The 262,740-nt window shown below is 37.7% G+C and overlaps 5 protein-coding genes across 8 annotated transcripts; 1 reads left to right on the top strand and 4 right to left on the bottom strand.

Moving 5' to 3' along the window:
* The first annotated feature begins 20,390 nt into the window (after positions 1-20,390).
* Positions 20,391-52,352, top strand: LOC127660617 (galactosylgalactosylxylosylprotein 3-beta-glucuronosyltransferase 2-like). Its single transcript, XM_052150959.1, has 4 exons — positions 20,391-21,716; positions 32,782-32,926; positions 40,307-40,455; positions 50,863-52,352. The coding sequence occupies exons 1-4, from the start codon at positions 21,162-21,164 to the stop codon at positions 50,947-50,949; spliced, it is 936 nt and encodes a 311-aa protein (XP_052006919.1). The 5' UTR covers positions 20,391-21,161; the 3' UTR covers positions 50,950-52,352.
* A 7-nt stretch (positions 52,353-52,359) lies between these two features.
* Positions 52,360-201,147, bottom strand: LOC127660610 (stromal membrane-associated protein 1-like). Of its 4 annotated transcripts, none has more exons than XM_052150933.1 (11): positions 200,865-201,147; positions 167,586-167,719; positions 164,630-164,715; positions 159,157-159,232; positions 140,066-140,137; positions 137,241-137,321; positions 95,135-95,213; positions 88,572-88,699; positions 60,074-60,299; positions 56,671-56,987; positions 52,360-52,738 (listed from the first exon to the last, which is right to left on the bottom strand). In XM_052150933.1, the coding sequence occupies exons 1-11, from the start codon at positions 200,980-200,982 to the stop codon at positions 52,604-52,606; spliced, it is 1,452 nt and encodes a 483-aa protein (XP_052006893.1). In that variant the 5' UTR covers positions 200,983-201,147; the 3' UTR covers positions 52,360-52,603. The 4 variants fall into 4 exon arrangements, with proteins under 4 accessions (XP_052006893.1, XP_052006894.1, XP_052006895.1 ...); XM_052150934.1 differs by having other exon boundaries at positions 137,241-137,318; XM_052150935.1 differs by lacking the exon at positions 140,066-140,137.
* Positions 201,148-204,895: 3,748 nt separating this feature from the next.
* On the bottom strand, positions 204,896-206,857 carry LOC127660623 (succinate dehydrogenase assembly factor 4, mitochondrial-like). Its single transcript, XM_052150967.1, has 3 exons — positions 206,671-206,857; positions 206,310-206,441; positions 204,896-205,562 (listed from the first exon to the last, which is right to left on the bottom strand). Exons 1-3 carry the CDS (start codon positions 206,747-206,749, stop codon positions 205,453-205,455), a joined length of 321 nt encoding a protein of 106 aa, XP_052006927.1. The 5' UTR covers positions 206,750-206,857; the 3' UTR covers positions 204,896-205,452.
* Positions 206,858-209,277: 2,420 nt separating this feature from the next.
* On the bottom strand, positions 209,278-212,701 carry LOC127660618 (T-cell leukemia homeobox protein 1-like). Its single transcript, XM_052150961.1, has 3 exons — positions 212,233-212,701; positions 211,162-211,399; positions 209,278-209,488 (listed from the first exon to the last, which is right to left on the bottom strand). Exons 1-3 carry the CDS (start codon positions 212,699-212,701, stop codon positions 209,278-209,280), a joined length of 918 nt encoding a protein of 305 aa, XP_052006921.1.
* Positions 212,702-237,711: 25,010 nt separating this feature from the next.
* Positions 237,712-239,290, bottom strand: LOC127660620 (transcription factor LBX1-like). The gene is made up of 2 exons (XM_052150963.1): positions 238,966-239,290; positions 237,712-238,428 (listed from the first exon to the last, which is right to left on the bottom strand). The coding sequence occupies exons 1-2, from the start codon at positions 239,288-239,290 to the stop codon at positions 237,944-237,946; spliced, it is 810 nt and encodes a 269-aa protein (XP_052006923.1). The 3' UTR covers positions 237,712-237,943.
* Positions 239,291-262,740: the final 23,450 nt, after the last annotated feature.

Here is a 262,740-nt window from a genome sequence, read left to right as displayed (position 1 = left end):
TTTAGATTTTTTTTTTCTCAAGCCACTCTGGAAATTCAGGAAGTGTGTAAGTTATATCTGGAGAATGCCCTTTGTTAAACAGTATTCAACAAAACTGTCTCTACGAGAGGATGTTAGTTTGGTAAGCAGTCTGTCTACATGGGAATCACACATAACTCAATATTGGCCTAATAATCACTCTAGCATGCCGAGAAGATGAACTAGAGTGTATACCGATAGGGCAACATCCTCAAACCCCTGAGCAAACCCCTGAGGGTGAATGAGTGTTGGAGAAGTTGAGTGAGTGGTGGAGTAGTGGGCTAAAGCACATAACTGTTAATCAGAAGGTTGCTGGTTCGATCCCCACAGCCACCACCATTGTGTCCTTGAGCAAGTCACTTAACTCCAGGTTGCTCCGGGGGGGATTGTCCCTGTAGTAAGTGCACTGTAAGTCGCTTTGGATAAAAGCGTCTGCCAAATGCATAAATGTAAATGTAAATGCATCCCCTGGTTTCAATGGAGGAGTGCGAAGAATGCTACCTATTACCCCCCTGTACCAACTGTCATGGCTATCAATAGCGCTGTTTGCATGGCTTGTGTGTAAGGCATGGAATCATATATGTATCTCTTTGCAATATGAAGGGCAGCAGGCAACTTAAGATGATCAATTAAACTTGAAACTTATAGTCCCCTGTCAGATGCAGATCTGGGTTGAGAACACTAAACAGTGCAATGTCCCTCTCCCTTCCAGATTTAAAACTGATGAGTTTAGGCTTAGGTATTCCATAAGAGGAAGCGATAGCCATCTCCATCATGCTAGGAACCTGAACTGATGGCTGGGCAATTGAAGAGATGAAATACAACTGTAGTTGTGGCCTTGTATTTGGGGGTAGGGTAGACAGATAGCCTGGTATGATTGCTTATTGATACCTTGTAGACTGTACTGGGGGAAGATCTGAGTATCGGGACACAGAAGGATGTGTTTGAGCCAAGGCAGGTAATGATTGCAGTGGCTGTGCTTGTAGGGAATTAAGGTGCGTTGTATTGCCCTGCACAGTTGCTGTGGGAGGTACATAAACTGGCAGTTGGCAAGCTACGGTTTGGTACACTGTAGATGATGCTATTGATGGACTGTATTGGGGCCCAAAGGACTGAGATTGTGGGTGAGATGTCTGTTGGTGGCAATTGAACATATGGCTGATTCGTTATACCAGCTGGAACAGACTCAGGGCGTGGTTCATGTTGCATTACCTGATTCTTAGTAACAGGGGCAGATGCTGGATGAGAAAACGACTGTTGAGCCTGAGGTAATAACTCTGGTGGAGGCTAGACAAGAAGCTGACGATGTGGCTGAGGCATATGGCTGAGGCTTGATTGCAGGAGGTGAGGAATATCGAGTCATCTCAACATTGTCAGGGTTTGGTGAACAGTTTACTGTCTGAATAGAGAAGAGGCGAAGTGGTACTTCATTGCTGGATGGACTGCTTCGGACTGCCTAAATGAATAATGGACATTTGATGTCCAGCATCTGTGGCAATAGGGTAAAGCAAGTCCTGTTGCATGCATAGTGAACCTTTGCCTCACATGAGGGATAACTGTAATGTGCTTTGTAATTCTTTGATTTGCTCTTGAACATTCCATACACACTCCTCCACTCTACGTAGCCTAACAGTTTCAGTATGCTGCTCAGTCCGAAACCATCAGGAGTTGACGTCTGATAGTCTACAACTGAAGCAGAGACAGTCTCACTCATATGCTTATGCCTTGAGTCAGATGGCAAGGATGGTGGAAGGAGCTGTCATGGTTTGGAGGCAAGTATAAAGTCCTCAAGATATCCAGGGATCCGTTAGGTCCTGCTTGGATGGGGACTCTGTTGTTGCTCATAATAATCTCTGGATGTCACCATGAATACAAGCTGTTAACATATCCGGCTCAAAGGACCACTTTGTAATAGATGTTGTGTGTGTAGATGCACTGGTGTGTTAACAAGTTATCTTCAATCTCAGTCAGAAGGTTTGTAACAAGAAGAACAGTTCCATGACATCCTCAGTTTCAAAGCATTGATTTATTTAAATAAAAGTTATTTGTTTCTCTTTGTCTGTTTGTATGTGACTGAGTGTGGTCTATTGTCAAAAATGTACATCCAAACAAACAATATTAATATGAGGTCTTGTTGCAACAATAGAACACTCTAGATCAGACTTTACTTGTCCGGGCATGTCCGTAGCCCCGCCCACCTATGGCATCATGGACTAGTCCAAATTGAGGATTCAACAGGGTGTTTTATACAGAACACATAACATGAAGGAGATTCACTGTTACTAAGGAGATGATACAAGCTGTGCATTTGGATATGTTGCGACTGCTTCAGCCTTTTCAAGCATTTGTTTTGCCGCTGTCAAACATGAAGGAAAGTGATGGGATTCACTCAGATTACGTTTTTTTTATAAACAAAAAAGGCAAGCTACCGCAAATAATTTGGAGATTGGTTGAATTTGCTAGAATTCTCGTGATTACAAAATTCTGGATATATTTTAAATTTAACAGTAAATTTAAGTATATATAAACAAAGTGATGGAGTGCCCGCCATCGGTACATTGAGCATCAACAGTTTAACACGATTTCATGTTTTACATGAATTTTAGTTAATTTAAAATGTTCATATGTTTAACTTTTATACCTTTGATTTTCTTTTGTTTTGTTCTTTGTGACTTTGTTGCATCTCAAACCATTATGTTATTGTTATTAAGCACATATATGCTAAGTATATGTAGTATAGTAAGTATATGGTAAGAGTCTAAGTAAACAGTGAAAATATTCTACTGTTCCATTTTGCTTTAAGTGTTTTGTTTGCCAAGCTTAAATTCAAATGTCTTGCTTTGGTCTACTTTCTGGAAGTGTTCTGTTAACTCTCAAAACTATAATTAATAAAACTAAAACTGAAACTAAAATATATAAATGAATTAGAAATGTGTTCACAAAATAAAAACTAAACTTAAACTAACCCATATATTGTATATTACAGTGTATGTATTTATTGTATATCGTGTATTTTCTGGAACAAGGTAAATTCCAAATTTTCTAATGACCCTGATTAAGTATTCTACAGCTAATGACGCGTGTTAAAGTGATCGTGCAGACAAAAATCTAATTTCTTTCATTATTTACTCACCCTCATATTTTTCCACACTGTATGATTTATTTTCTTCTGTGGAACCCAAAACTAAATGTTAGCCTAACTAATATTGTTAACTAAATGTTGAGATGGTGGTGGCATAGTGGGCTAAAGCACATAACTGGTAATCAGAAGGTTGCTGGTTCAATCCCCACAGCCACCAACATGTCCTTGAGCAAGGCACTTAACTCCAGGTTGCTCCGGGGGGATTGTCCCTGTAATAAGTGCACTGTAAGTCACTTTGGATAAAAGCGTCTGCCAAATGCATAAATGTAGCCATAATGTTAGACTCATGATTAGAAAAAAGATGCAATGAAAGTGAATGGTACTGTTGAGCAGCAGCTGAGCTCTATGGCACTTTCATAAATCCTTATCGCACATGTATGCTCTTGTTAAACATAAACATCATTTGATACTGTAGTATTAATTCAAGACTGTGGTGAAGTGGTAAATGTAGCCATCCTGGCAATCTTAGTTAGTGAAAACGTACTCTGTAATACTACATTTCACCACTAGAGAGCAGCAGTTCATATGCAATGAAAACAAAACCTTTGTGTCCACATATTCAGCAAAGACATTTGGTTAGGAGCCTTTGGGACATAACTCTTAGTATGCATTATGAGTCCGACAGCCAGTTGTGGGGCGCTGGGGCAGCAGACGGGCTATTATCTCAATATGTGCGGGAGTGATGGAGTACCAAGTCTGTACTAGATACGACACACCATTACTCAAACAAAATATCACTGTGCCATAGAAATCCCCCTGCTTATACTAAAGCATGCATACACTCTCTAATAATCCTGTCCCTCTCACTCTCCCTATCACTCGTTTGGATATATGCGCAACACATGCATACACAGAGGCAGGGCCATTTCTGAGCATATGGGGCTCTAAGTGAAATCCTACTTGGAGCATATTAATTACACAAAAAAATAGCAATAAATTAGCAATAAATAACTATTTAAATTAACAATAAATAACTATATACAAAAAAATATAAATAAAATTGTAAACATCCTTGCTTTGCGGGGGCCCCTGGTGGCTCGGAGGCCCTAAGTGGCCTCTTATAACACTTACAGCTGGAAACGGCTCTGCACAAAGATGCGTGTAATACCCCAAAAACCTGGATAATTACAGAACATTTAAAAAAAAAAAATTATACTCCCACTCTAAAACATGCATACGTTTGTTTTTCTGTCATAGTGGAGGCTTTCAACCGTTTGTTTTTTCTATACCCTAACCCTCCACATAAACCATTGTTACGTTTTCATTTTCATTGCATACTTATTAAGCTGGTTTCCTAATTAGGAGCAATGATGGTCCCCCACAATGCAGGTGATTTCAGATTTTAATTTCCCCGTAGCGACATTTGGTCACCACAAAAATGGGAAAACCTGGCTTTAATTGTGAATGACATTTTTCATTTGAGGACATCCCCAAATGTCCCTAAAGGGAGGATTTGTTCAGATTTAGGTCACCTTTGGGGACAAAGGTTACATATACACACACGCACACACACACACACACACACACACACACACACACACACACACACTGATATCATCAGTCATTGTGTATTTACAAACCTTAATGAAAATATTGACGTTTGTGTTGCATGAAAGAAAGTAAAATATACCGTTCCGGTCTCTCTCAGTCTGCCCTATGTTCTTTGTCTGTTTTGTGTTTCTGTTGTGCATTTGCACGTCTTAGTCAGTGTTGTGGTTTGCAATGTACTGTCGACTCCCAACCCTGCCTCTTCATTCCCTCTGGCCTCACTCTCTAGTTCAGTCCTCGTTATGTTGATTGTCTTCACCTGTTCCTCATGTCCTCAGACTGTATATATTGTGCTTCCTTTCCTCTTTTGTTTTTCTAATCATATTTGCTCTCATTTGTTAAGTCTGTGTTTTGTTTGCTAAGTCTCCAGTCCGGTTTGTCATTTTGACCTTCTTTTTAGAAGTTTGTTATTGTTTAGCTTTTCAGTTTTTCTCCCTTGTGAGAGTTAGTGTTACCTGTTTGTATTGTTTTATTTAATAAAATCTTTATTTTCCCTCATTCCTGATCCATTTTGACCCAGAACAATCTGACCACAAATGGCCCCTGCAGAAATTAGTTTTTTTTTTTTTTGGTTCTGGTTCACCAAAGAGCTACTAAAACCGAAAAGCTCTATGGCCTCCGCCAGGGGAACCAGCCAGTGAGGGAGTATTTGCTGGAATTTCAAGCGTTGGCCTCTGGTTTGGGCTTCAACCAGGAATGCTTAATTGATTTCTTTGTGGCAGGCCTCACTGAGCCCATCAAGTCTTGTATTCCTGTTGGGGGTTAAGAGGGGAGTCTTACACAGACCATAACATTTCCTTTAAACTGGGATTATTTTATCTCAGCCTGTGTCTCGGAAGGATTTCTCTCTTCATCCAAACCCAAGGACAGCGATGCCCCCTCACCAATGGTCCCCTTCAGCCCCTCTTCCAATCACTCATAGGACGAGGAGGAAGAGGCTGAGCCCCACACCTGAGTCTGCTGCCAACAACCAGGAGGCGGTGGCCGTTCCCACTTTAGTGCTTCCAACCATCCAGAGGAGGAGAAGGAAGCCGAGTAAGGCACCCGAGTCCCAGTCGCTGCCAGTGCTCCTGGCCACAGAGGCCATTTCCGAGTCGCTGCCAGCGCTCACGGCCATGGAGGCCGTTCCCCTGCCACTTTCAGCATCCTCAGCCACGGAGGCTGTTTCCCAATCGCTGCCAGCACTCCCGACTACGGCGGTCCCCTTGGTCAATGAGTCTGTCCAGTTTCCTGAAGCTGTCTATGAGCCTGTCCTGTTCCCTGTCATGGTCCCACTCAGTCTTCCCTATCTTCTTTGTATGTTTATTTTCTCTGTGTGTGTTTGTGTTCTGCATTTGCACGTCTTGGTCAGCGTTGTAGTTTACCATGTGTTATCCCGACCTCACCTCCTCATTCCCTCTGGCCTCACTCTCTAGTCTTCTCCTCGTCTTCACCTGATCCTCATGTGCTCAATCTGTATATGCTGTGCTCCCTTTCGATTTGTATTTGTCAGATCGTTTTGTTCTTATGTTATGTCTGTGTTTTCTTTGCTCAGACTTCATTCCAATTTGTCATTTTGTCTTGCAGTTTAGAAGTTTATGGATTTTCTTTTCAGTTTGTTTGTTTGTTTGTATTGTTTTATTTAATAAAATCTTTATCTTCCCTCATTCCTGATTGGGTCCTCATTCCTGAACAGAACTTTAATTTTTGGATGAACTATACCTTTAAAGTGATCTAAGGTGTATTCAAAACCAAGTAAAATATACAGGTTATAAAGTGGAGAGTGCTAGAATTGTGCAAGTCGATCAGTTTTATAATAGTCTGTAATTAATTAAAGATATGGGTCATTAACTTGTAGTCAAGCATGTCTCTGCATTTCAAGGTTGCTTTTACAATCTAACTTAATGGCCTAGATGTATCTACAAGGATTAGTTATCACATCCAAAAGCTAGTGTCCCACTGGCAATGGTTGTGGGAAGGTTAAAAGGGACAACCGCTTTCAAAGGTCATGATAGGCACCAACCATCCACCATAAACATTCTGGGATTTTCAATTCTGTGTCTAATGGCATGGTCCCTTATCATTTTTACCATATTTCTTCCCTTTAGGGAAACACACACACACCTTGATTTGTGTCACACAGTGAATGTGTGTGTCTAGATCTATGTGTTATAAAGTGCTATGACTGCAGCTTGACCATGGCTGTTTAATTAAGTTCTTATCAGAGCTGTGTGTATGTGCATCCACAGAGCTCCAGGGATGCCCCAGATACACACTCACATCGGACACAGCACATCTGACTGCATGCCTGTGCAGCAGACCTCCCTGACATATCCGTCAGCTTAATATCAGCATTTCTCTGCCCAGCATTCTGCTTCTTTATCATGTTCTCTTTAGCATGCTGCTCACATGCAGCAGGATACACTATGGAGGATGTGGTGAATGAAAGCCAAATCTAAAACAAAACACTGATACACTGGTTTAAAGAAGACCCCTGGAGTTTTGTGTCCTTTAGTCCATATGTGTTAGCTTTGAAGCCATGTATATGTTAATATGCTTCCAAAGGTTGACAAAATTCATCTTTAGCACATATGCATACACAATTACATTTTATATTCTCACTGGTATGGTTACATGCACAAACACACTGATGACTCATCTTCACAGATTTTAGTCCAACAAAATGCTCTCTAGAAATGCTCCCCCCCCCCTCCCCCTCCCCCTCCCCTCTTATTCCACTTGCAACCAACTAGGAAAGCAGAAAATAATTGTTCACGTCAGTGACTTTACTTATATATGGTCTTTAAAATAGGCCCATGAGTGAGAATGAGGATTTGGGCAGGCGATTTTAGAGAGGAAGGGGTTTAAATCACAAAGCAAATAATGCTCAGTGTCACAAACAGTTGCTGTTGATTGCATGAAAATATTAGCCAAGGTACTCATGTTGATGTGAGGCTTCACCATAATGCCATCTATTGTTATGGATGCCCCCAGTTTTTTTTCCTATGAGCTCTGGGACATTTTCTGGACTGCGATGGCAGGGGTGTTTTATCAGGAGTACTCAGTCTTTTCTACCAACATCTGCACACAGAGAAGTGCAAGCTACAGAAACTGGCCATTCATATTTTATTGGCCACTTTGCTTGCTATCCATAATTCAGCGAGGAGCATATTTAACAGGCCTGCTCTGGGAGATTGGACCAATTATAAAGCCCACAATGAAGGAGGATAGATTTGGTTTGGGGCATAGTGTCCATGTGTGCATGCAGTATCTCTGTGTGTGTGTGTGTGTGTGGACTGCAGGTGATTACAAGAGTTATAAATGAATTAGGCTGCAGGGAGATGGAGAACGCACAGTAGTGGACAGTAGCAATAGCTTTGCCTCAATTATCTCTGCTTGGATTCTTTAATTGGTACAAAGGCAGGTGGTGTTCGTTTGGCAGAGTTCAGGTTTCTAACAATGTATTACTGTTACAGTTTAAGTTCATTTAATCAAAGAAATTTGATCATTTCACATTTTGATTGATACATACACAGTTCAGACCAATATTTGTATATACATTCATATATATATATGTATGTATGTATATGTATGTATACACTTCCATTCAAATGTTTGGGGTCACTTGCCTGAAATGTTTCTAATGATCTTAAAAATCTTTTGATCTGAAGGCATATACTTAAATTTTTTTTAATTAGTTTAGCAGACAAAAATATAATTGTGCCAACATATTAATGTATTTAATTACAAACTAAAATTGTATTTAAAAAAATAAAGTTTTGGAAATTGATGACTTGGACAGAATAATTAAGAAAAGCAGCCACTAAGTGCCCTGCATATAGATGGGAACTCCTTCAATACTGTTTAAAAAGCATCCCAGGGTGATAGCTCAAGAAATTGGTTGAGAAAATGCCAAGAGTACATTTCTGCAAAATCTAGGCAGTGTGGTCACTTTGAAGATGTTAAAATATAATGTAGTTTTGATTAATTTTGGATTTGTTTTGTCACAACATAATTCCCATATTTCCATTTCTATTATTCCATAGTTGTGATGACTTTACTATTATTCTAAAATGTGAAAAAATAAAGAATGAGTAAGTGACTCGGTAGTGTATGTGTACTCAGTATTTACTTTGTAATATATAAAGTACATACGTGTGTGTGTGTGTGTGTGTGTATATATATATATATATATATATACACACACACACACACTCATCGACCACTTTATTAGGAACACCTTTACGCCTAATTATTCATTTGATTATCTTATCAGCCAATCATGTGGCAGCAGTGCAATGCATAAAATCATTCAGATATGGGTCAGGAGCTTCAGTTAATGTTCACATCAACCAACAGAATGGGGAAAAATTTGATCTCATGATTTCAACTGTGGCAAGATTGTTTGTGCCAGACGGGCTGGTTTGAGTATTTCTGTAACTGCGGATCTCCTGGGATTTTTCACGCACAACAGTCTCTATAATTTACTCAGAATGGTGTCAAAAATGAAAAACATACCAGTGAGCAGCAGTTCTGTGGATGGAAACACCTTGTTGATGGGAGAGGTCAATGGAGAATGGCCAGACTGGTTTCTAGCTTACAGAAAGAATACGGTAACTCTGATAACCACTCTGTACCATTGCTGTGAGCAGAATAGCATCTCAGATTGCACAATATGTCAAACCTTGATGCGAATGGGCTACAACAGCAGAAGACCACGTTGATTTGGAGCAATGTCTTACATGGCCAGTTATATGTACTTTTTAATTATGAACCAATCCAAAATCATGCGTTATTAATAGGGATGATCATGGCATTCAAATGCCAAAATCACTATTTGGTTATTCTGCAAATTTTTAGAGGTCTTCAACCAGATCTGAGTCTGATGGAACCCAACAAACATACAGGTTTAGTTCAGTAACAGGCTGTTCACACGTGTGTTGAGGCCATGTAAATACGCACTGAACGGCCATCTTTGATCGTTGTGCCACAACTCACTGTAAAGATTAAAATAATTTTAATATTTATAAATGCATCTTGAGACACCTGTGTTCTGATTCACCATTTGTTGCACTGCATCAAGCTTTATCAGCGCTGGTGTCACAAATCGACATTCTGATGAAGTTCAGGTTGCAAAGGGGACTTAATGTGACTGTTACACATGATTCCAGATTGTTTTTCACATGGCAAAGTTTCAGCACTTCATAAACCGAAAACACTCGAAACAAATGATATTTCACATAAGGCTGACATTTACATGGATTTATAATAGATATCTCAAAATAAATAACTAATTGATTTAGAGTTCGGGGCCCTTTGGGTTTAGAGGCAACTGGGCAACGGCCCAATCGGTGGGGTGTTGTATGTTACTTTAGACTGTACTTTGCTGTTACCGTAGAGCTGCGGAACTGCAACTCTATACACATTGTAAATGAGTCATTCCCACAATTCGATGACATTCCGCTTTTTAAACTTTAGAAAAATAAAATATACTTTACAAGTTTCTTCATGTTTCATCATTACATGGACCTATTAAAGATTGTATTAGTCATACTGGTCAAGCTAAAAAAATTCAGATGTTCATCCAGTTAAATGGGCGGCACCAGGGTGGACATTCAGTGGATAAATGAGCCACTACATGGTCTGTCATTGATTGAAAATTATTTGTAAACTAATATTTACTATTTTATTTCTGTTAACATAATTTCTGCATTTTTTATCTCCCCAATTTGGAATGCCCAATTCACAATGTGCTCTAACTCCTTGTGGTGGCGTAGTGACTCACCTCAATCCGGTGTCAGTTGCTGCCGCGTCCGAGACGTTAATCCGCACATCTTATCACGTGGCTTGTTTAGCACATGTGGAGGCCCATGCCATTCTCTGTGGCATTCACGCACAACTCACCTTGTGCTCCACCGAGAGCGAACTACATTATAGTGACCACGAGGAGGTTACCCCAAGTGACTCTACCCTCCCTAGCAACCGGGCCAATTTGGTTGCTTACGAGACCTGGCTGGAGTCACTCAGCACACCCTGGTTTCGAACTCGTTATAAGCTTCATATAACTATGCAGAATGGCTGTTGTCCACCTCCAGAATGTGTGATATCATTAACATATATCTTCAATGAAAGGTCATGGTATCATGACATAACAGGGTGGGCAATAAATCAAAAGACACACAAAAAACCTCTACTATCTACTTTTAAAATTATACATTCACCACAAATAAATACATGTTAGTGAGAGAATGTAACACTAAACTCTTAACTGTATGTTGTGGAAAACTGTAATCCAATGTTTTAGAATTTATTTTATCAAAGATGTTTGGCATGCAGTGACACAATGCAGGGACATGAGGATGTGACACATTGCAATAGATTTATAGATTTAAGAGTAGAATTTAAAATGTACAATTTAACTTTTGAGCCCACAGAAGTGAAAACATTATAAAAAGTCTTTATTCTTTTTAACAAGCCTATCAAAATTGTTATTGGGTGAAATTAAACAATATAAATACCACACAAATTGTGATAGGGACTTAAATGTCAAAGAACTGTAGGAATGACCCATATTTACAGGTGTTTCTGTGCGAGAGACTGCTTTACATTGAAAAACAGCTCAGAAGCAAAAACGCACTCTGTGTGATCGACCCCTAATAAACCTAAAATGAAAAATGCTTTAATACAACAACCATGAAGCAGAGTGAAAGGGAGAGAAAAGGCTTAACATAAAAATTGTGTATTTCTCCTTGGTTTAGTGTCGTTGTTTTGGCAGTAAATAGTGTTTATCTTAAGGGAAATGTAAGAAAATCATGTTAAGTGTTTTAACTACACCTATACTACCATACATTTATTTTGAATTAATGCAGTAATCCAGTTTTTTTTTTCTCTCTCTCTCTCTCTGACATATGCAATAAAATGTAATGGCTTGTAATGAATAGGTGCGTTTACTGGCATTTTAAAATCCCAATGGTGGGAAACAATTAACATGCACTCGAATGCTATATTATTTTGACAAAATTATCTTTCTTCTGACAGCTAACATGACAGAAGATGTCCTCTGATTATCCTCTTGCCCCCTGATCTTTCTGTCAAGTGTGGTGTCCATGTAAAGCAACATCCGATATCTCACACAACTCACGTGAAATGTGTGTGTGTGTTTCAGGTCAATTTCTCTTGATTTGTAAAACATTCTCAGCAGTTTTGCTGTGTAATGCTAAAATACGGGACAAACAGCATCATGTATGGATTTCATATGGAACACAATTTATTCCATTAATTATGGGACAATTCCTTATTTTACAGGACGTTTGGCATATTTTGTTAATTCATTTTATCTGATACTGCTTCAGCGTGAGGGTGACTCTCTCTCTTTAATCACTGTAATAAAATTCCCTCAGTGGATGATGGTGACGACAACAGTTGTCGGGGGCGGGGAATGGCAGAATTCAAGTGATAATGAACCAGTTGCAACAAAGAATCTCCAGTTGTATAAAACAGCATCCAATACATTTAAAGGGAAACTAATGACAGTAGATTATGGACTTCTGAAGCAGCAAAACAAGTGTGTATACGGAGGGTATACGCAAATATTGATCCTTAGAAGTCATTATACGCAAACAGCCCTAAGAAAAAAGTAAGCATACAATGTATATGTGCATATGGCCCCGACTACACCACTGCATTACAGTTATCTATCAGTTTGTATTTGCACACACACACACACACACACACACACACACACACACACACACACACACACACACACACACACACACACACACACACACACACACACACACACACACAATCTCTCTCTCCAAACCTTCTTATATTCCCTGAACACATTCCTGCGGCCATACTAATCACTGTGCGCAATAGTGTTGTGGTCTAAAGCATGTCTGCGCTGTTTAATTAAGAAAGTTCAGAGAAGACTTTGAAACGTCTTCCTGCCTCCTGTCTGTGCATTCAAACTGCCGCCCCTTGGCGAGCACTAAATCCTCCTAAGGGCCTGTGCTCTTTTATTCCAAACTAATATCTCCCCTCACTGAAGATCTCTCCAACAGAGCACTGCTCTGGCATGTAAAAATAGAATAAAAAGAACAGAACAAACAGATTAGTCCAAAGCAAGAACCAATTTCAGTGGCTGCTCACATTTGCTTTTTTGAGATCATTAAATGTTGACAGTTCTTTCTGTCACTAAGAGGAGGGAGTTAATTATGGCTTTGAAATATGGTGCCATTCCATTCGAACCAAATCTGAATATTAGAAAGTAGTCTTTACAACTGGGGAACATACTACATATTAAAGTGCTCTGAATGTGTTTTGAATGTTTAACAGTGAGACTGATTTAAAGCACCGATTCCCTCGACTAATGTAGAAAGGTATGGTCAGTAAATTGCACCCTGCTCAACCCCTACTTTAGACTGCTATTATTTGAGGAAATAAAAATCTCAGCTGTCAATGTTTCTCTTAGCAGCAATGAGCATCAATCTCCTAGCAGCAATGAGATTATACTGAGAGCAAATGGAGACTTGCTTAAATGACAAGTTTAAACAAAAAGTTATATTCTGTCATAATTTGCTTACATTCATGTTGTTCTAAACACATATGACTTTCTTCTGTGGAGCACAAAAGGAAATAACTGAATTAATGTCCTGTTGGCTGAATTCAAAACTCTGGCAATACATAGGAACTTACTTTAATGCTTTAAGAAAAATGCTGGCTTCAATACAAGTTAAGCTCAAATGAGAGCATTTGTGGCATAATGTTGATTACCACAAAAAAAAATTTCACCCCCAGGCAAAAACCTGGGTTACAGTGAGGCACTTTCAATGGAAGTGAATGAGACAATCTGTAAATGTTATACACTCACTGTTTCAAAAGTATAACCACAAGATTAAAAAAATACATGTGTGTTAACTTGATTTTAGTGTGATAAAATCACTTTCTAACCTATTATGTGTGAACTTAAATATAATTTTACAAGTTGCCATGACGATGTTAAGTCATAAACTCTAAAACGACCATAAAATTGACAATTTGAACAAATTTACAGCTAAAGAAATACACAAGATTCAACAGAAGAATTTTAAGTGCTTTTATAAAATTATAAGCTTCACATTTCTGCCTTTAAACCTTCCAAAAATTGGCCCCATTCACTTTTACTTCCATTGCAAGTGCCTCACTACTCTTTTTTTTAAAGGAGGGATGAAATTTTAACAAGAGAAATTGACCCAATAAATCTCACATGTGTCTCACTTGCATCTCCTTTTGAGTTGCAGAATAAATCTCAACAACATCAAAAACTATTTTTTATGAGATTTACCAAGACAACATAGTTTGTAATTAAAAGTCAGTGATTTCAATATGAACTCAAACATTTCATCAACTTCCCTCAAGACCAAATTATCTGAGTTATCTTAACTACATTTATTTAATAGCTGTTTCCTACTGTATGTCTGCAATTGTCTAATTTGCTTCTATTTTAATTTATTCTAAGGAACTTTGCCACAAGCCATTTACTCCATTTAGTCAACTGCACTTTGAAAGAGCAACCTCTGAGCAATCACATCTTTCTCTGTGTGTCTAAATCCCAGCTGAGATGAAAAAAAAAAACAACAACAACAACTCATCAGCAGGGGAGAAAGGAGTCAGAGAAGCTATGCATGGCTGTGTAGCTGGAAGGGCATGTCCCACCAGCATTGAAATGAAAACGACACTATGCAGTCTTTAACTAGGGAGTACACTTCATCCACTGGGTCTAGCTCCTGTGGGCCTGACCAGACAGACTCAAGAGAGTCACCAAACAGTACAGAACCGGCCAGGGAAAGACAAGTCTGATTGATTAACGGCTTCATGTCATAGTAACAAATTAAATTGTTGCAGGATGAGACCAATTAATTGGGATGTTAGAAGGCCTTGCCAAGTTTTCTGTGCCAAATGCAATTGCGAACATTGGTGATTTCTTGGTTTCACAAGGGCACTCGATCAAAATGCCATTCTCCATTCTGAATCTTTCATGATTCCCATAACTAAGACCAGAGGTTAAAATGCCTTTCAGACAGAATGCAAAAGCACTTTCTTTAGTTCATAACTTGTACACTTTTTCTTTCCTATGAGAAAATAATCAGGTAATACAGTACCAGCTGTGCCGGATCAGTGCTAAAAGAGTGCACTTGATTTTCTGACATAAAATAGCACTGAAAACAAAACAAAAAAAAGAGAAAGAAAAATAAGTGTCAAAACATTTGGGGAATGTTGCCATATGGCAACACAGTACCACAATGGAAAATGGTCCAAAACTAGTTTTTCTTAGAAATTAAAAATGTTCCTTTAATTAAATTATTATTTATTTAATTAACTGTTGCATTATATACTTGCATCTCCTACAGACTAAAAGTCTGAAGTTTGTAGGAGTTCTTGGTCTTTCCATAAAACATAGCCATTATCAATTTTGACACATTTTTGAAAAGAGATATATAAATCCAAATTTAGTTATTTATGCATAAATAAAAAAAAAATATTATGGTAAATACTTACAAATAAATGAATAAATGTGATAATATAATTGATCCCACTCGCTGTCAAAATATCTATTATAATGTGTTGTCATATAGCAACGTTCATATTTAAAAACATTGTGTGAAACTATGCTAAATTAAGTTGACCAGTAAACAACACCATCTAATTTAATTTATTTTTAAAACAAATCATATAGTAAAAGATAACGAAACATGTTTAATAGAGAAATTTGTGGAGCACTTCAGCAGGTGTCTCCCCTGTAAATGTAACCCAAAGAAAAACAGCAAATTACTGGTTACTTTCATTTACAACAATCCATCATGTTGTAGTTTTTTCTGAAAAGTGAGAAAGGGAAAAAGATAAATTGTTTAAGATACAGTACACTGGTGTGAAGATCAAGGCCAGAATCAGTGCAACCCAATCCAGCATTCAAAAGATGGCATTCTGCATTTGGGGTGAGAACATTCTCATTCAAAATCTCCTTCTCAGCCCATTGATATAATTTCCCAACTTAATAATTAAGGACCTAAATGACCTTTTACTGCATCTGTTTCCCACAGACTGAAGACAAAGTACAATGTATTAAGACAAAGCAGGAAGGCCTGAGGTCTCACTGGCTGTGTATCATTACATCACTGAGCTGCTCTGCTAGTGCTAGGAGACAATTAATCTACTGTGCATGCTACCACTACCGAGTTTAGTATCTCAGAAGATCCGGCAGGTAATTGCTGAAGTCAGCCACAGTGTGAGAGAGACATCTGGTACTGTATCATAGGTGCTAATACATGTTTATCCAGGGGCACGTACCTTTGATGTAGGCTTGGATAGATGAGTGTCATCAATATTAATGTAGACGTGATATGTGGCTTGTGAAATGCCACATTAATGTTTTGGCTCTGTTTACTTTTGATTGAGCTCTCAGAGACATCTTTTGTTATGTAAATCAACCCCACAGCAGATATTGTGTCAGATTCAAGGTTATTGCAGCACATATTCACACTGTTGCTGTGTTAGGACTCAAGTGTCTTAATTTGTACTCAAAGGTATAATAGTTTCCCAAAAATGATTTCTGAATATTGAAAAATGTATAATTTAAATGATGTTTTCATTTACTCACCCTCATGTTGTTCCAAAGCTGTTAGCCTCAGTCACCATTGACATTTATTGTATGGAAAAAGATGCAAGGAAAGTGAATGGTGAATACGGCTTAACATTCTACATCATCTCATTTTGGGTTTCACTGAGGAAATAAAGTCACAGGGGACAATAAGTAAATGATGACTGAATTCTCATTTTTGGGAAACTATCCCTCTAAAGGAGCAAAGTTTTCTCTTTGCTCACATGGTTGATTAAAGTGCAGGTGTTTGTAAAGAATATTGGAGATTGCATTACAAAAATATGCTTGAATATACAATGCAAAGAGATGCTAATTATCAATTTTAAAAATGTTGAGTGATCACATGTACTGCATGGATGCTCCAGAGAAGTGTTTTCTCGAGTTTGCAACTTGAGTGTCCATTGAATGAAAGAGATCGCAAAGTTACTTCTGTCATTCAGAGCTCTTTATACGAGACCGGTCGGTATACCTAAAGTTGTTCCAGAAATTAACCCATTTAAGCTAAAAGCCTTTGCCTTTTTCTAAGATAATTGGTCTGATCTTACACTGATGCTTGTGAGAAACAAAGCCAATGGAAAACATTGAGCTATGTAAGGCAATTTTGCTTTACAGCTCAAACCCCAATTTACTGTACAGCTGTAATGGTGGGAGAATTGGCAACAGATTTATTTTGCATAAACTGTTATTGGGTCGAAACACTAGATGCATTTCTCTTGAAAATTAGATTAGACTGGGAACAAGGGAAACTATTTGAATGCTTCGATTTTTAGTTGAGAAAAAGTCCAACAGCAATTTGTTTTCATAGCTTCTAAAACAACAGGCCTAATGCTGTTAACTGAAGACCAAATTATTCCATTGAGTTGCATTGAGAAAATGTATTGGCTTAAGCCAAATTTACTCAATAATGGAAAGTGATGAAAAGTCATTTCTATGCAAATGGTGTTGACAAATGCATTCTATATTTCCTGTTTATTGTGTGCATCTAAATTGCTTTGGCTCACTTTTATTGAATTCAGACCTAAATTATCATTTAATCTAGTTGCGCTGTGATCTATTTTCATGGGGCACTGCTTTAATTGGTTGTTATTGTGTTCTGTAGGCTCGAACAGCAGGCATGAGTATTGAAAGGATATTTCTCCATCAATAAACAGCTTTCCTTTTCCTCCACCCCCTCCATGAAAGCCATTAAACAGTCCAGTCCATGCTCTCCTGCCTAGCATCATCAGCGTGAAAGAAGATAGGGGGTATTACTAGATTAAACTGAAATAAATGCATGTTTTATACTGTTCTCTTGCTTGAAGTATGTCAGAGTCTCTGTAAAAGCATAAATCCTGATTATTCCATTACATCTCATCAAATCCGAAAGACACTTGCTCTATGTAATAGAACAACTCACTTTGGATCAATTCCATTAAAGGCGTGAAGCTTGATTCTGGATCAAACAGGCTATAATTTCAAAGTTCTTCTCTTTTATTCCAGATGCAAAGAAATACACAATGGCCACGGTTACCTGTCAGATTTCAGTCTTTTACAACAAAAGCCCCCACAAAAAGATAGCAGTCTGTGACAGTTGCCTCAATTTTCTGGGATTGACATTGTCTGTGCTGACAGGGGGTGGCATGTTGAGGAAGGGAGGACAAGACTGGATGTCACAATCCATAGCTGTCTCCGCATTGAGAATGGAGACACAAGACAGTCAAATAGACATGCCAGCACTGAAATGAACATCACAAGCCTGAGGCAGTGTTTCAGCCATTCTGATTACAATGTCAACCATTCAAACAACTAAATTGCCATGTTGGTCTTTTCAGTCATACATCAAGATATTTTGTTAAAGGCATAGTTCACCTAAAAATGTAAATTCTGTAATGATTTAAATACCCTAATTCTGTTCCAAACCACTAAGACTTCCTTCTTTCATGTAACACAAAATGAAATGTTTGGCAGAATGTTATGGCCTCAGTCACCATTTACTTTCATTGAATGGTAAAAAGATTCAATGCAAGTGAATGGTGAAGAAAGAAAAACATATGGGTTTGGGACTACAGAAGGGTGATTAAATAATGACAGAATTTTCATTTCTGGTTGAACGATACCTTTTATGCAATCAGGAGATCTGCTACATCAAATAAATATGCACAAATTGAGTCTTCAGTCAAATACATTGGACATGTGGAAAATGAGGATGGATTTCAACTTGAGTAAAGATGACTCTAAATTGCTTTATCTCCCACCTTAAAGAGAAATTAATTTGTGTTTCACATATTAAATAGAATTAAGCCTTTAGTTAACAATCCTAATCCTTTTGTTAGCATCAATTATATTAAGGTAGGCCTATATATGTTCAGAAATCTAACCTCTGGTTTACATGATGTTCATGTTTTAGGATTCAAACCTTTCCATGATATCCACAATCCATATTGCACTATCTCAGATATACCCAAAGTGTATACATTTTCCTAACAAATACAAACAGAAAATAATATTTAATGATTGTGATTAATGAAATCTACAAAGAAATTATGGCAATTCTTTACAATAAGATTCTATTTGATAACATTAGTTAAAGGGTTAGTTCACCCAAAAAAGGAAAATGTACTCACCCTCATGCTATCCCAGATGTATATGACTTCCTTCAGCAGAACACATTTGAAGAAATATAGAAAAATATCTCAGCTCAGTAGGTCTTTATAATAGATGTGAATGGTAACATTTTGATGGTCCAAAAATCACAGACAATCAGCATTAACGTCATCCATACGACTCCAGTGGTTAAATTAATGTCTTTTATAGTGATACAATTGCTTTTGGTGCGAAAATGATCAATATTCAAGTACTTTTAACTATAAAAAGTTAGGCAGCGGTAAGCGCGTTGCTAGAGGGCTAAGGTCACGTGATCTCTTGTGTGACGTATTGGCGTTGGCATGTTCACGCCAGAAGCATTGCATGCACAACACACCTGTAAGAGCAGCGCTGTTTACAACTGTGTAGGTGGAATGCTGTACAGACCAAATGTCATAAACAAATTTAAACAAAGATGTCAGAAGATGAGATACAAGTTTTTGTACAGCCAGATTTATTTGAGCCCGAGTACTTTGACCAGGAGCACAGGGAGATGGAGGAGGCTGGACCAACAATCCTCAGAGAGACAGAGAGCTCAGTAGACGTGGTGGTGCACATGTAGGCAATGCCAACAGAGGTAGGCGTCTGTTGCATTGAATGGAACATTGCCATTCCATCGCTAGAAAGACCTCGTGACCTCAGCCCGTGAATGCGCATATTGCTGCTTACCGGACACGGTAATTTATAGTTAAAGAGTACTTTTATTTGTTATTGCGCTATGAACTAACATGAACAACAGCATTTTTATTAACTAACATTAACAAATATTAATAAATGATGTAAAAATAAAATAATTTAAAATAAAATAAAAACAAAGTGTCTCATTTGGAAGGCTATAGCCTACGTCTCCGGAGGTCGAATTTGTCAGCCACATACTTCATTGAGGCTCGTTTCAGAAAAGTAAGTAGGACACTTCGAATGCAGCCTTCGAATGCGAACTTCTTTCAAGTGAATTCGGAGGATGCATGAGGTGTATCCTTCGTGGGCACTCACAACCCACAATTCTTTGCTTCAACGTAAATGTCTAAAATAAATTGACGCCAATTTGCCCGTAAATATGATGTTCAAACGCAAGTAATGTTAATTCCCAAGTTGAAGTACCTCAGTAGATAGTTGCAGAGAATATAATATGTATAATTATATGAATATATAATTAAAATAAAGTATTAGACTATAAGTATGCTACGCCTGTCAAATCTATTTTCTTTTCTTTTTACATAATTATAACTCTCCTAAAATTTAGCGCTTGTTAAAGAGTGACGTGCTGTCATAGCAACCATGTTACGTTCTGTTTTCGTTTGTCCAACGAAGGCTGTCTCGTTTAAACGAGCTGCTTTTTTTAAGGACACTCCATATACTGCAGCCTTCAAAGGGCGCGTCCTACCTAACACGCAGCCATCGAAACTAGACACAAAATCATTCACGAAATGTTCCCAAAATCATCATTATTATCATTATAAAGCCTACATTTAAACATTTTAATTTGATAAGCTGAACAGTTAACGCGCGCACACGCGCACACACACACTCGTCACTCTGAAACAAAAACATGTGCTGTTTATCTTCGTAAATTACACATTTATTGTAGTAAATTTAGCCTATAAATGACTATTAACATGTCAGACCATCCTCGACTTTTGATTTATCTACAAGTCATCCCACTCTTTCCCTCTCTGCTTGCCAGTGCGCAAGTGGGGAGGGTAAAATCTCAGTTTGAAGTCTCAGCGTCTTCCTCAATTCCACGGACCACAGCAGCGTCTGTAGGATCATCAGCTCAGTCACATCATTCGGGAGCAGCCTACAGCTATTAATAAAAACAACAACTACGCCTTATAGGCCTATATATTTTATTGACTCCTAGCTATGCATTAAAAGAAAACAGTGACCTGTTGTTATGGTTACAACTGCTTTCTACGCTGACCGTTAGAAGACTCTGGAGCATCATCTCAAGGAGTCGACTCTTCACTCGCGCAGGACGGGATGCGGGATTCACAGCAATGGGAAGTTTAAATGCGAAGCGAAGACTGCGGACCCAGGCAAAAAAAAAAAAAACAGTTTTAAATTAAGTTTAATACAGATACGTTGAAAGTAATAAGCTGTAATGACTCCCAAGATAATTCGCGACAGTCTCTGAATGTCTTCTCATTAATCGTTCTTTTTGAGGTGGACTATTAATTTTACAGGTTAAGCAGCGCTGTTTCTGCAAGCACAATGAAATCCATCTTCTACAGTCGTTTTTTCATCCTTCTCCCATGGATCTTGATTGTGATCATCGTGATCGACATTGACACAAAAAGATCGTCTGTTCGCAACACGGCGAGCTTCTATTTCTCTCGGATGGGGAATGTCCAACAGCCGCAGCAGGACGCCAGGGCGACTCGGACCAGCAGCGGGTCCGGGGGTAACCGCACATCTCTCCCGGTCATTTATGCCATCACCCCCACTTACAGCAGAGCGGTGCAGAAAGCAGAACTCACGCGCCTGGCCAACACGTTCCGCCAGGTTCCGCAGTTTCACTGGATCGTGGTGGAGGACTCGAACTCACGCACGGAGCTGGTTTCGCGGTTTCTCGCCCGGTCTGGAGTGCGATACACACATCTGAACGTGTACACCCCGCGCAGGTTCAAGCGGACAGGGATGCCCCGCGCGACCGAGCAGAGAAACACAGCGCTCGGCTGGCTGAGAGGACACAGCACCTCCAAAGATAAAGGAGTAGTGTTCTTCGCGGATGATGATAACACTTACAGCCTTGAGTTATTTGAAGAGGTAAAAGCAACTTATTTAGACAGATATATTCAGATTAGAGATGTAGGAAGGCTAGAAATATTTTAGTGTCCGTGTCATTACATATCATGTACAATAGCAATAACAATAGAAATGTGCAATTGCAAGCAGTGTCACTTTTGTTCATTCAGTGTAATTTCAGTTAATAAGATTTTTAACAGATGGCATGCACACAATAGTTGCTTATCACTATATATTTATATTCAGTGTGTGAGCATATTGCAAATTCATATTTAACCTCTAAAATTACAGAGACCAAAGACATTTTACTGTATTTCTCTCAACAAACAGAGCATCTATGACAACTGGGAGTATAGTGGGACAATTGTGTCAATTCTGTTGTTATTATTAATTATGAACGGGTAGTGTAATAGATTTATACTTTACAAAGTGGGAGGTTTGGAGTTGTATAGACACAACGTTGTCATTTCTGTGTTTTTTCCTGTGTTTGTTCAAGTAATTGGTGTAGATATCCATCCCTGTGTATGTTCAAATTGTGTGTTTAATCATGCCATCTATTTCTTATGAGACTTTAAATGTGCAATAGTTGATGCACCGAAATGATGGCGACGACCCAGTAGTATACTGTGTAGCCAAGCAGAGTGAATTAACCCACTTTAAGGCAGTGGAAGTCACAGTGAAACAACGGAGTGAACCCAGCTGGGACATTAGGATCGGCCTCTTCAAATGATTGTCTGAGGACGACACACAAAACTGATTACTGTGATGTGATGAGAGACACCTCATTTGAGACTCTGTCTTACACAGAGTATTTCTAGATCACGCTCAGCTCAGACATGGTATTTTAAAGCATTTCAAAAGATATACCCGCTTCTTCAAGACTAGTTTTATAATCAAAATACCATAGTTTATGGCCAGTATAGTTAATTTGGGTGTAAAATCAATAGAATTAAAGGAATAGTTCACAAAAAAAAAAAAATGAAAAATCTGTCATTATTCATTCACCCTCATGTTGGCATAGACCCATATGCTGATTTAAGATAAGATTTTTCTGTAGAAAAGTTTTTGAAGAATCTTCAAAAACCTAAGCTTTTTTTAAATAGTGACAACAGCTGTGAGGCTCCAAATATGAAAAAAAAAAAAAAAGCACCTTGAAGGTGTTCCATACGACTCAAAAGCTAACCCGTGGCTTCTGAAAACCAAACAATGGAATTTTGCAGTCACAGTGGAAAAAGCAGACTGAAAATTATAATCTTTCTCTGCAGAAGCTCTAAAATATAATTCAAATTTCTGTTTAGATTTTAAAGAAGTGTCACTTTGAAATGTCACAGCTGTTATACAAATTGTATTGTTTTCTGTGTTGAATGCAGTGCACAAGTTTGAAAATGAGGGATGGAGAATGAGATTTTAGGAATGCATCAGAGGAGAAGATTTTCCATGAATAATTATTGAATTTTGGTGTGTTCCTTACACAAAGCTTTTGTATGGCTTCGGAAGATGCAGAATATACAGTAGCACTTTTGGACTACTTCAGTTGTTCCTTGACAGTGTTTGTTTTTTTGGTCATGTTAGGAACTTGACAGCCAGGGTAACTTTGAACTGTCATTGTATGGAAAAGAGCTTTTTGAAGATTCTTCAAAAATGCTCTTTTTTTGTTCCATGGATAAAATAGGCATTTGTTTACCATTGGGCCAAATATGTTGTATTATGCGGTTCTATACCGATCTGGGCTTGTTAACATGGTTCCGGTTTGTTTTTCCATTGTGGTGTTGCGAAATCAGGATTAGAATGGCTGACTGGGCAAGTGAACAATCGTGCCACTAAAACCATTCCACCAGCATGGTTCTTTGTCCTAAGAATGGTTAGCTAACCAAATTGACAATTCCATCTCAGGAACAGTTTGTAATCGCACACAGTAAAACTAATTCTGTAAAATTTACAATAAAATACTGGCAGCTGTGGTTGGCAGAAATTTACCTTAAAAAATACGGTGACAATGTTTCACGCTTCATGGCATGTCATTTTGATGCCTGTAGATTGTACGGTTCACTACCATTTATGTTATTAAATTATATACAACAGTTAGGTTCCAGTCCTCAAATCTGATTGGATGAGAGACATTCCATGAGTAATGTTGGTCTCACACAATTAGCATTTGGACTCTTTACTGTGTGTGTATCACTCGACTTGTATTTGTGCCATTCTAAACTAAAGTGTAAGAGCAGTGCAGATGTGTTAGGAGCCATCTGACTCTTTACATTTAATAATGTGACATTACATATTTTAGCCAGCAATTGGCGGCAAAAAAACACATTTTTGCATGTAATATGAGCCAGTTGGTGACACGAAGTGCGTCAGCATCACTCAGTGTTTATTTTCATAAATACTACACTACTAAAGCTAGGAAATAGCTTTAAATAACTCGAAACTAACAACTTCAGCATTAAGGCTCATCACAGCTGAGAGACACAACAGACTGATTAATTACACAAACTCAAGGCGCTTGCTTCTTTCTGGACTTTCCACATTGTAGGGGGCAAAATTGCGGTTTCTATAGTGAATGACTCTTGCTCAATGGCTACCGTGAAATAGAGAGGAATACCCCTGCTTGGATGGCTGTGATATTGCTTAAATATAAACTTAATTTACTAACCTTCTGGAATAAAAGTCTGCTTTTCACTTAAAAATGTATTGTTAATCACTGTAGTACTAGTAATTACAAATGGACACGTGATGCCTTTAAGTTCATCAAGAGTGGCTCTTCCAGGAGCAATAATTAATACACATGTAGAGTGAGTGTTACTCACACAAACATAAAACTCCATTAGGTTTACACATGTGACTCTAAAATAATGCAGTAAACATGAACTAAACTACATAAAACGTAACAAAGAACAACCTAATATACATAACTGATAGAAATCAGAAGAAACATAACTATTCCAATAAAATATAATGAAATGTAATGGGTCACGCAGGGACTTCTGTGAACGGCCAATTATTGTATTCACCATCGTTTTAACTAGGGATGCACCGATACCACTTTTTCTCTTCCGATCCCATTCCGATATAAGAAATCTCAGTATCAGCCAATACCAATCGCGATCTGATACCAGTGTTGTTTTTTTGCATAATCAGTTTAGAATATATTTACATTATTTTGCGGAACAAATTTGGTGTAACTACACATTATATCAATATAAATGTATAGCTTATTAAGAAAAACGTTATTGTTAACTAGTATACTAGATAATGTAGCAGCAACATTAACCGTAATTACAGACTAAGTCATCAGTAGATAAGAACACAAATCAACTTAAATATTATTATAATTTGTAAACAAATTATAATAATAAAAATATATTATAATAGTAATATATCTCAATCATGCACCTTTTGTCATGGATCCACTGGTCTCTTTCTTCTTCACTGCCATCACAGTGCTCACTCTCCCCTGAGTTCTGATTATAAGCACCTGCATATCATTAGTGGCTAATCAAGCGCTGCATGTATACCCCGCTTTCACACTCACACTCTTTGTCTGTTCTCATCAATAGTATCTCTGAGACTTCAGAACTTTCTACTATGTCAACCATACTTGTGTCTTCATTTTTGCCTGCAAATGTCATAAGACTGTTGTGAGTTATCTGTTCATCGAGTCTATACCCTGTCTGGATATTACTCACCTGCTGTTTGCCACTCTGCTCAACTGGATTTACTCACTATGTTTACATCACTGTTTCAATCATCTGTTCAATAAACCCTGCTACCGAGTTTATATCTCTGCCTCCGCGAGTTTCTCCGTGACACCTTTAACTTTTAAACCCTCACGCTTTTATTTTGACATTCATAACTCGCCAGGAATCCTGTATGTGTCTGTTTGTAGACAAGTTCACAGTAGTTTAATATGCTTGTTAAAATTCTGGTAAAAAAAAGCACCTCCAGTGTCATTCTAAATGCATATTATAAGTGAACTTTTGAGATGTTGTTCACACCACGTGAAGGCTAAAAATAGCCGCGAGTTTGTGTAAACAGAGCAGCGCCATTCAATAATGCACTGGAGCTGCGTGCGCATTTTATATATCTATTTATAAAACACAGCCTTTTGTGGTTCACAGAGCTATTGCACGTCTTCAAGTGGCTTTGAATAAAATGCACGAGACATATGAACTTCTATATATTGTGTTTTTATGGTTCTTTTATGTCATTTTTTGAGCTTGACAGTAACGAACATGACTAACACACAGTATCAGATTTGGATCAGGCTCATCGGACCGATACACGATCCGTTTAAAAATGTCAGTTTCAAACCCGATACTGATCCAGATATCGGATCTGTGCATCCCTAATTTTAACAATAGTTTACCATAACAAGTACACATATTTTCTTGTTAAACATCATATACATTTTAATTATACTGTAAAATTATACTTTTTTTACATATAAAATAATAATAATAAAAAGTAATGTATTGTCTTGTTAAATACTGTATATAATAATGTTTTACTGTATATGTTAAGATAACTACTCATTAACCAATACATTCTTTTACCATTAAAATTATATAATTTTTTTCCCGAACTGTGCTCATGTAAATGCTACTGGAATGTCATGTGGGGTGAGTAAATAATGACAGATATTTCATTTTGAGATGAACCATTTCTTTGTCTGATGAAAACATAATTCCTTTATTTGCTGATTGGGTAGCATAAAAAGTGCTCAAGGAAGCTGATGTTAGTGGTTTGAGGAGGAAAGTTACCATTCAGCACATTAGGTACCATTCAGCAACTCCCGCTTCCTGCTCTGCATTATACTCTGTCCTAACTACCATAACAGAGAATCCACTTCTCTCTCTTGCTGCCTCACATTGGCTGTTGTCCAATCCCTGCACCTACGTGTAGCTCATTGTCTCATTCATCCTCAATTATTCTCTGCTTTTCTCTTGTCACTTCTGATTTCATTGGCCTCATTTTCTTCTGTCATACTGCCTCAGACCTCCTCATTAAATGCTTGCTTTGTGTAACAAAATCTAACATAAAATGAAGGCAATCTGAGTAAACACAAAATACAGTTGTAAAATGATAATGGTATTTACTGAAGCAAAAAAATTTTCCAATATCAACTGGGCCTGTGTGAAAAAGTATTTGCCCCTTAGTTCTTAAATCTATGAAACTGCATATATAATGGGGCTCAGCTGGACTACACACACCCAGGCCTGATTATAGCAATGTTCAATCAAATCAACAACTAAATATAACTTTTTCAGCAGCATAAAGTTGGCTAAAAGGTCTCACCCAGTAGCACACTATGCCAAGGATGAAAGAAATTCCAGAAGTGATGAGGATAAAGTTGATTGAAATACATCAGTCTGGGAAGGGTTACAAAGCTATGTCAAAGGCTCTGGAACTCAAAGTGAGAGCCATTATCTCCAAATATGTCAAACTTGGTACAGTAGTGAATATTACCAGAAGTGACCTAAAGGAGAGCGTCCGGTCATCAGTCCGTGAGTTGAAGCTCAAGCGCAGCTGGATTATGCAGCAAAAACAATGATTCAAAGCATAGGAGAAAGTCCACCTCTGAATGGCTCAAAATAAGCCAAATTAAAGTTTTGGAGTGGCCTAGTCAAAGTCCTGACTTGAACCCGATTGCAGTAGTAAGATCTTAAATGGGCAGTTCATGCTCAAAAACCTTACAATGTGGCTGAACTAAAGCAGTTCTGCAAAGAAGAGTGGGCAAAATTCCACCACAGCGTTATGAAAGAATGATCTTCAGTTATCAGAAGCGTTTGACTGCAGTTGTTGCTGCTAAAGGTGACACAATCAGCTATAAAGTTTAAGGGGGCAGTTAGTTTTTAACATGGGTGATGTACAGTACTGTGCAGAAGTTGTAGGCTCTTGTGAAAAATGTTGCATAGTGAGGATGTTTTAAAAAATAATGCCATAAATAGTTTTCACTTATCATTTAAGGTCATACAAAATCCAGTAAACATATAAAAAGCTATATAAATATTTGGTGTGACCACATTTGTCTTCAAAAAAACACCAATTCTCCTAGGTACATAGTTTTCCTTTGGTTGTTGGCAGATAGGTTGTTTCAAGCTTCTTGGTGAATTCACCACAGTTCTTCTTTCTATTTAGGCTGTCTCAGTTGCTTCTGTCTCTTCATGTTATCCCAGACTGACTTGATGTTCAGTGGGGGACTCTGAGGGGGCCATGACATCTGTTGCAGGGCTCACTGTTCTTCTATTCTATTTGCAAAAGGGATGCTTTGGAGTCTAAAATGTATATTTCCTTTTGACACATGAAAGCTGAAGATATAAATAACAATCTTAAGACAAACATTTTGTGAAACATCTTATGTGCCTAAAACATTTGCATAGTACTGTAGGTGTCGGATATTGTTTGCTTCAATAATATATATATATATATATATTTATATTAGAGCTGTCAATCGATTACAATTTTTAAACAAATTAATTACATGGTGTCCCGTTTAATTAATCGTGATTAATCACACATACAAATATTTGCTGAGAAAGCCCATCATATAACAATAATTCAATATATAATGATTCTACATATTTATATCAATATATATACACCATAGTTATCTTAAAATATATATAGTGGGTGGCTCAGCGGTTAAGGCTCTGGGTTACTGACCGAAAGGTTGGGTGTTCAAGCCCCAGCACTGCCAAGATACCACTGTTGGGCCCTTGACCCTATCTGCTCCAGGGGTGCTGTTTCATGGCTGACCCTACGCTCTGACCCCAGCTTAGTTGGGATATGTGAAAATAACTGCATTTCATTGGCCTTGTACCTGTACTCAACCAATGACAATAAAGTTGAATCTTAATCTCTCTCTCTCTCTCTCTCTCTCTCTCTCTCTATATATATATATAAAATAAAGAATATTCAGATAATTACAATGCATTACGTTCCTGTAGCAGAAGAGTTAATCATTGATAAATGCGTCTTATTTTTTAAAATATTGTTTACTACCATATTATTGATCATAATCCAATCATTGGTACACAGTTCACAGCAATCCATTTCACAAGTGAATTTTTCAATCAGTTCGAGATTTATTATGAGGGCTTGTTTAAGGACCCAGTCAATTTACACCTACGTCAGACATGCTTGTGTAGCGTCCCAGGTGCGTTGTGTCATAAACATGTTTAGGTAACTGTGAAATATAGTTTTATACTCAATCTATAAACACATCTTGAGATCCCTTAGATAGGATTTGCACTCCATCGAGTGCAAACTGAAGTGTTTTCGTCACTGTATAAACTGTGCGTTGCTCACACAGCTGAAATTTCACTTACTGCCCTCTGGAGTAAACAGATGGTACTACAAGCTTGCATTTCTCAGGAATCTTATTATGGTCCGGGGGCATTGTGATTATTTGCGGAAATGTTTTTACGCATTATTTTTTGTAAAATGAATCGCACTGAATTAATGCGTTAAATCGACAGCCTAATATATATATATATATATACATATATATATATATATATATATATATATATATATATATATATATATATATATATATATTGAAAACTGTATTTTGTGTTTACTCAGGTTAACTTTGTTTTATGTTATATCTCAATTGAAGATTTAATAAAATAGGAGAGACAAATACTTTTTCACAGCACTGTAGATTAGAGAGTGCTGTGTCAGTGGGCTTATGACCCTGCTCTGCAGAACACAAACACATTACAAAGCTCAACAATGAAAGCCATAGTCATTTACTACTTACAACAACTAGTGTTTGATAGTGACAAATATTAATGTCACATAGGAAAATCTTAAGCAAACATTTACATTTATTCATTTAGAAGACTGTTTTTTAATTTTTTTTATTCCAAAGCACCTTTCCAATAAGGAATGTTACATACCTCTCAAGAGATTCATCCTTAGAAAAGAGTAACATAAGACAAGCTCCAATGCAGTGTTCCAAAGTTGCATAGAAAAGCTAAAGTGTAGCCATTTTTATATAGAAAGTGCATTAATAGTCATGTGTCAAGTACTCTTGTAATAGTTGTGTCTTCAGCTTCTTAGATAAAGATCATTCCACCAACAAGAAACTCAGTTTGTCCCTTAACGTGATGGAACCAAGAGTTGCAATGCCCTCAAAGGCCACCAGAAGAAGTTGAGAGACTTGCAAAAGTTAATATAGGTAGGAGGCTGAGGATCTTGTTCTGTGCCTTTTCATGCAAGCATCAATGGCTTGAACTTGATGTGGGCAGCCACTGGATAAAGTCTGATGTGGGTCCTCAGGATTCATTAAAGCAAAATCACATTTCATGGTTCATTACACATACTGCGGCAGTTTTTGAGGTGAAATATCCACTGTGTAGCGCTAAAAGAGAGTTAAATGTTCTCCCACAGATGAGGTTTTGCAGTTAATGCTGTATTGAGTTTTAAATAAACAAAACCTAACTCCTCGTAAACCTTAAACCTAACCGATAGCGTCATTAAAAGCAATTGTGAAATAAAAAACAGATGAGTTTTTTAAGGTTAATGCTCTATCGAGTTTTAAATAAAACAAACCTACCTCCTTACTATAAACCTTAGGCTTCACCTAATCGATAATGCCATAAAAAGCAAATGTTAAATAAAAAAAACACAATTGCGGAAGTAACCACCAATTTTTGTTTTATGCTTCTATGACACTTTTTGGCTCAGGGTCGAGTGCAATTTTACTGCACATGAATAAGCTTGTAAATTAGTTATGTAATGCAAACTTTAAAAGACACCACCTTACAAGCCATGCTGTAAGAGCCAAAGTGTTTTTACGCAGAACATTGTGTGAGGAACTCAAAAAAAGTATGTTTATGAACTGATTTTCTACTGAAACTGATAAGTACAGCGAGCCACGACAAAATTATTTTTCAAAAATGTAGGTATAGTATTGTGAGTGCTCTTCTATCTTCTCTCATTGCGTCCTAAGCTGGAAGCCGTAGCTGTGCATTTAACGAACAATAGGAATGTGCTGAAGGCTTGAGGAGAAGAGTAGACATAATTAAGGAACAGTAGAAACAAAAGAAAAGGTTTGTGTTAGATGACGTGTGGATATCCTTGCACAGTGGGCTCATATAGGTAGACTTGCAAGGCTTTACACAAATAAGATCACAAGGACTGATACTTCGGCATACATGTTGAGAATTTTGGGGACTTTATGTAGGCCTTATGAGTACAGATAAAGCTTAATCATATTTCATTATGAAAATATTCTTCTATTTCTATAAATCAGCATTAAGTTAACTAAACTAGTCCTAAACTAGAATGGGATGAACGTGTTGTAGCCATATGGATCAAAACAACACCAACTGCAAATTCTCAAAATGTTTCCCATTTTACCTGTACTCACCTTACTTAGATTTTTTTTTTTTAAAACATTCATTAGCAATACAAAGCCTTTAATATGGGAATCTCTGTTCTGTTTTCTGACTTCTAACTTCACCCAAAATTAAAATTCTGTCATCATTCACTCACCTTCATGTTGTTTATATGACCCATATGTTTCCTCAGTGAAACACAAAATGAGATGTTGGGCAGAATGTTAGGGACTAACAGCCTCAGTCACCATTCACTTTCATTTTTACATCATGTGGGTTTGGAACAACATGAGGTTGAGTAAATTATGACAATTGTTTTTTGGGTGTAATTTCATTGAAATCAAAACTACATCAGGACTGCCTAGTACTGTACACCCAATTATAATATGGTGCAACATAATACTTCAATTTCCTGGAAACAGGTTTTAATTAATTAACAGCAACAAAATATGCACACACTCACAATCCTACATGCTACTGCAGACTGCAGACAAATAACGTCTGCTACATTTGCAAATAATCAGAGAATTGTATTAGTGCTGAACAGACATATTACTGTATTAGAGAATATATAGGTGGTAAGTACCATTCTACAGTATGATGTGATATGGCTTTTATGTTCTCAGTTGTAACTTGTCTTTCTCCAGAAATGTATTCCCTTAGTAAATCCAATTTTGTTGTTGCATTGTTGAGTCCTTTATGGAACTAAATGTCTAAAAACGTGTTGAGTTTTGTTTTCAAAGGTGATTTTGCCTCCCTAATGATACTGACACACTTCTCTATGACAAATGTATTTCTCTGCATTGTGTTGTCAAAGTTGGGCCAGATTTTTCCCCCCCTGTCCCTGCAGGAAAATGTGTGGGTCACAAAAACTGCCAAATACAGATGCCTATCCACAGCAACCCTTAGCTTGAAAGCTGAACTCAAAGAGTAGTGAATATGACATTGCATTTGATGGATGAGTCTGTTGCCCTTGATGTCATCTTAATCGCCAAAGGACGAGCTGTTACATTTTAAGAGCACCATTATGGAGACAGAGCCTTTAAAAAGTCCGCTAGAGAACAGACATATAGCTGAAGGGGCAGTTCCAGATTCAAAGCTTGTCCAGTGCTTAGGGCCGCCAGCCACAGACACATCACCCTGATGCATACAGCACTCACATAAATAGCACAACCATTAAATATTAAAAGGCGACTCTTGACCATTTTTTGGTGAAATATAAAAGGTATAGAGATCCTTTTAGCTGTAGAATGTTTACATTTCTTTAAGAAAGATACTATCTTTGAAAATGACAGTTTCTGTGTTGACAGAGTTCAATCAGATTTGATCATGTTTATGAAAATGAAAAGCAATGTGTGCTGTCTCCAACAGATTGCAGGTGGACAGATTTATTTATGCTAAAATGAGCTGGATTTTATAATTCAAGGCATATACATGGTGTGTGTGGTTTTACTAATCTCCCTCCTTAAAATAGTTAATCAATATCACGCAAGCTTTGTGCATACTATACTATATATCAGCACTCTCGGAACACCAGTTGTCCAGTCAGATTAGAAGACCTTAACGAACTATTGTGTAATAATGGAGAAAGTATTTGGTATCAATATATAGAAGCATTACTCTGTTAGCTGACAAAAAGCAAGTTTATGTTAGTTGTTTTAGTTAATGCAGACCTTGATGCCATTTTTTATTGTGTTTTTTTAATACTAACACAGCTGTCTTTGTGTCTTGCTGTTCAGATGCGGTCAACCAGGAAAGTGTCAGTGTGGCCGGTGGGACTAGTTGGAGGTCGGAGGTATGAGCGCCCCCTGGTAGAGAAGGGAAAAGTGGTCGGTTGGTACACAGGCTGGAGGGCTGACAGGCCATTTGCAATAGACATGGCTGGTAAGACCCTTTAAGATCTCTCTAATTTCTGGTTTAAAGTGATAGTTCACCCAAAAATGTACATTTTCTCATCATTAACTCACCCTCATGCCAGATGTATGAATTTTTTCTTCTGCTGAACACAAACTAAGATTTTTAGAAGAATGTCTCGGCTCTGTAGGTCCTCACCACAGCTGGGCCCCCCCAAAGCTGGTTCATTGCAGTGCTCCCCGCCCTGCCCCATGCTTTACTGTTGTTATTATTATTATTATTATTATTATTATAATTGGCAGTAGCACCAGACTTCTAATGTGAGCTTGCTGGCATTATTATTATGAGTAGTAGTAGGCCTATCATCATTACTAGGCTATTGCTATATAATTATATGAGGTTACATGCTTTATTGTTGTTATTATTATTATTATTATTATTATCATTATCATTACTAGGCTATTGCTATAATTGGGAATTGGCACCAGACCTCTGATATTAATTTATGCTTTATTATTGTTATTATTACTAGGCCTAATAGTAGGCATCATCTGCATTTTTTACAGAAGCTTGCTGGTAGGTGATGTTAATGTGAGACCTGAGCCTGCTTTGCCTTGCAAAGATCCTCAATTCTTGGCTCAATGTTTGATAAACATATCCTCAAATCATCCTCGATTTGTGCACGATTCATGATATTTCGTTTTGAGTGCAGTCATTTTTGAGAATCCTGCCTCACACAAATATGTCGACCTGAAAGGAAGGAGAATCTTCAAGGCGACGTCACAGAGTTCAGGGTATTCCTGCATCAATGCTGCCCAGAATGACGAAAGAGGGCAGGAGCTAAAGAGTTCCTTCAGTCTACTGTCACTCTTCAGCTCAATAAGCTGTTCCCTGCATATCAATTTATAGCTCGTTTGCTGTGCACACAAACGGATCTCGAACCCACGCAAAAGAGCGATAATCCTCTTTAAAGTACGTCGCAAATTGTTTTCTCATTGCTGACAGGTGCTCAGACGCTGATTGAAATAGGGAGGAGAAATCGTGTGACGTGCCTGCATCAGTGATAACGTCTGCAAGGCTGGGGAACATGTCGCAGTTCCCTCGACTGATGCGGCCATGCCAGAGGTCTAGTTTTTGAGTGAAGGCGTGCACTTTGTCTGCAAGGAGCAAAATATGAGTTTCGCGGCCTTGCAAAGACAGGTTGAAATCAAACAAATGAGCCGTTTTCTAAAGTCTATGAGCGCAGCACACACAAATAAACTAAATTGACATACTGCAGTTAAATTTCAAAATGTGGTGTTTTTATATTTATAACATTTGAATACAGTTCAGCAACATACATCACATGACCTGACGACCAAGAGAGCTGACAATTGACCATCACTTAATTTGCCATCCCCTCACGATTGAAAATGTGACACTGATTTCATATGACAGTTCAACAAACAAGTTAATAATATTAAGTCACTTACATTTTAGACAAAATAATGACTGTTTTGGTCTATTTTAGCAGCGAAAATAGATCCGATGAATCCAAACAAAGATCACAGCATAGCCATAGCACATCTCACAGCAATACTCAATCGTGTGTTGAATGATTCAGTGTAGTGAACAAATCGGTTGAGTCAAAGATTCATGACCCATTCACAAACATCTGTCTCATTCTTGATGAATCGGCCGTTTGAACGAATCGTTTGAATGAACGACTCAATGACTCGCTTAATGAAACCGCTTATCACCTGCATTTGCGCTCACTATCGACAAACCAATCAAATTTGTTCAAAACTTTTTTTTTTAAATCAGTCCAAACACATTGTAATTTTTATTCAGGAGTTATGTATATACAAAACTATAACTTTTTATGACAGTAGTTTAGTGATAAAAAAATGTGCCCCAAATTTTTTTTTTTCAGTTTTTTTTCCCTTCCATCGTAGCCTACTCGCGCCCCCCCGGGAGAGTGTGGGGGCGCGTCCCACCGGTTGAGAACCACTGTGTTAAACTAATCGTGTTTGATTAAAAAACAATAAAATTCTATGCATTTGAAAAAAAATCTAAGTTCTTAAAGGTACAATCAATCTCTTATTTTTGAAATTCAAGCTCAACTTATTTATTTTATAATTTTTTCCCCTCTTGTCCAAAACCATTTAACCATTATTCATTTGACATTTTTACACAAAATCATTTACAGTGCATTCAAGTATGTATTTTTATCAGTTTCCTGGAAATCAAAACCATGACCTTAGCATTGAAAGCACCATGTTCTACAACTTGGGCTTCAGGGACCAGTGCCAGTTCAGACCTTCCATCAAATGACCTGATGAAAGACATTTATAGACTTCTAACCCATTACATCACCACCATTACTGTGAAAGTCCTTAAAGTATTTGAGAAAGTAAAACAACATTAGCTGGAACATTATGTCTTCAAGTTTCACCAAAAAATCTCTATATTGTATCTAATGTTTTTAAGGTATAAAAACTCCCCACTTCTAGCCCTGTCCATCTATCCAATCTTCTCTTGGGTCTGGAGAAAAATACTGCCCACATTATACAATATGACGAGAGAGAGAGAGAGAGAGAGAGAGAGAGAGAGAGAGAGAGAGAGGGCAAGCTTGCCTGCTCAGATGAGCAGATAGGACTCCTTTGCAGTTTGTTCATGTTCATACTTCTTCACTGAACATATTGCAAAAGACACTTTCTTCTATGAACAAAGAAGAATCTTCTGAAGAAGCTCTTCTTTGTTCATAGCAGGTCTGGACTGGTAATCTGGCATACCACGCATTTTCCCGGTGGGCCGGCACTTTTGGGCCGATCAGGTGCAGAATGTCTGTCGGGAGAAACAAGCAGGCCAGTGGTTCGGCCGCGAAACGTGCTGAATGGGCCGCGATAAGCAATAATGAGCCACTGCATTATGCAGAACGGACCACAAAACTGCACCAACAATTGGGCCAGTTGCCATGTAAAATTCCGGGCTGATTTCTTTTCCCAGTCCAGCCCTGGTTCATAATAGCTAGATCTAACTCTATCAGAATGGATACTACATAGATCATGTATAGGTGACAGGGTGCTAACTGGATAAGAATAGTGCTGCTCTGAATTGTAGAATAACTGTCAGGCAAACATAAACCCTGTAATTATAGGTGGAAGTGACGTGATGGGGCACCTGCAGCAGCATGCTTCCTATAACTGTCATAAACAACCATTGCTGAAGCTAAATTCAGCCATTTTCCAATGTAATTTTAGCAAACATGAGCTCTCAGGCAATGCATTAAAGAGGGTGGAGTGACAAAATGCTGACAGGTTGGAAACATCCTAATGGAGAGAGGCAGGGCTTGTATGCCACTCGAGGGAATGAATACAATGTCAAAGATTGAGCTGCAGAGTACGAGTGCATAGTTAACTCAATCCCTAATTCCCCAGACCCCAGCACTGCTTCTGGATGTTATACTGTTCATGAAACTCTAATAACAAGAGATTGTATCATCTCTTTCTCATCTATTCTCCGTTGTCCTTTCTGCAAGTCCATATTCCTCTAGTGCTTCTCTTCCATAGCCTGCATTTTTACACATTCATATCATCATCAGAGATAATGTATTCATCGTCAAGCCTTACCTGACAGTGAGTACATCTGCCTTCACAAAAAGTGTATGCATCCTCACATATTTGTGGTAGACTAAATGCATGGCTCTATGAGCTGTTTAAGGTTCATAAATCCGCCCGCTCTACAATAATTCTCCCTGAACAAAAGCAGAGAACAATGAGGTTATTTAGTATTCCTGCAGTACAGCTTCTTCAGAGAGCAAACACAATAGAAGAGAAAAGGTTCTGAACCGCCTCTCATTACTTTCAAGCACTGCTCTTACCTGAAGAGGAGCTCAAGTGCTTGTCTTAACATGGAACCCTTTTTAACACACAATAGCTGCGTTTTGTGCATTAGGCAAAGAGGGGGGTGAAAAGACTATGCATGAGAATAAAATGGTATCAGAAAGCTCCATCTGTGGTTTACACAGTGATTAAGGTGTATGTGAGTCACACTAACCTTTGCACAGTTTGGGTCATGGCCTGGAAAAGTATGTACACAAACAGGATGCGAATTTTCAGAATGTTGGTAATGTAGTCGTGGAGTGGGGCTTGCAATGCTGTTTTTGCCTTTGACTCAACAGCTCTTCTACAGTAGATGGTCTCTGGAGCGCTGTTGATGTTACAACATAAACATGCCCGGCTCCTAAGCAGTTTCAAAGCCATGTCCCAGGCTCTTGGAACATGGGTTCTTACATCATTTCCCCAATACTATTATACCATAAGACTTATAGTCGCATCAAAAGGCAACACAGTCATAGAAGGAGAAGAAGAAGAGATCAAAAGGAGGTAGTTGCCTGGACTTCCACTATTATTATACCTTGATATGCACATGTTTCTCCACCTCTTGTAATGGTAAAACAACAACAAATAATTATATATTTTTTAAGAACAGATTCCACTGTTTGGTTAACATGTTTCTAGTAACTGGTAATTTCTGTAAACCAACAGGTTTTGAAATCCAGAACTGATAAATGCAAACCAGTCTCTTTTAAATTTCAAGATCAAATTGAAAGGTTTTTCACACTTTATTTTTACATCCTGCTCTTGTCAGAAACCTTCCATTTACATTACATTTATTCATTTGGAAGACACTTTTACCTAAAGCCATTTACAGTGCATTTAAGGCATGCATTTTTATCAGTTTCCTGGAAATCAAACCCATGACCTCAGCATTGCAAGCAGGAACCAGTACCAGTTCAGACCTTCCATCAACTGATCTGATTAAAGACATTTGTAGAGTTCTGACCGATTACATCACCACAATTACTGTGAACGTTTTTGAGAATGCGAAACAACATTAGCTGGCACATTATGTCTTCAAGTTTCATCAAAAGATCTGTCAATTGCATTTAATGTTTTTAAGGTATTGAACTCCCCCACTCATAGCTCTGTACATCTATCCAATATTCTCTTGGGTCTGGAGGAAAATTCTGACCATTTTACATTTACATTTATGCATTTGGCAGACGCTTTTATCCAAAGCGACTTACAGTGCACTTATTACAGGGACAGTCCCCCCGGAGCAACCTGGAGTTAAGTGCCTTGCTCAAGGGCCCAACAGTGGCATCTTGGTGGTGCTGGGGCTTGAACCCCCAACCTTCTGGTCAGTAACCCTGAGCCTCAACCACTGAGCCACCATTTCACCAGAGAGAGCAGCAGCTTGCTTGCTCAGATAAGCAGATTGGACTTCTTGTCAGTTTGATCATGTTGATAACTGTCCGTAATGACTTAAGTCATTTAAAAATACACAAGGCATGTAAAACTGGCCTTGGGAAGATGGGGAAGCAGTTTCGAAAAAGAGGCCATGCAAACAAATGCTCTAAGGCGTGATTCTCAACCAGGGGTCCGGGGCCCACTAGAGGACCTCAGTAAACTTCCAAAGGGGCAGCAAGATTACCTACAATGATATAAAAATAGGTTATATTAAAATGGTCGAACTTAATTAAAAAGCTAAAAATCATAATGTAGACCTACACCACATGAACTGATTGTTCCTTTTGTTGTAACAACAAAAACATGTCCGGCTCCACAGCAATATCAAAGCCATGTCCCAGGCTTTTAGAACATGGATTCTTACATCATTCCCCCCATACTCTTACACTGGCATCAAAAGGCAAAAGAGTCATTAAAAGAAGAAGGGGGGGAAAAAAACAGATCAAAGGAGGAAGGTTGCTGGCCTTCGACTATTAATAAACCTTGACAGGATGCATGTCAGTCTGAGGGAGAGAACCTTGTAACTACACAAGGACATAGTTAGCTAGAGATCAGATGTACATTGAATTTCTGTTGTGAGTTCACCTCTGTGGATTTGAGGGAAGCCCAGGTGGTTTTAGCAGGAACTCAGGCGTCCTAGAAACCAGCCTGTGCACAGGATAAAAAGCCCACAACAGAGGGTGATATTCCTTACAGAACATTTTAAAAACTCCTGCTCTTTTGCGGCTTAGATGGTGTCATCAAGAGAAATGAAAACAATATGGTGTAAAACTTGCTTTGACCCACATGCAGCAGTGGAATGGTACAACCGGCTCCCATGAGGAAATGCATAGGGTCATCTGAGAGCTGCAGAGCTCCACATTTGTGTATAGTTAATACAGAGTATATATTTGGACAGTTTCTCATGCACTGTATTTTGCAGTTTCTGTAGCTCAGACGGCACCCAGTGGTGCTAAGAACATGAGTCCAATTGCCGGTGAACAAATTAACTGGTAACATTTATCCTTTAAATGCACTGTAAGTTGCTTTGGATAAAAGTGTCTACATACAAACTGTATATTGTTATGAATTGTGAGTTTTATTTTAAGGAAATGCAATAACAGTGTTTCCCAATCTTGGTCCTGGAGTACCCACAGCACTACACATGTTTCCCATGTGTAGCAGTTCTAATTCAACTAATCAGCTCATTAGTAAAGGCTCTATGAACTGAATGGAACTTTTTCATATTTCCAGATTTGGAATATCAAGTAAACAATTGTGGGGTAAACTTCTATAATGGTTACAGGATTCCCACTGTCATCAAGGCACAATTTTCCAGGACATTTTATGTGCCCAACAGGTGTAATATTGAAGCTAAAACACATGAGAGGGTCCATTGGATGTAACAAATAAAGGAGATATGAGACATCAAAATGTGCATTTGGATTGGGGAAATACTGACATATGGTGCCTTTAAACAAGCAGCCTTTCCCAGAAAATTAACAGCATTTCGTTCTTATAGAGATGATGTGTGAAGGACTCATTGTGAAATACCAGTAAATTAGCTTTGGCAATTTTCCAGAATGAGAATTTGTAAAAGTTCAGAAATGTTCCGTTTTGATGCTATTGTATGTGAACAGAGCAGTAAAATTTCTGGTATGAGTATGTACAAGGTTAGGTCACATGCAACATGCTGATGAATTAAGTGTTCTTTGGGAAAAATCACGAAATTCTGACATAGATGGCGTGATGTTAAACAACTGACTCATGAGTCGGGAGTCAAAATAAATGTTATTAAATTCTACAGATATTGAAACTAAAGCACTTCTCTTCTTCCGAGCGAATTAAAAAATTAGTTGATAGCTTAAAGGAGCAATAGGGTATTCCATTACTTGCAATAAAATAACTTCAATTCATAGGACCAAAAGCCTTTCTGAAAAATGACATCACAGGGTTTAAAAGCATTTAGTGCTGATGTGTAAATGGTATTAAAAAAGATAAAGGTGAAAGCAATAATAGATGTGGTGGAACATTTACCAAGCAATCCATCAATTTTACTGCGATTTATCATGTTTCATGTCTGAAAGTAGCTATAGAGAAAGGTTTCTCAGGGAATTTTCTCTCTTATCATTGGCAGGCTTTTCTTTGAACCTGCAAGTGATCCTGTCAAACCCACGTGCCCTCTTCAAGAGGAGAGGAGCCAAACCAGGGATGCAGGAGTCCGATTTCCTCAAGCAGATCACAAAGGTGGAGGACCTGGAGCCAAAAGCCCACAACTGTACCCAGGTCAGTAAAACACTTTGCATTCTTCATTAGCACTGATTATGAGACATACTTAGACATTCTTGCCACAAGCAGTTTTTGATGTTCCTTTACTTCAAGTCAAGTCAATTTTATTTGTATAGTGCCTTTCACAACACACATCGTTTCAAAGCAGCTTTACAGAAGATCAGGCATTAACGGAAGATAAAACTGTAATGTCTATAATGTCGATGAGTCATCATTGTGTAATTAGATAAAATACGATTGTTTACCATGTTTAAAAATAAGTAATTAAATAATAATTGTATTAATAACCCCAGTGTGCAAGCTGAAAGCGACTGTGGCAAGGAACACAAAACTCCTAAGATGTTGGTTAATGGGAGACAAATAACCTTGGGAGAAACCAGACTCACTGTGGGGGCCAGTTCCCCTCTGGCTAACATCATGAATATAATATCAATATTACTTATGAATAGTGATGGTCATGGTTAAACTAAATATGTGTTAAGGGACAGTGTTTAAACATAGATTTTGTATAAAGTGTTCATACAGGAGTCCTGTTCTTGGAGAACTACCTTCCTGCAGAGTTTACATCCAACTCTAATCAACACACCTCGGCCATATAATCAATGTTTTGCAAGTGCATTAGGCTAGGGTTTGCACTAAACTTCGCTGGAAGGTAGATCTCCATTACAGTACATCATCATGATAGCTCTTTTCTCTCTTGAGTTTTGGCATGGGATATTAGTTATGGCATTATGACTCTACCTTTTGATGCACCCTTGAAAATATGGCTTCTTGTACCTCCAGTCTATATTTGTGACAATTGTACTATATTGGAAACAGGAACAGAACTGGCAAAGAGCGCATCCAACTGAAAAACACATCTCTATGCACTTGACTAGGTCTGATTCAAAAAGCTCCTTCATTCATCCATGGCCCATTATCTCATGTGCTGAAATCTTGTTGTGCTCAAACCTCTTCAGTTTACTCACCTTATGTGTCAAAATGCTCCCTTTCCCGTACCGCACGTCATAGCTACTGCCATCATCATTATCACCCAATTACCCTAATGGTAGCTGCACAGGGTTATTAATAGTAACTATTAACAGGGCTGACAACTCCACTAATCACCAACACCAGCAAGAGCAGGACATGCTTTTAACTCCAGCCAAGCAGCGACGCATCATTTTGCAAAACCAGACAGACAGCGTAATGTGTGCATTATAAACACATTTTAGTGAGTGCAGGGTCATTGCTGCAGCACAATTCCATGCCCGATGTTGATATCACATCCAGTGGATGGCAGTGAAAGTAATGGAAAAGGCACTGACAGTTTCAGAAAAGCAAGAGTGGCTTATTGGACAAAAATAAGTTTAACATACTTATTTTTGTGGCTGTTGTGCAATTAATCATTCATGTATTATATATGGACAGCATTATGGAAGTAAACAAAGAGAATTGAAGTGACCTAGTGCCAACAGTTATGTGTCTGTTCTTCCTCGTCATCGTCAACAGATGGGTCTGAGAGGGATTCTGGCCAAATGGAGCACTGCCAAAGACGTCTTTAGGAAAGGTCACATTTGTAGAAGTGTTCTAGAGGCTCCCTGGCGGATGACAGAGACCAAGCCTGTGGGCAGGGTGATATGGCCAACTCTCAGTGTGCACTTCAAAATTAAGGGCAGTGAGGCCGTGTTGGGTTGGGGGTTCAGCTTATGTGGTTGTGTGTGTGAGTAATCAAAGTAAATTGATGTGACAAGGAGGACAGGGACAGAGAGGGAGAAAGAAACCCAGAACGAGAGAGAGAGGAGGAAATGAGAACGGACAAGAAAAGAGGGCAATTGACTGGGAAAGAGTTGGCAGAGAGGGCAAACATGCTTATAGACAGGGCAAAATTCATGGGCTTATTAACAGAAGCCAGTGTAGTGACTCTCCTATTTATTAATGTCAATCTAAATCTTGCTCCCGCAGACCAGATCCTGCCAGACTGTTGTCAGTGTGCCAACATGCTTTACTCTGCCCACAACACAATCCCTCAAATTATTCTTCTCTCTCATACAAAGCAACTTTCAGGGCTTCAGATGCCTATTAAGATTTAAAGGAAACCCTCCAGAAATCTTAGTTCAGCACACAATATACTGCTGTGACACCTATGAAAATGATTTCATATAGGACGGCTCAGACAGAATCTGCAGATGTTCAGTACTACATTTTGAAACATTCTGCTTCAGAATTCTGGAAGGATTATGGATTTAAATGTGGTCAAATGTGTGGTTAAATAGAGCTGAGAGTACTACACTTTAATTATTAGCTGAATGCATTATGAAATTAACTAAAACATTAAAAAAGCAAGTTGTAGAACTTTATGTATGACATTCGCTCCAATTCTGCAGAAATATGCAGTGATTTCTGTGGAATTCTGCTAGAGCAAATTGCATATAGGATGTAGAAAGCACATACAGTAACAATATAATTTTGGAGTCCAATCTTTAACTGACTCTCTTACAACTTTCAATATTTCAAAGCATTTAACTGTCAATCAAATGACTGCTCAGACCATTATACCCTATCTGTCTAAATCATCTGTCTATTAGAGAATTAACCACAGAAAGAATTAAAAGCTGCTGACTTACATTACCAAACATGATAATGATGTGAATCTGCCCTTGACTTAGATATAACCTGTAATATTCTCATGGATACATGGCTACAGACTGCTCGAAGATTAGTCCATGTGTTGAAATTTGAATAAACTTTTCTTTCCATTTACAATTATCAGAGTCCACAGGGATTGCTGCTTTCACACCTCTTCCTGGCTTCCAATATCACTACTTTGAACATTAGCATACCAAGTCAGCTATAACATTATCAACATTAAAAATTAAAGGATTTATTACATATGAAAGCAAAGGCGCATGAATCTAATTCTTCATATATTATTGCTTTCCTCTTATAAAAAATATACAGCACTGTGGTCTGCAAATTTTCTCTATACAGAGCTTCTACAGCTGCATGCAACACAAACTAATGAAGTTTAACCAGCCACAAACCAATTATGATCCACTTCAGGAAGTTCCCAATTTATAATATGTCAGAAATTATATAATATACGTATATACTGTAATTACTGTATATAGACACTCGCGTGCTGCCAAAAGAGTGCCGACCCACCGAGGCATGGACTCTATAAGACCCCCGAAGGTGTCCTGTGGTACCTGACACCAAGACATCAGCAGCAGATCCTGAAAGTCTTGTAAGTTGCGAGGTGGAGCCGCCATGGATCGGACTTGTTGGTCCAGCACATCTCACAAATGCTTAATCGGATTGAGATCTGGGCAATTTGGATGCCAGGGTAACACCTTGAACTCTTCATCATGTTCCTCAAACCATTCCCGAACAATGTGTGCTGTGTGGCAGGGCTTATTATCCTGCTGAAAGAGGCCACTGCCATCAGGAATACCATTGCCATGAAGGGGTGTACCTGGTCTGCAACGATGTTTAGGTAGGTGGAAAGTGTCAGATTGACATCCACATGAATGGCCGCTCCCAGGGTTTCACAGCAGAACATTGCAAAGAGCATCACACTCCCTCCACCGGATTGTCATCTTCCCACAGTGCATCCTGGTGCCATCACTTCCACAGGTAAACAGCGCACACGTACACGGCCATCCATGTGATCTAGGGACTCATTTGACCATGCGACCTTCTTCCACTGCTCCAATGTCCAGTTCTAATGCTTGTGTGCCCATTGTAGGGCTTTGACAGTGAACAGTGGTATTCATGGGCACACTGACCAGTCTGCGGCTACCCAGCCCCATATGCAGCAGGGTATGATGCACTGTGTGTCGTGACACATTCCTCCCGTAACATCATTAAAATTTTCTGTGACTTGTGCCACAGTGGACCTTCTGTCGGTTTGGACCAGACAGGATATCCTTCATTGCCCTTGCGCATTCATGAGCCTTGGGTGCCCAACACCCTATTGCCGGTTTGTGGTTTGTCCCTCCTTGGACCACTGTCGGTAGTGGTCCATTTGAAATGATTCGAGCTTTGTGACATGGTGCATTATCCTGCTGGAAGTAGCCATCAGAGGATGGGTACATGGTGGCCATAAAGGGATGGACATGGACATGGTCAGAAACAATGCTCAGGTAGGCCGTGGCATTTAAACAATGCCCAATTGGCACTAAGGGGCCTAAAGTGTGCCAAGAAAACATCCCCCACACCATTACACCACCACCACCAGCCTGCATAGTGGTAACAAGGCATGATGGATCCATGTTCTCATTCTGTTTACGCCAAATTCTGACTCTACCATCTGAATGTCTCAACAGAAATCGAGACTCATCAGACCAGGCAACATTTTTCCAGTCTTCAACTGTCCAATTTTGGTGAGCTCTTGCAAATTGTAGCCTCTTTTTCCTATTTGTAGTGGAGATGAGTGGTACCCGGTGGGGTCTTCTGCTGTTGTAGCCCATCCGCCTCAAGGTTGTGCGTGTTGTGGCTTCACAAATGCTTTGCTGCATACCTCGGTTGTAACGAGTGGTTATTTCAGGCAAAGTTGCTCTTCTATCAGCTTGAATCAGTCGGCCCATTCTCCTCTGACCATATATCAGTATATATACATATACACACACACACACACACACACACATACATACAACAGTTAGTTCTGATCCTCGAATATGATTGGAAGAGAGATGTTCCATGAGTACTCTGCACCATCAGCACTCCAACACTTCACTGTGTGTGTTTCACTCCGCTTGTGTTCGTGCCATTCTAAACTAAAGTGTAAGAGCAGTGCATATGTTTTAAGAGCTACTGTTTGTCTTTTTTTTACATTACATATGTTAGCCAGCAGGTGGTGGCAAAAGATCATTTTTGTGTGTAATATGAGCCAGTTAGGTGATGTGAAGTGATTCCGCATCTACCTGCAACAGCTATTAATGATCGCTTATATTAATACTACATTACTAAAGCTAGGAAATAGCTTTAAACGGCTTTAAACAAACAAGTTCAGCATTACGGCTCATCACAGCTTAGAGACACAACAGACTGATTAATTACACAATAGATGCTGTTTAAAATGGCAGAGGACATTGCGGTTTCTATAGTGATCGACTCTTGCGCACCGGCTACCAAGAAATAGTGAGAAATACCCCCATTTGGATGCTATTTCCACTGAGAAAGCTGATCTTCAGAAAGCTGACAGCATCTCTGCTTGGAAGTGGCAAAAGGTGATCGCAGACACTCCATCTCTCTCTCTCTCTCTCTCTCTCTCTCTCTCACACACACACACACACACACATCCATCCTTGTTTATCCAATAAATTGTTCGAAACAGCACATGCCATGATACTATTTTGGAAATTACATTTTTTAATTACTAACGAAGGCTTGGACACATCATTAGTTTTGAACCAGCAACGGCAGAGTCTGATCCTTCATGTAAGAAGGTAGTTCCATGCACAAATTAGTTTTTTTCACCATACTAATTTTTCCTCATTTAAAAAAATTTATTTGTTCATTGAACTGTTGTATATAAGCAATATCACACGAGCAATAGTGCTATATGGCCCTAAATCAGTACTGCTGTGATTACCTGCGGCCAAATCACAGCAGCCATATAGCACTCTTGCTCGTGTGATATTTCTATATATATATATATATATATATATATATATATATATATATATATATATACACACACACACACACACACACACACACTGGTGACCAAAAGTTTGGAATAATGTACAGATTTAGCTGTATCAGAAGTAAATCGGTACTTTTATTCACCAAAGTGGGATTCAACTGATCACAGAATATAGTCAGGACATTACTGATGTAAAAAAAAAAAAAAAAACACAATTTGAAAAAAGTACTTTTTGATAAAATCTAAACAGGCCCCATTTCCAGCAGCCATCACTCCAACACCTTTTCCTTGAGTAATCATTCTAAATTGCTAATTTGGTTATAGAACATCACTTGCCATTATATCAAAAAACAGTTGAAAGCTATTTGGTACATTAAATGAAGCTTGACGTTGTCTTTGTGTTTATTTTTGAGTTGCCACAGTATGCAATAGACTGGCATGTCTTAAGGTCAATATTAGGTCAAAAATGGCAATAAAGAAACCGCTTTCTCTAGAAACTCATCAGTCAATCATTGTTTTGAGGAATGAAGGCTATACAATGCTAGAAATTGCCAAAAAACTGAAGATTGCATATAAAAGTTGTACACTACAGTCTTCAAAGACAAAGTACAACTGGCTCTAACAAGAACAGAAAGAGATGTGGAAGACCAGATGTACAAATAATCAAGAGGATAGTACAACAGAGCCTCTAGTTTGAGAAATAGACACCTCACATGTCCATAGCTGAAAGCTTCATTGAAATCTACCCGCTCAACACCAGTTTCATGTACAACAGTAAAGACTCAGGGGTGCAGGCTTTATGGGAAGAATTGCAAAGAAAAAGCCACTTTTGTTACAGAAAAACAAAAAGAAAAGGTTAGAGTGGCAAAGAAACAGACATTGGACAACAGATAATTGGAAGAGTGTTATGGATCTTAACACCATTGAGCTTTTGTGGGATCAGCTAGACTGTAAGGTGTGTGAGAAGTGCCCAACAAGACTGTCACATCTTTGGCAAGTGCTACAGGAAGTGTGGGGTGAAATGTCACCTGAGTATCTGGACAAACTGACAGCAAGAATGTCAAGGATCTGCAAAGCTGCCATTGCAGCATGTGGAGGATTTTTGGATAAGAACTCTTTGAAGTAGTTTAAGAAGTTCTAAATATTTTTTTCAAATTGTATTAGTAATTTTTCACGTTATTAATGTGCTGACTATATATTGTGATCAGTTGAATGCCACTTTGGTGAATAAAAGTACCAATTTCTTTCCATAAGAGCAAAAGCTGTATATTATTCCAAACTTTTGGCTGCCAGTGTGTATATATATATTTGTATTAATATATGTAGGCCCCTTTACCCAGTTGCATAAAACACCCTTAGTTTTTCCCTCAAGTAAAACACTTAAAGTGATTTACCCTTAACTAAGGAAATTATATTAGGGCATTACATATAATCCCTAAGACAGATCTCTTAGCTAAGGCAAACCATTAAGTTAGCCAGATTTTACCGTAATAAAATTCTAAAAGGGGCTTTATGCAACACTTAACGTGTTTTTAGTGTGTTCTTATGTTAAAAACAATTTACTCTGAAACCGAAAGGGATTATGACGTTTTACTTATAAAACCCCTTAAGTAACACTTATCAGTTATTTTCTGTAACTCGTTTCAATTTAAGGGAAATTTTAGAATGTTCTTAAGGGGAAATTACACTTAGCTACAGTGCTTCATGCAATCGGGCACTGGGCTTCAGCACGTACAGCAGTACTTTGTGATTTTAATCACGTCCGAATCTAACAAGTCTGTGTTTTTCTCACACAACCTCTGTAAAAATTCCAGAGCATATTACCTACTGTTTTTCGGCAAATTCAAGGGTTTTCTGAGAAATCTAATCCCTTCCGAGTGCGAATGTCAGTGACTGCTGATATGGAATTTTCACAATGCTTCACCTCATGTATTTTAACCTAAATGAACTACTGTTAAGATTGTACTTATTCACCTTATTCAGCCCTGCCCCTTTTCCATGCTATGCTCTTCCGAATTTTGTTATCTAACTTCACGTTTGTATTGAAGCTGCTGAGAAGAGTCGATCAAAATGAATTACGTGTGGGAGCACAGAAAGTATTTTCCCCAAGATTTGATTGTGCGAGTCTACAGCCCCCCCCCTTTACTTTGTGAAAATGCCAGTGAGGTGTTTTTTCTGTCACTATAAATTGTATTTTTTTTCCACCATAAAAATACCAGACTAGGCAAGCGCACAGGGACAAAGATCTTACTTTTTGCTGAAATGTCCTCTGGTATAATTACATTTTTTAACTGTTTGGCCATAATGACCATTGTTATGTTTGGAAGAAAAAAGGTGGCGCTTGCAAGCTGAAGACCACCATCCCAACCGTGAAGAATGGGGGTGGCAGCATCATGTTGTGGGGGTGATTTGCTTCAGGAGGGACTGGTGCACTTCACAAAATAGATGGAATTAAAACTTGAAGGAAAAAATGAAGCGCTGTGAATACTTTCCAGATGCACTGTGTGTGTGTGTATATATATATATACACACACACTAGCGGCCAAAATGAGTAAATAATGGGTGAACTATCTCTAAAGGAGAAACACATTTTGCTTTTGGCGGAATAATGTACAGATTTTGCTCTTATGGAAAGAAATGGTTTTCTTCACCAAAGTGGCATTCAATAGGATATTAATAATGTGAAAAATTACTATTAAAAATGTTCAGAACTTCTTAAACTACTTCATAGTTAGCATCAAAAAAATTCTCCATGTGCAGCAATGACAGCTTTGCAGATCCTTGGCATTCTAGTGGTCAGTTTATCCATATACTCTGATGACATTTCACCCCTCACTTCCTGTAGCACTTGCCATAGATGTAGCTGTTTTGTCGGGCAATTCTCACGCACTTTACAGTCTAGCTGTTCCCACAAAAGCTTAATGGTGTTAAGATCCATAACACTCTTTTCCAATTATCTGTTGTCCAATGTCTGTTTCTTTGCCCACTCTAACCTTTTCTTTTTCGGTTTCAAAAGTGGCTTTTTGTTTCAATTCTTCCCATAAAGCCTGCACCCCTGAGTCTTTACTGTTGTACATGAAACCGGTGTTGAGCAGGTAGAATTCAATGAAGCTATCAGCTGAGGACATGTGAGGCATCTATTTCTCAAACTAGAGACTCTGATGTACTTATTGTCTTGTTTAGTTGTATCTGGGCCTTCTCCTCCATCTCTTTCTGTTCTTGTTAGAGCCAGTTGTACTTTGTCTTTGAAGACAGTAGTGTACACCTCTGTATGAAATCTTCAGTTTTTTGGCAATTTCAAGCATTGTATAACCTTCATTCCTCAAAACAATGATTGACTGATGGGTTTCTAGAGAAAGTGGTTTCTTAATTGTCATTTTTTGAGCTAATATTGACCTTAAGACATGCCAGTCTATTGCATACCGTGGCAACTCAAAAACAATGTTCAGCTTCATTTAACAAACCAAGCAGCTTTCAGCAGTGTTTGATATAATGGCAAGTGTTTTTATAGTATCAAATTAGCATGATTACTCAAGGATAAGTTGTTGGAGTGATGGCTGCTGGAAATGGGGCCTGTCTAGATTCAATAAAGTAATGACTTTTTTCAAATAGTGATGGTGTTTTTTTTTTTTTAACATCTGAAATGTCCTAACTATACTTTGTGATCAGTTGAATGGCATTTTGGTAAATTAAAGTACCAATTTCCTTCCGAAACAGCAAAATCTGTACATTTATATATATATAAGCATTATACACATTTTCATCAAACCGCACACTGATGGCAGACATTACAGCTTCATTTTCTGTTACAGCATCATTTTCTGTAAAGCTGCTTTGAAATTATGTTATAAAAATGACTTTAACACAAAATAAACTCAAACTGTCAGTGGATCAGTGCTGAGAACAAGTCTGGTGGTGCAGGAGCTTATTCTGTGCAGCTCACAGGGCCATGGCACTTGTAATATTTATCAAGAAAACATCAGGATCAGTAGCAAGCCAAGCATGACATCAGACATCTACACATGGAGATATCAAGAAGCTTTATCTATACTCTCTTATTACAGTATCTAACAGAATCTCTATACTTTATTATAGTATCTACAGCATCTCTATACTTTATTACAGTAACTACCAGCATCTCTATAGGCTCCATTAGTGTCTACCAGAGCCTCTACACTCTCCGTTACAGTATCTACCAGCGTCTCTATACTCTCCATTACAGTATCTACCTTCATCTCAATACGCTTTATTAAAGTATCTAGCAGCACCTCTATACTCTATATTTCAGTGTCTAACATTAATATGCATCTTGTTACCAGGCCCTGTAGCTCAACTGCCACATGCTAGGGGTTACTTCTGGGTTGCCACTTCAAAATGCACCTTATTTTTCTCTAATGGTTCTGCTAAATTAGCTTTGTTATACAAAACAAGCCAATTTGCAGTGCCATGTGTTTGGGAACTGACACGTCACACCTGGGTGCGGCCATTTAATTACACTCTTTCGCTGCATTGGCTCAGCCTGATATAATTAATATGTGTAACGGGCCAGGGAGTCTATGAGAGATCCCATTCCAGCATCCTTCATGCATCATCAGACTAAAACATCTCCACTGAGAGATCATACTGAAATGGACCTTATTTCCCAGTTGTCTTGTACCTTTGCATGTGTTGTTTTTGATACACCTGTCCTCTGGTCCCCAAATTCAGAAACAATTGATAACAATTTTTTTGCATTCTTTTGCATGGCTCTCAAATTTTCAATTGTTTTATTTCAGGTTCTGGTGTGGCACACCCGCACTGAAAAGGTCAACCTGGGCAATGAACCAAAGCGCCAACAGGACTCCATTTTTATTGAGGTCTAGTGGATGAAACTGTCCTAGGAGTTTCACGCCTGTCAATATTACACTGGATGGATCAAAGGACCACCGTCACTGGCACTTGCAAAAATAATGGCCACCTTTGAGCTTTTGGATACATGCTCTGGAGAAAAGACATGTTCCTTAAGCAATCAAATGCTTTAGATTTGCATTCGGACAAAGCTGTCTAGGGAACATGTTCCAGAATACTTTGCATTGTCTCTGCTGGGGCTTTTCTTTGTAGCAACACACTGGATTACCTGTAACGTGGTGGTGGAGAAACCATAGTTAAGGTGTTTACAAATGGCAACTGTATGTAAAACTATCCTATTCCTAATGCATCTATGGTTACTGCTCCATTTGTGGAATCAGATCAATGTCTGCCTGCGAACCAGAGGAAAATATGTTTGAGTAATGTACAAAGAGGTCTCAACTACTGATGGGTGTTGGTGGAGATCCTGCCCATGGAACACAAACAGTCTATACTGAATAAGAAATTGTTGATGAAAGACTTTTAAGGCGCATTGAACATTCCCTGGAAATAGAGATTAAGCTGGTGGAAGCTGCAAAGAGTAAAATCAGTTTGTTTCACAGTGCACAGGAGACACTATTACAAGGACAGAACCTTTGGATTACAAATGTCTTTATTCGAAACGACTCTCTTTAAAAGCAAAAAAAAAAGAGATAACTTTACAATAAATGCGTCTTTAGACAAAATGCTCACACAATAGTTCATGGCTATTCACTGTTTAATGCACGGAAATAACATATTTCTTTCTCTGTACTAGGCAACAGAAAATGTAAACACATTATAGAAATAAACCTGGATGACGAGGTGGGGATGTTTATATTATTGCACAGCAGAGAGACCCTATCTGAGAGGACAGAAATTCTGCTACAGCAGCGGGACTGACATGTTGGACTGCACACTTTTGTTCAATCCTTACTCTCCAAAAAAACTCTGTATAATGTTTCACTCACATTATTCCTGCCTCTAAACCCCCCTTCCCCCCCTCCATTTACCCCTCTCCTCCTCAAGCCGTAACAGTCGCAGCTGTACAGTCGTCCAGGTTTATTTGTCTGTTCTTCTCTGTAGCGCACACATTAAAACATCACAGTAAAGATGGAGCTTGTCATGGAGCTACACGGATGTGGTGGGATGAGAGGCTGGAGAGAGGTGACGACATCTCATGATTACATACATTACATGGGTCTATACAATATCTGCTACAGGGTTCCAGGATATAGGGCCTCTATACACAGAAGTAAGGAGAGGGATTGGGGAAAGTCACAAATATGATAGCCATACCTCTGTCATTTAAATACTATTATTTACTATTGATTTGGTAAAGATATATTAGAAGCCTGTATAATTGGTCCAGCAGCTTTCTTTGCTGATATGTGTTTTGACCCCCAAAAAAAACTATATATATAAGAAAAAAAATTGCAAATAAGATGGACAAAGCTGCCAGTCTCTTAAACTCCATACTCTTGCTCACTTGATCAATACACGGAGGACAAATTGAGTCGATGCTCTCCATAGTAATGGTAGGAAAGAGAAGGGGGAAAAAAATACATGAATAAAACTCTGGACGTGGGTGTTGGTGGAGGGGAGATGGAAGGATGCTGTGCCCCTTGTCCTCCACCTTCCCTCTTTCATTTACTTCCAGAGCTGGGTGCTGAGGGTTTGACCAGAGGGCGGTGCCACCCAGCCACCCATGGGGGCACCAGGTGGCCCGAATGCCATTGGAGCACCAGAACCGTTCAGGTTCATTCCAGACATCTGTTGGTTAATCTGAAAACAACAAGATGAGAGCAAAAGAGGAAAGTGTAAAACATCTATAGATATAAGAACTGTATTGCATTAAATGGATAGTTTTACAGGGATATTTGACCCAAATATAAATATTCTGTCATCATATACTCAACTTTCTGTTGTTCCAAACCTATTTTACTTCATTTGTTCCATGGAATACAAATGTTAAGGCAGAATGTTAGAGTCAACCACTGAGTCACCATTCACTTTCATTGAATTGAAAGGGAATAGTAACTGAGGCGAACATTCTGCCTAATATTTTTGAGTTGCACAGAATAAAGTAAGTAATATGTGTTTGAAACAACATGAGGGTGAGTAAATAATGGGTGAACTATCTCTAAAGGAGAAACACATTTTGCTTTTGGTGGTGTGTTTTCAGTAATGGAAAGTGAAATGTTTTTACACAGTAAGAGATCATGTGCAGATGACCTTTCCCTTCAACTTTCTCTTTTCCTTATTTTTTTAAGGATACCAAGCTGTCCTCTGCTCTTTAAACTCACTAAACCCTCTTTATACTCTTAGACCAGCATCAGCTCTCTCTCCATCCTTTTTGATGTTTCTGTGCTTCACCCTTTCCCCTTGACTCCCACCACTATTCTTACTGAGAGCAGAACAGCATAGAAGAGTGGGTCCTGGGGGTCTGCTGGAGGTGGGGTGGCCCATCAGCAGGGTCTGACTGATTTATACAGCTGCCTCTTCATCTTACAGCCAACAAAAGATGAGAAAAAATCTCTAATCTCTATTTCACCTAAGAAGTCTCTTATTTTTCATTAGGAAGTTTAATTTTGGGACTTGCAGTCTGTGCAATTTTATCCAGCTGTAAGAGGGGAAATATGATAGAAAACTGGATTTTTTTTGTTTTTTGTTTTTAATAAATGGGTTTAATCTATTCTGACATATGCTAATGTTTATAATGCAGACCATTTATATCTATACAATTAAGCTGCACTGGGTCATTTAGGAATTATCATGGTTTTATCACAATTGTAAGTGCACAAACATATGACCGCCCATGTTTACATATGAACAGTAATTTAGATATACCATATAAGACGTAAAGGTACAGCAGAAAAAACAGCCTATTATCTAAAGTAAAAAGACTGGAAAATGGTCAAGAACACCTAAATTAAGACTAGACTAACATTCTAAATGTACTTCAGGAAAAAAAAAAAATGAAATGCTACGAAAAGGATATAAAATGGGGTCTGACACAGAGGAGCTCACTTGCCTTCTCCCATAACATCTTCAAATACAAATTACAACCAATGAAAACCAGTAATTGCATTGGCATACTGTACAGGATGTTTCGTTGTCTTCCTCCTCTTGCTCTGTTTCAAAGAGCTATAAAACCCGTTCCTGAGGCACTGAGGGAGGATATACATCACTGTGAACTTCTGGAGAGCTCTGATGTTTCTCAAGGTGACTAAACTGCTTTAGGCCATTTGTATGACTGGATAAGTTGAACTGAAGTGACTAAGAGTGTACAGAAAGAGTCAGAGAAAATGTGAAAAATTCTCTCCAAAATAGTCCTCTGGATGATCCACTGTGCACCTTTACTTCATTTTGTGCTCACATGCACAGCATGTCTCGTAATTACACCCACTTTCTCCTCACACAATTGTGCCCACACACAGAGAAAATGTGTGTGCCTTGAGAGTGTACCAATTTGTATTTGTAAATATTCCAAGTGCTCAGCTATTCAGGGAGTGAATATCAAACTCTTAATGATTCTTCTACTCCCTGCACACGTGTTCTCTTCAGACAACCTCAGAAATGATGGAGTCACACTAGGGTTTAGCTATAGTTTTAATTTCCATTTTATTTTCAATCGTTTATTAAACAAATATTTATTGACATTTTTAAGTTATTTTAATATGTCATTTTTATGTCAAATAAAATCAGGTTTTAAAGATTTTATTTAAAATACTGTATAAAAACTACACCTCAAATTCAATTACAGTCATTTTTCTTTTCGGAGTTATGAAAATATATTTTGGTTTAGTTTTTCCAATTATGTTAATTTTTTTCAGTTAACCAAAATGTTTTAAATTTGTTTTCATTAATGATAATAACACTCAGTTGCACTTTGTGTGGGTAACAAAGACAATGAAGGCAGCTCCATCTCAGAAAAGGCTCCACCCAGGAAATGTGTGGCAAAAATTACCCTCACTCCAGAAAACTATTAAGTGAAAGCATTTATTTTCCCAGCTAGTCTCTCAAAATACAAATGTGGTGTGGATGGCATATAACTCAGGAAGCACACACACACTTGCATTGGTGGGAGGGATTTTAATTAAGGCAGTGTGAATGTATGGCATGCAGTATTGATTTATGATGTGTAATTAACCTCCTGAAAGCTGATCTCAGACTCCCTCTGCCCTCCGCCTTATATGGTATGGAGGGGGGTGTCATGGCAGGAGATGACAGAAGTTGAGAGGTTGTTGTCACTGAGCCCTCAATTTTTATGCGCCCCATTCAGAAAATTAGGTGTGGAAGCAATATTTCAAAGTAATGCAATATTTGACCTCAGTACTGTATCGATATTGTAATGCCAAGAATTGATATTAGTAAAATTTTTCATATTTACATTTCTGAGAAAAAGAGATTGAGCATCACTTAGAGCAAGTGTTTGAGGGGACGTATCATAGTACGCCATTAGGTCAATAAACTCTATTTCTATTCGGTCAAAATGCAAATGAGCTACGAATATAACTTGTTCCATGTAATGATGTCTGTACAGCTCCTTCGTAGAGTTAGACTTCAAGAGTTTTCCTGTAATGATAAACATACTGGAATCAAGGTTTTTTGAGCAAAGCGCCAAAGTCCAATGAAGATGAATGAGAAATGAGTTAAGGATCGCAAAATATCACAGTTTTGATTGGCAATACACTAAACAATCATGATATGTCATTGTGACCCAGAAATTGCAATAATATTGTATTGCCAGATCCCTGCTGATTGCTACACCTAGACACAAAAAAGCGAAATTTCACTATAAACCCACTTTCTACCTTGAAATGTTTTTTGAAAAATCTGACCTAAATAAAAGCCTGTCTTGGTGCTGATCATCAGACCCATCTCAGTGAGAGCATGGGCGGTAGTCTGGAAAATGCTTTGTGGGAAATGGTGATGCAGCAAAGTCTGATATGATGAATGATAATAGCTTCATATATAGATGTTCTTTCCATAAAAAGCCAATGCTGATCCACTAAAGTCAGTGTGCCGCACTGATGATGAACGTCTACTTTTTATATCGATGACTCATGATTGATTCTATTGCAGAGAGGGTCGGTTAAAAATACACCCTAGAGGAACATTATGAACCTTACCTGGGGCTCTTGCCTTACCTCCTGTAGATGACAGATTCATTAATAATAAGAAATTCTGATTTTTTTAGCTCCATTTTTACACCCTGCTTTCCACCATGCTTATCTATTGATAAGATTACACTCCTAATTTGTTAGCAAGCATCTGCAATAGAGCCTCTTTAATGCACCCTCTACAATGGGCTACTGAAGTTACCAGAATTTATGTACATTGCAGATTCTTTCTTGCAATGATAATAGACTTACTTAGGCCATACATGTCCAGCTCAGCCAATGTTACAATCTCAAAATGGTTGGTTAGTTTAGTTGGTCAGATATCTGCATTCAAAGAGCTTGCTCAACGGTACAACATCCTTACTCCCAATTCATCTGTGGAACTTAAGTTGTTATCGCTGCAGCATAATATATTCAGGCACTCATAATGAACCTTGCTTAAAGGATCTGTGCTTTTTGCTAACTTCCAACAGACTTGGCCACTGAAATACACTGGCCTCAAGAAACCGATTTCAGTGATATGTCAAGTAGTAGGAACTTTATATGTGTAGCATTTACAAAAATAACAGTCTACAAAGCCAGCTAACGTACCTGTGCCATATTCCACTGGCCTTGCTGACCTGGTTGCATGGCATACATGTTTTGAGGGGGCACTATACCCTGAGGTCCCATCATGCCTGGGGCCAATCCCATCACCCCTGGCTGTGTGTTTCCCATGAAACCATTAGGCATTGTCATGCCAACCATCATGCCTGTATTCTGGCCCATCATTGCTCCACCTTGGCCCATGACGGCTCCCATCATGGTAGTGGGTGGTATGGCCCCTGCCATGCCAGGAAAGGCTTGGAAGTTCCCCTGTGGCTGTGCTGGGAACTGCATCTGGGATGGGCCCATGAACATTGCAGTAGCTGTGGGAGCCAAAATCACACAAAGGTACAGAAATAAGCAAAGATCACATTTACACATGACAACTTGTCCAATATGTTCAAAGAGACCAAAATAGAAGTAGGCGAGATGACACGGACACAAAGAATAACACACAGAGGAGAATAATCAATATCTGCACTAATGTGTGCAGTTTATCACCCTGAACATGGAGAAAATGGATCTTTGAGACAGGAGAGGTGTGCAGGATGAAAGTGCTTTCGAAAGTGACTTGGTGGTGGAGATATGGCAGAGGCTTAATTTGGAGCATCTGAGGTTTTGGGAAATGTCCTCTTTGAAGAGCAGGGAAGGCGAAGAAGGCAGCTTTAAACAACGTTCAGCAGTATCAGAGTACTGAGTCATGCAGTGCATGAATTATTGATACCCCCATTAAAGCAGGGCTTCAAGAACCTCTATTGCTTTTGCTTTTTCTCAGTCACAGACACTATCCCACAGCACGATTAGAAATGGACTTTGGACACATACCATCATTTATGAGGTGGGAGAGGAAATCAATGTTTGAAAGTATTGCAAAATTTTTCCTCACAATACTATAATGACATTCTAATGCCAAAGACTGATACTGTTAATTACATTTTTCACACTTATATATATATATATATATACACACACACACACACACACATACATACACACACAGTTTTTTGTTGGAAAAAACAAATCCTTAAGGACAAATATTTTTATTTAGCTAAAACTCAGAATGAGATAACGGTCTAACTTTTAATAATTTCTAAGGACGTCCAAACAGATCATCCAAAGCTGCAAGGGTTTTTACATGAACACGGTGGAATTAAGATATGCTATTCCCTAATGCTGTTTTTTTTGTTGTTGGTTGAGACTGACATGCTTGACTCTATGCTACTTTTATGGCTCTAAAATTAAGTAAAGCAGGAAGTTCAGCACTTGTTGACCAAAGCATAAAAGTTGAATGATGATAAATGAGAAACTAGTGTTGACAAGATATATTTGATTTAATGTTTCACAAAAACATTTATGTTAGGATGGTTATTTTACAACTTCTGCTTTAGTATGCCAACAGAAAATATAAATTTAAGATTACTAGACATTTATTTTGCATCCTGCAACAGATGGTATGGCCCCCAAGAGGCCGGATCTCAACATCATTAGCTGCATTTCCACTATCGGGCCAAAAGAATGCGAGCTAGTGCGTGCCAGGTCCAGTTGCATTCCCACGGTCACTTCAGAGGCTTCATCGTGCCGCTTTGGGGCTTCCTCGGCCTGCCAATTACTTTAGGGCCAAACAAGGCCAATTGGGTACTGAAGCTGGGTCAATGTCAAAGGCGTATTTTCTGTGAGTCAGGTCAGAGGTTTCAGCACCAAGATCGACAAACTTGCCGGTTGTTTATCCAGCGCACAACGGTACAGGTCAAAAGTATAAAATTATACTTTAAAAAAATGCAGAATGGACAAAGCGGTGCCCAAAGATCATGGTTCGAGATCCTGGACGATGTGCTGGGACATCGTCCCGCTGTTAGTGGTGAAACCACTTGGGACACCATGGCAGTTACAGTTGGTGAGTTGCCAATGCTAACTTATATTGCTAGCTGCTATTTGTTTACATACAATATAAACTCGATATTCTAGATAAATAAAAACACGATACCTCAGCTTGAGCTTCCCTCTTGCTTGTGAAATGGGCGGGCGTGTGATGCATTAAGGGTGGGTTTTAGGGCAACGCTGTGGGGCTATTGGCCCGATGGTGGGAATGCAGATCGATTTTGGACTTGCGGTTCAAGGTCCAAGGCTATTGGCCCTGGCTGGCCAGTTGATAGCCCTGGCTCGCAGTGACCCGATAGTGGAAAAGCGGCTATTGAGTCAGTCTGGGATTACATGGAGACAGAAGCAGTTGAGACAGCCTAAATACATAGAACTGTGGGAAGTTTTTAAAACATTCTAACTATACAACATTTTTCACAACTGCCTAAAACTTTTTTATAGTACTGTATCAACATAATATTGCACTGCATAAGTCCCTGATTCCTTCTTGTAATTGATAGTGCTGCATTCTCACTCAGAATGCACAGTCTTAGAGGAACATAAGACCCTTTCCCACTGGCAGAACTAAAGCCTGTTTTAGGTATTTCCCCCGGGACAAGTACTTTTCGTCACTTTCGCACCAAAGGATCTATAGTTCTTCTGAGCCGTTTTGGGGGAATTTTTAGCTCCTACTCTGGAGTAGGTACTTTGGGGGGGTATAGGGACTGTGGGAGACAGTGGGAGGTGCTGCAGCCTATGATTGGTCAAAAACCTAATTTAACTCTATTATACAATAAAGCATCATGATATCTAGTTTACATGAGGGAAGCATTGCGCACCTGTAACTGTGAGGTAACTTGCATCAAGATGTATTTTTTTAAGTCAATGAGTGAGTATTTCAGTACAGTAATTTATGTTGAGTCATAAAAAGCCTTTACTGTGAAAGATTGTGTTGATAAATAGTTTATACTGCTTTCAACATGTTGTGCACTAAATTCAACTTGTGCTGCATGGTAATCTGACCGCTCGTCTCAACTGTCACTACGGCTGCAGCATGCTCCGTTCTCGCACAAAGTTTAAACTGTAACCTGAAGACACAGACTGGATCTGAAAACCGGAAAATGCTGCCTTCAGGAAACTGTATAAGGAGGTAGGATGAAATAAGGCGCTTTTTAAACTGTTCAGATACCAGATTGCTTTAGAGTTCCATTCATCCAAAAATGCTGTTGTTTAAACCATTAACTGATTAGGCAGCTGCCTACGGTTTCGGATGCAGCCAAAGCTTGTGTAACAACAGCCCTAACAAAAGTGTAACAATGCAACAATTGTTGCTATTGAATCGCATCTTCCAATCTTGCCAGAAGAAAAATGGTCGATACTAGATGAAGTCACTACAGTGGTAACTATGTGAATGCGAATGCAATAGGGGAAAAGTCTCCTCGGGTGTTCTATTCCTCGTACGAGTTCTCATCTAGAAAGTTACTAAAGGAAATGCACCAGGACTATAGGTGAGAAAGGGCCTATAGGAAGGGATTCAAGAGAATGAGTGTACCTTGTGGAGGCTGTTGTGGGACAGTGCTGGAGCCGTAGAGGGAGAGAATGGTGTCCTTGGAGAGAGGTTTCTTGGCTGACTCCTCTGCTTTGCTGCTCCCACTGTTTTCACTGAACAGGTCCAGATCTCCCTGTGCCGGAGCAGCACTTCCTGTGCCTACAGTAACTGCTAAGGCCCCTGCAGCAGAGCTGGCCTGAACACTCCCAGCTGCTTTACTGGAACTGGCCTGCAGAGCATAGGAGAGCATTAACTTGAAACCACCTCTGTCAGCACATGATAATATACAAATGCCATGGTTAATCAGTCGTTCCCTTACATTTAAATAAACTCATTAGCATTGACACACCTGTGAGGCTTCAAATAAAGAGACAAATTAGGCTTCTCAATAGACGGTCCATTCTACATAAATTGTGGAAAATCTGTGCTAAATTAACAAATACAATCCTTAAAGGTGAATTATTTAACATATGATCTCCTCCAGCATAATTTGCAGATAGCCATAAGTAGAACCTTGGTTCGATCAAACATTATCTATGTTTCCATCCAAGGATTTTTCTCGAAAAAATTATTAGCACATAAAAATAAAGCTGACGGAAATGCAAATTATAGTTTTTCACGACATTTGAAGTGTTGACATATTTTATTCTGTTTAACTCTAGTGAATAAACTCTATGTCGATACTTCAAATGTCGTGAAAAACAGGTTTGGAAACACTTATTAATGCAAAAATGGTGGTGGTGTAGTGGTGGTGGCGTAGTGGCTAAAGCACAGGGCTGGTAATCAGAAGGTCACAGGTTCTAACCCCATGGCCACCACCATTGTGTCCTTGAGCAAGGCACTTAACTCCAGGTTGCTCCGGGGGGATTGTCCCTGTAATAATTGCACTGTAAGTCGCTTTGGATAAAAGCGTCTGCCAAATGCATAAATGTAAATGTAAAATGTAGTGTCACATGACAGAGTTTACACCAAACGTTAGCCTGTGAAAATCATGATGACAAGGTATACACATCCTTGAAAGCCAATTTATTCTACATGATTATGTATTGATCTTAACAGCATACCTGCACAGATCCAATGCTGCAAACATGACGCTTCCAGGAGTGCCAACACAAATATCTTGTATCATGCACATCGACAAGTGCACAGAGAACAAATTAATGGCCACTCTTTGTGATTAATTTGATCGCGGTAGCCATGTGTTTATTTATTAAATTTGCTTTTCCACATAATTCAAAATAATAGATGGCAGTCACGGAATTAGCCCACAATACAAAAATTTAAATTAATTTTAGATGACAATCAAGGTTCAGTTGGTCATTAATAGTTGCTGGACAAATATCTGGGACATAATGTTGTTGTGATGGTGATGCTTTAGATTAGATGATTGCTTAAAATAGCCTATTGAATATCAGGAATATCAATTTTTCTTTAATCGCTGTGCACACCGCATATACACATCGATGAATGGTCCTTATACTAAGACTGATGGTTTCCCCCAATACTTGGGGCAGGTTGCCAGCTTGAACAGGGCCATGATGATTCGTGTAGGAACCAGTGGCAACCTGCTAATATTACAGTCCTATTAGAAGGGCAACTGCTCCCTTTGGATTGCAATTCCTCCTCTTCTGATTGCATTTATTTGTGAAATTATAATGACAGTAAGCTGGCTAATTTTAATGACTTGTCTCAATACTTTCCCCATTTGACCAAAACTTGAGGAAAAAAATTAGGGACATCTGGGAGACGAATTAGCAATAAACACACATTTCTGTATGGAAACGGCTTAAGGGCCGTATCGACTTTGTCGATAACAAAATAGTGTAAAAAGTGGATGGAAACTAGGCTTTTGTTTTGTTCTATTTGGCACCATGGCAATATTCTTTGAAGTACATTGGAGCACCATGTAAAATGCCATTGAATGACTGAATTCGGTACCATGGTACATGCAAAAACATCAAATATCATTACTGTGTCAGAGCCATGGTACAGTACCAAGGGGAGAATTAAGGGACAAATAACCAAAAAATTAAGTTGGATACAAATATCTATTCCAAGTCGAAGGGAAGGCTCACACAAATGCACACTCAGACACATATAAACACACAGAGATGACAGAAAGGCTTCATCATCTTGAAGCAGAGAAATGACATTAATTAGACTACAGCTGTGATGAATGAATATCTCAGAAAGAGGAAACACAATTCACAGTTTACTCACAGTTACAGCACACACACTCACACCTAAATTGCAGAAGATGGGGGAAACAATCAGTAAGAGGCAGTTTGTGTTCAGTCAAAGCACCTGCATCCATTCACTCAATTAAAGTGCTATGATGGCAGACTAGCAGTCAGAAAGCCGCTGATGCCATAGCTACCCTCCGACAAGAATGCCTGTCAATTTGAATCTGAGGGAAAGTTCTATGCCTGAATCATATTTCATAACTCCAGGAAGCTCAGCATGCTGATGGTGAAGTCACCATCAGCATGCTGACTGTGACGGCACATGGCTCTATAATGAGCTAAGTTCACATACTGTGCAGCTGGAGCCCTAGATGAGATGAGATTTGGCGGTGTCGCCATTCCATTCGTTATTAAGGAAAGGGGCATTACACTGTAATGGGTAGGTCAGAGGAATGCTATGTTTGCAACAGAACATTTATTACAGTTTAATTTTTGTTTTTGTTAATGCATTATTTCCTGTAAAGCTGCTTTGAAACAATGTGTTGTGAATAGCGCAATACAAATTGATATTTAAACCAGGACTATGTTGCATAATTTTCAAAATTTCTGTCAATGAATTTCCATGACGTTTCCGTGACATTTCCAGTTGCTTGTGAATACTTTATAAGGATTTTCAAAAGTCATTAAAATTCAGATTGATTCGTAAATTAATCAGTGAGACCGTTTTAACTGACAAAAAAAATAGTTGGGCAAAATCAGACTACTACAAATCACTATGGCTTGCTATGGATTGTTTCCAGATATTTGTGAATAATTAGGAAAATCATCCAAATTCAGAATGATCAACTAAAGTATCAGACTGACTTGTGAACTGGTCCAACTGATTCATTGAAAATAACTGGCTAAAAAGAAACATTTGCTCATGAAATGGACATCAATATGGCTTGTGAGCAAGTTTCACTCTACTCATGAGCTATATTTAGCCAATTACATATTTCAGAGCAGAGCAAAACAAGAAATATACATCATAGAAATGTTCCATGACTTTTCCTGGTCTGCAAAACCCAACTTTGAAAATTCCCTAATATTTACAGGTTTTCCATGACCGTGGAAACCCTGTATTAGCCATTCAAAGTACAATTACTAGAGCCAATTATAACACATTTCACCCTCTGATAGAGAGAGAGAGAGAGAGAGAGAGAGAGAGAGAAAGAATTAGCACAGTGGGAGAATGTGCCATATCATTTGGATGTAAATCGAGTGAAAACAAATAGGTACATGTATTAATCGATTTTCCCCACAAAAATCATCCCCCCTAGTATCATTATGTGGCAAACATGCTTGGACAGATGGCAGATATTGAACAAGCCATTCTCTGAAGTTTTGCTGCTGAAGTACATGCCTCACATAAGCTCATAAATTTAACTCATTAAAAAAGAGAGTGAGCTTCAGAGATCTTCTAAGCACTGTGTTACATCTCCACTCTCCTGTTGTCTATCCATCAGTGTCCTGTAGCTCAGGGTACTGAAATGCTCACCAGTAATCAAAGGCAAAAAGGCAAGGCTGAGGGGTAAAGAGGTAAAGGGGTAAAGATTGGCAGGGACAGATGCAGCTGTTTTCGTCCCATTTAGATGGGTCAGCGATTTGCAGTGTTGTGTTTAGGTATGCGGGAGTTAACACCTTCAGCTGCTACAGCGACAGCCGGTGCATCTGATAAGAACTGAACGGAGCAGAACACAGGTGAACAGCACTGCAGCGTGATAAGTTAAACCCTGCCTCACAGATCTGATACACAACCCCCTCGGCTGATTAAACTGTGAGGGCTGACGCTAACACACAAACACACACATAAATATGTGCTACAGCAAAGACATTATAAGGGAGGAGACGGACCACATGTACAGAATATAAAGTAATGAGGTAAACTGTAATGCAAATACTAGGAATAAAATATAGCGATCCAAAATCATTTAAATGTACTTATACAAATGAAAACACACTCACTAAGCACTTCATTAGGAACACTATGGTCCTAATAAAGTGTCCATCATGGTTTCTGCTGTTGTAACCCATCTGCATCAAGGTTCAACATGTTGTACATTCTGAGATGCTATTCTGCTCACTACAATTGTACAGAGTGGTTTTCTAAGTTATCGTAGCCTTTCTGTCAGCTTAAACCAGTCTGGCCATTCTCCATTGACCTCTCTCATCAATAAGGCATTTCTGTCAGCAGAACAGCTGCTCTCTGGCTGTTTTGTGTTTTTACACTATTCTAAGTAAATTGTAGAGACTGTTGTGCGTGGAAATCCCAGGAGATCAGCAGTTACAGAAATACTCAAACCTGCCCATCTGGCACCAACAATCATGCCACGGTAAAAATCACAAAGAACACATTTTTCTTTACTAATTCACTGAGGTGATACTATTGTTAACTCAGAAGACTGTGCAGAGTGGAATTTATTCAAATATTCTGTTATTCATCTGATAATCAATGGATGTTGTTTTAAATAACTTTAGTACTGCATTACAATCCCATGAGGGCACACGTCATCTCTCTCTTCAGTCAGAAATGCTGCTTAGTTTGGATGGGACATGTCAGGATGCTAAAAAATTATAAATAAATACAATAATGTACGTTTGTTCAAATGTTTCTATTCTTGTTGGCAGTTTTTAGCAGTATTATTATTTTAATCATTATGAAAATATATTATTAAACATGACAAATAGAATGAAGAATGATAAATATAATTTTATAAGAATAATAAGTATTCTAACATTGTACATATGACAAAATTGTTTCTGCAAATACTCCAGCAGCTCTCTCTCCGATGCTCTGTGTATGTGTCAGCATCAGCAACTCCTTGCCTGATATAGTGCACTCACTGAGATCCACTATATAGGAAATAGTGAATGAGTGAAGAAGTTAGCGATTTTGGATGCAGCACAAATTTTGCACAATGCGATTGTCTAAAAATGTCTGTGATTAGACACTGGCTGGTAAATGTGGTATATTAGCGAATAAGTTTAGTTAATTCACAGCATGTTGAGGTTGAAGAACTGCTGCTCACTGGATGTTTTTTTGTTTTGGCACCATTCAGAGTAAATTCTAGAGATTGTTTTCTGTTAAAATCCCAGGAGATCAGCAGTTACAGAAATATTCAAATTCAAGTATGGGTCTGGAGCTTCAGTTAATGTTCACACCAACCATCAGAATGGGAAAAAACTTGATCTCAGTGATCAGATGGGCTGGTTTAAGTATTTCTGTAACTGGTGATCTCCTGGGATTTTCACACACAACAGTCTTTAAAGTTTACTCCAAATGGTGCCAAAAACAAAAAAACATCCAGCGAGTGGCAGTTCTGTGGACAGAAATGCCTTGTTGATGAGATGTCAACAGAGTAGGGCTGGGACGATTCATTGACGTAATCGACGTCATCGATTACAGAAATACGTCGATTTGCATAACATGCGTCGGTGCGTCGCAATGGAATAAATAAAATGGCATCACCCGGTTTAAGCTGGATTCCCGAAGAACAAACTGCAGCTAAAAAAACTTGTCCATGGTGATCTAAAGCATGGGAGAATTTTAGCCAGAGACCCAACCATGTGGTGCTGTGTAAGATACGCAAATTGGAAATGGCTTATCACAGCCATACAACCGCCATGAACGAACACTTGAAGTGAAAGCATCCCGGATCGCTTGTCAAGACGGCAGCACCGTAAAGTCCCGTTTACTTTTTGTCCCCACCCAAACATGATATAGTATTACAACACATGTTTCTGTTAGTAGTAGTCACTTAAAATATATTTTCTAAATGTTTCCTCATCGACCCCATGTTAAAAAGTAATTTCAGCACCGCTGCTAACGTAACTTTACAACATGCGCCATCTAATTTTGTTATTTGGCTGTTTTATATTTTCAGTTTACTTTAACAGCCATGCAGCCCTCTAGATTGCGAGTAAATCACTCGCATATGCGAGTAAATTTCGCACTATGCGACCAAAAACGTCTGTTATTAGCCACTGGCAAGTACATTTTAACATTTCACTCGCCAGTGAGTGCGGAGGGAAAAGCACTTGTGTCTCATTCACTTGAACTCCAAACATCTCAGGGAACCGCTGATGTCACAAGAGCAGCTCTTGTGAGTGTGTGAAGATGAGCCACTTCTCAAGCGCTCTGATGTACACTCCGTCACGTGCAAAACTCCTGCGAAAATATAAACAAGGTATAAACGGATTCGTTTTGTGAACGCAAAGTGCTCCAGTTTCACTTTACGGCCATGTAAAATATCCGTGGTCATTGTGGGTTTATTCACGCAGTGTTATAACCTGCAGTGAGACGGAGGAGATGCCCTGCTCTATTTCTGTGGAGATGATCAAATGCAAGAAACAGAATCTCAAAGTCTTCCTTCATGAGAAATAAGGACTTGTAAGTTAACCAGAGAGTCTTAAAATAATGTGTGAAAGTGAAGAATTTAAGGCAGAAATATTTTACTATTGCATAATATAATATAATATAATATAATATAATATAATATAATATAATATAATAGCTATACAGGTTAAGCTGGGTTACAAAAGAAGCAAAAGAAAACAAAACACTGAAAGTCCAACGGATCAAAAGTAAATCGGACAAATAAGAGAGATATATTTAAGTTATTTAGACATATTTTGATCATTAAAATATTATTTGAATTATTTTATAATTTTATTTGACTGTCATTCATATTTTTTTGAAGCCTGAAAAGGAAATCATATACCCTTATTTTATTATATGACCCAAGCAAAATTTTTATAAATTACTTTGTTGTGTGCATGAAGCACACATGATGAGTTTGTATGATAATCATCATGTTCGTGAAACGCCTAAAACAGACAATTAATCATCATAGTCCTAAAACAGTAATCATAGTCATAATCATAATTATTTGTTTGACAATTCATTTTCAGCCAAATTTCACAATTGTGACCCCTAATTTTGTTTTGTTAAAAAAAATAATTTACTGAGAGTTGATTAAGAATGCACAAGTTTTAGTTATTCCTGTTAGAAAAACATTTAAGTGTAACTCAAATTGCACAAATTTTACTGTAAAATAATTTTATGTTGGACTGCTAAACTCGAGGTTGCACAATGTTTTGATATTCCCCCTGAAAGTGACTTGAATTTTACATTTTGTTTAATTTATTTTGTTGTTGGATTGCTAAATGTAGAATGCACTTTCCTTTTACTCGAATTGAACAAGTTCTTAAAATCATTCCAAAATAAATTAAAGTAATCTACATTTAGCAATCCAACAACAAAATAAATGAAACAAATGTAAAATTCAAGTCACTTTCAGTAGTAATATCAAAACATTGTGCAACCTCGTGTTTAGCAGTCCAACATAAAATCTGTAAAATGGAGATTACCAGTTAAGACAGGGCTATTTTTGTTGCAGAATAATGCCCTGCAGTGCACACTTTGTTTCTTGTACATTTGTTTGTTTAAGAGAAGAAAATGTATTCAAATATTGAAATATTAATGAGACGAGTTTTTGATATTTATTTTGGGTTAATTAATTGTTATATTAATCAAGAAATAATAAGCAAAAATCGTTAGAAAAATCGACAAATTAATCGTTAGATTAATCGACTAATCGAAAAAATAAATAAAAATGTATCGTTAGATTAATCGACAAAAAAAAAAAATGTCAAACTCAGATAACCGCTCTGTTGAGTTGTTGTGAGAAGAATTAAACAGAGTTGGCTATGCTTTGGCAGCACGAGGGGGACCTACACAATATTAGGCAGGGGGTTTTAATGTTGTGGCTGAATGGTGTATGTCCATTGAGTGTCTTGCCCTAAAGGGACTTTGGCTACAGCAAATAATACTGTAGGTTCAAGCTTTGGGATGCAAAATTGAAAGGAGGTGAGGAACAAAAGAAATAAGACACCTGACAGCTAGTCTCAAGACCCAGCAAAAAGCAAGAACATACATAAATGCTTGTAGTGAGTGGCTTTTCAAGGCACATTATGAAAAAGATGACATAAGCCCTTTTATCTATTTGTAATATGAGTGACATTTGAAGGGATCCATCGGGGTCCACAAAGGGACAGAGGAAATGCTATTAGAATTAAAAATAGATGAGGAGGGGGAGGCCAAGAGACCCACATTCCATAATTCAAAGCATGGATCAGCAACCAGGTTGATAAGCGAGAGAGACATAGCTTTTGTCTTAAAGGGATAGTTCACTCACTTTCATTGCATCTTATTTCTATTCAATGAAAGTGGATGATGACTGAGGCTGTTATTCTTATTGACATTTCCTTTTGTGTTCCACTGATGAAAGACAGGTTGAGAACAACATTTTTGGGTGTACTATCCATTTAAAATTGACAACTTAATTGTGTCTGTTTATTGTGGTGGTGGGGGGTTAATCATGCAAACATACATCTCAGCTGCAAAAATATTGCAGTGATTTCCATGCAACATATTAACACATACAACTAAAACTTCTTCTCATTCACCAGCAATCAGTGCAGCTACAAACCCATGAATATTTGATCTCTCCCACCCACACATTAGCACAGAAACCAACACACATACAACATACAAACACACATACCATCACAAACACACAGTGCAGCCTGTATTTCACTGTGACATTCAAAGAGCACCATGCATATTCTAGCTCTACCCACCCTCAAATACAATTCACTAGCTCCCTCACATATAAACAGAGAGAGAGAGAGAGAGAGAGAGAGATTTTGTGTGCAACAGAGCGGGCTTTGTGTGATTAGCAGCCCCACACAGATAATTAGCACTCTGGTGGTGCTGTGGGTTGAACTAATCCAGTTCCCCCTATAGTCTCCTTCTGTCTGGGAAACCAGAAAAACCCAAGCACAAAAAAAATAAAAATAAAAAGAACAAAAGTGCCCCAAAATCATGAATGCGTTTGGTTGGATTTGGTGAAGATGGCTGTTCGCAGCATTGGGTGAATGCTGGGTATGTGCCAGTGCAGAGTCTGGCAGTGCCACGCTGCCAAGGTCCCACTGCAGCTCAGAGTCTGAGGATTAGTGAGACACAGAGACATCTGGGGAATATACAGCTAGACAATAAACAATATGAAAAAAAAGAAAAGAAAGAAAAGCAAATGCCCATTCACATCCAACGTGCCAATTATAAAATTATTTTCATACCATAACAATTTAAAATAAAATCAGACAACTATCTGTGGTGATAGTTGGGGAAATCGATTACGAGATGAAACGAATGGATAGAGTTGGAGCACGTCAGATTTACCATCTCAAATCTTCTAGTGGCGTGAGGTGGTCGTCGTGACTTTGGCGATGGTGGTTCTGGAAAGGGAGGAGCTTGGACCGGAGGTGAACTTAAAAGTCACCGATAGTCACCCCGGTCACCTGCGGAGACCACCTCTCACCATCACAAGTCAGGTTGCAAGGACAATTCTCAGACATTTTCTCGCCTCCTACCGGTCATACGAATTTAATAGTGCACTATAACGAATTAAAGAATTAAAGGCTATGCTAGATATGGGGGAAATAGGAGAATCCCACAGTGACTGGGCCAGCCTGGTGGTGCTGGTTCCGAAGAGCGACGGTTCGGTCCGGTTCTGTGTGGATTATAGAAGTCAATGCAGTCTCTAAATTTGATGCGTACCCAATGCTGATGAACTGCTCGATCGTTTGGCTGCGGCTCACTTTTATTCGACACTGGATTTGACAAAGGGATATTGGCAGATCCCCTTAACACCATGTCCCGTGAAAAAAAAACGTCATTTCCGCACCATTTGGCTTACATCAATTAGTGCCCCTTCCGTTTGGTTTGTTTGGGCCTTTGGCAACTTTCAGCGCCTTATGGACAAAGTCCTCAGACTGCACTCTGCTTATGCCGCTGCCTATCTGGATGGCATCATTATATACAGTAATGACTGGCAGCAGCATATGCAGCATCTGAGGGCAGTTCTGAGGTTGTTGTGATGGGCGGGACTCAAGTCAAACCCCAAGAAGTGTGCAACTGGATGGGTGGAAGTACAGTATCTGGGGTTCCACTTGGGCCAAGGGGAGGTGTGTCCCGAAATTGATAAGACCGCAGTGGTTGCAGCCTTCCCAAGATCAAAGACCAAAAAGGAGGTGAGACAGTTCCTGGGGCTGGCTGGCTACTATAGAAGGCTTGTGCCTAATTATCCGGATGCCACCAGCCTACTGACTGATCTCACTAGAAAGGGAGCCCCAGATCCAGTCCAGTGGACAGAGCCATGCCAACAGGGTTTTATGCAGGTGAAAGCTGCGCTTTTTGGCAGGCCGTTGTTGCAATCTCATTTTTCTCTCCTTTTTGTTTTACAGACCAACGCATAGGAAAAGAGCAGTGTTGTCCCAGGTTGTCGAAGGGGGAGGATTGCCTGGGGCTATACATTAGCCGGAAACTTTCAGCGAGAGAGGCAAGGTACAGCACCACTGAGAAAGAGTGTCTGGCCATCAAGTGGGTGGTCCTCACTCTTCGGTAATACCTTCTGGGACTGGTCTTTACCCTCTGTTCGGACCACACCCTGCTCCAGTGGCTCCATCGCATGAAGGATACCAACGAGTGGATCACCTGTTGGTGTCTGGCTCTTCACCCATTTAAGTTTGATGTGATCCACAGGCCTGCTGCGGACTTCCTTTCAATAAATGAGTACTGGGCAGGCCAGATGGTTCAAGCGACGAGAGAATATGGTGTTGGGGGTGTGGTCGAACGCTGCCTTATGAATGGAGAGCGAGATCGGGAGATGAGACCGGTGAGGATTATCACCTGTCAATGATTGTCATTGCAGTGAAAGTGGAAGAGTTTTAAGAGCGAGCCAGACGCCAGTGCAGAGAGAGACACAGAGTGCTATGTATACACAATCGGACATGCTGAAAAGCAAAAGTGTTCAAAAATAAATACTTTTTTTTTTTTTTGGATCTTGCCGTCTCCCGCTTCCTCCTCGCAGAGAGATAAAGAACTTGTGACACTATTGTATCAAGAAATTGTACTTCATCTCAAATCACTTTTTTTCAGGCTGGTCCAGCTAATGCTGTTTCAAGAGTAAAAAACAGGCGATACCCTCTACCAAAAAGATGATTGTCTCTATTAACTGAAAGGTGTGGCTTCCTTTCCTATAGGCATCAAAACTGACCTCTGTAATGCCTCTATCAATAAGGTGATTGTGTCTTTTAACTGAAAGGTTGGGCTTCCATTCCTACAGCCACCAAGTGAATAGGCCTTAAGACATGAAAAGTATGCATTTAGACAAATTCTTCAAGACAATAGTATACTTTTGGTAAGGTCTGAGTGAGTTAATCAAGTCCCTTAGAATTTCTTTCAGAAAACAATGCCATTAACCCCAGCCACGAGGAGTTATAGAATTCTGTTGTTGTATGGCTTTCACGTCCTCCACTAATCCAGCTGACATTCTGATGTTGGTTGTAAAAAAGTGGCACTGTGGTGCTGATCTGAGATCAGTTAATTGTGTGAGTTAGTAGTGGTTACAGATTGGAGATGGAAAAATCTGACCATGGATCAGAACCCTGACCTATATGCTTCCACCTAGCCTTCTGTAAATGTATTCATTGCCTCACTTCGGTGGTGATCGATACTCAGCAGATCTAGACTTCAGTCAATTTCCCATTACTGCAGGTGATACTCCTACATACAAGCAGTATGTCTTGACCTTCAACACCACACATGACCAAAAATATCTTAAGAATTAAAGGCCACTCTAACTGAAAATTTCACTGGGATAAAAATTATGCTTCTAAAAATGTATATTTAGCTGGCAACTGCAAATACAGATTGTTAATCAACCCATAGTTAATCAAGCTTTTGTTAGCTTCTGCTGCTAATGGTATCTGTTGCTTCTATAAAAAATATAAAAAAATAATAATAATAAAAACAAATCTAAGAAATGAATTACTTTCATTTCTTAGATTTGAATTAAAATGAATTAAAAAAATTAATGTAATGCCAAAAAAATATATTATTTAAATGCAAAATTATTGTAAAAGTGTTTATTTATACATTTTGGTGGAATTTCTTGTAATGCCTTTTTTTTAAGAACTGTCAGAATTAACGCATTAATGTATTTGATTAATTTAAAAAGCTTAACATGTTAATTTTTCTTAATCGTGATTAACTAATTAAACTTTTATACAACATAAACACATGTTAGGAAGGGCTAAACCTTTTTAATATGTCCACCCAAAGTCATTACACTGACACGCATGCCTCTATCAGACACATACCAGAGCACTTCTACCAAGGTGAGCGGACAAACTTAGCATATGATAGCAAAACGCGGCAGTCCCATGGATATTCTATGGATGTACTGTCATGCTAGTTGACCATATCGCTCCCTTATATGATAGAGCTGCAGAGGTTGTTATCTCAGTAAATAAAATAATCTCTACACACACACACACACACACACACACACACACACACACACACACACACACACACACACACACACACACACACACACAGCAGTGCATCCATTATAAAATGTTGGAGAAAGGACATCATAATGCTATTTGATGTACAAAACAAGCCCAGCTGGGACTTGTGATAGACATCATGTTTTTTTTTCATGTTTTTTTTTTTCAGAAGCGTGAAAGTTGCATTTTAATTACCACAGAAATACGTCAAGTCTTAACTATCACCAAAATGCAGAATGAGACGTTTTTTTTGCAAGCGCTCTTCATGTGAGGTTCAAAGTGGCGCTGGCATTGACTCTGATGCAAATCATGAACGCGGCTTCAAGATTGCTGTAGGAAATCGGATAGACAGTCAACTGGCAGATTAATATTGTAGATTATGAAAGTTTAAGAGATTTAATGCCCATTAAAATGAATATGCAACCAATGTGGAGACTAGCTCTTTTAATACGTCAAACTTCCACTTAGATTTTGGGAAAGGTTTAATTTTACTTGAACTGGGTATATATTAGTGCATTTCTGTCTTTATACTGTGAAAGGCTTTGTTTGGAAAATCTTAATAAACTTTATATTGGTAAATTTATTTTCACTTCATTTTGACAGGAAAATAAATTATCTATCTATCTATCTATCTATCTATCTATCTATCTATCTATCTATCTATCTCTCTCTCTCTCTCTCTCCTCTCTATATATATAAATAATTGTGATGAGGAGGAGGGCATACATCCTAATGGCCTGGCCACGTCCTCCTCCACATCATAATAATATATAGCGTCAAATTTCAGCACTTTCAAAATCTGTGATTAATCATGATTAACTACAAAAAGTTTAATCACAATTAAACATTTTAATCGACTGACAGCACTACTTTTTTATATGCTAATTTGTTTAACAAAATTATTATTTTAACTCTGCATAAATGATATGCAGTACTCCATATGTATTTCAGTATTTCCAGTATGCATAAATATCACAATGATGTATAAGAATTATAATTATTTATGTAATGAGAAACAAATAAGCATCACCATCAGGTTACAAAATAACTTTTTTCCCACTAGCCAAAGTGGCTGTTGAATGGCTATTGTTTTACCAGCCACTTTGAATTTTCCTATACTGTATATATTACATGTTTTATTTTCTACATTAGTATTATATAGTGAAAATTAACACATATAAAGCATACTGCATATATGTGAGCTTTTATAACACATACCACATTATTACTATCATAATGACTAAAAGAAGTGTGAAAACTCTTCACATGTGCATGTTCCATGAGAAGCGCTCGTGCTCTGCAGAGTGCCACTGAAGCTCTAAAAACACAGTGAATCAGATGTGCACCGACATCTTATCATTTTGTGTTTTTTCAAACGCAAGTCTGTGTGTCCAAAGGCATTTCTTTTCATATGTCACTCCAAGACGGCCTACAGGTCACCCACCACAGTGGTGGACAGATGACCACAATTAACCAGCCTGTAGAGCATAGGGATGTGCGAGACTAGTTAAATAGTAGACTAAACGGTTTGCATATTTTAAATGGGTCTAAACAATGTTTGCATATTTTAAATGGGTCGCATAAATAAATGCATTTGATTGTTCTCTGGAGGTTGGTTTCTTTTTAGATTACTCGACTTAAAAATTTCCATTTAAACTTCAGTGAAATTATTCGCTCAGAACATCCCCAGTAGAGGGTGCTAATTTCATACCCTGATCACCATTGAGAATAATGAGAATTACAAAAAAATCTCAAAAGTTAAATATCCGGAAGCAATAAAGTAATGAGAATCATGGTGAAAATGTGCTTAATTATGAAAATAAAGCAACAATGCAAAGAATCTTAATGGTCCCAAAAATAGGCTTCATTTTCTTTATGCAAAATATTTCTGAGTTTTATTTATTTTATTTTTTTTCCTGGGGTGACCTAGACCATGCTTTTGAGAGATTCAACCAAAAATATTCCAGCTACAATCCTCCAACACAAACCTGTGAATAATGTCTGATATCACATCCTAATGTAACCCTGACCCTCACTGTAACACCAAACATCCTGCTCACATACCCAAGGATGTTCTACCTCAAGGAGCTGTCCTGGAAAAGCAAGAACAAACACACACGTTTACACACCATGAATGTGACAAAAAGCAGGACCAATTAAGGTCAGTTTACCCCATCTGGTAAAGAGAAAAAAAATGTATACACTTGACGATTTACTGTCCCTGAATCCTAAAATATGCATAAACATTCCTTAAATATATCCCAACTACTTGCATATGGTCACAAGTGACAGCCTGAGTCGCATGTGCAGAGGGTCATGAGTGGATTTGCTATGCTTTCAAACTCTGTGGGTTTAAGGTAGAGCTGGCAACAGAGACAGCAGGAGTGAATCTGCATTGCGCTGGGCTGGAGCATGAAATAAGTTAATTCTCCTGCACCGTGGTTCCTTGGGCAGGCCCAGTCTGACTCTTGCTGGGAACTGGCCATTTAAAGGTGCTGTAAGTGATTTTAGTGGTTCTAATACCACGAGACTGAGCCGTTGGATTAGCCACGCCCCCTCTTTCCAAAACCCGCACTTCAAAGACACCAAATTAGCTTTATTGAGACCGACATCCTGCAGAAACGATTGAAACATAAAAACGTTATAAACAACAGGCTTAAAAAACGGCAGTAAGTCTCAATAATGGACTGCAACTACAACACTATGAGAACATGCAAAATGATTGACAGGTCGAAAATGTCATTGTCCATGGTCTGCAGACACATTTTTGTTTGCTGTTTACAGGGTCTAGAGCTGTCACAGAGACCAGTGAGATATCATACATCCTGCCGCCAGTGGCAGTAAAAGCACTCAACATGGATAATATGTCTGCAGCTGAGTCACTTCTGAGACAGCAGACCTGACATACCAACAGCGGCTTTAAAACACAATGCAGCCAATGAGCGGCATTTCTGAGACACATTGCAATTAAAAAGCATATATATGGCAAATAACATGGTCACAAAATGGACAGTTAATGCACAGCAATAGAAAAAAGTGAATAATGTTGTTTCTCAGCAAAGCCTGGATTATAAACCAGGATACAGCAGCCGGTCAAAAGCACACTGGTCACCGCTCACCCCTCTTTGTGGGGGTGTACATATGGAAACAGATCAACTTTCATTAGGCATAAGTCCTACGGAGAGACCATCTGTGATTTAATATGCACACACAAAATGGTGAGACAATGCAGCCCACTTGAATGTGTGTGTGTGTGTATAGTGTACTCTACATACATTTAAGTGTGCTTCATTAAATCCAACAGGACCGACTGTGGTTTTCCACTGAGCTGCATGCATGCAGCGTGAATGCTGAGCATACTGACAGGCCCATATGTTGAGTGTGAGGGCCCACGGAGCTCAAAAGGACATGCAATATTCAGAATGGATCAATAGCTATGTTTTTAAAGGGACGGTGGCAGGTTTTTCTGATGAGACATGCAAACAGCTGAATGAATCATTAATGAGTCAGCACACTATACATCCTGTGTGCAGCAGATTCTGGGGCGGGACTTGTGCAGGAAAGCAGCTGACAGATGGTTCTAAGCATAATTACTTAAGCAAACCGTTCTGCTATTAAATGACCATATTCAGCAGAATGCATCAACACAGGAGTGGAAAGAGGTTTAGAAAATTCAAATGACCCTGTAACAGATCACAATCCTCATTTTGCAAGGATAATGAGCAGTTTTATGCTAAGAGGATCATCTACAAGATACAGAAGAGGAATAAGAAATGTGTGATTTTTTCACATCAGGTCAGGATACACAAATTATAACACACTTCTGCACTAAAGGTTGCACAAAACTTTTCCATTGAGGAATAAATAAGATCAAAACACAAAACTTTATAGACAGCATGTGTCTTTAAAGGTGAAGTGTGTAATTTCCTCGCATCTAGTGGCACCACAGTCTCATTCAATGAGTCACTGTTACTTTGGAGGGCTGATAGGTGTGCTCAAGCAAACATAGTAATATTTGATGGCTGCACAGAGCTACAGCATTTGCACTTTTTGGGGAAATCAACCTACCACTGGCTCACTTAAATATGTTGCTACATATTAAGCTAGGAGTATTTTAACAAAAAAATGTATACACTTCATCTCTATAACAACAAATGGTGCATGATGATTTTTATTACAAAAATATATATATCACAATATCCAATTACATCATCAACTCAAATATTTGCACACATTTTACTTCCACCAGTCGATTTAGCTTTAAAAATGAAAATAATTTATTGAAACACAAAAAACTTAATATCTCTAAATTCATATTGCATTTCAAAAGAATCGAAAAAGCAATTAACGTAACAAGTGGTCAAAAGAATTATATTTTACAACATCCCCAAATCCAATAATTTACCATCTCCAACCTTAACCATCAGCCACCTTTACTGTTGCGCAAGTATCCGTCTATGACAACAGGTGGAAAATTACCAATACAAATTAAGATCTAAAGACAATTATAAATATAAACATAACAAAAATAATAATAATCATAATAATTGAAATATAAATAAACCATCATTTCTGGAAAGTTAAACACAACTGTGGCAGGGCGGAGGGCGGGGCCGGGTCGTGATCCTACGCACCCGGTCCCATATTAGGCTAATTATGCCTCCGTGAGGGTTAAAGGCTGACTGCAGGGGTTCGTGCGGGAGAGAGAGAGATCGTTTACGGACATGTCCGTCGTGTGTGTTTGTGTCTTCTTTTAAGTTTATCATTAAACCATCATTTATGTTGAAAAGCCGGTTCTCGCCTCCTCCTTTCCATTGATCCCTTTACAACAACATACATCATTTTTTACTTTAATATAACTGCTTCAACAGTTTGTTTACTTCACTTAGTCTGTGCTAGAAAACACCACTTTTCCAATAAGGTGCAAGCCTAATAATTTCCCTCATGTTCTCCAATTAATGCTACCTAATAATTTCCTGTAAGTTCTTATCAAATTTGTGTTTGCATTGCATTTCGATAATGCGGTTAATAAAGGCAAAAAAAAAAAAACTATATCGAACTCTGTTTAAGGTGAACGTGTTTTTGTATTTGAAAATGTCTACTGATAGGGAAACCCCCATTTTTGTTCCACAGAGACATCACACTTATGAAAATGGACACAACTAGCCTCTTTAATCCGTAAGGCTTTTAACATTTTAATATTTTGATAAGTATCTAAAAACGTAACTGCATGACAACTATCCGATTATATTGTGCTATCGCCCAGCCCTACAGCAAATGCTCAGATGCAATATTAATCCTTTGCCTCCAAAAAACTCATGAAAATGTTGATGTCAATATTCCCACATAGCTTTTGCATGCAGAAACAGTACAGACAGCTTGATTAGAGATCTAGACAGAAACAGGCTGGTCAAGATGTCAATAATAGGGAGAAATCTGTTGCTAACTGGGCATCATGGGATACAAAACCAGCCAGTGGTTGTGCAATCACACAGAAGTAGCAAAGAGGGGATAGTCCTGTGGAAGAAACTGCACCAAGCAGCCTGTGTGTGTGTGTCTTCTCAGGGGGGTGATATGAAAGCTGGCAATAGATGAGATGTGAAAAGTGGAAGTGTTAGGACAGATTAACATACACTGGCTGGAGTCACACTAAAGGAATGGAGAATTCAGAAGCCTAGCATTCTCTCATCAAGTGCTCCACTCGTCTCTCATGCTCCCATCTCTCTCTCTCCTCAGGCTGAAGGAGAACCAGGAGCGCACTGATTCAGGCCTCTACGCCAACCAATCAGAGATTATCTGGATGTCTGCTTGTTTTCACATGCTGTAGTTTGGTCTCGAGGCAGAGCAAAATAATCTGCATTCATTCCCTCATTGTCTTGCTTTCATTTGCCTCTTCTCTACTTTTGTTTCTCCTGTTCTACAGCACTTCCAAAAATAACTCTTGAAAAGAAATTTGCACACATAAGCAATCCAATTTCTATAAGTGACATATCTTCAGATATGAAAATGCCTCCAAATCCTTAAGCTCCAGTGTGCTGCTTTTTTGACAAATCCTTTGCAAAAAGAGTTTAAAAGACAACAAATAAGAATCAATGCATAATGCTGCCATCCTCCCTCATCAAACAACCACCGCCGTTCGATCCATCTGAAGAATAAAAGCAATGATTGACAGCATGTTAATAATGAAGGCTTCCTGTGCTTTGAGCTACCATGAACATTTACATATCGCAAGTGATCTATCTTTATCTCATCTGTTTCCTTTATTAGCATCCCATGAGAATGGAGGATACATGTACATGCATAAATGTGCATTGTGTATTGAAGGCGCTGCAGCAGTTGTCACAATTGCAGGACACAAAATCAAAATTGCAAGAAAGAGTCACAATTGCGAAAAATAAAGCCATAATTGTGAGATATAACAGCTGCAGCACGTCTATTGGGCTGCATTTACACATCATACAGACTATTCTTTCCCCATCTGCATCACACAATACATTAACGGCTTACATTAATCTTGCGTCAAAATGGCGCAGATTTTTGTCCTGCCTGTGAACAATCATGTGATACATTAACATCTGTATTTACATTAATATCATGTCAAGAAGCGACTTTTAATGTTCATGTGCGCAGCTGCATTCACCACGAGAAACTAGCTCTCTGAGAGCACATACGCATGTGAGCGTATAAAAAGCTGCTGGCTATAGATACAGGGCGGGCACGGATCTTAGTCAGTACTCGGTACATTTAACTAGTGGCTATTTAAATATTAAACTGTGTATAGATTTTGCAGCACCCTAGCCACTCCTAGGCAGCACCCAGTTTGGGAACCACTGCTCTAGTTACTTCTATGGCTCTTAGATGAAGTAAAGCAGGAAGTTCAGCACTTAAGCACAGATGTAAAGATGAGTTGAGTGAGAAACAAGTGAGTGAAGAATGCAATATATCACGATTTCTAAATCTCAATACACTAAACTATTAATCGCAATATAATCATATTGTAACATAGATATCAATACAACATTGTATCACCAAGTCCTTGCTGACTCCAACCCCTACTGTTTACTGCATGTGCATGCATGTTTGTGCCTGTTCAGATGGGCGGATTTCCACTTAGTCAGAGCGGAGCAAGAGAGGCTATCAATTATTCTGTTCAAAGAGCCCAGAAAGTCCAGCAGATCTACACACCTCTTAATAAAACATTGATTCAAGTAGGGAAAAAACTTTTTGTCGAAGCTACTTTCCTGGCTTTATAAGTACAGCTTCAGGCTTCAGGGATAAAGAGAGAACCTTCTTCACCCCATTCAGAGAACGATGGACAATACAGGTGTGAGGAATGGGAGGATGGAAAATGAGGGAGAGAAAGAGGAATAAGAGTGAACTGGAGAGAGAGCAGTGTGGGGGTTGGTGAGAGAGGGTCCCAGGGGTGAGGACAAGCTTCTACAAAGACAAATTGCTCTTCCTGCAGGGAATCTCCAGGGTCTTGGATGGTCATAAGCGTGTTAAGAGAGATGATGTTCTTTTTTTTCCTCCGACAGCCTTGCGGATAGGTAGTCGACACCAGCCAAGGATGCGCTGAACTGCAAAGATATCAATGGGTTCTTAAGAGCCTGGCCCCTCTGTTGGACAGCCATGTTTAATAAATGTAGCAACAAAATAGTTTAAAAAAAATTATAAGCAAGAATAGAGTTCAGCGCAAAAATTAACACTTCTATGGTAGACAGCATCATTGATTATAATGGGTTCTATTGCTTTAGATGTGAATTTCGTGTCTTAAGTAGACGGGGTGTGTGTGTTAAAAGTTGTGTTTGAGATGAAAATTAAATATATTCGGATGCAATGTATTGCATGTGCGTTATGTGTAAACATTGAAATTTAGTTTTATAATGTTTTGCTGTTCATTCATTTGATTGATTTTCAAAAATGGCACTATTCGAGGGGCTGCAAGATGTTAGCCAATCATAACTGTGGGTGTTTACGTTGAAGTTTTAAGGAGGCACTTATGACAAAACCAAGCATTTCAGACAGAGGGCCAGAGACAGGGTGGAATATGATCTATATTATTAATTATGAACACACAAAAAAAAAAAAACAACTTTACAAACATTATCAGTGGACCTCAAGGAAGATAATAAAACTATATATATATATATATATATATATATATATATATATATATATATATATATATATAAAAAAAGCATTTCATGACCCCTTTAAGAATATTCTTGATATTTTTGGTCGATATATAACAGAATATGCATATTTTTATGCAGAGTTAAAACATTCTGAAAAAATAAATGAATGACTTTTTCTAATTAAAATAATGTTTAAAATATATTTTTAATCTTATTTATTATTATGTTTTTAAAAGTCATATTGTCCATTGCAGTGAAACATTTTCTCAATAAATAACTAATCATTAAAAATCCTACCTTTTTATGTTGTTATTTGTTTTAATTCCGCCCCTTTTCTCCCCGATTTATAATGCCCAAATCCAAATGTGCAAAGTCCTTTTTGTGGCATGGTGGCGTCTGAGATCCTCAATCCGCACATTTTATCACGTGGCTTGTTGAGCGTGTTATGCAGAGACATGGCATGTGTGGAGGCTTCACGCTATTCTTCACGGCATCCATGCACAACTCACCACGCCCCACCACATTATGGCGGCCAACCTAACATGACTCTACCCACCCTAGCAACAGGGCTAATTGGCTGCTTAGGAAACCTGACTGGAGTCACTTAGCACGTCCTGGATTCAAACTTGCGACTCCAGGTGAGGTAGTCAGCAACTTTACTTGCTCAGCCAGGCCCCCGCAAAATCTTATACAGTATATTTTATCTGCTCAGGATTTTTCAATCAAAGCAATAACAAAGCTTTTCTTCTTTTAGTCAAGATAAGCAGTTGCTTTGATTCTGAAGCAAACCCGTCCATTACATATTTATTTGTACAATTTTAACATTTAGGATTTAGCCTTTCATCAGATACTGTGATCAGTTCTCCCTCCATGTTGATAGTTCCAGAACAGGCAAAGGTACGAATAATTTAAGATGTGAAAAATGTAAGAGTAGGGCTTAGCAGAGGGTCAGTTCTACCATGGAACACAAAAGGAGGTTAGGCAAAATGTTAGGGACTCACAACCTCAGTCACCATTGACATTCATGTCTCAAAATAAAAATAAAAAAAAGGATGCAATGAAAGTGAAGGGTGACATAGGTTGTCATTCTGCCTAACATCTCCTTTTGTGTTCCACAGAAGAAAGAGTCATACATGTTTAAAACAACATTAGGGTGAGTAAATTACAGATTTAAAAATGTTGTTAACTATACCTTTAACAATCTATTTATAATGTTTGTATTAAATGTAAAGTGGATGGAACACACATATTCCCATTTACACCAGTTGACACATTTCAACAAGTATAGCATTTTAACCAGTATATTGCCCACTCCTAAATACATGGATCTCTAAGCTCAGCAGGACCACCTTTATCAGACTTAAAAAGAGGGAGAAGCTACATACTTACAAACCACATTTCTCTCTCTCTCCACTCTACATCCACCTCTTCTTACCCCTCTCTTCACTTGACATTATTAAATGTCTCTCCTCTTCACTCCCCTCAGTGAAGGGCTGTAATAAATGCTAATATCCCCTCATTACTCATGGTTCGTCCTTTGGCCGGGAAGACCCTGCAAATCAATTCTGTCAGCCGCAACTAGACAAGCTAAATGTAATCATTTTGTTTGCGGAGGAAATTAAAACAATTGAGTCTGACCTTTCCTTTGTCTCTCTTAGTCAGTAGAGTTTAGACTGATAAGGGCAGGCAGAAACAGAAGGATATTTCTCAACCCCAGAAAAAAAATGCTTCTTGTTTAACTCTTACCTCCACTGCCTCACAAATTAGGCGTGTCTGTCTAACAAGTTCTTGCTTAGCATTAGCCAGCATATGCCATGACCAATTACAAAAAACATTATGGTTATGATCACAAACCGAATCCCTATATTTCTATCTTCTTTTGCAAAGCTGTGAAAGTGTAATCATAATTTTTTTATTTTGCTGTTAGAGCAAACAGGTACGCAAAAATTGTGGTCCCCCATTCACCTCCATATAAGTTTAACCAACTATGACAACTTCTACTTAATGTGGACATGTGAAAAGGTCCCATTCCAAAGTCTTTCTAGCGAGTCAGTTCACTGTCAGCCATTTTTGGAACGCTCCCGGGAGGCTATTTCCAGTCATGACAGTGCAGCTCCTATATACTTGAATGGGGGAACACCGAAATTTCAAAAACGGTTGGTCAATATTATGATCAAAGAGCCTATTTTAAATTAGCAGTAAAATCTGACAAAAGTGGTATCATACAAAGTGCTTCTTTACCTCATTTTACGCAAAAAAAAAAATAAAATAAATAAAATTCCTGGCTTGTATAGCTAATGCGTATGAGCATTCTTGAGTTGATTGACAAGCGATGTCTGCATCTAAAAGGTGATTGGTTCCTTTACCTGTAAGGCGGGACTTCTTTTCGATAACCGTTGACAATTGGGCGTGAGCTCCTTGATTGGGTGTTCCAATTTCTCCCATTCATTTTAATGGAAGTGGCCCATCTCTGCAAAATAGTCTCTGGTCCATAATTCCTAACCGGCTGGTTCGAGCTAGATGGCGAGCTAGGCACAAGTGTTTCGCTGAGCTCTGGCAGATTTTTATATTATTTGTGCGTACTGGCATTTTTTTTCATCTATCACCCTCAGAATATTAAGTAGCCAACTGAAAAAGTTATTATTGCTCCTTTTTTGCTAATTTAAAGAATGTGTTATTAGTTCAATCAACAAGTACAACCTGTGTAAATATGGCGTACTCGGTGAACAGAGCCCCAGACGTGGACACAATTATGGTTGAGAGAGCACCAAGGAAAGACGATGGGACTCCTCTCAGATTACGATAACCAAAAATCCTCCAAAAAAAGTCAAGCCAGATGATGCTGATATCTCCAATGCAGCTCTTTTGCAAGCGATTATTTCCTTGACGGCAAGATTTGATTCCCATGATAATGATTGCGATAGTTTCCAAGTCGGTGGAGTTTAATGCTGCTGAGATTAAGGAATATAAACAGAAAAGAATCTTGAAAAAGCAAACAGCACTCCTTGTCAAGTCTAATGAAGACTTGAAGATGAAAATGTCAAAACTTGAGCGTTACAAGCAAAGATGGAATCTCCGTATTAAGGGGATGAAGGAGACTTCTGATGAGGATGCACGAAAAGTGGTGACTGCTCTTTTGGCTGATGTAGCCCCCCCACTTGGTTCAGAAACTGGAGGATTTGGTGGACTCGGCTCATCATGTTGGAAAAAAAGAGCCTAAAAGGATCAGTCAAATGATTGTACAGTTCACCATGCGAAGATACAGGGACGAAATCTGGAAGATCACAATGAACTCGCAGGTGTGTGTTGACTGTGGAATTAGTTTAGCAGAGGATCTGTCAGCAGAGGACTGGAGAGCTCATGCAGCCTTCTGTCGAATCATTCCGGAAGCTAGGAGCTCCGGTAAGAAGGCATATTATCGCAGTCCCGGCCGTTTAATCTCACCTGCGCTCAATAGCGTTTACTGATCATACCCAAGTAACTTGGATAAGGTTGTGAGTAGTGAGAACCAAATGTAAAATTGTTTTCTGCCAGAGCATCAGTTCATACTCTTTAATTTTTTTATTAAGTCTTAATAGCTGGTGATGTTCAATCTCCAGCAGTGAGTGATTGTTCATTGTTCTTTGTTAACATTGTGCTATTTTTTGTTGTATGTTTCAACTAAATGGCAATCTTAATTTTCTTTCACTAAAGGTTAGGGGTCTAAGAGACATTACAAAAAAAAAAAGGCTACATTTTTATTTTGTAAAGAGAGGAAGGCTCAATGTGTTCTTTTGCAGGAAACACATTCTAAGTGGTAGCGATGGTACCTTTTGGTATAATCAGTGGGGTGAACCAATTTTATTTGATCATGGTACAACTCGTTCAGGAGGCATTGCTCTTCTTTTTAACAATTTCCTGGGAAAATTGTTGAGTCAAGGTCCAGCTCAGATGGACATTGGTTATTGGTTTAAAAATGGAAAATGTTTGTTTTATTTTAGGAAATGGGTATGGTTATAATAATGTGTCCCAAAATAGAATCTTAATTTCATTATTAGTTAACTTTTGTAATAACCAAATCATTGGAGAGAATCAAACCTGTATCTAAAAGAGTTTTCTTGGTTCAAACCTGACGTTTCTAGCAAGTCTTGAATTTACTTTTGGTTAATTGTAATAAAGAGTTTTATTTTACCAAACAGTCTCTAGTATATCTACAGCTCCCTTAACAGAGCATTGTTCAATTGAGTTGGTGATAAATCAGAAAAATAAACCTTCCCGTATTAAAGGATATTGAAAGTTTAACTCTAACCTTCTCAAAAAAGAGGAATATGTGAAATCTGTTGAAGACTTTAAATACAAGCTTTGCCAATTTTCTGTCTCTTACAGTAAACAACTAAACACAAGTTATATTTTAGAAGAGACTTCCCTTCTTATTAAAGAAATAAATGAATGTTCCAACAATCTAACAATAACAGAAATTTATAAATCAAGACTGTTATCTTTGCAGTCACAGATGAAGTTTATTTGAGGAAAGCTAGAGAAATCTCACCAACTTCTATCAGAACCTATTCTCTGCCTCTCCCTCAATTTTAGACTCTCATGCACTTTTTAAAGGAATTGCTGAATTCGTACCTCAAATAGATGAACATCTTGTCCTGTCATGCAAGGTTAGCAATTGAAGAGCTTGATTCTGCTGTTATGCATTTGCCATTATATTTTTTCACCTGGCCCAGATGATCTTACATCCAATTTTTATTGTCATTCCTGGGACCTTTTTTTTCCTGGGAGAGTTTTTAAGCAAATAAATGAAAATTTGGTACTGCCCAGATCAATGAGGCAAGGTTTACTCATGCTTATTCCCAAACCGGGGAAGGATTCCAGGTTGCTGGACAATCTACGACCTATCACTTTATTGAACAGTGAATACAAATTGTTAACCCATTTATATAATAATTGTTTGAAAATCGGTTTAGCTCTGATAATTGGGGAGACACAAACTGGATTTGTTAGAGGCCGGTCTATACATAAAAACATTCGACTGGTTTTAGACTTGCTTGAGAATAATAATGACATATTTTTTATATTTAATAATATTTTTAGACTTCTATAAAGCATTTGAAATGTTGGAACACTCTTTTATTTGTTAAACGTTTACAAGCGTAAAGATACTCTATAGCTCAGTTCTTGCAAACTGGTACTTCACCAGTTTGACATTAAGAGATGGGTTAAACAAGGCTGCCCTATTTCACTCTCATTATTTATTATGGCTAAAGAGATTTGGCCTTCCTTATTAAAAATTCAAATATTTAAAAGCTAAATGTATTTGGACTACAAATCGTGATCGGTCAATTGGCGGACGATGGAACATTATTTTATAGACATATTTAATTATTTCTAAATTTTCAGGTCTAAAACTTAATATTGCCAAATGTAAAATTATGACCATACACGATTGCCCTCTTGAAACTTCATTTATTATCTCAATCAAGTCTGTTGTTAAATATTTAGGTATACACATTTCTAAGGATGAAGTCATCAAGCAAAAACAAAATATCTGGAAAATATGGAATGATTACAAATGTAGACTTGACTCATGAATGCAAAGGGATCTATCTATCTATTATTTTTATCCACCTTTTCTCCCAATTTGGAATGCGCAATTCCCAGTTATTAGTAGGTCCTCGTGCTGGCGCATTTTCTCACCTCAATCCAGTTGCCTTCGCTTCTGAGACAGTCAATCCACACATCTTATTACTTGGCTTGCTGTGCATGACACCGCGGAGACTCACAGCATGTGGAGGCTCATGCTATTCTCCGCGATCCATGAACAACTTACCAAGCGCCCCATCGAGAGTGACTAATCGCCAATTTGGTTGCTTAGGAGACCTGGCTGGAGTCACTCAGCACACCCTGGATTCGAACTTGTGAATCCAGGGTTATGAAGAGGTTATGAACTAACTTTAATTTTTAATTGGATTTGAACTCATGAATCCAGGGTTGGTAGTCAGCGTCAATACTCGCTGAGCTACCCAGGCCACCCCTCTCTCTATTTCTAGTAGAGCTATTAAGACCATTAACCAAACTAACTTTAATTTTATCTGGAGATACACTAAATTAAGAGAGCAGAACTCGCAAAAGATTATGAGAATGGTGGATTTCCTGCCATTGATTTTGAGTGTATAGATATTATGTTGAAGATTAAATAGTTAAAAACCTTAATAACTAATGACATTTTTTTGGGATTTGTCTTCCTAGGGAATATTTTAAAAGATTGGGTGGAATTGATTTTATGCTAAGATGTGATTTTTTTTGTTTCAAAATTGCCAATCAAATTATCTTCTTTTCACCAAAAGATTTTGCTGTATTGGAAGTTACTGTATATTCACTATTTTACCCCACACAGAACCCTAATATGGAATAACCGTTTCATTCTGTCTAGACACAAGTCTCTATTTATTCTTGATTGGCTTACAAAAGGTATTTTTGGTCAGTGGTCACAAATTGGATGGGAATCTGTTAACTTTCAGGGATTTTTCCATTAAATACGATCTATATTGTGAACGTATACTATATGAGCATGTTTTGAATGCCATTCCAAAGAGTTTTCTTCATTTAGAACAAAACTCCTTTGTAAACTCCCTTGATGGTTCATGCGGACTCCCATCTCTTCTATTTAATGGTAATGATCTTATGACAATGCTTCCCAACAAATGTATTCATTCTTGTTTTAATTCTATACTGTATCCTACACTTTCATACCGCATAGTATTCTACAAATTTATGACAAACCAACTATAAAACTAATTGCGAACCCATTATATTAGCTTTCCAGTGGCTCCTCGAGCAAAGGAAACACACTTTAAAATACTTAATAATGTGTATCAATCAAGTGAATTCTTAAGAATTCGATTTAATTTTGACCACATGTTTATTTTTTGTCACGTTGATGTAGAGACAACCAATCAACTTTTCTTTTTCTGTATGCACTCAAATATTTTCTGGGAAAATATGTTAAATTGGCTGAAAACAAAGATCCAGTCCCTACCTACACTGTCTAGAACTCTAATTGTGTTTTGAGTATGCTGGAGGACAAGAAGGTAGAATGTTTTATTAATGTAGTATGTGTCCTCTGTTCCTCTGACCTTATTCACAAGTGCAAATGTATGAAGACAAAACCTTATTTTTCAGTTTTTAAAAAATATTTTATTTGTAATTATTTACCTTTTTTAAATAAACAAGTAAACAAGCCTGTGAAGTAAACAAGCCTGCAAATTTGCCAAAATTGTAAAAGACCTCGATTTGTTAGATGAGTAAAAAGACCCCACTTTGATTTATTTTGTATTTAATTTTTTTCTGGCTGCTTATTTTTTTTATTTCATTACATTTCTGTTAATACCTTTTGGTTTTTATGTCTTTTAATTATGTGCCTTGCGTTATTGTTTATTCAATCACATTTACATTGCCATATTTGTTTGCCCCCCCCCCAAAAAGTAAATAATAAATTAAATAAAAAACATCCTAACCGGCTGATTTCATAACAGTGATTCAGTTAGCTAATTTTGTTTATAACTTTGCCAAACTGCTTGCATTTTTAGCAACACGTACCTGATTCAATTGTCTAGATGTAGAACATAGACTAAATATCGAAAATTAATCAAAAGTCTGTCATCGATATCGAAAATTCTATATACATTTTATATATCGATATAATTTTATCACCCAGCCCTAAGATCAGGCTTATTCATGTACCTGGTTTGTGTTGGTGCTTGAGGGCAAAGGGTTGGATACCATTGGTCCAAATATGTCTAGGTCATCACTGATTGAAGCTGCACTGCTTGTTCCCACCCCACTGCTAGCAGAGCTGGCTGTGGGTGCATCTAAATGAGAAAAAGACAGAACCAGTTGTAGAACAAACATTGAACAACACGCAAAAGGACCCACCAAAAAGGCCCCCTAAAATCGGTCACACTAGTGCCACCATTAAATAGAGACCGAACCATTCCTTTGTCTGGCTTTTGTTATATTAGACCAGACATGGCTCATGGGAGGGTACAGACCCACATCACCCAGACAGATCACACAAAGACATCACACAAAGACACATACATTGTTTCCTTGTATGTCGCTTGGAGAAAATCACACTGCTCCAAACATGTCTCAGGAGTAATTGCAAACATGGGCAAAGTGTTGAGTCAATTGCATTCGATAGAGCACAGTGTAATGTAACAACAGGCACTGTAGATTTTATTTATTTTCAGTGTGGTATTTACAGTAGCCCCAAAAAGTATTTGGACGGTAAAGCCCCACTTAATGTATTAATGCAATTGCATTGAATAACAAAATACCAAACCAAGCAGCATTTATTTTAAAGAATGAGAGCAAAAGTAAACATTTTTGTACAAAATATATCACAAAAAGAAGCTTGTTAGGTTTTCATTTATAAAACAATACATATACTGTTTAAGTATTTGGACACTTTCCGGTTGTCAAAATGTGGAACATGTCCATAGTTAAAGTGATCTAATGTGAACTACACCTGTGGTTGTGCTGATCAGACACCTGTGTAAACTTAAAATAAACTCAAAATGACCTAGGGACCAATTTGTTAAAAATCATTGCAAAAACAGCTACTACATTATATTTGTGTTATATATTCATATCTTTCTATCTATGCACAGAAAAACAAACAAAAATAAAACATTAAGTGTGGCTTAAGTGTACAAACACTTTTTGGGGCCACTGTGTTTATTTTTTGTTTTTTATATTTTTCCAAGCTTTTTTCCCAAAGGTACAATTTAGGCACATAGGGACTCACTAATTGTGGAGTGATGACCAATTCCAGGCTAAACGTGCTAGTATGAGTCTTTGTCTCTGTAGAGAGAAATAAAGGAGTATTGTTCTGGCAGTAGCTCACACCACCTGCTCAGCTTGCCTTTCCCCTTCCCGCTACCTATCGACTCCATCCAAGAGAGCAGGAAATCTAATCACACTCCGCACATGCCTCCACCAACGCCGGAGAAAAAGCGCCCACTCACCGAAGACGCCGGCCTACCACTCAGATGCACTCTCTCATTCCATTAAACTCAAAGACTCCATCAGAGCCGGTGTTCACACGTTACAGTGCACAGAGGGTAGGGAGTTGATGCCATCTTTATATGTATGACTGATAAAACGTATGAAAATAAAAAGAGCTCAAAGTAATATTACTGGAGTGAAATATAATGGGTGTGGGGGAGAGGAGAGATGCAAGGATTGATGTGCTGGGGGAGTGACTGACAGAGAAGAGGAAATTAAAGAACCTCGTAAGCACACATACTGTATGTGGCTGTGGTATCTGTGAAATATTGCATCACCTCAAAAGTATTGTGGTCTGTTTTAATCGCAGTGTGCACAAACTCATAAAAAGAGCAGATTCATATATTTTCTAAAACTTTAAAAACATCTGCTTACAGAAATATTCCAGTTTCAATACAAATTAAGCTCAATCGACAGTATTGTGGCATTATGTTGATATCCACAAAAAATAATTTTGACTCTAACCTCCTTTTCTTAAAAAACTAAAAACTAAAATTGAGGATACAGTGAGGCACTTACAAAGGAAGTGAATGGGGGCCAAGTTTTGGAGAGTTTAAAAGGCAGAAATCTGAAGCTTATAATTTTATAAAAGAATTTACATTAATCCTTCTGTTTAAAAGTGTGTATTATTTGAGCTATATATTTGTTTAAAAAGTAATTTTTTGGATTCGTTTTAGGGTTTACAGCATTACGTCGACATTGCAACAAAGTTGTAAAATTAGATATAACTTTAAACAGAAAAAGTTAGTAAGTGAATTTTTCACTGGATATTTTAATGTTTACAGATTGGACCCATTCCATAACCGCCGGCTCTATCCTGCTCACAGATGTTTGCTCCCTGGACAATAAACTGGACTACATCCGACTCCAGCAGACTACGCAGTGCGAGCGACAGAGTTCCGGACGCCGCCATTCAGCTAGACGGGCTCGCCTCGTTTCGTGCCGACAGAAATGCAGCTCTGTGCGGTAAGACTCGTGGTGGTGGCTTGTGTGTTTACATCAACACGGAATGGTGCAATAACTCTGTGCTAGTTACTGCTCATCGCTGGTGGAGCTTGTGACTGTTAGATGCAGACCTTTTTATTTACCAAGGGAATTCACCACAGTTATTATAACCGGAGTTTACATTCCCCCCAGCGCTAACACTAAGGAAGCGCTCTGTAAACTGTATGGGGCTATGAGCGAACTTCAGAACGCTCACCCTGACGGACTGTTAATTGTTGCTGGAGATTTCAACCAAGCAAATCTCAAAACAGTGCTCCCTAAATCCATTCGGTATGTGTACTTTGCAACGAGAGGGGCGAACACGCTTGATCTTGTTTACACAAACATCCCAGGTGTGTAATGGGCGGAGCCCCGCCCCCACCTCGGCTACTCAGACCACATCTCTGTGATGCTAATTCCAGCATACAGACCACTCGTCAGATGCACAAAACCGCTCCAAAAGCAGGTGAAAGGACTGCTCTTCAGGACTGTTTTGAGTGTATTGACTGGCACATGTTCAGGGAGCCTGCAACATATGGAGACTCTACCAACTTGGAGGAATACACAGCATCAGTGACCAGCTACATCAGCAAGTGCATTGATGATGTCACCTTCCCCAAGACATCACCACACACTCCAACCAGAAGCCGTGGATGACTGCGGAGGTGCGTGCGTTGCTGAGGACCCGTGACTCCAAATTCAGAACAGGCGACGAGGCTGCCCCAAGAACAGCGAGAACCAAACTGTCCCGGGCCATCAGAGAGGCATGGCGCGCACACACCCAGAGAATCCACAGTTACTTCCAGGACAGCGGCAACACGCGGTGCATGTGGCAGGGCATCCAGGCCATCACCAACTACAGGACAACATCAGTTACCTGTGAAAAAGATGCTTCCCTTCCAGATGCGCTGAACGACTTCTACGCTAGATTTGAAGCTCAGAATGACGTGGTGGCAAGGAAGACCACCCCTCCTCCCAACGACCAGGTGCTCTGCCTTACCACGGTTGATGTGAGGAAAACTCCACGTAGAGTCAACCCACGGAAGGCTGCTGGACCAGACAACATACCTGGCAGAGTGCTCAGAGGATGTGCAGACCAGCTGGCAGATTTTCTTACCGACATCCTCAACATCCCTCTGAGCAGCACCGTCGTTCCAACGTGCTTCAAGGCCACCACCATCGTCCCCATGCCAAAGACGTCTTCAGTGTCCTGCCCCAACGACTACCGCCCCGTCGCACTCACACCCATCATCATGAAGTGCTTCGAGAGGCTCGTCATGAGGCACATTAAGACCCAGCTGCCCCCTCACTAGACCCACTGCAGTTCACGTATCGTCAAAACCGTTCAACAGAAGACGCCATCGCCACCACCCTCCATCTGGCCCTCACCCACCTAGATAAAAACTCAAACGTTCGAATGCTGTTCATAGACTTCAGCTCAGCATTCAACACAATAATTCCTCAGCACCTGATTGGAAGGCTGAATCTACTGGGCCAGGACACCTCCCTCTGCAACTGGATCCTGGACTTCCTGACTGGGAGACCTCAGTCAGTCTGGATCGGGAACAGCATCTCCACCACCACCACACGGAGAACTGGGGCCCCCCAGGGCTGTGTGCTCAGTCCACTGCTGTTCACTCTGCTGGCTCACGACTGTGCAGCAATGCACAGCTCGAACCACATCATTAAGTTCACCGATGACACGACCGTGGTGGGTCTCATCAGCAAGAACGAGGAGTTGGCATACAGAGAGGAGGTGCAGCGGCTAACTGACTGGTGTAGAGCCAACAACCTGTCTCTGAATGTGGACAAAACAAAAGAGATGGTTGTTGACGTAAGGAGAGCACAAAGTGACCACTCTCTGCTGAACATCGACGGCTCCTCTGTGGAGATCGTCAAGAGCACCAAATTCCTTGGTGTTCACCTGGAGGAGAACCTCACCTGGTCCCTCAACACCAGCTCTATTGCCAAGAAAGCCCAGCAGCATCTCTACTTTCTTCGAAGGCTGAAGAAAGCACATCTCCCACCCCCCCATCCTCACTACATTTTATAGAGGGACTATTGAGAGCATCCTGAGCAGCTGCATCACTGCCTGGTTTGGGACTTGCACCGTTTCGGAACGCAAAGCCCTGCAGAGGATACGGAGGACAGCTGAGAAGATCATCGGGGTCTCTCTTCCCTCCATCAAAGACATTTACAAAAAACACTGCATCCGCAATGCAACCAGCATTGTGGATGACCCCACACACCCCTCACACAAACTCTTCACCCTCCTGCCGTCTGGCAAGAGGTACCGAAGCATTAGGGCCCTCACAGCCAGACTGTGTAACAGCTTCTTCCCCCAAGCCATCAGACTCCTCAATATTCTGGACTGACACACACACAGGTGTATATAATAACTGTATATGGTTGAACAACAATAAAAACCAATTGACTTGAACTGTTTAATAATTTGACTACCGGTAGTATGCAAAAACATAAGTGCATGATAACTACTGGGCTACTATTAAATATATCTTGGCAACCAACCTCCATAGTGTGTCATTTCCCAATATTGTATATCATCGTCTGTCTATGACTATCGGAATCGATATTGGGGTATTTGTCAGATATCGTCTATACGATATCATCAATACATCATCGATTTCCTATAATTTACTTGTTTGCATGTGTGAATCGGGCTAATATGTCTCTCCCCTTGAACTGGTAACAGGCGACGCAAGTTACAAACAGGTGTAAATGGCAAATTTTCTCTAACGACCACTCAATCACAAGTGGTCAGTAGAGAAAATTAGCCATTAACACCTGTTTGTAGATAACCCAAAATAGATCCTAATACTAGGTGTAAAAGAAGTTGAATCTCAGTAACTAACATTTCCCATCACGAAAGACAAAGATAAAAAGGTAGAAAAAACACTCAGAACAGTCTTGGGAGTCTAAATAGTGTGCTGGAGCCTGGTGTTGTGGGGTAAGGAGAAACACAGACCCCTTGAGCGAAGACACATCATTAAGATACATATCTCAATCTCAACACAATCACCTCCGGCACCTCTTCATCAGCACTGACCCCTACTACCCTGCAGCTGAACTCATATATCTAACACACGGTGCCCTTTGTGCCTAGGGAACACACATTGTGTGAGGAAATGCATATCTTCTATTTCACTTCTTACAATAACTTCACTGTCTCTCTCACTCTCAATCATAACAGACATCTTGGTATCGGACTAAGATCGAGAGAGTGAAAGATATCAAATGAGTGAGAGAGAGAAAGAAAGAGTGAGTGCTAAAAACATATGACAGACTAGCAAAGAAAATCTCCAGGGCAGCAAATAGAAACTCTTATTTCCCAGAAAGTTATATAACATCAATTGTGTTTAGTCATCTCAAGGGCTCGTGTTTGCCGGTTTGATCAATACCACCCGCATTGAACTAGCAGTGAACCTTCATCCAGACAGTAGTTGCAGTAAGTATGTTAGGGCACTTAACACTTGAGCAGGGCTATTCAACTCCAGTTCTAGAGGGTCATTGTCCTACAGAATTTAGCTCCAACCCCAATCAAACACACATGATTTTGAACTTTTGATCGCATGACTGAGGGTCACTTTCGCAAAACTCTTGTTTTCCTTGTGATGCAACATCCTAAGATTGGGTATCGATAAGATTTCCTGATTTGATTAGATTCCAATTCACAAGCTCTCGGTTCAGTTTGATTTTTCAGTTTAGATTGATTCATTTGGGTATATTTCACTTACATACAGTATAAACAACATATAAACTTGCTTACATATAAACAGCTACTGCAGTAAATTATACAGGAAATCTTCTAACTTGGTACATTATACAGATCAATTGCTATTTGTTTTACCAGATATAATGATCAATGAAACAAAACTTAAGTAAACTTTAAAGTAAAATGGTTGATCTTGGGATTTTATTAATTGATATCAGGAATGTTCTAATGAAGATTGTGATTAATTGGAACATCTAAGTTTTTAACCAGCCCTACAACATCCACATTGAAAAAAATGGATTTGCAGCATTTTCTAACATGTATGAGCTCATACACACACCTTTAAAAAGTGTTTCTTTGGCATACATAAAAACAAAAAAGAAAAAAAGTCTAGGAACCCTTCGTTTAGCACAGTACCAGTGTAGTGTGTTTATCTCCCTTGGTTCCAGTCTATCTTCGACATATCAGATTTCCCTTACGGCAATGGCTGGATGTGTAATCAATTATTCATTAGTCTTACCAAGGCCTAGCAGGTCGATGGCAAGCTCTGTGCTCTTCTTTGGACTGGTCCTGGAATCTGTCTGGTTGTCCTCTCTCTTCTGTGAGACAAAAAAAGAGAGAAAGAGTGGAGAGTTACCTAATAGATTTTTTTTAGTATCGCAATTCTGCCACACACTTGAACTGTCACAGCTACAGTGAAAGCAAACATCAGTGTAATAGGCCACCACCACCACACTTGCCATTCAGAACAGAGCCGTTGTTTTGAATTGAATGTTGTTTCTCATGAAAAAAAGCCCTGAGATGATTGTGTTTCATTTAAGACAAGGTTGCTTTGCTTAATAGCTCTGACTGAGGCTTGAATGTATCTTGCAGGTGTTGACCGATCATACAGCTTTGGAGCTGCAATTCAAAGGCACTCTTGAGGCCTCTGTGATTTGTGATGGGTATAGAGGGCCATTTCAGCTGAGAAGCTGAACCTTAATCCAGCCTGAACTGTCAATCGATCGGCGCAATGTTAAAGTCTGGATCAAAAACAGACAGAGGCCCTTTAAAACCTCATTCAACACAAAAACACACTCGCATATATAAACAATCACACAGAACCAAACTCAAGAGGAGAGGACTGTGATGTTCTTTTCTTGAGAGAAGACGGAAGGTAACGAGAGGGTAGAACACGACAACACAAAATAAACCTTCATTGTCTGACATCTGCCTTATTAGCACAATAAAAGAGAAAGATGAATGTGAATGTCTACATGTATCACTTAACTTCATTGTTGTGCGATTGTTTTTGGCAAAAGATTGGAATTGGATTGAAAGACGGAACAGAACTGACACAAGAGCACTAATGAGCATCTGCTGGCTCGAGTTTGCAGTGAAGTGTCAATCCAGGAGCATTATGGGTAGAGGATTAAATGAGTAAAATAAAATTTGCTGTTGCTTTTCAGTAAGCTTGAGACCCGGGTCCATTCAACTGCACAAAAAACATTCAGCCTAATGAAAAAAGTACTATGCCGATTCTAAAGCAGTCAAATGCGGTTTCTGATAAGAAAATACATTGATCGCTTGTAATTTTACAAGCTCTTGAATTATAAAAGCTATCAGGAAGGTGTTTCATACATCAGTGAGCCCTAAGCTCTTGAGAAAAGGCTGGAAATTAAATTAAAAAGAATTGAATCTTAATATTTTTGTGCTGAAAAGCCTCTCCAGTCTAGCATGTCAGCTTTTGTGTACAAGGCCAATTTTGTGATGAGTATTTCACTTGTACCATTTCTGTTTTTGTATGAAGGAGCAGAGAGACGTAGGGGAGTATTGTGAGCTACGGCTGCCCTTCACGAACCACATGCACAGCTTTCTTTCACCTCTATGTTTGAAATCTGTAATCTTAGAATGGTTGAATTATGTATAAATTCAGGGGCTTAGGTGCTTTTCTTTTTGTTGACTTTGACACACGTGCGTGCTTTGAAGATGACTTCGAATACAAAATCCATCAAGAGCGGATTTTTGCTTCTGATGATGGAAACGTAATGGCATGAGACAAACAAACAAAAAACACATTCACAAGACAAACAAACTCAAATACAAAGGAATATACAAAAAACATATCCACTCCACGTATAGCATAAATGATTTGTTTTCTGCGCTATGCTTTTATTCCTACATTTCAAATGTATAACCCAGGCTTACTCTTACTCCTCCACACCTTTTTACATCCATCTTAACCTCTCCATCTTCCATCACTCTTCGAAGCAGCTTAGTGAATGGGTGTGAAATTGCTTGAACTGTGGCGTTCTGTCTCAGGGGCCTCTCCAATCAAGGTCATTCCTAAATCATGAATACTTTCCTTTGATGGAAGAGTAATTCCATTTGGGTCACATTTCCACACACTCGATGCGACCGCACCACACAAACAGGATCAGAGGGGGATTCTAGTGTGTGTCATGCAGTATGGACAGGGCCATTCGTACTACACTTCATTCTAGACTGGTGTTAGGCTAAATGCATTTGGTTAGGCACTAGGGTGGCCAATTTTAAGAAATTTCCTTAATTGACAATGTTTAAAGTTAATGAATGAAAATCGATTAATCATTATTAATAATAAACTTTAAGCTGTTGATACGCACCCCCTTTTTGAGCACAAACCATGAAAATGAGATACCTGAACTTAAATGGTTGTAATTACTGGACCCTTTGGAGTATGGTCACAGTTGTGGTATCTTTTGTAAGAAGACCCTTTGGGCTTTATTTCCCAAGTTTCAGAATAAATATATGTTGTTAATTTCTAAAGTTAGAGAAGATGAAGTTTATAGTAAAGGAAATATTTTGTGCTGAACAAGTTTTTATAATCTAAGAAAACAATAATAAAAGTACCAAGACAACCGAAAAAAAAACAATGTTCTCAAAGCCACAAGTCTAACAAAGTTATGTTTAAAATTTGAAAATAATCTAACAAAAAATTAGGTTGCTGCAAGCTTTGTTCTCTGTAAAATCGCAGGCGGCTTACATAGTAAAATTAAGGCTCCACCTTTCAAGACGACACAAAATCTGACTGCACTGCTTGGCTATTATGAATAAAACTATAAAACTAAAATGAAATTTCTTTATATTTATACATATATATTTATACAAAGTTAGATTTTTGACTGACCAAATGTTTTGATGCAAACTTGAAAATGTCAACAATGCATCAGAGGAAAAATTCCTTACTGCCTACCAGTAGCAGTGAGCAATGAGATGGCAAGTAGAGAGAGCAGGTCAGACAAGAGCAGAGAGCCAATCATAAGAGTGGGCATTTTTTATTTTAAGTCTTATAGGGAAAGCAACACCAAAACCAAGTGTTTCAGACAGAGGGTCAGAATGAGGGTGGAAAATTATTATGTTTTACAAATATATTAAAGTTTTTAAAGTTAAAAAAAAAATACTATTATAAGGAAGATATTTAAATATAAAAAGTCATGAACCCTTTAATGTACTGTGACACTCTTTTTCTGGAAATTAAAAAGTGATGATCAAAGTTGGGTCTTTTTAAAACTGCGGAAGGGCAACTGATTGTGAAAGAGGCGGACATGTAAAAGGCTATCAAGCTGTACACAACCAACTTAAAAAAAATAAAATAAATACAAAATAAATATAGGTAAGTGATGTACTAGTGGTGTTTCACAAAACACAGTTTTCAAGGAAAATCTGAACAAAAATGTACCATGGTGTATGCCAAAATATCAGTTACTAAAGTTCCTCAAATACAACAGTATTAGCCACTCAATTAATTATAAATAAACAAAATGACTTTAAAGTTGTAACAGTAACTGTAGAATATACAGTATTTTGGCAGAAACTGTGGTCACTATGATACATTTTTGTAAAGGACACAAAAATGTACAGTAGATAACACAAAACACACCAAAACATACTGTAACAGCAACAAATAAATACAAACACAAAAGATAGAAAACATGCATAACGTTTTTTTGACTGTAAAATAATTTAAAAAAAATATATATATATATTAAGTGGCAAACTGTAGATCACAAACTATTCATTAATTAATCAACTATGATTACACAGAAAATGACAAATGGACTACTCCTTTTTGAATGTGGGGAGATGCCATGTCTTGGAGGTGATTTTCTGCAGCACAAAAATAACAATAGTGGATGCTTTCAGCTAAAATAAGTGTTCATGAGCTTATGAGTGGGCACATGACTCACTCCCTCACTCTAGATTTGAAGTTTACTAATCAGTGCATAGTTAATAGCAATAAGGCCTTTTCAAAAATCAAAAACGACTATATTTTCAAACAAATTTGATATCATACACTGAATAAAGCTTTGAGAAATAAACACACACACACACACACACACACACACACACACACACACAGTTATTAAGTACTGTCAAACCCTGTTTTTTCAAGCAGATCTGAATTAATTATAACTTTATTAATGTATTTATTTTATGTAAATTAAACCGCTATTATACAGAACATTACAAACCATCAAACTCAATGGGTTTCCAGTAGCTAAAATAGCACAAAACCCAGTCAGTGGTTAATGGAAGCATGGCAACATGTGCCAGCGGATACTCAGAATGAAGAAAAGGAGGTCTGTGCAGTGGGGGGAGAAAACAAGACTCGGTTATCATTCAATATGCTTATCATTAATTATAGTTCATCATTGTGCTTATCAGGGATCTAAACTGGGACGGCCTGAGGAGTCTTCAGCTTGTAATCAGCACAGCCTCTTACACCACTGATTACTTTATTCCAATTCCACTTTTAATCAGCTGTTAAGCCATGTGCTCTCTCACTCAGAGTCCAGGCTTCCTGCTTCATTGTAGCTCAACCTCTCTGATAGATACAGGAAAAATAACAGACTTGGTATTGCAAGGCCCATGCAAAGTATAGTGAATGTATTGGTGTGTCAAAATCAAAGTCAGGTTTTTTTAAGCAAAAAATATTCAGCATTTACAGCAGACACAAACTATTTTTAACAAAGTAGCACAATGTCACAGACAACAGACAGACATAAGGGACAATAAATACAGACTACCTGTATACACCAACAACAGAAATGTACACATAGGTAAAACAGTTAGTGCAGCATCCTGTAACAAAGCCATAAAATGAACTGTTCAACTTATTGTCAGACATCCATTGTATGTGCCTCACTGTAAAATAATTTTTAGCTTTTTTATATAAAAGGGGACGAGTAATGGAAATAAGAATAGAAATAAAATTGACTGATACAATGTTGGCAGCATGTTGGTAGTGAGGAGTGGTGGTGGTGATGGTAATGATGATGGTAATAAATAATAAATGGTTATTTTGCTTATGCACACACACACACAGTTATTTTCACTTCTGGAATTATGGAATTACTATATTGTTCGTTAATGCACTATTTTGGTTTGTATGTCTGTCTGTTAATAAAATAAATAAAAAAAATTAAAAAAAATTAAAAAAACTAAATAAAAGGGGACGAGTTTTGTGTTCATTAACATTATCCCACAAATGCTGTCGATTGAGCTAAACTTGTATTAAACACAGAATATTCCTTTAAAATGGTGTGTGTGTGTGTGCGCACCACTGTAAGCTCACTGTATTATGTATGTGGTGGGTTGATGCTATGTTTCAGTCATAAGCCGTTATTAGCATTAGATGGGATGGACAGCAATGAAAATTCATCAGATCAACAGATTCTGTGAATAATGTACTGCAGGGGTTCTGGGCCAACCTTCTGGCACATTAAAAACTGTCAATGCACAACACGCCAAATAGACAGACTCTGGCACGCTGATACTTCCACGCCTGCCTCCCTGCACACACACACACACACACACACACACACACACACACACACACACACACACACACACACACACACACACACACGGATACATGGATACATACACACAGAGTGTTTTTCCCTAGACACTCTGCTTTTGTGAGAGTGTTGGAAACAAACGTTGAGGGGTAAAAAGCCTCAGCCGCCAGACAGAAACCATTTTTTATGGTGGCTGCACTTAATTCATTTGACAGTCAGGCAAAAGCGTGGCAGAAAGTAAAGGGTGAAAATACACAAGAAGAAAGGCTATGAGATGCTTAAAATACTGGTGCATAAATGCACAAAAAATGCAGTGCTATGACTGAAGATAGCCATGGAACATGGCTATTCTTCCCCGTATTAAGTTTCAAGCCAGCTGACGGAACAGTCACTTGCCCTGTAGGGCCAGCGCTGAATTGCTACTAAATGTTACATTTATGGATAGTTTTTTTTATGCCTTGCAAACTAAAACATTTTGTTTGTTATCTAAGTTTTATTGAAATTGTGAGAATGATTTGTGATAGTCTTGGGAGGCATCAGTAAGAATGGGTTGGCCTAAAAATGACAAATTAATCCGTAATAGGGCTGTCACAATTATACAATTTGGCTGACGATTAATTTTCAAACTAAATTAAGTGATTATGATGATTAATTGTCTGATTTAGGGCTCTCACGATTATGACGATTAGTTGTCCGTGCTTTTGTCACAGGTGCATGTGTGCTTCATAAATCCGAAGAAGTCTACGCTAACTCAGATTAACCCTTCTGTACAATTGTAGTGAGCAGAATAGCATCTCAGAATGCACAACATTTTAAACCTTGAAGCGAATGGGCTACAACTGCACAAGACCATGTCAGGTTCCACTTGTGTCAGCCAAGAACAGAAAGCAGTCAGCTCAAACTAGTCTGGCATTCACCATTAACCTCTTTCATTAAACATGACGTTTCTGTCTGCAGAACTGCCACTCACTGGATGTTTTTTTGTTTTTGGCACCATTCGGAGTAAACTTTGGAGACTGTTGTGAGTGAAAATCCCAGGAGATCAGCAGTTACATAAATACTCAAACCAGCACCGCTCGAAATCATGCCACGTTCGAAATCACAGAGATCAAATTTTTCCCCCCATTCTGATGGTTGATGTGAACATTAACGGAAGCTCCTGATCTGTATCTGCGTATTCCCATTTTATGCATTACACTGCTGCCACATGATTGGCTGATTAGATAATCGCATGAAGAATTAGGTGTACAGGTGTAAGTAATAAAGTGGCTGGTGAGCATATGATATTACTATTATATTATTAAATGTATGTAATAGTAAACTATTTCTGTCCTAAAATCTACACCTCTTCCATGTTATTTTAAGGCTCTCCGATTAAACCCATGAGGGTTTAATAAGGGCCTCACTACTCATTAAGAAACAACTCATAGATTCTGTGTTTTATTCAATCATCTCCTTAGAAATAGAGTAGAAATAGGTGGGCGTGACATAGCGCTCCTCTGTGTCACTGCGATCGGCCACTTAAAATGAATGGAAGAAATTGGAACACACAATGGTCAACAGATGTAGAAAAGAAGTCCCGCCTTACAGTTAAAAGATCCAATCACCTTTTAGATACAGACATTGCCTGTCAATCAATGTGACAATGTGCATGCTCATTAGTTATACAAGCTGGGAAAATTACGTTTTTTTTTTTTGTTTGTTTGTTTTTATAATCTGAGGTAAAGAATCACAATGTATGATTCCAGTGTTGTCAGATTTTACAGCTGGTTTGAAATATGTTCTTTGATCGGAACCATTTTCGAGGTTTCAGTGCTCCCCCATTCAAGTAGATAGTAGCTGCAATTTCATGACTGGAAATAGCTTCCCAAGAGCATTACAAAGATGGCCGCCAGTGGACTGACTTGCAAGAAAGACTTTGGTGTGGTCCGCGGTGCAACTCAGTAAGACGGACGGAGTTCAAATGAATGAGACACTAAAGCGTGCCGTTAATTCCCTTATTTGGGCAGTAAAATGTAATGTTGTATGCCATGATTTTCCAGCAATGCTAGTATTTATAAAGAAAACTTTACATTTAAATGGCAAATAAATATTATTCCTGGCACATATCCATACAAAAATGCATTACATAAAATAAAATGTATTGTTGTTTTTTTTTTTTTGTGGTGGTCACAGTGAAAATGTTGGTCGGGAAAATAAAAATATAAACTACAGGGGAGAGATAAATTCAACAATCAATCAATTGCTAAATAAACATTCTTTTACAAATTCTTAAGTAAACAACCATCATACATTTAGTTATAAACTATATCTAAATGGAACAAAAATGGACAATTGCACAAACATTGAATCGGATTATGATTCCCTGCATCGAAATCCAATCCAATCAAATCATAAGGTGCTTAAAGTTTAAAGTGAATTCTGAGTAGATGGGCTGAGATGTGAGGTTAATGATGATGCCCTCACTGCAGTATATATGAAACTCATTGAGGGCTGTCTGAACCCCAGAGGCACTTCACTTGTACCTCAAGCCTCAAGTCAATAACGTTGTTAGGGTTCAATCTCATCACAAATACATAAGTACACACACTTCAGAGGGTGGAAGTTACAGTCTTTCCACTCCAGACTTCTAACCACCAGACATTTTCACACCTACTGGATTCTCACGCTTTCCAAATTGTTTTTGCAAAGGTCAAATGCAATGTTCAGCTTGCAGGGTCTGATGGTGTAAATGGAGAAGGGGGGTTGGGAGGGGACACAAACCCTTCAGCCACAGATGAGAGAAGACTTCTGAAGTGCTGCTCTGAAAACAGTTTTTCTTTCCCCCTATGTTTTTTTCTTGCCATACTCTCTTGTATGTTATTTTTCTTGCTAAACCATCCATAACTTTCAACAAGTTAATTAACAATAATAGAAATATAAATGACCGGGCAGAAAATTACATTTTCACAGTCTCGTACACAATGTGGATCTAAAACCACATCAAGCACAGCTGAACAGAGAACTCTTAAAACTTGTAAAGGTGACAAAATAAAAAGGGAGAGAAATGCATAAAGAAGAATCCAAAATTGTAAAATGTGAAATTTCTGTGCCACTAGAAGCACCAAACTGAATTTCTTGGACAAACGAGTATTGCTGCCCCAAATGCACGCCAAAAGCTGACATGTCGGACTGCTTGTTGGATCCAAGGGGTCAAGGTTTCTCCAAGAACACCCATTAAAATGTAGACGTATTTGGCAAAGAACTACATAAAATATATATTTCCTATATATAGTATATTTTTAACCATTGTCTGTTTTTAATTGGAAGGCTCTAAAATTTACTTTTGAATTGATGTTTTTCCATGTCTGCAGCCTTTCACGAATTATATATATATTTATAAAATAAATTAAGCAATAATGTGAATATCGCAATGATTTAAAAAGGACTTTTTACGTGGTCATTAAGTTTCATAAAGAGCACAACATTAGACTAATTTTGTGATCCTTCGTGTGCGTTGTGAAGGTCAAATGCTCCAGGTTCACATTTTTCACATTTGCGTAATTGCAAACATTTTCAACAATGTAACACAGCATCAAAGAAAAGGATGAGATGACTGTTTTACCAAATTTGAAATGAGGAAAAACTATCAAATACACACAGCAATTCGAAGATTTTCTTTTATTTTTACACCAAAAAAAACACCCCGTGAAAGTGCAGTAATTAAGTAAAAAAATATAATTATTGTATAAAACAATTCTAATCCTCAAAATAATCATTCAGTATTATTATAATATTTACCTTAAATAGTTCAAAAAATTCAAGTTGTAGTTTTTGAACATTCTTTTCATTCACACAAAATGGTTTATTAAAGTATTTGTAAAAAAATATAACATTTGTAGAAATTTAAAATAAATACATTTATTAAATATAACATTTCCTTGGGTTAATTTAGTGAAAAACTGTTTGTAAAACATCACTTTATTACATTAAACTAGATGTTTACTTCTTGCATTAAATATTTCTAACCTACAATTTTGGTTGAAACGATGGCTCCTCCGATTGATTGATTGATTTATTTATTTTACACTTCTAAGTCAATTCACACACTGGCGACTAAAAGTTTGGAATAATGCACAGATTTAGCTGTTTTGGAAAGAAATTGATACTTTAATTCACCAAAAGTGGCAGTCAACTGATCATAAAGTATTGTCAGGACATTACTGATGTAAAAAACAGCACCATCACTATTTGAAAAAAAGAAATGATTTTCCCAAACCTAGACAGGCCCCAATTCCAGCAGCCATTACTCCAACACCTTATCCTTGACTAATTATGCTAAATTACTAATTTGGTAATAGAAATCACTTGCCATTATATCAAACACTGCTGAAAGCTGTGTCTTTAAAATTGTCTTTGTGTTTGTTTTAGAGTTGCCACAGTATGCAATAGACTGGCATGTCTTAAGGTCAATATTAGGTCAAAAATGGCAAAAAAGAAACCGCTTTCTCTAGAAACTCATCAGTCAATCATTGTTTTGAGGAATGAAGGCTATACAATGCTAGAAATTGCCAAACAATTGAAGATTTCATAGAAAGGTGTACACTAAAGTCTTCAAAGACAAAGGGCAACTGCCTCTCACAAGGACACAAAGAGATGTGGAAGACCAGATGTACAACTAAACCAGAGGATAAGTACATCAGACTTTCTAGTTTGAGAAATAGACGCCTAACATGTTCTCAGCTGACAGCTTCATTGAACTCTACTTGCTCAACACCAGTTTCATGTACAACAGTAAAGAGAAGACTCAGGGGTGCAGGTCTTATGTGAAAAATTGCAAAGAAAAAGACTCTTGAGAAAATAAATATATATATATATATATATATTTTTTTTAGAGTGGGCAAAGAAACACAGACATTTGACAACAGATAATTGGAAAAGAGTGTTATGGATCTTAAACTTCATTGAGCTTTTGTGGGATTAGCTAGACTGTAAGGTGGATGAGAAGTGCCCGACAAGACAGCCACATCTTTGGCAAGTGCTACAGGAGGTTTGGGGTGAAATGTCACCTGAGTATCTGAACAAACAATTTGGACAGCAAGAATGCAAAGGATCTGCAAAGCTGTCATTGCTACATGTGGATGATTCAGATTTGTTTTTTTCTTCAAATTGTAAGGAGTGGCGGTGGCTTAGTGGGCTAAAGCATATAACTGTTAATCAGAAGGTCGCTGGTTCGATCCCCACGGCCACCACCATTGTGTCCTTGAGCAAGGCACTTAACTCCAGGTTGCTCTGGGTGGATTGTCCTTGTAATAAGTGCACTGTAAGTCGCTTTGGATAAAAGCGTCTGCCAAAAGCATAAATGTAAAATTTCACGTTATTAATGTCCTGACTATACATTGTGATCAGTTGAATGCCACTTTGATGAATAAAAATGCCAATTTCATTCCAACATGATTATTTCTGTAGCCATATCAGCCCTAGTGCACATGAGCAAAGATGTCAAATGGTGTATGGAGGTTTCTGTGCCAGCCGATCCGCTCCCATTGAAATGAAAGGGAATGTTAACAGATACCTCTCTCATTATTGACCCGTCTCATGTGATGTCACTATTTGACTGCACAGCCATGTTTGTGAGCAAAATTCCAAATACCTTCAGTGTGATGCACTGTGGGATGCGCCAAAGACGGAAACGGTTTTATTCTTTTTACGTATATGAAAAAGTGATACTGCTGTTTACTTACCAGAGCCAGAATGTAATTTTTTCTATAATTGAAGTTATATATTTCAAGTGACAGCTTCATTTCGCCCAAGACAACAGTGATGAAGGGGTACAGCAAGGATAAAACACTTGTTGGTTTTGCTCATTTAATCAGACATGTTCGTTATCTGTACACGTATAAATTATATTTCTATCATAATCGAGTCAGATACAATTAAACTGGAAAAGCAACTAGGAATATGTTCAATTCATAACACAGACTGTAAAAAGGTATGTAATAATTATAACACTTTAGCATCAATATATAGCATATATTTAATTTGTGTATAGTAATTTGTCAATGAGCAACAGATCATAAGATTATGAAGCTCAGACATTTTTCACACCACTATGTAAACATATTAGTGTATATAACTCGGTTGCTTTCGGTCTATTCTTTTTAAAAGAATAAAAAGAGTTAAAAGCAGCTCTTACATTCACACAGATAGGATCGACACAGGAGATCTGTAATATTTTTACCAAATCAGACCAGGAAACAACACAAAAATGAGTAACTTCTGAATAAGAGATGTTTACAATGATGTACTGGTAGACATTGCCAGTTACACATCAGATTCTTGGATAAAATGTATGTGGAAGTAAAATTTGGCAATATTTGTGATGACTTCAGACCTGCACACGTTTCCTGGGACTTGACATGGATCAAAAGCAATTTTCTGATGTTTTTCTTGATATTGTTTCAAGGGTGTTTTTCCATTCACCACCATTGCTTCCTCCTGCTGATGGTGATAATTACGGCTGCTGCAAGGAAAAAGTGACATCACCGAAACAAATCAGTAGACCTTCTTGGTTAGATCTCTCTACTTGAAGTTCGTAGCATATTAAACTGGGATTGAAGAACGTATTTTAACATCGAGAAAATACACAATTATCCTTTAATTTAAGTAATACTTGAAACGTTAAATATTCCCCTCACAAATGTTTCATCAGGCCATAGATTCAGGAGGGGAAGATATTCCATTGAGCACAACCACTTTTATGGGAGGTGATCCTTCCCTAGGGTCTTCTGTGATTCGAATCAGGCCACAGACCCAGATATCCATTTTAGAACTTTGCCAGACTTGGTAAAAGATGGCTTATTAAAAGAAAGAAGTGATGGGAGATTGGAGGTAGTGAGGGTAGTTGGAGAGGGTGAGAGAAATGACAATACAATTAAAAGGAAAAAAAGCCCCAGACTACTCTTTGAAGCTCCTCGTTGGCTTTCAGGAGAATAATTAAATCTACTCAATGCTTTCAGATGCAATTTTTTGATGCATTTCCTTTTTTTTTTCTAGCCGAAGAGCTGCCACTGACTATGTCTCCAGAACTCATTTGCTCTTTCCACATCAAAGCAATCAGCTATTTGTTCATGAGGCATTGTTAATAGTTTCTAATGCAAGTTTAAATTTTTTATTAATAAATATACAACCGCTTTCATTTTGCATAAAGTAATTGGATATGCAGTTTTCACAAGAGTTAGTCCCTGGAACCCAGGAGGGGGCCTTTTTAAAAAAAAAAAAAAACAAAGAACAAAACAAAAACAACAAATAAAAACTGCACAGTGAATTAAAACTACAGTGGTGTGTTTTTAGGCCTTTGTGTGTGTGTGTGTGTGTGTGTGTGTGTGTGTGTGTGTGTGTGTGTGTGTGTGTGTGTGTGTGTGTGTGTGTGTGTGTGTGTGCGTGTGAAAGACGCAGAACTGTGTAACTTTCTAATCAGGTTTCTGCAATCTTATCTTTATCTTAAACATCAAGGCACAAAAGCTACAGTCGCCATTGCCAGTCAATGTCTGCCGGCATAAACTCTGAATTAAGACTTTTCATAATTGCTTATCTTTATCATTAAGTTTTCCACAGGCTTTGAAAAATTTTAGCCATCATTTCCTCAATCAAATGGAAAAAACTGACGCAGATCTAATTATGATTCCTATGTAGTGCCGTCTTGAGCTCAAGGCCTTGGTTACTCCCAAAGCTTCACTGAAATTTAGCCTCCAGTGGCAGGTTTAGAAACAAGGCTTCAAACCTGCCGGGACAAAATGTTCTTTACGGCACCATTGTGCTTAAGGTCTGCATCCTACACTATTTAATGAACACACTTATTGAAAGTGGACACAAGTGAATGTCCTGAGAGCTCTTGCATGTAAAAAGATGATAATTAATGCATGCACATTAAGGTTGTGCTGCATTATCATTAACAAAAACTAGAAAACTAAAGTAAAACATTCCATAAATAAAAAAAAAATATCCATCCATCTGCCACACTAATGCATCTTACAAAAACATATTGTGGGAAGCTGTTTACTCCCCTGAATCTGAAGCTAATTCACCAGTCTCCCGCTGCTCCAAATCCAGCCAATATTGATCAGGCTCCCTGTGGAACTGCTATCGATTGGCTGTTTGCAGGTGAGTGTGAGTGTGTGCGCGATTGCATATGGTGTGAAACTAAACTAGGTCCCTGCAGGGTGAGCTAGCGGACGGTGGGGGAGGGAGGTGTCTAGTTGAGGTGAGGAGTGTTGTTTGCCAGAGGACGCTGCTCTTTTAGGGTGCCCTTCATTCTCTCTCTCTCTCTCGCAGCTCTCAATCGCCCATCGACCTGACGCATTACAGCAGCCAGCGGTGGGGGCTGGAGGTAGATGTGATGTTGAAAGAGATAAAAGATGAAGGTGGTAAAGAGTTGGTAGGGAGGAAATAAGAACCTTTGTAACACTACATTAGAGGCAGTAGTGAGCAGACACTGGCTAATGAGCACCACTAACTGAGATGTTTGCAGTCTTCTTAACTAGGGATGTACTGAATTACTAATTTCACTGACGTTTAAACAGAGATTTTGAAGTCAACTAGTCTAAAAAGAAACAAACCTTCAGAAAACAGTAAAAAAATAAAATAAAAAAAAATTAGCTTTTTTTATGATCATTGTACATTAAATATACAACATGACATTGCTGGCATTCACTGAATCAACATAAGCGAATATTTAACAAGCATATTTACTGAAAACCATTGAATGAATAGTGCAGGGCCAATAGAGCAACCCAGCCTGTTCTAAACTGAATTCACCAAGTAAAAGTTACTTAATATTAAAACAGTCAGGACATTGTTGAAAATAATTAACAGATGGGTTAAGCCAAATCTACGAGAGAAAGAAAATGCATTGAAAAATGTAGCGTATTTCACGACGTCCAGTCGTGCATTAGCTCTTAATATAATGTGACAGCTTTTCTGTAAACCAATAACAGTTATGGTAAAAAAGTAGCTATTGGACAGCAAAAATAGGCCTGTGATGTATCCTACAATAAACCTAATATATTGTAAACATGACGTGTACCCAGAATAAAAGATAGTTTAATTTATAAGCAGTCGGCACCACGTTGAAAATAAAGTCATTTTCTAGGCTACTTACTCAAAAGCGTAAATTTTTTGATGAGCAAAATTAACACGTCGACGTGGTCTGGTGAAAGATGGGACTTGACTTACATGAGGCACCAATACTGCACTTTAAAAAGTCTGCATAGCAGAAAAATAACGTTCAAGCATGCACTGATGTAAAGAAGACTCAAATGTGAAAACATCCATAGGGACTTTCAAACATTTGAAAATCTGTTTCCTGCACCACCACCAAAGTGATTTCATAACTACTTTGCTGAGTTTGCTTGTCTAACGAGAGGACAATTTCCTATGTGCGCCGCGAGTGAAAGCGTGCAGACTGAGGTGAAGTGAAACTTTGTATCCACTCCAGATATTCACTTTTTCTAGATAATATTTTGATTATTAATGAAAATTTAATTTCATGCACAGGTACACAAGCACAGCTCCTATATACTTTAATGGGGAAATATCCAAATCACCAAAATGATTGGTCAATATGATGAGCAAATAACATATTTCAAATCCACTATAAAATCTGAAAACTATTGTATCATAAAAACTTTTCAGGCTGGTCCACTAATGCGTTCTCAATAAAAACTGACAGGCGATGTCTCTATCAAAAAGCTGATTGGCTCTTTTAACTGTAAGGCAGGACTTCCATTCCAACAGCCACCACCTTCAGCATTGCGATTTCTCCCACTATGTGTGTTCCTATGACCCTTCTTATTATATATAGTCTCTGTTAACGCACAGATTGAAACCCTGTCTGGAACACCAAACACGTAGACAAGATCAATGATCTAAACAGTAAAACATTCCAATGCTGTTGTACGAAATATCAGCTCTCTCAGAACGCTGCTTGTCCAGATTAAAGGACTGGTACAATATAATTATATAATTCATTTTTTTTCATTAATAACAATGAAAAATAATCCAAGATAATCTATAGCCCACAACAGCCTGAAGAAAAACTGATCTGGGCCATGCAATAGTTTGTCCAGTCCATCAAAATTGGATTAGATAAATTACAGACTTAAATTATTTAAAGGACATCCCATGTTTATTTATTACAGTAGAAACAATAACTGCAGTTACTATGGTAGGCCTATTTTGCCAGGAACTTATGATACCATGGTACCTTTTTTAAGGGTTAGACAAAAGGAACCTACCTGAACTAAACCTGCTCATTATAATCAAGAAAATTAAGACAGGGTATTCTTAGTCTCATACTTTATATCTATGCTGTTGTACAGCTGAGGAACCTTCTGCTGATTTATGCTTCTGCAATACGCAGAGCACGGCATGCTGACAAGCTCTGATCTATACATTTACTGGTTTGCACATAGTTTGTTGACCAATACCGTACACTCCTCTCCACATCACACACTTGGTACAGCCTCAAGGGAAAACACACACACACACACACACACACACACACACACACACACACACACACACACACACACACACACACACACACACACACACAGCAAGCCAACCCAACAAACACACACTCAAGCCCCATAAAATAGTGCCAAATCATTCTTCTACATCACTGGAAGCACAGAGCCCTGGGAAACACCCAGCCATGTTGAATTAATAGACACATTTGCATCAAACAGAGGAATAATTCACTTTCTTTCTGTTTTACATTTACAGCGTAACATATGTCAGATATTTTCTGATGGTTCCTCTGTGTTAAAGTGCTTCCTCTAACCACAAGCGATGCCTATTGTGGGCACTGCCTGTATGTGGTACAAAACCACAAGGACACAGAAATCACTCAAGTGTATTAAAAGGTTTCCACTGCACGTTTATGACACTGAGCATGTGTGAGCATGATTAAAGATCAAGAAACAAAATGTACATTATGGAAGTTAAAAGTAATGTTCTGGGTTCAGTAAAGCTCAATCTACAGCATATGTAGCAAAATTTGTAGTTACTATATGGAAACTTACAATAGAAGTGTATGGAGACAGTCTTTAAAAATTACAATGCACAGTTTCAAAAGTATAGCATTACAGTATAGCAAATATACCGTATAAGCATGATTTTAGTCTGATAGTCACTTTTTTTATTTTATCAGAAGCTGTACAATATCCAATATTTTATCACACTTGAATCATATTAATAAACATTTTCTACATGTTTTGGCAAAAAGTTTGTAAAGTTTATGGACTGGGCCCTTTCACTATGATTTTAAGTGCCTCACTGTATAACCTGTTTTTTCAATATTAATCAACATTAAGCTACACATGCTGTCAATTTAGTTTACCTTGTATTGAAACCAGAACATTCCTTTTAATACATTGCAAATGTTATTTCATGTACTCTTTTAAGTAAAGATTGTCGGTGAGTAGAAAGTGATAAAAATATAGATTTTCCCATGCATAGCAATCTTTATTTTAACAATCTTTATATTGATTCTTAAATACCAAGATCAATCTTTTACCATATGCACAACTCTCTACAATGCGAGTAAATCACTCACATTCAACAAATAATGTCTGTGATTTGCCACTAGCTAGTAAAAGTTCAGATTTCACTCACTGGTGAATTAGTACCGGTATATTGGCAAAGAAGTTAAGCATCCTTACACTGTGTTGAGAGTTAAAGTTTGATTTGACACATTACTTGTAATGTAAGCTAAATGGACATAAATTGAAACTGAAATTATATAACATATTATATTTCTTTTCCCTCTTGTTTCCATCTTTCTATTGCCATGTTGGTCTTAGTGACACTCTTGTGAAATCTCTTATAAACTAAAAAACAAAAAACAAAAGATCATTCCTTTTTCAGGACACTGTATTTTAAAGATAATTTTGTAAATAACTTTATAGATCTTTATTGTAAAGGGTTTAAACAATGTTTTCCATGCTTGTTCAATGAACCATAAACAAATAATGAACATGCACCTGTGGAACGGTCATTAAGACACTAACAGCTTACAGACGGTAGGCAATTAAAGTCACAGTTATAATACTTAGGACACTAAAGAAACCTTTCTACTGACTCTGAAAAACACCAAAAGAAAGATGCGCAGGATTCCTGCTCATCTGCGTGAATGTGCCATAGGCATACTGCACAGAGGCATGAGGACTGCAGATGTGGCCAGTGCAATAAATTGCAATGTCCATCCTGTGAGATGCCTAAGACAGCTTTACAGGAAGGAAGAACAGCTGATCATCCTCGCAGTGGCAGACCACGTGTAACAACACCTGCACAGGATAGGTACATCTGAATATCACACCTGATATACACCTGATAAGAGTGTGGTAACATCTCACAGCAAGAACTTGCAAATCTGGTGCAGTCCATGAGGAGGAGATGCACTGCAGTACTTAATGCAGCTGGTGGCCACACCAGATTCTGACTGTTACTCCCATTGTTCAGTGACACATTCCATTGTTAGTCACATGTCTGAGACTTGCTCAGTTTATGTCTTAGTTGTTGAATCTTTTTATGTTCATACAAATATTTACACATGTTAAATTTGCTGAAAATAAAAGCAGTTGAAAGTGGACATTTATTTTTTGCTGAGTTTAAAAATCTCTTTTAAATAAAGACTTCCTCTTGCTCACACCTCTCGAATGAATGTCCAAATGAAGGAACATTATTCAACCTCTCTTCAGGGACTCCACCGCTATCCATTAACCGCAAACCGCCGATGCAGTTGAGCATTTGATACACACCACCATCACAGTGGAAACCTCCTCTCCAATGACTTGCACTGGTTAGCGGAGAACACGTACATGCTCACAAACAAACACACATACATCTTTCTGATATCTTCAATGTATTCTTCAGATGATACATCTGCGCTGGGAAATCAAAACAACTCAAAGCTGTCTAGATCCAAAACACAAAGAAAAAACAACTACCAAACTGAGAAGAACTTCAGAACTATTTAAACAATTGTTAAAATACAGACTGTTGCTCTATTCCAAAACCTAGTGAGCTGCCTAGCTAGAAAGCATTTTAAGGTGCACTCACAATTCAAAAGCTGTTCCCAACGACCTTAACGCTTAATTATAGCCAGTATAAATATATACAATATTTGTGTGTGCTATGTATTCTGCATATTAACGTTTCATGTTGTAAACTCTACTGGAATAAATTGTAAGTCATGTCTCATGTGCACTGTTTGTGTGGTATTTCAGTTAGGATGGCCTTTGAAGACAGATTCCTGGGGCCTGGGTAGCTCAGCGAGTAAAGACACTGACTACCACACCTGGAGTCGCAAGTTTGAATCCAGGACTCCAGTTAGGCTTCCCAAGGAACCAAGTTGCTAGGATGGGTAGAGTCACATTGGGGTAACCCTCCTCATGGTCGCTATAATGGGGCACGTGGTTAGTTGTGCGTGGACATAACGGAGAATAGCGTGAAGCCTCCACAAGCGCATGTCTCCGCGGTAATATGCTCAATAAGCCACATAAGATGCACGGATTGACTGTCTCAGATACAGATTCGTCCTCCGCCACACGGATTGAGTCACTACGCCACCACGAGGATCTAGAGCGCATTGGGAATGGGGCATGCCAAATTGGGGAGAAAAAAAAGATAAAAAAGGAAGACTGCTTCCTATCTACATCGGTGTTTAAACCTGGTCACTTAAATTCGTCTCCTGTGACCACTTGTGTTCTGATTTCGAGGGGTGGGTCTCCGAGTTTTTGACTACCTCCATATGTGGATTTTGTGATATGATTACAAAACGTTTAAGACCCCGTTTAGACCTGTATTTAGCTGTTCAACATGCACACAACAAACCACAATGTGAGATTAGTCAGTCTGATCTGAGGTCAGTCTTACACTATAAATAACAGATGACACACATGAAAAACCAGTGGGCACAGCAAAGGTGTGGAGGGGGCCTGGGGGAACGGAAGCTCTGTGTGTGTCTGTCCCTTCTTACAAATGAGCATTTATTATGAGTCATAGTGAATTCTTAGCTAAAGGGGGAGAGTGTGAGTGTGTGTGTGTGTGTGTGTGTGTGTGGCCCAGAAGGCAGAAATTCCTCTGCTGCCCCCTTTGATAAAAACACTGTTTGAAGGAAAAGAGCCATAGTATCTTTTGTAGTTTTTTGAGAGTTTGAGATCTACATTAGAGATGGGGTGTGGGATGAAATTGAACACAGTACTGTCATATTTTACCACACATATAGATGTGTTAATGCGTAGATCTATAGTTACATTATAGTCTTTAGTTACATTAGCTGGGTTTCCTTCAAAATGTTTCAAATGTTTTCATATATGAGGAATCAAACTTTCCTTGATCTTTTGACATATACTGTAAAGAGGTCATTGTACTTTAAAAACATACTGTAAGTTTGGGAACTGAAAACATCCTCCTTAATGGAAAAAGAGCATTTATTTATATCAAGAAGCAAAAACGGCTTGTTTGGAATTCGTGGAACTTGTGACGTTACAAGGATCAAATATATCTGCATATGTAATGCGTATTATTCAGTCATTGCACCCTTGGCCCACTGGTGCTCAGCCAGTCACACAGGTGAAGATGACCCTTACGAATATCAAGAGTTCATAGCAAATTTACGGCAAACTTATCACAAATTCGCAACTGATAATTTTTTACATGCAAATGAGCTTTGTGGCAAACTCTCCATTGTTACTAAATGTTTGCCAGAGGTTCACCACTACCGACGAAGAGCTGCAAACTTCAGGCAAACTTTTCTGTGAATCTAAATCTCATTTGCATGTGAAAATATGAGAAGTAAATTTATGGCAAGTTTGCAGATATTTTCCAATTATTGTAAGGGGAGAGCAATGTGGCCTCTCATGGGAGATTCATCCAAAGTGGACTTACACAGGACACCCCAATGTGCCTGTCTGGATTTAAATGTTTTTCTACATAAAAATGCACAGACAGATGTCTTTGATAACTTGATACATATCTCGGGATGCTTTTAAAAGATGCGGTGTAAAGTTACAACTCTAAAGAGGAAAAGCTCTCTGTCATTCAGCTGATGCCTCGTGTTTTTTCGCTCATCTGCGCTATTTTTAGTTGTTGGTGTATGAAAACATGACGGAATGCTACTGTAAACTGGATGTGGATGTGTCTCCATCATATAGATTAGATTTTAGATTTCGATTTTTATGCTAGGCTCATATCAGTCATAATATGATTCAAGCTTTGCAAAGGAACTGTTATTGAAGTATGGGGCAGTAAAAACACTTGGATGCGATCACAAAAACCGTGAGTAAACAGTTTCATTCATGAATACTTCATATGTCATGACTGTGTGATAATTTATGGTGCTGACACTGTTGACGAGATGTGATGCAATGGCTTGAGGCTGTCTTCGGCGGGCGCATCAACACAAACTTTCTAAACCGTTTATTTGTGTTGTTGGGAGTAGCAGCACCGCCACGCACAGTGCAAAATGGAACGGGACATTTGTTTACTGTTGCAACGCGACATGATGCATAGGATGCTTCCATGGTAGACAGCATAATTTATTATAATGGGTTCTATTGCTTTTGACGCAACTCATGTCCGGTGTAGACAGGGTATGAGTGTTAATAGTTGTGCTTGAGATGAAAAGATAAATATATTCGGATGCAATGTGTTGGATGTGCATTATGTGTAAACCTTGACATTTAGTTTTATAATGTTGTTGATTTAGTCCATTCTTTTCAGAATGAATTTCAAAAATGGCTCTATTCGAGGGGCTATAATCATAACAGTGGGCGTTTACATTGAAGTTTTAAGAAAGCGCATAGGCCAAAACCAAGCATTTCAGACAGAGGGCCAGAGATAGGGAGCAAAATTATCATACATTACTAAATTATGACTGCAGGGCTCCACACTGCTAAAATGATTGCAAATGCGAACAATAATTTATTGTGACTATAATTTAAAATCTAGTCGCCATTGGCAACAGTCGGGTTGTGTTTGTTCACATACGGTTTCATCAGATATCATCCTGTGAGTTATTGAATACATCTTGAGAGCACTAGTGTGTCTTGTACCTCTTTTCACCCATTCTGTTGTGATTATGAGCTCATTGCAACAACAAATCCAGTGCGAGAGAGTTGTGACCAAATTACTCTTTTGAACTGGACTTTTTTCATGAATTACCCGAAAACAACTGAGGGTTTGAACTCACGAGCTCAGGTTAGCAGTTTTAATCAGATTAACTTTTTCAGGGAATCATTCGTCATTGAGCTCACAACTGGGAGTGCAGAAATTTCAAAATAAGAGTCCCATGTGTATTTCGGGCTTCTTTATAATTAAAAGTCTCATATTGTGCACCATTTTTTTCTCCTGGTAATTATTGATTGAGATTGGAGTAGCACAATAAACCGCATTCATTCAATTTGCACTCTTGCAGTCTGTGTCTGGGCCATCTGGTAACAGTAAAAGACTAAGGCAATATTGTAAAACAATTTATATACTGTATATTTATATACTGTATATATATATACATATAAATATATATATACACTGTGTGTATACTTATATGAGAGATCAAGCTTTTGATACTTAGGACAATTGAGGGACTTGTTCACAACTATTAGACAAGGTACACATTCATTGATGCTCAAGAAGACAACAAAGTACAATATGCATACTACATGTAATTATCTGTAATGCAGATTTTGAAGAGCAGTATTAAATAAAAAAATTATTCGGCTCTTATATTTGTATAAATATGAAAGTGTGAATATTTCTGAGACGAAAGGTAATGCAAACATATCTTCTCCAATATATACTGTATATTAAACCACCGATTAATGGGTTATCAGCTGTCTTTCTTTTCTTCTGCTTTCTATCTTGATTCTAAATCCAGCAATTCTGATTTGGCGACTAAAAACAACCATTTGGCTCCTCAATGATTCAGTTTAGGAGCCAATGGCTCCTTAGTCATATTTTTTTAGTCTGGAGCCCTGTACTGTTTTAATGCAAAAAAAATAAAATAAAGCATTTCATGACAAAATAAAATACTAATCGTTGCGTGTTTCCATCCACTACATCATGCACATTACCTTGAGGGAGCCCGCCTTGTTGAGCAGCTGAATGACCTCCTTGTTTTGATGAGTGTTTTATTTGCAGGATTGGAGCAATTTTACCTCGTTTTATTAACAGAGTTGCTGCAGAGTTTTTAAAATCAAATGACAACATTAAGACCATTTTCAAGACCTGAAAAGATACAATTATTACTGTAATTTTTTGTTTCCCCATACCAAAACAAACCCACTAAAATCTCAATCTAAAAAAAAAGTTTAAAATACTCACATTTTCCACAAATATATCACATTAAAATTGGTTTATGTAACATTATATAAATAAATTCAATTTAGAGGTTGACCAATATTGGATTTTGCTGATACGCTGATGTGTTGAAAGAAAGGCAATTAATCTGCCAATAGACCTTTTCACACTTTGGGTTTTGAAATGCGATCCACCGAGAGCGAGAACCACATTATAGTGACCACGAGGAGGTTACCCCATGTGACTCGACCTCCCTAGCAACCGGGCCAATTTGGTTGCATGGGAGACCTAGCTGGAGTCACTCAGCACACCCTGGATTCAAACTCACGACTCCAGGAGTGGTAGTCAATGTCTTTACTTGCTGAGCTACCCAAGCCCCCAATAATTAAGACCTTTGTTGAATCATTAGGACATTAAGACATTAAGACATTAAGACTTTTAAGGATCCACAGGAACCCTGATTAAATGCTGCCAGAAAATGACACAGAATTACTTTTTTATATCTGATATTGTCATGTTCACTGTTGTCTTTTGTTTTGTGCTTTTATGTTGAAGCTTAGTTTAGTTCTTGTTTCCTGTTTTGGTGTTTGTAGTCCTTTGTAGTTTCTTCTATTACCTTGTCTTGTTTCACTGTTGCCCTTTGTTTGTCATTTTTGTCACTTTTGTAATTCCTTAGTTTTGCACTTTTGTCACCCTTGTACTTCCATAGTTTTCTTGTTAGTGTTCGTGTTCTCTGTTCATTGTTTTCACCTGCCCTTGTTAATTTGCCATTGGATTCTGTTCATCACCTTGTTACCTTGTTTGAGTTCTGTTTGTTCATTGGCCCCATTTTCCCTTGTTCATGTATTTAACCCTGTCTGTTTGTTCAGTCTCTGTCGGTCGCTGTTTGTGAATGGATGTATCTGTTAGCTCCCTGTTTCCAGCCCGAGTTCCCTGTGACTACTCTCCCGTTCGTGGTTCCTGTTCCCCTTGTTGATGTCCCCGTGTCCTTCCAAGGTTTTGTCTCTGTTTTCCCATTGTGGACCTTTCCTTTGTTCCCGTGTTTTGTTAATTTATGGTTTTCAATAAAGCCGCGTTTGGATCCTACCTTCTGTCTGCCTTCTCCTGATTTCCCAGATCGTGACAGAACGACCGACCAACAATGGATCCAGCGGCCCAACAGGCCAACTACCAGCTGCTCCGCTTGAAACTTTCCCTGTTGACTACGATTGATTACTGCCTGCCTACCTGAACCTTGCCTGTCTCTTCGTGATTGCCCATTGCTGCCTGCCCTGACATCCTGCTTCCCTCACAACGCTCCTACTCTGCCTACGTTTGCCCTGATTCCTCATTGCCTGACCATTGCCTGCATATATTCTGTGAGTTTCAATAAAACACTGCTTATGGATCCCAGCCTACCTGAGTCTTTGTTACAGATATAATGAGGGATGAAATTAATGCGATGCCAATACGGCATTAGCCTCTGCATACATTGGAGCACCCATGCTCAAAACTGTTCAGGTGGATTGCACGGACCCACTTTAAAGACTGTGGGTTAAACCTTTCCAAATGCCAAGAGCTATGCATAAAAAATTGTGTGCCGAATTCGGATCTATCGCTGGGCCAGTTGGGCCAGTCACTTCAAGCTATCGCACACTCATAACACACGAATGGTCAATACATGTCATCGTTTTGCGAATAGACTATTTCCATCAACTTAATACACATTTTAACTAATGCAAACTCTAGAAAATATACCTCCAAACAAAGAAAGATATTCCTCAAAGTCGTTTTTTATTTCAAGTGACGCTAATTGACCTATGGTCTATGCTAATTCTATGACTCTACGATAAAGTAAAGCAGGAAGTGCAGCACTTGTTGCACGAATCTCCAAAATGTAAGTCTTAATGAACCATTTTTATATTTTCCATAAAATGCAAATGTACCAAAAACAAACAAACAATGTACAGTTTATAGTGCAGTTTAAGAATACTGTTATAGTCATATTTAATTATAAATGGGCTGACTATCAAATCATGGAAACGTTTTTCATCATAAGTAGAGAACTCGTAATTTAAAGTTTTGGTTTTCTTTCTTGGATTTCTCTGATTAATTTTCACAAAATTTAAACAAAGATCTCTGTTTATTATTAATAGGCTAGAAACATGTTGATTTAATAAAGCTAATTGTAGATGGAAAAATGGAACCACAATATATTGTCCTGTCACAAACCTTGCTTAGTTGAACCTTCGGAGTGACATCTGACACATGAAGATTGTTTGTTTAATTTTTGTTTTCTACAGTGTATTTTAGCAAAAGATGACAGTATCCATCTATATTGCTGCTCACTGTTTATTCGCTATGGTCTACTGTTGTTAAAATAACCATGTCTGCAGCTCTACTATGCACCACCTCATGTCGCAGGCTGGTGGAGAGAGGCACGTGTGCGGACCGAGAAAGGGCATTAACTGACACTAATGGACTTATGGTCTACGCTACTTCTATGACTATACGATGAAGTAAAGCAGGAAGTTCAGCACTTGTTGCACAAATCTTCAAAATCCAAAGGCATATCTGATTTGCAAAACACTAAGCATAATGTATCGCAATATTATTGTATCATACCCAGATATCGGTACAGCATTGAAAGATATTTATATATAGGAGGTCCATGCTGATTCCCTACTCAAGAACACTTCCACTACCTCACACATACACAAAGGCCTTTAGGCATTCCCTGCATGAGTGGCCCACTGAGAATCTACAGCAGCCCCACAGCACCACACACACTCAAGCTGTGCCGTTCCTACCTCTCTGTCTCACACCCTCCCCGCGCATCAGCACACCTTTTTCGTCTTTTATCTCCTCTTCCTCTCCTCCATCACCCCTTCCTTTTATTCACACCTTTTTCTCCCTCGATACTTCTCTCTCATCGTTTCTTTCTCTTTTGTTCTCTCTCTCCATCTCCTTTCCCAAAACTAATTTCTCTCTCTATCTCCCTCATCACCTCTCAATCTTTTCTTCAGCATCCTCCAACCAAAACCCATCTCCTAATGTCTGTGTGTGTGTGTGGTATAAGCACAGGCCCAAGGTCATTGTTAGCCTAGATTAGGCATGGAGCTCAGGAAAGAACGGCCATTATCATGTGACCGACTTTCTTATTATTTTCTGTCCTCAGGGCTGAGAGTGAATCAGCATCTACGGTCGCGACGCAAGCTATGAGAGGGAAATGAAGAGAGAGGGAGAGAGACACAAGCAGCAGAGCTGGGTTTGTCAGAGGCACATTTAGACAGAGTGACTCTACGTCAAAATCCCTTTAAGGCAAGTCAGTTCACTCAGCGACTACCTTTGTAACATCTTTTTTTCACCTTTGTTTCACTCTGTTTTATGTATGTATTTGTTTATTTTTGGCTGAAATATAAAAGGTCCAAGTTCAGGCTAGTTCTTTTAAAGAGGACTCAAGTATGAACCCTCAAAGAATAGTTAATTAGTTAATAGAACAAGTTTTTTGTTAATTACATCGTAGTTCAAATAACTATCAAAATATTTTTCAAAATAATTGCAATATGACTTTTTGTCCAAATTCTGCAGCCCTATTCACTGCTATAAAAATGTACCCTGCAATCATTTACTTTCAATTCCCGAAAGTCCCGGAAGTGTGAAAAAGGTCCATCAATGCAACAGCATCCTTGTTCCTTTCTCTTGGTTTACTGACACTGAACTTAAAAGGCATGGACCCAATAGCAATAAACCCCTTAGAATTGTAAGGCTATTGTCCGTTAGAAAGGTTTTTCTAACTTAAGAAGTTTCTTGCAACATATTCTCTGCAAAGAAACTGTGAAGAACATGAAGTAGGCAAAAATGATTGGGAGAACAAGAGAGCAGAGACACAGAACAAGAGTAAGAAAAAGGGATACATGTGTGTGACACTAGTTAGTGCTATGCCTCGAGCTTTAAATATCTCATCAGCATTAATTATGCATTTTACCTCACAAAGACTTCAAAGAGACAAATATCACCTGTCAGCACTACACATACACATTCTAGAGCAGAGACTACACACACACATAAACAAATGTAGACACAAAACACATTCAGGTCTTGTAATGGTAATTTACTGGTGTGTTAGGGCATTTTATCATCATTAATCTCACCAGGCAGGGTCATACCTCTTACACAATAATGACTCACCTATAATTAGTCAATTAAACACACATGAATAATACTGACAGCAGGTTCTGCACTTTTAGTACGTAAATATGTTATTGCTAAGCCCCTGAACTGATTGAACTCTGGGATCTCACCCATTTCTTGTCACCTTTGGAACTGATGCCCGCTCTCCAGCACACAGTCTACAAGCCAGATGTGTCCCGGATTCTCATCAATTTGACACCTCCCCCTGGCAGCTCAGCAAAATTAGTTAAGCCAAATTCAACTAGTCGTGAAGTAGTATGGCAGGGAAATTTTTTGTTTAATTTCTATTTATTAGTAAAGCGACAGCTGAGCGGACATATCAATAATATTCATCGGAAAAGCGCTACCTGATTGGTTAAAGAAAATATAACCCAACCCCTAAACCTAACCCTTACAAATTAGGCAGAGCTTTCCTCATTAATATGAACGAGTCTTCACATGCCATCCTACTTTTCGGAAATCCGCCACCCATTGTATTTCCTAGAGACGTGCTTCGTAAATCGATGCAACCCCTACTTTGGAGGGGGTGATGTGTAATGTGTATTCTCAATCAGCTGGTGCAGTCCACAATGCAGGAAAGCATTCTGGGTGCATTCTGCTCTGCTGCTCTGGCCTTTCTTCCCCAGAAAATAAAACACCACACACAAGCAACTGAGCAATGTCAAATATTTTTTTAAAAGGCTTGTCAGTACACTCGAGGATCATCTTGATATACTTGATCTACTTGAATAGAGAAACACCAATCTCAACCTCCCAAAATGTTTGGCAGGCCTACGTTTTTATAAAAATAATTATGTCAAATCACCATTAAAATCTCACAAAAAACTTACGTTTCATACGTTTTAGTTCAAACTTAAAAATTAGGGTAAAAACTTATTTTTCAAGTCAGCCCTGCGCATTCAAGTTCTACGGTAAAGGGGTGATAACACTTGATTGTGTTTTAATGTATGCAAACGTGTAATGTTTTCATCTTTTGGTGCATACTAAAAGATCAAGATCAAGGTGATCTCTTACCTGTGAATTAAAATGGAGAAAATATTTTTTATCAATCTGGGATCTAAATGCCATAGATTGACTCTTGGCTGAAAATCAAAGGTAAAGGAAACTCTCTTAAATGGCTTAAATCTTAAATAGAAGCAGGATGATTTGAAGTGTCTTAGGAAACTGGAATAGATTGTATATGTTAATGCAGTGGTTCTCAAGCCTGTTCGCAAAACTACAATTTTAGATATCTCCCTAATCAAACACACCTGATTCAACTCATCAGCTCATTAGTGGAGACTCCAAGACCTGAATTTAGTTTTCCCATAGCAGATGATCCAAAATCACCAAAGTTCCATAGACTTACATTGGTGGAATGTTTTAACAGACCATGGCTCTTCAAACTCAAACTTTAAAAAAACATTCAAATTCAAATCCATCCATCCATCCACCCCACCCTCCCACAAGGCTGTTTAAGCCAACATCAAAGTTTGACAAAATTTCACTATCTAGTTAAGAACGCCATAAACACTAGACAATGCCATTGCTAATAAGGCGATTTTTTTTTTTTTATTGAAATGTGGGACTTCCCACATTACAGCCATTATTTTGAGTTGCGATTCTTCCATTCATGTTTCAACAAGTGGCCTGTCCCCTCATGTTGATGTTTAACATTAATGGGAATCATGGCTGGCTCTGGTAAGATGCATGTGATGAAGTAGGAGCACTAGAGTCACATTTGAAAGCTACATCTATCATGGTGCTGAAAGCACCTTCCTTGTAGCAGACTGAAAATCTGTACAGTATGTTTGAATAATATGGAAATTCTTCCTCTCTACTGCTCATAGTCCCCTGACATTATGCTGTCACAAAAACAGCAGGGGAACAGAAAGATCTGAGCGAGAAATGTGCATGCACACACGCACAGACACACACATTCTACTCCCTCAACAAACACAAACTCAGAAGGGCAAACATGCAGAATGTGATTAATATGTGGAGTTTTCCCATGTACACACACACTCCTGGGCACTCCACTGTCTCACATATACACAACATGGTTATCAGGTGAACAGATGGCTTCCCTTTTCATGCACTATCATAGACACAACTCAGAGATTCATATAACTACACATACATGGCAAAAAAAAGAAATGAGCATTATATCTTAAATTATAAACAAATATTTTTGTCTGTTTAATGATATTCAAAATATATTCTCGATATTTAAGTTTTTACTCTGAAATGGCTTAAAAAGATTATTTGTTCTCTGAGGAAAAATAATCTCAACCAAACAGCCTTTGATGCCAAGTAGACTGTTAAATGCCATAACTAAAACACAGTAAAAATCTAGCTAAAAATAATCAAGGCACGTTTTTCACACCTTTTTTTCACTAAATGAACAAAAAGATGAATGACATTTAATCAATATCATTTATAAGCACCAGTATAACAATATATAGTAAACAATCATATTTACCTAGATATATTTCACTAAAACAATTTAAAACATGAAAAATGCCATGATGTTTTTGAGTGATATAAACGCAATGTTGAATCAGAGTGAAATAAATCGATTGATTCATATAAATGGACATCAAACTGATTTGCAGGAATGGAATCAACCTTGCCGTTTTTGTTCCTAAATTTCAACTCAGAGACGCTGTAAAAACGCTCTTCTGCAAACTTACTGGCCAAATAAAAAGTGAATACAGCTACCAAATGTTGAATATATGTTGAGTTTGAGTTGATTTTGAGATGCACATTATGTTGATGCATGTAGCATGATAATGCATGTATTAAGATAATGTTAATTTAGTGATTAGATAATCTTTAAGTTAAGGATCCTAATGAGAATTAACCATAGTTTTACTACAGTAATACTGTAGTATCTATATAGTAACCATGGTTTTACTATAGTATTGTAGTAACCATGGTTAATTTTGTGGTCTACTGTGGTTCTACTACATACCATGGTAAAACTATGGTCAAGATAGTAAAACCATGGGGATTTTCCAGAAGTGTTTGTTACCAAATAGAGAATTCTTACTTTGTAAGTGGTAGTAGAATTGCTTTCTGAACATATCAATTACTGAACTGTAATGAAATTGTGACCCCAAAACAAACTGAATCTTGAGAAATATGGACCACTACACCCACAAAACAAGAACAGCAGCATCTTCAGTGCACCCAACATTACTTCTTGTTCTTTGATAATTTATTCATGGCCCAAGTGAAAAAAGGCAGAAACACAACCTTCTTTTGCTAACAAAAAAGAGTGGAGGATGAGTGTACAAGAAACAGTTGTGAAAGAATAGAGAGAAGACGGAGAGAAAGCAAGACAAGTGTGAGAGAGACATGTCTTCTCAACTGAGGTCTCTCGATGAGCACCACAGCACCAAAAAAACAAAAACAAGTGAATAAACACACAGGAACATGTTGTGGCACCACATGTGGATTCACACACAGTGCGCCATGTTTGTGTGGGCGCTAACAATAGAGAGAAGACAGATGCTACACTAGACTCATGCATTGCACACGGTAGTACCGCAAGCCAATCAGATGAAGAGATGATGTTGAGTGTAGCAAATGTGGAGGGTTTCTATCTGATCTCTAAAAAAATTACAAATGATATTCTGGATATGTCCTGAGAAAAAAAAGGGAGATGGTTGTAAAAGCAGAGATAATATGTGCAGTTACCTTGCCTACTGGCCTTGAAAAACACATGGGAGAAAAAAAGAGAGACAGAAATATATATATATATAGAGAGAGAGAGAGAGAGAGAGAGGGAGAGGGAGAGAGAGAGAGAGAGAGAGAGAGATTAGTGTGTGTGTGTGTGTGTGTGTGTGTGTGTGTGTGTGTGTGTGTGTGTGTGTGTGTGTGTGTGTGTGTGTTAGCAGGGACTCTGTAAGGATTCTTGATTGCATTCTGGGAGAGTCGCAGCATATGAAAACAATTGTGGCACTGCTGCCTTCATTATCGCAGAGTGAGAGCTTTTAATATTAATTCCACTTAAACCCTAATAAGCATCTCTCTCAGTTTTAATGAGTGGCGGGCGGGCAGGACGAAATGCCCAAGCAGATAATGACCTCCGGAAATTGTCTTTTAGGTTGATTGGAAAACTGATTACAATCTAGTAACCTAAAAACTTGAATCATCCAGGTGCATTTAAGGCCCTCAAGGGTCTGTAATATTCTGAAAACTGCTGCTGAAAGTGCAATAAATGTAATCAAAGTTATTTGCTTAATATTGTTTATTCTTCCCTAAAATACAAAAAAGAAAAATAAAGAATAAAGAATTGGGATTTTAGATAAAGCAAAATAGGAACTGAAAATTGTAAATTCTTACAAATTCCCCAACCATGTACTTCCCTATCAGATGTCCTCTTCCTCTTCCTAATTCTTACACCATATCCTAACCAGGCACAACGTGATAAGCAGTAAATGATAAAATCTCTTCCATGTAAATCCATTTGGTGGTGCAATTTTTAAGGGTTAACCAGTCGTGGCCATAACAAGCGACTGGACATTGTGTCGGTCACGTACAACCCACAAATTATCATTCTGTTTAAGTTCAGAATACAGGAGTTACTCCTGAAATTGCGATGACTGACAAGTGATAACTACAGCAAGGCTTCAGCATCTTGCAACTGTGAAAATAAACATAGATGTTACCAATTAGATGTAAACCAGTTTGGGGTTTGCTATTTTTGACCAAAGAAATATTATAAACTAGAGACGTTTTATCATCCGTAAATTTTTAGTTAACTGCCATAAACAAAATTCACTTTTGTGTGTGAAAAAAATATCAATATCTTATTTGAGGACTTTCAAAAATCAGGACCCTTAGGATATTATACATTATATTCAGCATTACATACAGTTTAATGTAAAGTGCAATCATCTATAAACCCTGTGCAAATTCACGCTTGCACTTGAAAAGACATCCCGGTGCTCACTGTATTATAACACTTTAAACACCAGCACACCTTGACTGCTGAGAAATCAGTCTGATATCCATGAAAGCTGCACAATTGAAACTGAAATTGTGGTATGATGTTGGACAGTTTAATCAAAATAATTGCCCTCCCTTTCACCATTGCGATTGGTTTGATAAATGCGGATGTGCGGCTCGCTTGCTCATTAGAGTTTAGTGGAGACTCGCCTGTGTAGAAAATTGCGATGCGCTGGAGAGAAACAACTCTCGTGCATCAAACAGCACAAGCACTCTGTCAATGCAACTGACGCAGCAGCCGCTCCACATTAAACTGTATGCTTATTATGATCTTCTTTGAAGTGTTTATAAAGTGCTCTCGTGCGCTAGACAACTTGGGTTGAGTTTTTTCCCCGATTCAACTTGTCTCCATTGTTTTTCAAACGAGTTTCATAATGCAACACATTTTTGACTTGGTTGTGAAGTGACTCACTGACGGGGCTTCTCATTGCTTACTGCAAATATCCAAGTAATCAATAATGAAATTCATTGTCGATGATTTCCAATATCGGTAATTATTGATTTGATCAATTAGCTGTTGCAGCCCTACTATTTTTTCCAACCAACTGAGCAAAGTCATTTTTTATTTTGTAATGTAAGACAAACATACAGTTATAACAATGAATAGTATATTAAACTATTTTGACAGGACCTTTCATACAATGTATAAAGCTTAAAGTAAGTTGATGACATGGATTGTAATGTAAAACAATGAGATCATCTTTATAATAATAGAGCAGGCTGCAAATATAAAAATACTGTACATATAAATATCAGTTCACACTAAATATATCTGTAAAAAAAATATATATATATTTCAGTTTTTTTAAAGCTCTGTGGGGTTTTCTTATCGTGGTGGGCATGAATAGAATGTAATGATGATTGAGAGACATATATCAAAAGCCTGTTTTATCATATTTGATGCACACATTTTAACGTGATAGAAATGGGAAGGCAAAATGGTCTTATCCACCTTATTTTTCAATGTAACTTGGGCACTGTTATTATCAACAATGTGGAAGCCACTTTCAGTTATTATAGTGATACAAAAATATTACATTATGCTGAATTATATTGCAGGCTGGAATTATTCTCTCCTTTCTTGTCAGAAAACATTCTTCCTTTCTTGTATAGTAAACAGACACACAGATCATATTCAGCATGGCTTTTGGAAAAAATAAATAAAGACATAATCAGAGGTTATGCAGCTACATATGAATGGAGGTTTACTTAGAGACATGAGAATATGACATTGTCACACTCTTGGTAAAGAAGAAGATTTTCTTATTGTTTATTCAATACAACACACAGAAACAAATTAATTACCAACTTACTCTTTTACTATGTTAATGTTACAAAATGATCCAACATTAGCATATTATTCTGCTGTACATCCTGTGGTTGTTTGATAAGCCCACACAACTACATCCTGGTATTATTATCCTTCTAGTTATTTGCATTGTGACTAACGACAACAGAACCTGGTCACACTTGCCAGAAATGCAACCACATTTTTGCTTCAGCATTGCTAAATAAGTTGGATAAGAGGGATGAGGGCCCTCATAGTAACAGAGCCCTATTGAAGGGGCCTTGAATGGGCTGTTTGGCCAACATATTCAAGCGTATATAAACATTTGTTTTCAAAGCGGATGTGCCACGCCACATTGCTACCCAAGGCTCCCCGGGAACCTGGTAGTCAAGTGCCCATGAGCACTGGCCCCATTGAACCCAGTCGGTAATTCACCTATGGTCACTCCCATGAATTACCTAACTGTGTGTGTACAGAACAGGATTAAGCACTAAAAAGGGGTATTAACTGCAGTGTGTTTAGTTTCTGCGGCGTTACACAGGGAAGCCTCACCCTAGAGGTCGACCAATATTGGTTTTTTCAGGCTGATGCCGATCTTTTGAAATCCGGGTCGGCCGATGGCCGATTAATGCAGCCGATTTATTTTGGCCGATATTTGGCCGATATGTGCTTGTTTTTAACCTCTTATTTGAACCTTTTATTTGAAAGATAAAATGTAACACAAATAATTACTTAAGATAGACAACATTTCTCAACAAATACATTTATTGAACACTTGACCAATCTGCACTTGTACACTTAAAATAAAAAATGTATAATGTAAAAACATATTGTATAAATAATGTATAACAAATATATTAAATAAACAAAGCAGGTGTTACTGAACTGCTCCGAGACACGAAGGTTGAGATCCAAATGCAGCTTTAATTAAGGGGCAATCCAGACACGTAATCCAATATTCAGATCATCCAAGAGAAGCACAGGCATAACTAGGGATGGGTATCGTTAAGGTTTTAATGGTATTACTATCTTACCGATACTGCTTATCGATCCGGTACTTTAACGGTATTCTTAACGGTTCTTTTTGTTATATATATATATATACATAAAAGAACCGTGTATATATATATATATATATATATATTACACAAATATAAACGTTATATAGGCACAGTGATTTAATTTCAGGAAGGTCTACTAACATTACTGTTCAGGTATGGTCTAAAAAGAAATCTAATAAAGTAATCAATTGTAAAATAACACTGCATAGTTTATCATAGATAGATTAATGCTTATTAATGCAGAAGTTATTCATTCAAGAGCTGTAAGTGATTTTCTCTTTGCCTTTTGTTGTTTGATTTGCAGTAATGGCTCAATCGTCACATGTTTAATAGACAGCTTCCCCTTTAAGACCGAGTTCAGATCTAATAGGCTCCTGATGCAGCATATTTTCTCCCCAACTATTTCCATAACTACGTCCATTTAAGACATAAACTGTGTTTAAGTGAATCTCAAAGTCGGTCGTTTAGACATATTTTTGTGTATAGTTGATCGTTTAGACGCATGAAACCCAAAGTAGCCTATACTTTGCTCGTCTCTTTGCGGTGTGTTTCGGAGCGTGCGCCGCCTTGGGAACGGTATCTCTTGCGCTCTTTTTATTATTAAACGCGTCCCGCAATTTAGCAACAGTAGCATTTTACAACAATCACCGATCGTGCTGATTCTGACGTTAAGTTTGAGTTTTAGGGAGAAATGTCAGTGCACCGCTGTGAAGGGAAGGAAGTTGTGCTAGACAGAATGCGGCTTATGTATAAATATTCTTTTTATAATCTTTGGAAGGCGAAATCTAAAATAAAATCAGACTAATAATCACAGATCTAAACCAGGCTATGTTTGAATGTTTAGTTCTGTCACTCATTAAGCTGGGCTCGTGTTGGGCTCGTTTTGTGCTCGCTGTGGCACCGCGTGAGCGAGTTCTCTCTCTCTCTCTCTCTGACTGCGAATAGCTAAATTGCATCACAGACAAATGGTTTCATATTACTATACATAGAAATGGCTGGCGAGATAAAATAACTTTCTCTTTATAGCAATAATACATGTATTTTCTTAATTTCTCCAGTACCGACAGCAGAACCGATAACGTCCGAGCTTACCAAAGCCAGTCCTTCAATAGCCTATACTGCGTTGGTATATTTTTATTACTTATTTCTCTGCATTGAGTGACAACCCTCTCAAATATAAGACACACAAACAGAACAAATAAAAGTCTCAGATTCACTCTCTGTAATTGCAAAATTCTTGCTTACTTATTGTGACATGATAGCAACCCTTCTGCTGTGATAATGCAACTTCAACTACGCTATCAATATCCAAAGTAGCCGAACGTCATGTCGCCTATCGCGTTTGTCACGTTTTTTCTTGAAGTTGGCAGTAACATATCAAAAGTTTTTAATTAAATCTAAAGAAGTTATACAAATTTAACCCTTACTGTTTTCTCCAAGGAACTTAGCTCCTTCCTTAGGCACTGGATGAGGTCTGCTCACTCTGCTGGAAAATGACTCTAGGGGCAGTGTGCGTCGAACACGTGTTCCACAACAACACTAGGCTGCCCACAGATGCGCCTGCCTAATAATCGGCTTGATGCCGATTATGTAAAAAATGCATGGTCGATTAATCGGTCGACCTCTACCTCACCCACAGTGAAATCTCATAGTTCCAAACATCTGCTCAACATAACTGCATATTAATCATTAAGCACATTCACACTGGCAGTGATTGTGTCCCATTGCATTTTCAATTTCTATGTGGACAGCAAGCAGATGGAGAGAGGGAGAGTGAGAGAAAGATTGCTTGAAGAGCAGAAGTTGTGGAAGGGTTATGTGTGGCAGTGATGGGGAAAGTAATTTTAGTAAAAGCCTAGTCTGACTCAGGTGGGCTGTCTAACAGGATTGAGCGTTGCGGTCTCATCCCTCACTCATTTCTTCCAACACCAACTGTCAGCACATTTCTCTTCATATCATTCCAGAGATGAACCAGGTTTCCACATTGACCACAGAGATCCATTTAAAGTCACATTCAATTTGTGCATGTACACATCTCAGAATTTACATACATTAATTACACTGAAATGTACAATGTCAACCTGTCAATGCAAAGTAAATTTTGATTTGCACCTTGCCTGTAGGAATGGCAGACATTAGTGGTCGACCGATATATAGTAGAGGCCGATTTTACGAATCTTTAAATTATTGGCATTGGCCGAAACATTTTCGCATTTGGCCGATTGGCGTAGTGGCATAAAAGTTTTTAGATTTATAAAACCGTATGCGTCCCAGAACCTGCACATTATAAATCCCAGTTAGCGGAAGATCGTGCATACATTTCGCTTCATTTTTCGATCATTGTATTTCAGGGCCGGGATTACAAGTAAATGATACAGGCAGCACATTATGACCATGTTGTACAGTGCGGCACCTGTGTGCGGCTGTTCATTACCGTGTTTCTTAAAAGAACCATCAAGACAGCGAACCACCAGTCTTTGCAATTGTACATTCAATGAAAGAATTGATGAAAGTCTTCAAAAAGCAGTGTATCCATTCCAATATTTAGTTTTTACAGCTTATATTTTAATGCCTTTTCAATTGGTTATATAAAATTAATATACCATAATAGCTGCTGCATAACTTTTACTTCTGAATGGAGTGCTTCATTTCATAGTTTTTTGTATTAAATAAAAAGCAGAGTTTTTAATCAGTCAGTTTAGTTCATTACTTGGCCAGTTGGAGTCACCAATTCAAACACACCAGTTAAAGAGTGTGTATGCACAGTAAAGAGCGTGCAGACGCTGCACACATACTTAAGGTACGTTTATTTTTTAAAAATGCAGATATGCGCGTTGGAAATTGCATACGCACATTTCAATACCCATTTTGTGCATACGTAACATTGATACATCAGGGCCCAGGTTAGTGAAGTTAATCTGTGTTTTGAGCAGGAGGAAACAGACAGCCTTTAGCTCCAGTAGAATTGGAAGCAACATGCATCCAGCAAACAGATGGAGTGCCCACTACAGCCAACTGAGTTTATTTTGTTCACACACACTCACATCTCTGCGTATTTTTTCCATCACCCTTCTCTCTAAGCAAAACACCTTACATACTGAAGAACTTTCTCCTCTCTCTCTTCTCTCTCTCTCTGGTAGGTTGTTGTGGTGTGGTGGTCTTACTATAAATCCTTTTTCTTCCTCCGTCATGTCACACATGAAGCCACAATGCCATTTTAATCAGACTACACACTGACCTGGGGTCAGCTCTGACATTCTCTTTTCAACACTCCCTACAACAGTCTAATCAAAAACGAATGAACTGCCAACATAGGCAGCTGTCTTCTAAGGAAGCACTCAAAAGGAGATGGGACTTCAAAAGTGACTGATTTGAAGCAACTTGTGTACAGCACAAACAAACAACTTAGAAAGCAGCATAGTTAAGATGCCTAAATTAAAATGAGGATACCTTAAAATGCCCCCTCTGTAGGAAGATCACTAGGTTTTGGAAAAGAGCCACACTAATTTCTGCCAATCTAAACATGAGAATCACACACTATAGATCAATCAGAGGTCAGTCTGGGGCATGACAGAAGCAATGGTCTCTCTCACCCACATACATATTGTGGTTCAGGAGAGGCTATGAATATCATTGTAAGGTCCTCGCTTGGCTGATTTTAACATAAGGCATCATGAGCCTTTTATGGCAAAGGAAAAATGTATGGAGATTAACACACACCGACAGACAAATTAAAGTTGTCGAGGGGGGAAATATGCATCAGATGCTATGTCCAGGACACCGGCATTCCCCGCTAAGGTGCTTTTAGAGATGCTTGTGCCACCTCATTCATCCATACTGGATGACCAAATTAAGCACTGATATATAACCAGCTGTGGAATTATGCCTCCACTCAATGGAGAGAGAAAAAAGGGGCACACAGAGACGCCATCTACTCTTAAAGATGAAGTGTGTCATTTCTGCACAACTAACAGCAACAAATGGAAAAGGAATTTCAAACAGGTTTCTTACCACCCCAAACTCACACCATTGGTTGAACAAGAAACTTATGTCAGACCTTTCAAACATGCAGAGCAATAATTTGATAGCGCCACAGAGCCACAGTGTTTATGCTCTTCAAAGTCAACCTATGATTTTTTTTTTTCAATGACCAATATTGAAATTCACAGAGCCTGGTGGCCGATGGTCGAGACAAGGGGTGCAAGATTATGACAATAAAATATTTTGATTATTTATTTTGATATTTTCATTGCGATAATTAATTTAGATTAAAAGAAAATACATAAATAAACTTCTGTTTAGGGCAACTAAAAAAACAAGCTTAAAAAACAAGCTGTGAACTTTGTTCCTGTGAGACATAAAACACTCATCACACTATATTTGAATAATTCTTTAGGACTGTATCTTATAGCCAAACAGAACCTGCGGCAATACATTTTCACAGAAACATTCTGATTGCCAGAGAGTTGGGGCACACACTATTCATAATTTTAGATACATGCCCTTTGTGTGTTTATTAAATATTTTATTAGCTAATTTGATAAAATCTTCAGTAGCCATTAAGACTGATGTACTTTAAACTAAGTTTAACACATTTGACCATGTTTAAAACTATTCTGCAAAATTTAGCAGATTTTCCAACCAATTCAAAAAACAACTTGTTATTCTGTCTGGACACTGATTCATCATTGCATTCATGCACACAATGCATGACAGGGCTTTATAAGGCAGAGGGCTATATTGGTCTTTAAGTAATCTTCGCTATACAGTAGTTTTCCATCCATAACTTTAAGTTGGCATAGGAGAAAGTGTTTTAACTTTGTAATTGCACAATGCAACTTGATCATGAGCTAGACAAAAACACAATAGAATGAAACTGAGGGTGTATTGTCATCTTTCCATGCCCAATTTCCTCACCTGATTGTGTGTGGTGTGTTTATCGGTCCATTTGATGCAAGACAAAAGCAGGTTAACAATGAAATTGGCAGTGTGAATTACTGTAATAACTGGTAAAAATAACAAGAGTGAAGGACAGAGAGAGAATAAGAGAGAGAATGTATGTCTCCTATGGCCAGAACTTACTCTCTATCTGTGTGTGTGTGTAGAGGAGAATACATGAGCTGTCACGTATGGGCCAAAGGCAGGAGCCTCAAATGTACAAAGGTGTTGTACTGCCCTGTCAAGATCTCCCCCCACATTCCTTCATCTTTCACTCTTTACCCTTCATCTCATTCCTGTCTCTTAGGAAATGGAGTGAGACTGCTCAAGATAAGGAGGTGGCCGTGCAGCTCTAACTCTTTCTCCTTTAACACTTTGTTGTTTTACAGGATTTACAGAGACAGTGAATATTCCTGACTCAGTGGAGCATAAAACTGGTAGAGATTGCTGCTGGACTTCCAAGGGCCAACAATTTCTTCATTCTTCTCCTTTGTGACCCACAGTTGAGACAACACACCAACAGACACACACACACACACACACAAAGTTGAAAAACAGATGACAACATTGTAGGACAACAGAGCATGAAGGATAATAAGCAATACAGAGAACGCAAAGCAGAGAAAGAAAGAGAAACAATGATGAAGACAAAGCACAGCAAAGAGTCTGCCCTCTCCATGACTCTTCCTCCACTTTAACTCAAATCCACCAATCATTCTTCCTGTCAATTAAATACAGCCAATGTGCACTCTGATAGACAGATGACAATAATACACATTCCCTAATGTCTCACACACTCTTTACTCTTATACAAAAAATTGCCATTTTTCTCTCTGTGCTTATTTTTTCTGTCGTGATCCCAGATGACCCCAAACTGTGGTTCAGAGGAGGCGAAAGTGTGTAAATGCGAATGTGTGTGTGTGTGTGGTTATGAAAGGTCTCTGCAGCCAAAAGGGAAGCAAGGAACTTGGGGTTAGCAGATTATTACACAAGTACAAATGTAAGATGCCTGTTCAGGTATTTTTCTGTGCTGCAGGGTTTGGTATGAGAGTAGATGTTGACTAGACTCAAAATTCTCATTTCTGCTGCTGTAGCTATGTTAGCCATTGAAATCTGACATCACTCAAAACAGTTTTTGTGTGTGTGATTGCTTGCACAACATCTCTGCAGTATATACTGCGGTATCAAAACTTTTGTATCGGTTACTCCCACAAAATTTACCAAGAGATTAAAATTATCAAATTTCCTGCAAGATTCAGTGAGGTTTGAATATGCAATACAAATTAAACCCCACACATAGATGTGGCTCTACAGCAACCAGTGCCTTTGATATGACAAGAGAGTCTAGACAGTGATCTTCCAGATGGTCATCACGGGTTCAACACTTTTCAACCAATGAACTGCCATAACTTTTTTTAGTCATCCATCATTTCACCACAAATAATTTAAAGGGGTCATATCATGAGGAATAAACATGTCCTTTCCAATCCGAAAACAGCATTTATGGTTTCCACCATGCAAAAATTACATGTTTTGAAATCGGCCCCAAAGTGCTTATTTGAATATCCCCACCTCTACATCATACGCAATCGTCACGGTGAACTGATAGAGAAAGCAGCTTAAGTACTTCAACTCTGAAAGTGGTACTATTGTTACTGTAGTTTGCTTTAACCAACAAAAAGATCACGATTTTATGTAAGGTCCCCAGATTTGTTGTATTACTGGTTGTGGAAAACTACATCTCAGCATAGCCTTCTGAAGGGTCCCAATGTTAGGAATGAGTGGCTTATTTAAATTAAGTTCCTGAACTAGCGAAGTGCACCTGCACCAGCTACTTGAGTATTAAAAACACTATTCGAATCTCACAAATTCCCTTTGAATCTCTCAACAAAACTCACTGTTACAACTGAGTCATCTTGGGGGTGCTGTGGATGTGTGTCGTCGAGGTGTTGGATGAAGAAGAAAATAAAAATGGCATCGGTGCTTTTGAAAGCAAATAGTGGCAACACTTGTAATATTTGGATTCTTACTGAATTCTATTCTATTTGTATTCGGTTCTTGTTGGAGTCATGCAAACCAACAGAAAAGGATCAGCTTTTATTGGAGGAAAGAAAAACCAGTCTATCAGGTAATTTATGAGTCATTTAGCACCAGGTTCTCCACAAACCTGCAGTGTGTGATGAGAGGGGCGGCACTCATCAGGCCGCACCCCGAACCCATCTCAAACCGCACTCCTCGCCAGGCTCTCGCGGATCAGCTATACAAGGCCAATCAGAGTCCCGCAGTGCTGCAGTATCGTTACATTTAGGGAGGATTCTGACAGAGCAATTCAGTTATAATCCCAGAGATGGTAGCTTCGCACCAGTGGCTCCTCAGCCAAGCACACACACCAAATGTCTTCTCGTACTGAGCAGGATTACTATTGCAACAACACATCATCAGTAGGGTAAAAAAAACAATCAGTAGGAAACTCAGTCCAGTATGTGTGTCAAATCTCTGAACACAAAATATAAGATACACATATCTTTCATACGTGTTATTTTTTAACGTGCATTTTAATTTACGAATAAATCAAGTACTGGTTTTTTGAAGGTTAGAGTACTTGACTAAAAAATGACTTCAACATGCCCAACCCTATCCTGAACTATATCCAATGTGGGATTATATGTTTTGTCGGGCACATTTTTTCTAAGGATTCTATTGAGAACCATTATGATTCAGGCTTTGCAAAGAAATGTATATTGAAATATTGAGCAGTGGCAACTATATTGACAAAGACAGTAATGCTGGGGAGTATAAAATTTAATACGGTTTCATCTGTCTTTGATACAGGATGCCAATGCGGAGCACGATTACTTTTCAAGAAATGCATAATTGCTCACGAAATATTGATGTAAGATTAATTTATTTTGTTATGATTAATTTAAGATTCATTTATTTTATTATGTAAGCTCTCATTAAAAGGGGTAATGGATTCAGTGCTATTCTGTGAGTAATAAGGTTGATTACCTTCTCAAATGCTGCTGGCTTGTTCCCTTTATCTGTGTCCTTTTCCCTCTTCTTCTCCTCCTTTTTCTTCTCTCTCTCCTTCTGTGTCAGATTGTGTGAAAAGAAAATGTTACAGAAAATACTGTCAGAACAAAGTGCAACCAGGCAGGACAGGTGTCAACAGACATACAAATACATCAGACATGCACAATCAAACACAGCACTCAATTACTTGACTATAAAGGTTCAGTTAGTTACACATATACAGTGTCTTTAGGGCACAAGGCTTACAGTTTTATCTTGCAGCCTAGTAATCTTTAAGGTAAAGTCAAGTGGCTAATTTTTATGCCACTAGCACCACCAAACAGAATCGCAAAAATATTGTGCCACTGATCAGATAAAATGATAGTCCCACCCCAAACGCATGCTATTGTGTGAGCCAATGTTGCTCTGTCAGGCTGGTTGGGATGCTCAAACAAATTTTCACATCATGCAATGTTTTGAAAATGCCACAGAGCCACAGTGTTTACCACTTTTGGGGAAATAAACCTTTAAAGGCATTCCTTCTATGTTGTCTCTATAGCTGGGTAAGTTGCCTATTTTAACATTGAAAAAAAGAACACACTTCAGCTTTAAATATGAATACCATAGTATAAAACACACTCTTTTTAGTCAGGTAGAATATAGTGTATACAGTTTGTGAAGGGTTTTACAACAAAATGAACCATATCAGGATTCCATTACTGCCACAATGCTAAACAAATCCATCATAAACTTCGGCCTTGATAGCAAGCCATCGGCCCTTCTTTTTTCTCAGGATAAATCAATTGCTTCAGCAAAAATGCTGAGTGAGAGGCCAGTTCAGGTGTGGGAGTGAGGGATCAGAGGGGGTTTTCTGCAGCCGTGGTGGTGTCTGACTGGCACTATGATTACGAGCAGATGAAACAAATGGAGCATAGTCCTGGAGGAGAGGTGTGGACTGGCTGTATGGAGCTCTTTATGGGCACATCAATTATTTTATTTCCACTCTGCATGCTGACATAGCTGTGCTATCGATTCCTTTCCACAGCCAAGTACAGGGGCAACAGACTCCACACAAACACACTCAAAGACAACCATGGCAGTTTTCAAGAATGAATGTGAAGCCTTCAGTGTGATTTCTATAGGCTGCCTCTTTTTTCTTTGTTCGATTTAAATTAGTGTTCTTAAGGGCTGTTTTATCATCTCTTGCCAAACCTGTCATAAGACTGACTGGTTGTCATTTGTTGCAATTTTATCTGCTTTACACACTCCATTTTACAAATAGATTATCTATTTGGAAAGATGGCAACATGAAGTATAAATAAAAGCATATGTTGTGCTTTGGACACTGGTCCCCAGCATGGGATACTGATATCCCCACCAGGCTTCTTAACTAGCTTAAATAAGCTAAGTTGTGCTAGTTAACAGAATGGATATGGTGTTTCACCAGTCAGGGGGGTGTTTTTTCATACAATGTAGCCCACTGCTTTACCACCTTAGTACATGTATCAAAAAACTAACTAGATAGTTAATGAGTCATGACTATGTATGAAAATCAGCACATCTGTTGTTTGAACTACGTTGGTTCAACAAAGTCTTTAATGACGATATGCAGGAGTTGGTGCAATAACTTATGCGGAGATCAAATTAATGTCTTGACCGTATTGGAATGAAAGATACAGAATGCAATGCATGGTAAATTACAATTGGACTAAAGGCTTCCCTTAAGGAAAAAGTGTATAACAATAAAAAAAGTGATTGCGTGGTTAATAGGCGATTAATTTATTGTTGTCCATATTTTGTTCAAGAGCAATATCCAAGTCCACTTATCATACAGCGAATGACTTGACATGAGTCTTGTGCTAAAGTTACATGACTGAAAATGTGCCACAGATACTGCAATTGTCAAAACTTCAAATGCTTTTTGAGGTGGCAGAAAATCATAAACAGCTCAAAGTTTAAAAAATACTGTCATTAATGCTGAATAAAAACAAATATAAAAACGGCTTGGCAGACATCACTCACACTAGAAACTATGCTTCACAGGTGAAGAGCTGTAGTTCAAACCACATAACTTTGCGATGCTGTTGGCAAATGTTCATTGGATGTATGGTTTTGGAAAACACCAAATCGTTTAAATATGTTGGTAACGATGGAACTTGTGACAATTGTTGGCCAACAATGGTTCTGGAAAATGCTCCCCAGATCATTTTAAGCAGGGATATCATATAAAATAATATCACATAATACTGATTCAGTGAGTAATGGCATGCAGAGTCACTCTCCCGATGGAGGGGAGAATCTCTGTAAAAGTCGTAACATTAACTTTTTCGTTTAATTTTAGGTTTCATTGAATTTGAGGCAGTCGCAAATTGGTATGTTACAATGCACAGTATGTACACAACCAGTCAAGTATTTGGACACACTTGACTGAATCGGTTTCTTATGATCAAGTCCACGTGGAATTTGCACACGCAGACACTTATCATTCACAAATTTGCACATCACCCATTACTTGCTGGTTAGCTTATTAAATATTTTTTGTCTTTCATCAGCCTTTGAGACTGTATAACTTCCAACTCAGTTAAAGGTATTTTACAATTTTTAATAACAATCTGCATAATTCAGCAGATTTTCCAACAAAATCAGTGCAAGAAAATAAATCTGATTCCATCGGGGTCTAATTATGATCTTAAAACTCTTATTATATAAAGTTTTATGCTTTATAGACTATTTCTTGACTAAAAAAATACACTTAGCACAGCACCAAGAGCAGCAAACAGAACAGATGAGCACAGAACACAGAGAAACACAAGCTACAGTACCTCCAGTTTGCTTTTCTCAGCTGCTTGAGAAGTGGGAGACAAAACTGAAGGCAAAGCAGCATCGGAGGACTTCTGCAGGGACGAAGGAGGAGAAAGAGAAGACAAGAGAGAATTAGAAGAAAAGTTAAAAGAGAGCAATTGAAAGAGAACGAGATAGAGATAAAGAGGGATATGGAAAAAAAGAGCAAGCAGAAGGAGACATCAGAATTAATAGGCTGCATTGATTGCTCCACACACCGATTCATTTTTCAGCCTCCGGAAAACTGGAAAAAGCAAAATTTATACAGATACATTCTCTATCTCTCTCACACACACACACACACACACACACACACACACACACACACACACACACACACACACACACACACTGGTGCGGCTATCTTTATGAGGACTCTCCATAGACAAAATTAGTTTTATACTGTACAAACTATAGATTCTATCCCCTAACCCTAAACCTAACTGTCACAAAAAACATTCTACATTTTTACATTTTCAAAAAGACATTGTTTAGTATGTTTTTTTAAGCCATTTGAATTATGGGGACACTAGAAATGTCCTCAAACAACATATATAGCATTATACCCTTGTAATTACCAGTTTGTAACCTAAAAATCGTCCTGTAAACCACCCAAACACCCACACAAAAATATTATTTCAGGGTTTATCAAACTGGGGGACCACAAGTATAAGATATTTTGAGGAAAAAATATTCCGAAATGCATTTTAGGGCAGTAAAACTAAGCGCTAAATTAAGAGATTAATTAAATATGTGCAAAATTATTTTAAACATCAAAATACATTTTCACACCCAGTTGCTTTCTTTCCTAACAAATTATAGTGTAAAAAGTATGAGATAATTCACATTGTCTTCAAAACATTTTACCAATAATTTTTTGTCTTGCAACTTATAAATGGGTTTTTGTACATTCAAATATATATATGCCTTTTCAGGAAGGGGGTCTTTGCAAGAAGATGATCATATTTGAGGCTCCCTGCCATTAAAAAGTCTTAAACCCCTGAATTACTTGGTTGCACAAATACTTAATCAAATATAGGACCCACACATCCTGGTCTAACTGCACAATCAGCAGGCACATCCATCATCAAAGACACAGTTTGTGGGTATAAATAGCAGACTCTTCCAGATGCCCAAGACTCCATAATGTGAGACCATCTGTAGAATCTGCAGTTGGAGTACGTCAATCCTTCTGCATGGCCAAGATTGCCTAAAATCAATACAATTAACTCACAAGTGTAGCCACTGCAAATAACTGCATCAATCAGATAGTGATGTTTAAAAAGCTTGCTCAGATACGTTTACATATAAGTAGATAAAAAGCCCAGCCAAGTTTAATAATATGGATTGCTTTCTCGGTACCATTAAGAATTGTATAATATGGTATGCAAGGACATCCTTTGTGATCTGACTAAACCAGACAAAAAGTGGTTTAATTAGTATTAAGTTTTGTGTTGATTATGGGATCAGAAATATTACAGGCGGAAATTAAAATCCTCTCTGATTATGTATACTGATTTATGACTGTTAGTTGGAGTTGTGTAGAATAGGGAACAAAAGGCGCAATGCTGTATTTATTCCAGAAAAACTCTAAATGTGCTCTCAGCAAGAATACTAATGTCTTGTATTATTAGCTTGCACTGAATACGTATACAATTGCAAAGACAGGCATGTGCATTCAATAACACACTTCTATAGCTGTAGACAATCTTTAGACAATTTAAAATAAACCTCTGGCTTCTCCAGATGTTTGCTGTACCTACAATGCAGAACCAAACCGCTCAAAACGGATACGGATATGTCATTACTATATGATGTTTTCTTAAGTCTGATCACAGAGACAGGGGCTATGCTCACACAGTCAGTGTTTTGGATTGACAATAGTTTTTACTAACAGATGTGACTCGTGAATAATCCTGTTTATACAACAGTTTACAAAAATGAACTAATGAACTAAAAGCATCTGTAAGAATAAATAACCAAAGTAAAGCATTTTTCTCTTCTGGCGGGAGTCGCAAAATTCTTCCATTAACATAGTGACAGCAACTTAAGTAAATATCAAGATGGCCACTTAACACCAGAAAGTCTCATCACAACTAAACAACGTTGTTTAATAAACAAGTCAAATAAAATCCTGATTTCATGAGTCAAATATCAATTAACTGATAGCAATTATTTTTTTTATTTTTCCCAACTCTGATGGAAGAAAGTGACTGAATCTAAATTAGTCAGAATGGCTCTTGGATTGTATGACGTGATAGAAAAATAGTTGTCCAGTGCGGGTTCCAATCATACTGCTCAGATTTACCAAACTTGCTTTAAAAATGCTGGTGCAAGTCCTGAAATTTTAAGGGGTCATTCTAGTTATATAATGCAGTTGTTCCTCTCATTTATAACCAAAATCTGTGTTATCATAATTGTAGCATTCTAAATGTAGCCACAGAAACTGTGTAATTCCAATAGCTTGAGAGTGCCTGCTATATTTTCTACGATGGATCGAAGTCACATCCCCTTGACCCTCATTTTCTTTTTGTTGTCTTTTCATTTTTAACTTTCCCCTCACTGTGCCCCTTTCATTCATTGGGGGCAGTTTGATTATGTTGTCTTCCATTGGTTCTGGGACAAAAAGATAGCTCTGCCCCTTCACAAAGTACGACAAAGACTCTTTCTCTTGGGGCAGGAGAAATAGAGGAAGGAGAGGGCATGCTGGGTCAGGGCCAAGGTTTCTACTCTATCACCTTAGTGACAGCACAATCCCAAATGGAGAGAAAGAGAAACAGAGTCAAAGAGAAAGAAGGTGATATAGAAGATGAGAGAGAGTTGACCTGGTCAGACTCAGGACAGAGGTGAATGTTACAGATAAAAGCACTAAATGAAAAAAACTGAAGTAAATAGGGAGATTGGGTCTCATTAACTAATTATAGCATATACGAGATCTCATATCCACAGAAAAGATTCTTGCAACAAAATTCCACCGGATTCACAAGAGGCACGTACCAGCGATAAATTTGTTCTTACCTTCATTCAAATATTGATGAATCTGGATTATTCTAAATGGGGGAGTAAGTGCCCACATTATGTAATTAGCTTAGTACCCATCCAAAACATGTCCTTATAAGGGTTTTCTGAACAACATCTACTGTACTATTGTTGATGTAGTGTATTCATCACTCTCTGAAAACCTTTCACCTGACAGAACACAGCAAGATCACAAAGTGAAGTCTGCCATTAAAAACCAGTCGAGTCACTGCTATCAACTGGTCAGCTGGGACCAATAGCCTTGGCCCTTGAGCTGCAAGACCAAAATAGAACCGCATTCACATCATTGGGCCAATAGCCCCACAGTGTTGCCCAAAAACCCATCCGTAATATGCTGCTCTGGTGCCAATGTCACACCCCATCCATTTCACAAGCAAAAGGGATGCTCAAGCTGAGGCATCAAACTCTAGAGACTAGCTAGCCCTTGAAATTAACACTGATTTGTACTATGTCCGCATTATTTTAAACTGTTCCCAAACCTGTAACATTGTAAGCTGGATACACAACTTGGCAACAATATATTTAATCACGTCTTCGTTTCAGCAGACGACATCGATCTTACATTGCACATTTTCATCAGCTCAAATATTCAAAAGAGCTCTGATTTCTTATACTGACGATTCTCCGTTGATCTGTTGAGGTATGCTGGTAGCAAGATATGAAAAATTAGGAAATTAGTATTTTGGTGCTGACCCTCTTACCAGATTTTTTGACCCTGCCTAAATCCCCAGTTGGCCTTCTTTGGCTCAAGGGTATCAGCTGTTCAAAGGCCATTGGCCCCAAGGAGGCGCAATGAAGCACGGAAGTGACAGTGGGAATGCAACTGGCCCTGGCAAAGCACTAGCATGGCCTCATTTAGCCCGACAGTGGATACGCAGCTAATGAAATTCTATTATATAAGACTAGCCTGCACCATTTCTATTTAATTTAAAGAAAACTTTCAAAATTTGCATAAAATTTAATGCACTATGCTCACAATTCATTATGTGATCTATTGCACTTATTCTGCGACTTCTCCTGGCAGCATTTAATAACAATGTACAATTGCTTTATTACAGCAAATACAACTCTCCCCGAAGCAAAAAGGTCGTTCAGCTGCTCCATGCCCAAAAGGCAGGCTTCCTCAAGACCATGTTTCACATTTTCTTTAGTCAAATTTTCAGAAATGCACATCAAAAACGCAAAACATTTTGATGGAAACCCAGCTAATGATTAATCAGGACTTCTGCGTGAATATATTTGCACAGAGGTTTTATGCACCAAAACATGCATATGTTAAAGAATGAGACTCAGTGAGTTAAAGCAGGTGATGGTGACGAGAGAGAAAGGGGACTGGAAGAAAGATTAATTTTCTTTTGTCCCAGTATGGAAGTATTGCTGTCAGCAGCATGGCTCCTTAGAGCCCAAGCTGAAAAAGTAGGTCCATTATAGCCTGAGTTAGCGCACAACTGTCCGGGCCGGTTCATTACCTGCTGATGGATCCCCCTCATAATCTGCTTTTATTGGGTTAGCATCAGCAATATGTTCTACTGCAGCACAGGCCCATATTCATTAGAGAGCTATTAAACAATACCATGCAATACTCCTCCCCTTCCCCAAATCCCTTTAATACCAGTGCACTCGTCTGGGGAAATAAGTCCAGAACAGCAGGCAGGAGGAGATGAAGAGAGGCGGTCAATAAGCAGAGACCGCAATCAGCCAGTGTGTGATGGGGACACCTTATCTCCATCTTAATGCAGCTGAAGGCGTGAAACTTCTAGACTGCCAAACTCTAATAGAGGTAACAGCATCAGTGTGAGGTCCAAAGGTCCCAAACTTCCATAACCGAGGAGTAATAGAAGGAGCGTACAGCTAAATGCTCCATAATGCTGTGCAAATGGCCAAGCAGTCCAGGTCACTTGGGACTGAATAAGGCTTAGATGACTGCAGTGAGAGAAGGGGAACCATGAGGTATGAGAATCAACCAATCACAGGCTGCGGACGGCTAAAGCTATAATTAGTTACGCTCTGATATCTTATTCGCACATTCACACTCATGCTGACATTTCTGTAGTGTAGAGACACCAGAAATCATGTTACATTTTCCATAGTAGAGCAGAGCCTGTGATGTATTCTTGCCATTTTTTTTTTTATATTCTGTTCTTCAGATTTAAAATGGTCCATCGAGATTCTTCATTTTGCACATTATCTGTGGTTCGGAAACACTTTGATCAAAATAATGAAAAAAAAAAAGAAAAAAAAAGCCCACTGAAAAGGGAAAACATGTTTTGAAAACATCAAAACAAAACAAGGAAGTGCGGGCTGACGCTTAATATCCTGGGACATTTATTTTCCGAGGTTCTGCTTTGCTGCTGTCTTCACACACACACACAATCATTTAAATGGTGCGAATCAGCAGGGAGGGAGCATGACTTCACAGCACTGACTCGAGATAAGCCTTTCAATAAGACACATTTATTCCCCATCTACTGCCACAGCAGAACACACCAAACTTTTATTACTGCCACGTTGGAGACAAAAAGAAAAGAGAGAAAGGGTTCGTTAAACTCTCTTGAGCTTGTTTCAGTAATTGAAGCAAGGAAATGCTGCAATATTGCATCTCTCGTTGTCTCGACTTGAAGCAGGCAACTATTGATTATTCTCTTTTTTTTCCCCGCCCAGATGAGGCTGCCAATCAAAAGCCTCCATTTAACGCTCATAGTTCACATCACATTGATAAGAGTTTAAGCACAACTGAACAGGGCTTTGGGCTGAAACGTCACTGGGGCAAGATGTGCCATGAAATAGTGACCCTGGTCAAAGCTAACAAAGCTAACCTAGGTGGACCAAAATTGGTCTATTATCATAACTTTTTCCTGAGTCGGACAGCAACATTAAAGTGTTAGTTCAGCTAAAAATGAAAATTCTGTCAAACCAAAAAGATAGTGAGAGCTTTTTTTCCTATTGTACCAATGAATACGCATAAGTGAATACACATGCATGACTTTTAAACAACCTATCTGATATTTTAAAGTAGGGATGCACCAATCTGATTCCTGGAACGGTATCGGCTCCGATACTGACGTTTCTAAATGGATCGGGTATCAGTCCGACGAGCCCGATCCAAATCCGATACTGTGTGTTAGTCATGTTCGTTACTGTCAAGCTCAAATAATTACAAAAAAGAACCATAAAAACACATATGACTTCATATGACTCATTTTATTTAAAGCCAATTGCAGACATGCAACAGCTCTGTGAATCACAAAATACTGTGTTTAATAAGTAAATAAATAAAATACACACGCAGCTCCAGTGCGTGGCGTTGCTCTGTTTACACACACTCGCGGCTATTTTTAGCCTTCTCGCAGAGTGCCATATTTGAGCACTACTCAAGAACTGCATCTCAGATAGTTCGGTTCACTTATAATATGCAATTAGAATGGCACCGGAGGTGCTTTTTTTCCAGAATATGAATAAGAACTTAATTAAACTACTGTGAACTTGCCTACAAACAGAAACATACAGGACTTCCTGGAGAGTTCAGAATATCAAAATAAAAGTGTGAGGTTTTAAATGTTAAAGGTGCACGATTGAGATATACACTCACCTAAAGGATTATTAGGAACACCTGTTCAATTTCTCATTAATGCAATTATCTAATCAACCAATCACATGGCAGTTGCTTCAATGCATTTAGGGGTGTGGTCCTGGTCAAGACAATCTCCTGAACTCCAAACTGAATGTCAGAATGGGAAAGAAAGGTGATTTAAGCAATTTTGAGCGTGGCATGGTTGTTGGTGCCAGACGGGCCGGTCTGAGTATTTCACAATCTGCTCAGTTACTGGGATTTTCACGCACGACCATTTCTAGGGTTTACAAAGAATGGTGTGAAACGGGAAAAACATCCAGTATCGCGGCAGTCCTGTGGGCTGAAAATGCCTTGTTGATGCTAGAGGTCAGAGGAGAATGGGCCGACTGATTCAAGCTGATAGAAGAGCAACTTTGCCTGAAATAAACACTCGTTACAATCGAGGTATGCAGCAAAGCATCTGTGAAGCCACAACACGCACAACCTTGAGGCGGATGGGCTACAACAGCAGAAGACCCCACCGGGTACCACTCATCTCCACTACAAATAGGAAAAAGAGGCTACAATTTGCAAGAGCTCACCAAACTTGGACAGTTGAAGACTGGAAAAATGTTGCCTGGTCTGATGAGTCTCGATTTCTGTTGAGACATTCAGATGTTAGAGTCAGAATTTGGCGTAAACAGAATGAGAACATGGATCCATCATGCCTTGTTACCACTGTGCAGGCTGGTGGTGGTGGTGTAATGGTGTGGGGGATGTTTTCTTGGCACACTTTAGGCCCCTTAGTGACAATTGGGCATCGTTTAAATGCCACAGCCAACCTGAGCATTGTTTCTGACCATGTCCATCCCTTTATGGCCACCATGTACCATCCTCTGATGGCTACTTCCAGCAAGATAATGCACCATGTCACAAAGCTTGAATCATTTCAAATTGGTTTCTTGAACATGACAATGAGTTCACTGTACTAAAATGGCCCCCACAGTCACCAGATCTCAACCCAATAGAGCATCTTTGGGATGTGGTGGAACGGGAGCTTCGTGCCCTGGATGTGCATCCCACAAATCTCCATCAACTGCAAGATGCTATCCTATCAATATGGGCCAACATTTCTAAAGAATGCTTTCAGCACCTTGTTGAATCAATGCCACGTAGAATTAAGGCAGTTCTGAAGGCAAAAGGGGGGTCAAACACAGTATTAGTATGGTGTTCCTAATAATCCTTTAGGTGAGTGTATATCTATTATAATATATTATTAATATTATTATTATTATTTGTTTACAAATAATTATAATATTTCAGTTGAATGGGTTCCGAAAAAATAGCTGTGTAACTGAAAAGTGAGCTGATTTCTTACAACTAAATTGAACAAAAAAAGAGATCTGAAACCTTTAAAGTCCAGATACAAGTTGAAAAAAAGTTTACAAAATAAATAAATAAATAAAAAGGCTTCTTTTCTACTTATAATTGAATTTCTGTTAATTTTGCTGCTACATTATACAGTATACTAGTTAATAATAAAGTGTTTCTTAATAACCTATACATTTATATTATAATAATATGTAGTTAGAGGTTTGTGGTTCTTTATATATTAACGAGTACTCCCAATTAGTTCTACACAATAATGTAAAGATATTCTAAACTGATTATGCAAAACAACAACACTGGTATCGGACGGGGATCGGTATCAGCAAATATTGAGAATTCCGATATCGGAATCGGATCAGAGAAAAAGTGGTATCGGGGTATCCCTATATTAAAGCATGGTATCTAGCAAAATAATAATAAACTACCACAAGAGTGTCATTAGTTTTACCTTAGTTGACTACAAAATATGTTATATTCACCTCAGAGCTGGTTGGTCTGGTTCATGGCTTAGAACTCTTTTATGAAGGATTTTATGAAAAGCCTATGGAAAAAATACTCCAGGAACACAGACGGCTGAAAAATTGGGCAGGCAATGTTGCGCTCTATGGATCTGTGATTTCATACCGGGGGTACCTAATTTGCTTCCAAGGGGTATGTGAAAACAATTGGATTTTGCCATGTTGAACCTAACTAGATAGCATGTATGGCTTAAAATAAAAATATTAAAATTAGGGGTGAAAATATAGATTTTTCCAATTAATCGTGATCTCCTGTGTAGTGTGTTAAAAAATGTGATCTCTTTTCATTCCCTTTCTTTTCTTTACATTTTGCTGATCAAAAACTAAAACAAATAAACATTAAATATAATCAAACAGCAGGGATGCGCTAAAAAAACTGTGCATGTTCTCGCTCTCATTAATATGCGCTAACTGTCTGAAGTGCCGTCAGTAGTCTTAGAGACAGTACCGTTATAGCTCTTGTTCTACATATCAATATAAATACTTGTAATTAGTAAAACTATGCATGTAAACAATAAATATGTAATAAAAACAAATGTATGCATTATAATACATTTTTAAAAAGCTCAAATGTGACCAAAATTATTTCATAATGTACCAAGTTAGAAGTTCCCCTGTATAAATGACAGCATAAGCTAAAAGACCATTGGACAAATGGACATTAAACCAAAAATATCCTTCAGTCTTACTGATGGTGCTGTGGGTGTACCCACACTGTAATGGATGACAGAAAAGAGCATTTACTCACTCTGAAGTGTGTAGTGCCTGCAGACAGAGGCGGCGGCAGCCGATTTTGCCGGGGCTTCACCCCGAATGTTTTGAGTGTAGCCCCGAATGTATTTTGAAAAGTTGACTGACAAATATGAAACCGGACAATAGCCTATGTAAACCCCCGAAATCATAAGTTTCCTAATTTCATTGTGCTTTGGCTTTGCACATACAGCCTGTAAAAACAGACATAGGCATAATCTAGCCTATAGAATAAGTTCCTTTGCTGTCAGTAGCCTATGGGCGACTCAGTTTCTTCCTCTCTGTTGAATATGCAGCAGGTAGGGGAGGATCTTGCACAGTCGTTGACATCAACTAACGTTACTTAGTGGCGAGTTAACGGCAGTTAGCAGGAAAGACAGCAAAAATGAAGCAAATGAGGCTTTGGGGATTTTTCCGAAAGAAGTCAGTGGGTAAGAATTCACATTTGTTTTTGTCCTTAAAAGTCTGAAGATCATAATCTGGCTGGCTTTCACCCTCAGTAGGCTAAACCTCAAGAGGTCCACTACCGACTGTCATTACATGTTGTAGCCTCTAGCCTCCTTGTTAGCGCATCCGCCTCTCAAGCCGGAGACGTCGGCTCGAGTCCCGTTCGGAGTGTACTTTTCTTGTTTATCAGGTGTTGTTTTCGCTAAGGATAACCAATAAGCATTAGCATAAAATGTATGTGTGACTTGTTTTGTGATATTAGTTTGTAGTAAATATACACTTTGATTTGATTCGATGGTTTTGTAGAGGGTAGGAAAGATGAGCTACAGACTGACGCCCGTTTCACACATACTCCGTTTGCAGTGCGTATGCGGTACAGGAGCAGCACGCGCTATAGTGCTTTCACATATGCTGCGTTTGCAGTGCACTACTGATCCGCAGTTTCTGTGTGCCACAAAATCAAAAATGTGTAAGTCATTTTGATTTTAAATCCAAACGTTAACTTTGACATTGTTTAAGACATTGAAACGGTATGAAAATACATTTTAATCATTGTGATTCTTTGTTTTACATGTAGTTTGAGTTGTTGACAGAAGAAAAGCTATCGCGCTATATCTGTTGCTAAGAAGGAGAAGAATGAGACGCATTTGCGTTCACTCTGTCTTTATTAGGGTAAAAAAATCATATATGATGGGATTTTGCAACTTTTGGGACTATAATCATACTTCTTTGTTTTTCTTGATCCTGTAATTTAGTAACTGTATAACACATTAACTGAAATTATGCGTATATGATGAAATTATTACACTTTCTTGTCAATCTATGTCTATTTTTATGTGAACAATGCGCTGCCACTTTAATTCAGTGCGGTGCAGCACAGCAAAAATAGACTCTGTGCGGAAACCATCGCTGCACTGCTGTATACGCACCGCAACTGGAACGGATCGACGGACTGCATCCGCGTGCAGTGTAAAAGCTCTAACCTGTTAACATGGGTACGGAAAAAATACGCACCGCATACGCACTGCAAATGGAGTATGTGTGAAATGGGCGTGAGGAGCCAGCAGCAGCAGCTGTGCCAGAATCAGGCATGGAAACTGGTAACAATTAATCAGTCACTTTACTTTAGAGAAAGTTAAAAGTGAAACATTGTTTATCCCAATAATCCTAATGAAAGGATTTTGACAGATGAACATGGAGAATTATATACAGTTCGATGCCATGGTGTGTCAATGAACTTAGACTAAAGTCATTCATGTATTGCTTTAACTTAGGATCTTATACATCATTTTGACAATTGATGTCAAAAAACATAAATTATTTATATTCAATATTTATTTACCTCACTTTACTCACTATAATATAACTCTTTTGTGATGACTTTATGGTAATGTACATGAAAATTCAAGAATCATGATGATATTAGGGCAATCCCACTGATCTGCTCTTCCCAATACATTTTCTTCAATGGTATTGGTCTACACTTTGACATATGTAGCACTTGATGAATTAGTTGTTTGAAGCTGATTTGCAATAAGTTATGTGCTGTATCTGTTCTTTTGCATCACAGATGATTCAGGGAGGAGAGAGGATTAGGGCTGCACGATTCTTGCTAAAATGTGAATCACGATTTTTCTCCATGGGAATTGAGGTCACGATTCTCTTACACGATTCTCATTTTTTTCAAACAAAATTTATTGCACTCAAGTACAAAAAAAACAACAACAACAAAACACAGGACATTCAGTATAATAAAGTGCAGCAGGAGGAACAAAACATTTTCTCCTTTCTTTATTTTAGACCCCTTAAAGTGAATAAGCTTTATGTTGTTGAACATAAGAAAACATTAACATATACAATATTAAATAAAAAATAACTAAATAGAACCTGTGCTTTTTGCTCCAATTGGCACAGAACCTTAAAGGTTCTTGGCCAAGAACACTAACCTATCAACATTGTGAGGTTTCAGGGAGGAACGCTGGCATGTTACAATGTTCCCCCTGTGCTGAAAACCCTTTCTGATGGGGAACTTGTAGCAGTGATACAGAGGTATTTCCTTGCCAGCACAGACAGTTTTGGATATTGTCCCTTGTGTTCTTTCCACCAGATTATGGGGTCATCTTCGCTGTCAATGTTTCTTGTGAGCAGATATGAGCCTAGCTCCATGTCAACATCATTCTCTTGAGAAGCATCAGATGGTGCTGCTGCCTCATTGCCCTTTGCTGCTTTTAAAAAACAACCTAAGGTCTTTCTCTTCTTTTCTACGGGGGCAGCTAAGGCTGGGCTGGGGTCAGTTGTGGGGGACTTTGCTGGAAAAGAGAAAAGATCACATAAAAATCTTAATATTTTACACTTGTTAACACAAGTAACATCTTAGCAGTTAAAAGCTATGGTGGGTTAGCTAAATCCAATTTCAATTATTTGCAGCTGTAAACAATGTAGCCTAATGTAAATTTATTACTCTGTGAAAATAAATATCTTGAATCATGTAAAGATATACTTACCATACCAATGCTAGTCATCTCATTCTTCAGTCTGTCCTTGACACTGACTTTGTTGTCCTCGCTGACATAGTTCAGTTTAAAACGTGGATCCAATACTGTGGCTATGTCGAGCAGCTCCTGAGTGTGTGGATCACTATACTTTTCTTTAAGGTAATGCAGGATTTTCGACTTAATTGATCGTGCAAGACCTGTATCATCTTCCTGCACTGCCATCATTGTCTCAAAAAGGTGGAGGACCGGCTTGACTGAGGAGATAGTAACATAGGCCTACTGCTCTCCTGACAGAGCATCAGTAAAGTCTGCCAGTGGGGTGAGTGTCTTGTTGATCACTTCAAGGACTTCGATATCCTGCCAGGTTGGTGTCAGGTGTCTAGCCTTCCGGTCAGCAGAGAGAACATGTCCAATAGCAGTTTGTTGTTCAAGGACCCTCTGGACCATAGCTTGTCGGGATCCCCATCTTGTTGGGCACTCCGTTTTAAGCTGGTGTTCAGGCAGGTTGAGCTCCTTTTGGGCAATAGCAAGCTCCCTCCTCCGCTTCCAACTATGGCTGAAGTAGGCCACAAGCTTTTTACAAAGACCCACAGCACGGTCAATCCAGGAATCTTTCATTGCATTCTCTATAAATAAAAATATGCTTAATCAACTCTGCAGTAAATTAATTTAACATTCCATAAATTTTCTTGCATTAAATGTAAAAATGGCTGTATCAATATTATGGCAAACATAAAGCAGGATCAACTTAATTGTGTGTGCTTCTATTTAAAATTGATTAAAAAAAATGTTTTAAAGTATAAGTAATTAGTTAAAAAGGCACATTTAAAATGTAAAAACATACAATACAATCCTCAATGTTCATTTAAGCCTCAGAATAAAAATGGGCATTTATACTTTTATTTTTTCTGCTTATGTCTGGTTAATTTATAAATAAATTAGGACTGCACAATAAATCTAAATGCAATCGCGATTAGGCAAATGCGGCAATTGTCATACGCATCTTGTCAGTAAATGCTGCTCCATCTGAAAGCTGGTGATGGAGATTTACTGCTGATTACAGAATCTGCTTTACTGACAAAATGTGCATGACAATTGCATTAGACCAGTGGTTTTCAATCCACAAACTTAGACAGTGTAGTCCTAAATAGTACCTTGTGTTCTTATTTTAATTCTGTTTTTTTGTCATATGTTGTTGTTTTTTTATTTTAAAAAAAATGTACATAAAGGACACATTTTTCTGATTTAAATTAAAATATGAAAATTATGAAAATGAAAATATGAAAATGTTTAATACACAGCTCACCTATAGCCAGATGTAGCCTATGGCCAAAACATTGAAGCCTTGTCCACTTGTTCAGGGAGGCTGCTTTTACAATGTTTGCTCCACTGTCTGTGGTGATGCACACCATTTTGTCCTCTTCCAAACTCCAGGAGTTGAGACTGTCCTTTAGTCCCTGTGCCAGTTCCTCGCCAGTGTGATCAGCAGGGAAGAACGTCGTCTGTAGACAGCGGCTCCTCATGTTGAAGTCATTCGTTATGAAATGCACTGTCAAGCTTAAATACGGCTCCATGGTTCGGCTTGACCATAGGTCTGTTGTTGCCGCGAAGTACTGCATATTTTGCAGTTCTTCCTCGACTGTAATTCGACACTGGGTGTATAGACCTGGAAGTGCAACGGATGAAAAATAGTTGCGAGAGGGCAACGAGTAGCGCTTGTCCAAAGTCTTTATCATTGCCTTAAATCCCTCGTTTTGAACTGTGTTGATTGGATCCATGTCTTTAGCTAAATGATAAGTGATGGCGTTTGTTATCTCTTTGTGCCGCTGGGAACTTGGAGGGTATGGCGATGCTCCGTACAACGTCTGAGTTATGGAAGTTTGCGTGGTTTGGCGGCTGGTATTTTGAGATGTGGCTCCCTTGTCTTTCATGGCTAACTTCGTACTGTATTTTGTGGTGACGTTTGAGGTGATTGTATAGATTAGTGGTATTACCTTGTGGTGCTGCGACGATGCAAAAGCACTGCTTGCAAATTATAACTCTTTACGCATCGTCTTCAGGTTTAAATCGAAAAAGTTCCACACGGTGGAATGTGCTCCTTTTTCTGTACCAATGTTGTTACATCCTCACTCTCACCGTCGCCACCAGGATTTTCCACACTGGGGTTCATTTTTACCTCTTACCGCTACAAATCCACCAAGTAAACTGACTTTTACCGCTTAGATCTGCCGCCTTGTTACACGCCAGTGTAAACAGCTGAACGCTGCCAATGAGGGAGAGGAGAGAAGTGATTGAGATTGAGCGTGACCAATAACGCGCGAATGCAGCATGATGTAAATACAGGGAAATATACGAAAGTGAATCGCCATCATTAAGAAATGAGATCGCATTTATGTTTGAATCGAGATCGTGATTTTTTTTCGATTAATCGTGCAGCCCTAGACAGGATGTTGAGGATAGTACTAGAGTGGAAGATTTAGGAACTGTAGAAACAGGCCCAGCCAGAGCAAAACTCAAAGAATACCCTCTCACCAGCTTTGGACTACAGGGAAGTGGTTGCTAGTGTGAAAATAAAATTGTCTGGGCTAAGCCCCGGACGTCCTTCAATGCTGGAAATGCCTCTGCCCGCAGACTATCCCTATTTTATGAAGGACACACTTCTACGGTCGACACTTGGAAGAAAACATGCAGTTGTTTTAAATGTACTATCTACATTGATATTTAACTTTGTAAATAGGCTAAAAAAGTGTATTCAATAGCTCATTATTTTTGGAATTGGTAAAGAGAATCATGACATTTTAGTGGTATTGGTACAGACTACTGAATGTTTGGTATCAAGACAACCCTAGTATGTGTTCTAAATGCTTTCACTGAATGGAAGAGTTGTGTGAACACTCAAAATCTACTTTGGTGTTCCAAGTCATTGGTAGACAAAAACAACATGAAAAATAAATGGGCTTGAAATGACGCGAGTGTGGGTAATTAATGCAATTTCTTATTTATTCAGTGTGACTTGACACAAGGTGTACCCCCACAAAATAAACAGTATTTTACATGGTCACATCCTCTTGCAAAAGCCAGAACTTGTTCTTTTAACCAGGATGCTGATTAGGTAACCCGAGGTACCGCTGTTCTTCACTGCAAAACAGCGGTACCTTGGGTATTCTTTGAGCAAACAAGGATCTTGCTCAGTATCAAGAACAAAAACAAAGAGGTTTTAACCTGTATTGAAACAAGTGACATGGTCAGTAAACAATATGCAAAAAGGAGGATGTCAACAATTACTCTACAGGGTTCAAACACTTTTTGACTAATGATTTTTCTATGACCTTTCCAGTGGTTTGTGATTATTGGATAAGGATTTTAAAATATAATTTTGATTCAGATTGATTTGATAATGACTTGTAAATCAGTTCGACAATAATGTACACTGAAAAGAACCAACTTATACGAATAGTTAACTAACAAATTGGACATAAACTATAGCTTGAGAGCAAGTTGTATTCTTGACAAGCTCTATAAAAGAGCAACACTGAGCCAATAAATCATTTTAGAGCAGAGCATACCTAGAGAAAAAATATATTCACTATATACATTTCATTGACTTTTCAGGCCAGGAAAGCACTATTTTAAAATTCCCTGATATTTCCATGAATATAGGAACCCTGTTTATGAGATTAATATACTTGGAAAAAGAAGAGAGAAAAAAGCTGTTATCAATAAATCATGATTTGCTCTTACATGCATCTCAAAAATGACACATTCCAGTTCCTCACTTCACTTTGTTCTCTCTCTCCTTCTTATTCTACTTTTTCTTCCCACTGTCTCTTTAATCTAGACACCCTCCTCACACATGGCAAAATGCCTTAAACTGATAACGAGTTGTTTTTAATAATTTATTTGCAAATAAAAGGTGCTGAGAGTGCGGGTGGATGAGGGCGACCTGGAATAACAGTTTTACTTCAGGCAGCGCATCAGCTCTACTATGTAGCACACAAAACTATTTTGAACTTTAGCATTTTTTTTTTTAAACTCATTAAAAAAGAAAAAAAAAAAAAAAGAGTTCATAATATTTTGTCATCATTTACTCACTATACCTGCTGTGGTCTGTTCCTCAGACGATGTGACTTAAGACTTCAGAAGACCAGTCCTACGGACTATTTTTATGATACTTCATGGTGCATTTGTAGCTTTTTTGGAGCTTGACATTTAAAACCATAATCCACTTTTGTTGTATAGAAAAGAGCTGCTCAGACATTTTGCCTAAGATCTCCCTTAAAGGAATAGTTCACCCAAAAAATGTAATTCTCTCATCATTTACTCACCCTCATGCCATCCAAATGTGTATAACGGAATACAAACAAATTCAGCTCTGTTGGTCCCCACAATGCAAGCGAACAGTACCAAACTTTTTAAGCTCCACAAGCTCATAAAAGCAGCATAAAGTAATGATTTGAGTAAAATCATATCTTCAGAAGCGATTATGATAGGTGTGGATATGAAACAGATCAATATTTAAGTCCTTTTTTTACTAACAATCTGGACTTTCACATTCTTAATTAGTTTTTTTCAATTCACATTCTTCGTGTATATCGCCACCTCCTGGGCAGGGAGAAGAATGTATAGTAAAAAAAGGACATAAATATTGATTTGTTTCTCTCCCACAATTATCATATCATTCTGAAGACATTGACCTGTTTCAGTGACGTCACGTTTTCCCCGCAGCCGCCATACCTGTGAACATCAGCGGGAGGAAACAATGGCAGTGAATGGAAAAACAACCGTAAAACGATATCAAGAAAAATATGAAAAAATACTTTTGATCCACACAAAGTCCCAGGAAAGTTGTATACAGGTCTGAGGTCAGCACAATAGTGGCAAAATTAGATTTTTGGTGACATTTAAATATATTTTTATCGACAATTTATCTCCGTATGCCGGCGAGTCTGATGAGTGACTGGTGAGTGCACACGCCTACTGGTACATCACTGCAACATCTCTCATTCAGAAGTTACAAATGTTTGTGTAGTTTTCTGCACTGATTTGGTCAAAATATTACAAAATATATGTGATGATCTCGTTTGTATAAATGTAAGAACTTCTTTTAAGTGAATACACCGAAAGCAACCGAGGCATATGTGTTTTACAGTGTGGTCTGGTTGTGTGAATAAAGTCTATGCTTCATTATCTTGCTGTGTTGTTTATTGACTGACATTTGGATATACACATAAAAAATATACTATATATTCACATTATAGTGCTTTTTATTTATAACTATGTGTTACAATTATGACATACCTTTATACTGTCTGGGTGTTATAAACAGTATCGTCCTATGTGCATTTCCAGTTTAACTGTATCTGACTCGATTATTTTAAAAATATAGTACACATGTGTATAGATAACTGACATGAGCAAAGAAAGTGCTCTCCACCTTCATCTCTGCTTGACTTTGTTCAAATTAAGCGGTGTCATTTAAAAGATAAAACTTCTTTGATAGAAAAATTACATTTTGGCTCTGGTAATTAAACAACAGTATCACCGTTTCAAAATTTATAAATAGAAACAAAATTTTCGCCAGCTTCTGCCGCACCCCACAGAACAGCACAATGAAGGTAGGCTATATGGAATTTTGGTCACAAACATGGCGGCGTGTTCACACAGTGATGCCACATGAAATGGGTCAATAGATTTAACTTATGGAGTTTTATGGATTAATTTTATGCTGCCTTAATTTTTTGGAGGTTCAAATTTTTGGGTACACATTCACTTGCATTGTAAGGACCTTCTTAACTGAAATATTCTTCAACAAATCTTTGTGTTCAGCAGTAGAAATAAATTCATACATATCTGGGATGTCATGAGGGTGAGTAAATGATGACAGATTTTTCATTTTTGGATGTACTATCCCTTTAAGAAAAAAAAATACTGGGTTGGAATAGCATTGCAAAATTTTTATTTTTGGGTGAACTATCCCTTATACTACTTTTCTTTGCTTCTGTTTACTTTGAGACTCCTCAGTCGGTGTTGACCATAAAAACAAAGACCTCCGCTTAGAGGGCATCTGATTGGTTATTTGTGCTTGCAGGCACAGGCTTTAATTGGCCTGGCTCAGACGGCTCTGTCAGCAAGGCAGAGCTCTGCTTGGGTAGGCTTACGTGTAGAAAGAAATGTAATTGGACAGGGCAGTCTTGCACTTTGACAGGGCAGTCTTTTGACTTTGATTGAAAACTTTTTGCAGTAAAGCCATGTTTAACTCTCTCCTTGTCCAAAAAATCAGAGAAGGCCAAAAGGATGTTGGTTGTTTAGATTGCTTAACCTACTCAAGCATTCTTACCTTCGTTCTTATGTTAATTAATCTGGATTGTTCTTAAATGGAGAGCATGCCCGATATACTGTGTGTATAATTAAGTTCATTTCGTGTTTATTCCATATTTATATGGACTCTGGGACTAGGTGATATTTGTGTATGTGTGGTTTAAGTACGTCATACATTTTTCAGTAAATTAAGAATACATTTTATTATTAAACTTTTGATGAATCATGATTTCGGCATGAAAATGTTGTACGGAGATTTCACGCACAAATACGTGCATATGCAGTTAATAAATGAGATCCATTGCTCTTAGTGACTTTCTGCTAAAGTGTGAGTGGTTTAATTGGCTGCTGGATCCCGTCAAAAACATCATTTGTTTTTTTTATTTTTCAGAGCATAAAAGGACAGCTGCAACCCACCAAGCTGTGTAATGTGAATTTGAAGCCTCACTCATCAGCACAACTGGCCTCCAAACAGCCATTCCTACTTTGGTCATGGACCTGGAAAATATTGCAAAGCCACACACACACAAAACTGTAAGTGTGGATGAGTGCATGTTGATACTCACAATGGCTCCGTTGACAGCATTTTTATCGAAGTACTTCTTCCTCTCATACTTGTCCCTGATGAAAAACTCCACGGCTCTGAAAACTTTGCTCAGGAAAACTGAATAAATTGGTGCCTTTAAACATTACTCATACAAATTATCTTAAAGCTGAAGTGTGTAAATTCTGCAGCATCAGCGTTCATCATTCAATTATGACTGCCTTAAAAAAGGCTTCCCCAAAAACGTCCCCATTTGCAGAACAAACAGATAGTCCCGCCTTAAACTCACACCACTGGTTGAGCTGATGTTGATGTGTCAGGCTGGTCAAGATGTTTATAATATGGACATAAAATGCTTTGATAGTGCCACAGTGTTCACAATTCTCTGCAAAATCAACATACAAATGGCTTATTTACAGTTGTCTCTGCATATTAAGCTGGATAAGAAAAGTATTTTAATGTCAAAAAAATTACACACTTCAGCTTTGAACATCACATCATTTAAATAAGCCTGGCTCACATTTAATCTTTAATCTGAGAGAGGGTAAGATATAGAAAAGCATATCTAGCCTGCTGATGCCAACACATCTGTTCTGAATCTACACGCTCTCTCAAACAAAACAATTTCAAAAGCCAATTAGTCTGCTAAACTTTAAAACATCTGTGTTTTAAAGATGATCCAGTGCCCAGTTTGTAACCATGATTTTTTTTTTTTTGGATGGCAAATCTCACATTGGCTAGGGCACTTTAATTGGCATCTTGCACTGCTAGAATAAACCCTGCTGCAAAAGGTCTGGTCAGATCACTAACTTTCTGTTCCTTTTCCTCATCATTAAAAGACCTACCTCACCTGGCCCAGACACACAGAGAGACAACAGAATATAACTCAGAATTGTATGTCTATGCAAAAGAGGGAAAAACATTAAATAATCACCATCATAGTAAGATGCATAGTAAGGTTTTACATCCATTGAGCCCCAGATAAATGAATGATTATACATGTATTATAGAAATAATGAACCACATACAGTTAAACCAATAATTAGGAACAGTCTTGTTTGAAAATAAAATAAAACGGCATTCTGAGCACACGATAATGCATGTGAACCCTGTTAACGACATTAATTTATATAGCAACAACCAAGTTCCAAGTCATGAATCCTTGCTCACATAACAATCATACATTAGATGAAATATGGATCAGGGTGAAGAAGTAGGTGTCAGAAAGAGAAAGCATCCAAAAGAGGGAGAAAGAGAATAAAGAATGGGAGAGTCTGAGTCAGTGTCCAAACACCTGTAGTGACCCTGTACAACAGACATACAGGTGAGTATTAGAAAGAGAGCAGAAAGGGATTGTGGGAGGCAACGGGGGAACACAACACAAATCTGCCAGAGTCAGTAAACTGCATGAAAGTTAGCCAGTTAAAAAGAAAACGATTGAACAATGCGAGAGAATGAAAAAGGAAGAGGAAATCATGTGAGCAAATCGATTTCAAGAAGAAAGAGTACTTGGCAACAAATTTCCTCTTTTCTCACCGATCTGACATTCACATTAACGTACAGTAACCAACTCCACCGTTAGAGAGATCATGAGAGAGAACCGAGGCGGTAAGTGGGAAGAAAAGGTGACAGACAGAAAGAGAGTGAGAATGAGTGAGTGAGTGAGTGAGTGAGAGAGAGACCCCAACACTAAAGCACAAAAGATCCATATTTCCATCTGAAGAAAGCACACCTGTGATTAAGCAAATTCTATCAAAGCGGGTTAGAGGAGGAAGCTCACATCCGCTGTCCAAATTAATCCATTTTGACGGTTAAGAATATTGTAACTCATCGGTCAGCATACAAATGAAGCCATTTCCATAGCCACACCAAATGTAGGAGTGCTGATAACGGGTCACGGATGCCAGAGAAATTCAATTAGGGTTTCTGAAAAAGCCAATGGGGAGAATATGTAATTTTCCCCTACCACTACAGACACCCAATTAGATTGATGGTGTGAAACAGGATGGAAGAGGGTACCAAAGGCAAGAGGAATGCGGTACAGGGCAGAGGGGAAGAGAAAAGAGTAGGTGTAGCTTGGGTTTCTGTCAGGCCACAGTGGCGAGGTAGTTCCCGTCGAGTTAGGCTCTGTATGAGAATTATGAAAACGGCAGTGTTGCCTCTTGATCTCATATCTAGATCCAGATATGTGAGGTCACACAAGCTGCCAGACTTGCAAACTCACATTCAATAAAGTCTCCAGAATTTCCCAAATGAAGATGCAACTTGCAGGGTGTTTGTGGGATTGTGATAGAAATTATAATGGAATTGAATTTAAAAACTATAATTTTTTTAAATAAATGAGTACAACCAAAATGTAAAACTTTATTTTGATATTAGCCTTACATTACATCATAGTATCATAGTAAATGACCAAAAAAATCCATGGTAGTATAATATGCAAAAAACAATGACAGTACCATGGTACTTTTTGGTATTTTTTTGTAAATGTAAATACAAATGGAAGTCATTACATTTATTATTACTCAGAATATTTATTAAAAGGTTAGAATATTACTCTCATTACTTAAAAACATATTTTTTTATACACTAGTGATGGGCATATTCGGGCAATTTTGTAGTCAAGTACTCTAACCCACAAAAACGAGTAGTCGATCACAAAAATACGAGTAGACGAGTAATCAAAGTACGAGAGTATGTGAAATGTATATTTTGTTTTATTCACAAATGTTACCGAGAACGGCTTGGGGGGAAAAACATTGAATGAACAAAACGCATTAATAATAATGATTAAAATAAAACTATTTAAAAATAAATGTAAAAAACATTTGCACTAACCTGGATCTTCCTAGAAATTAATACTGATGACATTAGGGTAATGCACATATATTTACTCTTGAGTCTACATAAAAAAGGCTATCACATTTTTATAATTTCAAACGTTATTATTCAGAAAAACAAGTGGTGAATGTTGGCTTTTTATAAAAATGTGCTCTGCCCATGTTCAGATATTTAACGCAAGTCTAAAATGCTTGTACAGATCATTGTTCATTAGTATGCATGAGTCCAACAAGAACTGAATAACAATAGAGCAAATTTCAATAAGAATCAAAATATTACAAGTATTGCCACACTTGTTTTTGCTTGAAAGCACACAAAGACGCCATCATGTCTCCTCTCATCAAACACCTCAATGACACATATCCCCAGCAACTCCGAGTGGACTCAATTGTAACTAGGGCTAGGTATCGCCTGGCACCTCACGATACAACACGTACTGTAATACATGTCGCGATTCGATATATTGCAATACATGACGATATTATAATTTGATTCAATTTCAAATCAATTCCAATTCATTTGGTTATATTTCAGCTATATAATGATGTCTGATGAAGAGCATGCAGCTGGAAAAATCATGATTTGGTCTCTTAGTGAGCTCGTTAAATTTATTTGGAAGTAACAGTGTGCCAACTTTGTTGTGTGTTTATCTTATATGAACACACAAAACATGTAATATAAATATTGATACATGGATCTAAATTATCGATACAATATAATTCAAAAAAGTATTGCAATATATCAGTATTTGATTGTATCGACACAGCCATAATTGTAACTGCGAGATTTGTTAAGAGATTCAGGAGAAAAGTACAGTATAATTCAGTGTTGCCCACGTCAGGCAAATGCTCAAAGGAAAACTTTTGATATTTGAGTAGTGTTTTTATTAGTCGACTAGCATGTGCAGAAAGATTACGTAATTAGTCGATTACTCATGCACATCCTTAACACACAAAAGTTCTCTCTATTGCTTACAAGAGTAATTAGCTAGTTCTGGCAGCAGGTTCCAGCAGTTTGTTTAAATTTGGCGGCAGATAGAAAACCATAGGACGGTAACGGCACAAACTCAAAAATAAACAGTTTTCTCTCCATTACAACTTTGGAGCCAGGAACAGGTTTTTTCATCTCAAAATTCAAACTTTACGACCCAGAACACATCTGTACAATCTACAGAACAGTCACAAATCAACCTCAGATTTGTAAGTTAATGCAGATTTGCGTCAGACCTGCGAGTTAAGGTGCGTACACACTGCCAACATCGTGCGCGACAGTGACTCCATACCATTCATTTTCAATGAGAGCACAGCGACTTCCAGCGACACGAGCTGTCGCGACCGTTGACGACTAGATGTGGGCGTGTCCAGCAACGCGCCAAAGTTGAGACAAGTTCAACTTTATTCAAATGAAGAGCGACTAACGGAAGCGACAGCCAATAGGAGAGAAGACGGGAGAGCTCACGTGATCTCTCTCTCTCTCTCTCTCTCTCAGCTCCTGCAGTAACGGAAAGATGGATGAAAGGCTAATTCTTGCTGTTAGAAATTTTCCAGTGCTCTATGATATGTCTCTTCCCACGTACAAGGACATTTTTAAAAAAATACTGCGTGGAAAGGTGTATCTGAGATCGCGGGGATTTTATGGACCCAGACAGACCGGCATTTGCATTTTCGCCGCAGATAATCAGCCGCTATGGCAAACAGCACGCCTTGTTTCTCATTCATGTTTGATATAAAGCATTTTATGTACTGATTCCATTTATATTTAGTCTTTTCCCTCCAAAATGTTTGTTTTTAGTGGCAAGAAAAGCGATTCGCTGTCAACAGCAATGGAATGACATCCGTGAATGTCATTTATAAACGTTACTAGGCAACCAGTAGTGGGAACACCCACTAGCGACTTCACCGCCAGCCACTGACGACCTGTAGCGACAAAGTCGCTGGCAGTGTGTACGCACCTTTAGTGCACACCCTCATACACTATGTAGCCAAAATATTTTGCCCACCAAATGTGCTAGATGAACAATTCATTTCATTTACATTATTCCCCATTTGCTGCAATAACAACATCCACTCGTCTGGATTTTCCACTATACTGTGTGTAGTAACATGGTAGCAGGGATGCATGCTCCCATTTAGACACAAGATCATCGGTGAGGTCAGGCACTGATGTTGATGTGGTCTGGCTTAAATTTACCATTCCAATTCATCCCAATGATGTTCAGGTCTAGGCTTTGTGTAGGACAATCAATTTTTTCAACAACAGATGAAGTAAAAAAATTCTATAATGACCATGCTTTGTGCACATGGGCATTGTAATGCTGTAATCGAAAAGGGCCCTCCCCAAACTATTACCAGAAAGTTGGATGCACTCAATGCCCTAGAATGTCATTGTACTGAATGGAGCATCGTTTTGATTTGTCTTAAAATTAAATAAATGGTGTAGCAAAACTCGTTAATTAGAAGGGGATGTCCATATACTTTTGGCCATATAGTGTATTTAGACTGCTTATAAGGGAAAAATCAGGATTAAATCCGACCTGCTTTGTATCCCAATAATATTTTCCCTAATAATTTCCTACCACCTCTCTACTGTCTCGGTCAACGGTCAATAAACAAGAGCCAAAATGAACATCGATGCAAACACAGACACAAGGATACTGGTCGGTTTGTGGCCTTCTGAAATTTTCTGGGAGATGAGCTTCATACAGTTGTCTTGCCTTGGTGTTGCCCATGCTCTGCACACTCTAAACAGAGGGAAAAATAGAAAGAGAAAAAGGTCAGTAACAAAACAAGATCACAAAACGTATAACAAAATATAGCAGGCCACAGCAATGAGCAGGGTGGAAGTGGAACAGAAAGAGCAAAAATTCTAATGTACAAATGTAACCGAACTGACATTACCCTTAAAAGAATCTAGAAGGAAAGTAATAATGTAGGATGAGGGAACTCTACAGCATATTATGTACATAAATGTGAACCATATATACCTGCAGTACAGCACTTCATTAAATAAATAAATAAAGCACCTTAGTAACCCCAAGAGTATTTGCAAGGAAATTAAAATATACTATTCAGGTACAGTCATATTTTTCATGAAGATCACACTTAAGGAAAATTAATTACATGGAGGCTATATGCAAAAATTAATTTGCTCACCAGCCTCATTTTTTCCATTAATGGCACGTACATTACACATTACTTGCATTATTTATACCCTTGGGGAGCAATTCAAAATACATAAAGCATTGTTTAAGAGTACTTTTCATGATGAACTGATATAAGAATAAAGATTTATGCATTATGCTGCCCGGACCCTTTAAATGAGTTGCACAGATCTTTCTCTCTGTGAAAGAGCAACTTAATTTGCCCTTTGAGAGTAGAATTCGATTTGTTGCTGTGTGCACAATAGCCAGGGCAACAGGAGTGACAGCACCATGATCTATATCATGATTACAGCTACCCAATAAAGTACATCACCTTAAGATTCCCAACTTCCAAAGCTATTGGTGAAAACTAAGGCTGTCATATGAAAATTAGAATAGTCGAATATAAGATAAAAGTTTACATTTGAATTAGAGATAGACCAATATATCGGTATTACCGATTAATCGTGCCAATAGTAGCTTTTTGGAACTATTGGTTAACGGAAATAAAATCAATGCCAATAGTTAGAACATATATTGTGTCTCCAACTTCCTATTGTGAATAATAATAATATACTGTATAGGCTATAAAAAGCTTAATTTGGTAAATATTAAATAAAGCGCATTCTAATGGTGCCAAGTCAATGTAATTTTGAAATAAGATTCCTTTGTGTGTTTCAGGCTTGTTTATTGTTAAAAGTCCCACGTCATGCATCCAATCTTACTTTTTCCTGATTATTATTGGGATTTTGGTTGAAAAGTAAACTACATCTGGGATTTTATTTATTTTGGACTCTGGCCTCCACTAAGAAATTTTCTAACATTCTGTGAACAGATTTTAAAAACTATCGGCCAATTAATAATTTATCGGCCTTTTCCACCACCCAAGTTATCGGTATCTGCAAAATCCACTATCGGTCGACCTCTAAATTGAATACTAAAATGAGCATTCGAATTTTGGATGTGTGCCATGAACAGGCGCATAGCAATAAATAAAACAGAACATGGGTGTCTTGAGACATGTTTTCATGATTTCATTTTCATGACATGACATAGCATTCAAAGATGTCCGTCTTGCGCATGCTTGCATAGAAAATGACATATGTGTTCAGAGTGAATGGCCCCCTGATGGTTTTACTTTTTTTCTAAATATTTGAAAATATAAACTGGCTTAACCTTTTGACTATTATTTTATGCACATTTGTTTAAAGCCAGGTATGCTCTTTACAATAAACAATCGTTACAACAGTGTGCTGAATGGTTTACATCAAGGAGCTCTAAAATACTATACTGCACTTATCTTTATTGATTTGTTGTGCCCTTTTTTGGACATAGGAGACAATGTCGATTTAAAAATCAGATGTCTTTTAGATTTCCCGTTTCCGGAAATAATGTCTTTAAAATTTTAATTTAATTAGAATTTTGGTAATATTTCAGTGAACAATTCTAATATTTTTTTCTTAGCCCTGTTGACAGCCCCTTGTAAAAACACACGATCTTTCACATGAAACAGGCTTTTACATGAAAAACTGCAACGGTTAGTATTTGACTCCAATGAAAGCAATTCAGTGGTTTGACGAAGCAGAAAACTAAAATATTTTTCTTTGAAACATCTTCACCTTTGGTTACACTGAAAGCTTTCTTTGCCAGTGCATGGCCCGGTTCTTAATTAACCGTGTAATCCAGTATACCATTGCTTAGAAATCAAAGCGGTGTTCAAACATATCCAAATGACACATATTTGTATTATCGGTTCAAAGTCACGTTCATCCAAGTCTGTCAGAGACAAATTAATGTGAGGATGATGGATCAGATTGAAGGAAGAGTAGATGCAGGAAAACAGACAAGTAATTACCCATCAAGAATTAATTACCCATCCAGACGCCAATTAATATGCAAAGAGGAGATGCAAGACTCCCTTTCTGTTGCTTAAACTCTCATGGAGGAATAAATCTTTGGAGCCACACAAACAGCCACACAAATATAGTTAGACATTCACCCCTGTAAGAAGAATGAAGGTTATTTGGACTACTTTAAGCAGTTTTATGATAAGGAGACACCACTAAAAGGCCCCATGAAATGACTGAATAAGTAGTTTTCTTTCTTGTGTTGATGGATTTCCCAATGAAACAGGAAGTTTGGGCAGGTCCCTTTTCGGTTAAAGGGGCAGTTTAGACCAAGAAAGTTGTAGCGCTAAAAAACACATTAATCAGAATGCGAGTGTCTCGAGATGCGCTTTTAAAAGTCGATGTCTCTTTTCACCAAAAAACAAAGAGTGTCTAAACGGCATTTAAAAAACACATTTCAGTTGACCAACATATTTTGCGGGGGGGAAAAAGCTGGATGTGGCGCAGTGGTCAAAACTGTCCATTTAGTGCATGTTTGCATCGCAAAAACAATGGAAAAAGAGTGCCGATGGACACAAAACACATTCAGTGTGAATGGCCCTTTACACACACAAACAAACACACCTGTATCTGCTCGGGGGTCCACTGGTCCAGGTTGACTGATTTGACGCGTGATATATGCACTCCCAGGTTCCGGTGGATTCCAGCACAGCGTATGCAAATAAACACACCGAGATTCCAAGAGGCCCATCGAGGTCCTGCAGAGAAAGAAAAACGGGTTGATTTTAAGACCTGCAGTAAACCACTTCCCATTATCTGAAACCGATAAAACCCTCATAACAGACATTGAAGAAACAAAGGTTTAAAATAAATCTTCTGAGTCATGTAGCTGCTTCATGCTGCCTTGTAAATATGCCTCTCTGAGGCATCGAATAAACTGCATTCTGAAATGACAGCAAAAAACAATATCTAAACTATACAATTTTGCTGTTGTAACAATTCAATCAAGAGCGAGATCTAAGTATAGATGAGAGCAGCAGGTAGCACACCTGCTTACTGAATCGACACATTCAATAGCCTCAGGTGTCTGAATAAATCTACCTCAGTGAATTCTGATCTCATCAGCCACCAGAAAAAGTGCATTTTGCTAGAAACAGTCTGCCAGTGATTAAATTATACCCGTATATGTAATACTCAGCTCTCAGTGTTAACTGTAATAGCACGGGGCGGACGGTGAAGTCTCAACTGACTGTAGATGCTAAGAAAGGAAGAGTACTCAAAGCTCAGCTCTCAGCTCTGTTCAAAGCTTAGTAACAGAGACTAAAAGTCTCGAGTCGATAGCATGCGGGTGAAGAGATGTGTGTGTGCACGCAAGTGGAAACGGAAGGATTGGGGGGTGCACTTGAGCGGGCCCGACAGTTCTTGGCTGGTTGGTTGGTGTTGGTGAGAGCACTGCTCCTGACGGGCTATAAATCACAGGGTTTCCCAGGAAATGGATTTTAGTGGTTTACTCGCCTTCTTTGGCTTTATCTACACCTGTCAGCCATCTTAGGACATGTCCAATTCTCTTCCTCTGTCTCACGCTCTCTCGCAGCATGTAGCCATATCCATGGTAGAGGGAAGGGAGGATCTGTATTCTGGCCCCAGGATGCTTGGCATGGGTTTGCATGCCCATCAGGCAACAGTATACTAAACCACAGACCCTGGCAGTACCACCCACATAGCTCTTCAATACCTTGCACACACACACACACACACACACACACACACACACACACACACACACACACACACACACGTAGATCCATTAGCATAAAAAAACAATACCACACGGGTTCTTCATTTCCATGTATGTTCATAATTCATCCTGCATGATTACTCAAGATATTAAATGGCCATCTCGATTCTTTTCACTGTTCAGCCAACAAAACAGGATAGAGGTGCTTGAACAGGCTGATAATATTCCCTCAACATGCGGAAAACCTCAAGCACAAACTGCGGTAAAGAGAGAAAGCTGGTTTCGGAGGCTCTTATCTCTCACCCACTCAAACTTAAACTCGGCTAGCTGCACAGACTCCGTCTGCCGCCCTTCCAAATTTATTAGCCCCTTACAAGGCTGCAAGATTGTGTCTCACACCACTGCACCAGAAGCTGCATAACTCAACCACAATTAAAGTTAATTTGTCATTGAGTGGAGCCCGGTTCTGTGAAGGGTGCAGTGCCCCTGTGGAAAGGAAGTGCTGGGGAAACTGTGCACTCTCCCTGCTGGACTGGAATTATGCAGTGGGGACTGGATATTCTCCTCTAGGACTTTCCCAGATGAATGGAGTGGATCCTCAATAGCTCCATTTACACCTGGCATTCATGTCAATCTTCAGGCTAAACAGGATCCAATGCAACTTGGAAACGCACTGTGATTCAATCACTGAAACCACATTTGGGGTTTGTGGTCTTGGATGCATATAGCAACAGCACATTTGTTGTGTAAACTAATGTGCCTTGATGTTTCCCAAACAGTGCCAAAAGACTACCTACTAATGTAACACATAATAATTGTGCTAGGATGTGTTTTAATTGAGTAGTTTACCCAAAATGTTTTATTATTTCATAACCTATGAAGCATAACCATAAGCATGTCAAACCTGTATGGCTTTATTTAATGTTAAAAAAATCAATGAATGCAAGTTCTCTTGAGAACAAGCGAGCCACTGTGAACAAGCTTGTCTCATGCACTCAGGAGTAGGGATGTGTTAGGGTGGTCAACTATTCGACTAGTTGTCCAACAACTGACTCGTCGATTAGTGGGGTCGACTACTAACGTTCATATTTTTAGTCATGATGGTTTTAATGGGAGAAGAAATTTTCAAATTAATTGAGAGTAAAAGTATTAAAAGTAAATAATAGTCAGCACAGTAAATCATTTTGCAAGAGATGTTTAATCTCTTTAATGCTTTAAGATGTCCATTTAAACACTACTGCCATTACAGCCATCAGCAATTCGTTTTTAAGACGATCACAGTCAGACATTAAATCTCTGCAGTGAGTAATGTTCCCGTATTTGTGGGTTTCTTAAGAGATTACAGTTTTTGCTGATTCTGTCTGACATTACTTAAATAAATAGCTGCAGTCAGAAAGGTTAAAACACCTGATGTGAACAAGATGTGCACATGCATCATTATCTTGGAGTTCTGTGCTATTGATTGAACAGCGAAGATTGCCCTGAAACACTTGGTTACACTGAAGTGCATCATTCTGCGTTTGTACGGGATGGTTTTGTGCTATTCTTTATTGTAGCCTTTATTATTTCGTACTTTTTTTACTTTGATAGTTTTGTGCGATAAGATTCTATAGTTGTTTAGCCTTTTCATTTCTTGAATATCCGTTAGTTACTGTTAAAGCGCTGCGCATGGTGTCCGTGTACCCCTCTGAAATGCGTCTGATTGGGGTCAAGTGACCTTTGGAGCAATGGAGCCTAATTATACATCATTATCCCTAACACGACTATTTGTTCAATCAATGACTGACTATTCGATTTTAAAAATTCAACTCAGGAGCGCACAACAGACATCAAGATTTCAACTGATAATTGACTTAAAATTAAACATATGTTATGCTTTCAAAAGACTTGAAAAATGATGCATGGACAACTTTTAGGATATTTTTGGGTCCTTTTTTTAAGCTTTAAAAGCAATCACTATCAGCTGGCATTGTATTTCAAAGATGGACTGGAATATTAATTTAAAACCTCTCCTTGTGTTCCACAAAAGAAGGAAAGCCATATGGGTTTATTAGGACATGAAAGTGAGTAAATTATGACAAAATGTACATTTTTGAGGGAACCTCTCCTTTACAGTTTGCTGGCTACGTACGGCTTTGAAGGAAAACAACTTTCCAATTGAAATATTTGGAAGACATACAAAACATCATGAATTTTTTTGTTATCACAACATCAGAAAGCCTCCCCCAGAAAAAATCTGATCACAAGTGATCAAAAGATCTGCATTTCAGATACATGTTAATACCAGGTGTACATAGTAAGCTGCTCACCTGAGATGTATCAAAATATAATAATTTTTGCAGGAAATTCAACCCAAAAATGTTTTGTATATTGCATAACCATGTGATAAAATCTATTATTCTATAATCCAGTAAATAGTTAAAAGAAAAATAAGATTATTAATTACAAATACATATTAAGTCTGGCATCAGCTGTTTCACATAATGTAACATTTGAGTTATCATTAAAAGACTCAACAGTAATACATTATCAATGTACTGATATGAATTAATGAATGAATGAATGGAGTGAATGGAGTGAATGGAGTGAATGAATGAATGAATGAATGAATGAATGAATGAATGAATGTCTGGCAACCACAAACAACCTAGAGTTAATCTGTGTCTACAGCGAATGTTTTGATGTCACATCAAAGACAAATTGCTATAGAAATTATAAAAAGCTTTATAATCAACAAATCTGTCTACACTGGAAGCACCCATCTGTGACAGAGTAGAGATGTCTGCTGTCTGTTAATACCTTGATTTTCATCTTGGCCTCTCTCACAGCTCTTGTGTGCTTCTGTGCAGACAGACAGGTCTACGTAAACAGAAAGTGCTGCAAATGGAGGGGAACTGGCAGAGGTCACACTCAAGACAGGCCATGACCCATGACCCTTCCCCAGCTCTGTCTGTCCTCAAGACTGTGGAGGACGAAAGATGGCCTCAATCGTCTAGAAGGGTGAAACCGGCTACTCAGAGGAGACATGCTTGCATGTTCTCTCTTTTTCTTCTTCCCCAATCCATTCATTATCTGCACAGCTAAACACAGCAGATGAAGAAATCCTGGGCGAGTCCTTCAGTCACCATTCAATGGCTAATAATTCAGCATTCACCTCAGTAGAAACCCGAACCTGCCGCTGTAAACAAGTCCACACTACAGGGATGCAAGGCAGCAGCATATGAAATGGTCTCAGAATGGCTGAGGAACGCTATATTTAGTCTTGAAGAGAACATACAAGGCTGCATTCAGCAGCTGGGTGGTGAGATAACATTATATTTTTGGGCGAGTCTGTGTGCATGACCCTACCTTGAAACCTCAATTAAAAGGTGGCAAAATAAATTATTCAGTGTCTAAACCTTCAGAGGGTCCTGTGACTGTGTATGTAAAGCGGGAGAATTACAGTTGGCACTGCGGTACCCAGGTCTCTGCCATCATTGTGGAGTCAACCCAGATATACAGAATAGGCCAGTAGCTCTTTTGCCTGTATACAACACACATAAACAAAGGGACATGCCCGATATCGGATGTTCCAAACATATAAACACAAAATCTTCATCTCTTTGTCCCTCACATTTGTCATTTTTGCTTTTGTAGCACCTCCAGTCTCACTGGATACTGAGTGGCTGCTTCGTTCACTCAATGTCACATTGACAAGAGAGCATTTGTCGAAATAAACAATAGTCTGTTCTTCCCTCAATCTTTCACTTCTGGTGGCATGGGTAACCGTGGCGACAGGAGCCCCTCTCTATTTTCACTTCCTTCCTAATCCTTTCCATCAGCTCTGCCAAAGGGGGAGGAGAAAAAGAACAGAGAACGAAAGAAAAGGAGAAAGAAGAGAGGGGCACTGTACTTCACCCAAAAACTTCAAAGAACTTGGAGGACCCTCCAGCTACGGTCGGGTAATACTTCAAAAGGCTGGTGCTGATTGTATTGGTCTGGTACAGGGACTGCGGCCAGCTGCTGTGTCTCAGGACCTAAGCTGATTAGGACCGAACCGCTGCAACACATAGGCCTAACTAGGAATGAGGGGTCTTCCAATTTGCCTGCTATTCAAAGTGATCATATTTTACACTTTTGTAGCAGTTTAACTTTCCCCTGAATTCCACTCAAATTTATTATAAGTTTCTTGCATTACAGTTACAATTTATACTTAGTGACCATTTTCCACTCTTCTGTCTGACCTTTAGAATTAAACAGCGACATTTTGCTGCAAAATCTTTAAGTCTTCTGTATATAAATTAGCTCTGTTATGATTGGCTATCCTCCATGTACTGGCCTAGTTCACAATGTAGCTCATCAGGGTAGGCCAAGTTGCAGAACAATAAAAAGTAGTTGATATCTATACATTGGTGGACATATGTTAATGTGAGGTCGTAACCATGACAATTACTTAACATTTTGCAGTTTCTTTTTGGTCTAGGTTGTCTAGTCAGGTCGCTTTTTGTTGTGAACTTCAGATTACCAAATCAAACTCATATTTCTACAGAGCAAGAAAACTTTTTCATGCCAAATGCTTTTCAATGATTCTGCTTTAAAGTCCCTCAATTGTGCCTCTCCTCTATCAGCCTCTACCCTTTTTCGTTCTTTCAATAACTTTCTCTCCCCAGTCCAGGTACAGCAGAACCCTCTAGTTTGGCTGAAAGGAGGCTCATCTTATTAACCGTACTTGATAGATCACCCAAAAATCTAAATTATTGTCAACATTTACTCACACTCATATTGTTACAAACCTGTATGACTTTCTTAAAGAAACTGTTAGGCAGAATGTAAGACAGACAGGTCAGTCCCCATTCACTTTCATTGCATGAAAGCAGCATTAACATTCTTCAAACTATTTCCACTCATGTTCCACAAAATTCAGTCAGTCAGTTAATATTTAATTGTCCCCACTGTTACACAATAGCCACTTTACCACTATCGGGCCACTGCAAGCCAGGGCTATGAACTGGTCAGCCGGGGGCCAATAGCCTCATACCTCCAGCACAAAATCTATCTGCGTTTGCACCATCAGGCATTGCCCAAAAACCCACCCTTTATATGCCACTCTGGTGTTAACGTCACACACCCCACTCATGGGAAGCTCAAGCAAGGTATAATTTTATCTAGTTATCTAGAATATCAAGTTTATATCATATGTAAAAATTAGCTATCTAGCAAGATATGTTACCATTGACAACTCACCGACTGTAATTGCCATGGTGTCCCGAGTGGTCTCTCCACTAGCAGCGGTACGCTATTCCAGCACACAATTCATGATCTCGAACCATGGAAAGTTCTGCCTTTGAGCACCGTTTTGTCCAATGTTCATCTTAAGACATTTGTACTATGCCCACATTTTAAAAAAAGAAAACTGTCCCCAATCTGTACCGTACCCATGGATACACAACTTGGCAATTTCGGCGACAATATACATAATCATGTCTTCATTTTGTATCTTGGTGCTGACCCTCTGAACTAACTCAGCTAAACACCACCTCAATCAATCCCCAGTTAGCTATGTTTGGCCAAAGGATATTCCGTGGGCCAAAAGCCATTGGCCCAGAGGAAGCTCTGGAGGCACGATGTAGCATCAGAAGTGACAGTGGGTTCTGCTAGACAATGCATGTCTTTAAACAGAACACTTGCTGCAGTCAAGTCAAGTCAAGTGGTTGACTTTAACACCATATGACAGTGCTGATTATGTTTATAGAAGTGTGTGTGTTCATGCCTCGTTGGTTCTGTAAGGGCAAACCACACTTATACGTTGCGCCTGTGTGCATCTCTAAAAAAGTGACTGTGAGTGTCGACTGCTGAGTATAGCTTGCTGGGAATGTGACGGTGGTATGTAGTCATAATTAGGAAGTGAGGTAGCGGGAGCTTCCTATGGTGGCATTCTCCCTAATCTCCAGGTCCAAAAAGTGAGTGGAATCAACAGTCTCACAAAACACAAGCACACACCTATGCGTGGGCATGGGTATGCGTGCACAGACTGCAAAAGTTATAAGTGCTGCTGCCATTTCTTAAAAGCCTCCATTTATCTCTCATTAAAAAAAAGGTGCTGGCGAAAAACAATCACATCACACAGAAGAACACACAAATCAATCTTTATCTGCCCCTTTTCAAAGGCCAGGCTGTAAATCTGTCTGTATATTTGTCATACAAAACTGGTGCAGAAAATGTGTTTGGTTATGTAGCGCAAAAACAGTGCGAGGGAAATATGCAGTACTGCCACATCCATCACAGTCGTGCCTGTTTGTGCATTGAGAGCTGTATGGGATAGTGATGGGTCACAATTATCAACTTGTCCAAAAACCAACTATAGTTGGCCACTTAATTCTAGGGCTGGTACTGATAAATATTTCCCGATTCAATTCCCATTCACAAGCTCTCGATTCAGTTAGATTCCAATTCGATTCACTATAGATTTATATAGGTGTTATATTTTAGTTATAATGGCCCATTTGTTTATATATGAAACAAATTCTCTACCAGCTAATGCTGTTAATTATAGAGGGGACCTTCTTACTAGTTACATTATGAAAATATACATTTTACAAATTATATTTTATTAGTTTTTAATCATTTTGGTCACATTTTAGCTTTTAAAAAATTTACAAATCAATGTACAAAATTAAGCTCAAAGACATTTTTTGAAGTAAAACAATACCAGAAAAAGGTGCTTAATGCAATTCATCCCCTAAAAAGCATCGCCACTACAGCCACACACACATTCAGACAAACGTTTCCAAAGCATCCAACTACAAACTGTGTTTTTAAGTTAAAAGTAGTAAACGTCGTGTGAATGGTGAGCTCTGCGCACTTTGTTAGTTTTAATACTTTTTATGTTATAAACCGGTGAGATTCAGTACACCCTGATCCTGAACTGTTCTGGGAAGACAATATGTCAAAGAATTCAATATCCTCAGACTCTGGAGACATTAAAAGACACTTACGTACACAAGCTGGCGCCCCCCCGGAGGCCCAGAGCAATTTGGCCGGAGAAGTAAAGGAAATTTGGCGAGTCTTTTTTAACTTGTCGGCAATGCTGATGAAGGTAATTTCTGACTTGGAGGATCTTGCTGTAATACATCCATCGCTCACTGCCATTGGGGCTAAATTCACTGAGGTGGTTACCGTGCGTTCAGACCAGAGGCTGCCAACAACGCTATCGAAAATTTGTGGATGCTCTGACGTATTTGAAATAGGCGGCGATGTTTGTTGAGAATGCTTGGTTTTGTGAACTATATTTAAAAGGGCCACAAAACATCCAGACATGTCGACCGGTATCTTTTTGATGACATATCACAAGTATCGTATATCCTCATGAAATATTTTAATAAATTATTATATAATATTATATAAACCATAATATCCACTTCATCAACTCACCTTGCACACCAACAATTTCAGACACCTTTGTCCACTCATAATTTTTTTATTTTATTTATATCCCTTTAACCTCTTAAGATCCTTGCCATTTTTGGGGATTTCCGCCTGGATTTGGCCTACCCAAATTAAAAAGCTTCCCATTCCCACATACTTTGGCCTAAATACACAGTTTTGGTGTCATTTTACAGGAAACCCTTTGAAGTTGCATAAAACACTGCTAAAAATTAAAAAAAATTTAATATATGTTGTCTGAACAGTAATAACCCTCCTAAAAAAAGAGGCTTTTTGATTTTTTTTATATAAATTCATTTTTGAAAGTGTATAACTCAAGCCCTGTAAACCCTAGCAGCAAGCAGACAGTTTTGGCTGTTTCCACTAGATGTCAGCAAATACCTGAAAAAGGAATTTTGTCTGTATCATGTTTTATTTAATATCTATTTCAATTTATTTGAAGGGAGGAATATTACCTTTTTTGGTGTACTTTCCACCTACCCAAATCTAAAGTCTCCCAATACCCATATACAGTGCTATAAATGCAAAATCCCAGTGTAATTTTACAGAAAACCCTTTGTCATTACATAAAACACTGTTGAAAGTGGTAAATATGCGCTCTGGTGTCTGGTGAGACGCTGCCTGTGTGTTTTATGCACGTAACCTACCTAGTGATCAATTCACAGTCAGGATGCAATATCACAGCCCCTGATTGGTCTATTTGATCTTGAGAGACATTGCCGAAAGCGGAGGGTCTAAGCTTTACGGCAATATATGCTTTATCCGGATCGGATGTTTACATATTTTCCTGGATTGTTGAATATCATATAACATTACTTTGTGGTGTTTCTGCACTCGAGGGATTACTTGGGCACACAACCACAGAAAACACTGAAAAACGGCTCATTTTGCAGAGAATAACCTAAGGTAAAGGATTATGTAGCATTTGTGGCTAACTGTGCTGTCTAGTGCGAGTAGCACGGCAAATATTCAATAATTTCACTTGTATGTTTACAAATGTTGATTGTATACTTCATGATTCATTCGAAGTGTATTAGATATGTGATTATACCTCAATAAAAAGACTTATTGGAACTTCTTACTGGCAATGAGAGCTTTCATTTGATACATGGTTTGTACATGATGCGTCATATTTGAGCGATATGAGAAATATGTATTCAAAAACGCATCATAATTATGACCACGACTTTTGATGGGTGGAACTATGAAATTTACTGTAAATAAGTTACTTAGTGTAAAACAAATGCCAAAGTGATGCATATCTCAAGAAAGTAGACATTCTAAGCTTTCAAATGGTACCAGATATGAGCTCATAACTCCTCCGCATACATTTAAAATTGGAAGTACATTATTACTGACGTAATTTTAAATCCCGGATCTTTGCAAACAGGAACAGATCAAATATTACGGGAAAACCCGCTACGGCAATAATAACTTCTCTTCCATTTTGTCTTCGGAAATAATGTTTGGTGGGAACCAAAGTTTACATGGTTGTGTTCTCTAGACTTCGCTAGAGCGGAGCACTTCTATACTCCAATAGGTTGCTGCCGAACCACATCAAAGCTCATTACCATAATGTTGGCTGCACTTGAACTTTCCTCTGACGCCCACACCACCCAAGACTAGCTTCTCGCCGCCAAGAGACGCTGGCTGTCATAGACTTCCGGTCGATTTGACGCTCTCGCCGCCTCTGGTCTGAACGCACGGTTACAAGAGTGGGGGATATCGAGAAACCGATTGATTATCTACAGTCATCAGAAAGGAAATTAGCTGCTAATCCACTAGCAACCAAGGTGGATTTGGAGCACATCTGGGAGAAGTTGGAGGACTTGGAGAATCGTAACCGGCAGAATACATCCGAATTGTTGGAATTCCTGAGGACGAAGGTCGGGATATGGTGAATTTCCTGTACTGGCTCTTTCAGAGTCTGCTTGATATAACAGGCCATAAGCTGGAAATCGAGCAAGCTCACAGGGTTCCCGATGTGCGATCAGCTGAGTGAGCCCTGATCAATTATGGCCAAATTTCGGAGATCATCCGATAAAGATCACTTGTTACGTGAGGCGAGGAGTAAAGGAAGGCTTTCTTGGAAGAACCAGAGCATTTTCTTGTTCCCACACTTTGCAAAATCGACAAGTGAGAAATGTGATCGATTCAAGGAATTCAAGGAATGCAAGAAACACTTACATCAATGGAAGGTCGCTTTTGAGTTTATTCTGCCTATTTGCTGGAGTTTGTTTTCTAGATTATCTTCTGCTGTGTAATTCTGTCTCACAAAATCTGTATAGAAATATTGGACTTGAGCAATTCAATGGCAAAGTTGTCACTGGGGCTCTCGTAGCGTGCGTCTCTGGACTGTTTGAGTTTAGAGGGATGAACGCCAGTTGGCGCTGTCGTGATAAGTGTATAAGTATTTAGCAAGGTAATTAAGGCCTTGCCTACAGGCAAGGATCCAGGGCCAGACAGCTTTGCCACTGAATTTTTTTTAGATCTTATGCTAAAAAACTGGCTCCACTTTTGTTAGAATTTGATACAGAATCATTAAAGAATGGAAAGCTTCTGCCAACCATGACACAAGCTTGGATCAGTCTGATTCTTAACAATAAACAAAGATCCAAACAAGGTTAATAGTTACCATCCAATTTCCCTGATCCAGCTAGACATACAAATATTGTCAAATAAAAGATTTTTTATAAAAAATTATTAAAAAAAACTGGGCCAGTGGTAGCTCAGCGGTTAAGGCTCTGGGTTACTGACCGAAAGGTTGGGGTTTCAAGCCCTAGCACCGTCAAGATACCACTGTTGGGCCCTTGAGAAAGGCCCTTAACCCTATCTGCTCCAGGGGCGCTGTTTCATGGCTGACCCTGCGCTCTGACCCCAGCTTAGTTGGGATATGCGAAAACAACTGCATTTCAATGGCTCTGTACCTGTACTACACAAATGACAATAAAGTTGAATCTTAAATCTTAATCTTAAGACGCAATCTAGCTAATCTTTTGTAAAAACAAACAAAAAAAAGAAATTGGGTCAGGTGGACCTAAACCAGCCTAATTTTACAGGGCTTCCATACGAATGATTAGTGATGTACTAGTCATTCAAGAAACTAGATGTCGACCAATAGTGGATTTTACCGATACCAATAACTAAGTTGGGCAGTACCTGCCAAAAACCGATTACTCAACTGATTATTAAATTTATACTGAGTGAAAAAAATAACACTCTAAGTAAAATAGAGCTGAACTTTATTACAAAAATAAATGGTACTGACTGAACCATGAAAATGTATTGTACTTTTTAAATAAAATAAATATATATGAACTAATATTCAAATTTTTAAGTTAAATTGAAGTTGTTTCCTTGGTCCACAAGAGAGCTTAATAAATACATAAACCATTCAGCACCGTTATATTATTGCATTGAACATTCCTATCCTGGCTGATAAAAAAGTGCATTTTATGTTCAAGTCAAAGTCAAAAATAAAATGAGCAGGAAAATTCTTCAATAGACAGTTCACATGGTGAACAATCTCAAACTCCATCATAATGGTGGTTCAAACAAACGGAACACAACACACTGGAACTGAATGAGAGGACCTCGAGACACATATTTCTAAACATATTTCAAATTGCTTAATCTGAGAAACGCTTATAAGAGAGAGCAAGACACAATGGCCAAAGATCTCCACCAACTGTAAGGGACCGTTCACACCGAACGCTTTTGCAACCATCCATTTGTTTTTGTATGTAAACGCTCGCTAGATGCACGTCTTTGCTTGAGGTTAGCTTTAATGTTAGCTTGCTCTCAGCCTTGTCGGCAAACATACTGCTGTTCTCTACTAATGCAGCATCTAGTCAACAAATTAATTACTTTATAAAGATATGACAATGTATACTGTTCCAGAAACCTGTTATCGGTGCCGATTAATTGGCAAAACCGATATATAGGTGGACCTCTAAAAGAAACATACTAACTCGTTGATTTTGAAAATATGCAGTCTTGCCCAACTCTGGGTTTGACCCCAGGCTGTGTAACATAGTGAAAAAACTCAATGCATTCAAAGAAGATAGAAGCTTCAAACAGGGGCTGTTCTATCTCAATGCATCATTCTGAACTCAAACCTCCCATCTTTCAACACAGCATAGTAAGTCAAAACAACTAATTTGTTGAATTCTTGAATTCTGGATTAAAACGTAATTCTTGACAGCTTTGGGGGCCTGGATAGCTCAGCGAGTAAAAATGCTGACTACCACCCCTGGAGTCGTAAGTTCAAATCCAGGATGTGCTGAGTGACTCCAGCCAGGTTTCCTAAGCAATCAAATTGGCCCAGTTGCTAGGGAGGGTAGAGTCACATAGGGTAACCTCATATTGATACGAACACGATACTTACAAATAAAAAAAACTCAGATTTTTTTATTAAATTACAGAGAAAATGACTTGTCTTAAAGAATTGCATAAAGTCTTACAGATACAAATTATACCTTTCTGTTTTAACTGTTCTGGATTCCATGTTAAATGTTTTAATTAAATGTTATGATCAAATTGTGTTTAATAAATACATACTGTACCTTGCTCGCACAAGCTTTTTCAGTTCTGCCTACAAATGTTCTATCGGATTGGGGTCAGGGCTTTGTGATGGCCACTCAATACCTTGACTTTGCTGTACTTAAGCTATTTTGCCATAAATTTGGAGGCATTCTTGTGGTCATTGTCCACTTTGAAAACCCATTTGTGAATGAGCTTTAACTTCCTGGCTGATGTCTTGAGATTTTGCTTCAATATATCCACATAATTTTCCTTCCTCATGATGCCATCTTATTTTGTGAAGTGCACCAGTCCCTCCTGCAACAAAGCACCCCTACAACATGATGCTGCCACCCCCATTCTTCACGTTTGGGATGGTGTTCTACGGCTTGCAAGCCTCACTCTTTTTCCTCCAAAACATAACGATGGTCATTAAGACCAAAAAGTAAAAAAAAAAAAAGTTTGCAGTTTGCACTTGCAAACTGTAGTCTGGCTTTTTTATGGTGGTTTTGGAGAATTGGCTTGTTCCTTGCTGAGCAGCCTTTCAGGTTATGTCGATATAGTAGACTCATTTTACAGTGGATATAGATCCTTGTCTACCTGTTTCCTCCTGCATCTCCACAAGGTCCTTTGCTGTTGTTCTGGGACTGATTTGCACTTTTCGCACCAATCTACGTTGAGCTATAAGAGACAGAATGCTTCTCCTTCCTGAGTGGTATGATGGCTGCATGGTACCATGAATGAATGAATGAATGAATGAAAAACTTTATTTCGAACATGTAAAAATAATACAATAATACAAATAATAATACAAAAATTATAATAATACAATAAACAAGAAACAAAACAATATTAACATATACATGTCCGAAAAGGAGTAGGAAGAAGCATAAGCTTATTTAATCCTACCCCTCAATTTGCCGGCCCACCTTGGTTACGATGCTTGCTCTTAATCCATAGCATGCTCTGCTCAAGATTTATTTAAAGATTTTAAAACAAGAAAGAAAAAACCATGATGTTTATACTTCCGTACTATTGTTTGTACAGATGAATACTTCAGGTGTTTGGAAATTTTTCCAAACTTTTCCCATGGTGTCAAGCAAAGAGGCACAGAGTTTGAAGGTAGACCTTAAAATACATCCACAGGTAAACTTCCAATTCAGTAAACCTCCTATCAGAAGCTAATTGTCTAAAGGATTGACATCATTTTCTGGAATCTTCCAAGCTGCTTAAAGGCAGTTAACTTAGTGTATATAAACCTTTGACCCATTGGAATTGTGATATAGTCAATTAAATGTGAAACAATCTGTCTATAAATAACTGTTGGAAACATTACTTGTGTCATGCACAAAGTAGATGTCCTAAACGGCTTGCCAAAATTATAGTTTGCTAATATTAAATATGTGGAGTGGTTTAAAAATGAGGTCCTTTTACATACAATTAGGTTGAAAAATTACTTCAACCTAAGTGTATGTAAATTCTCACTTCAACTGTATATATACATATATATCATTTTTGTAAAAAAAAAAAAAATTTAAATAAATAATGATGCACTACAGTATTAATGAAAACATTAAATGAACAATCTGATTACCTGAGGCAAAAGGCTGCCATGGCTGAATATTCAAATGGTCTTTGATTTAATCTCAAAACTCTCACATTACATTACATTTTACTAATGGTAGCATACTTTAATATGGTACCAAAATTAACAAGATGTTATCGTACCGTTTTTTTTTTTTTTGGTATCGTGATATTCCGTTCGTACCGGTATACAACGTCCCACCTTGGTTACGATGCTTGCTCTTAATCCATAGCATGCTCTGCTCAAGATTTATTTAAAGATTTTAAAACAAGAAAGAAAAAACACTGCATGTATCTATGGTTGCAACTGTATGAGATTTTCACGGTATGATAACCGTCTCAGAAAATATCACGGTATCACGGTATACGGTATTACACAATTACTATTATCAGTGAAAACAGAAGGGTTATTTTATTTATCTATTTATTTTTGAACAAACACTTTATTATAATTGAAACTTGAAACCATTTATTTTATTGAAGTATGTGTAAAAAAAAGTCTCCCTTTTGAAAATAAAATAAATAGAAAAAATAAGAAAGCAAACAGAATTATAATAAACCGAATTATAAACATGATAAAAAAAATAGCATGTAACTATAACATGTTATATAACTAAAGCATGTTAGCATAGGATGTTAAATTAACAACTAAATAAAAAATAACATCAGCAGTGTGAGCTTTTAAAGTAATGTCCTATGATTATTAATAATTAACATATACTGTAGGTGCGCGACAGTGAGGCCAGACTGCTCCTGTCTGTAACTTTAACTCAGTGCTTCTCAACTGGTTTTGCTTCAGGACAGATTTTACATTGGACATCAAGTGTCAACCTGCCATAGATTAAACATAACCTGTATTTAATGTATCCTGTGTTGTATTTCCTTTTAAGTTGTATAGTTTTTTCATGGTTTTCCAGCTCGTCACACTCGCGAAATTGCAGATGAGAAGTCTTTAGCTGTTTGCGAGATTATCATTAAATCTGCCTCGGCAGGTAAATACTCGATCACTTGGGCGGCCGCCGAGATATCTTCAATGGGAGAAGTTACCATGGCATTGTTATTTCCCTGCTGTCCGTGACCCAGTCCGAATAGACCAGTTGAGAAGAACTGCTTTAACTCACACAAACACTCATGTCAGACTCCCTCGACTCACTTCTCTCTGACATCTGCTGCATGTGTGTGTGTGGCGCATGTGAGAATCTCCGTCCGGTTGCATTTTTTTTCTCAATACCGTAGATAAGCAAATGTACATGGTATGATAACCGTCAATTTTCAAACCGTGGTATACCGTGAAACCGGTATACCGCTGCAACCCTACATGTATCCTATCTAGATACCTCGTGTCACTATTAAATGTTCCATGCAACAATATGTATTGAAAAAATATATATATTTCTAAAACAATTCCGGTTAAAACTGCTCACACACATGTCTCCCATAGACTCCCATTGGAAAAAAGCACTTTTAGGGTGAGGCATAGCAAAAGATCAATTCAGATGGCGAGCGATGCATATAGACCATTTCAAGAACATAAACAATAACAAAGGAATAAGAACGCTACTGCGCATGTCTGGCCCTGAAGCATATAACCCAGAACTGTCGAAATGAAATGACTAGCATGTACATTTAAGAGTATAGCTAAAACAGAACAAAGATATTTGCAAAAAATTAAAATAAACAATGAGATGTCATTACTTGATCCTTTAAATAAGACTTCAAGAACATCAAATGTTTTCCTGAAGTGAATATCCAGACATGATGTTGATACTCAGCGCGTCTACACAAGAGGCAATGAAAGTGCATTGCAGTTCAAATGCTCACAATTATTTTCTCAGCAGCAAGGTCGGGAGTATTGGATCGCTCCAGTTTTAATCAATTAAATTGTTAACGCTGCAAGCATGTGACTTGGAGACAAGGTCCTTGTGTGTCTCTTTCTGTGTCGCTTCTATACTTCTCTTGCTAGTCTGAGAATTTGTCAGTGCGATACTGCAGATGTTGTTGATTTTTGTATGATAAATTGCTTGTTAGGCTCATCATTTGTAAGTTGCTTTGTATAAAAGCATCGGATAAATGACTGTAAATATAAATGACTTGCGCAGCATCATTCATTATAATGGGAGTGATCAACAGTCACTTTTAAAGCCCATAAAGAAATACTCTGACATAATTAGCGAGCTAAACATTTGAATAATAAAATTTTATTACAATCGTATTAACGTTAATCATGTTAAAGTCACTATGCATGAAGTACCTCTCACTGTTGTTTCAAATAAGTTTGACAAATAGCTGGATATGTTCAAGGAACAAAGACGTCACTTCCTTAAACAAACGAATAGCCCTTGATATTGTCTATAGTATTTTACTAAGAAAATTAAAGCAAAAAAACACGTTGTAGACATGTTCATGTAAAGCCTCTCTGGGGGCCTGACATATTAAAGTTTGAGAACCCCTGTACTGGAAAACTAAGTTTACACTGTGCTGCACCTGTGAGTGTTATCAGATCTTTTCAACACCATGATCAACCCCCAAAACAGCCACACACACACAAGGAAATAAACATAAAAAACAAAGTGTGAAACACAGGCACACAGCAAGTGTATCTCAATACCAACCGTAACAGAGAGGCGGCGACACGCAGAGTTTAGAGAATTTATCTGAAAACAAACCGTGAAATGAAACACTGACACCGTATACTCCTCTCTGAACTACATGAGAAAGAGTGAGAAGTACTGGAATAGACTGAACATAATAAATGTACCCATGAACACAGGGCCTCAGAGAAAATATATTACAGCCTTTCAGATTCTTAACTAATTCTCCCGAAAAAGTACTTAGACTGGATCAGCCCCCATGACACGAAAGATACTTAAAACAGTGAATGAAGATGGGTAAGAAATAGATCACATACACACTTGGGATATATGATTTTGAGCAGTTTCTAGAGGTAGGGGTGAGCATGATTTTTTTCATAGTTTTGCAGTATTTTACCTCACATTACTGTTTCGATACTCTAATACCATTAATCAACATAGGAAACTTTTTTAAATAACCTTATATTTGGGTAAATAAAACTCAACTTATTTATGGCTTGTTTCATTTGTAAGGATCAATATAGATCTTCCATACAGCTAGACTACAAGGGTTTTAGTATAATGATAAACATGCTATAAAGCAAAACATCATTCCTATTTTTTTTTTTCAAGCAACTGACTCTGATGTACCCATGATCTACGCTCCTCCTGAAGCTCTACACTGAAGAAAAGCAGCAAGTTCAGTACTTGTTGCGCAAAGAAGATAAATAAGAAACAAGTGAGTGAAGAATCGCCCAGTTTTATACCTACAAGCTTTAAACACACAAAATATAAAGGATCACAATGTAATCATATCACAACCCAAACATCAATAGAATATTGTATCGCCTGGTCTTTCCTGACTCTAGTAGCTTCTCTTTGAGCTCCATTCGTAGCTTTCATTCAGATGGATCTGAAATTAAGGTACTGAAGAGAAAGAGATGGAAAGTGCCAGACAGAAAGAGACAGCGAGAACTTTCACTATTTGTCTTCAGTTACTGTATACTGCATTCTCATAGCCCCGTTGGAGGCAAAGAATGTTAGTGTCATTTCTAAAATCGACTAACAACCAAATGGATGATAAACTTTATGACATTTTGTAGTAAATTCTCAGCAAATATTGTGTAAATTAGAGGTTTTTTTTCCAGACCAACTTCAGACATTTCTGAATATATCAGCTGCCAAATTGCCATGATTTAACTGTATTATAGATCTAGATATTAGCATTGGTATTGGCTGTTGAAAACTATCTGTCAAAGGATCACAACTCAACAGTAAAGCACCAGTTTCCATTGTTTCTCTTTATTGATTGCTTTTGGTCAAGACAGACAGCAGCCCAGTGCCAAAAACAGCATATAAACACCAGGCTTTCAACGATGTTGCAAATGCAGAGACTGACCTGCTGTGCAACACCAAATTCCACACTTTTGTACAGATCCTAGACCTGTCAAAGAATCCAGACAGCCATAGAATCAACATCATTGCACCGCCATCAACAGTGCACACTGGACACCATCTTTAACAATGATGGAAGGAAATTTACTAACGCGCTACTTGTATAGCACCGAAACGCGAAGGGGCCACTAACACCAAACTCATTGGTTGACAAGGTAGCTTCCATTGTCTTAGACTGGTGTGCCGAGTCAGGATGATTTTGTTTTTCTTGTACAGGAGAGCCATGTTTTTAGACACCAAGTCAAGTTAAAAAGAATGTTAACTGTTTAAAGTGCATCTCGACAGACATATGTTCTGTTTAATATAGTGCGCAAGGACTTGCTCGGTCTAAACACCCATAAACAAAAAGGGGTGAAATTAAACCGTTAGATCACCCAAAGATTAAAAAACTGTCATTATTTAGTCAATCTCATTGTTCCAAACCTTTATGACTTTCTTTGTAACACAATGATAGATGGCAGAATGTTGGGAACTGACAGTCTCTGTAACCATTTACTTTCATTGCATGAAAGAGTAGTGCTGGGCAATATGGCCAAAAATTGTTATCACAATAATCTTTTTCATATTGTTCGATATCGATATTTATCACAATATAAATTTACACATTGCACTCTCGTTTTGACTCCTCTTAAAGGAATACTTCACCCAAAAAAAGTTTCTTTCTTCATCAAAACAGAATTTAAGATTTTTAGGATTTCATTTCAGGCCTCCTCCTTTAAACAATGCAAGTGAATGTACTCCATGGTCCAAAATGCATATTTAGGGTGCATCAAAATAATCCGCACGACACCATTCGACAAATAAAGTTCTTCTGAACCCAAACGATTGATTATTTTTAGAAACAAAACAATACTTTTTAAACTACAAATGTTCATTTCCATACATTTCTGTGACACACACAATCATGAGAGGGATGACGCATCACGTGGAGGCGGCAGGAAGCATGTCATTGTTTACAATAGAAACTTGCAGACCACAGACCAAGTGCCGTTCACAAACCGAAACAGTCCAAACCAAATTTAAAAACAATATAAAACAAAAAAAAAAAATAATAATTTCCAAATAATAATAAAAAAACATTACTGAAGTAAATAACCATCCTTTATTTCGGAGCCATGCCTTTGCATTATCTACTTGTGCTTTTTCTTTAGCAGAACTATATAGGTGACTGTCAGGAATTCAAGCCACACAAGTTGAAGCTAGTGAAACCAAGTGCGAGAGCGTTTACTGAGATTCACAGGATTTACAAGATTTACACAGTGAGATCAATGGTACAGGTGATATCACACAGAAGAGAAGCTTCACAAACTTACATCTTGGATGGCCTGACGGTGAGTAAATTATCAGCAAATTTAAACTTTTGGGTGAACTATTCCTTTAAAAACTTTTTTTTGTGACACTCCACATTGCAGCTCAGTAGGTGGCGATAATGCACCATAAGCTGGATGGCCAACAGCCAATAAACATCACAAAAAGAAGAAACACTTTCTTGCTTGTGAAAGTGCAAAGGATTGTGAAATTTCAACTAAAAAGTACATAAATAAACAGTAATGGTGTTGATGTCAGAGTTGTTGTTGTGTTCAGTCAATAGCTGTATTGCATTGTCAGAGCTGTCTTGTTTGGTACACAGCAATATCATATTAGCCGGATATCTTGTTGGCGACTACCAAGCCTTATTACCGGTTTCCATTACAGCATGGCTATGTAGCCACTAGCCTGCAAATTCTTGCTAACAGGCTGATTTCATGACTGTGATTCAGTTAGCTAGTTGTGTGTATAACTTTGCTGAAATGCTTGCGTTTTTAGTGAGACATACTTTCTATTATAATTTTTTGTAAATATTGATAGTTTTATTGCCCAGCCATATGGAAGAGGGGTTCAATGAAACTGAAATGTAAGTAAAGCTAGCTGTCTATCTGCTTAACATCACCTTTTGTTTTCCATCGAAGAACAACATGACGGTGAGTAAATAACGACAGTTTGGGTGAAAAAGTGCAGTACAGGCACTTAGATTTTACAGACCTGAGAATCAACACAAAGTGGAGACAGACACACAAAATTCATCAAGACCTTCATTTTCATTAGGCATGAGCCCTTAACGGCAGATACCATGTGACAACCTACTCTACAAAGCCCCTAAATAAATTAAGACTTCAAAAAAAAGAAAAGCTGTTCAAAGAAAAGCTCCGCTCTGCCAGTCTTCTATGGTATGAGAACTCACATACACGCATCATCTCAAAACTGGCAGTGGAGTCCAACAGACAGTTGAGTTCGGCCTCACAGAGAGAAGACTAGTAGAGCATGAAATTAGAGTCTTCTATTCCAGCCTAGTAGGAGAAAGACATCTGACAGAGACTGAGGGGTGTGTGTGTGTTTGTGTGCGCGCGTGCGTGTGTGTGTGTGTGATCTCTGACAGTTCAGAGAAGGGAGAGAGCATTGGGGGGTAAAGGTCTCAGTGGGAGTGAACATGAGAGAAAAGCAGAGAAAAGCCGACTCATTGTGACCTCTGTGAACAACCTTTAACTTCCCCACCGGTCTCGTAATATGTGTGAAAAGCAAGTTTGGAAGTCATTTAGGTGCAAGACCTGAACAGAGACAGTCCATCTGGTTCACATCAGTTTTAAGCTGTGCTGTGCTGCGCCCTACTGGTACGAGTTATTGGAGATTTGTACAGCGTGGAACTAAGGATTAACCTTTTGAGGGAAAGATATTCTTACTTTATTATTATTACTGCATAGCTCTCTGGAATATTGATTAGTTAAACAAAAGGCATTTTGCAGTAAAATATGTTTGTGCAATAAAATCACCGGACACTCGAAAAGAAGCTTTGGAACCACAATGGAGCATGATGAAAAAAAATACACATTATCAAAGACCAGGGTTACAGTGAGGCACTTAGAATGGACGTAAATGAGGACAATCCATAAATACTACAATACTTGCCATTTAAAAAGTATTATTACAAAACGTAAAAAATAATATACATGTAAACATGATTTTAGTGTGATAAACTTGTCAACTTTTTCTGTATACATTTATAAGCGATTTTACAACTTTGTTGTCATGACAACGTAAAGCAGTAACACCTAAAATGACCATAACAATTATGAATTAAACAACTTTACATCTCAAATGAAAAGTTAATAGAATAATTTAATTGCTTTTGTAAAATTACAAGCTTCACATTTCTGCTTTTAAACCCTACAAAAGTGGCCCTATTAATGTCCATTGTAAGTGCCTCACCATAACCTCGATTTTTGTTTCTTTTTTTCTCTCCCCTTTTCTCCCCAATTTGTAATGCCAAATTCCCAATGCACACCAAGTTCTCGTAGAGGCATAGTGACTTGCATCAATCCAGGTGGTGGAGGACAAATCTCAGTTGCCTCCGCATCTGAGACCGTCACTCCTCACAACTTGCCACGTGGCTTGTTGAGCACGCCAACACAGAAACATCGCGCATGTGGAGGCTTCACGCTATAATCTGCGGCATATACGCACAACGTGCCCCACCGAGAGCGAGAACCACATAATAGCGACCACAAGGTGGTTACCCCAGGTGACTCAACCCTTCCTAGCAACCGGGCCAATTTGGTTGCTTAGGAGACCTGGATTCGAACTCGTGACTCAGGTGTGGTAGTCAGCATCTTTACTCACTGAGTAAAGAAAATGAGGGACGAGTCAAAACAATTTCTGTTAATCAACATTATGCCACAAATGCTGTCGATTGAGCTTAACTTGTATTGAACCCTGACTATTCCTTTAAGCTTCAAAACAGAAACATGTACATAAATATTCTTCAGATATTGTATCACTATATTATCAATAAAAGTGACAGATTCTATTAATTGAAATTAATCATTGCAATTACAGTTTCAAGGGAAATAATCAACAATTAGCATTTAATGTAGGCCTAACATACTATCGTACCATCTTGCATATTGTTTCACTTCCTATTTAAAAAAATAACATACAGTATATACTGCACTGTATACAGAACACCCGTAGCTCTAGACTCAGCAAAATGCTCTTTATCCAAGAAAGACAAACTGCGCTCAAATTATTTTCTTCCAGAGACACAAAAGGCTAAAACCCCTCCTTTATTCAACAGCAACTTAATTTCATCCACTCAGCAAAGGAGAAGTAAGCCAAACACTCAATGAACATAATTCCTGTAACAACTTAACCACATATTTATACTGAAGAGCAAAAGAAGAAATATCTCACTTGCACCACCTGCTGACGAACTAGAGAAAGGCATTTAAAACATACTGAGGAGTGTAATCCACATGGTAATACATGCTGTTATCTTGCCAGACACTTAAAAACACTATTGATTCCTTGAGAAGGCAGATATATTTTTTTTAAATCCTGTGACACATTAAAAATCAGCTATGCTATACCATACTATGTTGACCCTTTTCAAATTGAGTTGTATCCAAGTGTAGAGACTCTCTCTCTCTCTACTAGTGAGATAATTTTGACATTAACTTGAAACAAATTCGATCACTTCTAGCAGCTGAGCATGATTTGAAGGACAGGTGAAAATATCCTCAAATCACCTCTGCCAGCTCTAGGAGCGAGTGCCAATAGTGACACGGCTTGTGTCTGTCCTCCCGCTCCGTGTCCATCTGATCAGACACTCAAATGCACTAAATCACTGGCCCTGACTTGAGCGATCACTGCCAAACACACATCGCAGTCTCAGCAGTCACAGGCTCCACATTGACATGTGGATGCAAGCCATTTTTTTCTTGCTGTGAGTGGAATGAAATATGTCTGAAAAGCATTAGAAACCAGAACAAAATACCGGCCTAACTGAAACCACTCCAGCTGGCAGAGAATTATGTAAAACAGCAGGCTAATATCTGGGCGAAATAAAGTCCTGGATTAGATTTCTTTCTGTCCTTATGTCCTAAAATTGGTAGTGTCTTTGAATTTCTTTTTAAAGGCACACGATTGGAGGTAAAAACAATGATTTGGTCCACTCCACTTTCAATATATGGAAAAGAGCAGCTTGTACATTCTGCTATTTTGTGCTCCAGAAAGTAAGAGTTGGCATGCAGGTGGGTAAATTATGACAATTAAAATTTTTGGATAAACTTTTGGATATATTTTTGGATATATTTTTAAATAATTTGATAATGTGTTCAGCTACCAAAATGAGTACTCTCAGCTTCATTAAACACATTTTACAATATTTAAATCCATTCTGCAAATGTTCCTCCACCATAAATGTAGAAAATGCATAGAAATGAAAAAGGTCCATATTTTGTGAGCAGTCAAAGACCATAGAAAACTCTGGAGAACAAGTCAGGGGTTCTGAATGCAATATGTGCTTTTTGTGGCATGTAATAATGAAATCACTATTTTATTATAAAGAAATTACATCCTTACTTTCCCAATAACTGCAAGACAGTTAGCATGTTTAGACATAGCCCAAATGAGTCAGACTCCTCAAAATGTGTGTGTGTGTGTCAGAAGCTGAGAATCCAACCAAAGTAAAGGCACAGCTGCTCCAAGACATTTCTAGAATGCATCAACAAATATAGTTTAAAAAAAAAGTCTAGTCTGTGGGTCGCCTAAACCAGGGGTTTACAAACCTTTTGAGGCCAAGGACCTTCAAATTATGATATCTTTATGCGGGACCCCCTTTCAGAAATGTAAGGCAACTTTATATGCATCAAGAACCAATTTTACTGTGAGAAAAGTAACATGCTAGTGAAATTAAATAATTGGATTTTATATTGTTATTGTACTAAAGCCAAAAGAAATGATTGAAATAATGTGTAAAATATTATCTCCAAAAAATATTTTTGTATTAAGCTTAGTGTTTCTCTTTTCTTACCCATTTTATTTTCACTATTAATGTTTGGATTGAAACCTGAAGGGTAACTTTTTCAATTAAATTTCAAAAATAAATATAATTCCAAAGCTGCTTTACTGAGAACATGGCCTTACAACCCCCACTGAACATGATAAAAGTGACAGCTTTAAATCACAAAACTATACACAGATTTTTTTTTTCTTAGTTCTTTTTCTTACATATACAAATATGGCTGTCAATATAAGACCATTTAGAAAGCAGAATGAAACTGTAGATGTCAAATTCCAAAATATCAAACTTTTTTCTACACTTATTTTTTTTAATTTTCCCTGGACCCCCAAGCCTCCTTTGCTGGCCCCTGGGGGAACCCAGACCCTAGTCTGAAACCCCTGGACTAAACGACTAGTCGACTAATCTGTTTTATAGCCAATTGGTCAGTATTAACAAGCTAATTTAATTTCATTACATTTTTTAATAAACAACTATTTATTATAATTAATAAAGAATGTATTTATTGTGGTAACAATATGCAACAAATGCTGTCGAGTGAGTTTAACTTGTATTGAAACTGTAGCATTCCTTTAGCACCGCAAAAATCTAGACAATGGACATCACAAATCAACTAGTTGGTTTCTGGTCGACTAGTCAACCATTGTGACCCATCCCTAATCTAAAACATATTAAACTAACAAAACAATTTGTTTCAGGCTTTTCTGTCAGCTAAAGTATTTTCTCTCTTAATCATAACATACCTTCAAAAGGCTTTAATGACAAAAACACACACAAAGATGCTGATGTAAGCTTTCAACAATGCTTATCTCCATAAATGAAAGTTTGAAAGAGGAGGAAGTACCAGAGCACATTTCCTGTCTGTCCATGTGCACAGGGGAAGTAAAGGATGAAGAGACTGTAGAACAGACACTGCTCTCAACACTCTCCAGTTGCCAGACACAACGCAAAAACCAATACACATACATCAGCACTTAAATCAGGATGGACCCACAGACAAACTTCAGTACTCCAGTCTGGGGTCTAGAGGCCTGCAGTTATGACTGGATCATTACTCATTACTTCACCTGTCCAGAAGCCTTCCCAGTATCTGTGCCTACAGAATTTTATAGAAATCCCAGCAGATTTCAGCAATATTCAAGTGCCCGTCAAATTTCTTCACTTTCCACACATATATACAGTAGATACACATGCACAGTGGCATCTATAATAAAATGCAGCAAAAAAGAGACATGAACTCGCAAAGTAAATACAACAAGCATATACAGTACAACAAACTGACAAAGATGTTACATATTAATGGATGAAAGCAAGGTTATTAAAGTCATGTCCTCAAAGTCATTATGCTTTCATCTTAAATGTAACTTAAAAAAGACACCCGTTTCTCCTCTCTGTGACTTACTATTTTACCAAATGGATGCAAAGGAAATCAGAGATAAATTGTGCATCAAAAATGTATCCTTCACAACAACACAATCTGAATTAGCATCAAAACTAAGGCCAATTCCACAATAGGTTTTCGCTTGAAAACGCAATGATTTTGCAACATACAGTATATGCCTCTCATCCACACTGAAATGGTAATTTCCTCCACTGTCAACAAAGACTGTGAGATACTTTGGAGACCGTTTACGTTATTAAACTAAAACAGAGTTCTGAAATGAATATGGATTAGTGTGGACATGGACCAGAATGGTGTTTTCCTCCACCGAATGTTTCTCCTGGTTAGGGCAGTTGCCTGGTTGTCTATTTTTGTCCTTTTTATACACAAAAACATGTTTATACCTTCTAACAGAAAACTGAACAGTCAATAGAGATTTTCCTGAAATGCGTGACCTAACCGAAAGCAGTCTTCACCCCACCGCACTAACCTTGGTGACCTGCCGAAAAACAGAGCCTCTTATCGACCGAAAACAGGCATGTTACACACGCTCACAAACAAAGATAAAGTCCAGGATATCTAACGCTCTTGAGGGCAAACCACTTTCACTATGTGCATATACAGTGAGGGAAAAAAGTATTTTATCTGAACGCAAAGCCCTGCAGAGGATAGTGAGAACAGCTGAGAAGATCATCGGGGTCTCTCTTCCCTCCATCAAAGACATTTACAAAAAACACTGTATCCGCAAAGCAACCAGCATTGTGGACGACCCCACACACACCCCTCACACAAACTCTTTACCCTCCTGCCGTCTGGCAAGAGGTACCGAAGCATTCGGGCCCTCACAGCCAGACTGTTTAACAGCTTCTTCCCCCAAGCCATCAGACTCCTCAATACTCAGAGTCTGGTTTGCACACACACACACACACACACACACACACACACACACACACACACACACACACACACACACACACCCTGAGTTGCACTTTAATTACTGTCACTTTATAACGGTCTGCTACCTCAATAACTGCTACCTCACTATCTCATAGTATGTTATGTTTACGTTTTTAGAAACTGTCATCTTTTTGCACTACTGAGTACTGGTCGCTGCACTGTCTCTCACTGTGCCTTTTGTCCCATTCATTGTTAGAAATTTCTTGTACTGTCCCGTACTTTTTGCACATGTTTGCACTTGCACTTTATATAGGTATTTTATTTAGTTGTGTAGTTTCATGTGGTTCAGTGTTTGTCCTATGTTGTATTTATGTAGCACCATGGTCCTGGAGGAACGTTGTCTCATTTCGCTGTGTAATGTACTAACTGTATATGGTTGAACGACAATAAAAGCCACTTGACTTAACTTGCTGATATTGTACATTTGCCCACTGACAAACAAATGATCAGTCTATAATTTTATTGGTAGGTTAATTTGAACAGTGAGAGACAGAATAACGACAAAAAAATCCAGAAAAATGCATGTCAAAAATGTTATAAATTGAATTGCATTTTAATGAGGGAAATAAGTATTCGAACCCTCTGCAAAACATGACTTAGTCCTTGGGGGCAAAACCCATTTGGCAATCACAGACATCAGATGTTTCTTGTAGTTGGCCTCCAGGTTTGCACACAACTCAGGAGGGATTTTGTCCCACTCCTCTTTGCAGGTCTTCTCCAAGTTATTAAGGTTTCGAGGCTGACGTTTGGCAACTCGAACCATCAGCTCCCTCCACAGATTTTCAATGGGATTGAGGTCTGGAGACTGGCTAGTCCACTCCAGGACCTTAATGTGCTTCTTCTTGAGCCACTCCTTTGTTGCCTTGGCCATGTGTTTTGGATTGTTGTCATGCTGAAATACCCATCCACGACCCATTTTCAATGCCCTGGCTGAGGGAAGGAGGTTCTCATCAAAGATTTGATGGTACATGGCCCCGTCCATCATCCCTTTGATGCGGTGAAGTTGTTCTGTTCCCTTAGCAGAAAAACACCCCCAAAGCATAATGTTTCCACCTCCATGTTTGAAGGTGGGGATGGTGTTCTTGGGGTCATAGGCAGCACTCCTCCTCCTCCTCCTCCTCCTCCTCCTCCAAACACGGCGAGTTGAGTTGATGCCAAAGAGCTCGATTTTGGTCTCATCTGACCACAACACTTTAACCCAGTTCTCCTCTGAATCATTCAAATGTTCATTGGCACACTTCAGACAGGCCTGTATGCGTTTTCTTGAGCAGGGGGACCTTGCGGGATGCTGCAGGATTTACTTTTACATTACATTTATGCATTTGGCAGATGCTTTTATCCAAAGCGACTTACAGTGCACTTATTACAGGGACAATCCACCTGGAGTTAAGTGCCTTGCTCACAGACACAATGGCGGTGGCTGTGGGGATCAAACCAGCAACCTTCTGATTAACAGTTATGTGCTTTAGCCCACTATGCCACCACAATTTCAGTTCTTCGTGTTACCAATTGTTTTCTTGGTGAATATGGTCCCAGCTGCCTTGAGATCATTGACAAGATCCTCCTGTGTAGTTCTGGGCTGATTCCTCACCTTTCTCATGATCAATGCAACTCCATGTGGCGCGATCTTGCATGGAGCCCCAGACCGAGGGAGATTAACAGTTCTTTTGTGTTTCTTCCATTTGTGAATAATCGCACCAACTGTTGTCACCTTCTCACCAAGCTGCTTGGCGATGGTCTTGTAGCCCATTCAAGCCTTGTGTTGATCTACAATCTTGTCCCTGACATCCTTGGACAGCTCTTTGGTCTTGACCATGGTGGAGAGTTTGGAATCTGATTGATTGCTTCTGTGAACAGGTGTCTTTTATACAGGTAACAAACTGAGATTAGGAGCACTCCCTTTAAGAGAATGCTCCAAATCTCAGCTCATTACCTGTATAAAAGACACCTGGGAGCCAGAAATCTCTGATTGAGAGGGGGTCAAATACTTATTTCCCTCATTAAAATGCAATAAAATGTATAACATTTTGACATACATTTTTCTGGATTTTTTTTGTTATTATTCTGTCTCTCACTGTTCAAATTAACCTACCATTAAAATTATAGACTGATAATTTCTTTGTCAGTGGACCAACGTACAAAATCAGCAGGGGATCAAATACTTTTTTCCCTCACTGTAAGCAAACATAGGTATGCAAAAAAATAATGATTGAAGGCATATTCACAATAGAATATAATATAGAAAAATATTTATTTTCCGATGTATCACAATTTTTGTTTGAATGACCTCGATATAAATTCTTAAATCTCAAGATCAATCTTGAACTCACAGATGCACTAAAGAAACCATGCACGTCCTCGTTAATATGGGCTCACTGGCTGATGCCGGAAATCTTAAAGAGACAGTGCCAATATAGTGCGTATTCTACATATCAATGTAAATACTTGAAAATAGTAAAAATTATGCATGTAAATATTAAGATATACATGCAACAAAATATATAAAGTATCTCACAAATGTGAGTACACCCCTCACATTTTTGTAAATATTTGATTATATCTTTGCATGTGCCAACACTGAAGAAATTACACTTTGCGACAATGTAAAGCAGTGAGTGTACAGCTTGTATAACAGTGTACATTTGCTGTCCCCTCAAAATAACTCAATACACAGTCGTTAATGTCTAAACCGCTGGCAACAAAAGTGAGTTTTTGTTGCCATATTGGTCAAATGTGACCAATATGATGAAAAACTAATGGAAACAATTTGTATAAATGATATTTTCAAATTGATAACAGCATTAGCGGAGATAATTTCCTTCATATGAAAGCAAAATGGACATTGTTGCCAAAATATACCCATATGAATCAATATTGAATCGAAAGCTTATGAAACACAACACAATCGAAACACAAATATGACCTTAAACATCGGCTGAGTTTATTCTATCAACAGTAGCTTCTGTGTGTTTGTGAAAGCTAGTATAGTGGCATCAGGCAGTGTGAGAGCAGCACTGAACAAAGTAAATAAAAGCTTCTGGACACACTGTGCTCAGTCATGTCTGACCAATCCCTTCTATTAAGTCACATCGATCAACTAAAACAGCAGTTCCTGCAGTGCCACACTCTCCATTTACTGCTTTCCTTTTTACCTAAAAAGACAGAAGGTCATGGCAATCTCTGAATGCTGCAACCATGTGGAGTCAGTTTCAACACAGAACATAAGTAAAAAAAAAAAAAAACAACTGTGGCTATGTCTCAAATCATTGTATGTTAAAAAAGGTATGCCAAAGTTGCCAAGATGGTCTACTACTACTGGTAGATATTCAAAGTGTGGGTCTGTGCACGCATTTTCGGCTAATATTGCCCACAATCCCAAGCTCAATGGAAGATTAGCTTCAGAACAACAATAACTGTTTCATCACATAAGATTCATGGTTGAATACTGCGAAAATAAACTACTTTGTTCTTGCTGTAGGACGAACACACTGATGGGCTTATACGTTGCAAACGATCAGCTGCTCCATTTACACAGTAAACAGAAAAGGGTTTGAGTGATTAATAATTATTATCATCATACCTGCATGCTTTTATGTCCATCTACTCTATTTGTTTTGCATATTGTGGATGCTCATGTCTGTTAAGAGCTTTCTATCTTGAAAATAATCTTTAACGAAAGGTTTCAATACCATTTTGATTACACATTACTGCATGCATCATATGTAAAACATCAGTGGATCTCCACACGAAAGACCTGTGACAGATCTTCATCGACATGCTGCTTGTTCTCTTCAATATGGTAGCAAGCATTATAGGATAGCATAAATGGATTGAGGAATAATTAATGATTGATAGTAAAAATTAAATAAGGAGCGTGAATGTATTGATAAATGTAACAGGATGATTGACAGGTCAGTGTACAGTGGCATAATTATGTGACCAAAGGGTCTGTGTTTTTCAAACTGTTTGCAATTTTATGGCATAATAGTTTGTCTCAATACTTGTGCACATTTGACGTGTGTGTTTTTCTATAACAAAAGTAGCCTACATAATTTAAGGGCGTAGTACAAGTAGGCGAATCCAGACGCAGCAATAGAGAAAGAGAAAGGCAGAAAGAGGCCTGACAAAATGAGCAGTGAGGTGTGGCTGAACTTAAGACACCAAAGAGCACAACGTGGAAGAAACTTGTCTGGTTCAGAAAGCTGAGAGGAGAGCTTGAGAAGGTGGTGGCCTGGGACAGTGCAGAGCTCATAACTACCTTCTGCCTTATTCTCAGATATACAACATAGGAGACTATTCATCAAAAGACAACAAGACTTCCTCACTGAGCCTGGAGTAAGGTCTGATCTGCATGGAGATATTGGACTTCAATGGTAAGACAGATAAGGGATTATAACAGAATTTAAAGACAGAAACAAAAAGATCTGCCTTTGTGATCTTGCATAATTTCAAGGGAAATTAATGGGTACTAAGTACTATTCTATAAGAGTTTAGGCATGTGCATGAAGAGGAAGCTTTGAAACTAGGGATGGCACTGATACAATATCTGGATCGGTATCGGGTCCAATACTGACGTTTTTTCCCGGATCGGGTATCGGTCCGACAAACCTGATCCAAATCTGATACCACATGTTGGTCATTGACGTTACTGTCAAACTCAAATAATGACATAATTAACCTTCAAATCACCATTAAAGTAGTACATAAAACTCATGCTTTTTTTTAGGCTCTTACAGTCATTCAAAAGCTTTGTGAATTGCAAAAGGCTGTGTTTAATAATCAATATACAGTCAGCATGCACAGCTAAGTAGTCTTTGGCACCACACTTTACTGAATGAGCACCACTCTGCCGAAACAAACACACATAAATGCAGAGGCTCCACACAAACTCCATCTCAAATGTAGATGATCAATAGTTCAGTCCACCTAAAACATGCATTGAAAACAGCACCAGACAAGCATTTTACCAGATGTTGAATGAAAAGTGTATTACACTACTGCAAATTAGCCTACAAACAAACACTCAAACACAAACTTCATGCAGCACTCCGCGCCAGACTTTCAAAATAATAGCCTTAAGAAAATGCAACCTAAATGTATCATTAAATTATTATTATTCATAGAAATTACAATAAAAACAAATTGAGTTTCAAAAATTACTGTGTGATTGAAAAGTGGATTGATATACTAATAAAACTAAAATGATAGAGAGAGAACTCTGAAACCATTTACAAGTTCAGATACAAGTTAATATATGTAGAGAACTGACTTCTTTTCTACTGAAGACTTACACTGGAATTACTGTTATATTTGCTGCTGCATCCTACAGACTACAATAAAGTTTTGCACATGCTCTTATGTAACTTTTTTCTTTTTCTTTTTTATAATGAAATAATGTATTGCTAGATGTTTTTGTTTCTTTACACAGAGTACTCCCAATCAGTTCCACACAGTGAATTATAGATGTTGATGTTGAAGTGATGTAAACTCAATAAGAAAAAACAACAACAGTATCAGATGATACTGATAGTTCAGGTATCGGACTCAGAAGAGGAAAAATTGTATTGTTCCATCCCTATTTGAAACAATTGTGAGGAAATAAAAAAGCAATATTTTGGTATTTTACACAAGTATACCAATTGTAGGCTTTATGCTGTAACAACTAGGCTACGTAATATACTGAACAGTTCGGCAGTCAAGGAACCTGTTTGATGCCTAGAGGCGTATGGACCTCCTGAGCTGAACTATTCTTCAAAAAAAATAACTGTTCTTTAAAAGAAAGAAAGTCAAACACATATGGGATGGCATGAGGGTAAGTAAATGATGAGACCATTTTCATTTTTGGATTAACTATCCCTTTAAGATACAAAATGTCATGAAATGCCTGGAGGTTACAAACCAAAATCACATTCAATTCTGGATATACTATGATCTCTGCTGGGGTGAACCCTTATTAAACATGTAAATATGTTAACCAAACCATACAGAGATGTTGTCTACAAGAACCGCTTTCTCATTTAGGTCATCAAAGTTGTCATACTTGTTTCAGTGCACTAAGACTGGGAGGTACAGGTTTTATACACCAGCAACTCTGACATCACACCTGAACCAGTGAAACATCAGTATGACACAGTATATCAGACCAGCTGATCACTTCAACTCCAGACTGGTTTTCCATTCATACATAAATAATGATTTTGATCAAGGACACATGGCTCAATAGTGATAACAGTGAGCTGCCTTTCTAAACAGCACTTCTGGGCATCGTAGTAGCGACTAGAACATTAGACAGCATTTTGGGCATCATCACATTCGAACGTTCAAACGCGCCTGTGATGCCCAAAAACGCTGTATAGATGAGCTGTTCACTAAGTTTTGACACAAAGTCCCTGTACAGGTGATCAAAGCATCTCATGAGTGTTTAAGGGTGTGATCATCTCACCTTTGGCTTCGCAGTCGGCGCAGTACTTGTTATCATCCTCTCTCAGCATTTTGGACAGAATGGCCTGATGCTGCTCGTTCAGTTTCAGAGCCTTTTCCCTCTCCGATCGCGTCGTCATCTCTGCCCGTTTCCTGTCAAAGTCTCTGAATAAAATCACCGGCCTTTCCACCGAATCACTCTGTTAAACTGGAGCGTGATAGATTGAAGACCATCACCCAATAAATGAAACTACGATGGCCTCACGGCGGCAGAGAGGCGGCTGACTTGAGAAGGATCGGCGGAATATGGCAGATTGGTGGAACTGACCGGAAGCGGAAACGGAGACATAAAAGGTACGGTGAGCTAACATAAAATGTATTTAAAAATAACAAAAACAAACCCGTTTTGATGAATCAAAGCATTCTCTTGAGTACTTTTTATTTTATTTTTATGTATTTATAAAATGAAAAATTATACTTATATTTCAAGACGAAACTATGTTCCCACTAAAACGTTTACGTCATAGACCTGTTCAGCCATGACGTCAATTTGTAGGCGAACCCGGAAGTATAATTCGCCATGGGTTCTCTCAGAGATATTAGGCTCGTTTGAGATGAACGAATTATGCAGATATATCAACCTCCACGCTTATACCAACAGGCTCGTTTGTTGCCAAACGCCTCGCCTTGAAAATAGAGTGAAATAAGTGCTGTCAAGTCTGACAATTCTCACTTCTCGTACTGGATCAGACACCTTCTAGATCAAAGGCAGATATCGTGGGATTCACGTTCATGCGCTGTTGCTGGTAAAGTGTATATCATTTAAATGATGTTGCTTTAAAATGAAAATAAATACGATGGAAAAAAAACACTCAATGTACATGTTATATAATTTTCCCCATAGACGTGTCTTTCCATTAATTTGTAGTAAAATAAAAAAAAGACACCTATTTTAGATATTTCAGAAATATGATTTATCCCAACAGAGATCGTACTGTTGATCACAGTGTTGGGAATATTCACATATAATTAATACACATAAAACGTGATATTAGAGATTTTTTATTTTTTTTTAATCATTTTAGAAGAATCGAAACAACACGATTGGTTTTTATTCCTTCAATGCCATACAAACAAGAGGTATTTATACATAGTCACCATAATAATATAAGTTACATTGCCAGACATTTTAGTTGTTTTAAATATTCCCATGTTTTATTTTTTCTTCTACTTCTGCTTCTTTTTTCTTGGTATGACCAAGAAACCAGCTTAGTAAAACCAGCAAAAGGCAGGCACAAATTTTTGTTTTGTAGCTGGTAGTCCAATCTTTTCAGGCCGGTTATCTTTTTCTTTTCTTTTTTCACTTACATGTTTTCAGTGCTTTTTTATTATTATTTGTTTTTCATCACAGTTGTTTAAGCCAATGAGCATCAAGCTGTGTCATCAGCTAGACATTTCCCATCATGCTTGCAGATTGCGCAGCTGGAAAAATCCAATTGCGCCTTGCTTTTTTGGCATACGTCACCATGACATCACAGCAAGTCGGACAGATTTCTAACTGGCAAGCACCTGCCACTGACACTGGTAGGGATGGATTACAGACCGGGCCAGTGCCCAGGGGCCCTTGACTGCCCAGGGGGCCCTGGACTTTAAGGTTGCGCAATCCACTTTGGCGATCCCCCTGCTCTAAAACCCATCAACAATGAAAGCGAAAATGGATGTGGCTGTCTTGTCTTTAAGTCTAGCTGATCCCACAAAAGCTCAATCGAGATAAGATCCAAAACACTCTTTTCCAATTATCTGTTGTCCAATGACTGTTTATTGCCCACTCTGACTTTTCTTTTTGTTTTTCTGTTTCAAAAGTGGCTTTTTCTTAGCAATTCTTCCCATGAGGCCAACTCCCCCGAGTCTTCTCTTTACTGTTGTACATGAAACTGATGTTGAGCTGTTAGAATTCAATGAAGCTGTCAGCTGAGGACATGGAAGATGTCTATTTCTCAAACTAGAGACTCTGATGTACTTATCATCTTGTTTATTTGTACATCAGGCCTTCCACATCTATTTCTGTTCTTGTTAGAGCAAGTTGTTTTTTATCTTTGAAGAATATAGTGTACACCTTTGTATGCAATCTGCAGGGTTTTTTTTTTTGGCCATTTCTAGCATTGTATAGCCTTCATTCCTCAACACAATGATTGACTGACAAGTTTCTTGAGAAAGCTGTTTCTTTTTTGCCATTTTTGACCTAAAGATATGCCAATCTATTGCATACTGTGGCAACTCAAAAACAAACACGAAGACAATATTCAGCTTCATTTAACGAACCAAATAGCTTTCAGCAGTATTTGATATAATGGCAAGTGATCTTCTAGTACCAAATGAGTAATTTAGCATGATTACTCAAGGATAAGGTGTTGGAGATGGGGCCTGTCTAGATTTGACTTTTTTCAAAAAGTGATGGTGCTGTTTTTTTACATCAGTAATGTCCTGACTATACTTTGTGATCAGTTGAATGCCACTTTGGTGAATGAAAATACCAATCTCCTTCCAAAACAGCAAAATCTGTACATTATTCCAAACTTTAGGCCACCAGTGTATACTATTTTATATCAGCATTGTTGGGCACACACCGCATAATAGTCATTACAATAATATAATTACATATATAATATTTTAATCATTACAATTTATTTAAGTCTAATTTAATTGTTGAATCCTAAAAGCCAAAGGAAAAAATCCTATCTCAATTTATTTTTGTTTTTATTAGATAATATACAGTATTGTACCAAATGTATAATATTTTAATACCAAACACTTATTTTAATTCATCGATGCAATTTTTCTGAGCTGGAGACAATAATAAAAGAATCTCTAGGCTGGTGTTAATAATGTAAATGTGTCGCTTCATTCTCTACTCCAACATCTCTTATAAAACAGCATTTTTATCATAGTAATATCCACACATATTTCATCTCAAAAGGATTTTTTTAGAACATGTTGAAGATTATCGGACAGGCTGTCAATTCAATAAGTGGTGAGATGTTTCCTCTCAAAAGCGGTTTATTCAGCACGCAGATGCATCTCCTCCATAGACGTCCATAAAAATGGCCTTTTGTCTCACCTGTATACAGCTGCGTTATGCGTTTTGATAACCTTGTAGGCTCCATTTTAGAATGTATCTGGTTTCCTTTGAATTTTCATAACAAAACGTCCATGTATGGTCAAGTAATGTTTACTACAGACCTTATTTTACTCATAAATTCAAAAACCCCATTATAAAAACCCATAAGAAAATCCAGAGAAAACCCATGGTGAATTCTCTTCCGGTTTTTTGAACTACAACATGAACAGCTCTATTGCATAGGTATGTATATTTCATAGATTGTTTCATAGATGTTTCAAAATTCCATTGGAATATCTTATTGACAATAGCCTATACATTGATGGAAAAACATTTCAAAATTGTGCACAGAATTCAGCCTACCATTGTAATGCACTACTCTAAATACAGTAATGTGAGTAATATAGATGGTCACACCTTTTGTGAAGACAAAAGTGAAAACCTTGACCCTGTTTTATTAGTGTGGTGTGACATCTGTTCTGGTGTAAATTGAGTATTATTATTTAACCAATTCAAAGTTTAACTATAATTTTAGTCTTAAATTAATTTCTCTGGAATAAATTCACATGTCTCTGGAAATTATTAACTTTTTCATCCTTGTAGTGAAATTTTATTATTTAACATAAATTATTTAAAAAGATATGTAGATTTGCTGAATTCTTGCTAATATAATAAATGCACCTCTCAATAATTTTCAATAAGTAATTAATAATACAAATGGAAGACATTGATTTTTAATACAAAAACTGTAAGACATATGTTATAATGAGGTCTTTTCCTGAGCCATGTATTGTACTGTAAGTTGCTGTCAAAATAAAACAGTCACAATAGTTAAGAGACATACAGTAAAACCAGGGTACATTTTTACAAGGGTTCAAATGCTGAACGACCTATCTCTTCCAGCCGTACTATTGTGCACTGTGTAGATAATACATTTAACCCCTATCTGCATTAAGGCTGATATGGTACAACCTCTCCTCTGTATTCCTTCCAGATTAAAGTCTGATGAAACACTAAAAAGATGAAGAATTCATAACTATTAGAGTTACAACAAAAAACTTTTATTCGTATTTTGTTGACAAAACAAAGATGATTGATGACATGATAGATAGAAATAGAAAAGAGATAGAAATAAGATGTCCTGTAGCCTCTTACAAAGCCTAAAAAAATCTATTATGATTTAATAGATTTATTCTTTGAACAAACCAGACAGGCTGTGCACATACTATACTGTGCCCTATTTCCAATAGGAAAAAAATAGATTGCCATAATTACAAATAAAGTCACAATTTTGAGTTTTCTCAAATTGCCCATTGAAGACTGAACAGTCTAAAGTTTACAGTTTAAGTAGTACTCCAATACTAATAGGCTGATACCATTAAAGGAGAGAGATCCACCCTTTCTTATTTCATTTCTTTTTGTATCTCAGAACAGTGATAAATCAAATTCAAATGTTTAAATTATTAATTTTGGATATTTTTAACACAGTGACCTAAAAATCAATACAACGACCCTTTCTCTCCCAGTCACCATATCGTGTTGGTTCGGGGCCTTTGGGACCACCTTTTTCCTTAGTTTCTGGATTCACATCATCTGGAAATCCTGTTTAGGGAAAAATTATTAGGTTATATGAAAAAATCTCATGTTTTTGTATAAGATTTTTCATATTATGATACCTTGTTTAGATGTCCAGGGCCAACTAATTGTTTAAATTTACATGTGACACTCAGTTTGAAACCGCTAAATATATTAAAGTGAACTTCAGAAATGGAAGGGTGTAAGGACAACATGTATTCTGTTACCATACAGAAAATACTTTTTTTATATATAAAAATTTGTATCCCCTTTGCTCTCCAATTTGGAAAGTGCAATTCCCACTACTTACTAGGTTCCTCATGGTGGCACGGTTACTCGCCTCAATCCGGGTGGTGGAGGACAAGTCTCAGTTGCCTCCACTTCTGAGACAGTCAATCCGCACATCTTATCACATGTACATGACACCATGGAGACTCACAGCATGTGGAGACTCATGCTACTCTCCGCTATCAATGCACAACTTACCACGCTCCCCACTGAGAACGAGAACCACTCATCGCGACCACGAGGAGGTTACTCCATGTGACTCTACCCTCCCTAGCACCAGGCCAATTTGGTTGCTTAGGAGACCTGGCTGAAGTCACTCAGCACAATCTGGATTCGAACGCATGACTCCAGGGGTGGTAGTCAGCATCAATACTTGCTGAGCTACCCAAAATAACTTCTTAGCTATCCTAGACACATTATAGATAGCATCTGCACTTTATGTGTACCACAATTGTAATACTGTATATAACAGAGATGTGGTCCTACTTTCAAGGGCATCTTTAGATTTTGACTCAGTTTCGTCCATGTCAAAGCGTCCTTGGGGTGTTTTCGCTTTCTTTAAAGGTTCCTTATCTTTGGCCACCCCACCAGATGCATATCCTGCTGTCCTTTGACATGCTGCAGGGGAGTGCATAGAGATATTTCAACAAATCTGCAGAAACTCGTTCGTGCAGTGTTTTAATCGCTTTCAACAAATGTATACGTATTACAGAAATAAATAAAAGAGTATCTGAAATAATACGGTTTAATATGACACACTAGAATATGACACACTAGAACTGAATGCCTGTTGTGCAAGCATCCTTATGCACGGTTCATCCACGGTCAAAAAATGTATCGCACTCACCTGTAAAAGTCGACTCTAAAATCAAACTTCTGTTTACAAAACCTCTTGCTGTAGTACAGCAAACACGTAAAAGAAACATTTGGCCTGTATGCTGCACTGGTGTGTTATAAACGCTTTCCCTGTTGCAGAATCAACATAAAGATCAGAGCTCTTTTATGATTATACAACTGTATAATGCTTTGACGATGGAAAGTGACGTAGAGTGCGTCATCATGTAGGGACACCAAAAACACCAGAGAGAGTCGCGGTAGCGCTTAAAAAGTGCAGAATGTTTCAGGGAAAGTACGACAAATATATTTTACAGACAGTTATTGTTAATCCTTTCACTTCGGCAAATATAAAATAAATATGTTCTTTTTATAGCTTTTAATGGCCATTTCGATTGTTGCTTAGTATTTAATTCGAATAATTAATTTAATTTCACTTTTATAAAGCCATGTCAAATCCAATAAAAAAAAGTCATAATTGAACAATCATCCATTCTTTATTAATTTTGAATTAATAAACATTATAGTACACTGACGAAATTGTATTAAGTAAAATTATAGCGTATGTAAAGGGATTTTTGCTTAATTGCGTTGAAACAAAACAGATTTCATCATGCCATGCTATGAATCGGATCCATAAAAGCGGTATTTTATTTGCGAGCATAAGAAAACTATACAACGAAACTTTTCTAAAATAAAGTATTATATTAGCCTATTATTACTTATGAACAAATAATAAAGCCTATTATTACTTATGAACAAATAATAAAGCCTTGAAAATTACCAAACAATATAGTAATTTACTAAAAGATATAATGATCGCTTTTTAACAGGGTTCAGAAATATTCAATTCACTTTGCTTAATGTGGAAAGTCTGGGCATTGCGACTTGCAACATTAACTGTTAAGGTGTAATGTTGCGGTTGTCCTGCAGGTGACTGCATGAGTCTCCTATGCATATAGCACTTGCAGATCAACGAGGAAAGTTGCACATTACTTAAAGTATGATGCTTTTAGGAAACGTTAGTATTTCGCGAATCCCAGCTTTTGCATAAGAATTATTGAAAATGGCAAAATGCCTCATATCCCTATTCTGGAACTTTTTAAGCGACACTTAAGCCTATGTAACACATTATAAGATTTTGGAAGAGATGATGAAACGTAAACCATCTTCCGTTGCAGTACTAGAAAAGTATCTGGTTATTTTCAGTCACACCCTCACATCTGCACATTGTTAATATCACAAGCACACTTTTGCACTCTCCATACAATAGGAAAGACATACATTTATCATGCAACCAAACCTGTCATTCACTTCGAGTATAGATCCATCACAGATATCTGGGATCTTTCACAAAACTTGCAAAGTGTTGCTATGGGTACTCAACAAAATAAAGCGCTAAACAAGTGGAACAGTTGGAGTGACCCTGAAACCTGCTCATAGATATTCAGTCATTCATGAGGAAAAAGACTTTGGGGAACTTATGATATGAAGCTAGAATAAAATATAATTTAAAAAGGAAACACAATTTCTGGAGAAAGTTGAAAACAAAAACAACAGTGTTATGAACACAGTTTATCTGCCTAAGAAAATGTTGATTGTGTAAAAATGAAAACTAAAAAAAAAACGTGTTGAGTAATAAGTCGGCTTTTGCTTTTTTTTTTTTTACTGGTAGGCCCTACTTTTAATATTTTGACAAAATAAATGATCACTGATTAGGGTCCCGACAACATTCAAGTGAAATATATAAAAGACAAACTATCCTGCTCGAAAAACAAAAATCACAAATAATATTAAAAGAATGACACATTTGACAATGATTTTTCCGAAATAATTTCCCATTCCCGCATAGCCCTAACAAGTGCTTTAGACATTATACCACATACTCCTCATTTATCACAAATATAGAGAATGAAAGCCGATTATGCACGTCATTTCCTGTATTTTTAATCCACACAACGAATTTGTTCACAAAATGCTAATTAACAAACGTGCAAAAATGCAATTCCTCCATGTTGGCCTTTACGCAGCATTGATTTGTGATTGTAAAAAAAACGACATCGAAACGCCTAAAGAAGAAAAAATTGGGCAACACTTTGTAATAACTTTGTTTATAACAAACAATAGGTTACACTGCTAAACAGATCATCAGTTAAGTACAAACAGCTCCATTAGCCTAGAATAACATACAAATAGAATGACATTTTGATGCATATTTTTCAGGTTGTTAAAATGTAATTGTTGGCTATAGGCTACGTCTCCACTGAACTGTTAAGAATATTTGTCTATTGAATAATTACTTGTTAATGAAAGTTATTTAAGTGTTCCCATATAGGCTACTGTAGGCTATAAAGATACAATTACGGTTGACGTACAATTTGTTCGTGGCATTTTGAAATCGAAATAAATACAATGAAATCGATCAAATCTTTAAAAGTGTCAATGGCCCAGATTATTCTACTCGACTGTAATGAAAATCAAGTATTTATTGAGCTCGCCAGTTGCATAATACAGGTTACAAATAAAAAAGTAGGCCTAATGTTACGAAAATAAAGAAGACATTAATATAATGTTGACCAATTTCCCTTTCCATCGCACGTCCATAAAAAAGATCCTCAACTTAATCACTGTTGGGAACGCTGCTGATTTTCGCCGTGTTCTCAGTCCAAGGCTGGAGGTTCTGAAGTGCGTACAGAGAGCTGTTGTGAAGGCAGATTGGGTCAGGAGTAACAGGTTGGTTTATAGTCTTTTGAAATGCTTCTTGTTGAAGTTGCATTAGGATTCGGTTCGCTTGTTGTCGCTCGGCTTCTCTTTCTTCTGCTGTCTGCCTCCTGTTAGGATCAAAGCACAGAAGTCAAACCATCTAGTCGGTCATAATGATTTCATTTGTTCTAATGGTCAAGTTTATATAATGGCTGGCTAAACTGTATTTTCTAAGTACAAAAGAACGACTTGGTGAATGGAGGAACAAATGAATGAACGAAAGAACATTTCAAGGAGTTTTAAATAAACGTGCGGAAATCGATTACAATGAATAGGATAAGAATGAGTTAATTGAGTCTTGGCATCATTATTTCATAAAGTGGATTTATGCAGACATCTGGCGCACCTTACATCACAGCGGTTTTTAATTTTCTTTTTTCATATTTTGGAAGTCACTCAAACCAAGTGGAAATCTATTTTAATATATAATCTATACAGCAAAAGCTATATTAATACTGTGTGGAATATATAATGATAACACTTTACAATAAGGTTCCTTTCGTTAACATTAGTTTTAGGAATAGATATCCTGAACTGAAAATGAACAATCATTTTTTTCAGCATTAATTTATCTTTGTTAATGTTAGTTAATAAAAATACAATTGTTCATTGTTAGTTCATATTAGTTAATAGTGCATTAACTAATGTCAACATATACAACTTTTGATTTTAAAAATGTATTACCAGATTTTGAAATGAACTTTCATTAACCAAGATTAATATATGTTTTAAGAGTATTGTTTATTGTTAGTTCGTTAACTAATGTTAACAAATGGAACCTTGTATTCAAGTGTTACCAATATAATACAATAATATATGTGTATGATAATATTACTATAAATATACTTTTATGTACATTAATGTTCAGGTTCCTAGAAGTCAGAGTCAAGTTCAGAGCCAATCACGGACTTAGCCTTTGACACAGTTTTTTATTAGGAGCCTATTCATAGTGAATTAATAGTATTCAAATGTACTTTATATGTTTGTATAATGCTCTGACTGTAAATGTTGGTTGCACAAAAACATCACAACATCGACTTTTGCTTGAGCAGCAATGATATGCTTGATTTCCGTTAATTAACAGGCCACAATAGAACAGATTGCTGTCAAACTGCAAACTCGATCATCACCTTTGCTTGTCCATTAATGTCTGATAAGCCTTTGAGCCTTTGGTAATCAATGTCCAGGCCTAGGTAGCCAATGACATATGAAGCATTATTAGCCTATACCTTTCTTAGAAACTCTGTATTTCACGATGACGGAAAAGGCCGACCTACAAGACCAATATGTTTTAAATAGGCCCATGTTGGTCATTCCAAAATTAATGATTAAATTAATTAAAATGTGTGCTGTGTATATATATATATATATATATATATATATATATATATATATATATATATATATATATATATATACACAGCACAGATAATTTATGAAGTTAATACACACACATAGATATATATATATATATATATATATATATATATATATATATATATATATATATATATATATATATATATATATGTGTGTGTGTGTGTGTGTGTGTGTGTGTGTGTGTGTGTGTATTAACTTCATAAATTATCTAGGCATAACAAACAGCACGTTGTGGAATGTTTTAAGATATCGTCCTGGCGTACCTACTTTTCAAACTGTAATCCGCTGGAATTGGTGAGACTGAGAAGAGAATGCATATGCGAGTGGATTTAAAAGCCATCACTAAATGTCAACAGCTTACCTCCATTTCGTTCTTCTGTTCTGGAACCATGTTTTGACCTGTGCGTCAGTCATTTTAAGTGCTTTCGCTAAGGCTGCTCTCTCAGCTGACGCCAGATACTTTTGCCGGTGGAAGCGTTTCTCCAGCTCACAGATCTGGAGGCGCGTGAACGACGTCCTGGGCTTCTTCTTCTTCGGAGGGGTCCGGTTCTGGTACGGGTGACCTATACGGCGTGTTACAGTGAACGGTGAGAGGGCCACTGGATTGAGAGACAGGGTGAAAGCAAGCGGGAGAAATCAGCAAAACGATTGAGCCAAGCAGTGTGGAGCAAAATGAACATTCACAGAGGAGAAAGATGAATTTTGTCTTTTAAACACTATGCAATCAGGAAACATATTACATAGGTTCAGCAAAGCGAGCAAATAGCCAGTAATATTTCTTGCGCATAATACTTTTCTTTTTGCCATTTCCTTATTAATTTGGACGCATGAAGACAAGGAATAGCCTAAATGTTAATGCAGTTTTCATAAGTCATAATGCTAAAAACATGAGGCTAATAATAAACGTTATACTGTTGTTTACAGGTGTGACAAATCAATATAATGTGCTATTGTACACAGACTAACATGGTTTTCATGTAATAAAAATAAATAAAAAAAGATCATAAATAAAATCTTAATAAAAATACAACCATAGACTGCTGAATTATTATTTTTTATTTTTTTATTTTATTGTAAGACTACATCAATCATCAGAGAGGAAAATCGTATATGCATTTTAAAATAATTTGTGATATTATAGCTAAATTTATGAATGATCTATGATTGATAATGATTCTTGATTAATTAATAATGTGCATAGAAACGCTCATTTAAAGTGTATAAAGGAATATCTACAGATGGTGCTGTTTTATATGCGTTCTTATCAACAAAATAGGAGAATATTATTTAATGAAGTAACTTAAACAGTGAAGGTATTCTAATAGGCTAATTTTAATTAACGCATTAGATCTATTATGGATGGATACTTCTGAATAAGAACGAATAATAAAATCAGTGGCATCCACTAAAAGTTTGGAGTAAGTGCTGTTACCTGTAAATCTGTCTTTGGTATATCTCCGGTTACTCTCCATCCATGGAAACGTTAATCCCGTGAGATTGTTAATGGTGCCCATGCTTCCCATACTTGGCACCGTGGCACCACTGGTGGGAATGGATGAATGAATGCTGCTCAGCGGTAGGTGCGCTGGCACCCGGATCACTCCCGAAGAATTAAGGCAATTCCCATTAACATTCGAGCCCAAGTTCATGTTGTACGAGCCGCCGAGCGAGCTAACACTGCACGAGTTTCCATTGTATCCAGCCGAGTTATTTACATTGTAGTTGCCAGTCATGGTATTGTACGCTGTGCTGACTATGCACCCCAAACCGTAGTCCAGGTCCTGCATTCTGGGGTTGGAGATCATGCAGCTCCCCTGGTCTGCATTGTTAAGAATCTGATCAATCCCAAAACTGATGGTGTCTGCGTGTGTCTGGTGGAGATGCGCTCCCATATGATCCATGGTGTGGAGAGACGCGCGCTCCTGCAAGCCTACAGGATTCTCCACGTCGCCGTGTTATCATACAGCAACTATAATGCAGTTCAGTTCTGACTTGTCTTTATCTAATAGCGTGGACTGCATGAGTATGTGTGAGAGGCTGAACTACAGACGATTGTCTTTTTTTACTGCCTCCCTTTTACCCTTATAGCTTAGCCTGCCGGATGCAGCCACGGGAACATCAATCAAAATGCCAAAGAGGCAGGGTAAAACTAAGCCTCCAATTCTGGGCTGAGAGACCCAATTGGTCAAAAACCCCACAATGAAACTCACTGGGATTCCCTTTTCAACACAAGGGAGAGGAGATTTATTAAAACAAACTCCACAGATTTTTCAAAACGTCACAAAAACTCAACAACAATGACAAGTGCATCATTTAAGTTTGGGAAATGTCATTTCTGTTACTTCTATTGTCTTTGGATACTTTTGATAATACTTGTTTGGTTTGGTCATGGAAAGAGGAGACAATGATTTCGAGCTAGGGCAGGTCTTTTTCACTCTTGTTAGACTACAAGATATCAATATTTGGAAACAGGACCCCTTACATAAGATTTCAAATCTATTACAATCGTACTTTATTATTTCATGCTGAGGGAGAGCAATAGCTACAATATATTTAAAAGCATAACCATGTGAAATATGATTCATATTCACCTTATTTATTAACTGTCTCTAATTTCGTATCAGACCAGACAAAAGTGCCTTTGGAAGTTGAATGCTTATAAATGTTGTCTAATAGCCCATGTATGAAATGTTTGTTTTCCAATCTCATGTAAATTATTTAATATGTTATTTGATATAGTCATGGCAGATTTCACTGAGACTATTATTCAGATTAATTTGGTGGGATACGTTGATCCGTTGCAGTGTGCCCCAGTGTTAACTTTTGTATAAATTATTCATTTTATTTGGTAATGCATTAATCTTTTTAAATCAGACAATAACAGAATAAATATTCAATATTGCATAGAACGCAAGCAATTTCAGATTATTGATTTCCTTTCTGGAAGAAAGCATGGGGGCGGATGGTGGTGATAATTTAACGCAAGATGTATTAAAGTATCCTATTAATATTTGATGGGGATTTAGATTATTGCTGGCCAAATGACCAACATTAAAGTTTAAGGAAGTGCAAGGGTGTCTATTCGTTAAAATGGAAATTTTTGTTTCGTAAACTAAAATGTAGTTGGTACTAAAATACATTATTATTAGTGTAGGCCTACACAACACATGGGAAGCAATACATTTGTCTTGATTCTTAAATGAAAATGATAAAGTCTGACTGTTTTGGGACGACGAGTTTGTTAGTCTATGTTGTAGGCCTAGGCTACTGATTTCAGCATTATCAATCCACCAAGGCCCTCTTGAGAAGTGTTATTTCAACCCGATCTCATGAAAATTCGTACATAACCAATCATTAGAGTGTGCAAAAATGATGGGAAGATGTGTGTGACAGAAGCAATTAATTGTCGCGTATTAGATGAAAACGATGTCCAGCGACGTCATTGGCTGTATATGCAGTGCAGTCCTACGAATTAGCCAAATTTTGAAAAGTCGTACGAATCCTTACGATTTCGCCATGAGAGTGTGTTGGTTAGCTACGCAATTCCTCTGTTTCCAAATCGTATGACTTGAATCTAAATGTATTTATTACAATTTTACAAATGTGTGGTTTTTTTTTTTTGTGTGTGTTTTTTGGCTTTTTATTGTTTATTTATTGACTAATATAAATGTAGATTTGGGATTCCCAAGTCAAAATAAATAGGCTATAACTTTAGAGGACGCTTCAGAGCGATTTGCAACTCTGTTCAAACTATCTGTGGTGCATCAGTCCACCAGTGTAGAGTTTGACATCTGAGCCATCTGAGCGCACTGGCGCCACTTCCATCAGCTGCATCTCTGAACGCAGTCGAGAGCGCGCAGCCCTGCTGCTGACAGCTTCAAGAGCATCTTCGACATTAAGGAAAAACTCTCATTAAAAACACGAAAAGAATGTAGCTTTTTTCATTTGCATCTTTTTGCAAGTTATTTTGCCATATTAAAAACATCTACAATAAGAGAATTATTAAAAAAATTAAAAGTGAAATGTAGCCTACACTGTAAAAAAAAAAAAAAAAAAATTCAAGGAATAAAAAAATGTGCCCGTGGTAACATCTAAATCAACTGGTTTAATTCGAGTCAAAAATAGAATTTAATCTGACTGAATCAATACTGAGTTAGCCTATGCAAGGGTTCGATCAAGCTTTCATCGCTATTGCGTCCGTCGCTGGCTTTTTAAAAATTTCTTATTTGATTTATTTTTATTTCAATGTAATCATGCGCTAGACGGATGACTTTGGCCGTTGCGCCGCGTCACGTTTTTTTTCAGCGTCTGATGCTGAAGCGCAGCGTGTTAACACCGCTTTACAGGAATATTCCGGGTTCAATCCAAGTTAAACTCAATCAACAGCATTTGTGGCATAATATTTACTACCACAATAATAAAAATAATTGGATTTCCCCTCCATTTCTTTAAAAAAAATTAAAATAAAAGCAAAAATCTGGGTTACAGTGAGGCACTTACAATGAAAGTGAATGGGGCCAATATGAAAACTTACTGTTTCTGAAAAATAGCCAGAAGACATAAACAATGTTATTAACCTTTTCTGTGTAAAGTTATAGCCAATTTTACAACTTCGTTGCCATGACAATGTAACTCCTTTAAAACCTAAAAACACTTTAAAAAACAATTTTACAGCTCAAATAATACACAAGTTTTAACAGAAGTATTAATATAAGTGCTTTAACATAACTCTAATCTTCACATGCCTTTAAACCTTTTAGAAAATTGCCCCATTCACTTCCATTGTAAGTGACTCACTGGAACTTTAGTTTTTTTAACAAAAGTAGGGCAAAGAGTCTAAACTATTTTTGTGGTAATCAGCATTATGCCACAAATGCTGTCGATTGAGCTTAACTTTTATTGAACCAGGAATATTCCTTTAAATAATAAATAAAAAAAAAATACTGCATTCTGTCCCATTCATTGCTCTGCGTTTAGCTTTTTAGCCCTATAAGTTAACAACAGCACATATCCACTTTTTTTTTTTTTTTTTTACAATGGATATATTCTCTAAACTACTATCAGATTTAGACATGAGTGATTGAAGCCAAAAGTGTCATCAACCACTATTGTTATGGTGTTATGGCACGTTATTGTTTGGTGATGTGTTGTTGTTGGTATGTGACATTTCATGTTATAGTTTCTTATCTAAATGTAGCCTATACATCTGAAATAACACTCATTATAAATACAAATATTCTAACATCCTCCTTATTTTTGAAGTTCATTGGAGTTAATCTTTTAAAAAATGTCTGCAGAAGTTACCTGAACTAAACCAAGGTGACCAATGACAAAAGTGTTTCATGTTGTCTTCATTACAGTATCTCAAGATTTTGAGTTGAAAATGACAGGTAAGGCTGAGGGTGGAAATTCCTTGGATGTTTGAACCTCACTAACATTTACATACTGCTGTAGGATTATCAGCTCTTTAATAAGGGCAAAGGGCCTTTATTTTTGGAGGACAGAATGTTCGGTTCACTGTCTTTTTAATGTCTGAAATAGATTAATGAACTCTGTAAATAGAGTGTTTAAATGTAGTATGCCAAAAGGGAAGGGACCAGGCATTTTTTGGCCTGTATTATTAGAAATGAAATAAGAACAAAAAATATTTAATTTACCATATGAAAAACCTATTCAAAAGTTATATAGATGGCTACATTGTACATCTGAAATAAGCTAGCAACAGAAATTACATTATCATCACATAACTGCTCATTACCTTTAATTTGTAATCTAGGTTTTAAGTGAAACTAAGATGCTCCTCAAGGAAATGTGCAAGTGAGAGGTCAGGTTAATAGCCCATTTAAATTGTAAGGTGCTGCACTAATATGAGACAAAATGTGTATGCTGTAAAAATTAGTTTGGTGTTTAGAACTGGCATGATGACCAAGCACCAGTTAAACAATGTTTAGATCAGTTGCTGAGGTGCTGAAGGACAGGACATCCATTAAGTTGTTGTGTCTCCCATGCTAATGGCTTGTTTTACTGGATAATGTGTCTGTCAAAACAGATTATGAACAATTGTTTGATAAATTGTTCATCATTATAATATTCATTACAGCCAATAGTCAAGAGAGGAAAAACTGAATGTTTGTGAAAATGAAAGGACAGTTTAACTAATATTGAACTATTCAAATTCAGCGAATAAGGCAAATGATCAAACTAGTTGTGGTGCTCGCCACTACATCAATCCAAAAGAAGTCAAAACAAGTTTATGTTATGACTCTGTTCAGACATATAACCTTCCTATTTTCCACAAACAATGACAATGTTCTTGTAATGAGGTTAAAAAATGACTATCAGAGCACCATTTTGGGGTTCCCCATCAGCTGACACAATATAGTGTTAATATACTGTATAAACTGTATATATATATATATATATATATATATATATATATATATATATATATATATATATATATATATTAGATAGATAGATAATATTCAAATAAAAAAAAAAATAATCAGGGCAAAGCTTTTTCATTTCTAATGAAATGTAACAATTTCCACACTCAATCAGATATAAAGACTTGCTTGCAATGGCTATAGGATAGATCGCTCACAGGTTGAATTGGAGTACAGATTTATTGACTGAAGCCCCAATCCTTACTCCCACTAGCACATGGGAAGTCTCATTTCATACTCCAGGCACCATGTGGATTCACTCTGCGGTATAATAGTGGACTTCACACCCATGACAGCGGAAGCTGCTCCTCCCCTACAGCCACTGGATGGTGTGTCTGTCCTCTCTAGTGCGGGTGCATCCTGTCGCCTGTTATTTAGGGGAGGCGAGTGAGGCCAGCCTCACTTCCCTTTTCCATCCAGAACACAGCTGCCCAGCTGGGACCTGTTTACTTCACAGAGATGGATGGACTCATCCCACCAGCTACTGGTCATTACGTGTGAGATCAACACTATTGCATCCCCCAACCCATACACCAACCAGAAAAAAACAGCCACCGCTTCCCTAGCAGTCAGTGAGCAACACTTTCATCTAGACTGCCAATGCTTGTATTAATATTTCCAGTAACTACAAATATTTTTATTATAATAACACCGGACCTCTCAGTCTTGTATTTGAACCATAGATCATTATTATTATCAACATATAAACATTTACACTCAGAAAAATAGATCTTTTGCTGAACTTTATTCAGTCATGGACAGTGGTTCCACGTCTTTGAAATAAGCTTTCTTAACTTAAAATCACAATGCAATCTCAACACAAACAATTTGTGTAGAAAGAACCTAGTTGAATTGGGTAAACCCAACTAAATTTGGCGTGTCAGTGTAACTCAGATAAATCTGTTTTATTTCTTTATGTACTAACTAGTGAAAATGTATGTTATAATGATAAACTCATGCTGGTTGGAAGCACTACAGAGGGTAGTTTATTAACTATGACATGGTTACCATAATGGTAACCCCCAAAAACTCCAACAATAACAGAAACTCAGAAAAATCACCCTATTTATTAATATATTAAACACATAAAATAACACTTCATTTTAACATTTTCTCTCCCAATTGAGTTTGCAAAGCCTGCTTGGAAATGTAAATCCCCTGCCCAGTGTTATCAATGCTACATTCATGCCACAAAAAAAATTCATGTATTCGCAACTGAAATGGATTCAGTAAACTTCAATTTGACAAATTTAAATGGATAAAATGCAACAAAATCACGTTGTGAAAAATATTCTAAAATAGTGTTGCTTTAGTAAATTAAGTAAATTGAACAAGTAGCAAAACATTTTTTTTGAGTGTAGGATCACTGGATTTGAATCCAAACAGCCCAATATAGATTTAAAGACCGAAGGAGAATAAAACAAGATAGGAAAAGGGTCAGGAAAAGAATTACAGTGAAAAGGCGAAGAGAGCAGAAGATGAGAAGGAAGAAATTGTGATAGAATAAAATGAGGGGTGGGAAAAGGAGGAGAGGCAAAAGCACGAGGGAAAAGGAACAGATATTAATTCAGCAGTTTTCGTATAAGCAGGAAGGGTGACATTAATCAAAATTACACATTATACGTGACCTAATTTTTCTTTTTCATTATCTTCATTATATTCTGAAAACTGCAGTATCTACTCTGAATGCATAAAGAGATTTTCATACATATATTCATGACCACATTGTTGGAAAAGACGGCAATATTTTTTTCATTAAACCACTGGCTACAAAATAATACGCACACACACACACACACACACACACACACACACACACACACACACACACACACACACACACTGATCAGCCACAACATTAAAACCACCTGCCTAATTTTGTGTAGGTCCCCCTCATGCTGCCAAAACAGCGCCAACCCGCGTCTCAGAACCTTTGTCAGTTCAAACCAGTCTAGCCATTCTCTGTTGACATCTCATTTCCGTCCACGGAACTGCCACTCACTGGATGTTTTTTGTTTCTGGCACCATTCTGAGTAAATTCTAGAGAATGTTGTGTGTGAAAAACACAGAAGATCAGCAGTTACAGAAATACATGAAATTCAAGAACTGACTGTTCAGATGCTGCCTAATATATACCACCACTTGACAGGTGCCATTGTAACGAGATAATACATTTTATTCATTTCACCTGTCAGTGGTTTTAATGTTGTGGCTGATCAGTGTGTATATATATATATGTATATATATATATATATAGGTGCATCTGAAAATTTTTTGAATAACGTGGAAAAGTTAATTTGTTTTCAATATTTCATTCAAAAAGTGGAACTTTCATATATTCTAGATTCATTAAACATAAAACTGAAATATTTATAGCGTTTTTAGTTGTAATCTTGATGATTATGGCTTACAGCTCATGGAAATCAAAAATCCAGTATCTAAAAATATTGAATAATATAGAATTAAGAATTTATAATACAGAAAATGTCAACCTTCTGAAAAATATGTTCATTTATGCACTAAATAATTGGTCTGGGCTCCTTTTGCACGAATTACTGCATCAGTGCGGTGTGGCATGGAGGCAATCAGCCTGTGGCACTGCTGAGGTGTTTTGGTAAGCCTAGGTTGCTATGATAGCGGCCATCAGCACGTCTTATTGTTGGATCTGGTGTCTCTCATTTTACTCTTGACAATACCCCATAGATTCTCTATGGGATTCAGGTCAGGTGAATTGGCTGGCCAATCAAGCACAGTAATACCATGGTCAGCAAACCAGATACTAGTAGTTTTGGCACTGTGGGCTGGTGCCAAGTCCTGCTGGAAAAGGAAATCAGCATCTCCATAAAGCTTGTCAGCAGATGGAAGCATGGAGTTCTCTAAAATCTCCTGGTTGACGGCTGCATTGAGACTCGACTTGAGAAAATACGGTGGACCAACACCAGCAGATGACATGACAACCCAAATCAACACTGACTGTGGAAACTTCACAATGGACTTCAAGCAACTTCTAGTATCTTCAGTATTCTGTGCCTCTCAACTCTTCCTCCAGACTCTGGGACCTTGATTTCCAAATGAAATGCAAAATTTACTTTCGTCTGAAAAGTGGACTTTGGACCACTGAGCAATAATTATTTGCAGTCATTTGTGCAAAAGGAGCCCTGACCAAGTATTGAGTGCATAAATTAACACTTTTCAGAAGGTCTATATTTCTGCATTATAAATCCTTTATTCTAATATTTTGAGATACTGGATTTTTCATAATCATCAAGATTACAACAAAAAAAGGCTTGAAACGTTTCCATGATATTCTAATTTATTGAGATGCACCTCTATGTAGAACTGCTGAAAGATCTGGGTGTTATCCAGACATATCACTAATTTTGTTTATTACCGACAGCACTGCACACAGGGCAACCAGAGACATCGTAATCAGTCATCACATGGTGACTTCAACAGGTTGGCTGTTTTTGTGTTTATCTTATTCTCCTTGTTCCCTCTGCTCGCATCCCAATTATAAAGCCTACTACATCATAACAAACAGGTCCTCCAGCTCAAACCTACAACTCAGAAACACCACCATAGACTAGCTGGTGCCTGCACAGGCCTTGGGGGCTTCACCCCAACCTAATGATCTGCTTTGACAGACAGGTGCTGTGGGCCAGGGCTTAGCGTCTCCCCTGGTACTTCACCCTCCTCCACATACAAACAGCAAGGTATGTTGCATCAGCTGATGTAATTTTTACAGTCATATTAGGGTTTACTGACATTACATTGCAACGTTGTAAAATTGTATATAACTTTACACAGAAAATATTTTCACTCTAAAATCATGTTAACACACATATTGTTTACATTTTGTGACAATTCTTTTGAAACAGTAAGTATATTTAACGTTTATGGATTGGCCCCCCTTTCACTTCTTTAAGACTGACATTGACCCTTCCTTCAGAATTCCATCAAGAAAACATGTTGATGTTCTTTGTAATGCACTCTGTCTGTCTCCTGAAATCATCATATAGCACAAAGCAGGAGTAACTACTATGAACTTGTGCACATCCCATATTATGAAAGCTGACTATTAGACAGCCCAGAAAAGAAAACAGACTGAAATGCATATGAGACATTTATCTAAGCCTTACAGCGCAGCAGGACAGACATCACTCTCAGAGGTCAAAGGCCATCTCTAATTGGGTGGAGAAAAGAAAACAAGCACTCTTTCAGGGTGGTAGATCTAAGGAGGGCAATCACAACAACTCAAAACAGAAGGGAATAAAGATTCAATAACTATTTCCATCATAGAGTGCTCCGTGAAGTCAATTAGAGAGACCAGGGACAATCGTAACAGCTTCATAACTTACAGATCTACCAATCTAGCTGCTATCGTTTGGTATAAGTCTAATAGACTTTAACAGTGTTTGGGGGCAAATGTAACACTTGAATCAAATCATACTAACCCATTGTAACTCAAATGAAAGCACACATCAAAGCAAAAATATCATTGCTTTAACACTTATTAGATTTACTGAATAATTTTCTGCCATATAAGATTCTTTGAGTTGTCAGAAATAATGTTTTTAAAACAAAGGTCTATGTGAAACACTATGATCATTTGAAATTAGTAAAATACTTTTTGACATATTGACAGTGAACTCAAGAACAGTGTTCAACTAGATACTTTAGTGCAATAATGTTCATTGCATATTTTAAAGATTCAGTCTTTCAATTTAGTCATTAATTATTTTTATGTCATGATGAAATCTTATATGGTTGCTACCGGCGACAGTGTGAGCATCTGTAATTCACATACATTTTTTACCAATTATAAAGATACCATTAAAATAAATTTAAATTCACATAATAAAAACTTTAGACAACAGAAGAACAATATTGGGCATCCAAAAAAATTGTATCCCTTAAAATCATTCCCTTTACCTCACTGCTTATGTTCCTAATCATAAATATTTAAATCTCATAAAAAATAAATATATATGTACACACATATGCACGCACACTGGCAGCCAAAAGTTTGAAATAATGCACAGATTGAGTTTGGTACTTTAATTCACCAAAAGTGGCAGTCAACTGATCATAAAGTATTGTCAGGACATTACTGATGTAAAAAACAGCACCATCACTATTTGAAAAAAGTATTTTTTTATCAAACCTAGACAGGCCCCATTTCCAGCAGCCATCACTCCAACACTTTATCCTTGAGTAATCATGCTAAATTGTTAATTTAGTACTAAAAAATCACTTGCCATTATATCAAACAATGCTGAAAGCTGTGTCTTTAACATTGTCTTTGTGTTTGTTTTAGAGTTGCCACAGTATGCAATAGACTGGCATGTCTAAAGGTCAATATTAGGTCAAAAATAGCAAAAAAGAAACAGTCAATCATTGTTTTGATGAATGAAGGCTATACAATGCTTGAAATTGCAAAATAAACTGAAGATTTCATACAAAGGTGTACACTACAGTCTTCAAAGACAAATGGCAACTTGCTCTAACAAGGGCAGAAAGAGATGTGGAAGGCCAGATGTACAACTAAACCAGAGGATATGTACATCAGAGTCTCTAGTTTGAGAAATAGACGCCTCAACTGACAGCTTCGTTGAATTCTACCCGCTCAACGCCAGTTTCAAGTACAACAGTAAAGAGAAGACACAGGGGTGCTGGTCTTCTGGGAAGAATTGCAAAGAAAACGCCACATTTGAAAAAACAACATATAATTGGAAAAGAGTGTTATGGATCTTAAACCCCAATGAGCTTTTGTGGGATCAGCGAGACTGTAAGGTGTGTGAGAAGTGCCCGACAAGACTACAGGTGCTACAGGAAGTGTGAGGTGAAATGTCACCTGAGTATCTGGACAAACTGACAGCAAGAATGCCAAGAATCTGCAAAGCTGTCATTGATGCATGTGGACGATATATATATATATATTTATACAGGTTGGGAGGGTTACTTTTGAAATGTAATCCACTACAGATTACAGAATACATGCTGTAATTTGTAACAAATTTCATTAGATTACTTAAAATTAGTACCGTATTCTAAATATTTTGGATTACTTCTTCAGCACTGGTAGATTTATTTCACTTGTAAAAACTCTGCCAGTAGAGTAAAACCAATTACACATGTTAAAAATACATTCTCTGAAAAACCTAAATATCTAATGCAATGTTGATTCTAAAACAAGATAAATCAAATTGATAGTTTTACAGGAAAACAATATAGAAATGAATATCAATAATAAGATTTTTGCACTAATATCAAAGGTCTTACTATAAAAAATTGATTATGATCCAACTTGATAAAAAAATATAATCATGCCTGGTAACATGTGCATGTAAAATGGCTTGAAATATTATTTTATCTTAGCGTAAAGCAGACCATTTACACAAGGTTTATTTCTATTTCTTCTGCTCCAAACTTACTTCAAACGTACTTCTCTGTCTGCTCATATGAATGTAACATCATAATTTTTCACACTGCATGTTTCACCGCTGTTCAAATGCTTTTTGGATCTCATCATTTATATGTATAAATGTTTTCCATCTGAAAGGACTAAATTATTATTATTATTATATTAATTGAAACAAATCACAATAAAATGCAAAGTAATCTCTTCAGAAATCAAAATACTTTTTGAACGTGACTGTATTATAAATACCAATGATTTAAATTGTAACTGTAGTGGAATACAGTTACTTATATTTTGTATTTTAAATACACAATCCTGTTACTCCCCAAACCTGTATATATATATATATATATATATATATATATATATATATATATATATATATATATATAATCTCTACCCTTCTATTTTTACTTTAGCTTCTCTAGTGAAAGCCGTTCAGTATGAGAGCTTCGTCTCTTTCATGGGGCTCAACCTTGTAGTTCCAGAGCCATAAATATCATTGAGCCAGCAAATGACAACAACATATTAATGACAGCAAAGTGGGAAGCTGGAGACGTGCACTAACTTGGGTCTTGTGGGATTATGGAAAACTGTTCTTTCCCAGCTTTTGCATTTGATGGCAAAACTCTCCCATTTTTCTTTGATTTTGTGTCCTCAATAATACAAACCTCCAAAACGGCAGTCATTTATCTGGGAAAGACATTTATCTTACTGTATACTGCTACCTTCAAAAAAAGAAAATAGGACATGATGGACTAGGCATCATACATTTTAATCCAACAGCAGAACAGATGCATTCATCTTTCTCTTTAACTCTTTGTTTATTGAAGATAGCACTTATTTTGTCAGGAGAGGACTCTGCAGTGGAGCCACGAGAGAGTTATGCTCTATTTAGCTGGGTAATGGTCAGAAGCAGCTTGACATCCTTCAGCCCAGTAAACAGTGTCAGGTCCTAACATTGCGCAGGCGCCATTCTTCGGGCTTACCAGGGAAACACACTCCTCATTCACATGTCAACATGGCCCATGATAGCTGCGTAACCATCAGCATCCCACTTGGAAGAGAAGGGGGCAGGGCACACCAATAATAATCTGCTGCTTTTGTTGGCTTTAATTGAGCAAACTTTTAGTTCATCCCCAAAAAACAACAAAGCAGTCAATTTGGTGGCAATTAAAATGGACTCATGTTGGGAAGTCATACTTGCTTACAACAACTGCCTTTTCCTCTGACAGGCTGATGATTGATTACCAGGCCTGGGTCGTCTTTTATAACGCGATAAGCCAAATTAAACCCTTGACTGCGGGGGCCCATCTGAGGTCTGGCTGGGCAAATTAAATCTCCTGCTCTGATGTCTCCCTCTTCCTCTCATTCTCTGTTTTCCTCTTTCCCACCCTTCTTTCCTCTGTCTATCTCTCTGGATGTCATACCAACAGACACTATATCACTCGAAAAACAAGTGCAAGAAAAAGAAAGGAAACAAAACATGGCACGAATGGCCTCAATCTCTCAAGCAGCTCTCTGGGGACCGGCATGCCAGGTGATCTGCAGCAGCAGGAGAGCTGAGGACATTAAGACATATTAAACGTACTAAAGACTTAATGAAGTTCAGGCAAGCAGTACCACAGTTGACTTTATTAGTTTACACCAGATTAATGGGGATAATCATTTAAGTGATGGAGATGGATTACCCTCTGCAAGATGCTCCTTGGCTGTGGCTGGCCCAGCCGTAGATAGAAGCAGCCTACAAATCGACGATTCTCATCCACAGCCAGAACCAAGAGGAACAGATCAGGCAGGCAAAGTAAGCCAGCAGTGAATGGTTTTATTTTGCCTTGCAATTAATTACAGATCTGACACAGCAAAAAAGTATTACAATAATTTTTTGTTTGTTTAGCATAACTAAATTTAGCAGCAATTTAGCTATCATGATTGGTCAATATATGAAACTGGGATTATTTCAAGGGATAGTTCACCTGAAAATTTAAATTTTCTCATCATTTACTCACCCTCAAGCCATTTCAGATGTAACTGACTTTCTTCTGCCAAACACATAAAAAAACACTTTTTAGAAGAAAAATCAGCTCTGTAGGTCCTCGCAATGCAAGTAAATGGGTACCAAAATTTTGGATTTTTTTTTTTCTTTTTTCCACTCAAGTATTCTGATGCAATTGAAACTTTGTAATGCAGCACTTTTCATACTCTGTCTCCTTAAGATCACTTCTGATGTATTTTACTATTTTGCTTTGGATAAAAGCATCTGCCAGTTGAATAAATGTAAATAAATATGAAGGAAGATGCGAATTGCCAATTAAAATTTTTGGGTTAACTATTGCTTTAAGCTATTTCGTTTACACTCACATTGGTGAGTCATTTTAGGATGAGACAGTTAGCTACTAGTATACTTATGAATGGAACTGAAGTCCTGTCTCACATTTGAAAGAGTCTGTCAGTTTTCATTGAGAACGGAATAAAAAATAAAGAAGCACAATTTATGCTTATAGAAACACAATTTTATTATGGTTGATGTCAGAGTTTATTGCTGATTTGAAATAACAAACTGAGATTTCTGAAAATAGCATCACAGAGGTGTTATGAACATGGCTGCCAAGTGAGCTGACTTGCCATAAAAGAACTTTAATAATACTGAAAAACAGCAAAAATAATTTTGCCACTCACAGCAAGATAAACTGTACAGATGTGTCTCTGTCTCTTAGTGAAATTGTCTGTCATTGCTTACATCAGATGTTATTGTGAATTGCTTCTTAAAGGAATAGTTCACCCAAAAATTAATAATTGATGTCACCCCAATGTTGTTCCAAACCCATATTGCACAAACAACAAGCTTCTCTCATGTATTCATGAGCGTGCAATGGATGTTACATTTGGTTTATTTTTTCTCACCAAAACATCATGTGCCTTTAGAAGACTTGGAATGTGACACACAAATTGCATGGACTACTTTTATGATACGTGTGGGTCCTTTTTAAAGCTTTGAAGTGAGGGTCTATCCACAGCCATTGTATTGAAGACGGGCCGGAATATCTTATTTTATTCCTCATATGGATTTGGAAAGTAGAATGTAGTAAATAATGACAGAATTTCAGTTTTTGGGTGAACTATCCCTTTATAGGAAGCACTCACACTAGCAACTTGTGTAATATATTTTTTATGCTGTAAATAATAACTATAAAATGTCAAAATACCTTGTTCAGTACAACAGAAAACAAAAAAACTGGATGGCAAGGGCCAGCAGCACAGGTCTGCTGGTCAACAATAAAAGTGTCAAAACACACACACACACACACACACACACACACACACACACACACACACACACACACACACACACACACACACACACTTCTGCATCATCCTTCACATGTAGGATTAATTATTGCCTCTCTGATTGTCTTGCCTTCTCTAAGACCGATCTCATTGTCTGAGTGTGTGACAGACAGAAACCCAGAAAAGGTACATTTTGCCACATCACCCCCTGCTAAATTTCGGTGCCCAAAGTCAGCGTTTCCAAACTAACAGTCCAAAACGTATCATTTCTAAGAGTCTCATTCAATTGCTGTCTCTCACAAATAAATATCACAAAGCTTCTGCAGTGTAAACAGGACTTCCCCAAATGGTGATGGAAAGTCACACTTAAACATAAAGAATGAAGAGCCCCATGCTGTTGAGTAATAGGGCATGAGACTAAGGGGACATCTGTCAGAAAAACTGCAGGAATACATCCTGTGGAGGACAGAGTTCAAAAGGATGTTATATTGATACATGGCATACTGTAGCCTTATTTTGTGCCCTACTGTCTTATAAAATGCATACGAACCAATGCTCAAAACCTTTGTTTCTAAATTTGCATGTGCGTGTTGTGTTCCATGGAAGTGAACATCTTGGTTCTTATTGGACTTGGTCCTTTTTATCTGCTGTTCTTCATCCTGTACAGTACAGAACAAAACATACCACTTAATTTAAGGATGACTACTGCACAAAGGGTTCAGCACTAATGTATTTTATCAATGCTGAGGAGTAACACTGTAAACCACTGATTGTAACGCAAAATCCGGTTGTCAGTATACCATTATTTTTTAGTATGCAATCATATGAGGCAAATATAAATCCATTGGCCACTGTGAAAGCATCTTTTGTTGCCCACTGTAATCATTAAGAAAAATAGCCAGTGCTCTAATGGCAAAAAAAATAAAAATAAAAAATAAATAAATAAATAAATAAATATATATATATATATATATATATATATATATATATATATATATATATATATATATATATATATATTAATAAACATAAATGAATGATATTCCATTGTATTAGATATTTGTTCATTAAAGAGCAGGATTAACACTAAATAAAAAATGAACTTAGGAAATACCTCATTGCAACAAATGCAGTGTTTCAGCTGCAGCCCAGCTTAATAAAGCTTCATTTTCAGGCCTTGGGTAAAGAATAGATAGACAGGTGTAAATAGCTTCAATTTCATCACAGTGATACATCATCCTGTCATGTAACAGAGACTCGAGACATTGCACAAAGGTAAGACTTTTAGAATGACACAAGCCAAAACACACATTATACTGTAACCTCAATCAGACATTTCATAGCAAGAATGTTTTATTTAATATGGAATGTAATTTGTGTAATGTGTTTCATGGACACAAATATTTCAATTCATTCTACATTACGTGTCTCAGAATCAACATATCTAAGCTTACTGACATAATAAAATACATCTACACACATCAGTGGCCTTTCCAATAAGCATATGATGAAGTCACTGAATGCATAGAAATATATATTTTTATATGAGCTATTATAATACATTAGAAGCCTGATATTACACCAATGTAAATTATTGATAGCATACATAGTACAATGCAGGCTATATACATGAAGGTAAATGAAATCATGACAAAATGAAATTTATAGCAGTAAACACAGCATCTGAATATACATGGGTATAAAAAAAACAATACTAACATTAATATACACGATATTCATGATGCAGATATGATCCCTCTTTCTAAAATATGAGCAAGTGGTAGAAGAACATAAGTTATCAAAACCACATTTCCACAAATGTTCATCTGCCCTCTAGTGGAGAAGATAGTACACACATATTACCTCCATATTGATTGACTTTAAATCCCATAAGTATACTGAGACAAACAGAACACTCATTTAGTGTCTGAATGAGTATAGTTTTGCTGGGGGAATCTAAAATGTGCTCTGTTGTGTTAAATCTGTTGTAGTTTTATATTTAAAGTCTCTTAAGACTCTTTTTTTTTTTGTTAGGACCTCTCTCTTTCCCTCTCTCCCTCGAAGGCCTGTTTGAGGTCATGTCGGCAAAAGCCCTTACTTATCAGTGTGAGTTATGGTCTTGTCTGCATTAATGGTCTGTCAGACACTCACTCTGCCTGCCTTTCTGTTTCTTCTATCATGCATCAGCAGAGCTACACTGACCACTCTCCAAGACACACAGTGTGTATTCCTCTGAGTATAGTGTATGCGTTAGGGGGGAAAGTGAGTTTCTAAGAAAGTCAGCATCTAAATGGGAAAGGAAGCAAGCGAAAAGCAAGAACGACTCCCATAACTAATCAACTGGATTGCAATATTGCCAAATCATTCAAAGTATTTACATGGCACAGATGTATGAAATTAATCAGGTTTTTAAATTCTGCATTTTCTTTTACTTGAATCTGTGATGGGATAAATAAATAAATAAATAGTTTCATTGTCATCCAATTTGATTAGATTTGCGATGTATTTTTTGTATTATTTGAGATGCATTTGAAAAAGTATTGTATTTTTCTGATTACCAGATACAGTTGAAGTCAGAAATGTACATGCACTGTAGCCAAATACATTTAAATTCTTCCTGACATTTAATCAGAAAACATTCCCTGTCTTAGATCAGTTAGGATTATTACTTTACTATTATTCTGACATTTCACATTCTTAAAATAGAGAGAATTATTTAAATTAACTTATATTTCTTTCATCACATTCCCAGTGGGTCTGAAGTGTACATGCACTTTACAACAATTTGGTAGCATTGCCTTAAAATTGTTTAACTTACAATAAATTGCTGAAATTTTGGCCAATTCCTCCAGACAGAACTGGTGTAACTGAGTTAGGTTTGTAGGCCTCCTTGCTCGCACACGCTTTTTCAGTTCTGTCCACAAATTTTCTATCGGATTGAGGTCAGGGCTTTTTGATGACCACTCAAATACCTTGACTTTGTTGTCCTTAAGCCATTTTGCCAAAACTTTGGAGGTATGATTGAGGTCATTGTCCATTTGGAAGAATCATTTGCAACCAAGCTTTAACTTCCTGGCTGATGTCTTGAGATGTTGCTTCAATATATCCATTTAAATTTCCATCCTCATCTATTTTGTGAAGTGCACCAGTCCCTCCTGCAACAATGCACCCCCACAACATGATGCTGCCACCCCCATTCTTCAAGGTTGGGATGGTGTTCTTCGGCTTGCAAGCTTCACCCTTTTTCCTCCAAACATAACGATGGTCATTATGGCCAAACAGTTTAATTGTTGTTTCATCAGACCAGAGGACATGTCTCCAGAAAGGAAGATCTTTGTTCTCACGTGCACTTGCAAACTGTAATCTGACTTTTTTATGGTGGTTTTGGAGCTGTGGCTTCTTCCTTGCTGAGCAGCCTTTCAGATTATGTCGATATAAGATTCATTTTACAGTGGATATACAGACTTTACCGGTTTACCTGTACATCTTCACAAGGTGCTTTGCTGTTGTTCTGGGATTGATTTGCACTTTTTGCACACACAACATTCATCTCTAGGAGACAGAATGCGTCTCGTTCCTGGGTGGTATGATGGATGCGTGGTCCTGTGGTGTTTATACGTGCATACTTTTGTTTGTACAGATGAACGTGGTACCTCAGGCATTTGGAAATTGCTCCCAAGGATGAACCAGACTTGTGGAGGTCCACAAAGTTTCTTCTGAGGTCTTGTCTGATTTCTTTTGATTTTCCCATGATGTCAAGCAAAGAGGCACTGAGTTTGAAGGTAGGCCTTAAAATACATCCACAGGTAAACTTCCAGTTCAGTACACCTCATATCAGAAGCTAACTGGCTAATTGTTTAAAGGATTGACATCATTTTCTGGAATTTTCCAAGCTGCTTAAAGGCACAGTTAACTTAGTGTATGTAAACTTCTGACCCACTGGAATTGTGATGTAGTCAATTAAAAGTGAAACAATCTGTCTGTTAACAATTGTTGGAAAAATTACTCATGTCATGCACAAAGTAGATGTCCTAAATGACTTGCCAAAACAATAGTTTGCTAATATAAAAATCTGTGGAGTGGTTCAATAAATTTGTTTTATTGACTTCAACCTAAGTGTATGTACACTTCTGACTTCAACTGTATGTTTCTCTGTTTCTTGACTGTTATATAGTGCTCACAGATCATTCCATCTTTTGGTTTGCTAGAATTCCTGTTCTTGTCTTTTCCCTTGTCTAGACTATGCTCTCTCCCTCTCCCTCTCCTGTCTGCAGCAGCTGTAAATGCACCTCTGATGTGTTGAGCAGGTTAAGACAGCATGCAGGCATCTCCCTCAGGGCACTGAGCAGCACTTCCAACCACCCAGAGGTCACTCCAGTAAGATAACAGAGGGCCAGAGGTCAGGAATCTCCTTAGTGTCATCAAGCCAACTCCATAGTGCTCTGGCCAAAACAGAAACAATACAGGAACATTACTAATACTGTCATATTTTATTCACAGAGAGCTTGCTTAATATATCACAGTTTCTTTGATTGTATAGTAACGCTGTCAATAATAATCTTAGAGACCAATATGAAGGCTATCTGACCTGTTACATACCAGTATAATATAGGCTACTGGCAGAACACATAAACAACTTTGTCAGTTTTATTAGGTTTTATTGAAGAGTATACATAAATAATTGACGGATGTGTAATGTGATCTAAGGGATTGAATAAAAATGCTGCAAATTTCGAAAACATTTTTTACTAAGTATTAAAGCGTTGGCATAGAGCAGCAGAACTGTGTTATATCTATATCACCACTAGATGGCGGAATAAGACCAAAAAGCCACAAAACTATTGTGAGCTCAGAGAAATGTCTCAATGAACTCGCTGGAATGGATTTTATTGACCACATGATGGCACCCTTTGCCACCCGAAGACAACGAAAAAATTTAATATATACAGACGCTTATCGAAAACCCCAAGAAGAATACACTTCCGGTCTCATTGCTTAAGAGTTGTATGTGTCATTTTCATCAATAGTTAATTAAGTCAGACATCTTTCTTTTTCCTCCTTTCCTTCTTTCTGTTGTTTTTCTCACTCTTTCTGTCTTTCTCCATTTTTTCTTCATCTTTTTCTTTTAGCCTCACTGAAATTCCTCAATATATAGCGAAAAGGGTCTATACAGGAAATAAAATGCTATTATTTTATTGCAGATCATAAGCAAAGTGGGAAAAAGTGATTATAGGTATTTTTCATCAATAAGCAACACTTGAAAAAAAAAATGAATAGTAAGATTTACTTAATTTTTATTTCCCAATTTTTTTGCACACAGTTTTCTATGTAAATTTGAATGGTATAATATAAAGTAAAATCGAACTTAATGACATAATATTGTTTTAAATGAGTATAATTAACTTAAATATTTCAGTTCATACAATAACTTTTACTTCTGATGTACATGGTATTTAAATAAATGTAGTAAATGTTAAATGAACATTTCACATTCTGAACTTTCCTTATAAACACACATTTAATCATGTAGCACAAGACATATGGAAGTCTTTCCCAGGGAAGCTAATTGCATGCTATGAAGTCTACTAGATAACATCACCTTGCATTATTGGCAATGGAAACTAAATATAGAGCTATGCACACAGATCTCAACACTTGGTGCACAAAACATGATGTAACAATCAACAGAGACTTCACAAAACAAGAAGTTACCAAACATAACAAAATCAATAAAAACGGCATTAATAAACTTGTTGACAGTGAAACATAGCAAGCTCATTCATTAGCCCGGTGCATGCTGGGAACACCAGCTTTAAAAAAGTTTACTTATCTTATTTACTAGTGAAATTTACAAAAATTAGGAATAAATAGGAATATCTACTTTAAGATTGATACATGATTACACATTGTATAAATAACAAACAATCAGAAATAAAATTGACTCAAATTAACTAGAGCATTATTTTTTTACATCCTTGAACCGAGTACAATTTTAAAATGAACTTACGTATTCGTTGTAGAAAGTATAATCTTTTCTGCTATATTTACTTGACCACTTCTTTTTTGTTGTTGTTGCCCCCAGTGTAAATGGTCAGGATCCTCTTAATGACAGCCGGCCAATGGCGATCTAAGAATGATTTTGCCACACAAATCAATATCCACAGATGTTCTACAGTGCTCTATTTTTCTTAATGCTCATCAAATATATTTAAGACACTGCATATAGCACTACACTGAATTCTAAGTATATGGTGTCAGTGTTTAATTAAGGCACAGCATGTGGTCCATACTCACATTTATAGTACAGGCTGACTGTAGAACTACAGGGCATATAGTTCTCAAGGCTCACAACTCAATTTTGTAACTTTGTGACTAGAAGTCAGATGACAGCACCTTAAGGCATGGTTAGCGGAGAATCAACACTTTGAATGATCTGATTATATTTCATTTGAATGTACTTCAGTGACATGCCCTGTAGTCTGTGGTAATGCATACAAGCTCAATATGTATGAAATACGTAATTGTGGGGACATCATTTAATGTTTTTTATTTCAGTAAACTCTTTTCTATATATCTGCAAAACAAAAATGGAAGCAAAATCATCAAAATTAAGGTTTCTTAGATTTTTCCTCTGTATTACAGCATATTGAGAATGCAATTACAACATTCTGATGTAGCGGTAGATGAAGTGGGGACCGTGGGGTCCCTCAGCAGAAAAATAGTAATATAATTGTATTGTGACAACCTCTAAATCATGAACTGAAAACAACACTGTTATACACACTCACCTGAACTCGCAATCTTCTAAAAAGACAAAGAGGCTTTTTACATCAGATCTGATTTTATTAAGGTGTTTCATCTACTTGCACTTAACTGCGCACCTTAACTGTTAATGAAATCAGAAAGTTTGAAAAAAAAAAAAATCCATATTAAAAATGAATTCATTAAAAGGTGTAAATATGTAGGCCTACTTTTCTTATAAAAATGTAAGAAACTGTCTAAATATTAGTGATCATGCATGCTTCATGTAGGTTGAATACAAAAGTTTTCCATGGCAAATTACACATATGAGAGCCCAATGCTCGCTCGCTCTCTCTCTCTCTCTCTCTCTACACACACACACACACACACACACACACACACACACACACACACACACACACACACACACACACACACACACACACACACACACAGCTTGTTTGTTGAATAGGCCTATTTCTCCTTTAAATCTCAGACATTTTGACAGGACACATTAAGATCTGCCTGCTCAGCATGAACACATCATAAAACTGGACAGGCAATTTCTGTTTTCACCAAATAGCCAGGCTAACTCGTTCTGCATCTTTGATTTTAATACACTAGACACGCAGCTTAGCAGCAAGGGAGGGGAAAAATATCTGGCTAGGTATTTTTTCTAGAGTTATGCCCCCTCAACTGCCTTCCTTAGATCAATTTTTCCATTTGAATTATCAACTAGAATTTGATTAATATGCAAATTTTAGTCGAAATTCTTGTGTGACTCTTTCAGTGGAGAGTAATTAATCAACAGTTAAAGAAAATTAATACATATATCAATTTTGTCAGGGACATGCTTAGTTCAATCGTCCGTAAAATTGAAGTTTGAAGTATTAGGGGGGTCCCACAGAAGGGTTAGAACTAAAACATTGGAATCCACCACTATTTAGTGATCAATCAAGCTTTCCCCTCAGGTTAATCTGCTTAATTTTTCACCTCGAATCATACACTGTTATGACATGTAGTCTCGCATGGAGTCGATGAAAGGTTTTTTAAAATGTTAACTGCATGGAAAGAAGTATGTATGTATGTATGTATGTATGTATGCTATGTATCTATCTATCTATCTATCTATCTATCTATCTATCTATCTATCTATCTATCATATTTGGCAAAGAAAAAATAAATGCTATTCATTTTTAATTAAGGAAAAGAATCACTGCTATCCTCTTTTCTAATCAAACAATTAGCCAGAAAAGGAGTAAATGGTAGGAGAGAGAGAGAGAGAGAGAGAGAGAGAGAGAGAGAGAGAGAGAGAGAGAGAGAGAAGAGAGGGAGAGGGAGGGTACAAACCCCATTGTTTCAGCAGGGACTCATGCATCAAACTTCAATTTTCCGGGTGATTGAATTAGAGATTTCTCTCTCTCTCTCTCTCTCTCTCTCTCTTGAGATAAAATACACTTAAGACTTTGGGATTAATTACCACTTTATGCTCTTTCGGATTGTAGTATTACTTATCTATGCAACATTTGACAACACCTAAAAAAATAAGGAACTGAACCCCATCAGCTCGCTCGTCCCTGATATATTAGCACCCCCTATATCAATTTTCTTTCTATGTTTGCCTGGGCACTAAGACAGAGAATAGGAGATGGTCTGAACATGGTCTTCAAATTCTAACATGGCGTTTTTAACCTCTATCATCTGTGAGCTAACCTTATTGCGTTCCTTTTGTCTGTTCGTGATGTGGATTAACGAATGACTTAAACTTATTAAAAAAGCACAACTGTCAAAACATGGGTGGAAAATGTAAATGACACATATAGAATAAATGGTTGCTCCTATGATTGCACCATAGAGCCGCATGAGCAGACAGTGCTGGTGAGGTTTAAAGGGATGTGACTATGACGTCTGCTCATGGTAATGGAGCGGTAATAAATAATCACATTGTCCGCATATCACTACTGCCACTTCATGCTGCCTAAGATGATCTATTCATGGTCTCGTTTCAGCTCTTATTTTTATGATACAGTATAAGATTTCGTTTATCTTAGAAAGAAATCACAATAAAGAACGATACAAAGAGTTGTCTTCATTCGTCTGTATATGTTCTATCCAAAACGGTTCTACTTAATACAATAGTAACAAACAAATAATAAAATATTAGTATCAACAATAAGTAATAAGCCCAATGAATATAGCCTATTGCCTGCAATAGCTTTTCTTATTATACAATCTTTCTTTTTTCAATGTATGAAATTATTATTATTATTTTATTAATAATAATAATAATAATGATATATATATATATATATATATATATATATATATATATATATATATATATATATATATATATATATATATAAAACAATAATAATACAAATAATAAAAATAAAATGAACAATAGTACTAACATATCGAAATAAGCTATAATACAAAATAAAAAAATGCTACGATAAAAATGTTCTTCTCACACACAAATGCCGGTCGACATTAACGGATTAAAAAACGGAAAGCGCAGGGAAAAAAATGCACAATGAAAAATATCTTCAGCAAAAATAATACAAAATAAAAAAAAAAAATCCTAAATGAAAAAATAATCCGTGTGATTCATGTGTAGCCTACTGCTTTTTTGTAATTTTTTTTTTTTGTAGCCAAAATGTTAACTTTATTATTTTAAGCCAAACACTCAAACAAAGGCAGAAGACAACCCCTTAACAAGACGAGTCAGTATCATTGTAATTCATAGACTTGTTTAAAACAGCCGAGAGAAAGGAGAGAGAATAGAGGGGACATTAATAGGCCCAGATGCCCTCGCCCCTGTGCGCATTATTGCCTTTGTGAAATCTGAACGAAACATTTTAAAAAGAAGGCCAGCTCAATCCATCAAATTGTCTGAAAATTGTGAGGAAAATTCAAAAACCATATGGCTTCCAAACGTTTGTGTCCTTTTTGTTCGGTGGGACACGCTTGTCTCCGTATTGAGAGCCGCGGGAGGCAGAGCATGCTTCATTGTAGCTTGTCACATCAGGGGAGACTGCTCATTTGTCCCCAGTTTTCACGCCGTACGCTAGAAATGACTGTCTCTCTCCGCGTTACAAGGAAATAGCGTCTTTCAACCGCAGAGAAACGAGCCAAAAACCCTGCGTTTTTTGGGCATCCTTTATTCGCGCATCAATCCAGATTTCTGTTTCTCACACATCCATTGTGGAAATTGATAAACACGTCGTGGGGACAGGAAAACATGTTATGGCATTAAAAAAAATCTAAAGCGTAAAACTTTCGAATCGAAAAGACAGTCATGGGATTTTAAATAAGGTCTGTGCAGTTAAATAATAATAAAAAAAGCTAAATGCCAGAGGGGTAAGGGAGAAAAAAAAACCACCACTTCAGACAGTAAAATAATGCCATTTAAAAACAGATTTAGATTTTGTTTATATTAACTCGGTTGCTTGCTCCGAAAATGATAAATACAACTAACAGACTAGTCAAAAATTTTGAGAAATGTTTTTTTTTATTTCCTTTTAAATACATTACACTTTGTACACTTGGTTTAAATGGTTTCCTGGTTTAAAAAGGCACTTACAGGCATACAAACCATAAGAAATATATTAAAATGTGACAGTCCAGATTTAATCAGAGAAGTTGATTTTTGAAATGTCTTTTTCTTGCGATACATTTTTTGTAAGAAATGTTCTATAATACACTCTTTTATCAAATATTTTTGTTATAGGCCAAAAGGTTTAGGGACACGCAGAGGTGATTCACGTTTTGGGTGAAATATCTATACAAGATCTGCAGCCATTTTAACTAAAATAATTCGTGAAACAAAACAGAACATGCATTCAACTTATTCAGAATTGGATAAAAAAAGTTCTGTATGGGCAATCGTGCTTTAAGTGCGTGTATGCGTGTGTCTGTAGTGCGTGTATGTTTACATCTGACTGAAGTATTATCAAGGTACTTATTGCTCTTCAACAGTTCAAAAGAATAGGCTAAATGATTACGATATTAGATAACTCCCACTGCATAAATAGATCTGAAGAAACTGTCCCATGCTTGTTTTGTTTTCCTTATTATTTTTTTTCTTTTTATATTGATTTGTTTTGCTTTTAATACAAGTCATTTAATACATTTGGTGCATTAATGGCACTTTCAACTCATTGTTTTTTTTTTTGTTTTTTTTGTTTTTTTTGGAGGATCATCTCAGGAAATAGGTAAATAATACCGATGCTGTTCAAGGATAGTCAATCATCAACATCAATTTCCTCGTCTTCGTCTTCTGAACACTCTTTGCTTGTTGTGTGGTCTGTAAATGGTGATGATGGCGACATGTGCAGTTTGTTGGTGCCCTCGTGCTCCTTGTTAGATAGTGTTGGAGACTTGGCCATTGATTCTCCGAGAGTGCCATTGACGCATTTCTCTAGGTCTGCCAGTTTGGCCATTTTTTCAAAAGGTACATTGCCCACTGCTTTGGCCGACTCCACGTCCGCTTTCATCTCTTCCAGGTCTCTTTTGAGTTTGGCTCGACGGTTCTGGAACCAGGTGATGACTTGAGCATTCGTTAGCCCGAGTTGCTGGGCAATCTGATCCCGATCAGCAGGAGACAGATATTTCTGATAGAGAAATCTTTTCTCCAGTTCATAGATTTGGTGATTGGTAAAGGCTGTTCTCGACTTTCTCCGCTTTTTGGGGGTATTCCTCTGACCGAATAGTGTCATGCCGTCTCTTCCTAAACCAAATAAACCAATATAGTGCAGTAACATTAAAATTTGTTCAAAAACAGTAGCCTACTTTGATGAGTGGTAACAACAATAGGCCTCATAACAACATTGTTATTATTATGACTAACGAGAATGTTAGGCTGCTGTAATGTCTTAAACTTAAAACACAATTTTAAATAAAGTAAACCATGATTTTTTTTTTTTTTTTTTTAATCAGTTTTGCTTCGAATTTCATGTGGCAAAATCATACAAGCCTGAAATTACAAACTGAAATCTCTATAATTTAATTGCAAGTACATATATTTTACCAGTTTCACATCATTAATCTCACAATTCCCAATTACAAAAAAATTATCAATATTTAAACCGTTTTTTAAATCATATTTAACCAAAAGCAAGCTTTAAAAATGTTTCATATTAAGCGGGACAAGATGGTGAAACGTGATTTTGGAGGACAGAGTTTACAGAAACAGTGTCACCGAAAATGATATTACAACCTGCAAGCCTGAATACAATATAATGCATAAAATAGGCCTCTTGTTTACCTTCTGCCGCTTGCAGAACGCTGACTTCTAGCCCCTTGAAGGTTTTGCTAGCGAGTTCCTCCAGGGCGCACAGTGGAGATGTCTGTGTGAGCAGCGCACGGTTGGAGAGGTGATGGCCCGTGGATTGGTGCTTCTCGCCGGACGAAAGCAGGTGCGCCGTGCCGCAAATTGTGTAACTTCGTTTGACAGAAGGTTTGTTTAAAATATCCTCTATGCTGAAAGGAGTGAGGGGCTTGTTTGAGTTAGCAGGGGGAGGAAGATGGTCCAACGGACTGCGCCTTCGATCCTCAACCGAGGCGCCTTTTGCGTCTTCTTTGGAGGTCATAATTTGTCTATTTTTAGCTTCTTTAGAAAATATGTAAGGGGAATTTTTTTTTTTTTTCCAAATTCGCACAATTCAGAATAGTTCAATTCATATAAACTATTAATAAAAAGGGAGAAAAATGACTGAGAAGATATCCCAAATCCGAGGAATCCGATGTAGCCGATCAGCAGTTTGTTGTTGTTTTTGCCGCAGGGTTGGAGAACTTTAAGTCTTTTTAAAAATGCCACGTCTGCTGTCCTCAGTTCCTGGATAACGGTTTAGCTTCAGTGAGAACCAGCCTGACAACGCCTGATGCTTCAGTGGAAACAGTCAGCCTCAAAAGCAGCCAGAATTGACTATTACTAACAAGTTATTCTTGATAGAAAGACAATCAATTACATCCAGTGGCACCTTTCTCTCTCCCCCTCTCTCTTTCTCTCGCTCTCTCTTTCTTTCTCTCTCCCTCTTGCTCTTTGACTATGTTGCAGTCCGATACAGACTTTAGCAGGAAAGGAGCCCCGTTAATTAGAGGGCATGGCCGGGAGGAGGAGCTCAGCCGGATTACAATACTTAACGCTCCCGCTCTTTATTAGCTACAAATTAATGATTTGTCGATATTTTCGTTTTTTTTTTTTTTAACACATTTTTACCATCATATTGTAACAAGCCATTGTTTAAGAATTGTATTGAAATATTAAAAGGTAGGCCTATTCTAAAATATAAGAATGCATTGCAAATCAAACATTTTAAACTAAAATTGAGTGCTTAAAAATATATAGCCTACTCTCAATGTTTTAATACATATATTTTTCAGTCAGGCAGTACATCATGGCTAATAATATTTGTGGCTAGAACAAAATAAGTGTGTGTGTGTGTGTGTGTGTGTGTGTGTGTGTGTGTGTGTGTTCATGTGTAAGTGAGAGACAGAGAGAGAGAGAGAGAGAGAGAGAGAGAGAGAGAGAGAGAGAGAGAGAGAGAGAGAGAGAGAGAGAGAGAGATCGTCCCCTTCAGCTGCACCAAATCTGCTTTGCCATAATTCAAGCGCAAAGGGCCAGCTCACATCAGCAATAAGATATTTCATCTAAAAATCGCCTTGTGGTCTGCATATTTGGCATTATGGGAAATGAGTTTGTCGATTTATACTGAACGGGGTAAAAAAACAAAATTATATGCAAAAATAAAATTAGAAAACATAGTATAACCTATTTTTGCTTTAATGTTTATCCACTGATAATAATAATAATAATAATAAATGTCATCATATAAAATGCGGATTAAATTAGTTACGTGTAGCCTATGTTTTATTTAAATTCTGCATTGATATTTGAGCTTCTAATGAATCCTTCCGTTATGCGCCTTAAAAGAGGCCTCGGTTTAAATTCGCAAAATGAAGCTGCAGCTCACCGCGAGGGACAACGGATTACAGCCGTTAATGGCGGATGCTGGCTGATCTACAGCAGGAGAATACTGTGCGTTTTGTTGGTTAGTAGACTAGCTTCATTTGAGACAGTTTTCCTTTTTTCTGCCTGCTATGTGATTCACACATTTGTTTTAATACCCTTAAGATAAATAAATAAATAAATGTATTAATCGTAAATTAAAAGGAATAATTTGCATAAGGTTGAATTATATATTTTTTTTTCCGCAAGTAGGCAACGATCACGTAGGCCTATTTAAATTCTGCAATTGGTAACGCTAACAACTACTAACACTTCATAACCTTTAAATAGGACCTATATAAAAAAATACAAATAAACAAACAATTAATTAACAAAGCTGCTTATTTGCATGCATTGATCCAGCTGAAAGATGAATAAAAAGTCCAACGAAAATAAAAGGAAATCCACCCAAAAAGGAAAAGACGCAGATGGTAACGCCTGCGTGACATGATCATTTAGTCTTGCCCATAGTGAGCAGGATGCCTGCGTAAGCAGATATGACGCAATGAAATGCCATGGAAGATACCGCTGAAAATTCACGCAAAATAAATAAATCAAGTTTACAGTACAATTCATTCTATGTATAGCCTACTGCTTATATTTCCGTGACAGCTGTATATAGATGTGACATAAATGATTGCACTTACTTTTCTAATAAATGTAAAAAACAAATGATTTATTCAATCGAAACTAATAAAATAAAAACATGCATTCTACAAATTCTTGCAGCCTGTTATTTTCGTTTACAATATTTCGACACAATATTATAAAATAAGCGTTTTTACATTATCATGGATTTAATAATATGCAAAGTTTATGATTAACATGTATTTGGGAAACAATAAACTGTATCGTTTTCAATTCATTGTTTGAAAAATGAGATGAAAGATCTCACAGTTAACAAAGTCAACATGGACTGGACCGGCAATACCTTAAAGACTAAAAATAAGTAATTTGTAGTGTAGGAACACCGGGGTTGTGAGTATTGAGCATGCAGTCATGACTCCGAGATATTTGTCACTTGCAGTGAACGTCTGTCTGGACAGTTTTATTCCATAATTTATTCCTTGCTTCCGAGCCCGTGAGCTCCGATTTCACAGGCAATGTCGGATCTTTTCACTAACTTTCATTCACATGACCTTTCTGGGGATTGTAAATTATCTGCCCACACTTGGCCAGATGGATATACTGTTTTCAAGGGATACTTTTTAAACCGAGAGGCACATTTTTCATGTCTTGGTTTGAAATGTAGGTCACCTAAATATCACCGGTCCAGACGAATGTTTTATTTGACAGTTTTTCCACTTTTTTAGGCAAGTTTGTCCGGCATCAAATGTACCCCGCCAGTTTCAACTGAACTTAAATATGTTGTTACTGTCATCGTGGAACTAAAATATAGTCAGATAATAACAACAACGATTTATTTTTATAATAACAATAACAACACTATACTTTATAATAATAATAATAATAATAATAATAATAATAATGTAATAATAGTTATTATAACATTTTCTTATAACTAATTATTATTTAAGATATTTTACAGGATAAATACCTGATGACTGGCATTTTCATTTGCAGCCAAAAAGTTGCTAGGCTTCTTATAAAAGTTTTTTCAACATTAATGGTCGGGTTCAAATGTCATTTTAGTTTGAACTAATCTTATCATCTACTGCTTGCATCCCTGGTGAAAATAATGTGATATTATTCATACAGCATATGCAATTTTGACCCATTATTAATGGCCATAGTTGAAAGTAATGTCTCCAAAGTTCGGCATTGCACATGATACCTCCTTGCAGGATGGTCTATTCCAACACACAAATGTAAACTACTTCATTGGGGTGCCAGTGCCCACTGCCTCCTTAAGACTGCAAAGTTGTAGTCAGCTGCAGGACCAACTTGAAAAATAAATTTTTAGCCTAATTTTGAACTTATAAGTAACATTTATTAAGCTTTTTTTTAAAAACAGTGGAAAAGTGATGAGGTGGACAATAAAATATTTCCATTACAGGATATTATAATCATTTGATTAACCAAATTAAGCAAACTCTCTCAAGGACTTGAGCACGAAGAACTTCAGCACTCACAAAACTCATTTGGATGAAATCGAGGCGTTATCACGACACAGTAAGAAATGTCCACACTGACAATTTCAAAATGTGTAGTTGTTACCTTAACGATCTATTTCAACATCTGGCCCTTAAAAATGCTTTTTGTTGGTCAAATTAAATTAAACTAAATAAACTAAATGTTGTCAAATTAAATATTTTTGATTTGAATAAAACCATTGAAGCACATTTTTAGGTTACCGGACAAACCATTTTACAGTGTAGGCCTATTTCTGGTTAAATTGTTACATTATTTAAGAAAATAACTGAGGAGCTATTTGAGTTTGAGCCACTACTATTTTATATAAACAGTGGAGAGTTGTTTCACAAATTTAGTATTTTTAGTGTGGTGAAAAGACAATAAGAGGTCCAATAGGCCCAGACACAATATGCCGACTTCACACATTTTCTGTAGCAACTGATTTTGAGGGTGGAATTCTGTGGAATGGATTTAAATATGGTAAAATGCATTAAACAGAGCTGAGGGAACTATTCACTGTCATTGGTACCAGACAGTGTAACAAAATAATCCCAAAATGTATAAACAGACTAAAGATGGAAATCATCTGAGATTTCCATGTGGGCCTGCCATGACTAAATACACTCTGAGTACTTTATTATGAAAACGATGGTCCTAATAAATTGCCAGACGTGGTCTTCTGCTGTTGTAGCATCTGTTTACTGAAAACAATCAATTAAGTAAACTTTCATGCTATTTAAGTCTGACCAACTTAAATTTTTAAAGAGTGAGCACATTCAATATCCAGTTTGATGGTGAAGGTAGAACATACAGGCTTTTGAGCATGCTCAGTTTGATCGCTGACCCTCCAGCACCCCCTATTTGAAACTTTGTGCACCTAAATTTTACTGTTGTAAGTCTATAAAGCCAGGCGACCACAGAAAATCTGGAAGTTTGTGGGAATTGAAATCTTTGATTTCGACTCACATCTTTAATGATTCTGTCCGTTTGTTAAAGTCATGGAAAGGTCTTGAAAATTAATGGGTCAAAATCTGGACGAACCTTGTAAGGCTTAGCACTATGAACTTCACATGGTTGCACCTGCTACTGAGCATGCCCACTGGAGAACCATCGTGTCTGAAGACATACTCACAATCCCCTGCTCTTGAATTTACTTAAGTGTGTTTGGTCAAAGTGTAACTACTTATGAGGACATAAATAATTTGTACAATTAATAATTTGTTTTGAATTAATAGATGCTTTTGCTCTTTATTTGTTTTAAATTATGTTTTGCTGTAAAATGATGTCACCATCAGGGTGATTATTGATCGCTTTGATGAAGTTTCTTTATTTATGAAGTTGATTCAACTTTAAAAGTACCACAATTAAAGTCAGACCAACTATTTGGTCTCTTAATGGGGCTGATATATGTATGATCTTATGTCAAAATATAGATCCATTTAAAAATATTTTATATTATATTTTTTTTCAAGAATATTGAAAATGATGGACAGCTATACTTTAGTTTATAGTATATTGAATTTTAATCACTGCTATTTTTGAGTTTGCTGAACTTATTGTATTAAGTTCATGGAACTTACAATCCAACATGAATTATGAAATTGGTAAAACTAATTTGCCTTAAGTTGAGTAAACTAAAAAATGCACAAAACTTCATATTTTTCTAGTGTTTTTTTTTTTTGTTGTTGTCACCATTCTTAGAGTAAACTCTAGAGGCTGTTTGTGCATGAAAATCCCAGAAGATCAGCAGTTACAGAAATACTCAAACCAGCCCATCTGGCACCAACAATCACTCCACAGTCCAAATCACTGAGATCCAGTTTTCCCCCCATTGTGATTGTTAATGTGAATATTAACTGAAGCTCCTGACCTGTATCTACATGATTTTATGCACTGCAGCAATGATTGCCTGATTAGATAATTGCATGAATAAATAGGTGTGTTCCTAATAAAGTGCTCAGTGAGTGTATAGTCATTAGCAGCCTTCCAATAACAGAATGTGCTATTCAGAACAGCCGCTAATGCAATCATTTTTATGGCTGAAGTCCATATCATGTGCCAAACACCATAGATGCTCCCCGTTTTTTCCCGTGTCCTCTGGGACAGTACAAAGTAATGTAACACTAGATGAAACTCTGGCCTAAGCTGCTCTACGGGCCGCAATGGCTGCAGCTAAATGACTTTGGCTGGTTAATCTGCAGGGTGGCAGCAAATACAAGCCTGCCCATCAATTAGGTGAGTAAAAGATGTGAAGCTGCCAGAGGATCTGGGTGACTCCAGAATTGATGGCTTGCAGAAAAGCAGCAGAGTCAAAGCCTGTGTAAGGTCCACTTGAAAAGAGGATGCATGCTTTCGCTAAAAGAGAAGTAACTGTGAGGAGGGTTTGTGGGTATTATAAGGCGCATCAAATGTAAGAGTGAGGCATGGAACACACAGTGCATTACAAGTCCAGTGACATTTCATTCTAATTGCAGGACCGGGCTTTGAGTGCTCCAATGAAAGAAAGTTTAAAGTCATACTTAAAACGACCCGTCATTACTTAAATGGTAAGGACAAGACAATGAATGCTTCATGTCTGTAAGCAGACACAACACTTGCATTACTGATAATAAAGTCATTCTTAAAAAAAAAACAATGTATGCCATGATGTATATGTCAAAAATAGCTCACTGGATGAATTATGGACACTTATCATCTTTGAAAAAACATTAAAACATTTTGACATGTGGAAGCAGGGGAGACAATAATCATGCAGCTATTCCAAACCATCTGGAGAATGAAGCACACGACATCAGAAGTTAGCAGAACTGAAAGTGTGAGAAAGAGTCGAAAAACACTGATGCAATCATTTGGACATTTATGAGAGCTCAACTGAATGTGGTCATAAATGCATAGCTCTGCACCTTTTACAACACACATCGTTTCAAAGTAGCTTTGACTTAGCAGCTGACTTGACTTAACCTTCACCGCTGTATACTGTCTGAGCATTTCATCAATTGTGGCATTCACCATTCACTTCCATTGAATCTTTTTCCCTTCAACGAAAGTGAATGACTGAGGCAAACATTCTGCCTAACATATCCTTTTGTGTTTCATCGAATTAAGTCAGAGGGGTTTAAAACATGAGGGTGAGTAAATGATGACATCATTTTCATTTTTGGGTGAATTATCCCTTTAAACTTCTAAAATGTATAAACACTTGTTTGGAACTAGACGCAAGTACAACCGCTCTGGGAATCCATCAAGCATCTAGCTGACAGTCTTGGAGGACCAAAGAGGGGAGAGGGGACATAGATAACAAGTAGCTCATAGTCAGACACAGCACACTTATCGCCTCTCACTTTCTGACAGACCCCCTTTCTAATGCCACTGCCTGGAGAAGTTATATGGCAGACATGAGAAATAGATCCTTGTCAGAGAAAAGATATTGGGAGGACAAAGTGTGTCAGGTCAGCACCTGAGGAAAGCTGCCATGGCACAAGCCCAGCCTCTGCCACTAAACAGAACTTAGATCCTCCTGCGGCAGACAGGAGAGAGCGATGACCTATCCCTCTGCCCTGATGGCCTTATTTAAGACATCCACTACCAGAGATTGAATCATTGTATGCAAATTATTTAGATATACAGTAAGAGCAATCAGAATGCTATGTGGATTGTCATAACAGCAACATGTTTGTCCTGTGAGAGCAATCTCAAAGGTAATTTGTATATGGGACAAGTTTGGTAAAAAGTCTTCATACATGGCTTGGATGTATTTGTGAAAAGCATAAATATTACTTTAAATCAGTGAATTTAATAAATATAAGAGTTTAAAGAAAAGTTATCCTTTTGTCCTCATTACCAAAAATGTTAACTCGCCCCTTGTGTATAAAACAATTTATAAAATCTTCGGTTACAGTACGGCACTTACAATGGAATTAAATGTGCCAGTCCAAAAACCTGAAAACAGACACAGTTTTAAAAAGTAGCCACAAAGCATGAACATGACATATATTAAGTGTAATAAAATCACTTACTAACTTTATCTGTGTAAAGTACACTGCCTGGTCAAAAAATACATAAAAAATTAAAAGTCGTGGTTTGGATTTAAATAAGCAGATACTTAAGAGCCTATGATTGGATCATTATTGCTGTGATTAATATGTTTCAGTTGGGAACAATTCTTTTAACCCTAACTGGTGCAGTGTGTAGCTTCTCATCTCTTAAACAACCATGTAGGAAAACATTTCTATCAGGAAGACTTGCAGACTTGAGTGAAATTTAAGATGACATTTATTTGATGAATATAAAACAGAAAAGTAATGTCTCTCTTTGGCGTAGGCCCATCTGGCGGTCTGAAGAAGTTGTGCTCGGAACCATCATATCCTGCCGGAGATAGGAGGCAGGGGTAAGGAGCCTACCCCCGTGCAGGATGGGACTCAACTGGTGCTGGTGGGGTAGTGGAGGTTGCCGTGTTAGCACACTGAAACAGCAATGTGATAGATTGTGAGCAGACTTATAAAGCAATGGCTTACATGTGATTGGCTGGGAATTACCCAGCTAATGGTGTGATGATGCACAGCTGCTAGTCTTCCCGCTAGAACTACGCTGCTCTTACATATCCTGTGGTCGTGGAAACATTTTTACTGTGTAACTGTGCAAACTAAGCAAATTATTGGCCTGCATCAAGCAAAGAAAATAACTATGGAGATTGCTGAAATCATTGGAATTGAGTTAAGAAACATTAATAACCTTACCTTAACCCCATTGAAAGTCTTTGGAATATGCTGGAGAAGACTTTACGCAATGGTTCGACTCTCCCATCATCAATACAAGATCTTGGCCAAAAATTAATGCAACTCTGGATGGAACTAAATGTTTTGGTGTTGCATAAGGTTGTCGAAAACAAGAATGCGTGCTGTAATCAAAGCTAAAGGTGGTCCAGCGAAATATTTTTTTTTGGCCAGGCAGTGTAATATCCAATATTACAACTTGAAAATGTAACGCTGGATTGGTCCCATTAACTTCCATGGTAAGCGTCTAATTGGTACCACATTTTTTGCTTCTATTATATATATATATATATATATATATATATATATATATATATATATATATATATATATATATAAACGAGGGACAATACAATATTTCTTTGCATGGTAATCGATGTCGTCACAAAGCTGTCAGTTGAGCTTGAAAGAATATTCCAGGTTCAATACAAGTTAAGCTCAATCAACAGCATTTGTGGCATAATGTTGATAAGCAAAAAATAATTTAAACATCCCTTTGCTTTAAAAAAAAAAAAAAAAAGCACAAATCAAGGCTACACTTACAATGGAAGTCAATGGGGGCCATTTTTGGAGTGTTTAAATGCAGAATTGTGAAGCTTATCATTTTATAAAAACACATTCATTCTTTTGTTAAATCTCATGTATTATTTGAGCTCTAAAGTTGTTTAAATCATCGTTATTACAGTTATTTTTGTGTTTTAGGGTTTGTTGACATATCTTCATCGTTACTCTTTTGAAATAGTGATTATTTTAACATTTATGGATTGGCACAATTCACTTACATTGTAAGAGCCTTACAGTAATCCAGATTGTTGTTTTTTATTTATTTATTTATTTTTTTTAAAGAAAAGGAGGGACAGGGTCCAGTGTGTGCTCAGTGAATCCAGTCAGACTCCCTAAGCAACCAATTGGCCCGGTTGCTAGGGTGGGTAGAGTCACATTGGGTTAACCTCCTCGTGGTCACTATAATGTGGTTCTCGCTCTCGGTGGGGTGTGTGGTGAGTTGTGAATGGATGCCGTGGAGGATAGCGTGAGCCTCCACACACTCTAGGTCTCCGCGGTAATGCGCTCAACAAGCCATGTGATAAGATGCATGGATTAACTGTCTCAGACTCTCAGGTATCTGAGAGTCGTCCTCCGCCACCCAGATTGAGGCGAGTCAGTACGCAACCATGAGGACTTGGAGCACATTGGGAATTGGGCATGCCAAATTGGTGAGAAAAGGGGAGAGAATCAAAAAGAAAAAAAATGGAGGGATGAGTCTAAATGAATTTTTGTGGTAATATTATGACACAAATTCTGTTGACTGAGCTTAACTTGTATTGAACTCTGAATATTCCTTTCACTTGTATTGAACCTATAAAATTCCTTTAAGGCAATTCAACATTGTAATTAATTAATGAGTTTATCTTACTTTGAAATGATCCTAAATAATTATATAGTTTCAATTACGAAATTAAAACTGACAGTCGACAGAGATCTATCAGTCACATTAGGCTGCGTCTGCTCATCAGAGCTAATTTGGGTATGCAGTTAACACTTCCACAAGCAAAGAGAGTGAATGTGGCCCTATTAACGAATGCCTGCTGACAACAGGACAGAAATATTCCTCTCCAGCTGTGAATGCTTCTTTTTTTTCAACCAAATGAACATGTCATGCTTCACCTGCGTTACCAACAGCATTGCCAAAAGTAAATGAACATAAACACAACAAACGTAATTCGAGCAAAACAGAAGCTTTTATCCTTTGGGCTGCTCAACTCATTACGGTTTAATCTGTGGCACCCAACTGACAACCCTGTAGTAAAATAACTATCCAGCTTTTATTCAATACTTGTACATGAGAGTAAAGAGAGGAAACGATAAGGGAAGACACATTTGCGCATTCTCTTACATTGAATAGTTGTGTGTTTTATTTTACACTTTGTCTGAGCCTGTATGTAGTGGAACGAGCACAGAAAAACACCTGCTACTGAAAACAACAACACAGTTCTGGAGGCATGGGAAATCTGTGGGCTCAGAGTGTGAGTCCTCCATCAATCACAGGTGAAGAGGAAAGTGCAAAGAGACTGATGTGCAGCACACCGAGTGAGAGAGAAAGAGAGAGTCATCATTCACCTGTTATAATTAGCCCTGCCCTTTTCACAGGATTAATTAAAACAAGATTCTTTCCTGATTTAACCACAAGGGATGTCCTGCAGGACAGACGCAGAACATCCCTTGTGCAGTGCAGTGTAGATGAAGTATGCCAAGATGTCTACAGATCCCTCTCACCTCATGTTCCTCATGGATAATGCCTCTATTTTTCCTTCTCCTGATCTGTTGACCCTAGTGTCTTTGGCTTTGAGGCCTAATTCACAACTCACTCAAAAGGGATCACCCTATCTACAAAAGATTTATGAGATGACCTCTTTATGTCAGTGTGTGTTTGCATATCTCTCTCTTTCTTTCTCCCCCACACACACAGACATATTTTCTCCCTATATCTTTCTCTCTGTTCTTCTCTCTTAGGTATGAAAGGACTTGTTATCCTACCAGTGGCTTCTATGTTGCATTAATATGGCTGCAAGTTGTAGACGACTGCAGGGAGAAGGGGAGAGATAGGAGGATAAGAGGACTGATGAATATCTTTACCTGTGTAGCTATAAGCGGAAAGGAGGACGTGTGGACCTTGAGCAGCGTGAAGGGAGTGTTGGTCTTATGATGGATGGTAAGGAGCCGGGTGTGTCTGGATCAATGCTGTGAGCTCTGCAGCGTGGAACAGGTGAGAGAAAGATGAGAAATGAGCGTTGGGGCCTGGCTGTGCGGTTTGCCATTTTAAAGCGCACTGATAATTTTCATGCCTACACATGTGGACATACACGCACAAAAAAAATTAAACCCATTTGCATCATCCTCAATCTGTCTTCTCCGCCCAAGCCACTTGAGAGTGACTAACTCGGTTAGCCTTTCCTCGCCCCTCGTCTTTATGATTGCACGAGGAGCATCTGGGCAGGGGCTTGGACTGAGCTGATGTGTTCATTAGTGGTGAGTGATGCCCCTGGATGGGCCCGGCAGCTGCCCGGCATTTTGTGACAGAAGAGTGAAGACTGTGCGAGCTGTGCAACTAATGTTTCACCGACAGACAGCCGCTCACTCCTTCACTCTCACATGGCAGAGTAGAAAAGTGAAGAATTATACAGTTCTTCTTCAAAGAGCCAAAGTGTACCATGGCACTATCTTGGTTATTTGGACATGTACATGGCATTCTATAAAGTAGTGTTAATTTCGTTAACGAAAATTATGACAAAAAATGACTAAGACGAGGATGAGACGGCACCAACGTCATTAAACACTAACTGTGACTATATCAACATTCAATATTGTTGACGAAAAAAGACGAGACTAAAATGTAGTTTAAAAAATAAAAACTTTACCAAAATCTCTCTTTATTATCATCGACAAAAAAGAGGAGACAAAATATTGTTTTATTTTTTTAAATTACGATCCAAATATCCTGTTCATTGGATTGCATGAGCAGCAGTTTCCTTTCCTGTGCTGCACACTAAGCAAGCACAGTGAGGAGTCAGTTTCAAGAAGTTTACAGAAAGCTAATGTTCATTAAATAATGCCAGTAACAGTTGGACTTGGGAGAAAGAAAAGATCTGATATTTGGGCCCATTTTGTCTATAATGAAGCTGAGAAAAAAAAAACGAATTCCTTGTTATATTGGAAGGGAAGAAATGTGGACACACAGTTTCTGGAAAGAATACAACAAACCTCAAGCGGCAAATGAAGGCTAACCACAAAGAAATTAAGGTAGGTTAACGTCTTGGTGCTAACGTTAGTTTTTTTTTTAAGCTCTATTAAGACAACTAGTGACAACTATATTAGATAACTTTATAAGCTTTATTAAGACAAGGTGGGGGTTACATGTGTTTTATAGCTAAACGGACCTGATTAAGTTAATAGGCTAGCAATTTGTTGTGAAGGAGCTGAAAATGAGCAGCAAAGGTAATGTAGGATAGAGTATAGACCAGTGACTTATTTATTTTGGCATGTATTTGGTGACAATGCTGTGTTTATTTGTCCTTTACATTACCATCAAAATGAATTTTATTTGGCATCAAAATGAATTTGAATATGTTATAAAACTAATTCCCTACAAAAACATACCACAAAAAAGGTGTCTGCAATTATATGCCTGCATAACCTGCTTAAAGTACTTACTTGGTGAGTATAATGCCACCTAGTTTAGTTTACTTTCTCTGGATACTCAGGGTTTGTATTATTAAGTTAAAATCATAGCAATTATTTACTTATAGTGCAATACTTGGATTTCCTATTTTGCATCTGTCTAAATGTGACTAAAATATGACTAAAATGTCAACAGTTTTCATTAACTAAAACTAGACTAAAATACTTAGTGTAAAATACTAAAATGCCCAGACTTTCAGTCAACTAAAACGTGACTAAATAAAAAAACAGGACAAGGTTGACTAAATATGATGAACTAACAAAGACATTTCACACAAGATAAAGAAATATAGCTACAAATGGTACATAAGTAGAGGTTGACTAAGTTCAAGTTATTCAAAATTACAGTAATAAAGCAAATTACACAAAACAATTACTTGAATACACCTCTACTATGATTTACATGTTTTCAATTTCTGAGTTTTCAAGGACTTCAAGTGAAAAATTTAAGTAACTTTTCAGAAACCATAAAAATAAATAAAAAATAATATGGATATAAATATTAAATATTAAAACAATTTAAAGAAAATAAATTTCAGCCTAGTAGTTTGGAATAATAATTGATTATTAATTCTTAAAAAAAAGTAAAACAAATCAAAGTCAGGTAATGTATCCAACGTGCAGGTAAAAAAAACTGAGAAGACCCCTTTGAACCCTAATGACGGTGTGTGAAGTTTAAAATATATATACTATTTTGTAAAGGCACATTTTGTTCAGGTCAAATAGTGCAAATAGTCAGGTCAATGATTTTAAAAGTATTAAATTATTTAATGGTTTCATTAGATAAAAAGAAACATTGTGTTGCTCTTTTTATCAATTTATACAAAGCTTTTGATAATGTAGATCATGAAATATTGAAGCAGAGGCTTCTTAGTGTAGATTTATCAGTGAATGCTGTTGGATGGTTTATTAATTATCTATCGGGCAGAACACAATGTATAAATATTGGTGGTATCACTTCCAGTACTTTGAATGTAATTAAAGGCGAACCACAGGGATCAGTCCTTGGGCCATTATTATTTATTTTATATATTAATAATATTGGGATAAATATCACACATTCTTATTTTCATCTATACGCTGACGACATAATTTACTCCTCTGCGACAACACTGGATCAGGCTCTGAGTCATCTTCAGTTTGACTTTAATATAGTTCAGCATATATTGAGGGATTTAAAACTTGTTTTTGAATGCAGATAAATTTAAACTTAAGATGTTTTCAAATAGAAAGTCTACACTCTCAAATTCACACTTTTAATTGATGATTCCCTCTCTTTTGGGCCTTATGTTCAGCATCTTGTGAAGAAACTAAAGTTGAAATTGGGCTTTTTCTTTAGAGTCAAGTCCTGTCTTTCTTCTGAAGCAAGGAGGAGATTGGTAGTTTCTACTTTCATGTCAGTGTTGGATTATTGTGATATTATTTATATGCAGGCGCCTAAGTGTTGTTTACAAGCGTTGGATTCAGTTGATCATGGAGCACTACGGTTTATTACTAATTAAAAAGCCCTTACCTATCATTGTTTGCTGTACTCTTGGGTTGGATGGCCCGCGTTATCATTGCGTAGACTTCAGCACTGGTACATATTTATATATAAAATTATTTTGGGTTTGCTTCCTTTGTATCTACAGCAGTATATCTTTCAAAGGTGTAAAGAATGGTCTTCGTTCACAAGATTATTATTTTTTAAATATCCCGAAAGTCCGCACAATTATGGGTAAAAGGACGTTTAGTTATGCTGCTCCATTGGATTGGAACCAGTTACAAGATAAATAATGTTTTAAAGAGTTGGTCTCTCTAAATTAATTTAAGAGTATCTTAAATGATTTGGTCTCGGATTTATCTGATTGTAATTGTTTTAAGTGATATGTGAACATTTTGTATATGTAATTAACGTATTTGTTTTATGTTTAAATGTTTAACTAAGTGCTCTGCCTGTCTTGGACAGGACCCTCTTGCAAAAGAGATTTTAAATCTCAAGTGTTTTTATTTCCTGTTTAAATAAAGGTTTAAAAAAAATCTCTTGATATGCATTACTCAAAAATTCATATTTGTAAAAAATATTATAAAAGAAATATATTTTTAAAAATGAAAAATATGTTTGAAACAAATGTATCTATAACAAACTTTACTCAAATATATATATATGTATATATACATATATACACACACTCACTGAACACTTTATTAGGAACACTAAGGTCCAACTAAAGTGCCAGACGTGATCTTATGCTGTTGTAGCCCATCCGCCTCAATTTTAGATGTGTTCTGCACTTCGAGATGTTATTCTGCTCATTACAATTGTGCAGAGTGGTTATCTGAGTTACTGTACCTTTCTGTCAGCTCGAACCAGTCTGGCCATTCTACGTTGACCTCTCTCATCAACAAAACATTTCTGTCTCCAGAACTGCACTCAAAGTTTTTTTGTTTGTTTATGGCACCATTCTGAGTAAACTCTAGAGACTGTGGTGTGTGAAAATACCAGGAGATCAGCAGTTACACAAATACTCAAACCAGCCCATCTGGCACCAACAATCATGCCATGGTCAAAATCACTGAAATAAAATTTTTCCCCCATTCTGATGGTTGATGTGAACATTAACTGAAGCTACTGACCCATATATGCATGATATATATATATATATATATATATATATATATATATATATATATATATATATTCTTTATTTATTTTTATTTATTGTGAATTTTTAGTACATTTTGAGAATATTTGAAAATAAAAAATATGCAATCAGTGACCAAGCTGTTGGTATATTTTAGAATGGATACTGGGTGGAATAACCACTATTGTGAAACAGCCAATCAGGCACAGTTATTGACTTATGTGATAATATAAAAATTCAAATGGACAAAGTGTATCACAAAATGGACAAAAACAGGTCGATATATCTGACAATAGCTATGCATGCATATTGTGGTATATACAGTATCAAATCACCATGATTCTATTATCATATATCACAGTACTATATTCTATCTGTATTACTGTACTGGCATAGAACCTTTTTGGAAGGTAAATATTAAAATGTTTAGCTTTTAATTAACCAAGAGGAAAAAAGCTATCAGCAAACACATACCCAAATTCCTCACACACATGTAATGGAGGAGAGACAAATCAAGTGGCAAATGAGAGAGATACAGAAAACTATCTGTTGGTGAGACAACATGAGACAGAAAGCGAGAGAAAAAGAGAGAGAAGAAGAAGGGCTTGGGGAAGATGTATGACTCACTGGCCTGCCACATCCAACAGATGTTGTCTCCTATTGAGCTGTTAATTTAACGGGAGTTTATTGAATAGTAATTAGGTTGAGCTCACTTACCATCATAGAGGAAGAGTCTGCTATGCAAACTAAACTTTTCTTCACCTTCTCTTTCTCTGCTTAACTTCACTTTCTCCGTTGTCCATCTCCCACTGCAAACATGAAAAATATGGTTAAAAAAAAAGTTTAACGGTTGAAGCTACTGTTCTCATCAAAATATGGTAAGGATATATCTGTGGACCACAGGTAATATTCATTTGCAATATATACGATTATAAAAAGCAATAATACAAGATATTTCTCAAAGCATTGTGCTTCCCAAGATAAAACAAATGTTATTATTCCACAACGTTATTATTTGAGGAGATATTTTTAATGCACTATTTATCAGGGCGAGAGGGTGCAGAGGAAAAATCAATGTTTAATCAGCAGTAAGCTGTGTGCACAGGGCACAGAGTGAAATCCTGTAACACAGGCACACTCAGTGATATAACTATCTCAGAGTCTATAATCAATCAACATCCAAAACTCCACAGAACACAATGCCAAAGTGCATATGATCCCATCAAAGTTTACAACAGCCTACCCACCAAACAAGCGCACAGAGCACTCCTTCTGTGTGCTAAATGGACTAGCTTTAGTGATTCAGTTCGGGAGGGTGTGTTGTAAATCAGAGAAAAAGTGTTACTAACAGTGTAGACTTTCCCTTTTTCTATGAGTGTGTGTGTGTGTGTGTGTACCAGTTGTGAGTGTGTGGAGTTCAGGCACCTGGTGTTTGTCGTCAGGCTAATATGGACACTGCCACGTCCATGCGCTCAAATCCACACAAACATATGCTGCCATTGTGATGGAGATGAGCAGCAGGGATGCCTCCCTCTTTCCTTTCACTATGCAGCCAATGGGAGACCCCCGTGGAGGGTCGTGGGTCAAGTGGGGGCTATTGTGATTGGTGGGCTCTGGGGAAAGGCCTTGAGGATGTGTGAATTAGGCTCATCAGTGTGAGGTCACACATGTTTGAAAGGTATATCTGACCCCTCGTGTGTCTTCCAACACTGACAGCTTCATCAAGGTTGGACCTTATGAATAAAAATCAGAGTCATCATGAATTTTAACATGCCCACAGGGCCAATGAAGTATTTTCCTTGGTTAACAAAACTAAACCCATTGAACTGTTTTCATCATCATCTTCAAATACTCATCTGATTTACACTGAATTCCCCTGGCCATCAACCACAGTATAAAAAAATATCTCATAACATTTACATTATACAGCAAAGTGGTGTCTCAAGCTTTTATATTTTATTTGATTTTAACTATTATCACTCCATATATTGGGGACAATAAAGAAAATACCAACAGTTACAGCCAGGGTTGTAAAGCTTCCTTTTAAATTGTATTCCACTACAGATTACAGAATACATCCTGTAAAATGTTATTTGTAGTGTATTCCATTAGATTACTCAAGGTCAGTAATGTAATCAAAATACTTTGGATTACTTCTTCAGCAGATTATTTCACTTGTTTTAACAAGATAACAAGTTAACATTAAGACAAAATATTGACAAACAAATCTTAAAAACACATTCTCTAAAAAAAGACTAAATATCTCATGCAGTATTGCTTATAAAACAAGAAAAAGCAAATTGATCTTGTTTTATGGGTTTATATATATTTTACAGAAAAACAATACAAATATTGTCATCAAGAATAATATTCTAACTAGAGAAAGAAAAATTACGATTTAATGGGAATTTTCTTGATAGAACAAATATAATCGAGCCTGGTAACAGGTGCACGTATAATGGCTTGAAATGGCATTTTAGCTTAGCATGAAGCTAAATGTTCACATGATAATTTACACAAGGTTTATTTCTGTTTCTGCAGCCCCAAACTTACTTCTCTGTCTGCTCGTTTGAATGTAACACATCATAAGAAAGTGTTTCACTGCTGTTCAAATGCACTTTGGATCACATAATTTATATGTATAAATGTTTTCCAACTGAATAGACTAAATATTAAATGAAACAAATGCAATAATAACCAAAATAGTAACCAATAGTAACCTTTAGTAACCAAAATACTTTTTCAAAGTAACTGCATTCTGAATAAAAAATAATTGAAATTGTAACTGTAGTGGAATACACAGATTTTTACCCATTACCCTGATTTTGCGTTGCACATAAGCATCTTTATTGGTGTTCCTGGTGGCTTGTCCAATATATGCAATTGTTGTGCTCATGCCTGTTCGTGCTTTGATGTCAAAAGCAGAGAATAATCCATTTCCTGTAAATGGTTTTCTGTGTTGTCGGGTTTTTGAACAAGCTTATTTTTGGGTAGTGTATTGTTATGCATGAAAATACACTCACTGATGAAATTGTGGAGGGATATTGTGCCATGCCAAGGCAAAACACACTACCTATATATTTCACCTTAATTATTACCAAAACATGATCTCTAAGACTGTGATTTGTCATGTAACAATCAGATTTGGCTCAACTATGGCTATGTTCACAATGCAGCTGAATGTGGCCCAAATCTGATTTTGTATTTTTTTTTGTAAGGTTGTTCACATAACATTATAAAATGTAAGCCATATCAGACACAAGTCTGAACAGCCAATGCTCGTTAACTGACCCGCAAGTGTATAACACTCCCTGAGCATGCGTATAACAAACCTAGACATGCGTATTGTTTTAATATGTGTTATGAATTAAAATTGTCATTAGCAGTTTTTTATTTTTAACCAGAATTGGACACTTATGACTATAATAAATGATCCACAAGCGATTGAAGTCCAGATAAAGTAATTTGCAGTCATATGGTTGAATTGAATTATCATTAAAGCTCAAGAATGTAAAATTATAAGCGAGACAAATTGAGGTAAAGCAGGAAAAACAGCCTTATATAAGCTAGAGTTATTATCAGTAATTATTTCAGATTTCCATTGCTAGAATTCGCATTTTGATACAGTTTGAGAAATATAGAAACTTTTTTCTGCATGAGTGATGAGCATAGAGCCGTGTTACCTCTGCATTACAATTAAAGATGTAAACCATAACAGGTATATATATATATATATATATATATATATATATATATATATATATATATATATATATATATATATATATATATATATACCTGATTTACATCTTTAATTGTTATATACACTCACCTAAAGGATTATTAGGAACACCATGCTAATACTGTGTTTGACCCCCTTTCGCCTTCAGAACTGCCTTAATTCTACGTGGCATTGATTCAACAAGGTCCTGAAAGCAATCTTTAGAAATGTTGGCCCATATTGATAGGAAAGCATCTTGCAGTTGATGGAGATTTGTGGGATGCACATCCAGGGCACAAATATTCCGTTCCACCACATCCCAAAGATGCTCTATTGGGTTGAGATCTGGTGACTGTGGGGGCCATTTTAGTACAGTGAACTCATTGTGATATTCAAGAAACCAGTTTGAAATGATTCGAGCTTTGTGACATGGTGCATTATCCTGCTGGAAGTAGCCATCAGAGGATGGGTACATGGTGGCCATAAAGGGATGGACATGGTCAGAAACAATGCTCAGGTAGGCTGTGGCATTTAAACGATGCCCAATTGGCACTAAGGGGCCTAAAGTGTGCCAAGAAAACATCCCCCACACCATTACACCACCACCACCAGCCTGCACAGTGGTAACAAGGCATGATGGATCCATGCTCTCATTCTGTTTACGCCAAATTCTGACTCTACCATCTGAATGTCTCAACAGAAATCGAGACTCATGAGACCAGGCAACATTTTTCCAGTCTTCAACTGTCCAATTTTGGTGAGCTCTTGCAAATTGTAGCCTCTTTTTCCTATTTGTATTGGAGGTGAGTGGTGGGGTCTTCTGCTGTTGTAGCCCATCCGCCTCAAGGTTGTGCGTGTTGTGGCTTCACAAATGCTTTGCTGCATACCTCGGTTGTAACGAGTGGTTATTTCAGGCAAAGTTGCTCTTCTATCATCTTGAATCAGTCGGCCCATTCTCCTCTGACCTCTAGTCAAGTCAAGTCAAGTCAAGTGGTTTTTATTGTCGTTTCAACCATATACAGTTAGTACAGTACACAGCAAAACGAGACAACGTTCCTCCAGGACCATGGTGCTACATAAAAACAACAAAGGACCAACACAGGACCACATGAGACAACACAACAAAATAAAATACCTATATAAAAAAAAAAAAAAAAACCTACATATACCTATATAAAGTGCACGTGCAAACATGTGCAAACATGTGCAAAAAGTACAGGACAGTACAACAAATTTCTGACAATGAACAGGACAATAGACAGTGCAGCGCCGACCAGTACTCAGTAGTGCAAAAAGATGACAGTTTCTAAAAATGTAAACATAACATACTATGAGATAATGTTCTATGCACATAGCAGTTACTGAGGTAGCAGACAGTTATAAAGTGACAGTAATTAAAGTGCAACTCAGGACATGTGTGTGTCAAACCAGTCTCTGAGTATTGAGGAGTCTGATGGCTTGGGGGAAGAAGCTGTTACACAGTCTGGCCGTGAGGGACCGAATGCTTCGGTACCTCTTGCCAGACGGGAGGAGGGTAAAGAGTTTGTGTGAGGGGTGTGTGGGGTCGTCCACAATGCTGGTTGCTTTGTGGATACAGTGTTTTTGTAAATGTCTTTGATGGAGGGAAGAGAGACCCCAATGATCTTCTCAGCTGTCCTCACTATCCTCTGCAGGGCTTTGCGGTCCGAAACGGTGCAAGTCCCAAACCAGGCAGTGATGCAGCTGCTCAGGATGCTCTCAATAGTCCCTCTATAGAATGTGGTGAGGATGGGGGTTGGGAGATGTGCTTTCCTCAGCCTTCGAAGAAAGTAGAGACGCTGCTGGGCTTTCTTGGTGATAGAGCTGGTGTTGAGGGACCAGGTGAGGTTCTCCGCCAAGTGAACACCAAGGAATTTGGTGCTTTTGACGATCTCCACAGAGGAGCCGTCGATGTTCAGCGGAGTGTGTTCACCTTGTGCTCTCCTAAAGTCAACAACCATCTCTTTTGTTTTGTCGACATTCAGGGACAGGTTGTTGGCTCTACACCAGTTCGTCAGCCGCTGCACCTCCTCTCTGTATGCTGACTTGTCGTTCTTGCTGATGAGACCCACCACGGTCGTGTCTTTGGTGAACTTGATGATGTGATTCGAGCTGTGCATTGCTGCACAGTCGTGAGTCAGCAGAGTGAACAGCAGTGGACTGAGCACACAGTCCTGGGGGGCACCAGTGCTCAGTGTGGTGGTGGTGGAGATGCTGTTCCCGATCCGGACTGACTGAGGTCTCCCAGTCAGGAAGTCCAGGATCCAGTTGCAGAGGGAGGTGTCCAGGCCCAGCAGGTTCAGCTTTCCAATCAGGTGCTGGGGAATGATTGTGTTGAATGCTGAGCTGAAATCTATGAACAGCATTCGAACGTATGAGTCCTTATTGTCTAGGTGGGTGAGGGCCAGATGGAGGGTGGTGGCGATGGCATCGTCCGTTGAACGGTTTGAACGATACGCAAACTGCAGTGGGTCTAGTGAGGGGGGCAGCTGGGTCTTAATCTGCCTCATGACGAGCCTTTCGAAGCACTTCATGATGATGGGTGTAAGTGCGACGGGACGGTAGTCGTTGAGGCAGGACACTGAAGACTTCTTTGGCATGGGGATGATGGTGGTGGCCTTGAAGCACGTTGGAACGACGGCGCTGCTCAGAGAGATGTTGAAGATGTCGGTAAGAACATCTGCTAGCTGGTCTGCACATCCTCTGAGCACTCTGCCAGGAATGTTGTCTGGTCCAGCAGCCTTCCGTGGGTGCGGAAGCACCTCTAGCATCAACAAGGCATTTTCGCCCACAGGACTGCCGCATACTGGATGTTTTTCCCTTTTCACACCATTCTTTGTTAACCCTAGAAATGGTCGTGCGTGAAAATCCCAGTAACTGAGCAGATTGTGAAATACTCAGACCGGCCCGTCTGGCACCAACAACCATGCCACACTCAAAATTGCTTAAATCACCATTCTTTCCCATTCTGTCATTCAGTTTGGAGTTCAGGAGATTGTCTTGACCAGGACCACACCCCTAAATGTATTGAAGCAACTGCCATGTGATTGGTTGATTAGATAATTGCATTAATGAGAAATTGAACAGGTGTTCCTAATAATCCTTTAGGTGAGTGTATATATAATATTATATAGAGAATATATATGTATATATATTTTAGAGAAAATCAAGGGCGCAAGTGACAAATGTTGAGTAAGACTTAGTGTGGATTTTTGTTGGAAATTACATCAAAGTAAAAAAAAGTCTCATCATACTGTAGTTACAATGTAGTTACTGTATTTTGCCTTTGTAGGCCAGTATTATTGGTGGGGTTCAATCTTTGTTTGAGCTCAAATTGGGGAGAACTGAGGTACAAAATGTAGAACCTAATTTTTTGAGTATAAAAGGAAAGTGATGCCATGTGATATTTCAGTTCAGAAAATATTAACATCCTATCTACCATTAATTATTCATTTGAATTGAGAAATGTAATACAAATGTCTCTACACAACAACACAGCAACATAAGACTTTTTATTTTTAAGACAAATGTCTCCGCAAAACAAATTCAGCAATATTTTTCAACATTCAACAATCTGACATACACAGAAACAGCAAGAGGTACCAAAAGTAAGAGAAGGAAACATAAAGAAAACAAATTGCCACATAACAGTCAAAACTCTTAAGCAGCCCAATCCAGACTAAACATTGATTTTAAACAAAACACTGGATGTCTGCAGCTACTTGGAGCACATTTCAAAATGTCACATTTCTGGCCTGTCGAGCTCCCACTGGCTTAGAGCTGTTTAGCTGCAAAACACCATGAGAGCAGAGGCGAAATCGGCCTGTCTTAATACCACATCAGTCTCTCATTGATTTCATGTTAGTTGCTCAGTCCACCTTTCTTTCTAGAATCAATTTGAAAATAAAAGAATACCAGAGGCAAAAATAAGAAAGAGAGGTTGCTACCTTTGATCCCAGCTTAATGGATAGAAAAGTTCAAAGCTTACCAACACCGCACAGCATAATAACTGCTGCAACAATTTCTCTTTGTCCGAGAGATTATGTTAATGACATGTGTGGGCATTCATAAAACAAATGACCCAATGCGAGTAAGAATAATATGTTTTAAGTCATATCCTCTACCGTGTACTATCCATATCATATAATGAACTTCAAAGTCTTCAGTTTGATATTCAAATGCATAGAGTTGATAAAAAAAAAATGTCCCTGGCTTTTCCTCAACATTAAGATTTATCCAAGTTTAAACTGGTCATGATTTTTTCACCATTTTAAATCACTTTCATTTAGTTCATTCTATATGCTCTTCTGGTATATAGATTTTTAAATGTACAAATATTCCATTAAGCAATAACAGTGAAACACTGTTTTAAAATGGATTTGAATAGCTTTAGTTTGTATTTGGTCAAAATGCCATTATATTCTCCACAACGATAAATGTCAGGGTGATTTCGATAGTTACTAAGGCATTGCAATGGTGTTGCTAAGGCATTACTAAACAGTTGCTTACTAGTCCAAGTCAAAATACACCATCCCGAAATCTCTATGATATCCTGATCCCATACAAT

This window comes from Xyrauchen texanus, chromosome 20, assembly GCF_025860055.1.
Source record: "Xyrauchen texanus isolate HMW12.3.18 chromosome 20, RBS_HiC_50CHRs, whole genome shotgun sequence".
Classification (NCBI taxonomy): domain Eukaryota; kingdom Metazoa; phylum Chordata; class Actinopteri; order Cypriniformes; family Catostomidae; genus Xyrauchen; species Xyrauchen texanus.
The sequence above is the reverse complement of the archived record's forward strand: the minus strand, read 5'-3'. Positions and strand labels throughout refer to the sequence as shown.

Excerpts from the sequence above, each read along its gene's own strand:
- LOC127660617 (XM_052150959.1), top strand. The coding sequence starts at position 21,162 with ATGAAATCCATCTTCTACAGTCGTTTTTTCATCCTTCTCCCATGGATC. Across the intron at positions 32,927-40,306 it reads ATTTGCAATAGACATGGCTG|GCTTTTCTTTGAACCTGCAA; the intron begins GTAAGACCCTTT and ends TATCATTGGCAG. Across the intron at positions 40,456-50,862 it reads AAGCCCACAACTGTACCCAG|GTTCTGGTGTGGCACACCCG; the intron begins GTCAGTAAAACA and ends GTTTTATTTCAG.
- LOC127660610 (XM_052150933.1), bottom strand. The coding sequence starts at position 200,982 with ATGACGACGCGATCGGAGAGGGAAAAGGCTCTGAAACTGAACGAGCAG. Across the intron at positions 95,214-137,240 it reads AGCCAGCAGCATTTGAGAAG|AAGAGAGAGGACAACCAGAC; the intron begins GTAATCAACCTT and ends TTTGTCTCACAG. Across the intron at positions 52,739-56,670 it reads GCCAGTGGAATATGGCACAG|ATTAACCAACAGATGTCTGG; the intron begins GTACGTTAGCTG and ends TGTTGTTTTCAG.
- LOC127660623 (XM_052150967.1), bottom strand. The coding sequence starts at position 206,749 with ATGTTTCTTTTACGTGTTTGCTGTACTACAGCAAGAGGTTTTGTAAAC. Across the intron at positions 206,442-206,670 it reads TTTAGAGTCGACTTTTACAG|CATGTCAAAGGACAGCAGGA; the intron begins GTGAGTGCGATA and ends ACTCCCCTGCAG. Across the intron at positions 205,563-206,309 it reads ATCTAAAGATGCCCTTGAAA|GATTTCCAGATGATGTGAAT; the intron begins GTAGGACCACAT and ends TTCCCTAAACAG.
- LOC127660618 (XM_052150961.1), bottom strand. The coding sequence starts at position 212,701 with ATGGATCATATGGGAGCGCATCTCCACCAGACACACGCAGACACCATC. Across the intron at positions 211,400-212,232 it reads TACCAAAGACAGATTTACAG|TGGCCCTCTCACCGTTCACT; the intron begins GTAACAGCACTT and ends CTCTCAATCCAG. Across the intron at positions 209,489-211,161 it reads AACAGAAGAACGAAATGGAG|GAGGCAGACAGCAGAAGAAA; the intron begins GTAAGCTGTTGA and ends TGATCCTAACAG.
- LOC127660620 (XM_052150963.1), bottom strand. The coding sequence starts at position 239,290 with ATGACCTCCAAAGAAGACGCAAAAGGCGCCTCGGTTGAGGATCGAAGG. Across the intron at positions 238,429-238,965 it reads CGTTCTGCAAGCGGCAGAAG|GAAGAGACGGCATGACACTA; the intron begins GTAAACAAGAGG and ends TATTTGGTTTAG.